This window comes from Schistocerca nitens, chromosome 1 (assembly GCF_023898315.1).
Source record: "Schistocerca nitens isolate TAMUIC-IGC-003100 chromosome 1, iqSchNite1.1, whole genome shotgun sequence".
NCBI lineage: Eukaryota > Metazoa > Arthropoda > Insecta > Orthoptera > Acrididae > Schistocerca > Schistocerca nitens.
This window is the reverse complement of record NC_064614.1, coordinates 1,098,770,752-1,099,059,109: the sequence shown is the minus strand read 5'-3', so window position 1 is coordinate 1,099,059,109 and position 288,358 is coordinate 1,098,770,752. Positions and strand designations below refer to the sequence as shown.

The window sequence follows — 288,358 nt, the reverse complement described above, 5'->3', positions numbered from 1 at the left end:
AGACGAATGTTGAAAATTAGGTGGACTGATAAGGTAAGGAATGAGGAGGTTCTACAAAGAATCGGAGAGGAAAGGAATATGTGGAAAAAGTAGTTGAGAATTGAGAGACCTGGACCATTTTTCATATAATCAAAAAATCACAATAAATCAAACATTTCTCGTAATTCACCCACAAAAATCAGAAATAAATCGATTTTTTTATACTTCCAAAAAATTCCTATTTCTGGTCCAGCCAAGCCTGCACGAAAAATCGCAAAATAAAAGAAAACAAGAAAATTAATTAAAAATAACATCAAAAACCTTAAAAAGTCATCCATTTAATCAAAATGTGAAAAATTACCCTGCACGAGCCTGCATCAGCCTGCACGAGCCTGCACAAGTAAATATATAAGTAAAGGAACACCATTGAGTCACTCATTGGATCGACCCTCCTTATGACAACATGGTATGGAGGAGCAAAACATCCTCACCAAATACCCTGTTTCAGGTCTCTGTCCCTCTGTACGTCAGCTCTGCACGGAGACCATCTCTGAGTTAACAGAGCACTCCATTAATTCAGGCTGAAACACATCACCCCTCTTTAGGACAGGTTTCAAACCCACCCGAGGTGATGATGAGTCATACAAAGGCGAGGGTGAAAAGGTTTTAGCCAAATGGCTAGCTCTCTCTGCACATAACGCTTTAATGACCTCCAGTAATGGCCACTCCCTTCGGTCAGCGCACTATACAGAGTTTGGCTGACAGTAAGAAGCTCGGACATATAGTTGTTATTCGACTGACGAAGTTGTTTCTAAAATGTGGTTAATTTAAGTCAAAAATTAAGAAGTAATAGACTTTTTATGGTATTTATAACACATCAGTTTCCTAGTATGAATTAAAATGAGCACCTTCTGAGTAAGAGAAAGGTTTTAATTTTACTTATTAAAGAAATAATCAAATTAAAAGTATGAGTTGTGCCCCTATATTTTCCCTATATGTATGTATGTGCTACCATCTCTTGTGTAAGTCAGGAAACACTTGATCTTAGAGCCTGAGCATTTCTATCTGTAAAGATATTCTACTCAACATGATCCACAAACACTTCTACCTGTCAAGATATTCCACACAACTCTCGACTTCAGTTGGCATGTCAGGCATGTAAAATTTAATTTGTTATAACTTTTTTATTTTTAGAGGTAAACAAATTCTGATTGCATTTTTGGACAGCACTATTGCCCCAGAAAAACCGCTACCTGCAATACACGGAAGTAAGAAGGGTTGCATAACTCGCAGGGGCAAGGGGTAAAAATTGCATCTTTAATTTCTCTGACAAATATCAACCGATTTTAAAAATTCAAAGTGCTAACATAATCTACATTAAAAGAGCTATCTAATAAAATAAGAAAAAATAAAAGAAACATTATCTTAAACTTGAGATTTCAAAGTTTGTCATTTTTATCACACTTTTCGTTCTTAAAATATTTCACAATGAAATATAAACATGCTGTGAATACATCAACGACTTTCTCTAATTTTTTATTCATTTATTTAATTAAAAATTTTCCATAAGAATTCTGTGTTGTGAGTCATATGTTAAATTTCTTTTCCCATACATAACTATATAAGCTAATGTTTTATCAGGTATCTTATCATTAAAGACAGCACATAACTTCATTGTTGTTTTCTGAGTTGCTAATACATTCTTTCTACGGGTCATATTTATAACATAAATAGGACAGTTGGTAATAAAATTATATGGATTAACATCAATATCACCCTTCAACTGTGTAACACGTTTAAAATCTCTAAATGCATCATAAGTTTTCATAAAGTTATCTGGTGGATTCAAATTCCACATTTCCTGAGGAAAAACTTCATTTCTTCCGTTCTTCAGATAAATGTTCTGCGGTTTAACATGATCAAATAGTGACGAATCTTTAAGCTGATTATTCTTTCTATCTGTTTGAAATACTACAAATATAAAGTAAGGCATATCAAATTCCATTGAATTATAATAATTTGTGATGTCTAATTCAAAATGTTTGCTACCACTTAATCCAGCAACCTCTTGAGTCTGTAAATCATAAAAAGATATTGGAATCTTTGGATTTTTAAGTCTTTCTTGTTCTAATTCAAGTTCATATTCAGGTTCATATTTTACGATTGGAACTCTAATTTCCATACTTTTCACAACTATTTTACCTTCTTTTGGAAGTGTTCCAGCTACTACACTTCCATCTGCATTTGTACTAGACCATCTAAGAAGAGCATCAGCCACAGATGAACTCCATGTAAAAGATATAGTTAAATCACCCTCCCACATCATTTCTTTATAATCCTTAAAGAATCCACCAAGCAGTTCTAATGGATATAGAACTTCATTCTTCTTCCTAATTATTTTCCCATTGTTCATTATAATACCTTCCAAAGATATTTTATCAGAAAGATATGAAGTTAACTGAAGTAAAACTATTGAGGAAATAAAAGGGTTCTCAATTCTAGAAAGGATATTATTCCCCTTCTTTATTGTTATCAAATCAAAAAGCTTTGTAACAAAATTGTGAATTAATTTTGCGTTTGTTTTACCCTCATATGCAGAAAAATATGTTCCATCTTCATGAATAACATCAAAACTCATATACAGCTGAGCTCGATTAGGATGTAACCAACCATCACCGATATTGATATTAATCTCCACATCTTTGTTGGGAACATTCAGATTAAACTTACTCTTCTCGTTTACTGGAAACGACTGAAATTGATAGCTCTCGATTCTGTTCATTTATATAGGATTAAAAATACTCTTATTTCATTTCTAAAATAACTGTCACATCAGCTCCATTAAAATCGATTATTTCTTCATTCTTATCAATTACAGTTATTACTATATCCTGAACTTTATCATGTATTGGTACAAATAATGGATGACTCGGTTCATAAATAATGGGAGCACCAAACTCAACATTCGGCTTAAATGAAGCAATAATATTCGTTTCTCTGTGAAAATGATCACCATTTTAACAAACATACCATCTGCTAAATTAAAGCTTACATTAATCAGTACAAATGGAATAATTTTGGGAACATCAGTAGCAACAGTCTTTTCATTTGCATTAATAGTCTGATTACTAAAGCCTAACAGACTTCCAATACCATCCTTTACATCCATATATAATTTAACATCACTTTCAATAACAACTCTATTTAAAACTTCATCTGGTTTAATACTTATATTAGGTTTGTTCATGTGAAAAAATCTTTCCAAATTTTTCAAACTATACTGCCCTTCTGAAATAACAATAGTCTCTCCATCACAATACAGTTTATTATTTTTAGCTGTAACATTTGGTGTGAGAAATGTTGAATAAAAGCCAACTAATGCAACTTGTTTAAACTCATCTCTTAATGGAACATTTAATCGTTTTCTCAATACTGAGGTCTTACCATTCAATAGAAATAGTCTACTCATTTAAATGATGAAAAATTTATCTAAATAAATGACTGACTGGGAACCGAAAATACGCCTAAAAGAAAAGAAAACGAAAAATAAGCATGGGGAATTATTACCTAACTCAATAAGATGTGCAATTATTGGTCCAAGTGGATGTGGAAAAACAACTCTAATGATCGATAACTATATATTAGCTCCAGGGTGGTTAAATTGGGATAAAATAAATCATTTGTATGTTTATTCTAAAAGTTTGGATCAGCCAAAATACCAAGAGTTTATAAAAAAGTGTAATAAAATTGAAGAAAAAATTGATGACAAAATTGTTACTTTCATTGATAACAATGAAGATTCAATAAGTCTAGATGAATGTGAAGATAATTCAGTTGTTTTGTTTGACGATTTCATTCTTGAAAATCAGGACATTGTTAGAGAACACTTTACTAGAGGTAGACATAAAGGAATAGATTGTATTTATTTAGCTCAGACATATTCCAAGATTCCAAAACAATTAGTGAGAGATAATCTCAACTTCTTGAATATATTTCGACAGGATGACACAAATATGAATCACATTTATCACGAGTTTGTAGGTGGAGATCTGAAATTTGATGAGTTTAAAGAAATGTGTAGTAAATGTTGGAATGATGATTTTGGTTTTATTACAATAGATTTACAAGGAAAGCGAATGATGGAAAGTACAGAGATAGAATAAAAAATTTCTTGCTATGTAAACATAAACATCAAACATGAACATCAATGTGAATATTAAACACGTATGTTTAAGATGATTAATAAACATCAAACATGAACATCAACATCAACGTGAATATTAAACACGTATGTTTAAGATGATTAATAAACATCGACAGAAATGATAATATTTTCTCCTTAATAAATGTTCGCAATATACGATCACTCTAAGGAGGTTAGTAAGCATAGTGGTTATGATCCTGAAATTGTTAAGAAAGCAAAGAGAAATAGAAAGAAAAAAGAAGAGTTGAAAGAAGCTTTTCGAACATGGAAGAAACAACCGAGAACAGAGTATGAGAAATATAAAAAAGAAGATCAGCCTGTTATTGATGCAATTCAACAAGTTAAGGAAGGAATTGAGGGCTTAGGTGATAATGTGTTGAAAGCAATTGAAGAAAACAGAGAAGTTGGAAAACAGATGGTTCCTTACCATCATCATCATCAAGAAAATTATGATGATATATTTCCGATTCCTTCAACACCAACTGAAACATCGTTTGAGAAAAGTTTATTCCCTAAAGATGATGATATTCCAAGTGTTTCTACTCCATCACCTCAAAAACAGAAACAACTTGAACAAATGCTGAAAAGTGTAGAACAAAAAGAAAAACAAAAGATGAGTACAGAGAAATTATTGCCTCCAACTACCTATATTGGTCCAACAGTATCAAAATACCTTGGAGCTCTTAATGACAGAGTATTTGGGCTACGATTTGAAAATGGAAAACATTATATAGGCGATTCACAAGTTAAATTTAATAATGACACCATTTTAATCAAAGGAAAAGTTTACAAAGCAACAGATGATTTAATGAAACTCTTAACTCAAAATAGTGTTGATGGTGATGGATATTATGAAGAAGATTTAGATACATATGAAGATATTTTACTATTAACTAATGCAATATTTCAAAATAATGATCCAGATTCCAAGAAACCCAAATCCAGTGTAAGTGATAAATATAATGAATTAATTAAACCAATATGGCAGAAACTGAGAAACAAATCAAGCCCAAAAAGATCTGGTGAAGGATTGATAAAAAAGTATACAGAGAAACCTGTTGAATATGTTTGGATGAATGATGTGAGAGATTTAATCGATCGATTAACTGTTATTCATGGAGAAGAATTAGCTGGAAATAAAAACTTTCACAATGAAAAGGTGGCAATAACTAAAATGTTGACAAACAAATTTAATGACTTTATAATTAATAATCCTAAAGGTATTCCATATTTAATCAGATTTTTGAATAATTTACCACACACATTCTGGAAATCAGAGAAATATGGTAAAGGATTAGTCAACTGGGTTTTAAACAATGCACCATTTCCTGAGATGCATATTCCAGGATATTCATATTGTGGTCCCTTTACGAACTTAGAAGAAAGATTGGCACGAGGGGATAAAGGAATCAATCCATTAGATGAGGCTTGTAAGAAACATGATATTGCATACAGAGATCATAAAGATTTAGAACATAGACATGAAGCGGATAAAATTTTACAACTTAAAGCAAAAGAGAGAATGCACAGTCCAGATGCTGATTTGAAAGAGAAAATAGCAGCAACTGCTGTAAGAGGAATAATGTATGGAAAAAGAAAATTAGGAATGGGTATTGAAATGGATGATAATGGCTGGGGACTATAACATAAATTTTTTTCCTATATAAATGAAGTCATTTTCAATTGATTATAATATTACTCCTGCAGGTAAAACTAAACCAAAATCTGTAAAGATAAAATTATCCAGAGATGAATTAAATAAATATGATTTCCTTGATAATTATTTAACTGATGTTCAGAAGAGACAAAAGTCTAATCAGATTAAAAAAGGTGGCTCTCTTATTCTGACATTAGGTATTCCAGTTATTGAAAAGATCTTTGAATACTTGAAACAAAAGAAAGAAGGTTCTGGTTTAAATGAACATGAAGGAGGTTTTCTCCCACTATTATTTGCGGCATTAGGTGCATTAGGATCATTAGCAGGAGGTGCTGCAGCAATCACAAGTGCAGTTCAGAAGAAAAAGAAAGAAGATGCTGAATTGGTAGAACAAAAGAGACATAATTTGGAGATGGAGAAGAAGAAAGGTACTGGGATTAAAAAAAAAATTTCAAAAAAATAATTGAGAACTATAAACATGCTTTAAGTAATTTTGATATAGAAAAATTAGTAAAAGAACTGAAAATTAAGAACTTTAGAGGTGTTTTCATGATTGATGAACTTCCATTAAATCCAAATAAAATTGTATGTGGTATCGTAAATTTAGATACATCAGATCATGTTGGCACACACTGGATTTGTTATTATAAAAGCAGTAACAAGAAGTATGTGTTTGATTCATTTGGAGGAAATATTCCAACAGAATTGGTTAAATATTTAGGATCAGATGAGTTGTATTATAATGTAGAAAGGATTCAAAAATTCGATGATTATATTTGTGGACATTTATGTTTATTCGTTTTAAAACTGTTTTCCGATGGTTATAAGTTTGATGAAATTTTAAATATATTAAATGGACATTTTTGGAAATAAGATAGCTGAGACAAGTGATATAATGTTACCTGATTTAGACAAGCTCAGAGATGTGGAAAAGAATTTTCTCAAGTTTCAAAAGTATTTTACAGATCTTCTTAAGAAATGAAAGAGTTATATCAATTTTCTGGGAAGAAGAATAGTTAATATAGCTGATCCAATAAGTGGTTATGATGCAGTTACAAAACAGTATCTTGAAAACAAATTATTGGATGTTGTTAGTAAAGCTGAATACTCAAGTACTCTAACACAGTTCAGTAACTACTACAGTAAAAAAGAGATTGAGAAAGCTTTTTCAGATTCCTTTACAAAAACAGATATACAACCATACATTACTCAGATTGAGAAATTAGATAATAAAATCATTGACAAACAGTTTATTGAATTCACTTTTAGAAAGAAAGGTGATATAATGAATCATGTGTTTGATTATGACATTAAAATTATGAAAATTATTGTAAGAGCTTATAGCAGTATTGGTGAATTAATAAAAATAGATTTGAATTTTAAGTTTTATCATGAAGGACATTTAAGCAAATCAGTTGACTCTAGAAACATAGATAATGTATCTATTACTACTTGTACTGATGATGTTATGTGTGTAAATATCACAGATGCAATAGTTGCTATTCGAGTAAAGTTATACATATTTGGAAAAGTAGAACACTGTATTCAAGAAGATAGCTTGGGAGGTTAGTATTTTTTCTTCTATATAAATGAATGATCACATTTGGTGTTTAAAGTGTAAGAAGTATACAGAGACACATCATCCTCAAACAGTAACAACTAAAAGTGGAAGACACAGGATTGAACGTATTTGCACAGTATGTCAAAGCAAAAAAAGTAAGTTCATTAAAAAAAATTTTGTCTAGATCAAAGTAAAGTTGGTTCTGGAAGTGTGAATATTCGTGAAGAAATTATAAATGAATTGCATAAACCAATGAGGAAAAATTTTCCCAGAAGAGAGGTTATTTCACTCGGTATTGATGATTTATGGCAAGCAGACTTAGTAGAAATGGATTCTGGAAAACTGAAAGGAATTTCAAAAATAAATAGAGGCTATAAATATTTATTAACAGTAATTTATGTTTTCTCAAAGTATGCATGGGCTATTCCAGTTAAAGATAAAACAGGTAAAAATGTAGCTGATGCTTTTCAAAGAATATTCAATGAAAGGTATCCTAAACATCTACAAACAGATAATGGTAAAGAAATCTATAATAAAGATGTTGAAAAATTCATGAAGCAGTATGATATCAATCATTATTCTACTTTTACAGAGATGAAAGCATCAGTTGTAGAACGATTTAATAGAACACTAAAAGAGAAAATGTGGAAGAGATTTGCTCTTCAAGGTAATTATAAGTGGATTGATTTAGTCTCCAAATTGGTTGATGAATACAACAACACGAAGCATAGAACATTAAAAATGAAACCAAAAGATGTTGATAAGAATTACAAACCAGAGAGTGTTGTTATAGTCCCTGAGAAAAATAAGTATAATGTTGGAGATAAAGTGAGAATTAGTAAACTGAAAGGAATATTTGAAAAGGGATATACTGCTAACTGGTCAACAGAGATATTTGAAACAACAGATGTTGTGTTATCCAATCCAGTTACATATAAATTAAAAGACAGTAGTGGTGAGGAGATAAAAGGTTCTTTCTATGAATATGAATTACAGAAGACAAATTACCCAGATGTATATCTTGTTGAAAAAATATTGAAGAAGAAAGGTGATAAGGTATATGTTAAGTGGTTAGGCTTCGATAATTCTCACAATAGCTGGGTTAATAAGAGTAATGTTATCCTGTAATTCTTTTATCTTTCTTCTTTATTTTAAGTGTAGACATTGGCTATTAGTACACTAAAGACAATAAATAATGTGGAAGTAGAGATTTTTTTATTTTCTTATTCATTCAATAATTTTAACCTATATAAATGAAAATATTAATTGTAACCTTGTTGTTAGTGAAGATAGCTACAGGAGAAGATAGTAATGAAAAAGAAAACATTATAAAGTATTTACAGGAATTTGGATATCTCGAAGCAGAGTCAACAAATATTGGTGAAATTTCAGATATCAAAAATGCCTTAATTTTATTCCAAAAGAAGTTTAATTTGAAACCTACTGGTGAAATAGATCAAGAAACTTTAGATCTGATAAACAAACCTCGATGTGGTGTAGAAGATCATGCAGTATCTTTTACCTCACATATTGCTAAATGGAATAAGAAAACTGTTAAATGGTATTATGCAGATTCATCGAAAAGAATGAAAGAACTGAGTGAAATTGCTTTTAATACTTGGAAAGAGCATACAGATCTAATTTTTGAAGAAGATAGTTCAAATTGTGACATCATCATTTCAAATAAGAGACGTTTGCACAGAAAAGAATCAAGTGGACAACACTATTGTCCAAAGCCATTTGATGGTAAATCGGGTGTACTAGCTCATGCAAACTATCCAAATTCTAATAATGATGTTGTAGAAATCCATATGGATCAAGATGAAGATTGGTACTTTGAGATTGATACAAATACTCCAAGAGAAGATAAACTTTTATGCAGTTTTAGTTCATGAAATTGGTCATACATTAGGAATTCCTCATTCAGCAGAAAATACCTCAATCATGTATCCATTATATAACAGTTCCAATATTGAATTAAGTAAAGATGATATTCTTGTAGTACAAAGCTTATATGGGAAACCAGTTGTAGGAGATGATAATGATGAGGAAGATGAGGAGACTGATGATGAAGAAAAAGATTTAGATCCTCCAGAATTATGTAAGCTGAATAATAAAATTAAAAACTTTCTGATTGTCGATCAGGTCCTATATATTTACTATGAGAAATGGGTTTGGATAATGGATTTGGATAATTTAGATGTTCGCACTAAACCACAACTTATAAGTGATTGGTTAACATTTCTTCCAAAAGGATTTAACAATATAACTGCTGCATATCAAAGACCATCTGGAGATGTTATTTTATTCATTGACAACAAACTGTGTATAATGGAAATACTCTCTTTTAGGTTAAAATTTGGTTATCCAACATCTTTAACATCTCTTTCATTACGAAAAAATGTAATTCTACATTCAGCTGTGAACACATATTCTGGTAAAAGCTTTATATTTTTTGATGATGTTTATTATGTAGAAATTGATGAATGTAAGGGAATAAGTAAAAAATATGGACGTATTACAAAAGAATTTTCAGAAATACCTCCAGGTATAGAATCTAGTTTCAGATATACAAATGGATTATTATACTTTATTAAAGATAAAACATTCTATGAGTATAGTGAATTTACAAATTCTGTTGTTAGAGCAGGTAAATTTGATCTTTCATTATTTGGAATAGATTGTTCAAAATCTACTTCCAAGATGTTGGATATCATAAGCAATTTGAAAGAATCACTTAATCAATTAGAGAATTTCAACTAATGTCATTTATGTTGTTGATTTACTATAATGACCATATGGTAATGTATCTATTTTATTTTCTAAAACAATTCTCTTATTATCATGTGGGCTTAGAGCCTTTTTATTCACTTCCACAGTATATATTTCATGTTTCTCACTTCTAATTAAATTCATTGATCTATACTGCTCCTTATTATTGAAGAGGCAATCTTTATAATCGTCTAACGTTACTTTATTTTTTACTATACATTTTTTCACACCTTTTGACTTTTTATTCTCTTTCTCATCCACTTTGTAGGCATACATTTTAGCTCTTAACCCTACAAATTCTGTCATAATTTTTCCACTACATTCATCTTTCATCTTACCCAAAACTTTCTTATTCACTTGTGGTATGCTATACTGGTTATCTTTTGGATAGTCACTTGTATCAAATAGTTCAACCATATCTTTCATATCTTTGTAGAAATCTTCAGTTTTTATGTTATATATGAATGAGTCAGTATCCTGATAACACAGTTCAATATTATCCCCATACTTCGGTTTCATAATATTGTAATGGAAATCATACATCAGTTCTTTTGATAAGTCTAAAATACTCATACCCACATATATTGGCTTATTGAACTGTATTTTTATCTTCTGCATGTGTATTGCAACCAATTTTTCATTGAATATTGTTCTAGACTTGAAATTCGGTTTAGCTATTAATATATCACATACTTCAGCATCAGATACTAACTTTATATCCACTCTGTTCCTTATATTCTCCATCGTTTTCCCAAACACTGAGTTATTCATCAGTTTATAGAAATCTTTTTCAAAATCATTTGTTGCCTTAGTTCTCATTTGAGTATTCAAATCTATGTATTTCTTTAACCAATCTGACTGTTTAAATTTGAGAATTCTATGAATCTTTGTCATTTTTATTCCCAGTTTTAAATACTGTTTTAAATTTCTGTAATGTATCACATATTTCATTTTGTTTTGTAATGTTATTAGTTTTGACTCTTTTGTTCCTGGAATAATTTTATTTTCTGGAGCAAGTGGAAGATCTTTATGTTCATCATGCAATTCTTCTGTATATTCTAAATCCACTTCAAGAATATATCCACATCCAGAATTATCTTCCATTTTCATAATGTTTTTTCTCCAATGGTTTACATAAAAATGAGGATAATTCAACCATTCAAATTCACCATAAGGTAAATATTGTGACATTGCCCATCCATATAGATTATTAGCATCAAGATACATTAAATAATTTGAGTCCTTTTCTTTATCAAAATCTTTTATGTATTTGTTATTTGCTTTTACATATCTCTTACAGCATTGTGATATTCCACCTCTAATTCCTTTCTCAATCATCAATATCATATCATAATCATGTAATAAATCAAGTGGTTGTTTAGTCATTTTCAGCATTGCATCCCAACTTAATCCTGGTGCTGTGTAGTACCATGCTGGATCCAAACTATATGCTTTCATGCATGTTTCTCTAAAGTTTTCAAATACATCAGCTAGTAATAGAACATCAGTTTTTAGATATAAGTCGTGGTATTCTCCAAGATTTTTGATATTAAACTTTTCCCATACTAATTTCGCATGTTCATAATCTTCATCACTTATGTCACAATCACTCAGTTTACTATAGAATTCAGTTTTTGATGGTAGTTGTGTTTCTTCATATCTTTTCCAGCTGTCCATGTAATCGTATGGATAAACACCTTTTCTGATAACCAGATCCACTTTACCTTCTGGAAAGAACTTTTTGGTATTTTCCATTTGATCTTTCTTCAAATTAGATGAGAGTTTATCTAAAGAAGAAGCCATGAATCTGAATGAATCTAAGAACTTCATCTTTATATTTTCAGTACATTTGCCAAAGCTTATGAATTTTTCTTCATTATTTGGAATCAGATCTATAGGTTTCTCATCATATCCAAGTTCTTTTACAAATAAATGTGAATCATATCCTGAGAGATTGTGGAGATAAATGGGGACAAATCTTGGTAACTGATATCGTAGGTTACAGTAACTATGCGCAGCACCTCTGAATAAACCAGTTAAATGATCATGATCATGAACTTTTTTAATATCACCTTCTGCATTATCATTGAAAGTTTCTAATTGCTTATTATTATATTCTAATGAGTTTTTATATCTTTGTACCTTCTCATTACTTTCATCTATATTTCTTTTCCTTAATGACTCCAATTGACCATTAATATGTTTTATTTTATTTTCTATAGAATGTTTTAATCTCATCAATAAAGGAGGTAATTCACATAATTTACCTTCACAGATATGACATATCTTTGCTTTAGAATATGCTTTTCTTTCATCTGTTGTTAGTGGTTTCATTGGTTCTTTTTCAGAATAAATATCAGCTATCACCTCCACTTCTTTCTTAATCATCTCAATGAATTTGCTTTTTGCATCTGGCCCTCTATATGCAACCGGATCTTTATAATGTCCATTAGCATACTTTATATAATAGCAGAATCCACATGGTTCATGTTTCTGATACTTCATTATATATGATTCATCTGGATTTGGTTGACATGTGTCAATTTTATTTAACAAGCTCTCAAAGTCTGCATATATGACAAAAGGAACTTTCATTTTATTCTTGTAATTTTCAAATGTGATTGTGTCTCCTTTAGATGGTAGTTCTACTTTAACCGGTTTATTTACTAAGCAATCTGGAACATGTTTTTTCAATTTTTCTTCAGAATTGAAGTGGAGTAAACACATATCACAAATAAATTTACGACCATTGTGTTTTGTAATCTGCATTGATGCTAATTTTGATAAGTCTTTAATCCAACAATAATGTCCATTGTCTTTTTCTTTAAAATATAGTAAGTTAATATGTTTATCTCTTTTATTTCCTGTCAGTTTTAGTGGATAGATGGAATATCCATCATTAAAAGAATATACATTAAATGAGATATTCAGAACATTTTCTATCTTTTTAATGTCTTCTATTTTAATTGGATACTGGAATTTACTTAGTTTTTCATCAATTTCAAGTCCAACTTTTTTATATTTTGAAAGTCTATCTACATGATCTTTTGCAGGGAATAATGCTGATTTAATAGCCCAAAGAAAACATTTTTGGTCATTATTTTTCACATTAATACACTCTTTTTTATTTTTTATTTCCTCTGGCAATTCAATATAAGATGATCCTCTTAGAGGATTATATCTGTTAATTGCTATTTGTAATCCAATAACTCTTTCTAAGGTCCATCCTGATCCTCTTGCTTGAAACTCTGTTGGCTTTGGTAACAGTTCTCTTTTTGAATTCTTTAAAAATTTGTTAATATCTTTCTCATGAGTAATTGTATGATTGTATGACTGAAATTTAAATGTTTGAGTTTTATTGTTATTGGGTAGTTTAAATTCACAGAATAATTGCATATTCACTTTTAAGCCATTGTGGATCTTTAAATTATCTTTTATTAATTGAAACACATCCTTTTCAACAGAAGTAAGGAAATACCTTGGATCTATCAACTTATTAGTATTTTCAATATTGGTGGTTTGCAATCTGTTTGAAAAAGCTTTCTCAACAGAATAACTCCTGTTGGTATTTCTTGTTCTAGGCTTTTCAAATACATTTGTTGAGAAGGGGAATATTTTCTTCAACTCCTTCTTTGCTGTTGTTTGAAATATATCTGTAGAGAATGGAAATATATTCTTCAGATCTTTCTTTGATGGCTCTTGAAATACATCTGTAGAGAATGGAAATATATTCTTCAGATCTTTCGATTCTGCTTTATATTCTTCTTTTATATCTGCATCAAGAAATGGTAGAGTATCAAAATTTACTTTCTTAACTTGGTTAACATTATAATAATGTCTAGCAATAGTTCTGATTAATTCATCTTTTGTCATTTTATAACATCCTCTCATACCAAGAGACCTAGCTAGAGGTCTAAGATCAACAACTCTCATAGTGTTGAGATTCTGAGCTCTCAGATTTCTCTCCATTTATTAGGGGAAAATTTATTCAATAATTATTCAATAACTTTAGTGTTCTCCATATTCTTGATTTTCTCCATATTCTTGAGCCTCTCCATATGGACACCTGTTTGTTGATGTTTTTTGAGATATGTTTTACATATATATTTACCACACTCACAAGGAACTTTCTCAAGCAATTTTTCCTTATTTTCATGGTATCTTTTTTGCTTTTCATTATTCATGATTGCATACCTTTCTGGATGTCTGTCTACATAGTTATGAAAATATGCTCAAACTTTTTCTCTATTATTTCTGCAGTATTCTTTATGTATCTCATCTGAACAAGTTTTACATGCAGTGGAACGTTTATCTTTTGTATTCTTATTTCTATAGAAATAGTCCAAGCTCTTGGTCTCACCACATTTATTACACACCTTCACTGACAGTGGACCTTTTTCCTCCATTTATTAAGAAAGAAATTTGTTAATAAATATTTAATAAATTTTTTCCTATATAAATACAAACAAAAATGAATAATCAATTGTTCGCTAAGTTAAACAACTCATATGAGTTTATAAAACTGAATGAACTTGAGATTAATAGAAAGTATAAAGCATCTAACTTTGAAATTTCTGATACTAACTTCGGTAAGAAAGTTAAGTGTATCCTAGATGGACAATTTAAAATTACATTACCAGACAGATATGTTAAGATATTTGACAAACATACTCTGAAAGCAGTGAATGATGAAAAAAATATTTTCTTCACATATAAAGGTTTAAAAGAAACGAAAACTGGTAAACCAATGCATGATATACTTTTATCCAATGAATGAATCAATAATGTTCCTTTACTTATATATTTACTTGTGCAGGCTCGTTCAGGCTGATGCAGGCTCGTGCAGGGTGATTTTTCAGATTTTGATGAAGTGGATGACTTTTTAGGGTTTTTGATGTTATTTTTAATTAATTTTCTTGTTTTCTTTTATTTTGCGATTTTTCGTGCAGGCTTGGCTGGACCAGAAATAGGGATTTTTTGGAAGTATAAAAAAATCGATTTATTTCTGATTTTTGTGGGTGAATTACGAGAAATGTTTGATTTATTGTGATTTTTTGATTATATGAAAAATGGTCCAGGTCTCTCAATTCCCAACTACTGGAAAACACTGCTAAGGAGAAGGGACAGGATGATAGGACATCTGCTAAGACATGAGGGAATGACTCACATGGTACTAGAGGGAGCTGTAGAGGGCAAAAACTGTAGAGGAAGACAGAGATTGGAATACGTCAAGCAAATAATTGAGGACGTAGGTTGCAAGTGCTACTCTGGGATGAAGAGGTTAGCACAGGAAAGGAATTCGTGGCGGGCCGCATCAAACCAGTCAGTAGACTGATGACCAAAAAAAAAAGAAAAACCTGCCTTTAGCATATTTGTGACGATTTCAGTCCGATGCCCGTAAGGTCGGCACGTGCTTTGCAGTGGTGCACCGTCAGATGAGACAAACAGGTTATGAATGCAGGGGTATATTTGTTTTTAGAGGGTAACCAGGATCAGTTGTAGGACAATATTTTGATTCTGAGACTCAAACCAAGTTCGAGTTTAATATGTCATTTATTTACTGCAAGATCCGACACATATCACATTAAAATGATAGAGAATAAGTTTCCAACGAAACCAACATCAAGCCTGTAATACTGACAGAGAAACTGCTGCAACACAACGAACACAGACGCACGTAAACTATTGAACACAAAGCTCAATTTAATCATGAATGTTCCGCTGACACCGTGACTGGGTACTTCACCTAGTTGAAAGACAGCTTGGGAAACGCTAGAAGATTTCCTAATCGGTGCAGCTCGAAAATTTGGTTGCCATGAGCCACCGCCTGCGGCAGACATTCATGGTGTATCAGCGTTATTTACTGTTTTATGGATATATAATTTCGTCCTTTATATGTTTCTATCAATTCCTGTTTATCTTCTTCTGAGGTTAACTACCCACTTTTAGAAAAACGTCCGTTTGGAAAGGATAGCACCCGGCCATTCCCACTGTGACCAGCGAGAACTTCATTTTGCTTACATGAAAACTGGAGAACCCTGCAGAAATTTTCCCTCGTTGACGTACAGAACGCATCTTAACATGCAACAGATCTGTAGCGGTTGCTGGCCATGTTCCACACATTGGTCGAGCTCTTGGCGCCTAGCATAGTGGCGGGCAAGACTCGATTGGATAACAAGATCTGGAGAGAATAGCAACGAATTTTCTCATGGTGGCCGAACGGTGCCATGGCGGTCCATTCTTAGATATGCCTACAGGGAGACCAATTTGTCACGCACAGTTATACTATAGGGACTTTCAATTGCTTAGCGGAGCTGCCTTCACAGGAGGAAATCACATTTGCCGACGGCGGTGGAACAGGAGCTTACTGCAACGGTTTCTGCAAACTGGAGTGCCCTGGGGACCCATTTCCTTTCTCTAGAACCTCTGTGACTGACCTTCTGCGTCGAAACAAACCAGGGGATGAACACCTTGGCCCACAAATTTCTTAACAAGATAGTCTGAAGCCTCCTTCCAGCGTCAGAAAGCTTGTACTCTACTCAAAAATATCCAAGAAATGAGCAGAAAAATAATCAAATTTCGTTCAGTGATACGTGAGTGTCATATCACAAGTTTTTCACATAAATATATATTTTATCATTTTAAAGAACGTAGTTCTTATACAGGAAAACAGCGATCTGTAATTATTGTAAATAAACTGGAAGCAGTCTTGATCCCGTAACTTTTCTAATGTGGTGACCGGTTTCGATCTTTTTATAATGTCATCTTCTGACCTACAATAAACAGAAATCGATATAAACATATAAAGGACGAAATTATATATTCATAAAACAGTAAATAACGCTGATATACCACGAATGTCCGCCGGAGGCGGTGGCGCATGGCAACCCTATTGCTTGTGGCTAGTGGTGTACTGCAACTTGAAGAACACCAGCAGCTAATTAAATATATGAAGCCCGACAACCGTCTCCAGCATAACGTCATGGGTAGCCAGTCACGTAAGTTGCATTTCTGCCGCTTAATAAAGTAACGTGGTAATTACTGTAAGTCATTATTACCATATGTAAGACTTATAAAACACGTTAAAATCTCATAGCTTATAAAATATAGCGTAAAAAGGTAATTACTACGACCTAAACAGTGTGGCCCTATATCATGTACTGTTATCGACCAAAGCAAAGACGCCACTGTAGTAACCGTGGCTACCTACTCGTCTTACTAGGGCCAAAGAGCCTACCTGTGGAGACAGCGTCCTGGTCGCTCTAAGGTTGCCAGGGAGACCCAACGAAGGTCGATCAGTATATGGTATAAGTAAGTGATATGCACATGAGTTCCTGTTAGCATTAAAATTTTAATTAAAAGACATCTCGTCAAAATACCTACAATAATGTTACGTCTGATACGCGATATCAATAGTGGAATGTTACAGAAAGTTTATAAAGGGGAGCTATATTACCATTACAGTCGTTGGTCTGCATAGGATGCAACGTAATGGCTATTATGAGCGTAAAATTAATGAAATTGTGCCAATAAAGAATAGATAAATCTACTGTCTGGACGGTCACGTTATCGGCGGACAAAATAATGTCTACGATAACCATAATGTTATATTGCAATATAGTGTTAATAAATGTATCAATAACCGCCGGCTTGGCAGGGTAGGGTGAAAAGCATCCCTTGTCAAACAGTAAAACACATTAAAGTGACATATAGCGTACACATAAAGCATTCCTTGTCAAACAGTAAAACACAGATAAGTGGCATAAGGCAAGAAAATGGATTGGTGCACACACACTCTTAATCCAGCGTAATATGTTGTATAAAAACGATCACATGTAAATATAGTACAAAAAATATAAAGCATGATAATGTGGTACCACAAATATTGAAGAACATAGGCACATTCGTCTATGTAATGTCTGTCCATATGATATAATAAAATACAAGATACAAATAAATGTAGTAAGCATTAGTGTACAAACACAGTCGACAATAATTGTGTAGTAAAAACCCAATTAAAAGGAATCGTTACAGCGAAGATATGGTTATCGTGACATCTCTACTCCTCCAGACTAATGGAACATCGTGAAGAGCGAAGTATTTTAGAATAGTTCCTCAAACAGATCAAAAAAATATTTTTCTCTGAAATCCAGTGGTTCGTTAAGTAGAGTTTCTGGATCTTTTGTTCTTATGCGATCTAGACTGCTTCCATTTTATTTTTAATATACTTTATGGTTACTTTCTAATAATCGTAGCAAATAAATTTCATCCCCATTCATTCCACCGACAGAATCACCAAAAATACTGTTTTGCAATTACGTTTCGTCCAAATATTTTAACACAGGAGACATCATTTCTCGCTTTTTACACTGTAGGTAATACTCTCTAAACTCTCTCTCTCTCTGTCTACACAGGAAAAGGGAAGTGACAACGTACGCTCTCCGCCACAAACCGCAGGGTGGCTTGCGTAGTATAGATGTAGATGTAGGGTGTAGAATCAATCTATGAACGATGAGAAACGCATTTATAAAACGCCACGCTGTTTTCCGTATGCAGACGTCATTCACACTGACTGTTATCAATTCGTATGTGAAAAGAATCACGTCGTGGTCGATGGAAAGAACATCCCACAATGAGAACTGGTGTACCGTCTCGTACTTTAAGTTCAAGCTGCATGAATTTACAAAGGCTCACTCATTCTCCCCTCTGATTTTCGTCGACTTTTGCCTCGACAGTGTCATAAAGAACCATCAATAGCGTACTGTGCCATATCTGCCAGAAGTTCTGTAGCATCGGAGGAAACGATTCAAGATTACATTACACGATGTCGTGTGCATTTCTTCTGACTGACTTCAATCTACAAGCAAAAAAATGGTTCAATTGTAGTGTTGAATTACAACTCAATCTTTTCTGTATTTTTCAACAGGCAGAATTAGGACTTCTTTTTCGTTTAGCAACAATGAAATACACATTCCCTACATTAAAAATTTTACAAGAAGCCACGCTTTTATAACTCTTGGACAATATTTGGTTGGGTACAATTCAAGAACAACAGGTGATTAGCATTATGTATTTTTTTCTTTTTTGTGTAAGAGTGAAATCTTAGCGGTGTAGTATATGTGGAGAGGCGTCACAAACATGTGGTTCGTAAGGAAGGGCAGCAGGCTTTTCAGTAGTTGCAAGGGGAACAGTCCGGATGACTGGCTGAGCAGGGCTTCTAACATAAGCCAACATGGTCTTCCTGGGCTGGTACCGAGAATGGCTGAAAGCTAGGAAAAACTACAGCCATTATCTTTCCCGAGCACATACAACTCTACTGATGGCGTGCTCCTGAGTAAAATATTCCCAAGATAGAATAGTACTCCACGCAAATCTCCGGGAGGGGCTACCCCGGATGATGTCGTCATCAGGAGAAACAAAAGTGTATTCCGCAGATCGTAGGGTGGAATGTTAGAGTCATTAACTGGGGAAGTAGTTAAGAAAATTTAAAAAGAGGAATGGGTAAGTAGAAGTTAAATATACGTAGCTAGAATTTGTGAAGTTCAGTGGCAAGATGGACCGGACTTCTGGTCGGATGTGTGCAGGGTTACAGATACAAAATCAAATAGAGCTAATGCAGGTATATGTCTTATAATTAATAAGAAAACAGGAGTGCAGGTAAGCTCCTATGAAGAGCATAGTGAATGCATTATCGCGTCAATCTTGACATGAAGACCACATAATCTAGCACCGTAAGAGTCATACGAGCTTATATGCCATTTAACTCCGCAGATGATGAGATTGAAAGAAAACGGAATTAGATAAAAGTAACTATTCAGAGAGTTAAGGGAGGCAAAAATTTAACTGTGATGAGGGGCAAGAATTCGTCAGCAAGAACAGGAAGTGAAGGAAAAATAGTAGGGGAATATTGCCTCAGAATTTTGCTTGGGGCATATTTTCATCAGCGCTGTCACTTGGTTTATGAATCATGAAAGAAGTGTGTATACATCGAAAAGACCTGAAGACACTGGAATGCTTCAGCTTGATTGAATAATGGTATGACAGGGATTTCGGAATTATATTTTAAACTGTAACACATTCCAGGGTCAGATGTGGACTCTGACCATAATTTATCGGTTATGAAATGTAGATTTATTAATTATGAGCTATTTGAAGGAACCGGAGGTTGCTGAGAGTTTCAAAGGGAGCATTAGGAAAGATTGACTGAAACTGGGGCAAGGAATAGAGAAGAAACCGAAAGCGTAGCCTAGAGAGATAAAACGATGAAGATAGCAGAGGATCAAACAGGATAAAAGACAAGACCTAACAATAATCCTTGGATATCAGAGGAGATACTGAATTTAGTTGATGAAAGAAGAAAATGCAAAAGTGTAGCAAATGGAGCAGCCGAAAGGAAAAACGTCTGAAAATGAGACTGACAGAAGTGCAAAATCGCTAAGCAGGAATGGCTACAGGAGAAATTGAAATCTGTAGAAGAATTTTTAACTAGGTGAAAATTAGATACCGTCTACAGGAAAATGAGAGAGTCTTTTGAAGAAAAGAGAAGTAGTTGTATAAACATTAGTAACTCAGAAGGAAAACCAGTACTACGGAAAGAAAGGAAAGCTGATAAGTGCAAGGGATATATGGAGGAGCTATACAGGGGAAATTAACGTGAAGGCAATATTATAGAAGAGGAAGTAAATAGTAGATATGATACTGCGAGAAGAATTTGACAGTACTTAAAATCAAAGTCGAAACGAGGCATCTGGACTACTGCTATCCTTGAAAGAGCGGCCATGGCAAAACTATTCCACCTGGAGTGCAAGATATGCGAGACATGGAAAATATCCTCGGATTTGAAGAAGAATTTAATAACACGAATTTCAAAGAAAGAAGTTCTGACAAGTGTCACATTACCAAACTATCAGTTTATTAAAACAAACCTGAAAAACAATGACATGCATTATTTAGAAAATGGAACAACTGGTAGAAGCCAATCTCGGATAAGATCAGTTTGGGTTCTAGAGAAACGTAGGAACATTCTAGGCAGTACTGACACTACGACTTCTTTTAGAAGTTAGTTTAAGGAAAAGGAAAACTACTTTTATAGCATTTTTAGACTTGGAATAATCTTATGACAGTATTTATAACATCCTAACTCTGTGGATAATCATACATTTTCCACGTGCTTTGCGAAGTTTGTTTTATTGATTGTGCTGAATATTATTCTTGTAAATATGTTGTCAAGTTACAAATGCTATTTGTTATTTAAGAAAGAGAATACATATTGAATGTTAACATTTTGTAAGTAGACACTCTGGCCTAGTCAGAGAAAATATTTTGTCAAAGAGTGTAATAAATTGTAAATGTGTTATCGCTGGGCGTGCGAGCGAGCTAAAAAAGTAGCAGTCCGGAGTCGCGAGGAGTCGATTGGTGTCGTTGGTTGTGTGTATTTGCTGTGCAAAAGTGCGGAGGTAAAAAGTCTGTTTCCGAAGGGCGGAGCGTGAAAACTGAAATGGTTGGTTTGGCGGATGTTTAACATGGGCAACCTAAGGCATTTATTGGGCACAGTACAAATGCAAGAAGAGTAATTCACATAACATCAAGGGTACTGTAGGCCCTTGTTAATGGCTATGGTATGGCAAGAAGATCAACCTGTGCCCTATTTTACCGTTAAATGAAGCCACTTGACAGACCAACGTCATTATAAAGTGAAGTAAGAACTAGAAGTGTAATAGGCTGACCAGCGTAGTTAGAATTTTATTGCTTAAATAACATTGTTGTCGTGCATATTGTCAAATAAATAATTTTACCAAGTCATCATCCAAATAGTATCCATCCTATCCCTTTGTATGAACCGAGATAATCACAAAGTGAACTGAAAATGAAGTGAAAATTAATTTAGTAGATTATCCAAACATAATTTTCCAACTTATGGACATTTACGTAATAGTTAAATCTTTGGCTGTAGTATAAATAATGTCAGAAATGGAATGATGCAAAAGCCAGTATTAATCTTTTGCTAAAAATAGAGTAACCTCCATGATAAAAAACTGGTAGTTAAACTTTGCGTAACTTGGACACTGAATTTCTTTGTCAAAGCACAGTTCTTGTTCATAGTTTGTGGCATAATTTATAATTTTTATTACAAATAAATATCTGAGTAACTGTTAGGCAAATGACAGTCCTTAGTAGTGAGTCAATTCAAACAATCTTTCTGCTTGCTACAAATACGACAGTCAGTATTGCGGTGAGTAACGTAACAAAAAGATTCTGTTCACAGTCAGTAAACAATCTTACTTTAATTGATCTTTGAAAATTAATATGATACGTAGCATGTGTTTGCTATTGGATTATTATTTGACTACTGTGACATATTTTGTATGGAGTACTTGAAAGTGTGCGTTAGATACAGTTTCTACGTTATGACGCCAATAGCTACTCTTGTGTAAGATTGCTTACGAGTATAAAGGTCAGTTTCAATTTAATTATTCTTGTTCCGCTGAGTAACATACTTACCATTTTTCCAAATTTTCCACTAACTACTGTTAATTAAAAATTAGTTCCCGCAATAAAAACGTATGAAGTTAACCGAACTTTGTTTCTAATCGTCATTGCTGAAGTACTGAGCAGTAACGATTCGGTTATAACTTCATTTACTTCTCTCGGTTTTGCATTGTTCTACGGAGTAGATGCATTTTCCCCACAGATTAGGGACTTCAGGTACACGGTCATATAGAAAAGCCAAATTAGTCGCAGAGGTAGTAGGGGGGCTATGTTGACTGCAGTACACTCTTTGGGATTATGAAGGTATCACGGCAAAATACGGGAGTGAAGAGTTACATACAGCTTCCACAGAAAGTGGGCGGCAGTTACAAGTGTCGAATGGCGTGAAAGGGAAGCAGTTGTTGAGAAAGGGGTGGAGGATTGTACGCTATCAACGATGTTGTTCAGTCTGTAGGCTGCATTGACAAGGCAGCAAAGGAAAGCAAAAAACATTGATGATGATGAGGTCCCATACTCCGAGGAGCGTAGAGGACGATGCGTGAGACACGCACCGCCGACTAGCCAAGGTCCTAGCGGAGGTGGTTTGCCATTGCCTTCTCCGACCGTAAGGGGTATGAATGATGAAGACGACACAACAACACCCAGTCATCTCGAGGCAGGGAAAATCCCTGACCCCGCCGGGAATCGAACCTGGGACTCCGTGCGCGGGAAGCGAGAACGCTACAGCAAGACCACGAAAAACATTACAACATGAATTAAAGTTCAAGGAGAGGAATTAAAAACTATAAGTTTTGCCGACGACAGTGTAATTCTGACAGATACAGATACAACAGAGGACTGGGAAAAGCAGCTTGACGGAATGGACAGTAGCTTGGACAGAATGGACAGTGTCTTGAAAGGAGGTTGTAAGATGAACTATCAGAAAAAAAGGAAAAAGAGGGTAATGAAATGTAATCGAATTAAATGAGGCAATGCTGAGGGGACTAGATTAGTAAAGGAGATACTAACAGTAGTAGACGAGTTTTACTGTTTGTACAGTAAAATATACGGTGATGACAGAGGTAGAGATGATATAGAATACAGACTGGCAATGGCAAGAAAAGAGTTTCTGAAGGAGAGAAATTTGTTAATATCGAATACAAATTTAGGTGTTAGCAAGTCTTTCTGTCTTTTTTCTCTGGAGTGCAGCCTTGTATCGAAGTGGAACGTGGACGATAAGCAGAAGAGAACAGAAGCTATTTGAAATTTGGTGCTAGGGAAGAGTGCTGGAGATTAGATAGGTAGATCGCACAACTCATGAGGAAGAACTGAACTGGGGAGCAAGTTGTCGGAAAACTTGACTAAAGGAAACGATCGGTTGACTGGGCTCATTCTGAGACATTAAGGAATCATCAATTTCGTATTGGAAGGAAGTGTGTGGAGGGGGGGAAGGGGGGAATGAAGAAAGAGATCAAAAGACCATACAGTAAGCAGGTTCAATGCAGTAGGTTGCAGTAGTTATTGGGCGATGGAGAGGCTTGCACAGAAGAGAGTAGCATGGGGAACTGCACCAAACCAATCTTCGGAGTGAAGACCACAGCAACAACAAGAGTGAAATAAGCTAAGTGAGATGATATCTAAACGATGTTTTACTACTGTAAGGAATGTAAGATGACAAAAATTGTGTCAGGTTATTAAAATAGTGAGGAAAACCTTCGAACAGTATACACGGCGCCAAAGCCAATTATAGAATATTTAATTATTGTTCAAACAATTTCCACTTCATTCGTGTCAACAGGTGAGAATTTTTTTGTTTTATTGGAAAGAAGAATCATGTACAAGTTAAATCTTACGTAATATTATAAATTCATTACGTTATAATAGATATCTCAACATTTTCGATCTTAGCAATTGATTTCAACGATCTTCCTGTTCATATCACCAAATCATCTTTAAAAAATCTCAGCTCTTACATAATATTAGAAACTCATTACGTTATAATGGATATCTTAGTATTTTCGACCTTAGCAATTGATTTCAGCGATCTTCCTGTTCACATCATCAAATGATCTTTAAAAAATCACGCATTCGGCTGTCACATGAGCGCAGGGAGAATGCTGTACACTCCTTTCACTGTCACACCATTCAGTAGGAAAATTACGGTAAGAATCTTATCACTTGAAATTGTGGGATTTTCTACCGATGTTAGTTCAGATAAAGGCTACCTTGTTCAGTTATATTATAAGAGACGTTATCGGGGTGAAATTAAAACGTACACTGTAAGACTGCTAATCTGAAACGCTCCTGTGAAAGCTAAAAGATAAGATATAAACTGTTCGCCATTAGAGTAGTAAGTCTTGGTGAATATTACGAATAAATAGAGTTAAACTAAAAAACTAAAGTTCTCGATGAGGCCCTGAAGACTACGCAACGTCGGTTGGCCGCCGTGTCACCCTTTACTACAAAGCGTCATGAGGATACGGTACGGAGGAACGTGGGGTCGGTAAACCAGTCTCCCGTCCGTTGTTAACGTTTAGACCTTGAAGCTGCTACCTCTCAGTTAGGTATCCCCTCAGTTGTTCTGAGAGCACCATCTTTCAATCTTCCCACCAAGCAACAATCCGGACAGTACTGGGAACTGAGCCCGGGACTTCCGGATGAGAATCAGACTTGCAGATTACTCTGCTACGGAAATAAACGTATCTATAATTACAAACGCGAAAGTCGCGCGAGTTGGAAATTGAATTTTTTTTATTAACTGCGCTACTGTAATATGAATTTGAATTGATGTTAGCCATAAAATTACTGATAAATTAAATTAATCTCAGATGGCCTTATTTATTGGGCTAAATTTACATTTGAAATATTGGTAAAATTCGTATTGCACACCAGCTGAAAAATGCTCCTATAGCAGCACAAAAAAGTCGAATATGCTCCTACTCAGAAGACTCTCACTGATAAGTGGGCTACCAATTGCCCCATTCTACCTTCCTCAGCACCTTTAAAACTTTCCCACTAATTTTGACAAGCGAACATATTTGCTTTATTTTAACATGCAACTCGCCTCTCACTCCCACGAGCTCCCCTCACTCGCATCCACTAGTCCGTCGCTGCAAATCGCTCATACCCATCCACTCCAATTTATCGATTCTCGCTCATTCATTCGTCCCAACTCTTTGTCAACAGCTCTTTGTACCTCTCTAACTGTCGCTGTCTCGCAGTCATAGTAGCCTTCTTTCTGTTCTACTACTACTGTCTCCTCTCATTGCCAGTGTCTCCCTATTGCCGTCTCTTACTGCTACTGTCTCATTCACTCCTTCCCACTGCTACTATCTCTTCTCGTTGCCACTAGCTCCTCGTAAGTGTCGTATACTCTATCTCTCATTATCACTTGCTCCGAACCACTTCCACTTTCTCCTTCTGTTTATTCCCCTCCTACTGCCACTGTCCCCTTCACCCCTTTCCTAGCACTGTTCTGTCACTGTCAACTACTTTCCACTCTCAATGTGTACCTCTCTTCCTCTCACAAAGTCACTTTATTCTTCGCTCTTTCTATACCACAACCACTGTCTACTATACTCCAGAATTTATGACTTTTCCCTCTCCTTCCCACTGTCTCTCTCACCATAATCAAGTGCGAATCTGTTCACATGCCAAAATTTTTTCAAGGTGTTAGAATGCGACAGCTGGTACCACACTTTTCAACCAGTCTTTTGAAAAGGTCCATATTCGCTTTGTTGTTGTTGTTGTTGTTCCGGTAGGAGCATTTTTCTGCTCGTTCCCTTTTCTTCCCTGCTACAGCAAGACATGTCACTCACACGAAACGTAATTTATGGGGCATTAAATTTTGATAGTTTACCTTACGTGGAACTGAAATAACGCAAAACTAATTTTACCTCTCAGACCGAATTTTACGTGCACGAAAATTTTGCGTGTGCTTCATTACTACAACATGAGGTTGCCAGAACCCTTCTGATGATGACGGAGACACTTACTGCGTTCTCCGTGCTGTAACGGGCAGCAGAAATAACAAAGAAAGCAATTCAATGCTTACAAACATAAGTACAAGTTCGGAAAGCTGTCTTAATCGTTACGAAACTGCTACAGTGCTTTATTATCTAAATCGCTAGCTGAGGTACCCGGCATCGCTCAGGAAGCTGATATGAGATTGTGCGGTAGCTGGAATTTAAGCATAAACTTTGAAGTATAAGGTATAAAAAAACTTTAACGAAAACATATTCTAACAACTTACAGTGACTGTTAAAGCATAAGAGGTGAAAACGTATTCCAACTATTTGCAATACTTGTTTATAAACAACATTTTTCATTTTGTTGTATGGGGTATATACGTGTAGAAAATTTTCGAAGTTCAAATGGTTCAAATGGCTCTGAGCACTATGGGACTTAACATCTGTGGTCATCAGTACCCTAGAACTTAGAACTACTTAAACCTAACTAACCTAAGAACTTCACACACATCCATGCCCGAGGCAGGATTCGAACCTGCGACCGTAGCGGTCGCGCGGTTCCGGACTGAGCACCTAGAACCGCTAGACCACCGCGGCCGGCTCGAAGTTCAAGCTACGTTTAGTTGACCGTGAGAGAAAAAGGAGTTATTGAGGTTAATGCCGCAATATTTTAAAGTTTGTCCTTGGACTTAGTTCACGGTAAACCTGTAGGCTAATCTTAGTGGAAATTGCAGTATTTTTAATTGGAACGACAGTTCAGTAGAGATCAGTGATATTCTGTGGATAAACAGAGTGCGTCCTTTGTACTTTCCAGTAATTATTTCGCCTTCGATCACGTTATTCGATAGCTGTTTGACGATCTCTCTTGTTCTACACTCCAGAGCCAAAGAAACTAGAACACCTGCCAAATTTCGTGTAGGGCCCCAGTGAGCACGCAGAAGTGCCGCAACACGGCGTGGCATGGACTCGACTAATGTCTGAAGTAGTGCTGCAGGGACTGACGCCATGAATCCTTCAAGGCTGTCCATAAATCCGTAAGGGTACGAGGGGTTGCATATCCTGAACAGCACGGCATCCCAGATATGCTCAATAATGTTCATGCCCGGGAGTTTAATGGCCAGCGCAAGTATTTAAACTCAGAAGAGTGTTCCTGGAGCCACTCTGTAGCAATTCTGTACGTGTGGGGTGCCACATAGTCCTGCTGGCGTTTCCCAAGTCCGTCGGAATGCACAATGGACATGAATGGATGCAGGTGATAAGTCAGGATGCTTACCTATGTGTCACCTGTCAGAGTCATATCTAGACTTGTCAGGGATCCCATTTCATTCCAACTGCACACGCCCCATACCATTACAGAGATTCAACCAGCTTGAACAATCCCCTGCTGTCATTCAGGGTCCATGGATTCTTGAGGTTGTCTCCTTACCCGTACACGTCCATCCGCTCGATACAATTTCAAACGAGACTGGTCCGATCAGGCAACATGTTTCCAGTCATCAATTGCCAAAGTCTGTCGGAATGTACAATGGATATGAATGGATACAGGTGATCAGACAGGATGCTCACGTACGTGTCACCTGTCAAAGTCGTGTCTAGACGTAGCAAGTGTCCCATATAAATCCAAATGCACAGCCCTACACCATTACAGAGCCTCTACCAGCTTGAACAGTCCCCTGTTGACATTCAGGGTCCATGGGTTCATGAGGTTGTCTCCGTACCGGTACACCTCCATCCGCTCGATACAATTTCAAACGAGACTCGTCCTGCAAGGCAACATGTTTCGATACATCAATAGTCCAATCTCTGTGTTGACGGGCCCAGGTGAGGCGTAAAGCTCTGTGTCGAGCAGTCATCAAGAGTACATGAGTGGACCTTCGGCTTAGAAAGCCCATATCGATGATGTTTCATTGAATGGTTCGCACGCTGACACTTGTTGATGACCCAGCATTGAAATCTGCAGCAATTTGCGGAAGGGTTGCACTTGTGTCACGTTGAATGATTCTCTTCAGTCGTCGTTGGTCTCGTTCTTGGAGGATCTTTTCCCAGCCTCAGAGATGTAGGAGATTTGATGATTTACCGAATTCCTGATGGTCACGGTACACTCGTGAAATTATCGTATGGGAAAATGCCCATTTCAGCATTACCTCGGAGATGCTGTGTTCCATCGCTCGTGCGCCGACTATAGCACAACGTTCAAACTCACTCAGATCTTGATAACCTGCCATTGTAGCAGCAGTAACCAATCTAACAACCTCGCCAGACACTTGTCTTATATAAGCGTTGCCGACCGCAGTTCCATATTCTGCCTGTTTACATATCTCTATATTTGAATAAGCGTGCCTATGCCAGTTTCTTTGGCGCTTCAGTGTAATACGAGGCCTGTCCAGAAAGTAAGCTCCGATTGATTGCCAAATTGAAACCACAGTGAACATCAGAAATGTTTTACTTGTAACAATTAGCTACACCTTTCAGCTACTTCTCTACGTAGTCGCCGTTCTGACTTAGACTTTTGTCATAGCTTTGTACCAACTTTTCAATAGCCTCATCATAGAAGGCAGCCGCCAGTGCTTTCCGCCAATTCTCCACGCTGGCCTACACCTCGTTGTCTGTGTCAAAATGTTGTCTTCAAAGACAGCGGTTCATGTGACCAGAGATGAAACTCAGGGGGAGACAATTGCGGACTGTATTGTGGGTAATCTCACATTTCCATTTGAAAACGATGCAGGAGCATCTTCATTGCCCCTGCAGAATGCGGCTGAGAATTGTCTTGAAGAAGAAACAGCACGACAGTTATGTAATGTTAGCTGCATAGCTTCAGGCGAAATTTCTCACCAGGCCCTCGTACTTGGCGGCAGACACTATTTTCTAGACATCTTTACGCACTCACTGCGAGCTCAGAAATGAGAAGAGCGACGTGATGCTAACTGGGGTTATACTAGAGACACTACCCAACACATCTGTGCAAAGCTTTATCGGATTTTCAGAGTCGTTTCCATTTCGCGACCGATCGGAGCTTACTTTCTGAACGCCCCTCGTATATAGTTTTGATGAGTTGAGATTTCTGAGTAGTATGATCGGAGATCCAATTTTGACTCGAAGGAATGGTAATGGCATTCCTGATATTGGCAAAGAGTTTAGAAATCCTGTACGGACGGTCACACCTTCTTCAATGTTTACCAGAGTGTCGATCAGTTTATACATTCTCTCTTCACCGGGAATTTTCTTTTAAGTATTAAAATTAATTTCGTCTACAATAACCTTTATAGTTGCCAAAATTGCCCTTTCAAATAGCCATTCCGGACTGGTAAAATTGTGAACAATGTATGGATAAATTTCGTCGATGAGTTCGTTTTCAGCAGTGACTATTGCAGAAATCACTCTTGAGTTTAATGAGGCCAGTCATTTGGCCTTCACCTGTTTGGAAATGTTGTTGAGCAAAATGTGCTCTTGTTTCGTCTTTCGACAGTTCAGTTCTCGTATGTTTTGTTAGTCGCAGAGTTTGTATCTGTGGCCAGAGATGTGATTTTTTAAGCATGCTTTGATCTCGTCTACTGGTGTTGACTTGGGGGTAACTGCAAGTGTTGTCGAAAATCTCCTGAGAGTATCAGTAAAGCTCCTCCCATCACTAGAGAGTTTCTTCGCAAATCTTATAATGTTCTGTCCACGGCTTCGAGTGTTTTTTTATGTGCCGTCGTGCATTCGTCCCAGAAGATAATTTTAGCTTTCTTTAGAAGTTCATCCCCTCCAAATGCTATTGAGATTTTACACACCGGCAATTCCTCTTTGGCTATATTCAACGGTGGTTTAGGGCGGAATGAGCAGTTCGTCTTCCTTCCATAAATGTGGCTGTGCTGGAGTGGCGTCCAATAGAAAGACTTGCGCCAGGCAATTGAGCCACACAAAATTATTATGATCTATATACGCTGATAGAAAAGAAATAGCGACACACAAAAATAATTAATGCAGATTATTGAAATTTCGGGATTACATTTGTCTAGGTAACATATTTATGTGATTAATACTGTAAGATTATTTAATGCAGGCACGAGATAAGCCATTGCAAATGTGAAACGCTGGTACATTAATAGCCGGTGTAACCTCCAACATCTTAAATGCAAGCATGCAAAAGCGGACGTATTGTATTGCACATGTTCCGGATGTCAGTTTATGAGGTGGAGTTCCATGCCAGTTGTACATTAATAGCCGGTGTAACCTCCAACATCTTAAATGCAAGCATGCAAAAGCGGACGTATTGTATTGCACATGTTCCGTATGTCAGTTTATGAGGTGGAGTTCCATGCCAGTTGTACTTGATTGGTCAGTAAAGGGACAGTTAACGCTTGTTGTGGATGAAACTGGCGTTGTTGTCCGCCGATGTGTCATATGCGCTGTATTTAAGATAGATCTGGTGATCGAGTAGGGCAAGGCAACATGTCGACACTCTGTAGAGCATGTTGGATTGCAACAGTGGTATGTGGGCGAGCGTTATCGTGTTGGAAAACACTCCCTGGAATACTTTTAATGAATGCCAACAAGACAGGTCAAACCAAGAGATTGCCGTACAGATTTGTAGTCAGGTTGCGTGGGATAACCCCGAGAGTGCTCCAGCTATAGTACGAAATAGCATCCCATAAGTAACAATAGGTGTAGATCCAATGTATCTAGCACGCAGAAAGTTTGGTTACCGGCTCTCACCTGACTTCCTTCTAACCAACACACAGCCATCTTCGAGACAGGTTCAACTTTCATCAGAAAACACAGTAGGCATACACCCTGCCCTCCGATGAGCTCTCGCTATACAACACAGATGTCGCCAATGGTGGTGGGTTGGGGTCAGTGGAATGCACGCTACAGGTATATGGCTCGGAGCTGTCCTTGAAGAATTAATCGATTTGTGACAGTCCTTTGCGTCACTGTGGTGTCAGCTGCTGCTCGAATTGCTGCTCAGGTGCAGTACGAGGTGCCAAAGCCATACGCCGAACACAATGGTCTTCCCCCTAGGTCGTATTACGTGGCCGTCCGGAGACCGGTCTTCTTGCGAAAGAACATTTTAGTGAACACTGCTGCCAGCAGTCACGTACAGTGGCTACATTCCTGCCAAGTTTTTCTGCAATATCGCGGAAGGAAGATCCAGCTTCTTGTCGCCCTATTATACGACCTCGTTCAAACTCAGTGAGGTGTTGATGACGGCGTGTTTGTCACCTAAAAGGCATTGTTGACTAAGATGAATTCACCACGTCCAATCTCATATACACTCCTGGAAATGGAAAAAAGAACACATTGACACCGGTGTGTCAGACCCACCATACTTGCTCCGGACACTGCGAGAGGGCTGTACAAGCAATGATCACACGCACGGCACAGCGGACACACCAGGAACCGCGGTGTTGGCCGTCGAATGGCGCTAGCTGCGCAGCATTTGTGCACCGCCGCCGTCAGTGTCAGCCAGTTTGCCGTGGCATACGGAGCTCCATCGCAGTCTTTAACACTGGTAGCATGCCGCGACAGCGTGGACGTGAACCGTATGTGCAGTTGACGGACTTTGAGCGAGGGCGTATAGTGGGCATGCGGGAGGCCGGGTGGACGTACCGCCGAATTGCTCAACACGTGGGGCGTGAGGTCTCCACAGTACAGTCGCCAGTGGTCGGCGGAAGGTGCACGTGCCCGTCGACCTGGGACCGGACCGCAGCGACGCACGGATGCACGCCAAGACCGTAGGATCCTACGCAGTGCCGTAGGGGACCGCACCGCCACTTCCCAGCAAATTAGGGACACTGTTGCTCCTGGGGTATCGGCGAGGACCATTCGCAACCGTCTCCATGAAGCTGGGCTACGGTCCCGCACACCGTTAGGCCGTCTTCCGCTCACGCCCCAACATCGTGCAGCCCGCCTCCAGTGGTGTCGCGACAGGCGTGAATGGAGGGACGGATGGAGACGTGTCGTCTTCGGCGATGAGAGTCGCTTCTGCCTTGGTGCCAATGATGGTCGTATGCGTGTTTGGCGCCGTGCAGGTGAGCGCCACAATCAGGACTGCATACGACCGAGGCACACAGGGCCAACACCCGGCATCATGGTGTGGGGAGCGATCTCCTACACTGGCCGTACACCACTGGTGATCGTCGAGGGCCACTGAATAGTGCACGGTACATCCAAACCGTCATCGAACCCATCGTTCTACCATTCCTAGACCGGCAAGGGAACTTGCTGTTCCAACAGGACAATGCACGTCCGCATGTATCCCGTGCCACCCAACGTGCTCTAGAAGGTGTAAGTCAACTACCCTGGCCAGCAAGATCTCCGGATCTGTCCCCTATTGAGCATGTTTGGGACTGGATGAAGCGTCGTCTCACGCGGTCTGCACGTCCAGCACGAACGCTGGTCCAACTGAGGCGCCAGGTGGAAATGGCATGGCAAGCCGTTCCACAGGACTACATCCAGCATCTCTACGATCGTCTCCATGGGAGAATAGCAAGCCTGCATTGCTGCGAAAGGTGGATATACACTGTACTAGTGCCGACATTGTGCATGCTCTGTTGCCTGTGTCTATGTGCCTGTGGTTCTGTCAGTGTGATCATGTGATGTATCTGACCCCAGGAATGTGTCAATAAAGTTTCCCCTTCCTGGGACAATGAATTCACGGTGTTCTTATTTCAATTTCCAGGAGTGTATAACTAACCATTACTACCGTCACAGCGTGTATTTAAGGCAAACCTGATTTACAACTGCATAGAGCCGCTACTAACACCACTCTTATGCGACTAGCCTGAAATTTGAGCAGACATCATCTTTCAGATGTAACACGGCTACGAACTGTCGTTTATGTCTGACAACTCCTTCTTGGTGTTGCGATGTTGTTCCGTCAATGTATAAGGGACAGTCAACGGAAAACGAGACAAATGCAAGGAAAGTAAGTAACCTTTTTATTACTTCAAAAGTAATCGCCATAACTGTTAATACTTTTATCCCGTCGTGGAACAAGACGGTCGAAGGTTTCACCAAAGAAGGTTTGCTGTTACCTGTGGAACGATGATTGTACCCAGGCGCGCAACTCTCCATTCGAAACAATCGACAGCTACGAATGTTTGTCTTCTGGGCTCCAAGAGTATGGAAATAGCATGCGGAGAGGTCGGGATTATGTGGAATACGTGTAAGAGTTTTCCAGTGAAACGTCAGCGGCGTGGTCAAAACAACCTTGGCAACATGGTGGCCCGCCCATAGGCAAAGGCAAATCTTTTTGCACCAAATCACTGACCGTCTTATATAGTTGTGGGCTTAATGTATTAACAGCTATGGTGATTAATTTTGGAACAATAAGCGGTTTACTTACTGTTTTCCATCTGCATCGTTTTCATTTTACTGTCCCGTATACACTGAAACGCTAAAGAAATTGGTATAGGCATGCGTATTTAAATACAGATATATGTAAACAGGCAGAATACGGCGCTGCGGTCGGCAACACGTATGTAAGTCGAAAAGTGTCTGGCGCGGTTACTGCTGCTACAATGGCAGTTTATCAAGATTTAAAGGAGTCTGAACCTGCTGTTATAGCCAGCGCACAAGCGATGGGACACAGTGTCTCCGAGGTACCGCTGAATTGGGGATTTTCTCGTATGACCATTTCACGAGTGTACCGTGAATATCAGGAATCCGGTAAAACATCAAATCTCCGACATCGCTGAGGCCGGAAAGAGATCCTGCAAGAATGGCACCAACGACGAATGAAGAAAATCGTTCAACGTGACAGAAGTGCAACGCTTACGCAAATTCTTGCAGATTTCAGTACTGTGCCATCAACAAGTGCCAGTGCGCGAACCATTCAACGAAACATCACCGATATGCGCTTGCGGAGCCGAAGGCCCACTCGTGTACCCTTGATGACTGCGCGACACAAAGCTTTACGCCTCGCCTGGGCCCCTCAACACCGACGTTGGACTATTGATGACTGGAAACACGTTGCCTGGTCATATGAGTCTCGTTTCAAATTGTATCGAGCGGATGGACGTGTACCGGTACGGAGACAACCTCATGAATCCATGGACCTTGAATGTCAACAGGGGACTGTTCAAGCTGGTAGAGGCTCTGTAATTGTGTAGGGCTGTGCATTTGGATTTATATGGGACACTTGCTACGTCTAGACACGACTTTGACGGGTGACACGTACGTGAGCATCCTGTCTGATCACCTGTATCCATTCATATCCATTGTACATTCCGACAGACTTCGGCAATTCCAACAGAACGATGCGACACTCACACGTCCAGAACTGCTACAGAGTGGCTCCAGGAACACTCTTCTGAGTTTAAACACTTCCGCTGGCTACCAAACTGCCCACTCATGAACATTATGAAGCATATCTGGGATGCCATGCAGCAAGCTTTTCAGAAAAGATCTCCACCCCCTCGTACTCTTACGGATTGATGGGCAGCCCTGCAGAATTCATGGTATCAGTTCCCTTCATCACTACTTCAGACGTTAGTCGAGTCCATACCACGTCGTGTTGCGGCACTCCTGCGTGTTCTTGGGGGTCCTACACGATATTAGACAGATGTATTAGTTTCTTTGGCTCTTTAGTGTATTATGTTCTTTTAACATGTATGTAATGGGGTGGTCGGGAGGTTTTACATTTCTTAAATTTAGCATACATTTTTAAATATTAATGTTATGCCATATGTTAGAAATTTATAAAAGATATTACATTTTACCTCTTCTAACATACACTACATTGTTAAATATACACTCCTGGAAATTGAAATAAGAACACCGTGAATTCATTGTCCCAGGAAGGGGAAACTTTATTGACACATTCCTGGGGTCAGATACATCACATGATCACACTGACAGAACCACAGGCACATAGACACAGGCAACAGAGCATGCACAATGTCGGCACTAGTACAGTGTATATCCACCTTTCGCAGCAATGCAGGCTTGCTATTCTCCCATGGAGACGATCGTAGAGATGCTGGATGTAGTCCTGTGGAACGGCTTGCCATGCCATTTCCACCTGGCGCCTCAGTTGGACCAGCGTTCGTGCTGGACGTGCAGACCGCGTGAGACGATGCTTCATCCAGTCCCAAACATGCTCAATAGGGGACAGATCCGGAGATCTTGCTGGCCAGGGTAGTTGACTTACACCTTCTAGAGCACGTTGGGTGGCACGGGATACATGCGGACGTGCATTGTCCTGTTGGAACAGCAAGTTCCCTTGCCGGTCTAGGAATGGTAGAACGATGGGTTCGATGACGGTTTGGATGTACCGTGCACTATTCAGTGGCCCTCGACGATCACCAGTGGTGTACGGCCAGTGTAGGAGATCGCTCCCCACACCATGATGCCGGGTGTTGGCCCTGTGTGCCTCGGTCGTATGCAGTCCTGATTGTGGCGCTCACCTGCACGGCGCCAAACACGCATACGACCATCATTGGCACCAAGGCAGAAGCGACTCTCATCGCCGAAGACGACACGTCTCCATCCGTCCCTCCATTCACGCCTGTCGCGACACCACTGGAGGCGGGCTGCACGATGTTGGGGCGTGAGCGGAAGACGGCCTAACGGTGTGCGGGACCGTAGCCCAGCTTCATGGAGACGGTTGCGAATGGTCCTCGCCGATACCCCAGGAGCAACAGTGTCCCTAATTTGCTGGGAAGTGGCGGTGCGGTCCCCTACGGCACTGCGTAGGATCCTACGGTCTTGGCGTGCATCCGTGCGTCGCTGCGGTCCGGTCCCAGGTCGACGGGCACGTGCACCTTCCGCCGACCACTGGCGACAGCATCGATGTACTGTGGAGACCTCACGCCCCACGTGTTGAGCAATTCGGCGGTACGTCCACCCAGCCTCCCACATGCCCACTATACGCCCTCGCTCAAAGTCCGTCAACTGCACATACGGTTCACGTCCACGCTGTCGCGGCATGCTACCAGTGTTAAAGACTGCGATGGAGCTCCGTATGCCACGGCAAACTGGCTGACACTGACGGCGGCGGTGCACAAATGCTGCGCAGCTAGCGCCATTCGACGGCCAACACCGCGGTTCCTGGTGTGTCCGCTGTGCCGTGCGTGTGATCATTGCTTGTACAGCCCTCTCGCAGTGTCCGGAGCAAGTATGGTGGGTCTGACACACCGGTGTCAATGTGTTTTTTTTTTCCATTTCCAGGAGTGTATATCTCTACAGTTGTCTGTAAATGGTATTTTTCTACAGTCACTTGCACCAGTCATTGCAAACTTCATCTACAAAAATGCACTGTCTGCTCTTTTAAGTACTTACTACTCGCTTGCATGCCTCTGCTGTAATTTTTAGGTGTCTTGATCGTTTAATTCACACATTTATTGTCCATTGTCTTGTTTTGTAAATCTACTGATACGTTTTTCTTTCTATTTTCTCGTTTTTATGTGATGATTGCTGCAAAGCCAGTTTCAATAAAATACCATGTAGCCAAGACAGCGACTTACAAAATCAAATTATTAATTAGGTGATTGGAATACACACACACAGCAACAACAGAGCAAATGCAAATGGAGTTATTGACTTCACATAGTCGTTTTTGCTCGAAATGATTCACAAAAAATATTTATGGTTGTTGTCATATTTTAACTCCTCCATCTGCGACGTAAATTGATCCGCTTGACTTCATGATTTACCATAAGGTTCAAATTTTCTCTTCTTGAAGTATTTGGCAACATATTAAGAGTTTACTTGAACATTTATGTCTGCCTTACCACCACAGTTTAATTTGTCATGACAAGGGGAAGAAGAAGGAGAATGTAGGCGGCATAAAAATTAAATCATGGTATGTGTGTGTAGTCGAAGTGACCTCGGAAGGAAGTCGAACACCATTGTAAGAAACAAAGAAATTGTGTATGGCATTTGTCATCACTTACGACGAAGCAAATAAATGGGTGAGTGAAGTAAATTCTTTGTCTTTGGTTCCATTATTTCATTCCAGTTCTTAATATTTCACTCAAGTATTACTAGCTCCAAATTTATAAGGCTGCAATGCAGGTTCATTACGTCTGCTGATGAAACTGGAGCCATAAGAAAAAGTCCCTTCATTATTAAGGTCAGGAAGAAAGAAATACCGTAGTATGTGGTAGTACATCGTAAACGAAAATAGCTATAAATAAGCGAAACGGTGTGGTAGGTTCCCAGTGATCAGTGGCGGATCCAAAGCCTTATATTTATCAGCGTATTATGTAGTACCAACAATACAATTTCCACACGACACTTTCATAACATTGAACAAAATTATAAAACTAAAATATTCACAGGATTCTTCTTGCTGTATGCAGTTACTTGCAAGATGCACACACTGGACAGTTAGTATTATGTTAAAAGAAATTTTTGTGTCCTCCACTGGTGAGAAAATAAATAATCTTTTCCAGGTGAAATGAAATGCAAAAGCGTATTTTATTTGTGTGTCAAACAAGAGTAGCTAATGTCATGTCACACTGGCATAGCATTACAAAAACTCTCATGAGTGATGTTTGTAACAGGCAGATTCCAGAAAGATGTAGAAAGTGAGTCAGGATCCCATCGACTGGAGGGTGCGCCCGTGGAGTTCACTTACTTCCTCCGGATCTTGGCCGGCGCCGTAATGATGGTCACAGACTCGTGGCCAGAGAGCGTCAGCGAAGAGGCGTCCACCGCCGAGCTGCAGGAACAAGAAAGGGGATTCAGGTAACAGTGCTTCTCCCACACGTCTCAAGTTTCAGCTGCTGAGATATTTTGCAATCGTGAAGTTCAGCTAGATCACGTTTAACATAGCTGTAGCATATGGCACAGACATCCTTCTATAACATAAGCGGTGTCAATCATTCGTCTGTTTTATTATCCACTGTGATATCTTTTTGTATTCTTGTGTAAAATGATCATCTGGAAGAATGTCTTCATTTAGTAAGGTGCGAATTTTGTAAGGCGTTTAAGTCCCGAACCGAATTACAATAATGAATTTATAATTACACTGAAACAACTTGGAAGATCTTTTGAATGCTGCGGATAGTATATATAAAAGATATTATAAGATGTAGACAAACAATGGTAATGTAATCTAGTCGAATTGAATCTGTAAATGCTGAGGGAATTTTATTTGGAAATGACACACTAGAAACAGTAGATGAGTTTAGATTTTGTGCATGAAATATCTGACGATAGCCGGAGTAGAGAGAATACAAAGTTCAGATTGTCTGTGACAAGAAAAGCGTATCTGAAAAAGAGAAATTGGCATCGAAAATAGCTTCAAGTATTATTTCGCTAAAAAACAAATAGACAATTACATCTACTACTTTTAGTGTCTCATTTCTTAATGTAATTCCCACAGAACCGCTTGATTTAACTCAACTACATCCCATTAGTCTTATTTCACTTTTGTTCACGTTCATCTTATAATTTCTCTTCAAGACACCATCCATTCCGTTCAACTGTTATTGCAAATCCTTTGCTGACTCTGACAAATTTTTTTATTTCTTCATCCTGAACTCTATTTTCTTTAGTTATTGCTCGATTTACAGATTGAATAACACTATGTAACCCTGTTTCACTCCCTTCTCAGCCACTGCTTCCCTTTCGATATCCTTTGAATCTCTCCTGTAACTGAACACGTTATAAGTAACGTTTCGCTCCCTACCTTTTACCCTGATACTTTCAAACTTTCTAAGCGTGTAGGCCAGTAAATATTGTCAAATACTTTCTCTCAATCTGCAAATGCTACAAAAGCATGTTTGTCTTTCTTCACCATATCTTCTGAGATTAACCATAGGATCAATATAGCCTCGCGCGTTCCTGCATTTCTCCAGAATTAGATCTGGTCTGCCCCGAAGCCGGCTTCTTCCAGTTTCTCCGTTCTTATGTAAATAATTCGTGTTGTTGTTTTGCAACTATGATTTACTGAACGGTTGATTCAGTAGTATTTACACCGGTCGGTACCTGGATTTCGTGTAATTGGAATTATGACATTCTTCTTGAAGTCTGAGGGTGCTTTGCCTCTCATAATTCCTATAGACTAGGTGAAATATTTTTGTCATTGTATGCTCTCCTATGGATCGCAATAACTCTAATGGAACGTCATCTACACCAGAGGCCGTGTTTCCGCCAAGGTCTTTCAGTGCTCTGACTAACTCTCCTCGCAGTATTTCATCATTATGTCCTTCCTCTTCCTTTTATATAATACTGACTTCAAGTTCATTTCCCTTGTATAGTCTCACCATATATAATTTCTACCTTTCAGTTTCCCATATTTTGCTTAGTACTGGACTACCAGTTGAACTGATGATATGCACACAGGTCCTTCTCTTTTCTATTAAGATCACTTTAGTTTTCCTATAGGCGGCATCTATCTTTTTTCTATTCATGAATACTTATACACCCTTGAATTTGTTATCTAGGCATCTGTGCTTAGCCATTTTGTATTGTGAGACAGTTTAATTTTCTAGCTGTCTGTATTCCCTTTCACCTGTTTTATTTTATGCACTTTTATATTTGCTTCTTCCTTCAGTTAAATCCAATCTCTCTTATCATAGACAAGGATTTCCACTAGGCCTTGTCTTTATAACCATTTGATCCTATGCTGCCCTTCTACAGTTCGTAACCAATAAATTATTATCTAAGCCCACATCAACCCCTGGAACATCATCTAAGCCCACATCAACCCCTGGAACATCATTCAGTTTTTCGGAATCTTTGTCTCACCATTATGTAATCAGTCTGAAACTATGTTGTCTCCATGTCTTTTCCACGTATACAATTTTCTTACATGATACGCAAATAAGTCGTAACGTTTGCTAAAATTTTGTTCTGCTAAAAATCCTACCAAGCGGCTTCATCTTTCATTCCTTTCCCACAGTTGATACTGACCTACTATTTTTCCTTCGCTTTCTTTCCTCATTATCGAAGTTCAGTATCCCATTATTATTAAATGTTCCTCTCCCTTTTTTATATGAATAATTTCTTTTATCCCACCATTCATTCTTTCAATCTCTTCAGCTAGATAATAGTTGGCATACAAACTTGTACTACAGTAATCGTTGTCGCTTTCGTATCTGTCTTGGCTATGAAATGCGTTTTCAATGCTGTTTATAGCAGCTTACCCACAGCCCATTCTCTTATTCATTATTAGACCTACTCCCGCATTACCCTTATTTTATTTTATGTTTATAACCCAGTTCTCACCTGACCAGAAATCCTGTTCCTTCTAACATCGAACTTCACTAATTCCCACTATAACTAACTGCAACGTAGCGATTTTCCCTTTTTAAATACCTTGCCTGTCCACCCCATTCAGAGATCTAACATTTCATGCTCCGACCCACAGAATGCCATTTTGGTTGTTTCTGATGACGATGTCTTCCCGAGTAGTGCCCGCCCGGAGATCCTAACGGGTGACTATCTTATCCGAGAAGATACAGTATAACTGCATGACTTCGGGAAATATAATGGCTGTAATTTTTTCTTGTTTTTAGCTACTGACATTAGCAGAACATCAAGGCCAACCTGACTTGTTACAAGGCCACATCGGTCAATGGTCCACAAAGATGCCCCTGCAATTATTGGAAAGGCTGCTGCCCTTCTTCAGGAACCAAAAGTTAGTGTGGCTTCTCTTCCACGGCAGCTGCACTTACGTACTGTGACTGAGGCAAGCGAGCTACATCAACTGCGGAGATTACTGGGGAGGGAGGGATGTACAATTTATTCGTCCTGGATCTACGGCTCCTGTCCCATTCCAGCGTCCATAATAAGGTATTTTGTATGTCCTCAGTAGCTAAAATTTTATCGGTCATACTTCTTTCTATCCGTTGAATCCATTTAAGCCACGTTCTTGCTCTGCACCTTCTGTCTGTCGGTCTATATTCAAATATAGTTTTGGGTATTCCTTCTTGTCCCATTCTCGTTAAGTGTCCAAAGCAAAAAGTTATCTGCGTTCTACTTCATCCATTATGATATCTTTCTTATGTGTTATTGCACGTATATTCTCATTTGTTCTATGTTCCTAACGTGAGGTCCTTGATGCTCGTCTTAAAAAGTCAATTTCTGCAGCTTAGATTTCTTACGGTTCTTTTCCGTAACCGCCCAATACTTCGAACCATAGATGGTAATTGGCCCAGTACTAGCTTTATATATACTTGCGTATTAAGTTTCGTTTTGTATCCGATTTTTGTGGACGACGAAAAGGAGTTCTGATTTAAGGTTTCTGTTCTTCCTGAGCTCAATCCGTTTCTCTAGTCATTTTCACGTGTTCCTTCTTAATTAATTAAACTCCCTATCTATTTACAGCTATTACTATTATCGATGGTTATATTTTCTCATACACTGCTGGCCACTAAAATTGCTACAACACGAAGATGACGTGCTACAGACGCGAAATTTAACCGACAGGAAGAAGATGCTGTGATATGCAAATGATTAGCTTTTCAGAGCATTCACACAAGGTTGGTGCCGGTGGCGACACCTTCAACGTTTTCTCATACACAAACAGCAGTTGATCGGCGTTACCTGGTGAAACGCTGTTGTGATGCTTCGTGTAAGGTGGAGAAATGCGTACCTTCACGTTTCGACTTTGATAAAGGTCGGATTGTAGCTTATCGCGATTGCGGTTTATCGTATCGCGACACTGCTGCTCGCGTTCGTCGAGATCCAATGACTGTTAGCAGAATATGGAATCGGCGGGTTCCAGAGGATAATACGGAACGCCGTGCTGGATTCCAACGGCCTCGTATCACTAGCAGTCGAGATGACAGGTATCTTACCCACATGGTTGTAACGGATCGTGCAGCCACGTCTCGATCCCTGAGTCAGCACATGGGGACGTTTGTAAGACAATAACCATCTGCACGAACAGTTCGAGGACGTTTGTAGCAGCATGGACTATCAGCTCGGAGACCATTGCTGCCGTTATCCTTGACGCTGCATCACAGACAGGAGTCCTGCGATTGTGTACTCAATGACGAACCTGGTTGCACGAATGGCAAAACGTCATTTTTTCGGATGAATCCAGGTTCAGTTTACAGCATCATGACGGTCGCATCCGTGTTTGGCGACATCGCGGTGAACGCACATTGGAAGCGTGCATTCGTCATCGCCATACTGGCTTATCTCCCAGCGTGGTGGTATGGGGTGCCTCTGGTTGCAAACCTCGGTCACCTCTGGTCCCATTGACGGCGCTTTGAACAGCGGACGTTACATTTCAGATGTGTTACGACCCGTGGCTCTACCCTTCATTCGATCCCTGCGAAGCCCTACATTTCCGCAGGATAATGCACGACCACATGTTGCAGGTCCTGTACGGGCCTTTCTGGATACAGAAAATGTTTGACTGGTGCCCTGGCCAGCACATTCTCCAGATCTCTCACCAATTGGAAACGTCTGGTCAATGGTGGCCGAGCATCTAGCTCATCATAATACGCCAGCCATTACTCTTTATGAACTGTGGTATCGTGTTGAAACTGCATGGGCAGCTGTACCTGTGCACGCCATCCAAGCTCTGTTTGACTCAATGCCCAGGCGTATCAAGGCCGTTATTACGGCCAGAGGTGGTTCTTCTGGGTACTGATTTCTCAGGATCTATGCACCCAAATTGCGTGAAAATGTCATCACATGTCAGTTCTAGTATATTTGTCCAGTGAATACCCGTTTATCATCTGCATTTCTTCTTGGTGTAGCAATTTTAATGGCCAGTAGTGTATTTCGTGATCTGCTTATTGTGTTCTCGTGGTTAACTGTTCCATCTCCTTAGTGCCAAAACTCAGTCCCCTTTTGCTGTACCCTTCGTTACTTTCCTCACCATATAGGAGATATCTTCTACATAGGTCGCTACCACCAACTGGTCATCTGCGAATAGAAAAGGTATGCGCACTGTATGGTCTTTTATCTGAATGGGGATTCAGCTGTCATAATAGTAGTGGACCGAATGTCGAGCCATATGTATCGCCAGTGTTGATTTGTCCACAATCGAAAGCCAACAACAGCCACTGTCTATGTTTGCTGCATGCATTCTTGAATCCTCGGTGTTTTACTTTCTAATTAGTTTCATACTTCACTGTTCGTTTCTGCAATGTTTCAGTGTTTGTGTCTAATGGGTATACAATTGTAGTTCTGTCCACAGCAACTTCCATTTCCATTTTGTGGGACGAAGGAGAATCTTCTGTTCGAGTTCCTGACCTCCGCATCGTCTTTGCACCGCATGATATCTGTTTCTCTGCACCTCTGGAAACTCGGTTAACGACAAAGAGCTTAGCTTACCCCTGCAGCAGTGGGCTGGATATACTGGAGGCGCTGACGAGGAAAGAGCTGCTGGACAGGCCGAGCACGCTGACGAGATCCACAGTGGCTGGTTCGGTGCTCAGGTTCACTGCCACAGCCACCTCGGTGCCGTCAGTCGCAGTCCTGTCAACAACACAGCATCGCTCCAGTACAATGCGAGTGATGCCTTGCAGGTACACTACAGCGTACACAAACACTTCTCCCATCGCTTATGTTGTATCGTTTAAAAAATAATCTGTAGCATGTAGCTGATTTACGTGTTTCTGTTGGAAAAAATCTATCAAGCCATATAGTTTCTGATCAAAGATAACTGGATAACACTATGTAATGCGGAATAGACTAATAGATATCACGAGATGACAAATGCAGTATTGCTGAGAGTGGTAGTGGCGATGATCAAGAGTATAAGAATTTTTATTTTATTTTTTTTTTTATTTTATCGTATGGCTAGGGCCCCCCATTGGGCTGAGCGTTCGCCGGGTGCCGGTCTTTCAATTTGACGCCACTTCGGCGACCTGCAGTCGATGAGGATGGAAGAATGATGATGAGAACAGCACAACACCCAGTCCCTGGGTGGAGAAAATTCCCCGATGCAACCAGGAATCGAACGCGAGGCCAGAGGATTGACAATCCGTCACCCTGATCATTCAGTTATTGGCGGCAGACAGTATAAGAATGATGATGTTGTAGGTGGAAGGATGATGATCTGGATGGTGATTACATTAATGATGTACGAGGGCGGTTCAGAAAGTAACCTCCGATTGGTCACAGTGCGGGTTGTGGGGGGAGTAGCGACGCCGTCTGTGCGTTCACGCACTCAACAGGTCAGTCGGCATCAAGCCGTGGTCGAGTGAACGTCGTACCTGCGCTAGTTTAGTTTTTGTGGCAGTTTGAAATGTGTGCTGCAATAGAAAACCCCGCGCCGGCCGAAGTGGCCGTGCGGTTAAAGGCGCTGCAGTCTGGAACCGCAAGACCGCTACGGTCGCAGGTTCGAATCCTGCCTCGGGCATGGATGTTTGTGATGTCCTTAGGTTAGTTAGGCTTAACTAGTTCTAAGTTCTAGGGGACTAATGACCTCAGCAGTTGAGTCCCATAGTGCTCAGAGCCATTTGAACCATTTTTAGAAAACCCCACCAAATGTGAAGTGCGTGCTGTCATAAGGTTTTTTACAGCCAAAGGATATTCTGCAGCAGCTATTCATCGTGAGCTTTGTGCCGTGTATGGACCAAGAGTTATGAGTGAAGGAGTTGTCTGTGAATGGGTACGTTTATTTAAAAGTGGACGAGAAAACGTTCATGACGAAGAGAGGAGTGGTAGACCATCATTGGTGACTGACGAACTCGTTCAGACAGTTGATGCAAAAGTTCGTGAAAATCGACGTTTCTCAATGTCGGAGTTGTCTACTGGTTTTCCACAGATTTCTAAGACTCTCTTGTACGAGATAGTGACAGCAAGATTGGGTTACCGTAAGTTCTGTGCACGATGGGTGCCCAAAATTCTTACCGACCACCACAAAACTCAAAGAATGGCCTCTGCATTAGACTTTCTGTCACGTTATGAGGACGAAGGAGAACCATTGTTAAACAGAATCGTGACCGGTGACGAAACCTGGATTAAGTACGTGAACCCTGAGACAAAAGAACAATCAAAGATGTGGGCACATTCAAATTCGCCTACCAAACCAAGAAAAGCCTCGCAAGATTTTTCTGCCAGAAAACTGATGGCAACGGTGTTTTGGGATGCCAAAGGGGTGTTGTTGGTTGAATTCATGGAACGTGGTACGACCATTAATCAAGACGTATACTGTCAAACAATAAAAAAGTTACGACGGGCTATACAGAACAAACGCCGTGGTATGCTGACTTCCGGTACCGTTTTTTTGCACGATAACGCCCGTCCTCACTCTGCTCGCAGAACAACGGCCCTTCTTGAGTCCTTCAAGTGGGACGTTATCAACCATCCACCTTACAGCCCAGACCTGGCGCCAAGTGATTATCACCCCTTCATGCATTTGAAGAAATGGCTCGGGTCACAGCGGATTGATGACGATAAAGAGCTCAAAGATGCGGTCACAGGCTGGCTCCAGGCACAAGCGGGTGATTTTTATGCAGAAGGAATTTCAAAGTTTGTGAAGAGATACGATAAGTGCCTCAATCGCTATGGAGACTATGTAGAAAAATAGTGCAAAGATGTAGTTGTAAGATGTATATATTAAAATATTTTTATTTAACTTGGTGTATTTTTTTAAATCAACCGGAGGTTACTTTCTGAACGGCCCTCGTAGATTTGAGATGATAATGATGGTTGCAATACTGTCAGCAATATTAATCATGATTATTGGAATGGCGCCTGTCTGTGTTGATGATGGTATTGACTATTGTTGATGGTAATGGTCATCATGTTGTTTGATGTTGAGATAGTGATGATTGTAGTGGTGATAGTGGTAGTGGTAATCGTGACAATGTTGATTGTGCCAGTGATGGTAAACATGATAATGGTCCAGATGATGGCAGTGGTGATAATGGTGACTTTGACGATGGCTAGGAGGATGACAATGAAGATGGCCAAATGCTAAGAGGCGGACACATGAAGTCCAACATTTTACTTGCTGTGAATTGAGTGCAGACCTGGAGAACGCAAAGACGGTGCCGGAACTCTTGACGGCGCTGGCGCCAGTCTGCACAGCTGATTCCTGCCTCAGCGCCACCAGCTGGCGGTAGGTCTTGAGGTGGCTCCTGTCGGCCTGCTCCTGGGCCGCGGCGTTCAGAGTGACGTAGTTCTCGTTCACTGGCAGCCAGGTCGAGTCGCCGGTGCTGAAGCCGGCGTTCTTGGTGTCGTCCCACTGGAAGGGCGTCCTCTCCGGGTCTCTGGAGTTCCCGAGAGTGACGCCGTCCAAGCAGCCTTGAGGGTCGTGCGCCACGTCGCACGTCATGTTGTAGTTGTCCTCCATGCCGATCTCTTCTCCGTTGTAGGTGACGGCGGTTCCCGGCAGCAGTGTCACCAGCATGTTCATCCCGTCCACCAGCTCTGAGCTGTACCGGCTGGCCACGCGGTGTTGGTCGTGGTTGCCGATCTGCGGAGAAAACAGTACTGCAGTAAGCTGGAAGAGCATACAGTTCCAAAAAAAATCTTCAGTTATTCAGTTGTTGCACTGACACTACCATTCACGCATACTACATGTAAGAATTACCATGGGTTCAAATGTCTCAAATGGCTCTGAGAACTATGGGACTTAAACTTCTGAGGTCATCAGTCCCCTAGAACTTAGAACTAGTTAAACCTAACTAACCTAAGGACACCACACACATCTATGCCCGACGCAGGATTCGAACCTGCGACCGTAGAGGTCGCGCGGTTCCAGACTATAGCGCCTAGAACCGCTCGGCCATCCCGGCCGGCATTACCTTGAGATGATGATGTTTGGTATGTGGGGCGCTAAATTCGTGGTCATCAGCGCCTGTACAAAGACCCCATTTTTACACAGTCCAATTTTTTTACGCAATCCAATGTAGCCACTGTGAGGAATGATGATGATGATGATGATGATGAAGTTATGAGGACAACACAAACACCCAGTCCCCGGGAAAAAATTACCACGGGAAGATATATGGCTTAGATAAAGGAAACAAGTAACATTTCAGCTAACATCCGACTTTTCTCCAGTGCATAGCCTATAAACACAATTTCGACTTCTGATTTGTGTTGCCGATGTTCTTAAGGTCTAGACCATTTAAGAAATTTGCATCATTTGATTCGTTCGCTTTGACTCAATTTGACGATTATTTGTGGTTGTTTATGACTCTAGAATAGACTCCAGTTTACCACGACTGACCGGTTGATGATGATATGAACATTAGGGGAGAGTGTTGCACCTTGGAATACTTCTCTATCCTATCATGTAATAGAAGTTTAATAACAGAGTGTTTATTCCATTTTGAAATGATGGCATTCACTTTACCTGAGCTGCAGTTTTTTTCTGAAAATGCAAAAATTAACTCCGGAAAAGTAAGATTTTTCCAAATGTGAAAATCTGCTCCAAGTTACAACGTGGTCCTGTACCGAGGGCAAACATCCTATTCAAATTTTAAAATGTTGCGGTCGAGAAAATACTATCGGTACTGAATGTAACAGTCTGTTACATTATAACTCTGCTACACCCCAACAATCAATAAGATAAATCAAATTAAGAAGAAGTATCATCAAAAACCAGTTACAAATTAAAAATGTTTTGATATGGAACATAATGATAGCTCATACAAATTTCCATTTCCAAGAGAGGGAAAATAGTTAAACGCTAAAAACTTCAGTTCATTTCCTAATATCACGTGTTCCATAGTATAAGTCGTTCCGTTTCAAGGCGCAAAATGGTGTACGACTCATGAAGTATGGCTTAACCCTCCACACATTATGTAACTAGTTTACTCATTATAAAACGCTGTAACTGAAGAATTAACAAAATACTCCGGATAGCTTTAGTGTGTCACACAGAACTTAAATATGTAGCATCTTTAATATTTACAACCGCCACACAAAACACAACCTCATGTCTCACAACAACAGAAACAGTGGAAAATGCCGGAAACTGGTTATGGCGACCTGTTCTGCGCGTTCCTTCATGTGAACTGAAATACTGGCCAAGAACATTTATGTGTTCTTATGTATCCTAAGCTCAAGCTAAAACACTCTCCCCTACGTTTTACTTTGAGCCAAACCTCTTGTGTGTCTGCCCTTTCAAATTCAAACACGAAGAAAATGGCATTTATGTAGGACAAACTACGTGAAAGTTCGAAAAGTGTATCCAAGAACAGGTTGACTCAAAATGTGCATCAGTAATATTTACAGAAATAAGAAGTATCCTGCAACATATAAGCACGAACCTAAACGCATATCTTTTTACTAAATTAGAATACAGAAAAAACTTAACAGTTATTATCTGCCGCTGTGTGTACTTTTTCTCAACTTAAAAGTTATTATCTGCCGCTTTGTGTACTTTTTCTCACGAGTACTGCAGTGCAATCGGTAGATAGACTAAAAAGAGATAATTTCGTAGTGTCAAACTCGTAAACAGATACGTTTTCAACTTTTGTGTTGCACAAAATTATCCCAGAAACAAAAACACTTCAGACGCCCCAATTTTGACTAAGATTTATGTTATAGCTCCTTTAAGCGTGCCCTACGTTTCAGAACGAGCTGTTGTTAGTTGCATCGTTACTAACAACCATAGCAGCCGTTTGCGGAATAAACTGGATAATAATGACTAAATAACGCACTTTCACCAATGTCAAGATCTTCACCAGCTGATAAACACAAGGAAAGCAATAAGAAAGGAATTGCTGCAGTCGATTAAGTGTGAATTGTTTTTCAATATAATTTAGTTATAATATGAGACCAGATGAGAGTCGTAACAAAATTGTACTAACGAACTTCGAGGAGTTGTTGAAGATGTCTTGAGAGAAAAAAAGAACTGACGATAGCAACCCATGTTCGGAAATTTCATTCGACGACGGTGAGGGACATCAAAGATATAGCAGTGAGCTGTCTACGTCACACCACCCCTTCGGCAGGGACCTTTAAATTTTACACCAAAGAACAGCAAGCAGAATTCGTCGCAGTGGGTCTGAAGGCATTCAGGTTACTAGACGGCGTCGAAAGCATCCACGCAAACGTTGGCCCTATAAATCCGATGCTCTGTAGCCTATCTGAATGACGTTTCTAGACATGTACTTCCAGCCTCAATTTGTTCCTCAAGGCACGCTCTACAACCCCTCGAAGTTTGTCGCTATTATTTTCTTATGCAAAGTGCAGTAGATACAATTATACAGGGTGATTCTAAAGGTTCTTCACAAATTGAAGCAAGTTTCGAAATACATTGATCTTGAAAGTAACCCTGAGCCAGTGAAATGTTTGGAGTGTTAGGAACAGCAGTGGCATTCAATGCAAACGCTCCTTAAACACAGTGGACTAATCACTTAGTATGCATCATCAGATGTCTTCTGACGCCTCTTTACTTTTTTATGGGGTCACATCAAAAGCCTCATGACATCAGTTCTCAACGAAGATAGCCGGCCAGGGTGGCCGAGCGGTTCTAGGTGCTACAGTCTGGAACCGCGCGACCGCAACGGTCGCAGGTTCGAATCCTGCCTCGGGCATGGATGTGTGTGATGTCCTTAGGTTAGTTAGGTTTAAGTACTAAGTTCTAGGGGACTGATGACCTCAGGTGTTAAGTCCCATAGTGCTCAGACCCATTTTTTTAAGTTCCTACTCCAACGTTCGAAAGTTGTTCTTTTTCAGCTCCTCTATTAGTTTCCTTCAGTTTGTGCACAACGTTTTCAATCACCCTTTTGTAGCGAAATGGACAGTTTACCATGTACCATATTACCGTCATGAGAAATGTAGCTACATGTCCTTCGAGGTGAGGAATTCATTTTAATCCTAGATGACTGCAGTAAGACAATGGATGCAACTGTAACCATTTCACCAGTAACTCAATTTCTAACTCTGTGAGTGTGAGCTTCCAGGTTTTCTAACTGTTAAAGTATCTCCTTGGCTAGGGCACGAACAACAGTGAGACTAAAACAAAACTATTCCACTGTTTCAATTATTTATTACAGAATGAATAACGTGTCTCATGCGTCACGTCTGAACAAGATATAAAGAAAAAAATGCTGGGAAATGGTTTCAGTTTGGTGGAGCTCATTCAGTCACTAAAGTAATTATAGTGCATTCAAGCACTTTACAAGTTACAGTTGCTCCATCCGTCTTTTGTAAATAAAAGAACTTCAATATGGGTGTCTCTTTCTCCTAATCCATCCTTCGTGTCAACAGTCAAATTGCGCTGAATACAACTTGAACATTTCAGTGTGGGTAATTAGTTGCCACCCAAAGTTGCATATAGGGAAACGGAGCGGATGTGTTCTACAGCTCGGAGAGGTGTTGTCTTGAGTTTCGCGAAACTCGGGTGAGGGAGACTCAAAAATCTTTTAAATTTTTCCAGACGCAGACATATGCTGTTATTAAGCTAAACTGTAGCAAGGTAACATTCATCTCTGGTGACAGATACGAACCCAGTGAAGTTACTTCCACTACACGGGTTTTCGGTTTGTACTCGCTATTTGGAAACTGTATATACAAAAGTTAACTGTCAAGCGGCCAATGCAACTTACATCACTCTATACCTCTGCTGTGAGGTATGTCGTTCATAGCTAAAGAGGAACACAAAACATATCGTAACACAGGCAGCAATCACAAGAATTAACGTACCACCCAATTGGACCACACTCCACGCTGGTTGACAACATCGATCCAGTTACCGATGATCTCGACAAAGTCCTCAGCACTGGATTCGGCGTTGAGGTCGGTGATGAGCACGAAGTTGAAAGAGAAGTCAGCCCCCGGATTGGTCGCGTTACCGTAGTAGCCCATAATCTGATCCACCGTGCCGTAGGCCTCGGTCATCATCGTCCTGGAAGATCAATCAACATCTTACACTATCATCTGATCTGGGACAGCATCGTTGAACATGACATTCGTTTTCCCTATGACAGCACCTTAGATGCCTCAGAGCTCCTCGGGGGAATGTCTGTATCGTGTGGATGCAGGTAAATACGTTTCGTGAAGTCTGTTAGGATTGGCCGGTTGGTGCTACTAGTTCACTATTCGTGAAAGCCGGAATACCGAGTTCTGATTCCTGCACGTCTCACACTTCTCTATTCTTTCATGTAATCATCGTAGTTAACAGATTCAAATATTTGTATTTTATCGTGGCTAATGATAGGAATTTTAATCGTAAAATGCGCCTTATGTTTGCCAACATTATTTATGAATTAACCGGCTATTTATATCGATTTTAAGTGTGATTGAGGTAGCCAGCAAAGAGTAATATGCATTTACATAACGATTTGAAAAATTTAAACAAACTGAACAGAGGACCATTGAAAGAAACATTTCTATCCTTCAGAGACTACCATTATTACTACACAAGTTTATTAAAAACGACTGAAACGATTTCATAAATTCACTAGTAGCTACATTAACTGAAATATTAGCACAAAACTCAACATTCTTACACAAACACTCAAAATTTGTAGCTGCACTTCAGATTTCTAACACGAGCTGGCAGCTGGGAGCATATAGACAGCGAAAAATGGCATGGTGAGCTAAAGACGCAGTCACATCAGTGGTTAATAACAGTTTGATGTACAACTCGTATCAAAGAATTGAATATGCTGACTCCAGTCTAGCGAGGTTAAAATTTACGGTCCGTTATTCTTGTGCGAGAAGACCATTAGAGGACACGTGTATCTGGACATACAGGAATTAGCCCATGCCGCAACTGGATACCGACAATGTGGGCTTCATCTTCCAACAGAATGGTACTCCATCCTACTTCCAGCATGATGTTCGTGAATTCTTAAACAGGAAACTGAGAAGTCTATAGAGCGGTCGTGATGACTATGATCGTCAGCAAATTCATGTCATGTCCTCCACGCTCTCCCGACAAAACCCCATGCGATGTTTCTGTGTGGGATTATGTGAAAGATTCAGCGTTTACGCTTCTTCTGCCAACAAACCTACCAAACTGCGAGTTCGCATCAACAGTGCTTTTGAACAGATTGATAGGGACGTGGTGTGGGAAGAATTTGGTTATCGACTTGTCAGCAGAATCAGTAAGGGGCACATATGGAGTACTTGTAATATATCAAGAATAAGCTTTTTGAGTTTTTCTACGCGTCTGCAAAGTCCAGTGACAGTATATTAAACACTACACCTATAGAAAATCTGTGAAATCACCTCAGTTATTGGTTGTAACCTTATATTTGTTACAACAGTTTTTATTCCCAGGCATATTCACATTTTATGTTTTTCGATTAGCTGTGCCGACGGTGTCAACAGGTAAAATTCAGATTAATATGCTGTACAGAAGGACCATGCACTGTCAAGAGTGACAGAGTCTTTTGCTGAAACTGGTGATGGTGGTATGTACAGGGCGCTCAACAGCGAGGTCATCAGCAACCTTCCTAAACTAAGTGGAAACGGATTTTTTTAAAATGATGCATCAACAGGTAAAATACAAAATGTAACTCTCAGCCATCCTGTACACTCACTTTCACTGACGCACTCATACGCAAGACATAATGATATATCTATAGCCATTTTATGGTTAAGAAACACAAACGGAAGGGGAACAGTGCCTGGTTGATCAATGGGAAAATAAAAGATGAAGCCATCGCCCTGGAAAAACATTAAAATCTTTTACCTAAGTAGTTATGTATAAGGTGAGACATCCGATAGAATACTGAACCACGAACCACGTTCTATTCATTGTCTCCTGAAATAGAGGGCAGGTCAGCTGGTAAGTTGGTTCCAGCCCTCATAATTTGATATAAAACGCATTCAGTAAAAATGTGGTGTGCACATTCCTGGTACTGATGCACTTTATCAGCTGACGTTGCTAAACTCCCAGTATTATAGTGTGAGCTAAGTTCTTAACCCGAAGGCTAGTATGAACACTTTAGTGCTTATTTGAGTAGGCATGGGCCAGTTGACATAATATGACCTTGCCATCCTCAAACTGACTGACGTAGCCAAATACAGTGTGGCCTACAGTTGGAAAGCGTATAGTCCTTTTGAAAAATTAAGCTAATTTTTCAACTGAAGTTTTGGAATGGGTTTTACCCTTATTTCAAACCATCCAACTGATACACTCATCCGATTTGGAAGGTTTAGTGACAACGATGGTGCTTTCGCAAGCACAACGGGAATTTCACTTAAACGTTTCTGATGGAAACCAATTAATAAGTCGTAACCAGGACTAGTGTTGCATTAATTAATAGATGTGTGATGGGCTTCATCTTGTAAACGAAAGTCTTGTAATACAAATGTGTTTTCCACCTGTACGATCTGAACCTGAGCATCCTGGGCAACATTTAAAACCCACAAGTAATGACAAGATTTGTATTGGAAGATTTATCTAATGATGTCGTTGTTCCGACCTGCATATACAGCAAACCTCATGACGTGACGTATCTAACAGCTGTAAACAGACAGAAGATGAGTGTGTGGCGAAGTAAGGCGTGGATAAGTAAGACACGACCATTTCTTGCGAAGTATAACAGTTTACTGGAAAAATGTCCTATGAGGAAACCCAGTACTGGTGCAATTAAATGAAGCCATGTGGTCGTATTGAGAAACAAAGGATCCCCTTTAATGCAATGAAAAGACAAACAGATTTTGGTAGAAAGATATTCTAATATTACAGGGTAGGCAACCTCATATTGGCAATTACATTTCGTCTCAGGTCCTGCACAAATTCATTAATTGTTTAACCACTTAACAGGACCAAACATACTGCAACGAAAGCGCTTTCCCTACTATTAGTTGACAGAGAGAGGGGAGAGAACGGTGGAGGACGGGGGGTCGCCACTGGCACTAAAGGATGTGCTGAATTGGATGTCTCTGTCTACTTGGCCATTTGGTTTCGAAGAGGTCACCAAGAAATGCTGACTTTCATTACCCTTTAAACATGTACGCAGTGCGAGAATTAAACAACAATCGAACAATAAGATCTAGAAACTGAAGAACACACATGAAATACACAGATTAAGCCAGGAGCATGAAGCGAACTCACCCATACGAAGAAGTATGTGGAAGCCACAGATCTATGTCTTCGTGGCACAATACCGTAACTAGCACCAGATAGGCTTCCAATTGCCGCCACGTCGACTCATATCAAAATTTTTGCGACCAGCGCAATGATTGATTCCCACATGCCAGAATCCTTAAGCTCATGTGACGACCGCGCTAGGCGGCTCAGAGATAGCCTTGGCAGTCAGCCAGACATATAAGCCTTCGATATTTTCGAAAAACAGCCGAGTAGTGAGGGGCACACTTGCTCACTTACGAAACAGGTTCGTGCGGAAAGAGGCAACGTGTTACAAATTTAACGTGTACTGCGAAGCAAGGGCATCTCGGCAACTGCAACATTAACATACATAGCCAGCGCTGAAAGAAGTGGTAAGGTAAAGTCTGTTGCACAAGTCCATGACCAGGCTCTCGGCCTGACTGCAGACAGAGGTCAGCCATTCTTCGCCACGGCACTAGGAGAAGGAGGGTGGAGGGCCAATCGCTCCAGCCTCTTTTTGCCCCCGGGTAAGAACCCCTGTACTCATTTCATAACAAGCTGATTGGGTCTGGGGCCGTCCTGGGGGGAATGGTACGAGGAAAAGATCCCCACTCCATCGATAATTGAACCCATGACCTCCATTCCGCAGTCTAGCGAGCTACTAGACCACCATAGCCACCTGAAAGAAGTGGTAAGTGATAATAACTATTGTAACATGCGTGGCCACTTTCTGGCCTATTGCCTCTCGGCCTCTCTCTCCGATTCTTTTTAATGAATTTCCTGACCTTTTACCAGCACAAGTGCCTGGCTAAATGATAGGAAATTCGTTAAACAATCGTCGGCCTAAGGTCTCTATACAGAAGCTAACTGGTAAGTGACAGATGGAAAAAGTTCTAGGACTAACCAGGGATCGAATCCTAGACGTTTTATTTAAGTGTAGCGTGCAATAAAGGACTTTCCAGACACCCCGGGTACAAGAACATCACAAGCAATAGGGGATGGTGGCTTACCTGTCATCATACTCGTCGACGACGGAGCGGAAATCTTGTATGATGACGTAGGTCTCCGGCTGGTGCTTGTACGGCTGGTCAGGGTCTCCCGGGATCTCGTCTGGGAAGCCGGCCTTCTCCACCATGTGCGGCACCGCGTCCATGCGGTAGCCGTCCACGCCCTTGTCCAGCCAGAACCTCAGCACGTCCTGAAAACGCCCAGTATTCATTCAGCCAGGGTAGGCGTTTGGCTGGTCACCCACGGATCTGTTCCAAGCCCTACACCTCTAGAAACAGTATTTTTCATACTTGACAAAAACGGTACACATAAACTTTGACAATCAAAGAAATCGGTACCTAAAACCTCAGTTTTTTAGATGCTCTTCTCTCGTTTTTAAGCTGTTCCAGACTCCTAGTTTTTCCAGCTACATCTCAAATGCTAGCTGGAAGTTATTTGGGCACTCAGACTTAATTTGTGCCCGTGCACAGTATGATAGCTACAATGAATTTCCTTTAATTTGCGTCTATGGTCACAAACTTTTTGTTCACAGATTACCGGATTCGGTCTATAATGACCATCTTCAGATCTGTGTTTCAAAAAAACAATGTCCTAATGTACTGCAGCCATTCGACGGTGCCACTATGGCTGTTTTTTTGAAACACAGATCTGAAGATGGTCATTATAGACCGAATCCGGTAATCTGTGAACAAAAAGTTTGTGACCATAGACGTAAATTAAAGGAAATTTATTCTACATACGGGTCACTGTTCTATTCGCGACAATGTCGCAGCATGTGATACCTACAATGTGCAAAGCAGTTCAACTGAACAGGAACAACAATAGCAATAAGTGAAAGAATGAAAAGGTGAAAGGGAAAAGAATCCAGCGTTTGATAAAGCTAGCTTTCTTGGCAAATTTCAGCGAGGAAGTCTTTTCTCTTGTATCAACCGAGTAACAGTTTCGTCTAGAAACCACCATTTTACAAGTTATTTACTAGTCATCATCAGGTGAAATGCTCAACACTGTACGCGACATTGATAATGATGACAATGATGATGATAACAGTAGGAAATTTGTCTAAACTTTGCTCCAAGACGAACCTGACACTCGACTGGCAAGCAGAGAATTTTTCATCAGCGATTCTTTTCACACAAAATTTACTTCTTATTATTGTCTGGTTTCTTTCTTCTTTTAATAATCGGCGACAAATGGCAGACACAAAAGTCTTTACATTTTAGACAGAAAAGTGGGAACGCAAGCACTAAAAAGATTGTTGCTCTCGTAGAACTCTCTAGAAACTATTGTACAGGATGTTTGGAAATTCTCGTTATAAATTTTTAGGACTTGTAGAGCGGAGTGAGTGGAGAATATTTTGAATAGGAATCTACGACGATTTAAATTCAGATGTGTAACGTGTCCACATCTGCTGAGGGAAAGAAAAGTCTTAGAGTTGCTTGTCCTGGTATGCAATAGGGCAGAAAGGATGATGTGTATTACGTCAGACGATCGCCTGAAGTCACTTAACGTCTCCTGTAGATGCGGAGGAAGATCTGCTGGCACGAGTTCTGGCCGCTGCATTAGAAACCGACACCAGGCAGCCAGGTAGCTCGGAGAGTGTGTATCAGAAAATACGTCGTAGTCAGATTGTCTGTAAGAACAATGCTAGTCGCCAACCGTTCTGTTAATGCATCAGTACTGCTCTGTGCGAACAGTATGCTGAGTTCTTTTTTGTTTTGGAATAATGTAACCACGTAGTGTTTAAGTATCGATACAAACATGAATGCTTAAGAAATAAACGGATGTCTCGTTACGCTTCCTTTCGAACTGTTACCTAATAACTTCGTGTGTTACGTCTCATTCGATTCCTTAAACAGAAGTGGAGGAGTTAAACATCTGATTGAGACCGTCGCAGAACGAAAACAGTACGTTTCCAAACATCGGTTCTAATTCAAAATATTATGTACTCCCTCCTCTCTACAAGTCCCTGAAGTTTATAACGGGAATATCCGAACCCTGTATATATGTTTTGATTCCTTATTTATCGTTATGTACATGATACTTCATAATACGATTAATACTAGTCACTACCAGTCAACCATCATAACAATAACTTGTTACTGGACTTAAATTAAGTTTTTTGTGCGCACCATAGTATTTTCGATGAGCCCGTGAAAATTTGTAACCCACTGAAATGTACACCTGTATGAATTTACATAGTTCTAAAATACGAGGGCTATTCCGAAAGTAAGGTCCGATCGGTCACGAAATGGAAACGACTATGAAAATCCGATAAAGCTTTGCACAGATGTGTTGGGTAGTGTCTCTAGTATAACCCCAGTTAGCATCACGTCGCTCTTCTCATTTCTGAGCTCGCAGTGAGTGCGTAAAGATGTCTAGAAAATAGTGTCTGCCGCCAAGTACGGGGGCCTGGTGAGAAATTTCCCCTGAAGCTATGCAGCTAACATTACATAACTGTCGTGCTGTTTCGTCTTCAAGACAATTCTCAGCCGCATTCTGCAGGGGCAATGAAGATGCTCCTGCATCGTTTTCAAATGGAAATGTGAGATTACCCACAATACAGCCCGTAATTGTCTCCCTCTGAGTTTCAGCTCAGGTCACATGAACCGCTGGTTATGAAGACAACATTTCGGCACAAGACAACGAGCCGTAGGCCAGCGTAGAGAATTGGCGGAGAGCACTGGCGGCTGCCTTCTATAGCGAGGGTATGGGAAAGTTGTTACAACGCTACGATACACGTCTAAGTCGGGTCGGCGACTATGGAGATAAGTAGCTGCAAGGTGTATCTAACTGTTGCAAATAAAACATTTTTGATTTTTACCGTGGTTTCCATTTCGCGACCTATCGGACCTTACTTTCGGAATAGCCCTCGTACTTTATCAATTTTTAAGGGGTGTAGGACGTCAAACGGGCCGACTTGGAGCAGGAGAGGCACCACAGGACGTTTTAATTTCCAGTGTCTATACTTTTACAAGTAAATTCATAGAGCTTTGTCAGCTTGAACAGGATGGATTCAGGATTCATACTCGTAGCAGCGGAAGTTCAAAAACATAACAAAATATTTTTCTTTACATGTGAAATTTCATCATTTTTTCAGTTACTATTGGCTGCATTTGTTGCTATAGGTACACTTTTCTCCATAAGTAAGAGAGACTGTTCGATGAATTTTGCACAGCATACAAACCATACTTACAGGTGTCTGAAACTCTAGAATCTATTTCATTTATGAAAAGATGAATGAGCTGTTACGTTTTAAACTTTATGTTTAGAAAAAAATCAAATGTTGTAGTTAATTATCTCAATTTTTACCACAGTTTTTAATAGATTTCGAAAATTCTAGAGTTTCATACACCTGTAAGTATGGTTTGTATGCTGTGCAAAATTCATCAAAGAATCTCTCTTACTTGTGAAGAAAAATGTACCTATAGCAACACACTGGACTCGCATTCGGGAGGACGACGGTTCAATCCCGTCTCCGGCCATCTTGATTTAGGTTTTCCGTGATTTCCCTAAATCGTTTCAGGCAAATGCCGGGATGGTTCCTTTGAAAGGGCACGGCCGATTTCCTTCCCAATCCTTCCCTACCCCGAGCTTGCGCTCCGTCTCTAATGACCTCGTTGTCGACGGGACGTTAAACACTAACCACCACCACCACCTATAGCAACAAATGCAACCAGCAGTAAGTGAAAAAATGATGAAATTTCATATCTAAAAAAAAATTATTTTGTTATGTTTTTGCGCTTCCACTGCTATGAGTGTGAATCCTGAATCCTTCCTGGCCATGCTGACAAAGTTTTATGAATTTACTTGTAAAATTATAGGCAGTAGAAAATAAAATGTCCTGTGGTGCCTCTCCTGCTCCAAGTTGGCCCGTTTGACGTCCTACCCCCCTTAACAGTGAGGCGCACAGTTTTTCATTATTGTAGTTCTGGTACCTAATTCGTCTCCACTTTGAAGAACATCCAGTTTTCTCATATTGCAGAAGCATAAATATTTGGGGACAAGGGTCCGCAAAGAAAGAAAGAGACGGTGTGGGTACCTCCATTTCGGCGAGCACCGCGGGGTTCCTGTAGTTGAGGTCGGGCTGCTTGATGTGGAACTGGTGCAGGTAGTACTGCTGGCGGGCGTCGTTCCACTCCCACGCCGTCTGCTGGTCGAACTGGTTGGGCTACAAATCGCAGAGAACAGGTGAGTCAGTTGAGTTCAATACATTACATCGCATGCAGCTTTCAGTACCCCCCTCAACTCTACATATCACAGAGATTTAACATTGGTCGTCGCAGTGTCTACAGTCAGCCATTCCACAAAATTTCCTGAAAATGTCGCTTGCATGAAATGTTCATCCTCGTGTAACACTGTCACATAAATATTGAAGACAAGATCGCAAGCATCGAAATGGAATGTGCGTATCAGGAAAGACACGTTCTGCAATTTCGAATAGCTGTCACACGTCAACTATTACAATGAGTAACTAGAAGTTGACTATTTAATAAACAATTAATAATCACAAGATTCCATGGGACGCGACGCAAGAGGCTACGCAGCTTACTTTACACGATAGCATAATCTAGATGGACAACGATCTCCAACGTAAGAGCCCCCTACAAACTCTTTGGTTTTCACATTTTTGGAGGAGGTTGTATGCACCAAAACAATAAAAAAACTTACTCACTTGCAGGATGCTGGGTGGCAATTGGCAGCGATTGTAAAAAAGATGGCCAGTGAATGTGGGCTGAAAAATGCCTATGTGTTTCACAATCTACATCTACATCCATACTCCGCAAGCCACCCGACGGTGCGTGGCGGAGGGTACTTCGAGTACCTCTATCGGTTCTCCCTTCCATTCCAGTCTCATAATGTTCGTGGAAAGAAGGACTGTAGGTATGCCTCTGTGTGGGCTCTAATCTCTCTGATTTTATCCTCATGGTCTCCTCGCGAGATATACGTAGGATGGAGCAATATACTGCTTGATTCCTCGGTGAGGGTACGTTCTCGAAACTTCAACAAAAGCCCGTACCGAGCTACTGAGTGTCTCTCCTGCAGAGTCTCCCACTGGAGTTTATCTATCATCTCCGTAACGCTTTCGCGATTACTAAATGATCCTGTAACGAAGCGCGCTGCTCTCCGCTGGATCTTCTCTATCTCTTCTATCAACCCTATCTGGTACGGATCCCACACTGCTGAGCAGTATTCAAGCAGTGGGGGAACAAGCTTACTGTAACCTACTTCTTTTGTTTTCGGATTGTATTTCCTTAGGATTCTTCCAATGAATCTCAGTCTGGCATCTGCTTTACCGACGATCAACTTTATATGATTATTCCATTTTAAATCACTCCTAATGCGTACTCGCAGATAATTTTTGGAATTAACTGCTTCCAGTTGCTGACCTGCTGTATTGTAGCTAAATGATAAGGGATCTTTCTTTCTATGTATTCGCAGCACATTACACTTGTCTACATTGAGATTCAGTTGCCATTCCCTGCGCCATGCGTCAATTCGCTGCAGATCCTCCTGCATTTCAGTACATTTTTCCATTGTTACAACCTCTCGATATACCAAAGCATCATCCGCAAAAAGCCTCAATGAACTTCCGATGTTATCCACAAGGTCATTTATGTATATTGTGAATAGCAACGGTTCTACGACACTCCCCTGCAGCACACCTGAAATCACAGTAGCGAAGATGAACTTCACAAAACTTGTAAGGTGTGCATTTTAGAGCCGATGTGTACTAGACGCTTTCCTCTTGCTTTGGTCGACACTTACTGCTAGCCGTCGCACTCTTTAATCATAAATATACGTCTGAGTGAAGCTACTCATGTGCCACCACAATAAAATAAAAACAGTGAATAGTACAGGGAGTATTAATGAGAAGAGTGTCGTATTTATGTTTACTAAATAACTAAAAGTTCTATTCAGCCTTTAGTAACTACAACTAGCTGATAAAGCTTACACAAAAATGACAAACACGGATCAGATGAGGAATGGTGTTTGATAGGCAAAGATTACATTGGGTGGAAGCTATACAAATTCTCCCCTGAATTAATCTCTTTTTACAGTGCAATGTGACTTGGTTTACATGAATCCACTGTGAAGCCTAACTCTATTCAAATGGAATCAACTACGATCAACTATACCACAAACTGTGGTTAACCAGCGAATAGGGGGCTGTGAATGTCATTTACGAGAAACAACCCTACGCAGCTGTACTGTACCGTTTCGCCTTGATTCAGGCTGCAGCAAAAAACGGCGCGCTGTGGGTGAGAAGCGGTCGCTGCGGCAGTTGTAATATTCTGAGGCATCCACGAAAATATGCGAACTACGCGCTCTGGCGTTCACTTTCTCAGAACGCAGGACAAATTCCCTACCACAGCCCTGAAATCTAGGCAGATTTCAGTGTAAGGTGCCCTCTTTCGCTAGTTTGGTCAAACCAGTTTGACTCAAGGAGACGATGGTGCGTGCTGAAATTGTCAGACGCCCGAAACAGGACGAATAAGTTCACCCTCGTGACACACGAGATGTCCGAGATTATATTCTGTTCCACTGTCGGTTAAGTTGGAAACTGACACAGGCTCTCAGTCCACCAAAAGATACAGACCACAAGTGTCACCCACTAGGGAAAGACCTACGGTCTTCACCAGGGGAGGACCAGAAGAAGAAGACCCAAAGAATCGCAACCACTTTCCAGTAAGTCTCGATACGGGAGCCAAATTAGCAAACCGAAACCGCCCCCACATAGAACAAACCAATCGAACTCTCCTCTACTCATTGATTCTCCCCTCTTGACTTTTCTGTTGGTCTGGTAGCCAATCCAGACACAGCATCAAGGTTGTCTGGAAAAAGAGATTTTGAACTAGGGAGGCGTCGTTCTCATGGTAGGCACGTCCATGTCATTGTGCCGACCATTTCCAGTTTTTGAAAGAAAGTTGTTAAGCTTTGCAGAGAGTCAGGCCCATAAAATACACTACTGGCCATCAAAATTGCTACACCAAGAAGAAATGCAGATGATAAACGGGTATTCATTGGACAAATTTATTATACTGGAACTGACATGTGATTACATTTTCACGCAAAAAAATCGTTCAAATGGCTCTGAGCACTATGGGACTTAACATCTATGGTCATCAGTCCCCTAGAACTTAGAACTACTTAAACCTAACTAACCTAAGGACATCACACAACACCCAGTCATCACGAGGCAGAGATAATCTCTGACACCGCCGGGAATCGAACCCGGGAACCCGGGCGCGGGAAGCAACATTTTCACGCAATTTTGGTGCATAGATCCTGAGAAATCAGTACCCAGAACAACCACCTCTGGCCGTAATAACGGCCTTGATACGCCTGGGCATTGAGTCAAACAGAGCTTGGATGGCGTGTACAGGTACAGCTGCCCATGCAGCTTCAACACGATACCACAGTTCATCAAGAGTAGTGAATGGTGTATTGTGACAAGCCAGTTACTCGTCCACCATTGACTTGACGTTTTCAATTGGTGAGAGATCTGGAGAATGTGCTGGCCAGGGCAGTAGTCGAACACTTTCTATATCCAGAAAGGCCCATACAGGACCTGCAACATGTGGTTGTGCATTATCCTGCTGAAATGTAAGGTTTCGCAAGGATCGAATGAAGGGTAAAGCCACGGGTCGTAACACATCTGAAATGTAACGTCCACTGCTCAATGTGCGGTCAATGCGAACAAGAGGTGATCGAGACGTGTAACCAATGGCACCCCATACCATCACGCCGGGTGATACGCCAGTATGGCGATGACGAATACACGCTTCCAATGTGCGTTCACCGCGATGTCGCCAAACACGGATGCGACCATCATGATGCTATAAACAGAACCTGGATTCATCCGAAAAAATGATGTTTTGCCATTCGAGCACCCAGCTTCGTCGTCGAGTACACCATCTCAGGCGCTCCTGTCTGTGATGCAGCGTCAAGGGAACAGCAGCCATGATCTCCGAGCTGACAGTCCATGCTGCTGCAAACGTCGTCGAACTGTTCGTGCAGATTGTTGTCTTGCAAACGTCCCCATCTGTTGACTCAGGGATCGAGACGTAGCTGCACGATCCGTTACAGCTATGCGGATAAGATGCCTGTTATCTCAACTGCTAGTGTAACTAGGCCGTTAGGATCCAGCACGGCGTTCCGTATTACCCTCCTGAGCCCTTCGATTCCATATTCTGCTAACAGTAATTGGATCTCGACTAACGCGAGCAGCAATGTCGCGATACGATAAACCTTTATCAAAGTCGGAAACGTGATGGTACGCATTTCTCCTCCTTACACGAGGCATCACAACAACGTTTCACCAGGCAACGCCGGTCAACTGCTATTTGTGTATGAGAAATCGGTTGGAAACGTTCCTCATGTCAGCACGTGGTGTAGCCGCCGGCGCCAAACTTGTGAAAAGGTAATCATTTACATATCACAGCATCTTCTTCCTGTCGGTTAAATTTCGCGTCTGCAGCACGTTATCTTCGTGGTGTAGCAATTTTAATGGCCAGTTGTGTACATTTTTTTCCGCTCCCTAAAAGAATCTAGCGAGTTCTTGGCGTCGTTGGCGGGGAATTAGAGTTCTAATTCGGCTAGACACGTACCCCTGCTGCCCTGTCTGTATCGTCCCCTAACATGAGAATGCATGGAGTCTTATGACTTTCCCACCAAAGTTCAGTTTACAGCAGTCTCTCTTAAATGGCTTTCTCCACCCACTTTCAGCCATCTGGCTGCCTTCTATGACAGACTGGCGCCTGTCCCAGGTAAAATGTTTTGTGAACCGGAGCCCTTTTGTCCGACCCTAAGCGGAAGGTGGAGAGAGCTTTGGCCAGAAGTCCTGAGGGTAAGAACGTAAGAACCACTGAACACTGTTTCCCAGAATCACTCGCACAGCCAGGCCACTCTGCTCAGCGTTTATGACCCTCAATTCAGTCCCTGTTCTTGATCGCCTCCTCTACGGCCTCTCAGGCACGAACCCTCTACAGGTCACACATACAGTTACAAGAACACTCTGCCGACAATTTTCTTACGTAGAAAAAGTCTTTAATCACAAATAGCAAAAGTAGTACCGGGGAACACCGAGATCATACCCTAAAATATGAATCTGACTGACAACGTCGTTAAAGTGAGAGAGTGTCATGCCACCTCTCACTAACCACATGTGAAAGTTGCTAAAGTGCAGCCTTAGCAACAACAGTACCAGTAGATGTATACCACTACCAGGTATACCGTAAAGATTTACATTTATAAACAGGCTATCTTACCTCAGACGGACACATTTACCCTTCTCCGTCATCCCTGAAAGGTTGTAACACCATCACGGAAACACGCTTTATAACTGGATGAGATCTGACACACAGTTATGGTTACGAGACAATATGTTCTAAATTATCAACTACACTCCTGGAAATTGAAATAAGAACACCGTGAATTCATTGTCCCAGGAAGGGGAAACTTTATTGACACATTCCTGGGGTCAGATACATCACATGATCACACTGACAGAACCACAGGCACAAAGACACAGGCAACAGAGCATGCACAATGTCGGCACTAGTACAGTGTATATCCACCTTTCGCAGCAATGCAGGCTGCTATTCTCCCATGGAGACGATCGTAGAGATGCTGGATGTAGTCCTGTGGAACGGCTTGCCATGCCATTTCCACCTGGCGCCTCAGTTGGACCAGCGTTCGTGCTGGACGTGCAGACCGCGTGAGACGACGCTTCATCCAGTCCCAAACATGCTCAATGGGGGACAGATCCGGAGATCTTGCTGGCCAGGGTAGTTGACTTACACCTTCTAGAGCACGTTGGGTGGCACGGGATACATGCGGACGTGCATTGTCCTGTTGGAACAGCAAGTTCCCTTGCCGGTCTAGGAATGGTAGAACGATGGGTTCGATGACGGTTTGGATGTACCGTGCACTATTCAGTGTCCCCTCGACGATCACCAGTGGTGTACGGCCAGTGTAGGAGATCGCTCCCCACACCATGATGCCGGGTGTTGGCCCTGTGTGCCTCGGTCGTATGCAGTCCTGATTGTGGCGCTCACCTGCACGGCGCCAAACACGCATACGACCATCATTGGCACCAAGGCAGAAGCGACTCTCATCGCTGAAGACGACACGTCTCCATTCGTCCCTCCATTCACGCCTGTCGCGACACCACTGGAGGCGGGCTGCACGATGTTGGGGCGTGAGCGGAAGACGGCCTAAGGGTGTGCGGGACCGTAGCCCAGCTTCATGGAGACGGTTGCGAATGGTCCTCGCCGATACCCCAGGAGCAACAGTGTCCCTAATTTGCTGGGAAGTGGCGGTGCGGTCCCCTACGGCACTGCGTAGGATCCTACGGTCTTGGCGTGCATCCGTGCGTCGCTGCGGTCCGGTCCCAGGTCGACGGGCACGTGCACCTTCCGCCGACCACTGGCGACAACATCGATGTACTGTGGAGACCTCACGCCCCACGTGTTGAGCAATTCGGCGGTACGTCCACCCGGCCTCCCGCATGCCCACTATACGCCCTCGCTCAAAGTCCGTCAACTGCACATACGGTTCACGTCCACGCTGTCGCGGCATGCTACCAGTGTTAAAGACTGCGATGGAGCTCCGTATGCCACGGCAAACTGGCTGACACTGACGGCGGCGGTGCACAAATGCTGCGCAGCTAGCGCCATTCGACGGCCAACACCGCGGTTCCTGGTGTGTCCGCTGTGCCGTGCGTGTGATCATTGCTTGTACAGCCCTCTCGCAGTGTCCGGAGCAAGTATGGTGGGTCTGACACACCGGTGTCAATGTGTTCTTTTTTTCCATTTCCAGGAGTGTATTTCTCCTATGCTCTCTTTCAGCTCGGTGATAACGTTCACTGTAGCTCGCCCTAACTCAGTCGGTACTAGCCCGTTGCTGGTGTATCAAAACATTTCATCACGAATATTATTCAAGCATTGGAAGGTAGTAGAGTGCAATTCCTTGTCATAAGACTGTACGCTAATGCCTCAGTACCGAGAACATGTGACATTCCTGACGACAGTTATTTCATCAGACGAGGGCGTCAAGTTCGCCACCCTTAGATGCTTCCATAAAACTCAATAATCTCCATAGCTAAATAAACTTAGAATTCTGTTGCACAAAGACTCATCACAATTATTCACCCAGGCTAAACAGACGCCATACACCGCACCCACCTACTACATTCGAGCGTCAAACTCGGTAATCCTCAAATGGGACAACCTTTCTCTTCTTTACACTCACTAGGAGACCATGTTACAATCGGAGTTTTGTAATTTTATATATTTATGGCACGTGAAGTTCAGAACTCAAATATCAATCGACCAAAGCATTTTCATTCAACTCTCAAAAATTCTCTAGATAGTCTACTTTGAAGTTTATCTAGTACCTAAAATACCCTAACTTACCGTTAATTTTTCGACAGGCAGCTTGACTTTATGGTAGAATACTCGCCAGCCACGAGAAACGACTTGTTTCGATCCATGGCTGATGCAATATTTTAGCTGTTCACTGGCGGATAAAAATTGTGACACCAAGAAGGAGTTGTGCGACATAGAAGAAAGTTGGTAGACGTGTTTCTACATCTGAAAGATGATGTCTGATGTGTTGGCAGAAGAGCCAACACCGTGTTGCTAGAGGAGGCCGAAATGCACGCGTTTAAGCTCACGCATACTGGCGTGTGGTCTGGAACAATTAAAGGAGTTGAGTCTAATAAATAAAGTACGAAGCTCTTGGAATACTTAACTTTAATCCACAATTGGAGAACATCGCTCTTGTTGATACATTAATTATAATCTCAATATAAACTGATAATGACGCCTTGCTAGGTCGTAGCAAATGACGTAGCTGAAGGCTATGCTAACTATCGTCTCGGCAAATGAGAGCGTATTTTTCATTGATCCATCTCTGGCAAAGTCTACTGTACAACTGGGACGAGTGCTAGGAAGTCTCTCTAGACCTGCCGTGTGGCGGCGCTCGGTCTGCAATCACTGACAGTGGCGACACGCGGGTCCGACGTATACTAACGGACCGCGACCGATTTAAAGGCTACCACCTAGCAAGTGTGGTGTCTGGCGGTGACACCACAACGTCTGTTCTAATTTCGCGCCATTAGCATAAGAGTAGTGCTATTAGTGCCACTACGTTCGCTTTAAATACACGCTGAACGGTCGTGAGCGTTCGTTACCTATGAGATAGGATGTAGTCAGTTGATGTTCCCCAAGAATGCGTTTTAAGCGACAAAGACACCTTTATCAATACCTCACCGAGTTTGAACTAGGTCGTGTAATAGGACTGCAAGCAGCTGGATTTTGCTTCTGCGATATTGCAGAAAGACTTTGCAGGAAAGTGACCACTGTATATGATTGCTGGCAGTGGTGGTCACCAGAATGCATGGTCGCAAGAAGAGTGGGCTCCAGGCAGCCGCGTGGCACTGACGAGAGAGAAGAAGTGTTCGGCGTATGACTGTCAGGATTCATACTGCACATGCGGCAGCAATTTGAGCAACACTTGGCACCAAAGTGACAACCAACTGTTACAAATAGGTTACTTCAAGGTCAACGCCGAGCCTGACGCCCTGTAGCGTGCATTCCATTGACACCAAATCACCGTCATTTGTGATTTTCGTGATGTCAGGCAAGAGCTCATAGGAGGACTGATGAAAGCTGGTTCTGTCTCGATGATGATTGTATTTTGGTTAGAAGGAGGTCAGTTGAGGGCCTGCAACCAACCTGTCTGCGTGCTAGGCACACTAGATTGGATTGGATTGGTTGGGGGAAGAGACCAAACAGCGAGGTCATCGGTCTCATCGGATTAGGGAAGGAAGTCTGCCAGGCCCTTTCAAAGGAACCATCCCGGCATTTGTCTGGAGCGATTTAGGGAAATCACGGAAAACCTAAATCAAGATGGCCGGACGCGGGATTGAACCGTCGTCCTGCCGAATGCGAGTCCAGTGTGCTAACCACTGCGTCCCCTCGCTCGGTAGGCGCACTGGACCTATACCTGTTGTATAATGGGATGCTATTAGGTATGACACCAGGATCACTCTCGTGGTAATCCCACGCACACTGACTGCAAATATGTTCGTCAGTTTGTTGCTTCGACCGGTTGTGCTGCCATTCATGAAGAGCTCTCCAGGGTGTTTTTCCAACAGGATAACGCTCGCCCCCATACCACTGTTGTAACCCAACATCCTCTACAGTGTATCGACATGTTGTCTTGGCGTGCTCGATCACCAGATCTGTCTCCAGTCAAGCATATATGGGACATTGTCGGACGACAAACAGCATTAACCGTCTCTGTATTGACCAACTGGCATGGAACTCCACCCCACAAACTGAAACCTAGCACGTGTACAACATAATGCACGCACATTCAACATTCTGGCAGTTACATCGGTTACTACTATACCAGCATTTCACATTTTCAGTGGCTTATCTCGCGCTTACTTTATAACCTGTGAACTTACAATGTAAGTCAGTTAGATATGTTACCTAGACAAATGTATGCCATAAATTTCCTTGCTGTACATTAACTATTTTTTTTTGTTGCTATTTTTTTTTTCGTCGGTGTATGGGCATGCTCAGCGAGGCATTCTATGAAGTGTAAATACATAAAGGTGAAATGCACTGCATTTCTAATGCTTTTCTCAATTTGACTATCAATCTTTCACAAAAGATCGGTAATTAAAATTTTCTATTTGCAATGTAAATTGGATTTTCGTGTGCGTTACGTAATTACAAATAAGAAGACGTGTATTTACCACGAGAATGGCAACTAGACAGTAGTTAATTAGCATACATTTCATGAATTTCCTATTTAAACGACGTGGGTATTTGAACTCACGAAAAAAATGAAAATAACTACTGAAACGAGACTCGAACCAATGATCAAGCAATTATCAGTCTCTAGAACTATCAATTTTTTCCATCCTTATGTGTTCTACGCTTTACGGTAACGCTCGCAGAACATGCACCTTCGCTAAAAAAATTATATCAGCCAAGAATCTAACCCAGGTCCGAAGGAGTCAGGCTCCCTGTGAAAAAATTGACCTGACGTTAGTGAATTAAAGATTCCAGGAAAACTTCAACGCCGACTTTCTCGAGAATTTTTGAGAGTTGCATCGAACTGTGTTGTTTAGCTGGTATTTGAAATCTTAACTTCACGTACCAGAAATAGACAAAAATACAAAAGTTCTATTTCCATCTCCTTCTCATTTTACAATACGAATTTTAGGGCCGCAACTCGTGGTCTTGCGGTAGTGTTCTCGCTTCCCGCGCACGGGGTCCCGGGTTCGACTCCCGACGGGGTCAGGGATTTTCCCTGCCTCGAGATGACTGAGTGTTGTTGTGTCGTCTTCATCATCATCATTCATCCCCATTACGGTCGGAGGAAGGCAATGGCAAACCACCTCCGCTAGGACATTGCCTACTCGGTGGTGTCGGTCTCCCCCATCGTCCCCTACGCTCCTCGGAGTGTGGGACCTCATCATTATCACGTTCGTAGTTTATGTGAAAGTTAGTTAAGTACCTAAATTACACAATGTTGTAAATACGTAGTAAAATGTTCAGTCGAAACATTACGATTTACTTCTGGGGAAGAAAGACGCGCGACGTAACTTACCCAGTTGTTGGGCACTGATCCGTCTTCCTTGGCATCCACCCAGACGTAGTAGTCCTTGTATTTCTCGTAGTTCTCGTGTGTTGGGTCGCTGGAAGCTATGAACCACTCGTGCTCGTCGCTGGAGTGGTTGGGAACGAAGTCTAGAACCACCTTGATACCTGCACATTGCGAAACAACTAACATTTGAAATTTGCGCTGTGGAAAACACTGATTTGTTTCGACTCACTTTGGTCCTCTCAGTATTTCAGTCAACTTTTGTAATGGAATAATTTTACAGTAATTTAGATAATGAGGACGCCTGAAAAGAGAAGAGTGATATTTACGGCTTATCAAAACTAGTAGAAATCGGTGCTATGAAGCGCCACATCTGTGGCGTTATTGGGTGAAAGTTCTTTTTGTACGAAAAGCGATTTATGGTCATGAGAGAAGGGCAGGTGTTGGAAGACAGTTCACACGTAGCCGGCACGATTGTTCTATTGATTGTTAAATGGTCATAGAAGTAGCTGGTGGACACTGTATGAAGCCTGTTAAAAAATAACCGAAATTTTGTCCAGTGTGGCAATGAAGAGTACTCATGACGTATGGTTGGCAGCACTGTTCGAAGCTTGCCCACAATAGGAAGATCCCTCTCATTCATGTAGCGTGGCCCAAAGGGAAGCGTGTCTCGCCCAGGATACAGAAAGAGGAAGTCGAAGTGTGCAGTATTATGTACCACTGACTGTCTCTTGCAGTGGTTGCATAAGTACCCGTGTTTTTCTTTACAAAGTCAGGAGTGACAAACTACCTTTTCCATTGCAGAGCCAGGCTGAATTAAAAAAACCAGCACAGGACTAAGGACATCCTTTTCAGTTATTTTTAAATCTGTTAAAGAATAAACAGTCTAAATTTGATTTAGTGGTGTGAGAAGTAAATACGCAGTGGCTACTGCAGTTCTAAAGGACCAATAGATATAAAGTGAATGCTCGCCATTTAAACACTCCGTCTTCAGGCAACGAGTGGCCTACCGGGACCATCCGACCGCCGTGTCATCCTCGGTGGAGGATGCGGATAGGAGGGGCGTGTGGTCAGCACACCGCTCTCCCGGTCGTAAGATGGTATTCTTGACCGAAGCCGTTACTATTCGGTCGAGTAGCTCCTCAATTGGCATCACGAGGCTGAGTGCACCCCGAAAAATGGCAACAGCGCACGGCGGCCTGGATGGTCACCCATCCAAGTGCCGACCACGCCCGACAGCGCTTAACTTCGGTGATCTCACGGAAACCGGTGTATCCACTGCGGCAAGGCCGTTGCCCATTATCATCTAACTCGGGTGAATTTTCGCCTCTGCTGACAGTATCAGCGTAGTCTTCTAATCGTGGACGAACTTACATCGTGTCCTTGTTATTCAAATAGCAAGGGGAGTTTCTTATTTTAGAAAGAAGTACAGCGTAGGAAGTATGCAATATTGAAATTAACGTTACTACGAATCCGAAAATGGTTGACGCAGCTTACTACAGAAACGACAAACAAAATAGCCTGTTCAGTAGCTGTAATGACATTTTCACTTGTTTCAAACTAGTCCACTCGAAGGGTGTTAAGTACGAGAAGAAATTAATCGTCTACAATGAAATCCGCTCGTCATTTATTTAAAACGTTAGCAGTCAACGATATGAATACGAATGTAGTTATTGTGCTTACATGCCGAATATAATTGTAAAATATGAATCGCTTCTGCATTGTCATCATGTTTGGATAGCTTCTCCTCCTTTTTTTAAGGATAAAGTGTCTAGCAAATATAACTGAAGCACTTCGGCACCTCATTCTGTCGCTATTGCAGCACACTGCTTCGTCTCCGTTAGTATTTTAGCCAGTTCAGGAGTAATGCATTTTTCGGAAGAATGATCTAGAACAGGAGTCCCTGTGCTCCAGTAACAGTTTCCTACATCGTACCTCTCTGGTGGGCACCTTCCAGGAGGGCTTCGAAGTCCGCCATGGTGCCGAACGTCGGGTCGATGTCTCGGAAGTCTGAAATGTCGTATCCATTGTCCGCCATCGGGGATTTGAAGATGGGTGACAGCCAAATCGCCGCTATACCCAGGCTCTTCAGGTAGTCCAGCTTCTCAATCACACCTGTAAGAATAAAGTGGAGCAAAGTTAGCGAAGCAACAGCAAGTACACATTCCATTCGATTGAGTCTTATGAGGGGATGAGAGTTTCTTCCTGAAACGAAGAGCTGTTACTAGATACATGCTCTACATCGGGTTACGTGTCTCATCCATTCTCCGCCCGTCTTAGTGCGAATGACAACCGATCCAGGATTTTTCGGCAACAGAAATGGTGGCAAAGTATAGAACCTATCGCCAGTGTGATCTATATTACTTCAGTACAAAAACTATACTTTACACTTTCACTGCAGCCACTTACGTGCGAAAGCAAGATTTATCAGGAAAAGAAGAAAAGTTAACGTCGCAATTGGTGAAAATTGTCCAACAAGGTGGCTGAAGCATCTTAAGTTCCTCTCCATTTTCCACAGCGAAGAGTTCAGACTTTTTATGAATCGCCTAAAAATAGACCTACTGGGGTACGATTCAAGACTCTACGCAAGAACTTCCAACTCCGTCATCTAGTCGGCCTGTATAGAGTTTCCACTAGGCATACAGTCCTGTGATTCTGATGGATATCTTCCGCCGCCCTAACGAAAATACAGATCCCACCATTGCGTTCAGTTCCCTACGAGTGACCCAATTCGAAATGCATCTACACAGATGGATTGAAAGTCAATGACATCGAGTTCGTTATGCTCTTGCATAAAGGCCACGAGAAGCACTCTCTGCCAAGTACATGCAGAGTCTGTATCCATATCACGGGATTGCATTACATCAAAACTCTCGCAGCAGAGAATTCCCTGATTTTTAGCGACTTCAGGAACTACTTACAAGTCCGCAGCTCGTGGTCGTGCGGTAGCGTTCTCGCTTCTCGCGCTCGGCTTCCCGGGTTCGATTCCCGGCGGGGTCAGGGATTTTCTCTGCCTCGTGATGACTGGGTGTTGTGTGATGTCCTTACGTTTAAGTAGTTCTAAGTTCTAGGGGACTGAGAACCATAGATGTTAAGTCCCGCCGGCCGAAGTGGCCGTGCGGTTAAAGGCGCTGCAGTCTGGAATCGCAAGACCGCTACGGTCGCAGGTTCGAATCCTGCCTCGGGCATGGATGTTTGTGATGTCCTTAGGTTAGTTAGGTTTAACTAGTTCTAAGTTCTAGGGGACTAATGACCACAGCAGTTGAGTCCCATAGTGCTCAGAGCCATTTGTTAAGTCCCATAGCGCTCAGAGCCAACTACTTACAAGATGTATTTCAGTGTTAATGCAGAAACTTTTCGGTCACTGACATTCAGGACGTATTAGTAGACTTCCACAGCTGCGTAACCACCATAACATCCATCTGGACACTGAGCCACGCGGGCATTCCGGGAAACGTTTCTCTGACCAATTAGCTAAAAAAGCAATCACAAGAGACAAACAGGAACTCGGAGTACCAGGCACGTACGAGTGAATCAGAGACGTCAAATTTTGAAAACTTGGGATATGGAATGGCTGCCTTCCACGACCCTCAACAAACTGAGAACAGTCAAGGATACCACCGAGCCTCTCGGAAAGATCGCATCGTACGGCGCCGACTACGTATCGGCCACACCAGACTTACCCACGAGTTTATTTTATGTCAAGCGTCCCCACTCCCCCCATGCACCTAGGGGTGTCATCTGAAGACAGCCCATATCATCATAGTGTGTACCCTGCTGGCTGATCTGAGAGGACCCATCAACGCGTCTACCTCCCAATTCCACATACTTGCGGACGATGCGATAGCAGTTAACAAAGCTTTCCTGACGAAAAGCGAATTTTATAACAAACTTTAATGCACCTCAAGTTTCGATCTTACAGGTTGACATGGTGGTGAGTACATCTCGCTGCTGTGTATGCCCCAACTAGAAATGCATTTTTAAATTTTTATGTACATATTTAATTCAACTGACTCTTTTATCTAATTGACTTTGAAATCGGTATAGTCTTCATTTTCTCAAATGGTTCAAATGGCTCTGAGCACTATGGGACTTAACATCTGTGGTCATAAGTCCCATAGAACTTACAACTACTTAAACCTAACTAACCTAAGGACATCACACACATCCATGCCCGAGGCAGAATTTCATTTTCTCACTTATAAGTCCTACTGAACACGACGACTCTTCGTGGTGTATCCTTCAGAGGTTGATATGGGATGGGAGTGGAAGGTGTGCTTCCCGCCACAGATAACCGGCGCAGGGACCCTCCATCTGCTGCAATTCTACATCCACACCATCATCAGCTTTCCTTGACCGGTTATAATTTCTAGCTGGCTGAGTTTTATCTCACTGTTAATCGTCTGACTTAACCTAGTGTCGCAAAAAATTTTTCAACCATGACTACAAGGTCCAAGAACCTGGAGCTCCCCCTTCTACTTCTCTCGGTTCACATCATTTTACCTGAATTTCCACTGGAACGAGGGACTGATAACCAATACGATTAGTTCCTTTAAACTCCTAATCTTCATCATCACCATCATCTATACATAAATGACAGACAGTAAACTTACTAGCCACACTTCCTTGAAGCGAGCTCTAACAAAATAATTGGTCCCAGTGTTAAATACGAGATAATTGTTCCCAACTGCTATAATCGGCATTTGTAGAACATATGAATAGGTACGACTGACGTCTAAAGCTTTACGTGAATGGGAAGAACTATATTTCTCTGTACTGTTTCATCAAATACAGTACAGTATACTGGGTGATCAAAAAGTCAGTATAAATTTGAAAACTTAATAAACCACTGAATAATGTAGATAGAGAGGTAAAATTGACACACATGCTTGGAATGATATGGGGTTTTATTAGAACAAAAAAAAAGTTAACAAAATTCGATGAAATGCGTGATTCTGGTTTTGTAACTGCTACCGTGACGGGTAAGAGGTACGCCGATGTATTATAGAATCGCTTCATCCCCAGCCTGGCTGATAAACACCTGCTGAAACGTACGATGTTTATGCAGGATGGCGCTCCACCCCATATTGCTAGACGCGTGAAATATCTCTTGCGCGCGTCGTTTGGTGAAGATCGTGTGCTCAGCCACCACTTTCGTCATGCTTGGCCTCCCACGTCCCAAGACCTCAGTCCGTGCGATTATTGGCTTTGGGGTTACCTGAAGTCGCAAGTGTATCGTGATCGACCGACATCTCTAGGGATGCTGAAAGACAACATCCGACGACAATGCCTCACCATAATTCCGGACATGCTTTACAGTGCTGTTCACAACATCATTCCTCGACTACATCTATTGCTGAGGAATGATGGGGAACATATTGAGCATTTCCTGTAAAGAACATCATCTTTGCTTTGTCTTACTTTGTTATGCTAATTATTGATATTCTGATCAGATGAAGCGCCACCCGTCGGACATTTTTGAAGTTTTGTATTCTGATCAGATGAAGCGCCATCTGTCGGACATTTTTTGAACTTTTGTATGTCTTTGGTTCTAATAAAACCCCATGTCGTTCCAAGTATGTGTGTCAATTTGTACCTCTCTATCTGCATTATTCCGTGATTTATTCAGTTTTCAAATTTATACTGACCCTTCGATCACCCGGTATTTTGGATCCTGGGTTCCGCATCACTAAAAACGTGATATACTTGTTAATTCCGTAAGATGGAATGTTCACGAACGTAGCAATTTGGTGAAGAACTAATAAATTGTTCGACTTTTGCCAGTGAGTGGATTTATTCCTCCTACTACAAATTTATTAAGGTACCTTCAGCTCCGTTTATGTGAAACATTTATTATATTTCCACGAAATCATTGTTGATATCGTCAGTGGTGACTAAATATATCACATATGTACACCTTGAAGATGGGAGACACCTTTCTAAAAATGTAGTGTGAGGAACGCATCACCTAAGCGGGAAAATATCGAACCTTTTATTACTAATAAAAGTATGATATATCTGTGGTTTTGTAGAATTTACCCGAGAAAAAACTTGTGATATTCTTCCCGGATTTGCAACCACGTGTTCAAGTCAAGTTGGCATTATATTTCGACAGTCCAACTGACTGCTACTGCTGAGTGCATCTCACCTGAGGATGACAGAGTCGTCGAAATAATATGTCGAGTTGAAGATCTGGGTGCAATTCCGATAAGAGTATCACAAGTATGAAATATTTGTTCAGATATTATTATTCCTCTCCGAGACACAATCAAGGCTTCTTTGATGTGCGATGTGTCCATTTTTCCTGCCTCGCAGACTTCTTGGTAAATTAGCTTCTCGGTACTTAATGACACCATCAATTTTAATTCGTTTATTTTTTTAACTCTGTTCATTCCGAACTCCTAGAAGTGGAGCGTGCTGTTGGAGATAACTCCCATTAAAGACTCGCAGTTTTGTTCAGTCAGTTATCAGACAAGCGGATCCCAATTGGGAATAAATGGGACGGACTTACCAGATCCGACGTACGCCTTATAACCAAGGGCAACCTTCCGAAAATCTTGGTCGTAACCTGCGGTAGAAGCAATATTTATTTCTGGGACAACATTCTTCGATGAGAACGCTGTCCCACCCAAAAATTAAAATGTTGCGTATGTGTGAGGTATGTATATGTTGTGTAAGTGTGTATGTGTTACTGAACGGAATGCAGCATGTGTGCGAAATATCTTGTCTTTTCCGCGTGGGATTAGCCGAGCGTTTTAAGGCGCTGCAGTCATGGACTGTGCGGTTGGTCCCGGCGGAGGTTCGAGTCCTCCCTCGGGCATGGGTGTGTGTGTTTGTCCTTAGGATACTTTAGGTTAAGTAGTGTGTAAGCTTAGGGACTGATGAGCTTAGCATTTAAGTCCCATACGATTTCACACACATTTGAACATATCTTGTCTTAAGGGGGGTAGGACGTGAAACTGGCCGACTTGGAGCAGGAGAGGCACCACAGGACATTTTAATTTGCACTGTCTATACTTATACAACTTTAACAGCATGACCAGGAAGGACTCAGGATTCATACTCATAGCAGTGGAAGCTCAAAAACGTAACAAAACACTTTTTTTTTACATGTGAAATTTCATCATTTTTTCACTTACAACTGGCTGCATTTGTTGCTATAGGTACACTTTTCTTCCTAAGTAAGAGAGATTCTTCGATGGCTTTTGCACAGCGTACAAACAATAGTTACAGGTGTATGAAACTCTAGAAGTTATTTAATTTATGAAAAAATGAATGAACTGTTATATTTTAAACTTCATGTTTAGAAAAAATTCATGTTTTATAGTTAATTATCTCAATTTTTCCACAGTTTTTTAGTAGATTTGGAAAATTCTAGAGTTTCATACACCTGTAACTACTGTCTGTATGCTATGAAAAATTCATAGAAGAATCTCTCTTACTTAGGAAGAAAGTGTACCTACAGCAACAAATGCAGCCAGTAATAAGTGAAAAAATGATGAAATTTCACATGTAAAAAAAAGGTATTTTGCTACGTTTTTGAACTACCACTGCGATGAGTGTGAGTCCCCAAGTTTTATGAATTTATTTTAAAAGTATAGACAGTAGAAATTAAAATGTCCTGTGGTGACTCTCCTGCTCCAAGTCGGCCCGTTTGACGTCCTACCCCCCTTAAGGGGAAAGAGAAATACATGCCTGCGACGCTCTGTGTTTTCTCGGTGATCCCCACTATTGGTTTATTAATCGAATTACTGCGTCGTCTTTACAAAACGTTTCAATTAGTTTTTTGAACACCTTTTCTCCGCCTGAATATGACACTTAAAAAGTTGTCAAACTGTTGTGTAGGCCGACGTTGTGACTTGGTTGATAGAGTGGGTACATTTCTTTATTGTGTCTACCTGTATAACCTCTTCATCGCTCTCTGTATACCATGGTAAACTAAGTTTTTTTAAACGACTGCAGTTGATTCATATCTCCACCTCCCCATTCCCATTTCTTAAACAAAGATATTCAAATAATTGTTCTAAGGATTTCTAAGCATCTCTCTCCCACTCTCTCTCTCTCTCTCTCTCTCTCTCTCTCTCTCCCTCTCTCTCTCTCTCTCTCTCTCTCTCCCTCTCCCACTCTCTCTTCCGCTCTCTCTCTCGTTCTCACCCCTGGCTTCCCTCCAGTATTTAGCCTTCCTGCCGCCTCTTTACCTTTTCCTCATCTAACTCTCTGCTCTCTGAACCTTCATTCCCTAAAATTCCCAAATTCGTGCCTCTGTTTCTGATTCTGGATCATCCTTTACCAGCTTACTTCATCTCTCATCATCCCCCCTTTCGCATAAATTTCTTTCTCTTTGCCACTCAATTCTGTCTTCGTCCCTCACACATCCTTATTCTCACTCTCACCTTCTATGCTCCGTCTCTCTCATCCTGTCTTCTCTCATATCGTCGTCCCTTCTTTCTCTCTCTCTCTCCTTCTCTCTCCCTCTCTCTCCCTCTCTCTCCCGCTCTCTCTTCCGCTCTCTCTCTCCCTCTCTCTCGTTATCACCCCTGGCTTCCCTTGAGTATTTAGCCTTCCTGCCGCCTCTTTACCTTTTCCTCATCTAACTCTCTGTCCTCTGAACCTTCATTCCCTAAAATTCCCAAATTCGTGCCTCTGTTTCTGATTCTGGATAATCCTTTACCAGCTTACTTCATCTCTCATACCCCCTTTCGCATAAATTTCTTTCTCTTTGCCACTCAATTCGTCCCTCACACATCCTTATCCTCACTCTCACCTTCTACACTCTGACTCTCATCCTGTCTTCTCTCATATCGTCGTCCCTCCTTTCTCTCTCTCTCTCTCTCTCTCTCTCTCTCTCTCTCTCCTGCTCTCTCTCCCGATCTCTCTCCCTCTCTCTCGTTCTCACCCCTGGCTTCCCTCCAGTATTTAGCATTCCTGCCGCCTCTTTACCTTTTCGTCATCTAACTCTCTGCTCTCTGAACCTGCATTCCCTAAAATTCCCAAATTCGTGCCTCTGTTTCTGATTCTGGATAATCCTTTACCAGCTTACTTCATCTCTCATCATCCCCCCTTTCGCATAAATTTCTTTCTCTTTGCCACTCAGTTCTTCGTCCCTCACACATCCTTATCCTCACTCTCACCTTCTACGCTCTGACTCTCATCCTGTCTTCTCTCATATCGTCGTCCCTCCTTTCGCTCTCTCTCTCTCTCTCTCAATCTCTCTTTCTCTCTCTCTGTCCCTCTCTCTCTGTCCCTCTCTCTCTCTGGCTTGGCTATTGCTTCGCAGTGTAAGAGATCGGCGCTTTGCCTCACCGTTGATATCGCCGACTCCGTCGCCGTCGCTGTCCTTGAAGGACTTCGGGTAGATCTGGTAGACGACGCCGGACTGCCACCACGCCAACTGCGCCGTCGCAGCACCCGCCATGGCTGCCACTGCTGCCAAAAGAAGGATAGTCCGCGCCTTGCCCATGTCCCTGCCGGCGACGCTCTGCCTGGGATCTGCACGCCTCTGGCACGATGCCACCGCCCGCGGTATTTATAATCCGCAGTTTGCGGCCGCCACGTCAGGGAGGTGTCTAGTAACCGTGGGCCAGGTCACGGATTACGGACGTGCCACGCGATATCTCGCCATCTCAGACCGCAGGCTTATCGTTATCAAGCGCCTCGTAACATCTTCAAGCGTCAATACAGTTCACGGCTGCGCAACAGTTGCGAAGGGAAAATGCGGACCATTCTCTTGACCGACCTATCAGCACAGACCCCCTTCATGAGAGAGGCAGCTGCCAATAAGCAGTCGGTGAGGATGCGATAAGTACACGGTTCCCCACAATCATTTCGAAATTTTTACCGTCTTTTACCACAGCTGAACCTATAAGAAACACAAATGCGTTTTATCGTGAATAGGATGCACTGAGGTGACAAAAGTCATTGGATACCGATATGTACTGGGTGATCAAAAAGTCAGTATAAGTTTGAAAACTGAATAAATCACGGAATAATGTAGATAGAGAGGTACAAATTGACACACTTGCTTGGAATGACATGGGGCTGTATTAGAACCAAAAAAAGACAAAAGTTCAAAAAATGTCCGACAGGTGGCGCTTCATCTGATCAGAATAGCATTAATTAGCATAACAAAGTAAGACAAAGCAAACATGATGTTCTTTACAGGAAATGCTCAATATGTTCACCACCATTCCTCAAGTATAGCTGTAGTCGAGGAATACTGTGGTGAGGCATTGGCGTCGGATGTTGTCTTTCAGCATCCCTAGAGATGTCGGTCGATCACGATACACTTGCGACTTCAGGTAACCCCAAAGCCAATAATCGCACGGACTGAGGTCTGGGGACCTGGGAGGCCAAGCATGACGAAAGTGGCGGCTGAGCACACGATCATCATCAAACGACTCGCGCAAGAGATCTTTCACGCGTCTAGCAAATATGGGGTGTTTTTTTGGTTCTAATAAAACCCCATGTCATTCCAAGCATATGCGTCAATTTTTACCTCTCTATCTACATTATTCAGTGGTTTATTAAGTTTTCAAATTTATACTGACTTTTTGATGACCCGGTACATAAACAGATGACGTTAGTAAGTGTACAAGAGGTATGAAAGAGCAATGCATTGCGGAGCTGTTGTTTGTACTCAGGTGATACGTGTGAAAAGGTGTTCGACGTGACTGTGACTGCACGACTGAAATTAACAGATTTTGAACACAGAATGGCAATTGGAACTAGACGCAAGGGACATTCGGTTTTGGAAATCGTTAGGGATTCAATATTTTGCGATACACAGTGTCATGAGTGCGTCGATAATACCACATTCCTTTCACCATGGTGTCATCTCCTTGACAAACAAAGAGTTGGACGTCTTGTGACAGCGACCACCGAGTTTCACAAGCAAACGTTTTACAGATTGAATTAGGACGATCGTCGTATCACTTAGAGACAAACTGCAAGCACACTCGGCATCTCACAAGAACGTGTGGGTCACGTTATTGCTGTTCTTGGCTATCGGAAGATCTGTGCACGATGGGTACCCCGGATGCTGACTCCTGAAATGAAAGCGCACAGACTTGAAATTTGCCAGGAACTCGTCTCGCGTTACGAGAATGAAGGTGACACCTTTCTCCATTCAATTGTGAAAGAAGACGGAACGTCAGTCTATGGAATATCGACACAAAGACTCGCCCCAGAAAAATAAATTCAAGACGCAGCCCTCAGCTGGAAAAATCTTGGTCACAGTGTTGTGGGACCCAGATGGTGTTTTCCATGTTGAATTCTCTGATTGGCCGTGCGGTTCTAGGCGCTACAGTCTGGAGCCGAGCGAGCGCTACGGTCGCAGGTTCGAATCCTGCCTCGGGCATGGATGTGTGTGATGTCGTTAGGTTTAATTAGTTCTAAGTTCTAGGCGACTGATGACCACAGAAGTTAAGTCGCATAGTGCTCAGAGCCACCAATTCTTTGATCGTGGAACAACAATAAATTCAGAGCGTTACATCACAACGCTGCGAACTCTGAAACGACAGCTAACAAGGGTCGAAAGAAAAAGTTAAATTTTTTCTTGCAGCATGAAAATGCCAAACCACACACTTCACTTCAGAGACTGAATCTCACCACCGTACGCCATCCTCCATACAGTCCAGATTTAGCACCGTCTGGCTTCCATCTATTCCCCATAATGAAAGACGTCCTGCGGGGACATCATTATGCTTCTGATGAAGACGTTGAGAGAATTGTGAGACTTCGGTTGCGGAAACAGAGTGTCGACCTCTTCCGTGGCGGCGACGGAAAACTTGTTCATTGTTGTCAGAAATGTATCCAACTGGATGGTGATTATGTGGAAAAGTGAATATTGGTAATTACAGATCACATTCTAAAGATTATTTCTGTGTCTGCATTATTAAAATATTCCCATCCAAACTCAATTAAAGAAGGTGAAGGCATTACTTTTAATTCCATCCTCGTAGTAGAAATCTCCTTATGATTCTGGACTCAGAGGGATTAGAACACATTGAAGAACACCCTGCAACGATTCCTCTTGTGGACTTAAGAAATCACGGAAAACCTAAATCAGGATGGAAGGACGCGGGTTTGAACCATCGTCCTCCCGAATGCGAGTCCAGTGTGCTAAACGCTGCGCCATCTCGCTCGGTTATCGTAAGTTTTGCTGATAACTCCCTGATTACAGAAAACCATTGTAAAAGAAATTAAGGTTTCTACTGCTGTGAAGTAAAATATCATTTATACGTGAAAGGACAGCTATAGTTCTATCCTCTGTTCCCACATTCGCCACAAAGCAGGATGTATGGTAGATGCTGGCAGTGAAGTTGTTGTTTGCTATTAGTATTTCACATGGCCATAATTTTAGATAATCCGAAAGAGGGCTGCCTTCAACCAGACATTTAAAAATGGTTCAAATGGCTCTGAGCACTATGGGACTAACACATCCATGCCCGAGGCAGGACCCGAAACTGCGACCGTAGCGGTTGCACGGTTCCACGGACATTAAACCTTGATCTTCCATGTCTCTATGCAGCTTAGAGACAGAAGTGATGACGCTTTCTGCAGAACCTGACCACCATTATGCAGGATAATGCTCAAGCTGTTACTGATTTTTTTGACTGATGGGGCTGCTAAGTGCTATGCCACCTACTGCACTGCCCTGCCTTAAGCCCTCGCAAGTTCAACTCGGTTTCTAAACTGAGGGAAACACTTCACGGCATTCGTTTCAGAACTGCTACAAATCCGTCGGTCAATATACCGCGCCGCTAGAAGTGTCAACACAATTGGCACTGCTAAGAGTATCCTACGACTTCCACAACTCTGGCAATGGGTTATACACAATGCTGGTGACTACTTTGAAGGTCAGTAAAACTTTGAAACACGTATCTATTTTGTACGAGCTGTAAATAAATAGTTGCCCCTATTAAAGTCCCGGGTTCGATTCCCGGCGGGATCAGGGATTTTCTCTGCCTCGTGATGGCCGGGTGTTGTATGTTGTCTTAGGTTAGTTAGGTTTAAGTAGCTCTAAGTTCTAGGGGACTGATGACCATAGATGTTAAGTCCCATAGTGCTCAGAGCCATTTGAACCAGCCCTATTAAAGTTCCAACCCCTGTACTTCTGTTAAATATTTTCTTCTTCTGTCTGGCAATCCTCTCGTGTCACTTCGTTCGTTACCTGTTCTCATCCTAGCCTCTATCTGTAGAGGCGCTCATAATTGTTCAAGTTAATTAGGATAATAATAATTACCAAAAAGCAGATAGACTGCATTGTATCTCTTCATTTTTCTCACACTAGTGCTATACATGTTTTTTGAATAGATTGTCCTTCGGAATTGTTGATGTATTTGTTTCATGAGATCTCACTGAGACAACTACTAATTGTAGTAATTAATACAACCTGCTTATTTATATTAGGAAGACCTTTGATTCGGCATTGCAAAGAAGATTGACCTGCTTGAGACATTTAAAATAAGTGGTCGCAGAATAATTAACCAAGCCAGTTACGTCTAAAGCACAATATTTCGTGTTTTCCTTTTAACACTTGAACTGCGCCTTCAATGTAACATTTCGTTACAGCGCAAGTCTCTTTATGTGACGCCCTTCGGCAACTTAATGTCGATCAAGAGGACATGATGATGAGGAACACAAACACACCCAGTCCCGAGCGGATAAAATCCTCGAACCGGCCGGGAATTGAACACGGGGCCCCTTTATCAAGGGCCAACAAGGCAAACCAAAAGACCAACAGCTGCTGACGGGGCACACACTGAAGTCCTGGCGTAAGACGAAATACTTCGGTGGCTACCAAACGTTTTTTACAACAAACCACGATGTTCTATCTCTAATACAACGGGCAACAGAATAACGCAGGAGGACACGATATAGGAGTAATGATAAAGGATAAGCGCCCTTTACTGCTTCGGATCACCTTCAAATTTCTTCGAATGGTATTGAATGACCCTAGTTGTTACAGCCTGTGAGAGCAAAAAGTGCGGTCGCGCTGCTCTGCAAAAGTAAGACACACCATAATGTGTCAAACCTGTCAAATTCTCGTAAAGAAGGTTTCTTTCCCGCTATGACTCGTGATGCTACTTCCAGGTATCAGTAAAAAGTATCAGCAGATAAAACAATTATCGTGTGAATTTCGTGTTCAACGGATTTTGTACGAACTTACGTACTTTTTTCATAACAATTAGTGTCCCACATGTTTGCACGTTTGTAGATCAATGAGCATTTCTATCAAAACTAGTATGTATATCATATTTGCTGCACGCCTGTATGTAATCACACATAACACATGGAGTGTAATCGGAATAATAAATCGATCTGCCTTGAAAGAGAGAACGTAATCGAGAGCTCGCTTGTTTAAACGCTAAGCGACCGGAGATCCAGGTATCTATAGCTTCATAATCCACTGTGTGAAGTAATAGCGCTTTTCACGTAATCTCTTAAAGTCTGGGTTCTGACAAACAATTTAATCCAATGTCACGTGTCTTTGCCATTCAGGCAGACATAAAACTACATCTACATCTGTATTCTGAAAACCACTATGAAGTGCAGTATCGTTCGAGTATGGGGCGAAGGAATAAGATGGCATAAATGTCTTCAGGCGCGCTGTAATCAGTCTACTATTTTTCTCAATGTTCCTAGTTCCTAGGCGAGATATGCTTATTCCTAAGTTCCTCACTTAAGTCTTGGTCTCTTCTACAACTTTATCATTGCCCCCCCCCCTCACCCCCCCATTCCCTCGCACACTTCATTCTATAACTGAATTAATTATTTCTTCATTCCGCAGGACTATCAACTCTTCTTTTAGCCAAGTTGAGGCATTAACTTTTCCGCCATCATGGTCCAGTATATTTTCATCAGATATCCAGTCTATCCATCTAATTTCAATCATTCTTACCCAGCTCTATTCTCTTTTTGTCTGAACCTTTTATAGTCTATGTTTCTCTTACGTACAAGTTTACAATCCAGACAAATAATTCAGCAAAATAGTGTTCCCGACCGAGACTCGAACTCGGGACCTTTGCCTTTCGCGGGCAAGTGCTCTACCATCTGAGCTACCGAAGCACGACTCACGCCCTGTACTCACAGCTTTACTTCTGCCAGTATCTCGTCTCCTACCTCCCAAACTTTACAGAAGCTCTCCTGCGAGTGCTAGTGCTAGTTCTGCATGATTCGCAGGAGAGCTTCTGTAAAGTTTGGGAGGTAGGAGACGAGATACTGGCAGAAGTAAAGCTGTGAGTACAGGGCGTGAGTCGTGCTTCGGTAGCTCAGATGGTAGAGCACTTGCCCGCGAAAGGCAAAGGTCCCGAGTTCGAGTCTCGGTCGGGCACACAGTTTTAATCTGCCAGGAAGTTTCATATCAGCGCACACTCCGCTGCAGTGTGAAAATCTCATTCTGGAATTCAGCAAAAGATTCCTAACACTTAAATTTATATTCGATGTTATCAAGTTCGCTTTTGCGGAAACGCCTTTCTTGCTATTACCAGTCTGGATTTATGTCTTCTCTTCCTTGCCCACTATCAGTTGCTTCAGTTGTTTTACTGTTCAAATGGTGACATTCTTCTGGTACTTCTGGTACTTTCTGTGTACCATTTCCTAATCGAATTCCTACGGTACCGTCTTTCTTAGCTGGAGTACAAACCATTACCCTTGGTCTCCTTTCAAAACATTCTGCATTCCGTTCAAGCGACCGTTCAAGACCTTTGCCATCTCTAACAGAATTACAATGTCATCGGCAAACCTCAAACATTTTAACCAGTTTTCATAAGGACCTGTTGTCCACATCGACCGAAGACTATTATAAGGAAGGATGGGAACACAGTCATCAGTCACAATCCCATTGGTTTTCTATTATTCTTGTACTTCCAGATTTCAGCTATAAATAGCCATCTTCAGTACATTTGAGTGAGTTACAGTCCAACAAACTCGCAGCAGTACATGCCACCATATTTCTTTACTAGTCTATAGGCAGAAGTGATATACAATACGCTTCTAAATCATCAATTAAATTCAATATGTCCTGTGATATCCAAGGATAGGCCATGTCTTTTTATCTCTGTGACTCTATGCTGCCTACATTATTTCATGTGTACAAGCTTGCCATTCGTCTTCTACTGCATTCCTTTCCCCTGTCCTAGGCAATCGTTGCCTAATGCTTCTCTGAAATTACCAACAACCTCTGATTCTTTCAACTTATCCAGATCCCATCTCTTTAATTTCCAATACTTTTGCAATTTCTTCAGTTTTAATCTACTGTTCAAAAGCAATAAATTGTGGTGATAGTCTACGTCTTCCCGTGGAAATGAGTTACAATTTAAAATCTGATACCGTTTCTCCAAGTCTCTTCCACTTATTAACGTTCTTTCATGATTCTTAAATCAAGTGTTGGCGATGATTAAAATAAGCTCTGTGGAAAATTAGGATGATATCACAAGAGTTGAAGAAAAAGCGCGTGTTCAAATTAGTCGCAATTAAAGAACCATCTTGCTATAAATATAAGAAGTTTCAAACATTTCTGTAAAACCTTCTTCAGCCTTTGGTAGAGAATATAAAGAATCGCTTTGAAGACTTCGATTTATTTTCGGATACAGCCATATTAAATCCAGACGTATGATCTTCAGGCGAATACTGAACGTGTGTTTTTATGGAACATTTCAATTCCTCGCTTATGTGAAACGGTGAATTTTAAAATTAGTGAAAGCACGTATGTGTCATTAGTTAAAGGTTTTCGAATCTATAACGAAAATAAAGAACTTATGAAAATAAAGAACTTGTGAAGCAGTCGAAATTAATACCCGAATGTGAACGCAGATTTAGTGTCATGAATCTAAAGCAGCCGTGCAGTTCAGTCTCACGCAGAGAAAGAGTGTTTAATTGCATAATAATGTTTACAATCATGGATTAATAAAATATACTTACCTGTGATTCCCGTGCCGGCCGCGGTGGCCGTGCGGTTCTGGCGCTGCAGTCCGGAACCGCGGGACTGCTACGGTCGCAGGTTCGAATCCTGCCTCGGGCATGGGTGTGTGTGATGTCCTTAGGTTAGTTAGGTTTAAGTGGTTCTAAGTTCTAGGGGACTTATGACCTAAGATGTTGAGTCCCATAGTGCTCAGAGCCATTTGAACCATTTTTTTGTGATTCCCGTACCGACACTTTCAAATCTGCTTTTTATTTCAATAAATGGCCCTCCATTACATTATTTCGATGCAGAAATATTTTCAGCAAGATAGATCAAGTTCAAATGGCTCTGAGCACTATGGGAGTCCCCTAGAACTTAGAGCTACTTAAACCTAACTAACCTAAGGACATCACACAAATCCATGCCCGAGGCAGGATTCGAACCTGCGACCGTAGCGGCCGCGCGGTTCATAGATCAAGTCCAAACATTGTAACACCTTTAACAAATTAAGAGGTAAACTCTAGAATCCTTAAGAACAGTTACTAGGACAAGTAAATACTTTAGTACGATTTTTAAATTAGGTTTTATTTATAATTTGCTTTAAGATACATCAAGAAGACAGTCACATTTTATACATAGGTAGTTAATAGATAGTACACACAGGAATATGTACACTAATTCACTAGGACCTAGGACTTCCAACCCCCCCCCGGGTAACTCACCTTCCGTGGGGCCAGGAGAAACACCCACTTGAGAAACACGTCTTCTCTTCTGCGACTTCTTATCTGCGGCTCAAATTTGAACGCAACGGTTCCGAATCTTCTGATTTCTGCCATCTTGTGTCTTTCTTAGTTTAACTGCTCGGCTGATATTAAAAATGATCGGCCCCCGTCATCCGATGCTCCCGTACCTACGCAACATGTCGGTTGGTCCAGATGGCTATGGAAAATTTACGTTAGAGTATGAAATCGCCAATTAAGTTTATCGAATTGTGAATTAGCTACGCAACACCCACGTGAGTACTATAACTGGAATCACAGGTAAGTATGTTGAATTAATCCATTATTGTAAACATTATTACGTGATTAAACACTCTTTCTTTGCGTGGGACTAGACTGCACGGCTGTCAAGGCCTCTCCAAGCTTGTGGTAGGCTTACACCTCGGAAAGATCTCTGGTTTACCATATACCGTTACTCATTGCCATAACAGACGCTACCGTATGGAAGTTGGAGCGGCACGAACACCCCAGGTGGCGACAAAGACGGCAGTTTCTTAACGTCATATGGCGCGTAGAACGATTATTTGTTTTTAATTCTTTTTCATTTAATTTACGAAACACTTGTCAAATATTAAGGAACATTAGACTTACGACCCAAGACAGTACGACCACCAGCTTAATAGCTTGGACTGCCGGCCGGGGTGGCCGAGCGTTTCTAGGCGCTACAGTCTGTAACCGCGAGACCGCTACGGTCGCAGGTTCGAATCCTGCCTCGGGCATGGATGTGTGTGATGTCCTTAGGTTAGATAGGTTTAAGTAGTTCTAAGTTCTGGGAGACTGATGACCTCAAAAGTTAAGTCCCATAGTGCTCAGAGCCATTTTTAATAGCTTGTTTGTCCGTCTTTGGAACAAAATAAATCACTGACTCTGCGTATCAGCGATCCGACAGATTGTTGGGGAGTTTGTGGAGGTACGTGGCATTAGATGCCTAAGCACACAGATCACGTAATTCGCGTATATATCGGGCCACTGATCTGCTTAACGGGGATGGAGCCTGATAGTGACACAGATGAGTTCCATAGGATTCACATGAGACGAATTTGTTCTCTAGGACATCAACGTGAGTTCATTATAACGCTCCTCAAACCGCTGTAGCACAGTTCTGGCTTCGAGACACTGACAATTACGCTGCTGAAAGATGACATCAAACATGAGGGGATGCAGTTGGTTCGCAGCTGTCAGCCTGTCTTCGATTACTACCACAGGTACCAAACTAGCGAAGGAGAATGTCTTCCATAGGACAATACTACTCCAAGATTTTAAACATGGCTGCAACAGCAACTGTTGAAATTCTTCACGATAAAGGATGACAGCCAAAAACAGTTGCAGGATAAAAATTTATTAAAATTTCTTGACCAAGGTTTCGGTACATATAAATATACCTTCATCAGAAGTAAAAAATTCTGAACAGGAAGACACTTACATTAGAAAAGCCATACCATCGGAAGTGATAAACAAAAGCTTAAGTAACAGTGAAATTACCAAAGTAATACAGGCACAAAATCTTTAGTTACTTACTGAAATTACATCATGTAATGGAGATTAATAAAACAACTGTGCAAAAGGCGTCGTCAATAATTGAGACATCTTCTCCATTAGTATAACATGACTATGGGCACAGGGTCAAAGCGAACAGCTTAGCACCATTACTTCGCCTTAATGTAATATAGTCTGGCTGACTATAAGTTAATTTTCTTGCTTGTTGATGCCGGTGAAATGCGCTTTTCCTGTCTTGTTGGGATTTTACGTATTTTGATGTTTGTTGGTTGTGATTTTCGATGTGTATGTGTCGTTAATTGACTAGTATGTTTTTATTCACAACGACAGATGGTTTCGTTTTATTATAACATTTTGGTTGTTTTCGCTAGTATGTATTTCACCGCCTACGTTACGCGAGATTCTCGCGCATTACACTCGTGCCCTCTCTCGTTAGATGTTCCATAGCGCAAGCTTTATCTGTTTGACACTAGGACACAGGTAAATTGGTTCTATATTTTCTATTATACATAAATGTTTTTAAATGGCCCGATACGTTTTATTTATTATGACAGAAAGTTTGAATTAAGACAACTTTTAATAAATTTTGATGCGCTTATGTATGTATTCATGGATTTTAATATGCGCGAGTGTCTGCCACATACAAGTGCCCTCTCTCGGCGAAACCATCTGCCCTAGTGCTTTCACACTCTTGTCTCGATAGTTCATAGGCGAAGTAATGGTGCTAAGCTGTTCGCTTTGACCCTGTGCCCATAGTCATGTTGTACTAATGGAGAAGATGTCTCAATTATTGACGACGCCTTTGGCACAGTTGTTTTATTAATCTCCATTACATGATGTAATTTCAGTAAGTGACTAAAGATTTTGTGCCTGTATTACTTTGGTAATTTCACTGTTACTTAAGCTTTTGTTTTTCACTTCCGATGGTATGGCTTTTCTAATGTAAGTGTCCTTCTGTTCAGGATTTTTTACTTCTGATGAAGGTATATTTATACACTCCTGGAAATGGAAAAAAGAACACATTGACACCGGTGTGTCAGACCCACCATACTTGCTCCGGACACTGCGAGAGGGCTGTACAAGCAATGATCACACGCACGGCACAGCGGACACACCAGGAACCGCGGTGTTGGCCGTCGAATGGCGCTAGCTGCGCAGCATTTGTGCACCGCCGCCGTCAGTGTCAGCCAGTTTGCCGTGGCATACGGAGCTCCATCGCAGTCTTTAACACTGGTAGCATGCCGCGACAGCGTGGACGTGAACCGTATGTGCAGTTGACGGACTTTGAGCGAGGGCGTATAGTGGGCATGCGGGAGGCCGGGTGGGCGTACCGCCGAACTGCTCAACACGTGGGGCGTGAGGTCTCCACAGTACATCGATGTTGTCGCCAGTGGTCGGCGGAAGGTGCACGTGCCCGTCGACCTGGGACCGGACCGCAGCGACGCACGGATGCACGCCAAGACCGTAGGATCCTACGCAGTGCCGTAGGGGACCGCACCGCCACTTCCCAGCAAATTAGGGACACTGTTGCTCCTGGGGTATCGGCGAGGACCATTCGCAACCGTCTCCATGAAGCTGGGCTACGGTCCCGCACACCCTTAGGCCGTCTTCCGCTCACGCCCCAACATCGTGCAGCCCGCCTCCAGTGGTGTCGCGACAGGCGTGAATGGAGGGACGAATGGAGACGTGTCGTCTTCAGCGATGAGAGTCGCTTCTGCCTTGGTGCCAATGATGGTCGTATGCGTGTTTGGCGCCGTGCAGGTGAGCGCCACAATCAGGACTGCATACGACCGAGGCACACAGGGCCAACACCCGGCATCATGGTGTGGGGAGCGATCTCCTACACTGGCCGTACACCACTGGTGATCGTCGAGGGGACACTGAATAGTGCACGGTACATCCAAACCGTCATCGAACCCATCGTTCTACCATTCCTAGGCCGGCAAGGGAACTTGCTGTTCCAACAGGACAATGCACGTCCGCATGTAACCTGTGCCACCCAACGTGCTCTAGAAGGTGTAAGTCAACTACCCTGGCCAGCAAGATCTCCGGATCTGTCCCCCATTGAGCATGTTTGGGACTGGATGAAGCGTCGTCTCACGCGGTCTGCACGTCCAGCACGAACGCTGGTCCAACTGAGGCGCCAGGTGGAAATTGCATGGCAAGCCGTTCCACAGGACTACATCCAGCATCTCTACGATCGTCTCCATGGGAGAATAGCAGCCTGCATTGCTGCGAAAGGTGGATATACACTGTACTAGTGCCGACATTGTGCATGCTCTGTTGCCTGTGTCTATGTGCCTGTGGTTCTGTCAGTGTGATCATGTGATGTATCTGACCCCAGGAATGTGTCAATAAAGTTTCCCCTTCCTGGGACAATGAATTCACGGTGTTCTTATTTCAATTTCCAGGAGTGTATGTACCGAAACCTTGGTCAAGAAATTTTAATAAATTTTTATCCTCCAATTGTTTTTGGCTGTCATCCTTTATCGTGAACAATACTACTCCCATCAGCCTGCCTCAGTGGCATGCTGCACGTTTCGAGCCGTGATTAACCTCGAAGTCGGCGTTTGTGGGGACGACCAGCGACCTAATGCAGCAAAGATTTGATTCACCTGAAGAGTCGATACAGTCCATTGATCGACGGTCGAGTCCCAATGGTCCCATCCCCACTGCAATCGTAACTGACAATGTCGTTGGGTCAACTATGAACACGTAGCGGTGGTCTGCGGCAGAGCTCCATGTTCAACAATGTAAGATGAACGGTGTGCTCCGAAACACTTGTGAGTGCATCAGCGTTGTTCTATTTCGGAAGAGATGTCACAGATCATCATCTATCCTGCTTTACAGATCCGAAAGGCCTCCTAACCCCACACTCTGTAAAGAGTAGTGAACGCCCAACCATTTAGCGCCTAGTGGTAGCTTCACTGTCCTCTCTTCCCGTATAAGATCACGCCAGTAGCACGTGAACATTCGGCCAGGGCGGTCGCTGTGGCCAAGCGGCTCTAGGCGTTTCAGTCCAGGACCGCGCTGCTGCTATGGTCGCAGGTTCGAATCTTGCCTCGGTCAGGGATGTGTGTGATGTCCTTAGGTTAGTTAGGTTTGAGTAATTCTAAATCTAGGGGACTGCTGACCTCAGATGTTAAGTCCCATAGTGCCTAGAGCCATTTGAACCATTCGGCCAGTTTCGCCGTTTTCGGGATACACGTTCACAGCCTCTACGTAGTAATAATCTGCCCTTTGTCAAAATCGCTTTTCCCGATGGATTTCCCCATTTGCAGCTCATATCTTCGCTAGGATGATACCCCGTCCGTGTCCGCCCCGCTTACGTACATTAGTTACCGCGTCACGTGCCCTCTATGTCACCAGGCGGCCAGTGGTCATAATGCTTTGGTTTATCGGTGTATGTACCACTAAATAAATGTAAACAGAACCTAAACGCACGAGTGAAATGACGTTCGTAAAGAAATACTTTATTTCTCTTTCTGTCTATTGATAGTCACTACCACTGCGAGGTAAAAAGTTTGCAGGAAGTCTAATAATTTCCACATTCTTAAACTTCACTCGACTTCCCAACACGAATAATTATTTAAAGTAATTACATTTTCTTTAAACGACGACTGTCTTGACTCTGGAGTTCCAGTCTTTGGTGTAGCAACGACTTTGAATTTCGTTTCTTCTGCGTCGGTAAACAGTGTTATTGATGTTAACGTCTTATTCTCATGCATGTGTAACAGTTTTGTCCACAGTTACAACTGCGGTGGCATATCTGGTGCGATATGGTACTGATATAGCGAACAAAACTTCGTGTTGCTAGGTAGATATTCGATGTCTTCCGCAAAACGCCTTGTCTTCCGTTGTTTACTAACAGTTTCTTGTTCTGCATGCATTATGTGTTGTATGCAGAACACGTATCACGTTGAAACTGCGTGGCAGATTAAAACTGTGTGTCCGACCGAGACTCGAACTCGGGACCTTTGCCTTTCGCGGGCAAGTGCTCTACCAACTGAGCTACCGAAGCACGACTCACGCCCGGTACTCACAGCTTTACTTCTGCCAGTACCTCGTCTCCTACCTACCGGGCGTGAGTCGTGCTTCAGTAGCTCAGTTGGTAGAGCACTTGCCCGCGAAAGGCAAAGGTCCCGAGTTCGAGTCTCGGTCGGGCACACAGTTTTAATCTGCCAGGAAGTTTCATATCAGCGCACACTCCGCTGCAGAGTGAAAATCTCATTCTGGACGTATCACGTTATTCTTCATTGAATGTCAATAGGTTACTAGAGAAATATAACAAAATAGGCCCGTAATATAGCTCTGGGATTCCCTTAGGAAACATAAGAATGACACATGCAGTGTCTCTTGTTTACTTACTGCTGCGATTTACATTGCTCCACACGCCCACTTTTGTAAAAACCAGGGTACAAATCGTTGTACACGACACTGTTCTCGTTTATCGGATATCCTATTCAACAGTTTGGCCCCTTGGAACGCAGTTGACGCAATGTATAACAAAAATTTGAAGGGATGTCGTGACAGTATGCGTCAGACCATGATAACACAACCATGTCTAAGTTACAGGTTGGTGTTTGTTTTAAAATATAAGCTTTCCTACCCAACTAAGTTTCCGGCAATGCAAAATTCCTGTTAAGGCTGCACCGCTGACGTCTTTTAATAACTCACTTTGACTTTGGAAATTAAACAGATACCAGCTTTAACTGTGTCAGAAACATACACTGTTACTTAACGGGATATAACGAGCATTAACAGCAGTACTCGAAACAGACTGATACAATAAACGTTATCATTTCTACTAACAACTAACGGCATCGGATTATTATACACTACGCAGATACATATTAATTATGATGTGACTAGTATGCAGCTAATTTATATGCTTCCTTGGGTAAATCAGTCACGTTCTGGGGAGAGCATATAGTTGGACGCAACTTTTATGAAATTTACTATCTAGCGGATAGTCCACCTCTAGATATCCGCTGTGAGTTTGCATCCACACTAGAGGACAGTGAAGACAGTGAATCTGAGGACTTATACCTTATATGGGTATCAACCGGAAACCCAAAGGCTCAAGTCACGAAAGAGCTTTCTTCATCCGATAGGAGGCCTCACTGGACCATCTTCACACTTCAGAATAAATTCATGACATTCCAGATTCACTCACCTTGGGTGGATAATGCCTTCTGAAAGCCTCCCTAAACGTCACGAGGAATGTTGATCTACATCTACATCTACATGACTACTCTGTAATTCACATTTAAGTGCTTGGCAGAGGGTTCGTCGAACCACAATCATACTATCTCTCTACCATTCCACTCCCGAACAGCGCGCGGGAAAAACGAACACCTAAACCTTTCTGTTCGAGCTCTGATTTCTCTTATTTGATTTTGATGATCATTCCTACTTATGTAGGTTGGGCTCAACAAAATGTTTTTGCATTCGGAAGAGAAAGTTGGTGACTGAAACTTCGTAAATAGATCTCGCCGCGACGAAAATCGTCTTTGCTGTAATGACTTCCATCCCAATTCGCGTATCATATCTGCCACACTCTCTCCCCTACTACGTGATAATACAAAACGAGCTGCCCTTTTTTGCACCCTTTCGATGACCTACGTCAATCCCATCTGGTAAGGACCCCACACCGCGCAGCAATATTCTAACAGAGGACGAACGAGTGTAGTGTAAGCTGTCTCTTTAGTGGACTCGTTGCATCTTCTAAGTGTCCTGCCAATGAAACGCAACCTTTGGCTCGCCTTCCCCACAATACTATCTATGTGGTCTTTCCAACTGAAGTTGTTCGTAATTTTAACACCCAGGTACTTAGTTGAATTGAGTGCCTTGAGAATTGTACTATTTATCGAGTAATCGAATTCCAACGGATTTCTTTTGGAACTCATGTGGATCACCTCACACTTTTCGTTATTTAACGTCAACTGCCACCTGCCACACCATACAGCAATCTTTTCTAAATCGCTTTGCAACTGATACTGGTCTTCGGATGACCTTACTAGACGGTAAATTAGAGCATCATCTGCGAAAAACATAAGAGAACTGCTCAGATTGTCACCCAGGTCATTTATATAGATCAGGAACAGCAGAGGTCCCAGGACGCTTCCCTGGGGAACACCTGATATCACTTCAGTTTTACTTGATGATTTGCCGTCTATTACTACGAACTGCGACCTTCCTGACAGGAAATCACGAATCCAGTCGCACAACTGAGACGATACCCCATAGGCCCGCAGCTTGATTAGAAGTCGCTTGTGAGGAACGGTGTCAAAAGCTTTCCGGAAATCTAGAAATACGGAATCAACTTGAGATCCCCTGTCGATAGCGGCCATTACTTCGTGCGAATAAAGAGCTAGCTGCGTTGCACAAGAACGATGTTTTCTGAAACCGTGCTGATTACGTATCAATAGATCGTTCCCTTCGACGTGATTCATAATGTTTGATACGGTATATGCTCCAAAACCCTACTGCAAACCGACGTCAATGATATAGGTCTGTAGTTAGATGGATTACTCCTACTACCCTTCTTAAACACTGGTGTGACCTGCGGAATTTTCCAATCTGTAGGTACAGATCTATCGGTGAGCGAGCGCTTGTATAAGAGTGCTAAGTAGGGAGCTATTGTATCTACACTCCTGGAAATTGAAATAAGAACACCGTGAATTCATTGTCCCAGGAAGGGGAAACTTTATTGACACATTCCTGGGGTCAGATACATCACATGATCACACTGACAGAACCACAGGCACATAGACACAGGCAACAGAGCATGCACAATGTCGGCACTAGTACAGTGTATATCCACCTTTCGCAGCAATGCAGGCTGCTATTCTCCCATGGAGACGATCGTAGAGATGCTGGATGTAGTCCTGTGGAACGGCTTGCCATGCAATTTCCACCTGGCGCCTCAGTTGGACCAGCGTTCGTGCTGGACGTGCAGACCGCGTGAGACGACGCTTCATCCAGTCCCAAACATGCTCAATGGGGGACAGATCCGGAGATCTTGCTGGCCAGGGTAGTTGACTTACACCTTCTAGAGCACGTTGGGTGGCACAGGTTACATGCGGACGTGCATTGTCCTGTTGGAACAGCAAGTTCCCTTGCCGGCCTAGGAATGGTAGAACGATGGGTTCGATGACGGTTTGGATGTACCGTGCACTATTCAGTGTCCCCTCGACGATCACCAGTGGTGTACGGCCAGTGTAGGAGATCGCTCCCCACACCATGATGCCGGGTGTTGGCCCTGTGTGCCTCGGTCGTATGCAGTCCTGATTGTGGCGCTCACCTGCACGGCGCCAAACACGCATACGACCATCATTGGCACCAAGGCAGAAGCGACTCTCATCGCTGAAGACGACACGTCTCCATTCGTCCCTCCATTCACGCCTGTCGCGACACCACTGGAGGCGGGCTGCACGATGTTGGGGCGTGAGCGGAAGACGGCCTAAGGGTGTGCGGGACCGTAGCCCAGCTTCATGGAGACGGTTGCGAATGGTCCTCGCCGATACCCCAGGAGCAACAGTGTCCCTAATTTGCTGGGAAGTGGCGGTGCGGTCCCCTACGGCACTGCGTAGGATCCTACGGTCTTGGCGTGCATCCGTGCGTCGCTGCGGTCCGGTCCCAGGTCGACGGGCACGTGCACCTTCCGCCGACCACTGGCGACAACATCGATGTACTGTGGAGACCTCACGCCCCACGTGTTGAGCAATTCGGCGGTACGTCCACCCAGCCTCCCGCATGCCCACTATACGCCCTCGCTCAAAGTCCGTCAACTGCACATACGGTTCACGTCCACGCTGTCGCGGCATGCTACCAGTGTTAAAGACTGCGATGGAGCTCCGTATGCCACGGCAAACTGGCTGACACTGACGGCGGCGGTGCACAAATGCTGCGCAGCCAGCGCCATTCGACGGCCAACACCGCGGTTCCTGGTGTGTCCGCTGTGCCGTGCGTGTGATCATTGCTTGTACAGCCCTCTCGCAGTGTCCGCAGCAAGTATAGTGGGTCTGACACACCGGTGTCAATGTGTTCTTTTTTCCATTTCCAGGAGTGTATATGGAAGATACTCGACAGCCTCCTCTCCCGAGGTGGCAGGACGAAGATCAACGTGAGAAAGCGCACTGCAATTCAGCATTATGCGAATGGGATGAAGATACCAGCTGTAAGTATACGAGAACTACCAGGGGCTAATCTCTGTAGTAGACAGTGCTGACGGTGTGAGTTTTACGACTTGAGCGCGCACAGGTTTTCAAGCACTCAGTGTAAATCAAATGAGTCAGTGTATCGCGTCACCTATGGAGGTAGGCATAATTTTGATGATCAGAGTTTTGTTGAATAGTAGCGAATATTAAGTGACAGAATAGTAGACAGTTGAGATGGGATGTGGGGAGAATATTAATGAAAGAGGTAAAGAAGGCAATAAGATGCAGCTGAGAAAGTTCTGTTCGGGCTTCAAGCGGCTCAAGTTTTAACACTAAAAATCGTCTGTCAGTAATAAAAGTTACAGATTTTCAGAGGGAAATATTCCAGAATGAAAACAACATAGCGAGAGCGACTGGTATCTAAAGCTTGTTAGGGCTGAAATATTTTACTAAATGGTGGATGGAATTAGATATGTTGACTCTATCAGATACCGTACATAAACCATGTGCATACTGCCATTTATTAAACTGCAATGAACAATGATCAGCTTGTATTAAAAATCTAAACGGTAAACTGGGATTGTTACCATGCAGTCGGTCACATGTCTTAACCTCCTCTTTTACACCCGTGACGTCTTCACACCCAGCTAAATAATTTCCGACCGCCTTTAACGAAATTCACGATCGCTAATGTTCATTTAAATACATGGTATTTCAAAGCCTATGCATCAAACGTCTAGGAGTGATAGAGCACGTCATGGAGACGTGGACAACGATAGGCTTCTTTCATTGAATTCGCTGGCTCTGGGACGATGAGATTTCACCGAACTAGCAGGGCCTACAAGTCAGGTGTACTGCATCTGCAGACTACCTACCCCAGTAAATTAATAGAATCGCTTTAAACTAGACTCTGTCTGAGTGGAGAAAGATAGTTCAGAAGCTAATAGGGCACTCGGCCCACCACCATGCGCGCGGAGCAGATGACTAGATTATAGGCAACAAACATTCCATGCAGAGGTCGCAGAACGCCTACGCCCTGCCGGCTCTCAGTTTCATAGCATAGAATAAAAGACACCTTCCGTAGCCGGGAAGCATCAGTGAACCATTTTCTTCTAGAACCAAAGTTGATTCTCATGAAGTGATTTATCACCGCTATACAGTTGATGAAAAGACTTTAAATGCCCTGTATAGGCGACAGGGTGTGGAAGCCTACGCACTCATTTCAAATTCAATACTTCTTGCGAATATCCCTCGTCATTTCGCACGCTGAAACTGAAAAAATCGCATAGTAGCAGTCACGGTTTTTTCATAATACGCACTTGGATATGAATTGCACTTGCTTGGAAAATATTGCGATTAACGATGGTAAAGTAAGTACTTCGCTGCGAATTTACGATATTACATTTCCCTGATATTAAAAAGTGTCTGGAAAAAATATTTTTATTTTCGTGGGAAATAAAACGATTATTTTAAAAAGGAACTGACTTCAAAAATCAGCTGTTACTTTTCAGCGCTTGCAGTGCAATGCCCTGCTCCTCGGGGCGCTGTCGTTATGTGTTGTGTTTGAATTAAGCAATGCGTTGAAATGTTGGTAGTAGAACAGCTGCTTAAAACTTGGCATTGTGAAGTAAGCATCATGCAATGTCTGTGTTTGATCCTTACTAAGCTCCCTTAAGTACGCAATCCAAAACACAGCTGCGCTGATTTCATTTAAATCTGTTGACTAATTAGTTCCTCCCGTTCTCAGTGTGGATATGCAATTGCGTATTAAAATATTCCTAAGTGTATCTTCCACAGAGCTGCTACTGCGCTTTTTCGTTTTCAGACAGTATCTATAAAAACCAAGATACAAATTTTGATAAAGCTAATTCGCAAAGCGTCGATTAGTCTTTAGTAGCTCTACTTTCAGTTCTCTAGATTGTAAGTTCCACTCTCAACTATTTATTTGTCCATCATCGAAGCAAAGAAATGGCATAGAAGGGCGGCGTTGAAAATGTTTCCTTTCAATCATTTTCTCTTTAAGATTAGTTGCTCTCCTCGGTACACTTTTTGTAGTATCTCTGAAGTCGTCTTTCAGTCTTATTGGTTCTTTATTGCTTTTGTCTTTCAGTTTGATAAGCTGAAAAAAATTACTTTACGGAAGAAATCCATCTCTCATAAAATCAGACACACAGGGTATATAATACGACTGTACTGAAAATGTAGTATTCACATCTGCTAAAAGATGATCCAAATGTAGTTTCACTACCATCGAATTGTGATTTCAGCTACAGTAACGGAAAGGCAAAACATTGACTACGCATCTATCCCAAAGGCAATACAGCAACTTATCATGAATACGCATGGTCCATTTGCATTAATGGACCAACATCTATTGTCAAAATAAACGTGCAATAACCACTCACAGACAGCACATGGCAGCACAAGCAGTGGAGGGCATGGACATATAAAATATGTTGGGAGGGGGTGGGGGTGGGGGGGGGGGGTGACGGGTGACGCGGAAAACAGAGCAGTCGTTGTCGCAATGCAGAAACGGATCGATTTATGCGATGTCCAAAAAGACATGATGATTGGCTTTCGGGCAAAGGTGCAAGCATTTCCGAAGCGGCTAAGTCTGTAAAATGTTCACGTACCGCCGTTTTTATAGTGGAAATGGCAAAATGGCGCTATCAGAAACCGGCGCCGAGGCATAGATGACAGGAGTGAATGAGGAGTGCGGAAATGAGTACGGACGAATAACGGTGCAACTGTTGATCAAAAAAATGGTTCAAATGGCTCTGAGCACTATGGGACTTAACATCTATGGTCATCAGTCCCCTAGAACTTAGAACTACTTAAACCTAACTAACCTAAGGACAGCACACAACACCCAGCCATCACGAGGCAGAGAAAATCCCTGACCCCGCCGGGAATCGAACCCGGGAACCCGGGCGTGGGAAGCGAGAATGCTACCGCACGACCACGAGATGCGGGCAACTGTTGATCAGCTGGCCGCCTAGATGATTGGCTCTGAGCACTATGGGACTTAACATCTTAGGTCATCAGTCCCCTAGAACTTAGAACTACTTAAACCTAACTAACCTAAGGACATCACACACATCCATGCCCGAGGCAGGATTCGAACCTGCGACCGTAGCAGTCCTGCGGTTCCGGACTGCAGCGCCTAGAACCGCACGGCCACCGCGGCCGGCTCCGCCTAGATGAACCGTGGGGCTCCCAAAGTACCTCCTCAACTACTGTTCAGCGAACATTGCTGCATATGGACCTCCGCAGTAGGTGCCTGGTTCATGCATGCAGGCTGACTGCTGTTCATCAGCCACGAAGGCTGGAATTTGCACTCCAGTGCCGCAACTGGACGCCCACTGAGTGCCGACAGGTGACCTTTTCAGATGATCACGTTTTCTGCTCCACTGGCATTAAATATCTGAAAGAAAATACCGTGGAACAATCGCTGGAAGGGTCCAGGCCAGAGGAGGGAGCGTCATAGCCTGGGAGATATTTTCGTTGCATTCCCTGGGTGATCTCGTCATTCCGGAAGCCGCAATGGATCAACACAAGTATCCATTTACCCAAGGGCAATGTCCGTTCCTACATGCAATTTGCTTTAACTCGACACGATGGCATCTACTAGAAGGACAATGAAACGTGTCACATACGTGTGTGGTTGGAAGAGCAGCAGGATGCGTTTACCGTACTGGCCTGGTCTCCACACTCCCCAGATTTAAACCCAATGGAGAACTTGTAAGACCAGCTCGATCCTTCTGTTCGCGTCGTTGATCATCAGACAAGACACCTGGCACACCAGGCCATGGCACTAGTCAGCATGGCTCCACATCACTATCGATACCTTCCAGAACCTGACTCGCATCCTGCATGTCAACACTGCAGAAGGTCGTTATTTAGGATTCTGATAGTTGGTCACATTAATACAATTGGACCGTGTATGTGAGACGCTTCGGAAGAGGGGCTCAAACGTAGAAATCAGCGTCCTTGTAATTTGGAATTCTACGGGATCTAATCATTAATCAGTGGCTTCAAAAAAGGTACAAATGGCTCTGAGCACTATGGGACTTAACTTCTGAGGTCATTAGTCCCCTAGAACTTAGAACTACTTAAACCTAATTAACCTAAGGACATCACACATATCCATGCCCGAGGCAGGATTCGAACCTGCAACCGTAGCGGTCGCGAGGTTCCAGACTGTAGCGCCTAGAACCGCTCGGCCATTCAGTGGCTTCAACTCGATATGGCATCTTCAGTAAATTGCGTTTTCTATAGACGAAGTCATTTGAAAATGGACCTGCAAGACTAACTGGCCTGTTGTTCTTGTACAGAGTAACAGCCGGTCGGAGTGGCCGTGCTGTTCTAGGCGCTACAGTCTGGAGCCGAGCGACAGCTACAGTCTCAGGTTCGAATCCTGCCTCGGGAATGGATGTGTGTGATGTCCTTAGGTTAGTTAGGTTTAATTAGTTCTAAGTTCTAGGCGACTGATGACATCAGAAGTTAAGTCGCATAGTGCTCAGAGCCATTTGTAACAAAGAACTTTGTAGCTACTAAGGTGGTTTCCTCTCTAGGTTTTCCTTTTTCAGTTCGAAAAATCATGAAGCATTATTACGAGGACTATTCGGAAAACAAGATCCGATACGTCGCGAAATGGAAACGACAGTGAGAATCCGATGGAACTTTGCACAGATGAGTTGGGCAGTGTCTGTAGTACGTCTGCTGATCGCCTCACACTGCTCTTTTCAGTTCTGAGCGCACAGTGAGCACGTAAAGAAGCCTAGAACAATAGTTTGTTCCGCCAAGAATGGGTGCCCACTGCGAGGTTTCGCCTGATTTCACGCAACCCTACATAACGTACGTGTCATGCATTTCTATCTTCATGACAATTGTCGACCACCTAGTGCAGGGTCAAAAGGACGCCCCTGCAGCGTTTTCGATGGGAAGTGTTTGATCACCCATCATACAGCCTGGAGTTGGCTCTCACTGATGTCCATCTCTGCCCACATGAAGCGCTGGCTGTGAAGGCAAGATTTTGGCACAGACAACGAACTGCATATCAGCGTAGAGAACTGGCGGATGGCACAGGACGCTGCCTTCTATGACGAGGGCATTGGAAAGCTAGTACAACTCTATGACAAATATCTCTGTTGGTGCGGCAACTATGTAGAAAATAACTGGAAGACGTGGTTTCCATTTTACGACCGATCGGATCTTACTTTCCGAACAGCCCTTGTAATATTATGACGATCGCCAAATTAAGAAAGATTTGTTGTGACATTAGCTATCTGTCCCCCTTAAACGGAATCTCCGTTTCTTGGGCCATATGAGAAAGTCTTGAAATCAGTCTCGCAAATTGTGACAGAATATTGTGGAGTGCAGTACATTCAAATACCAGACGCGTTAGTTGGAAAATTTACAATTAATGCATCACGTGACGTGGGAAGCTTCTCTGTCGATGTTTATTCGGATAAAAAACATCTGTTAGAGTATAAATTACACAGAGCAGTCATCCTTCAAAATGTGTTATCGGTACATTATGGAAATCTACCCAGTGAAACTGATCATGTCAACTGTATGCCGTAAAATTTTAGCGATAAGACAAGGTTTCTCCTTGCTTTATTACATCGATGATGTGAGCTCACAAGTCGACTTGCAGGAAGGAAGCAGAGTGACTTCAGTATTTCGTCATGTCGGTCGAGACGGAGCTATAGCTAAGATCGAGAATGAACGTTGCTGAGAAAGCAGCTACGGATTATGAGAGAACAAACCAACAAGTCGGTTCCTGTGATCTAAATGAACAACTGGAAATCTAAATGAAGACGACTAAACGATAATCTCAGAGCCACTGCTTGCTACGGGCGAAGTGTCGTGCAGCACTTACCACTACAGCTTTATTTAACGTATTAAACAAGTTTCTATGCAACGAAATATTTTCTGCGTCGATCGGAATGCATGATTAAATGTATCTGAGGATAGAAAAGAGTGAAAAATTCAGTATTTTCTTTTTTTAATTTTGTCGCCGTAAAATTTTAACGCATGTCTGTGTTGTGGCCGTGATTCAGGAGGCTAACATGGTATATCTCTCGACGCTAGTCTATACTGTGCAAATCTCTACATCTCTGCGTAACTACTGCAACCTACATCCATTTGAACGTGAATCCTGCAGTTTTAACTCTTCTCCTCTCCACCCACTCCCATACACAGTTCTTTTTCCCTCCATTTCCTGATTATCCCAACCTGCTTCAGTATATGTCCTACCGATCTGTCCTTTCTTCTTGTCAAGTTGTACAACGAAAATATTCTGTCTCTGACTCTATTAAGCGCCTCTTCATTGATGATTTCGCTCCTGTATCGTTTCCTAATTTAATTCCCACAGCATCATCAGATTAAATTCATCAGCCTTATTTCAATGTTGTTGATATTCATTTTACAGCCTCTTTTCAAGACAATTTCCATTCCATTTAAATGCTCTTCTAAGTTTTTGTCTTCTCTGCCACAATTAAAATTACATGAACAGAGTTTATAGTTAATATTTCTTCCCTACTGATTTTAATTTACTTTCTAAATTTTTCTTTAATTTCCGTTACTGCCTGCGCAGTGTACAAGAGGTGACTAAAATTTGCTTTACTATCGATATATTAGTTCCATACACATGGACATACAGTCTTTCATAAGTAGCTGCATCACGTCGGATTACCATTTTCATACGGTAACCAAAACTTCTGTATAATTCAAAAGAAGAACGTCGTCATTAACGCGGACTTTCCGAAATATAACCTACTGTTTCGCAGAGAGGAGCCGCTATTGATCCTGACCTGTTTATAAATTGGCAGTATTTCCTTAATTAATAACACTATCATAACAAATCAAACGTTAGTATTTTAGAACTTGCGTTTACTGACGTAAATTCAACAAGTGACAAATATGTTTTGCAATTTACCGTTTTCACTGAGAAGCCAGCTTTGTTCTGAAAGGCTAAGTTCCTAATCTATTTTCTCTCCAGCCGATAGTAATGTTTCACGCGGGCGGAACGGAGGTGTTTAGAGCTCCAGTGTTCTGATTGGCCCACGAGTAGGCGTATATCACGTGATAACCGTAGGATCAGCACCAGGTAAGGTGCTTAATACCTACGTGACACGTGCCGCATGTTATTATATAAGGATGGGATGAGACATACGAGAATTTCGTGATCCTTGACATCCATTGTTCTTTCTGAGTTGTAAATCGCATTAGCGCCCAACCTTCCGATAAACATCCTATAGCGTGGAAACACTGGAACTGATAAGCCTTATCAGATAATTTGGAGGTCTGTCATGAGGAAACAACCAATGTGTTATGTCTGACAAAGGCCTTGTTTCACTGTTCCAACGAACCAGGTTGCTTAGCCTTTCAAGGAAAGGAATAAAGGAAGGAAAGGTAGGTTTCATCGTCTATCGACAACTAAGTCAATGGAGTCGGAGCACAATACTGGAATGCGAAATGATGAGAAAGCAATAAGGTACTGACTCTTTTTTAAAGGAACAGTCACAGCAATTTGGCTTAAGCGATTTACGGAAACCACGGAAAAACTAAACTTGTGTGTCTGGCATAATTTGAACGTCTATCCTCCCAGATGCGAGTACTGTGTCTTAACGTTCGGTCTTTGCTTCACACCAACTAACTGAATCATTGGTAGAATAGTAACAGGTTCAACTATGTGTCTTGAGAATATGTACTAGCAGCTCGAGAAACTTCAGAATCACATACTACAAAAAAAGAAAAGAATCCTTCCTAAATCTGAAAAGTTATTTCGTTTCTTTGCTCTCTAGAAGTTCAAGCTTCACGGTTCAAAGTGCTCACCATGGCATCATTTTAAGGTCCAGAAGTAGGATCCATGTGCTGTTATTTGCAGGTAAATTCACTACCTGGAGAATGGTAAGTAAATATTAGAAGAGTAACAGTTACACCTTTTTCTCAAACACCGCATTTTCGCTAAAGTTCTTTGTTACTACACACAAACGTCAGATATGGTGGCAGTACAATGTGCAGAATCACAACGTTTATTTCCCGAACTATACACAAATTAAACTGACACCATAATTTAAAATTTTGAATATAGTTGCTGTTCAGCAACGGTGAATATAAACGAATAATTTGACAAAATCATCCAACGAGTTGCACATATTAAGGTTCATTAACAAGCTTTGACCATCGTTTTAACAATTGTAAAACTGTCTTCTTCAGAAGTACATGGAACTATTGAGGAAATTTTTACACAGAAATTAAAGATAATTATCATGGTTTAAAGGGCGTACAAAACCACTGGATAAAAACATAATAAACAAAACTTACTTAACGTAAAATCGTACACTGGCGACGACAAATTTGAAAGCGAGGAAGCTCATGTCGAGTAACATCATATGTGTGACCTTCAGTAAAACCAAATAAAATAGATTAAAACGCATTCCTATTGGAGCCGGGCTAAGTGTAAAAGTCTTCCTACTAACATGTACACAGAATTAGAAAACAGTGTGTAACACGCCCGGGAGTACTATTGGGTGGGGTGGTACGTTACACTGGTTGTCGTTTCGACGGTGCGTCCTGTCCACACCAGCTACCAGATAATCCCGCAACGGTCGTACTGTTCTGCTCCACACTGCTGCTGGCTTGCCTGAAATTATCTATCGAAAAATTCAAGCGGGTTTAGGGGAGCCCTCAACGTTAAAACACAACATTGTTCTGCGTCTGTTATGAACAACTACACTACTGGCCATTAAAATTGCTACACCACGAAGGTGATGTGCTACAGACGCGAAATTTAACCGACAGGAAGGAGATGCTGTGATATGCAAATGATTAGCTTTTCAGAGCATTCACACAACGTTGGCGCCGGTGGCGACACCTGCAACGAGCTGACATGAGGAAAGTTTCCAACCGATTTCTCATACACAAACAGCAGCTGACCGGCGTTGCCTGGTGAAACGTTGTTGTGATGCCTCTTGTGAGGAGGAGAAATGCGTACCATCACGTTTCTGACTTTGGTAAAAGTCGGATTGTAGCCTATCGCGATTGCGATTTATCGTTTCGCGACATTGCTGCTCGCGTTGGTCAAGATCCAATGACTCCTAACAGAATATGGAATCGATGGTTTCAGGAGGGTAATACGGAACACCGTGCTGGATCCCAACGGCCTCGTATCACTAGCAGTCGAGATGACAGGCATCTTATCCGAATGGCTATAACGGATCGTGCAGCCACGTCTCGATCCCTGAGTCAACAGATGGGGACGTTTGCAAGACAACAACCATCTGCACGAACAGTTCGACGACGTTTGCAGGAGCATGGACTATCAGCTCAGAGACCATGGCTGCGGTTACCCTTGACGCTGCATCACAGACAGGAGCGCCTGCGATGGTGTACTCAACGACGAACCTGGGTGCACGAATGGCAAAACGTCATTTTTTCGGATGAATCCAGGTTCTGTTTACAGCATCATGATGGTCGCATCCATGTTTGGCGACATCGCGGTGAACGCATATTGGAAGCGTGTATTCGTCATAGCCATACTGGCGTATCACCCGGCGTGATGGTATGGGGTGCCATTGGTTACACGTCTCTGTCACCTCTTGTTCGCATTGACAGCACTTTGAACAGTGGACGCTACCTTTCAGATGTGTTACGACCCGTGGCTCTACCCTTCATTCGATCCCTGCGAAACCCTACATTTCAACAGGATAATGCACGACCGCATGTTGCAGGTCCTGTACGGGCCTTTCTGGATACAGAAAATGTTCGACTGCTGCCCTGGCCAGCACGTTCTCCAGATATCTCACCAATTGAAAACGTGTGGTCAACGGTGGCCGAGCAACTGCCTCGTCACAATACGCTAGTCACTATTGATGAACGTGGTATGTGTTGAAGCTGCATGGACAGCTGTACCTGTACACGCCATCCAAGTTCTGTTTGCCGGCCTGGGTGGCCGAGCGGTTCTAGGCGCTACAGTCCGGAACCGCGCGACCGCTACGGTCGCAGGTTCGAATCCTGCCTCGGGCATGGATGTGTGTGATGTCTTTAGGTTAGTTAGGTTTAATTAGTTCTAAGTCCTAGGGGACTGATGACCTCAGAAGTTGAGTCCGATAGTGCTCAGAGCCATTTGAACCAAGTTCTGTTTGACTCAATGCCCAGGCGTATCAAGGCCGTTATTACGGCCAGAGGTGGTTGTTCTGGGTACTGATTTCTCAGGATCTATGCACCCAAACTGCGTGAAAATGTAATCGCATGTCAGTTGTAGTATAATATATTTGTTCAATGAATGCTCGTCTATCATCTGCATGTCTTCTTGGTGTAGCAATTTTAATGGTCAGTAGTGTATATTCTGAGACGATAAAAGAAAATCGCAGGTTGCACTGTTTACATACTAATTCATAAGTGTTATCCCCATTAATGGATAATTAACAGTCCACAATACCATTTAGACGAGCGTACGCGTAACCGACACGACGCGGTTGATTGTTGATGATGTGGAAGCCGAATGATCGCACGAAAGTTCTTACGATTGCCATGCATACACAGATATCTTTTGGTACCAGTCCTCCTTGACACTAGCAATGATATAACACTGTTCGTAAAGTTAATTTTTCAGTTCTCAGGTCTCACTTGTACGAGCGTGCGCGTAACCGTCGCGGCGCGGCTGATTGTTGATGACGCGGATCGCGATGACCGCCCGGCGTGATGGTATGAGCACGTTCTCACGCTCGCTACAAGACACTGGCACTTATTTGCACTGTTTTATGGTTACTAATTTTTGCTGATTCACATTAGTTCATTCTGAGAGACCGAATACGGCGCGGATGATTGATACTGTACGGCACGACACGCAACGAGAGGATACACAAATAAGTTATCAGCGGCACTGCTAATTTTTTAATTACTTCTTGACGCACTTTCGTCTGAATCATTTGCGTATTTGATCACTTTACTGTAATTGCACTTGTAGCAACACTTCAACTTCCATACTAACAATGCCTCTCACATGCAGAGCGACCCACAACACAACGTAACAGTTCCGTGTCCCGTGCTCGATTCCTCAAGCGCCCTGCTCCGAAACCAAGCCAGGGATATGACAATACGCTTACAAGTGGAATGGCCCATATATGGCTGGGGCCATGCAGTGAGCAGCAAAGTCACCCTGAATATCCCCAATTCTAAAATCCGGCCGCCGACCTTGTTATGCGACCAGTCTTGCATGGCCTAGTTAACACCCAATTAAGGGCCTGATTATCGGTCTCCAGTAAAAAAGGTCGATGTTCTAACAAGGGAAACTCCCCATCGCACCCGCCTCAGATTTTGTGGTAAGGTTGCTCAGTGGACAGCCCGTCAAAAACTGAAGACAGATCAAACATCAAAACAGGAAGAATGAGTACTGAACTGTGAGAAAAGAAGCAAAATAGAAACAGTGAACGGTCCAAGCTCAAAATGTGCAACATCGAGCGAAGTGGAGCAGCCACGGCGTCTTGGTTGTGTTGCACTGCGAAGGGGCAGACGCGTGTTAAGATGTCCTTCAGGCTTTTTTTCGCAAAATTATGAAATGTCCGTCCCGTCATTGATGTGTCTGTTCGTTTTATTCAGATCTGTGTAGTGATGTAATGTGCATCTGCAACAGCGAGATGTAAGGAAGGAGCCGGCCGCGGTGGACTAGCGGTTCTAGGTGCTCAGTCCGGTGTGCCGGCCGCGGTGACCGCGCGGTTCTGGCGCTGCAGTCCGGACCCGCGGGACTGCTACGGTCGCAGGTTCGAATCCTGCCTCGGGCATGGGTGTGTGTGATGTCCTTAGGTTAGTTAGGTTTAAGTAGTTCTAAGTTCTAGGGGACTGATGACCACAGCTGTTAAGTCCCATAGTGCTCAGAGCCATATTTTTTGTAAGGAAGGAACCTCCAGACGTACGCACCTCCTGTTTGTTCTACACAAGTACCACATGTTATGACACTCGCGTCCCGTTTCCGAAATTTTGTCTCTTGCATCCCTTTGTTGCACCATAGTGCACACCAGTTTATTTGTTGTTCTCATTTCTATGCGACGTCTGTGCAGCATCTCACCTGCTCTCGCTGTTTACAACATTTACTTGTGACAGTAATACAGGGTGTTACAAAAAGGTACGGCCAAACTTTCAGGAAACATTCCTCACACACAAATAAAGAAAAGATGTTATGTGGACATGTGTCCGGAAACGCCTAATTTCCATGTTAGAGCTCCTTTTACTTTCGTCAGTATTTACTGTACTTCCTCGATTCACCGCCCGTTGGCCCAATTGAAGGAAGGTAATGTTGACTTCGGTGCTTGTGTTGGCATGCGACTCATTGCTCTACAGTACTAGCATCAAGCACATCAGTACGTTGCATCAACACGTTAGTGTTCATCACGAACGTGGTTTTGCAGTCAGTGCAATGTTTACAAATGCGGAGTTGGAAGATGCCCATTTGATGTATGGATTAGCACGGGGCAATAGCCGTGGCGCGGTACGTTTGTATCGAGACAGATTTCCAGAACGAAGGTGTCCCGACAGGAAGACGTTCGAAGCAATTGATCGGCGTCTTAGGGAGCACGGAACATTCCAGCTTATGACTCGCAACTGGGGAAGACGTAGAACGACGAGGACACATGCAATGGACGAGGCAATTCTTCGTGCAGTTGACGATAACCCTAATGTCAGCGCCAGAGAAGTTGCTGCTGTACAAGGTAACGTTGACCACGTCAGTGTATGGAGAGTGCTACGGGAGAACCAGTTGTTTCCGTACCATGTACAGCGTGTGTAAGCACTATCAGCAGCTGATTGGCCTCCACGGGTACACTTCTGCGAATGGTTCATCCAACAATGTGTCAATCCTCATTTCAGTGCAAATGTTCTCTTTACGGATGAGGGTTCATTCCAACGTGATCAAATTGTAAATTTTCACAATCAACATGTGTGGGCTGACGAGAATCCGCACGCAATTGTGCAATCACGTCATCAACACAGATTTCCTGTGAACGTTTGGGCAGGCATTGTTGGTGATGTCTTGATTGGGCCCCATGTTCTTCCACCTACGCTCAATGGAGCACGTTATCATGATTTCATACGGGATACTCTACCTGTGCTGCTAGAACATGTGCCTTTACAAGTACGACACAACATGTGGTTCATGCACGATGGAGCTCTGCACATTTCAGTCGAAGTGTTCGTACGCTTCTCAACAACAGATTCGGTGACCGATGGATTGGTAGAGGCGGACCAATTCCATGGCCTCCACGCTCTCCTGACCTCAACACTCTTGACTTTCATTTATGGGGGCATTTGAAAGCTCTTGTCTACGCAATCCCGGTACCAAATGTAGAGACTCTTCGTGCTCGTATTGTGGACGGCTGTGATACAATAAGCCATTCTCCAGGGCTGGATCAGCGCATCAGGGATTCCATGCGACGGAGGGTGGATGCATGTATCCTCGCTAACGGAGGACATTTTGAACATTACCTGTAACAAAGTGTTTGAAGTCACGCTGGTACGTTCTGTTGCTGTGTGTTTCCATTCCATGATTAATGTGATTTGAAGAGAAGTAATAAAACGAGCTCTAACATGGGAAGTAAGCGTTTCCAGACACATGTCCACATAACATATTTTCTTTCTTTGTGTGTGAGGAATGTTTTCTGAAAGTTTGGCTGTACCTTTTTGTAACACCCTGTATATCCTTACCGCATGATTCGTATTCTGTAACCATTGTATAGTACTACAATTGCCAAGACTGCAGAAGGAGAACAGACACGACAAATGACCGGACGGAAAGATCTTAATATTATGGAAAAAAGTGGGGTGTGAGCGAAGTTGAAATACATATCTCCCCGTCCATTGTCCAACACCATGATCACGCGACCACGACGCCGTCGCTATTCAAAACTTCGCCCTGTGTTGCACATCTTGAACTTGGACCGCTCACTGTTTCTATTTTGCTCCTTCTTTCACAGTTCGTTACACGTTCTTTCTGTTCTCATGCTCAATCTTTGCTCAGTTTTTGGTGGGCTATCCTCTGGACCGTCTTACCACAAAATCTGAGGTCGGTGTGACGGGGAGTTTTCCTTGTAAGTAGAATCGAAATTTCTTCAGAGTCTAAAACATTGCCAGATCCACTAAAAAATACAGCTCTCACGCCCGAGTTTTAGGCATCAGTCTTGAGTATAGCATCTGGGATAGTTGACACTGGTGCCGCACCAAGGAACAATTTTAAGGCACCAAAATCTGCTTGCTGATTGTCTGTCCATTGAAAGAGGACGCCTTTACGCCGAAGCACATGCAGTGGAGCTCCTAATTGTGCGAATTCTGGAGTGAAATTGCGGACGAAATGAATAATCATGACAAATTGTATGATCGTTCTGCGATTCGTAGGCTGAGGAAAATCTCTACTGGCTCTAATACGCTCTGTGTCTACCTTGACCCTACTTCCTGAAACTAAAAATGATGCCTCTGGATGCACGAAATTCATCTGGGACTGATCGTGAGGCCAGCTTCCTTAAACCTGCCCAAAACTCGACACAAATGCTCAAGACGCTTCTCAAATGTCTTACTGTAGGCAACCACATCCTCCAAATAGCTATGAACAAAGCGCAACTTTAACTCATTCAACACAGAATGCAAAACTCTGCAGATAGTATCCACACCAGTGGACAAATCCCAAATGGAACTCGGTTAAATTAAAATGCATTACACTCGACACAAAATACCGTCAATGGTTTAGAATCTTTACTAGGGGTATCTGGTGGTATACTTGGTTTAGATCTAACAATGTAAAAAAAAGTGCTCTGGAGAACCAAGTAAAGCATTCATGCAGAGTAAGAACAGGTACTGATTATTGCACTATCTTGTGGTTTAACAGCCTGTAGTTGACAACGGCTCTGCAATCTCCATCTCTAGGCTTAGGAACAACAATCATGGGTGATACATACAGGGACACTAATATTCTGATGACTCTTTCGTGCAAAAGTTTACTGATAAGCATTCTTGTCTCCTACATTTTAGGTGGGGACAATCTATATGGTGGATGGTGAACAGCAATTTTATCAGTTAATTGCAAATGGTGGTTCAAATGGCTCTGAGCACTATGGGACTTAACATTTGAGGTCATCAGTCCCCTAGAACTTAGAACTACTTAAACCTAACTAACCTAAGGACATCACACACATCCATACCCGAGGCAGGATTCGAACCTGCGACCGCAGCAGTCGCGCGGTTCCGGACTGAAGCGCCTAGAACCGCTAGGCCACCGCGGCCGGCAGTTAATTGCATCTGATATTGAAGAGGGTTAGTAACTCCTAAACGCTCGGTAACAGCATATCAGCAAATTCCTCCAATAAGCCGGCCGGAGTGGCCGAGCGGTTCTATGCGCTAAAGTCTGGAACCGCACGACCGCTACGGTCGCAGGTTCGATTCCTGCCTCGGGCATGGGTGTGTGTGATGTCCTTAGGTTTAACTAGTTCTAAGTTCTAGTGGACTAATGACCGCAGAAGTTAAGTCCAATAGTGCTCAGAGCAATTTGAACCATTTTTTCATCCAATAATTGCAACGAGCGTTTAGCTTCCTCCCCTTTTCAGTGAGAAACATCAAAATCCGTTTCACCAGCCTCAAAACTAGAATGATTACAAAACTTATACCTCTGGTTTGGCCTGAACTTAAACCAAAATGACCTATTAGAAAAATCCAATATGTAATTTGCCTTATCAAGGAAAATACAGCCCAAACTAACGTCCATTGACAAAGCTTTTACCACCCAAAACTTAATGTTTTATGAAAAATAATGAATTTTAGTGTGAGCAATATATTAAATAAGAACATAAAGAGACTCGCCATTGACTGAATAGCACTTTTGACAAACTATGTTTAAGGACGGAAACTAACAAACGCCTTCATATCTCAAAAACGACTGCAAATTCATTAAACACACATTAGCGCCTGAACACCACAGTGCGTGAACTGGTCACTGGTCAAATATCGTGCACACACGCGGCAGTGTACTTCGGACTACGGCACTAATGTTACGACATCTTTGCGTTTCACCAAGTGCATCTGGCCGCTCATGGCTTTATCTGGCATTGGTTACCTTCTTGAGTACTGTATAGTGCGAGGAAAATGGCCTGAACCACTGCAACGAAAACAATTACCTTGATTTATAGGAATTACTTACTCAAACAAACCCAGAGATAAAGATGATCTTTAAACTTTTGCGACGCTGTTTGGACCATCCCTCTGCTCATCACTAAGAAAATTCCCTCAATAGTACCAGCAGCGCCGAAGCATACACTCGTTTTCCCTCAGTAAAGGTCATTACTTGATGGTTTGTTTCTTTTTAACGCAAAGGGTAACAAAACAGTGGTGTTAGACATAAACTATACTAGGTGGCGTGAGACATAATACCATCAGTCAGAGCACTTCATCGTTTGCACTAAAATCCGAAAAATTATGAGTTTTACTAAGAGTTCTTGAAAATGGGAATGACTGCTCAATCGATGTGGGGAGCTCACAGCAATACAGCAGTCCAGCGCAGCTGATTTGCAGCAAGTTTTCTTATTCGTATTGCGCTGAAATCAATAAATATTGTACTTAAGTCAACGAATTTCGTGTCAGTGTGCTCTTTAGCGTAACATATTGGTCTGGATTATACAAAATTGTTATGATACTAACAGGTCGCCTCTGATTTTCGATATGTTCTATCATGGTTACTTCATAAGCATTCCAAACAAACTTCTAGAATTGCGTCTTCTACGCCAGTTGCTTCACAGTACATGGCAATTTCTGAGATCTATTCCAACAAATTTAAATCTTCCATCCCCTCCTCCTGTCTTTTACGAAGTCAAAGAACTATTCCACTGTAACTGCAAAAGGCTTTCGTGATGATAGTTATAACAGTTTGATATGTTTAATTCAGTTTCACATATTCAGCGGTACTATGTCTCTCAAATACATTATGTTAACTTATGTAGCTGGTATTACACTTCTCTGTCTTTGGAAGTCTTGAGCCGGCCAGTGTGGCCGAGCGGTTCTAGGAGCTTCAGTCTGGAACCGCGCGACAACTACGGTCGCAGGTTCGAATCCTGCCTCGGGCATGGATGTGTGTGATGACCTTAGGTTCGTTAGGTTCAAGTAGTTCTAAGTTCTAGGGGACTGATGACCTCAGATGTTAAGTCCCATAGCGCTCAGAGCCATTTTGAAGTCTTGAGAATGTTACAGTACATAGTGTTGACATACTTCGAACACGCTTTTAGTTTTAATCAATGCCTACGGTAATCTGTCATCTCGTCATTTGTTACAGTTCTCTATCGTTGTACTTAAAAAGAACCGGATGACTGCGAACAGGACTCATGCCTTGAGGGTTCCGTAGAAAATTAATTATATATATAAAAATATTATTGTGTAGTTCAATGGCCTCGTGCAAGTTCTTCTGGACGCCGCTTGGACGAATTTTGTGCAATTAAGATACCCCAATTATCCAACCTGGGATATACCAGAGTTAGAACTTTAATAGTGGCAACTATTTGTTTACAGCTCGTACAAAATAGATACGTGTTTCAAAGTTCTACTGACCTTCAAAGTAGTCACCAGCGTTTTGTATAACTCGTTGCCAGCGATGTGGAAGCCGTGGGATACTCTCAGCAGTGCCAGTTGTGTTGACAGTTCAAACGGCGCGGTCTGTTGCCCGACGAATTTGTAGCAGTTCTGAAGCGAATGCGGTGAACACAACCTACGACCAGCTTAGAGACAGAAGTGACGACACTTTCTGCAGGACCTGACCGTCATTTTGCAGGACAATGCTCAAGCACGTACAGTGCGAGCTGTTACTGATTTCTTTGACTGATGGGGCTGCTGAGTCGTATACCACCTACTGCTCTCCCCTGACTTCAGCCCTCGTGAGTTCAACTCGATTTCTAAACTGACGGAAACTCTTCACGGCATTTGCTCCACAACTACTACAAATCGTCGGCAATAGACCGCGCCGCTCGAACTGTCAACACGACTGGTACTGCTAAGAGTATCTTAAGGCTTCCACATCGCTGGCAACGGGTTATACACAATGCTGGTGACTACTTTCGAAGGTCAGTAAAACTTTGAAACACGTATCTATTTTGTGCGAGATGTAGGTTTTGATGTGTGATTTAGTGAGCATCAAAATATGTGACATACACAGAATTTTTAACTGCACTGACTTCGAGGCTTAAATTATTTTCACCATCAGGGGACTACAGACCTGAGTATTTGACCAATTTCTGCATGATACATCAACCCGTTCCTGAGAAAAAATGGGCATTAACAGTCGGACAGACATAGACATGGACAAGGAAGTGATCCTATAAATGTTCCCTTTTTACTGACTCAGGTACAGAACCGCAGAAACGATTATTGTCAATACATATCTAGCTGGCCAGTGCTGTGAAAGCTGACTCCTTCACAGTAATGGACGTGCCTAGGGCAGCAGCGTGTGAGTTTTGAACTTAACAGTATGTTACCGATATTTTGCTAACGTTGCGAACAGAACAGAGCGTCTTTCTCTCACTACTACTGTCAAGCACAAGGTTCGAGAGAAGTGTGCATAGTGCTGGTAGAATCTCACAAATTCCTGCCACTGACTCAGAATCTACATCTACAACTACGAGGGCTATTCCGAAAGTAAGGTCCGATCGGTCACGAAATGGAAACGACTATGAAAATCCGATAAAGCTTTTGTGTTGGGTAGTGTCTCTAGTATAACCCCAGTTAGCATCACGTCGCTCTTCTCATTTCTGAGCTCGCAGTGAGTGCGTAAAGATGTCTAGAAAATAGTGTCTGCCGCCAAGTACGGGGGCCTGGTGAGAAATTTCCCCTGAAGCTATGCAGCTAACATTACATAACTGTCGTGCTGTTTCGTCTTCAAGACAATTCTCAGCCGCATTCTGCAGGGGCAATGAAGATGCTCCTGCATCGTTTTCAAATGGAAATGTGAGATTACCCACAATACAGCCCGTAATTGTCTCCCTCTGAGTTTCAGCTCAGGTCACATGAACCGCTGGTTATGAAGACAACATTTCGGCACAAGACAACGAGCCGTAGGCCAGCGTAGAGAATTGGCGGAGAGCACTGGCGGCTGCCTTCTATAGCGAGGGTATGGGAAAGTTGGTACAACGCTACGATACACGTCTAAGTCGGGTCGGCGACTATGGAGATAAGTAGCTGCAAGGTGTATCTAACTGTTGCAAATAAAACATTTTTGATTTTTACCGTGGTTTCCATTTCGCGACCTATCGGACCTTACTTTCGGAATAGCCCTCGTACATCTACATGGATAGTCTGCAAATCACATTCAAGTGCCTGGCAGAGTGTTCATCGAACCACCTGCACAATTCTCTATTATTCCAATCTCGTATAGCGTGCGCAAAGAACGAACACCTACATCTTTCCGTACGAGCTGTGATTTCCCTTATTTTATCGTTGTGATCGTTTCTCCCTATGTAGGTCGGTGGCAACAAAGTATTTTCGCATTCGGAGGACAAAGTTGGTGATTAGAATTTCGTGAGAAGGTTCCGTCGCAATGAAAAACGCCTTTGTTTTAACGACGTCCAGCCAAATCCTGTATTATTTCAGTGAAACTCTCTCCCATATTTCACGATAATACAAAATGTGCTGCCCTTCTTTGAACTTCTTCAATGTCTCTGTCAGTCCTATCTGGTAAGGATCCCACACCGTGCAGCAGTATTCTAAAGGAGGACGGACAAGCGTGGTGTAGGCAATCTCCTTAGTGGATCTATTACATTTTCTTTCTAAGTGTCCTACCAATGAAACGCAGTCTTTGCTTAGCTGTCTTCACAACATTTTCTAAGTGCTCCTTCCAATTTAAGTTGTTCATACTTGTAATTCCTGGGTATTTAGTTGAATTTACGGCCTTTATATTTGACTGATTTATCGTGTAATCGAAGTTTAACAAATTCCTTTTACAAAATTGTTAAGGCTTTCGTGGGTACTTTTAGCACTCATGTGGATGACCTCACACGTTTCTTTATTTAGGGTCAACTTTCAATTTTCGCACCATTCAGATATCTTTTTGAAATCGTTTTGCAATTTGTTTTGATCTTCTGATGACTTTATTAGTCGATAAACAATAGCGTCAGCTGCAAACAATCACGATGGCTGCTCAGATTGTCTCTCAAACCGTTTATATAGATAAGGAACAGCAAAGGGCCTATAACACTACCTTGGGGAACGCCAGGAATCACTTCTGTTTTACTCAATGACTTTCCGTCAATTACTACGAACTGTGACCTCTCTGACAAGAAGTCACAAATCCAGTCACATAACTGAGACGATATTCCATAAGCATGCAATTTCACTATAAGCCACTTGTGTGGAACAGTGTCAAAAGCCTTCTGCTAATCCAGAAAAACGGAATAGATCTGAAATCCCTTGTCAATAGCACTGAACACTTCATGCGAATAAAGAGCTAGTTGTGTTGCACAAGAACGATGTTTTCTAAACCCATGTTGACTGTGTGTCAATAGACCGTTTTCTTCGAGATAATTCATAATGTTCGAACACAATATATATTCAGTACCTGACAATATATATCCTTACAGCTATGAAAGTGAACGGTTCAGTTTATGTCCAAATTGACTAGAAGAAGAGTAAGGTGTCTTAAAAATAGTTCAAATGGCTCTGAGCACTATGGGACTTAACTTCTGAGGTCATCAGTCCCCTAGAACTTAGAACTACTTAAACCTAACTAACCAAAGGACATCTCACACATCCATGCCCGAGGCAGGAATCGAGCCTGCGACCGTAGCGGTCTCGTGGTTCCAGACTGTAGCGCCTAGAACCACTCGGCCACTTTGGCCGGCTAAGGTGTCTTAATATGGGGTACCTTTTGATTTTGTCTCATACCGCTAACACCATTAAAAAATCAAACACTTACATTAAAGTATGTGATTATAATATTAGATTTATTTGTCTTTTAGCTTGTTAAATGTATGGGTTATGTGGTACCACCTTTTCTTACAATTTATAGTTAGAAATGTGACAAAAAAACCAGTATTACTAGAAACAGTTTAACATAGTTTCCATAACTACATAATGTACTGTTTAAATTGTACAGTCACAAAAAGAAAACACTTATATAAAAATTCTTCTCTTCCTTTAAATCAGAAACACCAAAAATGCTACCTAATATGGAGTGGCTTCTATTATAGGGTAGCACTTTTCTTACAGTTTTCTATTAGAAATATAACAACAAAATCAGTATTAATAGAAATAGTTTAACCAGTTTCCATAAACAGACACTCCATTGTTTTATGTTCTTCAGTCACAAAAAGAGAGTACTTAAATGAAAATTATTTTCTTGCTTTGTATCAAATAAAGTAAATGAAAGGAAAACACTAAAATGTACACATAGGGCTTATTGTTAAGTTATTTCCACTTCAAGCACATGAAATTCTTCTTCGGACTACCTGCACAGTTTACGTGAGACCATTTCAGGCATTTTTGACAACTCTTCGCCTGATTGATCATCCGAAACCAACCCTGCACAATACAAACATTCAGCATCAGCTTTATCTTCGCTTTCATTTCCCCATTTATTATCCTCTGACAGAGAAGAAAATTCTTAATCTTCCGAAGAAGATGAAGATCAAAGATTTAGAGATTTTTTTTCCTCTTATCCCCATTTGTTTAGCAGGGCTAATTGACGTTCTCTGTAATTAGGAATCCTTCTTCGTAATCTTCTAGGATCCTGTAGTCTGTGTAGGCCTTGCAGATTTTTGATGATCAATCTGACAATCTTCTTCATTTTACTGCTTGCCAGTTGTTGTTTATGTGGCGATGGTGTTTATTATCTTCGCGAACTTGCTCTAGAACTTCTTTGGGCAACGGCATTAGACATAGATGGCAGATCGCACTAACCAACTCGACTAATGAATTTGTGATCTCGAAGAGGATAAATTTTGTTCAGATCAACCTGCCAAGTCGTCAGCAGTATTGTTGGAGTCGGATGACAGGAAACACACGTCTGCTGCACTCACAGTATCCCTTGTTGAAGCTCCTAGAACCTCTCGGCCACTGCGGCCGGCAGTTTGGGAGATTTAGGAGTGTTTGTTGTATAGAAAACCACATGTGAAACTATGGGTCTTTGTGAAGAATTCTGTGTGGCTTGCTCAGTATGCATTTCCAGAACACTTTTTGGCGAGCATCTTCCTTTGAAGAATTCACTGCAAAGGACCGAGTGTGAAACTCATTTTGTAGCAGAGTATTGATTGTATTAATCTCGTAATATTTCGGTTTGGACATACTACATTTCTGGCTGTCTTGCGTGTGATATAAACTGCATGAACTTGTAGTACTTGTGTGATTGACGTAAATGTGGGCTTGTTGACACCACAACTAAAAGACAATAAAAAACTTTAGTATCGAGAAGCGGACATTTTCAGTGAAGGAAGGAAGCATCCACTTTTGCCCGTTATTACTAGAAATTTACAGCTTAATTTTGCTACTTTAGTTACGCGTAAGTATGTACGTAAGTATGGACGAGGGTTTTCTTCAACGCTGTTTTTAACATCGTCTACATAGTACCTACGAATGCAGAGCAACGGATGGTGAACGAACGTTGTACTGAGGTAGGTGTACATTAATTTGCAGCTTGCTTCACTCAGTGCTAGCGAATCCTTTTTTAACACCGCCACACCGCAATGTGATTGAGAATTTAGTTGTTGAAACATGATATACAGACTTTCCTTACGAATGATCATACGTAAAACACGAAAATATTCCTAATGAAGCGATTGCTGTTCGTGTTGTCCTCAATATGCAAGAGGAAATTCGAAGTAGTTTTCAATGTGTCTCGAATAATTACAAATGGATACCATCACACTAAGGCTTCCGTTTAAAAAATAACGTGGATCTCATCGCAAAGGATGCAACATACAACCGACAGTTACTAATCCCCAGTTTGAATGTGTCTGACCATATCTCTAGCAAGGACATACAAGTAAAATGCTAGGAAAAAAGAGTGAGGAAAAAATACTGCATCACAAACGACGCTGTTCTATAATATGCAACCTAACCCTCCTCACCCATATACAGCCACCACGCCTCCGAAGGTCGTGTTTTACGGACTGGACATGTTACAGGCGATGGTAAACGTCCATGGTAAGGATGCGCTACCGTCATGGAATCTACCCCAGTGACCTACACAGAATTGGCGTTACACACTCCCCAAATAGGTCGTGCATCTCGCCATCAACAGATGATTTAAGTTAATTGTAAAAAAACACTCTCGATCCCGTTTATGTACTCTTGCGAGCGATTTCGGTCAGGATACCATCGTCACACAAATTTGTGGCAGCAGAGAGATTGGAATCGAGCTAATACCGATTGGTGTCAGTGAATGGACGAGCAGAGGTCTGTAGTGGATCTCAACGGACTTCTGATTAGAAACTGATTCATCAGGTTTGAGTGGACCACTAGCACTTGATACAGTAGGTCTGTAAAGGCCCCTGTTGCGCCCTTGACTCATCAGGAGAAAGCACACCTCTGTTCAGCATTTGATTAATTATGTCTGAGAGTTTATCTGCTGAGCCTAACTCTGCTCAGTATTTCGTATTGTAGGTCTCAGTAGACCACTTCTCAGCACGTGATTCATTAGGCCATCTGAGAAGACCTCTGGTCGGCACTTGCTTCACTGAGTAGGCCTCCACATAACACTTGATAGAGGAGGTCTGAACTGACCTCTCTTTAGAACTTGATTCATTAGTTCTAAATAGACCTCTTCTCAGTACTTCACACGGTAGATATCACCGTACCTCTTCTCATCACTTGATTTAAGACGTCTAAGTAGACCACTGATGAGCACAAGTCTTTAGGTCTAAGTAGAGAGACTTGCTCAACACTTGATACACTATGTCTGAGTAGACCTCTTCTCAGCTCGTGATAGACTATGTCTGAGTAGACCTCTGCACAGCACTTGATAGAGCAGGTGTGAACAGACTTCTCCTTAGCACTTGATTCATTACATTTGAGTAGACCTCTGCTCAGTACATGATTCATTAGGTTTGGGTAGATCTCTTCTGAGCACCTGAAACAGTAGGTCTGAGTAGACATCTGCTGAGCACTTGATATAGTTGATCTGAGTGCATATTTTCTCAGCCCTTGGTGCAGTAGGCCGATTTTTTTTTACAATTTATATACAGAAATTGCTCAGTCTCATAGACTATATGTCTAAAATTATTAATTGAAATTAACTGTTCTTTTCCTGTAAATGACATCGTGATCAGTGCACACGCGTAGCAGGTCTTCAATATTACTGAGTTATGCACACGAACAGTCACACCTACAACCACCAAGACCTTTGGTTGGGTCGTATGTTTCCTTAATATTAATTCCAATCTTTCCTGGGAATATTCTCGATAGTGTTTTCCTTTGCTCACTAAGAGATCGCCTGATATTTGTCCGACAACACCTCTAACAGCTTAATCTGTCCTTCGGAGTATGGAATGAAAAGCATATAATAAATATAACTCTTCAGGCTTTCCCGGCGATCTAATGACATCTTGGGTTGTCGGGTGTTCTGCCGGATATCAGCGTCGTACTTGCACGATATTTCGGTCACGTAGCTCGTAACCTTCATCAGGTGCGACCTGAGACTGCTCCTCGAGTGGACCTGGTCCAGTATTTATGCCTATGGCCTTCCCCCTCCACCAACGGCTGCAGGCGCTTCCTCTGTGGTCCACGCCCATTCCCTGCGACCTGCTGGAGCGTTGCTGCTCCGTTTTCCGTCCGCTGCGGTTCTAGGTGTTCCCTCTGCGGTCCGCGCCCACCAACCCCGCTCCTGGGGGTTTCATCTACGGTCTGGGGTACCAAGCGTTCCCCCTGCGGTCCGCGCCCGCTCACCACGACCTGTTGGAGCGTTGCCGCTCCGTTTTTCGTCCACTGCGGCTCTGGATGTTCCCTCTGCGGTCCGCGCCCACCAGTCCCACTTCTGGGTGTTCCATCTTCGGTCTGGTGCTCCTGGCAGTCCGTCAGGGGCTCGTTTTCCATCTCCATGTCTCTGGTTCTTCTGTTTGTGCAGTGTTGCAGCTGGCTCCGTTGCTCCTTTAACAATTCCAGAGCCAGATCCCAGGCTCTGCTTAGCTGGTACCCTGTGTCACGGTTCATAAGATCGTCAGCCATTTTAATTTCTATCGATTCTCTTATAACACTGTCCCAAAATCTGGGTGTTTGTGCTAAAATCCTGGTATCCTCATACTTCATGGCATGATCTAGTTCTAGACAGTGTTCAGCAATGGCTGACTTAGTCACCTGTCTTAATCTAGTGTGCCTCTGATGTTCTTTGCACCTGATCTCCACAGTTCTTGTCGTCTGGCCAACAACACACACTGATTTATATCTGCAGGCCAGCAGCTGTCACCACCCTGCACAGAAGAATGGGGTTCTGAAGATTTTTGTCCACAGAGCACATGCCCTGTCAGACCAAGAGAATCTACCTATAGAGATAGAACGTCTCAAAACAGTTTTCTCCAAGAATGGATACACGGACAGACAAATTGAGAGGGCACTCCAACCAGCCACCATACCACAGGTTCCTGAAGAAGACCAAGATGAAACAAAGAAGGTGGCATATCTGCCCTATGCTGGCTCTATTTCTGCCAGAATCATTAGGATCCTCCGTAAACACAATATCAAGTGTGTTTTCTGTCCATCCAACAAGATTGGGGGACTGCTGGGGAGTGTCAAAGACGACCTGGGGTTACGAAAACCAGGGATTTACAATATACCTTGTCAATGTGGCAGGTCCTACATTGGCCAGACTACAAGAACTGTGGAGATCAGGTGCAAAGAACATCAGAGGCACACTAGATTAAGACAGGTGACTAAGTCAGCCATTGCTGAACACTGTCTAGAACTAGATCATGCCATGAAGTATGAGGATACCAGGATTTTAGCACAAACACCCAGATTTTGGGACAGTGTTATAAGAGAATCGATAGAGATTAAAATGGCTGACGATCTTATGAACCGTGACACAGGGTACCAGCTAAGCAGAGCCTGGGATCCGGCTCTGGAATTGTTAAAGGAGCAACGGGGCCAGCTGCAACACTCTACAAACAGAAGAACCAGAGACATGGAGATGGAAAACGAGCCCCTGACGGACTGCCAGGAGCACCAGACCGAAGATGGAACACCCAGAAGTGGGACTGGTGGGCGCGGACCGCAGAGGGAACATCCAGAGCCGCAGTGGACGAAAAACGGAGCGGCAACGCTCCAACAGGTCGTGGTGAGCGGGCGCGGACCGCAGGGGGAACGCTTGGTACCCCAGACCGTAGATGAAACCCCCAGGAGCGGGGTTGGTGGGCGCGGACCGCAGAGGGAACACCTAGAACCGCAGCGGACGGAAAACGGAGCAGCAACGCTCCAGCAGGTCGCAGGGAATGGGCGCGGACCACAGAGGAAGCGCCTGCAGCCGTTGGTGGAGGGGGAAGGCCATAGGCATAAATACTGGACCAGGTCCACTCGAGGAACCCCTCATCTCCTGACCATCCAGCAGAAAGCCCATTCCCGCCTCCGCCTTCTGAAACTCCTGTCTGGCCGGACATGGGGCTTGCATCCTTCTACCATCCTCCACACCTACAAATCCCTCATCCGTCCCATCCTCTGTTATGCCAGCGTTGCCTGGATCTCCGCCCTCACCCGCTTTTACAAGGCCCTCCAAATCCTTGAACGCCATGCACTCCGCCTTGCCTTCCGTATCCGCCTTCCTTCCCCCACACGGCTCCTGTATGAACTGATCCCCTTCCCCCACCTCCTCCTGTTCCTCCAACATCTCCGCATCCTTTACATTGTTCGCAGGCTTGATCCCCCCCACCCTCTGGTTTCCTCCTTCCTCTCCACCCCCCGCCCGTTGCCGCGCCTCTATCGCTGTATCCCTCCCTCTCTCCACCTCCACACCCTCCATCTCCTTCATCAGGGCAATTTCCAACGCCTCCCCCTCCCGGATGACGAACTTCGCCGTGACATCTACCTGTCCTTCCAACTATAGCCTGGCCTTGTTCCCCCCCCCCCTCCCCAGGGCCCCCTTTTCCTCTTTCCTCCTTCTGCCAGAGCGGATTTTCCTCCGTCCCCCCTCCCCTGAGACCCTGCACCCCATACTTGCCTCTCTCCTTCCCACATCCCTCCCTCCCTGGCCCTCTTCCGCGCGCCCCCCGCTCACCTCCCCCATTTCCCCTCCCTCCCTTCTCCAGGTCTCCCTCATCTCCTAGCGCCTGGCAGATCCTCTGTGTTGCTCTTCATCAGTGTGCCACATCAGTGTTGTTTAGTGCTGTTTCTCGTGTGCGTCAAGAGGTGTGTTTTAATTGTGTCCTGCCTTGAGGTTCGCCGCCAGTGTTACGTTATGTGCTATGCCGTCCGTCGCTACCTTTCTGCTCCAGTCTTACTGTGCCTTGTGTTCTTTTAACCGTCGCAGTGTGTGGCTTTTTATGTGTGCTACTTTTAAACAGTTTTTTCTTTCCATTTTCCAATCACCCCGTTTTTTGTCTATTGCCTTCCATGATGTTCCCCTTTTTTATATCTATGTTCACCTTATTCTCTCCTTTGCTGTTTTTAAATGTCTTCTATTGTTTTGTTCTATGTCTTTCGGCTGAAGAGCAGCGCCTATGCTGCTGCCAGCCCGCCCCGATGGGGAATTGAAATACAATAAAGGAAAAAAAAACACTCGAGGAGCAGTCTCAGGTCGCACCTGATGAAGGTTACGAGCTACGTGACCGAAATATCGTGCAAGTACGACGCTGATATCCGGCAGAACACCCGACAACCCAAGATGTCATATAATAAATAGCTTGTGATTATAGGTTAACTTTGTGTAGAGACACAGCAAATTTAAAAACTAACTGCTCACTAATTACACCACTAAGCAAGTGTACGACAACATAGAAAATCCTCATCGAACGCACCCATGATTTCCCCAAGGAGAACTTCCTTACCACACTATGGACCGTCTGTCAGACGATAGTGTCATACCTATGTACTGCTTAGTTACTATCTCAGGGAGAATCCATCTTATCAATGAAAGATAAAGTCACTGTGTCACATCAGACCAAATTAGTGTATTTATGCTGTTCTTTATTTTTCTACCTCAATAATCTAAAAGGTACTTGTCGCCACTTATCATGATGTGTCATTATGATAACATTATCAGGAATTATTTGGTCTGTAAGTGCTTATGTAATTTTCTTTGAATCATCATACCTATCAGTTACGTAACATAATGCTGGTAGCATGCCATGTACACCAAATGTTAATGAAATAGAAATAACTATTGGAAAATTATACTTGGACGTTTCTTTGTCTTGGCACTCAGTGATATAAGGTGACACTGCGCAGTTGGCGTGGTAGTGTCAAACTTGTAGGTATGGGGATCGTAAGAAAATGTAGTCCGACTTGGATAAAACTTCCACTTGTTGTAATGAATGGCAGCTCTCTTTAAATGTGGATCAATGTAAGATAACGGCTATAACAAAGATTAGAAACTATTTAGTGTCTCTTTACATTATTGGTCGTAAACATCTTCAGCACGTCTCGTTGTATAAGTATTTAAAAGTAATACTAGGAAGCGATATGAAATTGCACAATATCGTAAAATCAGTCACATGGAACGAAAAAATAGATTTACTGGAAGGATTCTGAGGAAATGCAAAGCATCAGTAACGGAAACTGCAGAGAAGGCGCTAGTGTGACTAATTCTAGAGTACTGCTCCAGTGCCCGGAGTCATGACAATAGACGTCGTACCCATCCAGAAACTTGCTGCTACGTTTGTTACAGACGAATATGGGACAGAAACGCAAGAATAACTTAATTGGGAACCATTGAAAGAAGACTACGTAGTTCTCGTAAACCGAACTTTGTGTAACCGTTACGCTTCACAATCGAATACCTCGCATTTGTATCACGAGAATAACATGCGAGAAATTTGGGTGTGAACACAAGCGAATAGACAGTTTTTTTTCTCTTTTCAGGTGATTACAAGCATTTTTGTGACACGGAAATAATTCGTCGTGTGATTTGTTGCTTCTCTCTAAATCACGTAAATAGCAAAGAATATATGACAAGATATTTTTAACGAACGTGAAGTAACACCTATAAAACAGAAAAACCCGAGATAGAAGGAGGGGAAGTGGACAATTTTTTGTCCTGGTTGGCAACATTACACACAAGATGCAGCACAGTACGGGGGTTGCCACAGGATATAGCGTGATCCATCACTCGAAATCACTTGTTTCCAGCTTCAAATCTGCTAGAGACACATTCTTTTTTCACAGTTCAATACACCTTCCTGTTTTCATGCTTGATCTGTGTTCAGTTTTTGACTGGCTACGCACTAGGCTATCTTACCACTAAATCTGAGGGGGATACGATGGGGAGATTCCCTTATCAGTGTGTTGCACAACAAATTGTTTACTCTTAAAATTTAGAAGTCACTCCCAGATTATATATTTAATTAGTTCTGGCTCATGTAAGTGACCACACAAATAACCAGCCTGCGATTGGGTCTTTTTAGTGTAGTATTAATATATTTTAGAAAACAACTGTCGAGAGCCACCGCCGATTCATCCGTCTACTGTGTCCCCCCCCCCCCCCCCCCCCTCAGGCTAATGCTAGCAGCAGCTAGCCGAGTCAAGGACGATCAAAAAACGTCAAATAGGGGAAAAAAAATCACATAGTTGCAAATATGTTACAGTGACAGGAGGGCATATCACGAAGAACACACTAACAATCCCCCCCAGTGGAGTGTAGGTGTGGAATAGGGAGGTGTTTAAAAGATTCTTTTTCATATTTTTCTTGACAAACTCGCAAACTGTGACTTCCAGCAAAAATTTTTCTCAGTGTATCTCCCCAAACCCACCCTCACATTCTACCAGCGGGAATTTTTAGTATGTTGGTCATAAAACTGATTCCTACCTCTGTACAAGAATTTGTGACAACACGATTTTTCTCCTAATTTTCCTTTGGTTGGGGCTCTTTCTGTTGAGGCAAGAAAACCTCTGGTTCAAGCGTTTTAGCCTATCAAAGCAAAGATAATTTCAAGCTACTATACATAATGGAGCCTTGCTTGGTCAATAGCAGGTGAGAACGTTGTTTCCAGTTGTATGAGGTTAGGCCACGTCAACAGAGTGCCATTATGGGACCTCCACCTATCTTCCAAGCACATCGTGTAGGTTTTATTATGTATTTCACCATATTATGAATATTCGATATTCATTTTAACATAAATGATGCAATCATTATCATTTACACACCCAAAGCAGTTCATATTCAAATGTACAGGGCAACTCATTACAAATATTGTGTTGATAAACTAGGAAACTGAGGAGTTGAGACCTGGATAAGTTGAATAAAGTGTAATTTGTTGACAGTTTCAAAGGGATCATTAGGCAATGATTGAATGAAACAAGGGAAATAAATACAGTGGAAGACGAACAGATAGATTCGTGATACGAAACAGTCAAGGCAGAAAAAGTATCAAATAGGTAAAAAGATTAGGCCTGGTAGGAATCCTTGGATATCACAGCAGATACTGAATTTAACTGGTGAAATGATAAAACATAAAATGGCAACAACTAAAAGCGTGCGACAGGGACCGAAAAATCAAAAACCTCTAAAAATAAGACTTATAGAACGTGCAAAATGACTAAGCAGGGATGGCTAGAGGACAAAAGTAAGTGTATAGGTGCATGTATAACCAGGAGAAAGATAGATACCACCTACGAGAAAATTCAAGAGGCTTTTTGGTAAAAGGCATGCAGCTGTATGGATATTAAGAGCTCATATAGAAAACCAATGTTAAGCACAGAAGAGAAACCCGGAAGGTGGAAGGGGCTATACAAGGGGAATGACCTAGTAGGCGACATTATAAGAAGGAAAGAGAGAAATGAATAAAGATGAGCTGGGATATATGATACCGAGAGAAGAATTTGACAGGACACTGGAAGGCGTAGGTCGGACTAAGGCTCCTAGAGCAGACAACTGCTGATGTCCTTGGGATAGCCACCCACGACAGAACTATTGCACTCGGTACGAAACATACATTAGACATGGAAAATAACCTCAGACGTCAAGAAGAATGTAACAATTTCCATTCAAAGAAAGTAGGTGCTAACAAGTGTGAATATTACAGAACTATCAGTTTATGAAGTCACAGATGCAAAATGCTGTCACGAATTATTTACAGAAAATTGAAAAACTGGTAGAACTCGTCCTCTGGGAAGATTAGTTTGGATCCGTAAAAATGTTGGAATATGTGAAACAATAACGACCCTGGAACTTATGTTGGAGGATATGTTAAAGAAATGCGAACCGGCGTTTATAGCTTTTGTAGGCTTATATGCAGAATCGAATTGAGAACGAAAGAAATTTTTCGTGTAACATGACTAAAGAAAGAAACTGTTGATAGGACACATTCTGAAACATCAAGGAATCATCGATTTGATACTGGAGGGAAAAAAAAGGGGGGGGGGGGGTTGAAGCTTTGTGGCGGGAGACAAAAAGACGAGTACAGTTAGCGGATAAAAATAAATGTGGCTTACAGTAGCTGTTCGGGAATGAAGAGGCTTGCACAGAACTGCATCAAACCAGTCTTCGGACTGAAGGCCACAGCAACAACAAACGGTAGTAATTATTTAACGCATAATGATACATCGATAATAATTAAATGAACGTTAGAGAAGTTTCAAAACTTCCTTTGTAGTACGAGCGCAGTGATCGGCAGCTAGCCACGCGTGTCGGCACAGAACGTTGAAACAATTCGTTTATCGTTTGAATGTAGTCCACGTAAATCGATGTAGCAACCAGTAGGCAGCTACAACTGCAACAATGTTTTCTAAACGTTCCTGAAAACGAAGCTATACGGAATTCAAAATTTACGGGAAATGAAACAGAAAGATTACGTCATGTGTATGATTTTTACTATGGCAATGTTGGGGACCACGGATAAAGAAACATTTTCCGAAGATCCATTTTTGACGATGAAGTAATGTTCAACCACACCGATCAGCCACAACATTATGACCACCGACCTATTATCGATAAAAATCCGCCCAGGCGGTAGCGGAGTCACCTGGCGAGGAATGGCTGCTAGTCCGTCACACTCACGGTTCTTGTAGTATCAGTTAGCTTTCTGTCTATGTGTAGAAGGGGGAAGGCAGATTGTGATGACCCGGAGGCTGAGCACGAGCTTTTGGAAACTGCACGACTTGTCGTGCGTTCGAGGAGTGCTTTGACGAGTGTCTTCAACACGTGGCGAAAACAAAGTGAAACTACGTCCAAACGTCGTGGGGTTGAGCGACCGCTCCTGTGAGCTTTCGCAAATAAGAAAATTAAATGAGTGTCCCACAGCCAAGTGCCCTCCGACTCAGAGTTGAAATATTAAAAGTTTTGGCTGGTATCGTTGTCTAGGGGCTGGGATACGTAATTGCCGCATTACAAGCCAAATACTGCTGAGTCGACAGTATACAATATTAATATGCACATGGATCGAATTGTAAAAGGTTCCTTTCACTCAGCAATTGCAAATGTAGCGTAGAAATTTATAAATGAAAGATTACAATTAAATAAATCTGCAGGTACTATCTTAATGACTTTTACTTTTGAGAATGTGGTACATTTCTGCAAAACAATTATGGTGTCGATGATCCAGCAATTAAATAAAATATAGGTTGCATAACAGGGAAACAAAGATTCCTACTTCACGTAATTAGTTATGAACGACAACATAGCTCGCGACATATTCATTTCCAAATGCGTATTACGTCTTCACTGTAGAAGCCACGGAAATCTCACAACTACATAGGTCGGCACTCCAAAGGATTTCTATCTCTCGCGATCACGCACAAACTGCCCCACTCCAAGTCTTTCCCGCGACTGTACCTCGAGCCTTCACGTCCAGCACTTTCTATGTCCTGTCGCGTCCGTGTCCTGTGCCGTCCTGCCCAGAACTGCCAGTGTCCTCTCTCGAAACAATCCTCCTCCCCCACTTCCATACAGTCTCACCATTAACGAGCGCTGTGATTGGCTAGAGCACTCCCTCCATGTCTCCAAGCCAATGTACACTCACAAAGCCGGCCGCGGTGGTCTAGCGGTTCTATGCGCTCAGTCCGGAACCGCGAGACTGCTACTGTCGCAGGTTCGAATCCTGCCTCGGGCATGGATGTGTGTGATGTCCTTAGGTTAGTTAGGTTTAATTAGTTCTAGGTTCTAGGCGACTGATGACCTCAGAAGTTAAGTCGCATAGTGCTCAGAGCCATTTGAACCATTTTTTACACTCACAAACATATTTAAACACATACAAAATACTAGAGTTACATTTAAATAACTTGAATTTAAATAAATATTCCTACGGTTGGACCATAAACACGCTCTAACACACATTATTAAATACATAAACAAATTAAATAGACATATATCAAAGGAATAGCAAGCAAAAGTAGGCCAGTAGCCTAACGCCTCTGTGCTTTCTGAAACACAGTAAACAATTGATCAATCTCTTCATGAATAGCATATATCGGATATAAACAAAGACATAGATGAATAGCCGGCCGGGGTGACCGAGCGGTTCTAGGCGCTACAGTCTGGAACCGCGCGACCGCTACGGTGGCAGGTTCGAATCCTGCCTCGGGCATGGATGTGTGTGACGTCCTTAGGTTAGTTAGGTTTAAGTAGTTCTAAGTTCTAGGGGACTGATGACCTCAGAAGTTAAGTCCCACAGTGCTCAGAGCCATTTGAACCATGGATGAATAAATATATTTATAAGCATGCTGCTACCGTTTTTTCGTGTAATTGTGGCCTGACGCGATCAATAGTAATCGGCCACTTTGACCTCCAATATCTCTGTACTATTCAAGTTAAATGCCTGTAATTTATATCAATTTAGGTTAACACTAATAGCTTTCTAAAGACACGTCGATCGAGAAAATCGGATTAAGCGTTTAGATTTTGGAAATTCGTTGCTGGGTGTAACATGTATAATTTACAGTCAGGTACTAAACTTTAAACTAATGAAGATATTGAAAATCTGATTACACCATCAGAATCGTCGTGCAAATAATGGTAACATACATGTTTCTTTTTGAGGTATCATCATTCATCTAGCTACTATTAATTTCTATACGAACTATGAAATGTCTGCTGTTATGGTTTCACAAAGTCCACCATCTTTGGCACTCCCGGCATAGACATCTCCCTCATCGACACAAAGCACCGTCCTCGCCACGGCGTCAACATGGAATTCCAGCAACATGATCGGGCTGGACCCCTCTTGCTTCGGCCAACGTCCGGCACCACGTGGTCGGCCTGCCGAGCGGCACGCGCCCGCTGAGCGGCCTGTGCGACCATGCCAATTCCGAACTTATAATATTTTCAGGGCGCCACAATTCGCCCGTTACCTCACACCCCTCATTACAGATGTCGAATGTCGTAGACTGGGCAGACTGGTAAAAAACGACAGGTGACAGGTGGTGAACTGTAGCGGAACTGACATCAGAGTTCAATAGAGGACAAGTCTGTCTGAAGACACAGTGCACCGAACACACCTAACGATGGGTCTTTTAGCCGATGACCCATATATGTGCCAATGTTAATATCACGACACGGCAACTACGACTGAAGTGGGCACATGACCATCGGCACTGGACGTTGGCGCAGTGGCAGAGTGTTGCACGGTCTCATGAGTCCTGATACCTTCTTCCCCCATACCGATGGAAGAGCGCGAATCCGTCTTCTTCCAGGGCAATAGTTTCTTGACACCTGTACTGCGGTACGGAGATAACATGGCGGCAGCTCCATTATGTTCTAGGGATCATCCATGAGGGCATCCACGAGTCCAGTGGAGCTTGTCCAAGGCACCATGGCAGCCAAGGAGTATCGTACGCCAGTTGCAGACAACATACACCCAGTCATGACGATCATGTTTCCCGATGACAATGGCACTGTTTAACAAGATAATGCACCATGTCACAAGTCCAGGAGTGTTATGGAGTGGTTCGATGAACACAGTGACGGTTTCCTATTGATATGCTGGCTTCCCAACTCGTCAGACCTGAACCCGATCGAACACATCTGGGATGTGATTGAACATGGCGTCAAAGATCATTGCCCCCTCCTGGAATTTACTGGAATTGGGTGACTTGTGTGTGCAGATTTGGTGCCAACTCCCTCCAGCGACTTCTCAAGACCTCATTGCTCCCATGCCACAACGCATTGCCGCTTTTTTCCGTTGCAAAGGTGGAAATACAGGCTGTTGGGTAGATGGTCACAGTGTTGCTGATCAGTGTTGCTGGGATACAATAATGCCATCGTGTGTAACTGAACATAAGCATTACTCACCAAAAGTTAATATGTTCTGGTGCCATGTTATCATAAAAACCGTACTACCCATTTCCTCCATTGAGTTGTTTCAACAGACATTTGCCTGGACACGCCTGAGCAATAGCTGATGCCACAGCTCGATACAGATTCCACGGATTAAATCTTTCGGCAAGATATGATATTATGTTATGCCATGACCATAAACAAAGCACAAGGCCAGGCGATGTGTGTTGCACGTGTGCACCTTAGTGTCGGTTGCTTTTTGCACGGCCATCTGTACATGGCTCTGTACGATGTCAGTGAAGCAAACGAGCTCTTCGTGCACGTCCCCATTATAGCGTTTCTAACATTGTGTGCAAAGAAGCTTTAAAAGTCAAAAATAAATTCCACGTGTACAAAGTCTCGGGCCCAGGTGTATACAAATACACAGGCAACACTATGTTTCCCAGCTAGTCTTCAATATTTTTAAAGACTGCTAGGGACTTCAATACGACGAGGAACAGTAGCTGTAATTTTATTAAGAAAATATGTTCCGTTTTGTTCTCAGTAGTGTATCGTTTCCTTTGCTAAGCGAAATGGCTTGAAAATGCGATTATTTTATTTTCAATCAGTTTCGACAGCAGTGCAGTTTTTTTTTTAATTTCTGCGTGAAGCTGAGGCAGTTATTTACTGTTTATTCTGTCATTCAGTATTCTTTGGCTTTTTTAACGGCTCCCGGAACGGCGGAACGTTATTGGGAGCAGTCAGACCCGGAATATAGGACCCCATTTAAGATTCGTAAACAGTAAACTCAAGCTTTCCAGGGGATTTTTATTTGAGAGTCCTTATAGATGTAGTTCACCAGAGCTAAATTATTATCTAACCTTGATACTCTGGATTTGAGGACATTCATTAACTTTTAAATTAAATCCTCATTTCAATATCAAGAAAATGAGCCTTCAAATAGGTATGATGTTCTGCTCTTGGACATCTTCATTTTCGGACTTTGCTCCTGTGAATTTCTTTTTATGAAGTTATGTGAAAGACCTTACTTCTCCAAAAACTATTCCAGAACCAAAATGGGCATTTTTAATACGCTCGCGTGACTGCATTTGTGTTGTTCATCTAACCTAGAGGAGATGTATAGGACACCTATAAAGTGAGGAAAAAGAATTCGACCTTCCTTTTACATTCTCTGTAATCCATTTCGATGTACCACCATGCATTAATAGTAATCGCTATATTGGATTTTAATTGCCATTTGTGTGTAAAACATCGGTTTTCATTCTCTCCAATAAAGAGATTGGTGACGCGTAACAGCTGGAAACTGCGTGAAGGTTGAGTAATGGCATTTTCCATGTTGTATCACCCATGAGTAATATCTCGCTGCCGTAGGCTGCAATCTGCTTCGCCTCACGTGAAAGCAGCGTGACGAAGAAGCAACACCTATCTAGAGGGCTTTGGAAGAAACCAAGAATCACGGGATTACATCAGATACACAAGCTTCCTTTTAAAAAAAATGAGTAGGAATAGATAGTTAATTCTTTTGAATTGCATGATCGCACGACTTACGATATAAAAAAACATTAATTTCATTTAATCTGTACTGCTACTATTGGGTCCATATCCTTTTCCAAACTGTAGATAACAACCTCAAGATAAGTGATAGGAATGATTCGCCTTTTGCCTGTCACGACATTCACAGAAAACACAGTGTCACAGCTTTGGTGCCCGGGGATGGCGAACTTGTTATGCCATGTGTAGCCATGTAATGGCAAGCAGTCGCGTAATGCCACGAATTACAAAACTGCGTCAGCCGTTCAAACTATCCCAGGAAAACCATTTCGCCAAAAGGGCAAACCTCTTTAGGGAATCGTCGTTCGTCAACGATCAAGAGTAATAAAACTATCTGAACAGTGCCACAGAAAGTCACGTGGAGCAATGTCACCTTAGCTTCGTACATAAGTGTGGACATAGGGAATGGGGACGCTGTATCTGCCTGTTGTCGAGTCCTGGTTATACCAGCTTCTTTACCTGTTTCCATGGTACTCATACAACAATCCCCATGTTTTCTACGAGGTGCGTCTGAAAAGTTCAGTGAATGGCTTCGAAAAATAAAGAAAAGAGCAGCAAACGATTCTTGTGAAATCGCCCGAAGCACTGTAATCACTCGTTGTTGGTTATCCACATCATTACAGGAATGAGACCTGGTGCAACCAATACTATACGGAGACCAAGTGGCACAAAATGGCCTGGTGTTCATCGTCTTCACTGTCTCCCTCGGCTAGAAATCCACGATGGATCAAGCCCCTTCTGTTGAGAAAATGGCACTGTAGACGATGACAACAATGCCATTGACTGGCGCTTGGTCTCCGGATAGTATTGGTTACACAATGTCTTATCTCCTGTAACGATGTGGATATCCAACAACGAATGACTACGATGCTTCGGGCGTTTCACAAGAAACGTTTGCCGACAATGTCCAACACTTTTACAACAGATGTCAGAAGTCTTTTGTAGCTGCTGGTGATTACTTTGAAGGCCGGTAAAAGTATTTGTGTCTAACTCCTGTTTCCTTTCTTTTCTGGGACCATGCCAGGGACACCACAGCCCAGTGTATTTTTAACAGCAAAGACAAGATCCAATTATTAGCCAACAGTGGGGTACATAAAATCACCTGTTCTGATTGTGACAAATTTTACATTGGTCACTCAGGCAGGGACATATCAACTAGGCTGGCTGAACACGAACGCAGCTGGAGGTTGCAGAATTCAGACTCTGCATTTGCCGAGCATGTACCGAGTGAGGGTCACAACTACCAGGCAGTGACCCATGTACTTCATTACCAAAAAAAGGCCATAAACTCAACCAGCTGGAATCCCCGGAAATTAACAATCACCTTGCTCACAGTCCAGACTTAATTCTAAATGACCATACACAGCTTAACACTTCCCCTCTCCTAAACTTCATATAATCATCTCTGTTGTTCATTACTTCCCACACTCTCTCTTCCTACATATTCCCATTTTTCTGTATTCATTAAGTTCTTTTGTTTTGCTGAAGTTGTCTTTGTATTCCATATAGACTGTAGTTTCAATAGTTAAGGCTTTCTTTTAACTATTACTTGTATTACTGTCCATATTTAACACCCCTTGTAGTCATCTCACCAAATATTGTTCATGTTTTACTTTGTTCTTTTATTTAATGCAGACTATTACACAGCCACTGTTTTGATTATAATGTTAATGTTAAAATGCAATACCACCACACTCTCAAAGATTGCATTTACTGTAGGTTCCCTCAAATGCCTGCATTTTCTTGCATTTATTTATTTCTGTTTATCTTATTGATATTGCTTAAGTTCCTTGTGTATTCTGCAGTTACAGTGATAATTGTTTCTCCTTTTAATTGGTTTCTGTATCATTCTCCACGTTCCATACCTCCTGTCTAGTACTAATTTTATTTTATTTTATTAGTTTTGTTTATTAATATAAACTGTTATGTAGGCATGCTATTCCTATTTTGTGTTAAAGGTTTTCCTGTCTACTCCACTGTTATTTATGTACTGTTCAATTTTTTACTTTTTCATTGCAGTATCACCACACTGTCAAAGATGTTACTTACTGTATGTTTCTACTTCAGTCCAGACGTGTTACTTCTCTTCCAATGTACTGGTGCTTTTCATTTATTATAATGTTGTTCTACCAAGAACCGACGGAAGATTCTGTTAACACGAAATGTTTACATTTTACTAGACGCAACACGTGACATCAGAATTCTGAATGCGCTAGGGAAGCTAGAAAATCGCAAAAGGAAATTTCAAAGGGTGAATCTAGCTTTAGTATGTCAATAAATTAAAATAGAATGAATATAAAGATATCTGACCAGAAGAATAAGATATCAATAGAAACAATAATACACTAATGGACATTAAAATTTCTACACCAAGAAGAAAAGCAGATGATAAACGGGTATTCATTGGACAAATATATTATACTAGAACTGACATGTGATTACATTTTCACGCAATTTGGATGCACAGATCCTGAGAAATCAGTACCCACAACAACCACCTCTGGCCGTCATAAGGGCCTTGATACGCCTGGGCATTGAGTCAAACAGAGCTTCGATGGTGTGTACAGGTGCAGCTGCCCATGCAGCTTCAACACGATACCACAGTTCATCAAGAGTAGTGACTGGCGTATTGTGACGAGCCAGTTCCTCGGCCACCATTGACCAGACGTTTTCAGTTGGTGAGAGAGCAGGAGAATGTGCTGGCCAGGGCAGTAGTCCAACAATATCTGTATCCAGAAAGGGCCGTACAGGACCTGCAACATGCGGTCGTGCATCATCCTGCTGAAATATATGGTTTCGCAGGGATCGAATGAAGGGTAGAGCCACGGATCGTAACACATCTGAAATGTAACGTCCACTGTTCAAAGTGCCGCCAATGCGAACAAGAGGTGACCGAGATGTGTAACCAGTGGCACTCCATACCATCATGCCGGGTGATATGCCAGTATGGCGATGACGAATACACGCTTCCAATGTGCGTTCACCGCGATGACGCCAAACACGGATGCGACCATCATGATGCTGTAAACAGAACCTGGATTCATCCGAAAAAATGACGTTTAGCCATACCTGCACCCAGGTTCGTCGTCGAGTACACCATCCCAGGCGCTCCTGTCTGTGAGGCAGCGTCAGGGGTAACCGCAGCCATGGTCTCCGAGCTGATAGTCCTTGCTGTTGCAAACCTCGTCGGACTGGTCGTGCAGATGGTTGTTGTCTTGCAAAAATCCCCATCTGTTGAGTCAGGGATCGAGTCGTGGCTGCACGATCCGTTACAGCCATGCCGATAAGATGCCTGTCAACTCGACTGCTAGTGATACGAGGCCGTTGGGATCCAGCACGGCGTTCCGTATTACCCTCCTTAACCCACCGATTCCATATTCTGCTAACAGTCTATGGATCTCGACCAACGCGAGCGGCAATGTCTTGATACGATAAACCGCAAACGCGATAAGCTACAATCCGACCTTTATCAAAGTGGGAAACGTGATGGTACGCATTTCTCCTCCTTACACGAGGCACCACAGCAAAGTTTCACCAGGCAACGCCGGTCAACTGCTGTTTGTGTATGAGAAATCGGTTGGAAACGTTCCTCATGTCAGCACGTTGTAGGTGTCGCCACCGGCGCCAAACTTGTGTAATGCTCTGAAATGCTAATCATTTGCATATGATAGCATCCTCTTCCTGTCGGTTAAATTTCTCGTCTGTAGCACGTCAGCTTAGTGGTGGCAATTTTAATGGCCAGTAGTGTATAATGGAAATTCAAAGTTAGGAGTGATTTCATATACATTGTCCAATCACATGAATATGATCACCGGCCAAATGCCCAAATAACCGCCGTTTGTATCGCTGACTGCTGCGAGACGTTAGGAAGAGAGTCAGTGAGGTTCTGAAAGGCTTCGACAGGGATGTGGAGCCATGCCGACTCCAGCGTCGCGGCCAGCTGTACCAGGTTTCTCGGTTGAGAACCCAAAGCATGTACAGCAAAGCTGAGGTGGTCCCACAGATTCTCGATTGCGTTTAATTAGGGGAGTCTGGTGCCCACAACGGTACAGTACACTCATACTGGTACTTTTCGATAAACTCATGTACACTGCGATCTGTATGACACTTTACATTGTCCTGCTGGTATATGCCATAGTGCTGGGGAGAAACAAACTGCATGTTGGGATGGATATGGTCCCCAAGAACAGATCCATACTTTTGCTGATCTTCCAGCCTTCCAGAACGCCACGAAAGGATTCCCACACCACAACGCTCCCTCCCTCCCTCCTGGGCCTTCCAACGATTGTTACAGAGTGTTTGCTTTCAGACGTTTCACGCCATACACGGCAACAGCCATCTATCCGATGGATCATAAAGCTTTATTCATACGAAAAGTTGACCTGTCGCCACGCAGCGGACGTTCAGTTGCGGTATTGGTGTGCAAATTACAGCTTTCATCTCTGATGAACAGCGCTCAGCATTGCTGAATGAACTAGCTACCTACTACAGAGGCCCGTATGCGGCAGCGTTGGTTAAACAGTCGTTGAGGTGACACTGCTGGTAGCTCCCTGGTTCCTCTGGGCGGTCAATTGTTCGAGAGAAACGGGAAATCCGGGTTCGAGTCCCGGTCTGGCAGAAATTTACATTGTCGTCATTCCGTTATACACCTCATGGTAGTCCATATTCAAATGCGAATACATTTCACGTAACACTAACGTACGCTCGTGGCTGTTTTAATTAGAGAGAATTGCAACACTAAGAAATTCCGGTGAAATTTCTCTGGATACCATTTGTAAATCTCCTCTCAAAAGGACAGAACGAACAACTGCTAATACTAATCTTTGACCATAATCTCGAACTTCAATCCCGGGCATCTAAGAAATACAACGCAACGAACATCTGCATGTTACTAATCTCCGATCATAGTCCTGAACTTCGTCGAGGTCACATAACGAACGGAAAGGACGAAGGAAAGAAACGTGATGGCAGGCCTCGAGTAGCCTGCAACCTGCTACCCCTAGAAGGTCTTGTTTACAGATTGGACTTGTGGAGTACAAAATCGAAGGTCTGTAATAACGATGTTTGCGTGACGGGAAGTTTGGCTCAAATGGCTCTGAGCACTATGGGACTCAACTGCTGAGGTCATTAGTCCCCTAGAACTTAGAACTAGTTAAACCTAACTAACCTAAGGACATCACAAACATCCATGCCCGAGGCAGGATTCGAACCTGCGACCGTAGCGGTCTTGCGGTTCCAGACTACAGCGCCTTTAACCGCACGGCCACTTCGGACGGGAAGTTTCCAAGACACTACCACAAGAGAGAAGTTGGAGACTGCTCATTTCGCAGAAAATGATTTCAATCTCATCCCGTTTTCGTACAAATAGAACGGCAAGTAACTTTGTGCAAGAGATTAAGCAAATTGAAATAATAGTTTCCGATTAATATCATCCCCATTCTCTCATATTAAAATACAAGAAGTTAGCACAAGCCCCCTGCATATGACAAAAAGCACGCCTGTTAGTGACAGACTATACAAGAAGTGAAGACGGAGAAGATGTAACGTTTACATGGAGAGATCGACGTGTCTCTAGGAGTATATGCGATGTTTCGTCACCAGCTATCAGGGAATGTCAGGTGATTCCTCTTTAAATGTAACGGACCCACCTCTCCTGATATTACTACTGATAATTGTTAGATAATGCCAAATCGATGATTTATTGTGGTACAATTATGGATGTCTGGATCGCATGGCAGATTAATTCTCAAGAATGCAACACAAAGCCGACATCTTTTTTTCCTATTCTCTCACAATTAACAAATATGTTCGTTGTCATTACGTTTGCCGTCATACGCTTCGCTTCGTTTCTGTTGCTCAGTGTCGTTAACGCAATGCAGAAATTTCAGTTGTTCAACATTTTCTGCTTTCATTTCACTACATCCATTTTTATTTTCGGTTGCGTCTCGTATGTGTTGTAGCTTCCAACTACTTCTCCTATAACATTTTATTCAAGAACAATAATTTCCTGCTTTCCAATGTCCTTCCCTTTTCCTAAGACTTTGATAATTATTTGCAGTCAATTTCTACTGATTCTTTCTTCGGTGGTAATTAAGCATTCTAGAGAGTATTGTCAGAGGTATTGTGAAACACTCACCTGAAGATGAACTGAATGGCTGTCAGCAGAAATATCATGGCAAGATGACGACGTCATCCAGCTGCAAGCTGACAACCGCTCAGCCACTTTCAGTTAATTATTGTGAGAGCATCACAGATAGACACAGAGCAGTGTGAATGTTAGCAAGCTGCAGTTCCAAACTGTAAAGGTTTCTCAGTTACCAGAAGAGTTCCGGCATGCATTTAGGCTTACACGTGACGCTTCAGTATTTCAGGAAAACCACATTGAAATTCAATTCGTGGCTTCGCTGGAAAGTTTGCATTTCAGTATCTTCAGTAGCGACTGACAGGGGTCGTCTTTGATAATACGAGTGATGAACCAAGTAAGCATACGAGGGGCGTTTGAAAAGTCCGTGCAAAAATAGAAACTACCTACGTGTTTGGGGTAAAACATTTTTATTTTTCCACATAGTCTCCTTTTAGACTTATGCACTTCGTCCAACGCTGTTCTCATGTGTTGATCCCTTCCGAATAACAGGAATTGTCGAAGTCTGCAAAATAGCTATTAGTTGCTGCAATCAACTCCTTATTTGAACAAAATCTTTGTCCCGCCAGCCATTTCTTCAAATTGGAGAAGAAATAGTAGTCCGAGGGAGTCAAGTCAGGATAATATGGGTACGTGAAACGAGTTGGAATCCTATTTCCATTGACTTTGCGACCACAACTGCTGAGTTCTGTGCTGGTGCATTGTCTTGATGGAAAAGGACTTTTTTGCGGTCCAGTCGCTTGCGTTTTTCTTGCAGCTCGGTTTTCAGACGGTCCATCAACGATGAATAATATGCACCTGTAATAGCTTTACCCTTTTCCAGATAGTCGATGAGGATTATCCCTTGCGAATCCCAAAAGACAGTCGACATAACCTTTCTGGCCGCAGGACTGGTCTTCGTCTTTTTTGGTGCAGATTATCCCTTGGTAACCCATTGTTTAGATTGTTGTTTGGTCTCAGGAGTATAGTAATGTATCCATGTTTCATCCACAGTGACGAAACGACGCTTAAAGGCCTGCGGATTCTTCCTGAACAGCTGCAAACAATCCCTGCAACGCTTCACACGATTCCGTTTTTGGTCAAGCATGAGCAATCGCGGAACCCATCTTGCGGATAACTTTCTCATGTCCAAATGTTTATGCAAAATATTATGTACCCGCTCATTCGAGATGCCCACAGCACTAGCAGTCTTACACGCCTTAACTCTTCTGTCATCCATCACCATATCGTGGATTTTATCAATGATTTCTGGAGTCGTAACCTCCACAGGGCGTCCAGAACGCTCAGCATCACTTGTGCCCATATGGCCACTCCGAAAATTTTGAAACCACTTATAAACTGTTCTAATCGAAGGTGCACAGTCACTGTAATGTTTATCAAGCTTCTCTTTACTCTCCTGAGGCGTTTTGCCTTTCATAAAGTAATGTTTAATCACCACACGATATTCTTTTTCTTCCATTTTTTTGACAATCACTCGATTTCCTTGATTCACACGAGTGCCAAACACAAAGAAATAGACCAATATGGCTGAAACTTGGTGTTCTTTCCAAAGATGCTAATAACTAAACATGACCTCGATTCGCGCCGGTAGTGCCATCTCTCGGACTTTGCACGGACTTTTCAAAAGCCCCTCGTAACACGGCCACTTGTGAATAAAGAAACATTGGTGTTTCCAGAATGAGATTTTCACTCTGCAGCGGAGTGTGCGCTGATATGAAACTTCCTGGCAGATTAAAACTGTGTGCCCGACCGAGACACGAACTCGGGACCTTTGCCTTTCGCGGGCATGTGCTCTACCATCTGAGCTACCGAAGGTAGGAGACGAGATACTGGCAGAAGTAAAGCTGTGAGGGCTGGGCCTGAATCGTACTTTGGTAGCTCAGATGGTAGAGCACTTGCCCGCGAAAGGCAAAGGTCCCGAGATCGAGTCTCGGTCGGGCACACAGTTTTAATCTGCCAGGAAGTTTCAAAATTGGTGTTGTTGTTCTGGTCTTCAGTTCGAAGTCTTGTTTGATGCAGCTCTCCTCACTACTCTACCTTCTCCAAGCCTCTTCATGTCTTCATACCTACTGCAACCTATATCCATTTGAACTGAACCTACTTGCTCTATGCTGTTGTGTACGACTTCGTTCACAATCGTAGGGAGACGTGGGCTACAGAGTGGTGCGGCAACTGTCGTCATAGGAGAGGTAGGAGAGCTGGAGGAGCAGAAGTGGTTGGCGAACAAGTTAAGGGGGGGGGGGGGGGGGTTTAGGACGCCAAACGGGCCGACTTGGAGTAGGAGATGCACCACAGGACATTTTATTTTCTACTGTCTATACTTTTACAAATAAATTCATAAAACTTTGTCAGCATGATCAGGAAGGATTCAGGATTCACACTCATAGTAGTGTAAGTGCAGAAACATAACAAAATAAATCTTTTTTAGATATGAAATTTCATCATTTTTTGACTTACTGTTGGCTGCATTTGTTGCTATAGGTACATTTTTCTTCACAAGTAAGAGAGATTCTGTGATGAATTTTGCACAGCATACAAACCATACTTACAGGTGTATGAAACTCTACAATTTTCCAAATCTATTAAAAACTGTAGTAAAAATTTAGATAATTAACTACAAAATTTGATTTTTTTCTAAACATAAAGTTTAAAACGTAACAGCTCATTCGATTTTTCATAAATTAAATAGATTCTATAGTTTCAGACACCTGTAAGTATGGTTTGTATGCTGTGCAAAATTCATCGAACAGTCTCTCTTACTTATGAAGTAAAGTGTACCTATAGCAACAAATGCAGCCAATAGTAAGTGAAAAAAATGATGAAATTTCACATGTAAAAAAAATTATTTTGTTATGTTTTTGAACTTCCGCTGCTACGACTGTGAATCCTGAATCCTTCCTGGTCATACTGACAAAGTTTTATGAATTTTCTTGTAAAAGTATAGAAAGTGGAAATTAAAATGTCCTGTGGTGCCTCTCCTACTCCAAGTCGGCCCGTTTGACGTCCTACCCCCCTTAACAGAAGAAACAGAAGATTTACTTAACCCGTATTTCTCCAAGTGTGCGAAGACTCATCACAAATAATGCAGCAAGAGATATGTACAGCTATTACAACAACTATGAGGCTTGAATGATGACATCGCATTGAAGAGACTCCAAGTGCAAGTGGGGTGAAAGGCTGCCTCCGGCCGTTCTGTATCGCGGCAGCGGAGAGCGCTTGTAGTCCAGGGCCACAGAAGGCGTGGCTCAGCAGGAGCGCACCATTGGGTCTTCCAGATCCTGTGTGACCGCCATTGGCGTTAGACAGAAACTTGCAGTTCCGTTGCCAGCTGCGAGATGCCTGTTGATGGTATCGATACGAGATACCATACATGCCAACCGTGATCTCCCTCTATGATTTTGACCCTACACACTTCAATACATTGCCAACTGACCATTCCTTGATGCCTCAGGATGTGTCCTATCTACCGGACCCTTCTTGAAGTCAAATTGTGCCACAAATTAATTTTTCTACCCAATTAGTTTCAGTATATTCTCATTAGTTACTCAGTCTACCTGCATAAAGTTCACCATTCTTTGATAGCACTTTATTGTAAAACCTACTGTTCTCTTGTTGTCTGAATGTTTCATAGTTCACGTACGAGGCTGCTGTCCAGACAAATACCTCCAGAAAAGAATTCCTAACCCTTCAATTTGTATTCAGTGTCACGAAGTTTCTCTTTTTGGAAATGATTTTCTTGCTATTACCAGTCTCCGTTCACATTCTTCCAGCATCTGCCATAAGTCAATTTGCTGCCAAAATAATAAAGCTCACAGACCACTCGTAGTGACATTTCCTAATCTAATTTCATCATCATCGCTTGATTTAATTTGACAGTATTCCACTATCTTTGTTTTACTTTTTATGTTTATCTTGCAACTTATTCTCAAGATACCCATCCATTCCATACAATTGCTCTTCCAAATCCTTTTCCATCCCTGATAGAACTACCAGGAAACCTGAAAGATTCTATTTCTTCTCTGTGAATTTTAATTCCCTTCCGAAACTTTTTCTTGGTTTCCTGCACTGCTCGTTCGATGTACAGATCAATCTGTATCGAGGATACGCCACTAACCTTCTTCACTCCATTCTCAATTAATGCTTTCCTTCGTCTCTTATAAAAAAATTCTGATTTCTGCACGAACTGATGTGAACTTTTCGCTCTTTGTATTTTTCCAGCTATTTTTTGAATTTCCGAGAGTGTATTCCAGTCAACACTGCCAAAAGCGTCCTTCAAATTCACAAATGCAGTTTACCTTTCTTCAACTTATTTTCTTATATACGATGGAAAAGTGGAAATGAGCGTTTGGCGTCAATGGCCGGGAGGTCCCTTACAGGGCAGGTCCGGCCGCCTTGGTGCAGGTCTTATTACATTCGACGCCACAATGGGCGGCCTGTGCGTCGGATGGGGAAGAAATGATAACACAACACCCAGTTCCTGAGCGGAGAAAATCCCCGACCCAGCCGGGAAGCGAACCTGGGCCCCTTAGGACGGCAGTCCGTCACGCTGACCATTCAGCTATGGGGCCGACTCATATGCGAAGTAGGATCATGATTGCCTCACTTGCTCCCAAGATTGGGTTGTATCAGTTTTCTCCGTTCTTTTGTAGACAATTCGTGTTAGAATTTTTCAACCATTATTTATCAGGTTGTCAGCACTTGACTTCTTTGGAACTGGAATTATTTCATTCAGCGTGAAATCTGAGCGTATTTCGTCTATTTCACATATCTTGCATACTAGGTAGGATAGTTCTGTCATGTTTAGGGTGTCCTTCTGAGGGAATTACGTCTGTTCCGTGTCCACGGGACTTATTAGGTGTTTCAGTTCCATGTCAAATTCTTCCCACCCCTAATTTTCATCTGCTTTGCCTCCACTTTCTCTAATATTGCCCTCAAGCTTCTTTTCCTTGTACAGCCCTTCTCCATATAAATCCTTCCCTTCAGCTTTACCTTCATCGCTTAGTACAGGTTTATCAGCCGAGCTCCTAATATTTACGCAACTTTTCTTGTCTCCAAGGTTCCCTTTAATTTTCCTTTCCCACTGTCATGCATGTTTCTACAACCTTGAATTTCTCTTCCAGCGATTCCTATTTTGCTGTTTTGAATTTTGTGTCAAACTTCGTTTTAGACGTCTATATTTCCTTTTGTATGATTCATTGCTGTGTGTTTATAGTTTCACCTTTCGTCATTTAAATCAAGTGTATCCTGTATTACCCAAGCGTGTCTACTGGGCCTTGTCTTTATGTCCAATTGATCATATGCTCCCTTAACTATTTCATGTCTCAAAGGTACCCATTCGTCTTGTGTTATATTCCATTCCCCTCCTTGAGTCCGTTGTTGCCTATTGTTCCTTCAATTCTTTCACTTTGTCCAGATAATATCTCCTTATTTTCCTAATTTTCTGCAATTTAGTAAGTTTTAATTTGTAGTTCGTAACCGGTAACTTACTACCAGAGTCCATATCTGCCCCCATAGATTGTTTTACGATTCTTAAACCATGCCTTAGCAATGATTGGATTCCGCTCTATGCAGTATTCTACCTGACGATTTCCCCTTTCATTTCTTTCTTCAAGACCACATTCCACTATTTTCCTTCTCCCTCGTTTCCTGCTATTGAATTCCAATCCCCGATCACAATTACATTTTGTATTCCTAAACTATCCGAATAATTTTTTGATCTAATCACACATTCTCTTCATCATCTGTGGAGCTACTAAACTTGTATAACTGTGTGAATGTTAGCTTCTTGTATACCCTGGCTACAATAATGTGTCCACTGTGTTGTTCATAGTGGTTTACCCGCCATCGCATTTTCTTATTCATTGTTAGGCGTACTCTTAATTACCCCTACTTGATTTTGTATGAATAACCCTGTATTCACCTGACCAAATGTACTGTCCTTAAAGCAACTGCTGTTTACTGATTCCCACTGTAGCCTCAATCTTTTAATTTTTTTTAGATTCTTTAAATTATCTACTATGTTAAGGGATGCAACAGTCAAAACCCCAACTCGTAGTGCAACATTTTGTTTTCCCTGATGGCAACGCCCTCCTCAACAGTCACTCTTGCCCCTCTCCCCCATCTCTGCATTCTCACAGAGGTCAGATTAAAGGCACATATTACATGCATAATATTTTACACATTTTTACATCATTAAGCTACACAGTAGAGATACATGCCATCGGTAAATGTAATGAATGTAGTTTCTCCTTGCTTCCAGCCTTTCGCAGTACCAGATCGCTAGTCCAAGTTGGCTACTGTTAAACTGGCTCAAATGGCTCTGAGCACTATGGGACTCAACATCTTAGGTCATAAGTCCCCTAGAACTCAGAACTACTTAAACCTAACTAACCTAAGGACATCACACACACCCATGCCCGAGGCAGGATTCGAACCTGCGACGGTAGCAGTCCCGCGGTTCCGGACTGCAGCGCCAGAACCGCACGGCCACCGCGGCCGGCTACTGTTAAACTGTCAAATCAGTAAATCAGCCAGACAATTACCTTTGCAGTTACTGACGCGCTGCTGCCTCTTTTCAGGAACCACTTCTCCGATGGTATATTAAAGTCAATGTCACATTGTTCTATACTCTCTCAAGAATTTTATATCGTAAGAAGAAAGCAGCTATCAGGATATTCGGTGCTACGTCCTCCATACTCCGAGACAATGAATACGCTGCGTAAAGCTTAACATATAGTGCTGATTTCTACATAGCTACTAACGAAATTTGGTGTGTTTTAAATATGACTACTTTATCGATTTTCTAGTTAGTGGTCAAGCTGTGATATTGGTCGCTTTAATACTTCAGCCACAGTTAGTTTTAACAACATTTCAACAAGCAGTTTTGTATTAATATTTCGATTATTACATTAAAATTTTTATAATTGATCGTAAGGGTAGGGAGCCCGTAAAATATTGTGGGAAAGAATTCGAGAGATGTTAATAAAAATTTGACTTCATCTTGATAAGACTGTCAGACTTTAACCCACAGTCACTGGAATACTTTATTAAGGAGCTTCCTAACCCAGTTTACTAGAATTACTAATATCTAATCACAAATTTCATGTTTTACATGTTAATAACGACTCATCGCCAAGTACTTGTTAGACAAGTAAAAATAATATGTAAACGGAAATAACTGTGGCAGAACACCAAGAAAGTGTTTCCTTTTAGGTTTGACAGTCACGTTCTCACAAAGACTGACGGAGACCTCACAGTGTGTTACACCTGAATATTTCTAATCTACTCCCAAAAAGATCTTCTCTTTTGACCTGGAAAAGAAACTTGTACAAACATATATACTTCCAGTTATTCATTACAGCGATATTATCCTGCAACGTCTTTCTCAGGAAAGTCCACGGGCATGGAACTGTTACCTGTGTTCGTTATACCTGTGATGTTCGACTCTTTGATCACATTTCAATATTATACACACAGCTATCTTGGCTGCGTGCAGACAAGAGCTGAGATTTGCAAGTCCTTTGTCTTCTCTACTGTCTTATCAATGAACATTGTCTCTCAATCCCTCCTGGACCTTAACACTCTTGTCTGAACAACATGGCAGCGACACAGGTTCCCATCAGAGCAAAATCCCTTCTGTCCCATTCCATCACGTAACCACTTTCTCGAAGTCCTTTACCGTAGACAAATGTAACTCTGGAATAACCTCCCTCATTACATCAGAGAACTGAATAACATCTTCGGTTTCAGGAGACAGTTATTGAACCAACAATAATGGCTACCATTGTCCCTGTATGCACTCGTTACCTCGATAATCTTTCCAACATCTTTTTCATTTCCCAGTGCTCTTAGAAGTAGTGCCAGTATTGATTTCATTAATTCTTAGACAGTGCTGTTTATTCACATTGTCTCTACATTCACTCAGATCCTTTTGTTACTATCTAACATGTCATATTAAAATTATTGTTATCTCTGAGCTAACTTTGACTAAAAAAACTACTTTGTGTGAGACCCCGGACCGATGTAAGAGAGGACCCGAAGGTCGTAATCTGATCAGGTTAAATACATAAACAACTAAAATAAATGAAATACGCTGTTTATTTCTCAGTGATCGACGTGGAGTATTGCCTTTATTCCAAAATTCACAAAATTAGAACAAGAAATAAGACATATGGAGATAATTGTTTCCTTCACAGGTATCAGTTGTGAACCGTGCCAGTTCTCATACGTTCCGCTGGCAATCTCTTCAACTAAAGAACAGCTTAAGCGGCGCTTGTAGAGTTTGCAACCAGCACCAGACCCACGCCGGCTTCCAGGGTCACAGACTGTGGAGACACCGTTGCCCTGTAACACAAAAAACACACAAATGAGCCACGTGATGTCGTATGAAAGAAAGAGTGACGTGACGAAATAATGGATAGTGGGTATTATGACGCGACGTAGTGTATCAGCTAGATTAGTAAATAATGTCATATCATATTGGTCACAAGAGGGTGGCAACGTTCCCACGATCAGCGTATGAGGTTCGTGATTCGTGGAAATGTAGACTACACACAAGAATAGAGACCAGTAGATTTTGCTAGATGTATAAATGGTTCATTTTAGTATGAAAGAAGTGAGTATTTGTTACGTAAAGAAATCTCTGGAGTGTCAAGTTACACAGAAATATTATACTTTTTATGATTAGTTAGTGGAAAGGAATGATATTACCTGTTTTTAACGTCAAATTATTAAATTAAAGAGTTTTATATGTATGATATGAGCCATTACAGTTACGCCCTTAATCAAAACATGGGTGTAAAAACAATTCACGAAAATTTATTGTAAAAGAAAAGGAAATAATCGACTGAGAATTGATTTTTGTAAAATGATACTAGAGTTTTATAGAAGAAAGATATATTAAGTCACATTCACAGTTAAGGTGCTGAGGTGTATGTGCACATGACGTAGCTCTAGTTTAGAAACCATGGCGAAAAGTTCTCAGGTAAAGTTCATGATAAAAAGATATAATGTAGAACCCATAGTAAAAAGCTGTATGAATTGGATGCTTGTAATTCAACGAGATCAAGATTTTTTTAGAGACATTTGGATGAACTATTTGAAAATGTAGTAATAAAACAGGAAAGAGATTTTGAAATCGACGTATTTTATGTACAAGATAAAAATGAGGCTCTTAAAATTTCAATCTTATGCGTATGCAAGCCAAACCCTGAACTGTGATGCAGTAATTACGATGTTAACTTCAAAAATGATGCAGATAAAACGAGAAATGTATTCTGTGTGTAGTATCATCCAGAGATCACGGTGCTGGGCCAAAATCGGCAACGCACTCGATGTTACAGACATTAGTGTTCTCTTTGCAATCCACAACGACGAATGGGAGGTTCTAAAGAAGATACGACCTCTCTCTCTCAGTACCCTCACACGGAGGTCAATATAGAGCCGATCCTGGAAGCGCTCTGCCCCACTTCGTGACCTCAACTGAAGCAATCACCATCATCGAGCAGGACTAAAGAGTTATTCTTGTCTCAGACGGAATAGTACTTCTGTAAAGGTTGAACACTGTACTTCAATGGAACAGTTCGTTAAATAGTGTATCGAGTGATGCTTTAATGGTCAATTACAGTTATAAATTATCAAGTACTCCTCTTGCATACTATTTTATCTTGTTCAGGAAATCTTTTTACTCATTCATGTAATAACATGAACTAATATATCACATGTTGTAGATCCAGTGATCCATCTCCCAGAGCAATGAAAGAACCAACAGTGCCGTTTCGTCTGGTCATAACACTGTCTTTATTTAATTGAACTTTCCTCTGTCCTGTTTAAGTGAGAAAATTTGCAATCTCATGTTTTCATTCTAACGCATTTGTTGGAGGGGAAAATATGGTACTTGTTTGCATAGAAATGGAGATTGAAATTGATTCGTCACATACAATCATGAATCGTAACAAGCAAATAATTTAATTCTTTATTTACAACATGAAACGTTTCACATAACAAAATGTAGAAGATTTTATTTTCGCTTTTTTTTCCTAAGAAAGGACATTCACTTAATTAAAAGACTATATCACTGAGGATTTTTTATTTTACAAAACATGGTAGATGAGTCAGCATATTCTTTAAATTAGTATCTTTCTTCATTCGATAAATTACATTTAAATGGCAGCAGAAGCCACTACTTGGAGTGTTGAACCAGTCGGTGGTGAACCTGCCACTGCCTGTCCTCATATTATTCCGGGTACTGTGTATGTGTAGTTCGCAGGTGCAATCAGTGTGCTAATTAGTCAAATTTTTCTTCATTGTCGTCAACCACAAATTAATGAAAGGAAAATACTTCGTCGCTTACTATACACATCAAGAAAAGTTGGCATCACCTTGTTTCCGAGAGTCCCGGAACCTGTACAGAAAATTGGAATAGAGATCAATATAAACATCATTTCCGCCCTTTTTATTACTCATGAAAACCACACACTACATGTTGTACCACCGGTACATCTAATACCCAGTAGCACGTCCACTTGCATTGATGCATGCCTTTATTCGTCGTGGCATACTACCGACAAGTTCATCTAGGCACAGTTGGTCCAGACTGTCTCACTCCTCAACGGCGATTCGGCATAGATCCCTCAGAGTGGTTGGTGGGTCAAGTCGTCAACAAACAGCCCTTTTCAATGTATCGCACGCGTGTTCGATAGGGTTCATGTCTGGAGAACATGCTGGACACTCTAGTAGAGCGATATCGTTATCATGAAGGAAGTCATTCACAAGATGTGGGAATTGTCGTCCATGAAGACGAATGCCTCGCGAATATGCTGCCGATATCGTTGCACTATCGCTAGGAGGATGGCATTCATGTATCGTACAGTCGATACGGTGGCTTCCACGACCACCAGCGGCGTACGTCGGCCCCACGTAATGCCACCAGAAAACAGCAGGGAACCTCCATCTTGCTGCACTCGCTGGACGATGTATTTGAGGCGTTCAGTCTGACCGTGTTGCCTCGATACACGTCTCCGACGAGTGTCTGGTTGAACTCATATGCGACACTCATCGGTGAAGAGAACGTGATGCCAATCCTGAGCGGTCTATTCGGTATGTTGTTTGGCCCATCTGTACCGCTCTGCATTGTGTCGTGCTTGCAAAGATCTACCTCGCCATGGATGTCGGGAGTGAATTTGCGCATCATGTAGCCTATTGCGCACAGTTTGAGCTGTAACACGACGTCCTGAAGCTGCACGAAAAGCGTTATTCAACATGGTAGCGTTGCTGTCAGGGTTCCTCCGAGCCATAATCCGTAGGTAGCGTTCATCCACTCCAGTAGTAGCCCTTGGGCGGCCTGAGCGTGGCATGTCATCGACAGTTCCTGTGTCTCTGTATCTCCACCATGTCCGAACAACATCGCTTTGGTTCGCTGCGAGGCACCTGGATACTTCCCCTGCTGGGAACCCTTCCAAGCACAAAGTAACAATGTGGACGCGATCGAAAGCGGTATTGACCATCTAAGCGTCGTTGAACTATAGAGAACACGAGCCGTGTACCTCCTTCCGGGTAGAAGGACGGGAACTGATCGGCTGTCGGACCCGGCCGGGTTTAGTGACACCTCTGAACAGTCAAAGGGACTGTGTCTGTGATACAATATCCACAGTCAACGTCTGTCTTCAGGAGTTCTGGGAACCGGGGTGATGCAAAACTTTTTTTGATGTGTGTACATTTTTCTTGTTCAAGCAGTAAAAGTTTGATTAATTCCTTCTTTACTACTAATTGCATTCGCAACACAGGTGGCAGATAGTATCCATATGTGAATGGATCTGGAAAATTACATAATTGTACTACTTGTAGTTCACGAGATATGACGTCATAAACATTGAGATACGTGAAAAACTACCTTAACAGATTAACTCATGTGCAGTCAACCGTTTGCAGCTGTTTCATACATAGGAGTTCGACTCTTTAAAGAATCAGTGGTGGGGTGTTACTGGTATTTTAGTAACAGAATGCAGTACGCTATACTGCACGGAGTATGTTCTACATAAACTAAAATAACATCGAATGAGCCCGATGGGAGCATAATAGGATCTCTAATAATGAATATACTTAAACAATTTGTTAGAAATTACCAGCTAACAGTGCTGTTGCCTACAGTAAAGTATCGCCACTGAACTATCGCAAGGAAGTGCAGAAAGACATGCACAGTTCCACTTGGTGCAACAAAGGGCAGGTCCCTTTAAAAGTGGGTAAATGTAGAATATCATATCAAAGAGCAGAAAAAGATTCTATTCCGTTACAAGAAGAGCGGCGAACCACTTGAGCACGTCATCATTGTGCATTGACACTGCTTGTGAAAATGTGCATCGCCCTCGATGACTTTGTTCAGGTCCACCTGGCTATAACATGTGCACTCTGAGGGGTGTAGTGTTAGCGATTCTTTTGTCACGGTCTTTGGCGATCAGATAGTGCTCGGGAGGCCTGTCCGTACACTATCTGCTATGACCCTACAGGCAGTAACTGTGCCGAATTTAGAGGTGAACAGTGTTCGCAATATTCATTGTAGGGTACAACCATGCGCCACCTACGAGTGCGAATGGAAGACTTAGGTCCGTCGGAAGCGTTCTCAGAATGTGCGATGCATCCGTGTTTGGAGTCCTTATCAAGTACACACCACAGTAGCTATCGTATGTGTTCAGATGCGCCCAGATTCGTAGCTGGTCGGTGAAGCTGATACCAAAGTGTAATTACCAGAGTGTACCACAAATGTTTGGGGAACTTAAGTGGGAACCCTTTTGAAGAAAGACAACTACTTCTAGCGAAAATACAGAGAACTTGTATTCGAAGAAGACTGTGTAATAATCCCGCTGCTAGCACCGTATGTCTCGTGTAGGGATCACTAGGATAAAATAAGAGAGATTAGGGAGGTGCACAGCCATATAGACAGTAATTCTTCCTTCGCTCAGTAGGCGAGTGGAATAGGATAGAAAATCGATAGTATTGGTACAGACTATCCACCAGGATCCACTGTGCAGTGGCTTACGGCTTAGGTGTAGATGCAGATGCACACAAGTAAGGAGAAGTTCTTTAAGCGGAGTGAAGATAATGCACTTATGAAAGCAATACCTGATTACAAATCTGTCAGGAGCGGGGCCGTTCCTCTGCTTCTGTAGGGTACTTTGGCCTGGTACACCACGTACCTCAAATATTAATTAGCAAACTACTCTGCACCGTGAAGCAGACGAAGTAAGTATGCGTGACACGATACAATAATACAGGTAACCAAATAAAACTGGACTGGAAAGTATTTGCGATAAGACTACGCAGGGTTGAGCCTTATGCCTTATTAATGAACATTACAGCTACAGCTAAAGCCAATGCAGCGCTGCGCTTGATTTCTAAAACTGAGACACGTGTAACATCTCTGTCTGAGGGATAGCACGAACAGCGTTTCAATGTCCTGCGTCAGCTATTCCAGCATCTGAGGACTGTTTGAATATCCTATTTCAGTTTGCCCCTCAGGTAAAAATCATACAGACAGAGATCAGGCCATCAAGACGCAAGGTGTCCGGGGGATTCCACTGACTCTTCTGATTGTCCTCCTGTCACCACACAGGTCGTGCACTCGTCACAAGATTCTCAGACGGCGTGCGCCGTTGCTTCGTCTTGCCGAAAATATCCATACAGCCGTTCGATCCATATACGCTTTACATAGAGGACATACCGGTTAGCGTTAACAGTTTGGTAAAAGACTTGTGTTACGATGCGGACACCAGGTATTGCTCGGCACACACTAATCTAGGCATTATGCAACGGCTGTTCGAAATAATGATGGTGATTTTCTGACGCATAATGGCACACCTTCAGCAAGTACAGATACTCTGACAGGGTGAGTCGGGCCTCATGTGAAGAAAAGAAAAACTGAGGACCCAAGAGTCCTGGTTCCGCTTCACTCAGAAACCACTGGCAGAACTCAACACGCAAATGTTCGTCTGAACGCTTTAATATATACGCACCACTAAATTTTGACCAGGGTTGCCCAGAAAGAAATGCGCCGCGTTTTTTTTTTTTTCCTCAACCGAAAATAATGCTATGAATGCGAAGCGTTACGTATGTATTATTTCAAATCTCCTGAGTGAGCGCACCTAGTTTCCGTCACTTCCGACAGATAGCTTAGCTGCAGGACAGTTTCAAGATGGCGTCTGTAGGTGACGTACGTTACAAGCAACGTGCCGTCATTGAGTTTCTCACTGTAGAGAAAGAAACTGTGGGGAATAATCACAAACGATTATGCAAAGTCTATGGAGCATCTGCTGTCGACGGAAGTACAGTTAGTCGCTGGGCACGGAGGGTGACGTCATCAGAAGGCGGTTCTCAGGAGCTCCACGATTTGCAGCGGTCGGGGAGACCATCCACGGCTGTCATACATGACTCCTCAGACTTCCACTTATTTGGACCATTACAGGATGCCATTCGTGGAACACGTTTTGAGGATGATGAGGAGGTGATTCATACAGTGAAGCACTGGCTCCGCCACCAGGACAAGGATTGGTACCGACAGGTCACACCCGCCCTTGTTTCGCGCTGGAGGAAGGCCGCAGGCAGGATGGAGATTACGTGTAAAAATAGGGTCTGAAGATAAAACACCATTCTTTCACGCGTTTAATTCTAGTTATGTTCAATAAAGAATTGTTCAAGAAAATAAATGCGGTGCATTACTTTCTGGGCAACCCTCGTATATACACAGATGGAGTTCGTTTTTGATGTGTCACGGATTTGATATCTCTTAATTCGCACTTAAACAAATAAACGGCGTTGAGATTTCAAAGTACTTTATGCACGTAAATTGAAGAAGGAAGGGGGAGAAAGGAAAGAGAAGGGAAGGAGCTAATGATATCTATTTCATAGCGACCTTATGCGGAATCAGTGGCGACGAGTGAAAAATGTGTCTCCGACCGGGACTCGAAACCAGGACTATCTCAGCACGCTCCCCGGTTGATCCCCATCCTCATCTAGCGGCATCTTGTCCACCATGATAGCTAATTTTGGATTCCCGCCGGTGATCGAACGTTGTTGTGTATCGACACTGAAAGCTGAGCATTCATTGTCCATCGAGACGAATCAGTTACATGACTACGTGGTGTCAGTTCTTTCCGACATGCCTGAAAGAACAGACACCATGCATTCATATAATTAACGTATTTTGTTCCAAGCTTTCCTTCACTTGAGCAATGTCTGCTTGTGTAAGAACTCTTTTTAGGATAGTTGGGTTTTTTTCCGTTCCGTGCCGTCTTGTCACTAAGTTTTGTGTTGCAGACTTCGCCGGAGGTTTTGGCAAAACTCTTCCAATCTTAACTCTTCCGTAAACAGCTCCGCACAAGTTTCCACAAATTGTGGTCCACATAACAGTTTACTATCAAAACACGCTGTTTTATCGAAAACTCCATTTTGTGTTGCATTCGGTTGGTCAGCAAATACGTCTTCTGCTCTCGCTCATTCAAAGGTAATCACGCAGCGTAATACCCGAGACAGACCATGCGTAAGATGAATAAGTGCAAACATGTGCACCGAAATCACGGTTTCCAGCATTTTCGGTGATGGTCAGTTATCACGTTCACTAAAAAGTGTCAGTTTCGCCTCAATCTTATAATTTTATGGGCCAGCTGTATTTGGTCCACCCTGTACTGCGGTCGTGGATTGAAGAGTACCTAAACAATTCTAACATTAATTTTCGCCCTGAGTAACTCTTAAGAAACCTTGTGATCGGCGTTAACCAATTAAAGTTCCTATTTTGATGTCTCCACAGTTAGATTGACCCTTATCTCTGCCTATTACAAAAGCCAGCATTAGTGTCCCACTGCTTTAAGCTTCATACATTGGCTTATCTACTGTGGGAAACTGATAGATTCTCCAGACCTTCACATTGGCAGCAATTCTACTGCGATACGGCCTAACATGTCCTTAATCTTCTACAAAGAGCACGCGATTCTCAACGGAGATACTACCTCTTATCTGAACGCAAGGAACAGAGATACACGGCCACATCTGTGAAGATATCACATGTTTGTAGCAAACAAGCTGAAGGACACTAGCACGCGCTGTTCCGCTAGCGGTCATTCACGCCAACAGCACAATAATGACCACAACTTTATCGTCCTTACAAATTGCAAATTATATGTGGGATTTCCATAATGACTTCTTAGTCACACTCCGGCCGCTGTGGGCGAGCGTTTCTAGGCGCTTCAGTCCGGAACCGCGCTGCTGCGGTCGCAGGTTCGAATCCTGCCTCGGGCATGGATGTGTGTGATGTCCTTAGGTTAGTTAGTTGTAAGTAGTTCTAAGTCTAGGGGACTGATGACCTCAGATGTTAAGTCCCATAGTGCTTAGAGCCATTTGAACCAGTTTTTGTTAGTCACAAAGTTAAAGAGACTACAATGAACTCTTCAGCAGCGACAAGTGATATCCCTGGACTCATCGAAAACTGCATAAGATTAGTTATCTTCACCTGCTGCCGCAGAGAGGGGTATCTGCGATGTGGACAGAAGTTAAGGATGTATACTCATTTCAGTGCAAGACAATCAAATAACGTCACAAATTTTTTTTATGTTGTTGTTGTTGTTGTGGTCTTCAGTCCTGAGACTGGTTTGATGCAGCTCTCCATGCTACTCTATCCTGTGCAAGCTTCTTCATCTCCCAGTACCTACTGCAACCTACATCCTTCTGAATCTGCTTAGTGTATTCATCTCTTGGTCTCCCTCTACGATTTTTACCCTCCACGCTGCCCTCCAATGCTAAATTTGTGATCCCTTGATGTCTCGAAACATGTCCTACCAACCGATCCCTTCTTCTAGTCAAGTTGTGCCACAAACTTCTCTTCTCCCCAATCCTATTCAATACCTCCTCATTAGTTACGTGATCTACCCACCTTATCTTCAGCATTCTTCTGTAGCACCACATTTCGAAAGCTTCTATTCTCTTCTTGTCCAAACTGGTTATCGTCCATGTTTCACTTCCATACATGGCTACACTCCATACAAATACTTTCAGAAACGACTACCTGACACTTAAATCCATACTCGATGTTAACAAATTTCTCTTCTTCAGAAACGATTTCCTTACCATTGCCAGTAGCCATTTTATATCCTCTCTACTTCGACCATCATCAGTTATTTTACTCCCTAAATAGCAAAACTCCTTTACTACTTTAAGTGTCTCATTTCCTAATCTAATCCCCTCAGCATCACCCGATTTAATTTGACTACATTCCATTATCCTCGTTTTGCTTTTGTTGATGTTCATCTTATATCCTCCCTTCAAGACACTGTCCATTCCGTTCAACTGCTCTTCCAAGTCCTTTGCTGTCTCTGACAGAATTACAATGTCATCGGCGAACCTCAAAGTTTTTACTTCTTCTCCATGAATTTTAATACCTACTCCGAATTTTTCTTTTGTTTCCTTTACTGCTTGCTCAATATACAGATTGAATAACATCGGGGAGAGGCTACAACCCTGTCTCACTCCTTTCCCAACCACTGCTTCCCTTTCATGCCCCTCGACTCTTATAACTGCCATCTGGTTTCTGTACAAATTGTAAATAGCCTTTCGCTCCCTGTATTTTATCCCTGCCACCTTCAGAATTTGAAAGAGAGTATTCCAGTTAACGTTGTCAAAAGCTTTCTCTAAGTCTACAAATGCTAGAAACGTAGGTTTGCCTTTTCTTAATCTTTCTTCTAAGATAAGTCGTAAGGTTAGTATTGCCTCACGTGTTCCAACATTTCTACGGAATCCAAACTGATCTTCCCCGAGGTCCGCTTCTACCAGTTATTCCATTCGTCTGTAAAGAATTCGCGTTAGTATTTTGCAGCTGTGACTTATTAAACTGATAGTTCGGTAATTTTCACATCTGTCAACACCTGCTTTCTTTGGTATTGGAATTATTATATTCTTCTTGAAGTCTGTGGGTATTTCGCCTGTCTCATACATCTTGCTCACCAGATGGTAGAGTTTTGTCATGACTGGCTCTCCCAAGGCCATCAGTAGTTCTAATGGAATGTTGTCTACTCCGGGGGCCTTGTTTCGACTCAGTATCTTCACGCAGTATCTTATCTCCCATTTCATCTTCATCTACATCCTCTTCCATTTCCATAATATTGTCCTCAAGTACATCGCCCTTGTATAAACCCTCTATATACTCCTTCCACCTTTCTGCCTTCCCTTCTTTGCTTAGAACTGGGTTGCCATCTGAGCTCTTGATATTCATACAAGTGGTTTTCTTCTCTCCAAAGGTCTCTTTAATTTTCCTGTAGGCAGTATCTATCTTACCCCTAGTGAGACAGTAGCAATATTAGTTACATTTTAAGAGTTTATGCGAAGATACCCTTCAATGGAGTAGAAGGAGTAGCTCAACGGAAAGCTACCCAGCCTTAATATCCAACACATTACCTACAAGACATTTATCATACTGTGGTAAATTGCTGAATACATGTGTAATCATGTGTCTTACTACCAACTGTACTGATGTTATATCCTCGAATATTTGGCAGAGATTGTTTTGGTCCTATTATTGTATTTACGCTTTGCTCTATCTTTTGGAAAAAGTAAAATGTATAGAGATACGGTGCTCTCATTTCTCAGACAGGAGCTATAATCAACATATCCTGGCAGTACACATTCAGAGTAACTTGCTGACGCCAGACAATACAGCTGACCAAGTACCAGAAAAATGTGTTTCTAAAAGAATAATTAAATATAGTAGAAAACAAAAAAAATTTGTTTAATTAAATTTCATCATTCAGGGCTTTATGTGGGTCATTTCACATGAATGAACAGTTAAACTATGAGTGGTGACTTTATAGACTGGTTTTCTGACACAGTGAATGCGTATAATGTTTTTTTGATACAATGAATGCAGAACCAGAAACAAAAACACTTCCTCTTTAGACAGGCTTCTGTGATGGAGTTGTTGGTGCTGGTCAGATATTATTAGACGTTTAAGATGCTAAATTGGCCAGGAGATGTTACTATCTACACGCAATGTGATCAGAAACATTGTGTAAAGCCTGTGAATGTGTTGCAGTGTACGTTGTGCTGAAAAATAAATAATGATTTAATTAGCGTTGAAGGTAGCCAATCAGGCTGTTGCGGGCGCAAATTCAAGCGGCCTGCCAGATAAAATTATGATCAGTTGTCCACTAGTTTAGATGACAGCGCACGACTCTGCTCAGCCTTCAGGTCGGGTTCGATCCTTACTACCGTCGCACGTCCATTTTTGTGTCGCTCTTCTGTTTGATTTTCGGAAACCAAACGAAGAACACGTTTGGCGACACAGTTTCTGGTGGGCAGCCTGAATTTGCATTCGCGACGGCCTGATTGCCTAATTTCAATGCTAATTAACTCGGAAGCGGCGCAGCGTATCGAATTTTTTTCTTAACAATAATTTCGCAGCAAAACGTACCCTGCAACATCCTTACAAGTTTTTCAGACTATTTCTGACCACCCTACATATTCCATTCTGATAGATCTTACTTTAATAAAAAATTTCTTAGAGAAAGAAGCATAAATTATGTTTCTCTTTCTGTGTACAGTACGCCGCAGACGTATTACATATTGTCGCAATTCATATTTTACCGTATATTTCTTTGTAAATGTATCAGAGAGCACAGAGCAAGGTAATTAAAAGTAAAAGCTAACATTTTCTCAAAGAAATTTTACAAAAAATTAACAGAAGTTTTTCATAGAGTCTATGTAATATGTTGCGATTAACTTACAAAATGGTTCAAATGGCTCTAAGCACTATAGGACTTAGCATCTGAGGTCATCAGTCCCCTAGGCTTAGAACTACTGAAACATAACTAACCTAATAACATCACACACAGCCATACCCGAGGCAGGATTCGAACCTGCAACCGTAGCAGCAGCGCGGTTCCGGACTGAAGTGCCTAGAACCGCTCGGTCACAAGGCCCGGCTGATTAACTTACATGGTATTATTTCTGTGGTTTGCGTAGCGAATGTGAAGTCCTTACGTTTTGTACTACAGTAGACTCCGAAAGATGGAGTAAAAGCCACACACTTTGCACTCGTCTCGTTCATCGAGTAGTGATTCATATTTTCTGCTTTGACAATAAAAATTTTCATTTCTTCAAGTGCGTACAGGGTGACCCAGGACGAATGGAGAACATTTAGGGATATGACAGGACTGGTCATTCGAGGCAAAAGAAGTCTAGTAAATACGGTCACTACAATGCATACACTAAGATCTACGAACACTTCTTCCTCTTCCCTACCATGAAATACATCTCTTCTGCTGAACAAGTGCTCATCATCTTAAGGTATGCATTTTAGAACCGGTTTTTATTAGACTCTTGTGCTTCAAATGATCGTTCATGTCATATCTCTGAATACTGATCATTGCTCTTAAGCGACTCCGGAAAGGCCCAAAATCATGAAAAGTTCAATTTTTACTTTTTTGCGTTTTCTGAATCTGCAGACTATTACCTTTTAATAGATATATAATTTATTCAATTCCGAAGACTACAACTATTTTTAAATTTTTTTTGAAATGTGTTCTACATGGGCGTGACCCACTGTGGCGCTGTTAAACTGCTGTCAAATGGTGTTATTATGCAATATTATGCAATAATGGAGGTGATAAAACCTATTTTCAGAGACTTAGCAGCACCTGAACTGTTGAAAAAGTGTATTCACGGAAAAACTCAAAACCCCAATGAAAGTGTAAATAGTGTTATATGGTCTAGAATCCCCAAGACTGTATTTGTTTAAGTGTGAAGTGTTTAACACTTCACTTTGGTGTGTATGATGCTGTTGCGACTTTCAATGATGGCAACATTGTAAGGTGCAAGGTATTTAGAAATATGGGAATGAAGATAGGTTCTAACATGGTACGAGCGATGCTTGCTTTAGACAAGGAACGCCTTCGGGCTGCAGACAGGGCTGTAAAGAGTCTAGAAATACAAGCAAGAGTAAACAGGAGGAGGAACAAGAGGAAGCTGGAGGAGGAGTTTGCAGAGGATGAAGATTATCCATCCTATGGACCTGGAATGCACTAAAAAGTTAATCCAATCTTTGTCGCTCGATTCCCAAAACTTTTATTTTCTCATACTAATTACATGTTTTCTAAGGATCTTCCAAACGTATTTGTTTCAAACTTTCAGTAAATGTTACACAGTACCTTCTGCATAATTTAAGACAGCCTTTTTTCCAAAAAACTGTATATTTTTTAATATATAAATAAAAAATTGCAAAAAATTGTTGTGAATTTTCATTACAATTGAAAAAAAATCATCTTTAATAACTGAACTTAAATTTTGTAAAATACCTGTGTTAAGTTGTAGCCCATATTCCAATAAATAATCTGTAAAAAGTTCAACTTCCTACCTCAAATACTTTGTGAGGAAAGATGTAATTTATAAGCGTTATTTAACATTGCAAGTATAGGGCGTTCCGGAGCCCCTTAAAAAAAAATGTAAGTGTCGTGTGACTAGGGCGTTCCGTCGGGTACACCGTTCGCAAGTTTTTCGAATTGGCGCCATTTCGGCGACTTGCGCGTCAGTGGGGATGAAATAATGATGAATAGGACAACACAACACCCAGTCCCTGAGCGGAGAAAACCTCCGACCCGCCCGGGAATCTAACCCGGTCCCTTATGATTGACAGTCTGTTGCGCTGACCACTCAGCTACCGGCGGCGGACATCATTGGTCTCAGGCATCATTTAGTACAATGTAATACAGTATACTATAAATTCTTTGGAAAACTTCTGTAATTCTTTGTAGGACCTGTTACAAAGTAGTGACTTTATCATTATTTGTAAATATTTTACCAAACAGATTTTGTAAGCAAATTTCCTCTATAATCTATCATTTGAACACTGTCAGATACTTAATTTTTTTGCGGAACTTGATAGTGAATGCTCGCCATCCGTGACTGTCAGTAAACTGTAACGTGCTAGAGTGGTTGTATACTGCTATCTTCTGACCAACTGCTGTTGTTTGTGTGACCATGGCAAATATGACACATTCAACTTGGCTCCTGCTTTTATTATTTTTCAATTTATGTTCTATGTCTCTGAAAGGTTTACACAATAAGAACACAATAAATCCTCGCCAACGGCCGAAGTGAGCCTTGAACCTCAGACAGAGGCCCTGACGCCACTTACCCGCTCTGCGTGCTGGAGGAGATGCTGGCGGCGTGGACAGTCAGCTGTTCAGGCAGACCAGCGAAGGTGGCCGACAGGTCCACAGTCTCCACGTCGGTGCCCAGGTTACCCACCACCACCACCGTCGGTTCCCCGTCCAGCGTCCTGCGCAGACATCACACAATTGACAGACCTCTCCACAAATTATCTTCATCTCCCAGAAATCTCGAATTTCGGCTCATCAAACATTAGACTTTACCGCGTTATTCGGACCACTTATCTTTGTAGGACAGATGGCTACCTAATTCTACCTCATTTTTATTTATTCATTTTGTACACCAGTTGTGCCGACGGCCTTATCGCAGTGGTAACACCGGTTCCCGTCAGATCACCCAAGTTAGGCGCTGTCGGTCTTGGCTAGTACTTGGATGGGTCACCGTTCAGGTCTGCCGAGTGATGTTGGCAAGAGGGGTGCACTTAGCCCATGTGAGGTCAGTTGAGGAGCTACTCAAGTAGCGGCAGCGGACGCGGAAACTGACATCGGCCCGGAGAGCGGTGTGCTGAGCACATGCCCTCCGTATCCGCATCCAGTGACACCTATTAAGTGAGGATGACACGGCGGCTGGCTGGGACCGTTGGGCCTTCAAGGTCTGTTTGGAGGGTGTTTCTTTTCTCCTTTTTTTACTGCTTAGAATTAACATAATCTTTGTACTTTTACAAAATTAGCTGCTCTTATATACACTCCTGGAAATTGAAATAAGAACACCGTGAATTCATTGTCCCAGGAAGGGGAAACTTTATTGACACATTCCTGGGGTCAGATACATCACATGATCACACTGACAGAACCACAGGCACATAGACACAGGCAACAGAGCATGCACAATGTCGGCACTAGTACAGTGCATATCCACCTTTCGCAGCAATGCAGGCTGCTATTCTCCCATGGAGACGATCGTAGAGATGCTGGATGTAGTCCTGTGGAACGGCTTGCCATGCCATTTCCACCTGGCGCCTCAGTTGGACCAGCGTTCGTGCTGGACGTCCAGACCGCGTGAGACGACGCTTCATCCAGTCCCAAACATGCTCAATGGGGGACAGATCCGGAGATCTTGCTGGCAAGGGTAGTTGACTTACACCTTCTAGAGCACGTAGGGTGGCACGGGATACATGCGGACGTGCATTGTCCTGTTGGAACAGCAAGTTCCCTTGCCGGTCTAGGAATGGTAGAACGATGGGTTCGATGACGGTTTGGATGTACCGTGCACTATTCAGTGTCTCGGTCGTATGCAGTCCTGATTGTGGCGCTCACCTGCACGGCGCCAAACACGCATACGACCATCATTGGCACCAAGGCAGAAGCGACTCTCATCGCTGAAGACGACACGTCTCCATTCGTCCCTCCATTCACGCCTGTCGCGACACCACTGGAGGCGGGCTGCACGATGTTGGGGCGTGAGCGGAAGACGGCCTAACGGTGTGCGGGACCGTAGCCCAGCTTCATGGAGACGGTTGCGAATGGTCCTCGCCGATACCCCAGGAGCAACAGTGTCCCTAATTTGCTGGGAAGTGGCGGTGCGGTCCCCTACGGCACTGCGTAGGATCCTACGGTCTTGGCGTGCATCCGTGCGTCGCTGCGGTCCGGTCCCAGGTCGACGGGCACGTGCACCTTCCGCCGACCACTGGCGACAACATCGATGTACTGTGGAGACCTCACGCCCCATGTGTTGAGCAATTCGGCGGTATGTCCACCCGGCCTCCCGCATGCCCACTATACGCCCTCACTCAAAGTCCGTCAACTGCACATACGGTTCACGTCCACGCTGTCGCGGCATGCTACCAGTGTTAAAGACTGCGATGGAGCTCCGTATGCCACGGCAAACTGGCTGACACTGACGGCGGCGGTGCACAAATGCTGCGCAGCTAGCGCCATTCGACGGCCAACACCGCGGTTCCTGGTGTGTCCGCTGTGCCGTGCGTGTGATCATTGCTTGTACAGCCCTCTCGCAGTGTCCGGAGCATGTATGGTGGGTCTGACACACCGGTGTCAATGTGTTCTTTTTTCCATTTCCAGGAGTGTACTTAATTACTTTCCGTATCCGGAACTAGACTTCAGACTTCCAAAAATCAGCAGCCAATAATGGCCTTGTCATTTGCCTCCCATAAGTCATTCATTGTGCAGGGCTGGTCTAAATATGCACAGATAAGCAGGTGTTGAGGATACTGGACAGAACCACATAGACAGAGAGTGTTCTCATTCTCTTTTAGGAAACCCCATTGCTGCAGGTTTGTCTTGCATTTTGGAACTTCTACCCTCATACGATTTAGGGTTCTCCAGACTGTGTATGGTAGGTCTCCACCAGGCGCCAGTTCTTCTTTTACGTCTTTATTGGGGTTTCTCAGGTCGATTTCCTACCTTTTCAAACGATTCTCTGGAGCCGACCCTTCCAGGGCTCGGGTACGTGACAGGAAACTCTTCCTCGAACAAAGCCGTCGGTCAGCAGGCTGGTGTCCATATAAAGGGTGACGCATGTCCTTTTCCTGCTTGGTTTTTTCGGCTTCGGCAGCGATGTCACGTCGTATGTTGCGCGGTGCGATCCCCATGATTAAGTACATCTTGTGCACTGGGGTTGGCCTCAAGCATCCGGTAACAATCCGTGCCATTTCACTCACCGCGACATCAATTTTTCTCGCGATTAGCTCCAAATAGTACATTTCTAGCTGTTTTTACATAGGTACACGAGAAGTTTCTATCGGCATTTGTGCCATGTTCAAGTATTCCTGTTGACATCAGATCTAGATCCAGGGGCGATTTGTCTGGAAAGTGGGGTGGCCAGGGTGTTGGACCGTTCCTTCCAATCCATCGATCCGGACATTACCCCCCTCTCCAGACATTACGCACCATGACTTTTTTTTCTGGGGCTGTATCAAGGACAGAGACTTCATCACACCAGTTGCTGACGTCGACGAACTGAAGGCTAGGATACAAGCTGCTGTGCGTACTGTGACAGAACACATGTTACGAAACACCTGGTGGTAACTGGAATTCCGCCTCGACATTCTCCAAGCTGCCAAGGGAGCACAAGTTGAGGTTTACTAACGTAAGTGGTCGTAAAAAAAACTAGTAACACTAACCTATGTAACGGCATCAAATGTAAATTATTATGTCAAACGGTTATTCTGTAATAAATTGTTATAATCAGAGCAAGACTTTGTGCTCACCCTGTACTATATTATACTTACTTCTAGATGAGTGACATCCATAAAAGATATTGGAATATAATTCCTTTATTTACTGCGTTGTTAACATAGGTCACGTATTTACTTTCTATAGAAATTTGACAGATCGTGCCATTGCTGCATTATGTTTACAAGTAAATTATATCGTATGTAGTCGGAAATTTTTTGCCAGAGACAATTTTGCATTATGTAGCTGTGCAATCTTAATGTTGTCTATTGTTTTTGTTTACTGTGTTTTGTTCATGCCTTTTCTTTTTCTATTAAATCAATAAATTTTTCCAGATAATTTTTATGTTTCAGGTCCATATTATCGTTTAGTGTGTGATTAGGGTATCTATTATGTAAACTGAAACTTATTACGTGTAGAAAGCGCCCTAATGGAGTCTTCACAGATATTTGATTGTTTCTATGAACTTTTCGAAATAGTTCGTTCACTGGATGGCAAGTATTCAACAAAAATGAAAGCAATGCCGGGTGTGTTCCAAAGAAGCGTAATAGGACTACACACAAACAATTTGCAAGATAGGGTAGCCAGCACTATCAGCTAGTTCCCCGACGAGGCTCTTGTCTTTAGAAATGTGGAATCTTTTTATTTTCATTTAATTTTCATTCTTTCAACAAAGCATTGTTTTAAATTTTCTATTTTAACTGTGTAACATCTTGTATATATCTCAGAGTGATTTATCACGGTACACGGTACCACGCGAACCAAAGCAACATGGGTACGGAACGAGTCAGTTTTGTTCTGCAGAATATTGATTAGAAGTTTTATAGACAAGAGAATTAATAAAACACGAAAAAAGCTTTTGAGGGATTGTTCGAACAAATAACTCATTACATGACGAGTTTCAGCTCCTTTATCGAATACGAGGAATGTGGCAGTGTTCTACAAGTAAAACTTTCAAGTTGAAGTTTAATATTTGGGGTTTTTCAGTCACTTTTTCGAGTTCTCCTGCAACGCTATTGAAATAGCGCACACCTTTCTGTACAGAGCTCTAAGGGAGCCCTGTTGAAGTGCGTATTGTATTTTCCGTCCAGTGTTCACTGAAAATGTTGCGGGGTTTCCTGAATGAATCAACATTGTCAAAAACAAATCCCATGATGGAATATTTGTACAGTGGTGACAGGCAAAGTTTATTTCACTAATAGTTTAAGAAAGTAAAATTTTGCGTCTACGGGAGTTTCCGATGTGATACTGAAGTGCAAACGTGAAGGGACACGTACAGCACAAAAGCGTATAGGTCGACCTCGTCTGTTGACTGGCACAGACCGCCGACAGTTGAAGTGGGTCGTAATGTGTAATAGGCAGACATCTACCTAGACCATCACACAGGAAATCCACACTGCATCAGGATCCACTTCAAGTACTGTGACAGTTAGGCAGGAGGTGAGAAAAATTGGATTCCATGGTCGAGCGGCTGCTCATAAGCCACACATCACGCCAGTAAACGCCAAACGACGACTCGCTTAGTGAAAGGAGTGGAAAGAGTGGACGACGGAACAGTGGAAAAACGTTGTTTGTAGTGACGAATCACGGTACACAATGTGGCGATCCGAAGGCAGGGTGCGGGTGTGGCGAATGCCTGGTGAACGTCATCTGCCATCGTGTGTAGCGCCAACAGTAAAATTTGGAGGCGGTGGTGTTAAGGTATGGTCATGTTTTTCATGGAGGGAGGGGGGACTTCACCCCTTGTTCTTTTGAGTAGCACTATCACAGCACAGGCCTACATTGATGTTTTAAGAACCTTCTTGCTTCCCACTGTTGCAGAGCAATTCGGGGATGGCGATTGCATCTTTCAATGCGATCGAGCACCTGTTCATAATGCACGGCCTGTGGCGGAGTGGTTACACGACAATAACATCCCTGTAATTGACTGGCCTGCACAGTGCTCTGAGCTGAATCCAATAGAACACGTTTGGGATGTTTTGGAACGCCGACCACGTGACAGACCTCACCGACCGACATCGATACCTCTCCTCAGTGCACCACTCCGTGAAGAACGGGCTGCCATTCCCCAAGAAACCTTCCAGTGCCTGATTGAACGTATGCCTGCGAGAGTAGCTGTCATCAAGGCTAAGGGTGATCCAACACCATACTGAATTCCAGCATTTCCGATGGAGGGCGCCACGTACTTGTAAGTCATTTTCAACCAGGTGTCCTGATACTTTTGATCACACAGTGCATCATTGCTACACAGGGTGTAAAGTTTACAAGTGCAAATATTTCTGGTGGTGACTGAGGACGTTATATTTAACATTATTACATCCGTGTTTACGTCATTTGCACACTATTTATTATAGGTACTACAAGTTGTATGTTTTTAGGTTGGTTAATAACTCCAGATACGTGTGGCAAGATCAAGCCCTCAATGCTTATTTTGCCCTGGGCAACATGACAGGTGTTCAAGTGCGAACGTAAAAATGTTACCCTATACTGACAGCCGTAGCCTACTTAGTGGTGCAGGTACGACCATGCAGAAAACGTCAGGTCATAAAGTTCGTGACGTGTTTGTGGGAAGACTGTTTGAGACAGAGAGTAAACAACCAACACAAGGATGTTTGCACATGTTAACGTACCACATACAAAAATATCTCCACTTATACCCGTTACTACTTGTATATCAGGAAAAGCAATGGACCTAGACACTTGAGAATGGCTACGCAACTGAGACTGCGGGGGAGGAGAATCGAAAATAAAAGGATACTTTATTCCAGGAAATGACAACTAGTGCAGCAGACTGTTAAAATTCAGAAAGTTTGTTTTGGCTGTGGACCCCATTGCAGCTAAAATGTGAGAGGAAGACACTATTGACTGACCTGGTGAAGGCGAAGACCCACTCTGAGATGATGGCGGTGTCGAGCGCCCCCCGCTGAGCGACGCGCCAGCCTCGGGCGTCCACCAGCTTCCTGTAGACCTTGAGGTGGCTCAGGTCCGCCTCCAGCTCAGACTCCACGTTGATGCCCTGCCAACATGTACACAGTCTCGTACATTACTGACTACGTGAGTCAGATCATTCCTTTGAAATTTTTAAAATCGTTGCGGGAAGTGGAAACCAAACTTCTATTCAAGTTACTTTGTAGAATCTACGAGTGTGGATATATGCCATTAGACTGCTCCCAAACTACCATTCATTCAATCCCGAAGATATGAAGGGCAGATAAGTGCGAAGACTATTCCTTAATCAGCTTAACAGCTAATACTGAAAAGTTGCTGAGACGAACGATTCATAGAAGAGAGGAAAGAAAACGAGGATTTATTAGATGACGTTAAGTTTGGATTAATCAAAGGGTTTAGAAATCATCTGCAATCGTAAAACCAATAAACAGCTGTTCCTCTGCTTTCCACATAGGGTTTAATGTCTAAGATCTAGTTTGAAATGCACGGTGTACCAAATAAAAATAGCGAAGAAAAGATTTGTAAGGCTGACGCAGAACTGATCCTTGTTAATGAACGGGAGAACTGCCCATCACAGAAAATGCTGGGAAACGTGATTTCCGTGCATCAGTCAGTTGTGTTACATGTCTGCGGATGCACATCACCAGCATTCTCGCCGAGCGGTTCTAGGCGCTACGGTCTGGAACCGCGCTACCGCTACGGTTGCAGGTTCGAATCCTGCCTCGGGCATCGATGTGAGTGATGTCCTTAGGTTAGTTAGGTTTAAGTAGTTCTAAGTTCTAGGGGACTGTTGACCTCAGAAGTCGTCCCATAGTGCTCAGAGACATTTTTTTAACTAGCATTCTCTATCCCGAGAACTTCGCTGTGTCTCGCACGGTATCAGTATGATTCTTCAGGTGATCATATCGCGGGATCTATTGATCACAGAGATAAAGGGTCAAGTGTTTTGGATAGTAATTGGCCTAGCGACTATTTGTATATCTATCGGAAGAACGGGATATTCTGGTCATCCTACAGTACTTGGTCAAAATTTAAACATTACACACTTCATCTAGCGCAGTCACAAATAGCAAATAGGTTGGTTCTTTCTCATTAGGTGTGCTATAGAGTGAATCATAGGCGGCTTACAAAAGCACCGTTTGTTCATAAGTGGTTCCTGAGAAAATCGCGAAAAAACATGATTTTTGGATACCAGAAGTACCAATTGTGGAAATGGACAATTCTATAATTTATCATACGTTCTTAAGACGAGTTCTCGAGGAACGTTAAAGAACATTGAAGCTCTTTTTTATAGCACTGTCCGTTGCCTAGATCCAGAGGTTCAAAGTTATTGTACGTACGCACATAAAATATGCACATAACATGAGACGTAAATGTAGGTTTAAGTGACGTATTGAACACATGGAAAGGGTTCTGGGGTCATCAAATAGGTCCAGAGGTCACCAGACTACATTTTTAATAATCACTTTTTTTCACCAATAAAACTTCATGAAGCCCTCCCTCTGTATAATGGTCGCTGCACTCCTGTGCAGGCTGTCTTGACCTGGAAATTAGCCGTGCGGGGTAGCCGCGTGGTCTTGGGCGCCATGCCACGGTTCGCGCGGCTGCCCCCGTCGGAGGTTCGAGTCCTCCATCGGGTATGCGTGTGTGTGTTGTCCTTAGCGAAGGTTAGTTTAAGTCAGATTCAGTACTGTGTAAGCCTAGGGACCGATAACCTCAGCGATTCGGTCCCATAGGAACCACAAATTTCCAATTTCCTGGAAATTATTCAACGGTGCAACGTGTTGTGGTAAGCACCTTACAAAAAATTATTATGTCATACGAAATTATTTCTACTTGCAAATCAAATAGCGATTTTTTTGCGTTCTGCAGCTTAAAATCTTCGGCATTTTATGGGAGACGATTTTGTGTTAACCTTATGTTAAGCTCGTTTGTTTTTTGATTATATATGTCAAAAGATGTAAAAGCATCGAAGTGTGTACACTGTCAAAATTGTACTGACCTACAGAATTCGTTTTATATAAGCAGCACGCTCTGTTGTAAGAGGGAAAACAAGTGAACCATCTGAAAAATGCTCCACGCAGAGCACAAAAAAGGGTGAATATGTTCCATCTTAAAAGACACTGACAGAAAGGTGGGGAACCAGTTGCCTGAATCCTCATTCCACCTTAATCACCAAAAATTTTGACATGCGAACATATTCGCCCTTTTTGTGTTGAAAGAGAGCATCAGGGTCACATTGGCGGTAGAAGAGAGAGAAGACAGTGCTAATGGGAGAGAAAGCTAGAAGAGACAGTGATGGTGAGATGGAGAAAGTGGTAGTGAAAGAGAAAGAGAGATAGATAAAGACAGTAGCAGTGGGAACCAAAAAGAGAGGAGGCAGTGATGCTCATCTGCAGACAGTGGCAGTAAAAGGGAAACAGAGATGAACAGAGAAAGAAGCAGTAGGAGCAAAAGAAAGAGGAGACAGTGGAAATGAAAGAGAGAGACGATTGGAACCTCTACAGAGGCTTAGGGGTGGATTTTAACACGAAAAAATTTGCCCAGTTTCCCTCATCCACTACACCCAAGTGCTAAAGTTTCCCATTCTAGGGGTCAAAATCATCTCCAAGGACACGTGTGGAAAGGAGACGGCGGTATCCTCAGACTATAACCTCAGACTATAAGAAAGAAAGAATGAAAGAGTGGCAACGAGGAGAGAAAAAGAATAGCACAGAGGCAATCGCATTGGGACAGAGGGATACAGAAAGTGGCAGAGTACGAGACAGTGGTAAGGAACAGCAAGAGAAATAGATGGGGACAGACAGGAGAAATTGCGAGTGGGAGTAAAAGGAGACAGTGGGAGAGAGGCATATAAAGATAGTGGCAGTGAGAGGGAGATACTAAATACGAGGGTTGGAACTTTAATAATGGCAACTTTTTATTTACAGCTCGTACAAAGTAGATACGGGTTTCAAAGTTTTACTAACCTTCACGGTAGTCACCAGCATTGTGTACAACCCGATGCCAGGGATGTGGAAGTCGTAGGGTACTCTTAGCAGTGCCAGTTGTGTTGACAGTTCGAGCGATGCGGTCTATTGCCCGACGAATTTGTAGCAGTTCTGAAGCGAATGCCGTGAAGTGTTTCCTTCGGTTTAGAAATCGCGTTGAACTTACGAGGGCTTAAGTCAGGGGTGTGCAGTAGGTGGTATAGCACTTAACAGCCCCATCAGCTAAACAAATCAGTAACAGCTTGCACTGTATGAGCTTGAGCATTATCCTGCAAAATGATGGTCAGGTCCTGCAGGAAGTGTCATCACTTCTATCTCTACGCTGTTCATTTCTGGAACACAGCCTACGACCAGCTTAGCGACTGAAGTGTGTGTGTTGTTCTTAGCATAAGTTAGCTTAAATTAGTTTAATTAGTGTGTAAGTCTAGGGACCGATGACCTCAGCAGTTTGGTCCCTTAGAAATTCACACACATTTTTCCCCATTGGTTACATGACCTAACCATACAATCATCAGCAGTCTCCTGCAGTACAATATTTCAAAAGCTTCAGTTCTCAAGTTGCCCGAACAGTTTATCGTCCACGTTTGACTTCGATACAAGCCTACATAGATTTTCAGAAAAGACTTCCTAACACTCGAAACTATATTCTAAATTAACGAATTTGTCTTCTCATGAAACTCTTTCCTTGCCATTGCCAATATACATTTTATATCCCGTCTAATTCAGCCATCATCAGTTATTCTGTTTCTTAATTAGCTAAATTTATTACAACTTCACACTCTCGTTCCCTAGTCTAATTCCTTTAGCAACCCCGGGCTTAATTCGACTATATCCCATTACGATTAATTTGCTTTTGTTAATCTTTATCTTACATCCTTCTTTCAAGACATTGTCCATTCCATTGTCCTTTGCTGTCTCTGACAGAATCGTAATGTCATTGGCAAAACTCAAAGTTTTTATTTATTCTCCCTGAACTTTAATTCCTTCTCTAAATTTTTCTCTGGTTTCCTTCACTGCTTGTTTGATTCACAGATTGAACAACATCAAGGACAGGTTAAAACCCTGTCTCGCTCCCCTCTCAACCTCCGCTCCCCTTTAATGTCCCATGACTCTTATAATTGCTGTCTGGTTTCTGTACACGTTCTATATAACATTTCGGTTCGTATATCTTTCTGCTACTACCTTCATGCCGCCTGTATATACAGATGTTAAAAAAAGTATAGTTTTCAATATTTTGCCACATCTGGTATGGATCAAGAAAATGAAAAGGTCCTAAAATGTAAACCTTAAGAACTATGAACTAATGTTCATGTTCACTACTGCGAAACACATATCTTCCACGGCAATGCCTTTGCTATTACGGACGACGTACAGAACGCTGTAAACAAACGAGTAAAACTATCAGAACACATTATTCTGTTACTGTGAAACAGCAGAGCTTCTAATGTAATCTGCTAGCTGGACTTGCGAGTCATCGCTAAAAGAGTTGCCCAATTTGGAGTCCATTCATAGTAAGGAATGCTTCTCTCTGACTTCTTAGGAAACCACACACTGTCAGTCAAACTTCAGGTTGATCAGAGATTCGCTAGTACGCACTGATGACGCATCCCCATATTCTTAGTCCATCACAAGCGAAGCCCACAAACATCAACGATTTCAAGTGACCACACAACCAAATATCAAAATGAGTAATATCGATTTGACGAGCTGACCAACATACTGGTCCTCCCCGACCAATTTACGATCCATTACATGTGTGTGCTTTTCTCGGACATTTCGGAGATTATTCTCTGTCCAACCATCCATATTTAGGTTTCCTGTGTTTCTTAAATCTGTTAACCCAGATGCCAAGATGATTAACCGTAATTTTCAAACAGGGTCATCGAACAGACGCACAAAACTACAGGCCTATATCTCTGACATCTGTCTGTCATATAATTTATGATATTTCTGGACAACGAAAGTTTCCTCTGTAGGAATCAACAGCATTCCAAAAATAACGATCGTGTGAAACCAGATCGCTCTGTTCGTCCATCAGAAAGCAGTAGATATCAGTGCCCGACTGAGGCCGTGTTCCTTGGCTTCCGAAAGGCGTTCGATACAGTTCAACATTGCCGCCTAATGAACAAAATATAAGTGTACGAAATATCAGATCATTCGTGCGATTGGATCGAAGAGTTTCTAACTACAAAAATGGCTCTAAGCGCTATGGGGCTTAACATCTGAGTCCTCTAGTGTTAGAACTACTTAAACCTAACTAACCTAAGGACTTCACACACATCCATGCCCGAGGCAGGATTCGAACCTGCAACCGTAGCAGCAGCGCGATTCCATACTGAAGCGCCTAGAACCGGTCGGTCACAGTGAGTTTCCAGCTAGCAAAACACAGGGTGTCATTGTCAGCAGACAGAAATCTTGAGGCGTAAAACTAACTTCGTGCGGATCTCGTGAGAGTGTTATAGGAGCACTAATTTTTAGAGTATATATAAATGACCTAGTGGATAACCCCATAATTTCCGTGAGGCTTTTCGTGGTCGATGCTGTTGCATACCCAGAAGTTGCAACGCAAGGAAATTGTAGCTAAATACAGGAAGACCTGCAGTAAATCGGCACTTGGTGCGTGTAGTGGTATTTGATCCTCAGAACCAGCAGATTTGACGTATTGTTTATGAACAGGCACCGTCTCAGATACGAACTTACTGACATACCTGTTGTGGCATCTCGCTCAGTGACTGAAGGTTTGAGAAGTGAATTCTGTATCCTGCTGGGTGCTTGCCATAGTACGAATTTTAGTAACGTCAGGGAGTTTTGAAAAGTTTCCTTGTGATGCTATTGTCGTCATTTGGGCAGATACAGATATCCTAACTTGGATATTTGTTACTGAGCAAGGGGAAAAATGGCTGTGAAAGCGAGGTGGGAAAGCAGAGCACTGACCTGCAGGTAGTTCTCGTTAACGGGCAGCCAGGGCTTCACGCCCTCGTCGGTGAAGCCTGCGTTGGCGCTGGTGTTCCACTGGAAGGGCGTGCGCTCCGGGTCCCTGGTGACGGACTCGTAGAGGTCGGGCCCCGCGTTGAGCGCCCAGGGGTCGACCGTGTCCTCCCAGGAGACGTGCGTGTTCTCCATGCCGATCTCCTCCCCCATGAAGGTGATGGCCGTGCCCGGCAGCAGCAGCGAGATCATGTTGAACAGGTCCTTGCGCGCCACGCCCAGGCGGGTTCCCACGCGGGGCTGGTCGTGGTTGCCCAGCTGTGGACCACACGGTTCAGCTCACACAACGTCGTTCCTTTCCCTCACTGAACTTACTCTTTAGAGCGGTACAGGCTGTTAGAAACAAATGAATGACCTTATACGAGGTGTGGCTAGAAAAAAATTGGACTAGTACTGGTGAAACAATAAAACGAATGCAATAAGGCTGAAAGTCGCGTGGCCTGTCACGTGACTCTCGCTCCGCCTACTGCTCGAGTTTCATCTGCCTCCTGCACTCAGTCTGCCCGTGGCGTCTGTTTTAAGTAGTTGACGTTTTGTCTGTGCGTCGGAAAATGTTGAGTGTACAGAAAGACCAGCGTGTTAACATCAAATTTTGTTTCAAACTAGGAAAATCTGCAAGTGAAACGTTTGTAATGTTACAACAAGTGTACGGCGATGATTGTTTATCGCGAACACAAGTGTTTGAGTGGTTTAAACGATTTAAAGATGGCCGCGAAGACACCAGTGATGACACTCGCACTGGCAGACCATTGTCAGCAAAAACTGATGCAAACATTGAAAAAATCGGTAAACTTGTTCGACAAGATCGCCGTTTAACAATCAGAGCAGTGTCTGAGTTAACAGGAGTTGACAAGGAAAGTGTCGAACAAGTTTACCGATTTTTTCAATGTTTGCATCAGTTTTTGCTGACAATGGTCTGCTAGTACGAGTGTCATCACTGGTGTCTTCGCGGTCATCTTTAAATCGTTTAAACCACTCAAACACTTGTGTTCGCGATAAACAATCATCGCCGTACACTTCTTGTAACATTACAAACGTTTCACTTGCAGATTTTCCTAGTTTGAAACAAAATTTGATGTTAACACGCTGTTCTTTCTGTATACTCAACATTTTCCGACGCACAGACAAAACGTCAACTACTTAAAACAGACGCCACGGGCAGACTGAGTGCAGGAGGCAGATGAAACTCGAGCAGTAGGCGGAGCGAGAGTCACGTGACAGGCCACGCGACTTTCAGCCTTATTGCATTCGTTTTATTGTTTCACCAGTACTAGTCCGGTTTTTTTCTAGCCACACCTCGTACAGTCTGATTCAGCTGCCTCTACCACTGGGTTTTATGCAATCTGCTATGCCTATGTACTTTCGCTTCTCTCGGCCGCTCGTGCAAACTATTAGTCCTACAAAGAAAATGAATACATCCTGTTTGTAGGAAATTTAATGTAATTAAATCTTTTAGTGCAATAATTTTTTGCTTAAGGCCATAATTTTCGAATTATTCAAGAAAAATGTACAAAAGTTGTAAGTAGACTGTTTAGGTTTTTATGTTGGTAACGCCACGTGCGCTCTGTATGAGAATCACTGACCGTGCTGCGTGGAGTCTGTGGCTGGTTGGACTCATTGCTGGAATATTCGCTATTAGAGTGTTGGGCAGTTGGATGTGAACAGCGCGTAGCGTTGGGCAGTTGGAGGTGAGCCGCCAGCAGTGGTGGATGTGGAGAGAGAGACGTCAGAGTTTTGAGAGGTTGCTAGAAGCGGACGATCTGGACATGTGTTCGCCAGAAAAAGGAAATTTGTAAAGATGGATGTTATATATATGATGACTTTTGAACACTGTTAAGGTGAATACCGGGTGATCTAAAAGTCAGTATAAATTTGAAAACTTAATAAACCACGGAATACTGAAGATAGAGAGGTAAAAATTGACACATATGCTTGGAATGACATGGGGTTTTATTAGAACCAATATGCAGGATGCCGCTCCACCCCATATTGCTAGACGCGTGAAGGATCTCTTGCGCGCATAGTTTGGTGATGATCGTGTGCTCAGCCTCCACTTTCGTCATGCTTGGCCTCCCAGGTCCCCAGACCTCAGTCCGTGTGATTATTGGCTTTGGGGTTACCTGAAGTCGCAAGTGTATCGTGATCCACCGACATCTCTAGGGATGGTGAAAGACAACATCCGACGCTAATGCCTCACCATAACTCTGGACATGCTTTACAGTGCTGTTCACAACATTATTCCTTGACTACAGCTATTGTTGAGGAATGGTGGACATATTGAGCATTTCCTGTAAAGAACATCATCTTTGCTTTGTCTTACTTTGTTACGGTAATTATTGCTATTCTGATCAGATGAAGCGCCATCTGTCGGACATTTTTTGAACTTTTGTATTTTTTTGGTTCTAATAAAACCCCATGTCATTCCAAGCATGTGTGTCAATTTGTACGTCTCTACCTACATTATTCCGTGATTTATTCAGTTTTCAAATTTATGCTGACTTTTTGATCACCCAGTACATTGTTTGTTCTCTATCAAAATCTTTCATTTGCTAACTATGCTTATCCATAGTTAGTGCCTTCAGTAGTCAGAATCTTTTATTTAGCTGGCAGTATTGGCGCTCGCTGTATTGCAGTAGTTCAAGGACGAAGATTTTTGTGAGGTAAGTGATTCATGAACGGTATAGGTTATTGTTAGTCAGGGTTATTCTTTTGTAGTGATTATTTAAAGTCAGACTGCGTTGCGCTAAAAATATTGTGTGTCAGTTTAGTGATGATCAGAATAAGTAAAGAGAGAAATATCTGAGTACGTTCAGTTTTGCTCAGCTGTTTGAAAATCAAATAACGTAGACTTTTACCAGCACAGTCATTCATAATTTTTCTAAGGGGACTTTTCAAAGTGACCTTCAAGAACTAAAACCGTTGGCTCCAGCGAGAACGTATCCCAGTACAGATTTTAACTACATTAAACTTCCTACAAAAATGTCCCACTAATTTTTTCCGCAGGACTAACAGTTTTTGCGTAGCGAGCGAGAGAGAGTATGAAAATCTTGTGTGTGGCTTTTGAAGGCGTTGCGGGTTGCACAAAACCCAGAGTTACCTTGTACGTATATACTGCTTCCTCTTGGTGATTTTGCTAAATGAGGACAAACTGCAGTAAATGATCCATGGGACAATAAGAAGCGAAGAAACTAATTTGAACATCTTTCTAGAATTACATTTCAAGGCAGATACACCTACTTGAAGGTGGAGATAAAAATCTTTGAGAGCGTATGTTTCAATGATGGAGAGCACACATGAGAAAACACCAGACAAGAGGGAATGTTCGATCTGTACTAGAATTTTAGCTTTATGCTCAAGAGGGTACTGCGCTGGAGCACCATAATACTGTAGCCACATTACCCTTTGTCCCGTCAGAGACACATCTTCCAGCAGGGTAGGCAGGGTTACCTGCAGGAAGTACCGACATGTCTCACCTGCGTGGCGTTGTTGAAGGATGACTGGTCCCACGCGGTGGTCGGCCAATAATTCGAGACCACACTACGAGAATGAACCAGTACTGACGGCTAACTGCCAACATACCACGGGGACTGAACCATTACTGATGGCTAGCTGCCAACATATTCTCATGAGGGCTCACTGTTGTGAATGCTGTAGACATCGCCCCTGGTACTGGTAGTGTCATGTATGAATAGGACTGATGACAGAAACGCCAAAACCGTATTGGCTCGAGCGACGAACCGGTGACCAAACCGTCGCCATAAAGGTAACAAAACCCGTATGCATCGTAAGTGATACAGATAGAGATAGTTGTCGTAGAAAATCTTCCGCGGGTTTGTCTGGTTTACTTTATACTGGCGGAACATTTCCCTGCTGCTGATACTGGAGTTATATTCGACAGTGTTCAACATCTTTTATCGCCACCTCCCGTTGAAAGTTAAAGTAATGGAGCTCCCGAACTTTCACGAGGCTCTTTTTTTAACTACACTAAAACAAGTGCATTTTGATATGTAAGTTAATCTAAAGTTTAACAAAAGTACCACCCAATTTAAGGGATTTATCATAACGAAAAACCGACTTTCAAATTCTGTTCCCATAAAATTCTGTCTCCTGATTTTCCATTCACAGCTAGCAACTGTCTTCGCATCGTCCTCTTTCTCCTGTGCTGTCCATCTAAATATTTTTTCTCTTTTCCGTTTTCTTTTCGAAATGCAGGAATCAAGTGGTAAACACTGTGCACTAGATCAGAGCTATACTGAGAGTGTCCACCTATTTCCAGCTATGTGTAGCAATGAGGTCTTATCCCTTTATTGAGATTGTCACACATTATGCATTGACTTACTCGACGCAGATCTGCCATTGTCTCAGAAGTGTGTTAGCCTGCAGCAAAGAATCCAAAAACAGTACCATCTGGCTACCCCAAGACACATGATGTTTCAAGATGAAACTGTTTGCCTGAACTTCTTTTCCTTTGTGGTATATAATACCTCCAATTCATGTATTGTTATTTCCGTTCTGGCATGACATGAGTCGTCCATTTTTGGTCTCCAGCGACAATGCTGCTTAAAAGTTCTTCACCTTCAGTACTGTATCAAGGCTGGCTACATTAATGGTTTTGTGCACCTCAGTCAGCATTTTTTGTACCTAGCGTGAGCACAGCTTCATGCCGTTCATGTCTTCCCTAAAAATCTCACAAAGAATGTTTCTTGAAAATGAAACACTTTAACGTTTTTACGAACTTACTGTACCAGCCTTCAGTGATGGCAGATGCTTGCCCATTACGCAGCTTAACATTAGTACGGCTGTCTATAAAGGTGCTAACTCTCTTTGTTACCATTAAATCTCTCATTGTATTTTCTTCTCAAATTTCACTAATCTGCCGGTGGATTTCGACTCCTTTCACGTCTTTCGCACACAGAAAACGAATCATTGTGTATATTTCACACTCGGCAGAATTTCCGGTCTTCTGGGATATTTTAAACTCGAACGAATGCTTCCGTTATGGCGACTGTGGCTAGCGAATAGCTGCACGGACTCAATGCGCATATCATGATCATCGACTGCAGTGCTACAGTGGCCACAGTTAAAAAAGATAATCACTTAAAAAAATACTGCCTCGTATTTTTCACCCATGAAAACTGTTGAAAATAGATATAAGTCCGAACGATATTCGGTAAAAAAGCAAAAGTGTATAGTAAAGCTGAAGTTGTTAAAGACAAAATTAATGTTGTCTGCTGGGCTTGACCTATAGAAAATAATTATTTACAAATAACTGAGAATCATTGATAGCCTCTATACTGCTGAAGGCTCTGTTCACTTAAATTGCCTTTAGTTTAAATTAAATTGATAAGAAAATGTTCGTGTGGTCTTCAATCCGAAGACTGCTGTGATGCAGCTCTCTATGGTACACTATTCAGTGCAAGCCTTTTCATCTCCCACATTTATTTGAACCTGCTTGCTGTATACAATCAATCTTTGATCTCCCTCTACAATTTTACCATCCTCTCTTTCTTCCATCGCCAAATTGCCAGTGCCTCTTCCTTTGTTATTAGGCCTACCCATCTAACTTTCAGCATTCTCCTATATCACCAAATTTCAAAAGCTTCTATTCTCTTTTTTTCTTAACTGCTTATCGTCCACGTTTCACTTGTATACAAGGCTACATTCTACATAAATACCTCCACAAAAGACTTCCTAACACTTAAATCCTTTTCATCCTAATACCAGTCTGCATTTTATGTCCTCACTACCTCGGCTTTCATCAGTTGTTCTGCTACCCAAATAGCAAAACTAATTTATTTATTTTGGTATCTCATTTCATAATTTAGTTCCCTCAGCATCACCTGGTTTAATCCGAGTGCATTGCATTGCCCCTGTTTCACTTGACACTCTCCATTCCATTAAACTGCTCTTCCAAATCCTCTACTGTCTCTGACAGAATTGCAATGTAATCGGAAAATCGAAGTTTCTATTTTGTCTCTCGATGAACTTTAATTCCCTTTCGAAATTCATCCTTGGTTTCCTTCGCAGCTTCTTATTTGTGCAGGTTGAATGACATCTGGGGTACGCTAAAACCGTGTCTCATTCCGTTCTCACTTGCGGCTACCATTTCATGTCGTTCGACTTTTGCTGGAGGCTTTGTGCAATGTAAATAATTGCAACAAACTGCTTTAATTTCAATTATATTGGTAACAGACTAGAGTACATAAAACAAAAATTGTACGACTTACTTTGCTCTGACACGCTGTAATGTTCATTTATAGGAAAAGAGAGATGACTTACCACCCAGTTGGGCCAGTTGCCCTCGGGCATGTTGTCCATCCACAGGTGGACGGCCCTGTTGACGTCGGAGGCGTTGCTCTGGGCGTTGAGCTGGCTGATGAAGTAGAAGTTGAAGGGGAACTGCGCGCCCGGCTCTTCTGGCGTGCCGTAGTACGGCATCACGATCTCCGGGTCGTCGTACACCTCCAGCATCATCGCCCTGCCACACACCACCACCAGCTACATAATGCTACATCCTACCCCTCTGAGACTGTAGCACTGCACGACCACCAGTTACATAATGCTACATCCTACCCCTCTGAGACTGTAGCACTGCACGACCACCAGCTACATAATGCTACATCCTACCCCTCTGAGACTGTAGCACTGCACGACCACCGGTTACATAATGCTACATCCTACCCCTCTGAGACTGTAGCACTGCACGACCACCAGTTACATAATGCTACATCCTACCCCTCTGAGACTGTAGCACTGCACGACCACCAGTTACATAATGCTACATCCTACCCCTCTGAGACTGTAGCACTGCACGACCACCAGCTACATAATGCTACATCCTACCCCTCTGAGACTGTAGCACTGCACGACCACCAGTTACATAATGCTACATCCTACCCCTCTGAGACTGTAGCACTGCACGACCACCAGCTACATAATGCTACATCCTACCCCTCTGAGACTGTAGCACTGCACGACCACCAGTTACATAATGCTACATCCTACCCCTCTGAGACTGTAGCACTGCACTACCACCAGTTACATAATGCTACATCCTACCCCTCTGAGACTGTAGCACTGCACGACCACCAGTTACATAATGCTACATCCTACCCCTCTGAGACTGTAGCACTGCACGACCACCAGCTACATAATGCTACATCCTACCCCTCTGAGACTGTAGCACTGCACGACCACCAGTTACATAATGCTACATCCTACCCCTCTGAGACTGTAGCACTGCACGACCACCAGTTACATAATGCTACATCCTACACCTCTGAGACTGTAGCACTGCACGACCACCAGTTACATAATGCTACATCCTACCCCTCTGAGACTGTAGCACTGCACGACCACCAGTTACATAATGCTACATCCTACACCTCTGAGACTGTAGCACTGCACGACCACCAGTTACATAATGCTACATCCTACCCCTCTGAGACTGTAGCACTGCACGACCACCAGCTACATAATGCTACATCCTACCCCTCTGAGACTATAGCACTGCACGACCACCAGTTACATAATGCTACATCCTACCCCTCTGAGACTGTAGCACTGCACGACCACCAGTTACATAATGCTACATCCTACCCCTCTGAGACTGTAGCACTGCACGACCACCAGTTACATAATGCTACATCCTACCCCTCTGAGACTGTAGCACTGCACGACCACCAGTTACATAATGCTACATCCTACCCCTCTGAGACTGTAGCACTGCACGACCACCAGTTACATAATGCTACATCCTACACCTCTGAGACTGTAGCACTGCACGACCACCAGTTACATAATGCTACATCCTACCCCTCTGAGACTGTAGCACTGCACGACCACCAGCTACATAATGCTACATCCTACCCCTCTGAGACTGTAGCACTGCACGACCACCAGTTACATAATGCTACATCCAACCCCTCTGAGAGTGTAGCACTGCACGACCACCAGTTACATAATGCTACATCCTACCCCTCTGAGACTGTAGCACTGCACGACCACCAGTTACATAATGCTACATCCTACCCCTCTGAGACTGTAGCACTGCACGACCACCAGTTACATAATGCTACATCCTACCCCTCTGAGACTGTAGCACTGCACGACCACCAGCTACATAATGCTACATCCTACCCCTCTGAGACTGTAGCACTGCACGACCACCAGTTACATAATGCTACATCCTACCCCTCTGAGACTGTAGCACTGCACGACCACCAGTTACATAATGCTACATCCTACACCTCTGAGACTGTAGCACTGCACGACCACCAGTTACATAATGCTACATCCTACCCCTCTGAGACTGTAGCACTGCACGACCACCAGTTACATAATGCTACATCCTACACCTCTGAGACTGTAGCACTGCACGACCACCAGTTACATAATGCTACATCCTACACCTCTGAGACTGTAGCACTGCACGACCACCAGTTACATAATGCTACATCCTACACCTCTGAGACTGTAGCACTGCACGACCACCAGTTACATAATGCTACATCCTACACCTCTGAGACTGTAGCACTGCACGACCACCAGTTACATAATGCTACATCCTACCCCTCTGAGACTGTAGCACTGCACGACCACCAGTTACATAATGCTACATCCTACCCCTCTGCGACTGTAGCACTGCACGACCACCAGTTACATAATGCTACATCCTACCCCTCTGAGACTGTAGCACTGCACTACCACCAGTTACATAATGCTACATCCTACCCCTCTAAGACTGTAGCAATGCACTACCACCAGTTACATAATGCTACATCCTACACCTCTGAGACTGTAGCAATGCACGACCACCAGTTACATAATGCTACATACTACCCCTCTGAGACTGTAGCACTGCACGACCACCAGTTACATAATGCTACATCCTACCCCTCTGAGACTGTAGCACTGCACGACCACCAGTTACATAATGCTACATCCTACCCCTCTGAGACTGTAGCACTGCATGACCACCAGTTACATAATGCTACATCCTACCCCTCTGAGACTGTAGCACTGCACGACCACCAGTTACATAATGCTACATCCTACACCTCTGAGACTGTAGCACTGCACGACCACCAGTTACATAATGCTACATCCTACACCTCTGAGACTGTAGCACTGCACGACCACCAGCTACATAATGCTACATCCTACCCCTCTGAGACTGTAGCACTGCACGACCACCAGTTACATAATGCTACATCCTACCCCTCTGCGACTGTAGCACTGCACGACCACCAGTTACATAATGCTACATCCTACCCCTCTGAGACTGTAGCACTGCACTACCACCAGTTACATAATGCTACATCCTACCCCTCTGCGACTGTAGCACTGCACGACCACCAGTTACATAATGCTACATCCTACCCCTCTGAGACTGTAGCACTGCACTACCACCAGTTACATAATGCTACATCCTACCCCTCTGAGACTGTAGCACTGCACTACCACCAGTTACATAATGCTACATCCTACCCCTCTGAGACTGTAGCAATGCACTACCACCAGTTACATAATGCTACATCCTACCCTTCTGAGACTGTAGCACTGCACGACCACCAGTTACATAATGCTACATCCTACCCTTCTGAGACTGTAGCACTGCACTACCACCAGTTACATAATGCTACATCCTACCCCTCTGAGACTGTAGCAATGCACTACCACCAGTTACATAATGCTACATCCTACCCCTCTGAGACTGTAGCAATGCACTACCACCAGTTACATAATGCTACATCCTACCCCTCTGAGACTGTAGCAATGCACTACCACCAGTTACATAATGCTACATCCTACCCCTCTGAGACTGTAGCACTGCACTACCACCAGTTAAATAATGCTACATCCTACCCCTCTGAGACTGTAGCAATCCACTACCACCAGTTAAATAATGCTACATCCTACTCCTCTGAGACTGTAGCACTGCACGACCACCAGTTACATAATGCTACATCCTACCCCTCTGAGACTGTAGCACTGCACGACCACCAGTTACATAATGCTACATCCTACCCCTCTGAGACTGTAGCACTGCACCACCACCAGTTACATAATGCTACATCCTACCCCTCTGAGACTGTAGCACTGCACCACCACCAGTTACATAATGCTACATCCTACCCCTCTGAGACTGTAGCACTGCACTACCTCCAGTTACATAATGCTACATCCTACCCCTCTGAGACTGTAGCACTGCACTACCACCAGTTACATAATGCTACATCCTACCCCTCTGAGACTGTAGCACTGCACTACCACCAGTTACATAATGCTACATCCTACCCCTCTGAGACTGTAGCACTGCACTACCACCAGTTACATAATGCTACATACTACCCCTCTGAGACTGTAGCACTGCGCGACCACCAGTTACATAATGCTACATACTACCCCTCTGAGACTGTAGCACTGCACGACCACCAGTTACATAATGCTACATACTACCCCTCTGAGACTGTAGCACTGCACGACCACCAGTTACATAATGCTACATACTACCCCTCTGAGACTGTAGCACTGCACGACCACCAGTTACATAATGCTACATCCTACCCCTCTGAGACTGTAGCAATGCACTACCACCAGTTACATAATGCTACATCCTACCCCTCTGAGACTGTAGCACTGCACTACCACCAGTTACATAATGCTACATCCTACCCCTCTGAGACTGTAGCACTGCACTACCACCAGTTACATAATGCTACATACTACCCCTCTGAGACTGTAGCACTGCACGACCACCAGTTACATAATGCTACATCCTACCCCTCTGAGACTGTAGCACTGCACGACCACCAGTTACATAATGCTACATCCTACCCCTCTGAGACAGCAGCACAGACACTGGGCTCTATTTTTTAGCACACTAGGAAACATTATCTTGAAAGCATGGACCTGTGAAGAAACTACTACTTTGTTTTTGGAAGTATGGAATTGTAAAGAACCTACTTCTTCTTTTTAACTGACTTGACTGAATTTCTGGTAAAACAATGTGATTATTACCCAGGAAACCAACCGTTTTTCCTTTGTTCCGCACACTTTTTATTTTATACTGTCCTGGTTTTCGGCTGCAGTCTCAGTTTTTGTGCTACTGTCTCAACGAAGTTATTCACGCCTTCTTGTACACTGTGAATATTGATCTATCTAGAAATCACGGCTTGTGGTGTACTACGTATAAAGAATCTACGAGCGCTGTGAAAGTGAAAATGGTAATTCTAAATACATCCATAGCTTGGAATATGCAATAAAAATACTAACCCTTAGCCCTAGACCAACGAGCAGCCCCGACCGCGTAAAAGACCCGCATGTCGGGCGTCTCCCGATACAAACTTCAGTTCTCTAAAACTCATATGTCGGGGCTCTCAGTGCCGTATTTCTTGTATTGAAGTGTTCTGACATCTTTCTGCCAGCGATTAATACGAAGAAACGCATAGCGTTAATGTTTTGTTTTCACGTTTCTATATAGTTCACTCCGAAGGCGGTGTTTGTAACGATATCAACCAAAATTGGCGAATTTAGTTAATAATCCTAAAGCAATATTGAATTTATTGGATGGAAGGGTGAGTGATATGAGCGATTTTAGCGATGACAACAGTAATTATAATTCCCGAAACAGTAACAGTGACGGTGAGAATACAGAAATTGATAAAGATGGACACGTAGAATCTAATAGTGGTAGTGACACTGACGACCAGCCTGCTTCTGACAGATGCCGAAAATACAGAAATTAATCGGACTTTGTAAAAACCAATTTCGTTGTTGCAAATGGATTCAAACCCTTTCTTCAGCGTCCTAATGAGGTACTGGATTCTGCATGTTATTTTTTACGCATGAACTGATAAATGAGACACCAAAAAATACAAACAAGTATGCTAAGGTTCAAGTAAAAAAATCAGACATTGAACCACAGATCGGTGTGGAAAGATTGGTAAGAAGCTATTTTCGATGCAATGAAAGTGTTCTTAGGCGTAATTCTGAATATGGGCATAAATCCTAAGCCCGACGTTCAGGATCACTACGCTGAAGAATGGACACAAAATTGTTCATTTTATAAAGATGTATTCAGTCGAGAAAGATTTGTTCAGATTTTTTGGATTTTCCATGCTAGACCAATTGCAAGACGACCTGCAGCTGGAACTGTTGCAAGGAGGTCTACAATGAAGAGTATAGTGCAGAACCTTGACAACAAATTCAGAGGATTTTATACTCTAGGAAGGCACAGAAGCATTGATGAGAGGGCTGTTAGGTTGAAGAGGCGTGTCATTTTCAAGTGCTGCAGTACGAACAAGCCAACGAAATTGAGCTTGAAGGTGTATGTTTTAGCTGACTGCCGAACAGCACATGATGCAGGAGTTAAAACATACTTTGGTGCGACTGATACACAGACATTGCCAAGGCCGGTGACAACATTTACAGGTAGGATAATTACTCGTATGCTACTGGTAGTTACAGTGGTTACCATCTTCATGTGAACAGATTCTATGTTGGTTGTGATCTTACTAGGCAGCTGCTGGACATAACTGTTGCATAACTGGTACGATTCAGCGTAACAGGAGACGATTACCAGTTGACCTGACGAAGGAGAAATTGAAACTGAAACAGCATGAAGCTGCTGTCGAAAGGAAACATGACAAAGTAAAGGCATTGGCGTGGTAAGCCAACGCAGTGTTGTCATACTAAGTCCTTCGGAGAATAGTGAAACTATACCGATGACAATAAGGGCCAAAAACAACAGAGTGGAGCAATTCCTAAAGCCTAAAGTCATTTTTGCCTGTAATTAAAAACATGGGTGGAGAGGATATATCCGACCAGTATTGTGCATTCTACAGCTTCATCTGGAAATCAAAATAGTGGTGACGTAGGACGTTTTTGTGACTGTTGGGGATAGCTTTAGTCACTAGCTTCATCCTGAACAATCTGGATGCTACTTCCAACCACAGACCCGAGATGAGCCACCAGAGGTACAATATGGCACTTCTGAAAGCTCTGGTTGGAAATGTACGAAACACAAAGGGAAGAAAGAGGAGAATACCGCCTAATTTCGATGGCGAGGAGAGACTATCAGAGCAGTCACACTTCATTTACTGTAATAAAAAGAGTAACAGTAACGGTTGTGCTGTTTGTAGTAACAGAAAGGTAAAAGACTGTAGAATGAAACCGTTTACTACAGCGACATATGTTCCGCAAAACCAGGATTACATCACAGTAAAATTTTCGAAAAGTACCGCACCTTGCAGAAATATAGGGCCTAAGTGACTGGAATACTCTCTTTCAAATTCTAAAGTTGGCAGGGGTAAAATACAGGGAGCCAAAGGCTATTGACAATTTGCACAGAAACCAGATGGCAGTTATAAGAGCCGAGGGACATGAAAGGGAAACAGTGGTTGGGAAGGGAGTGATACAGGGTTGTAGCCTCTCCCCGATGCTATTCAATCTGTATATTGAGCAAGCAGTAGAGGAAACAAAAGAAAAATTCGGAGTAGGAATTAAAATCCATGGAGAAGAAATAAAAACTTTAAGGTTCGCCGACGACATTGTAATTCTGTCAGAGACAGCAAAGGACCTGGAAGAGCAGTTGAACGGAATGGACAGTGTCTTAAAAGGAGGATATAAGATGAACATCAACAAAAAAGCAAAACGGGGATAATGGAATGTAGTCGAGTTAATACGGGTGATGCTGAGGGAATTAGATTAGGAAATGAGACACTTAAAGTAGTAAAGGAGTTTTGCTATTTGGGGAGCAAAGTAACTGATGATGTTCGAAGTAGAGAGGATATAAGATGTAGACTGGCAATGGCAAGGAAAGCGTTTCTGAAGAAGAGAAATTTGTTGACACCGAGTATAGATTTAAGTGTCAGGAAGTCGTTTCTGAAAGTATTTGAATGCAGTGTAGTCATGTATGGAAGTGAAACATGGACGATAAATTGTTTCGACAAGAAGAGAATAGACGCTTTCGAAATGTGCTGCTACAGAAGGACGCTGAAGATTAGATGGGTAGATCACATAACTAATGAGGAGGTATTGAATAGAATTGGGGAGAAGAAGAGTTTGTGGCACAACTTGACTAGGAGAAGGGACCGTTTGGTAGAAGATGTTCTGAGGCATCAAGGGATCACCAATTTAGTATTGGAGGGCACCGTGGAGGGTAAAAGTCGTAGAGGGAGACCAAGGGATGAATACTCTAAGCGGATTCAGGAGGATGTAGGCTGCAGTACGTACTGGGAGATGAAGCAGCTTGCACAGGATAGAGTAGCATGGAGAGCTGCATCAAACCAGGACAGAAGACCACAACAACAACAATAAGTGACTAAATACATGAAATGAAAGACAAAACATGCAAATATTGGGAGTGCGATGGACAGCCTAAGGAGTCCTGTTATGGAAAGAAATGGCATCCCAGACCATCACTCTTGGTTCTCGGGCCGCACTCTGGGCGACATCCATCGCTGTCCGGGGCGTCTCCAGAGACGTCTTAGGGGGTCATCGGGGCTCATTTCGAAGTTGGGCCCACTACTGAAGACAATTCTACTTCATTCAATGATATTATAGGCTGAAGACCTGTCTGGGCACGCCCTGGGCAGTGATGGGCTACCAATCTGAATACCCGAAAGCACACGGTTAATCAGTCACGCCACGAAAACCGGAGAGATCACAACTGGGCTGCATATCCGAAAGCTCATCGTTAGGGTAAGGTGTCGATAAACCTTATACGTAATAACATGACCCAACACTTGTTGACAGTAACAGATGGATGTCAGTGCAGATGTGATGTGTACCGGTACGTACTTGGCTTTTCCGTCGGCGGCCTGGTACTCGTCCAAGATGGCCCTCCACTGCTTGATCATCTCGTAGGTCTCGGGGCGGTTCTGCGTCTGCACGTGCTGGAGGTAGTTGTTCGCCTCCGTGTCGTTGGTGAGACCGGACGGCAGCTCGTCTGGGAAGCCCTCCGCCTCGTACATCTGGGACACGGCGTCCACGCGGAACCCGTCCACCTTCTTGTCCAGCCAGAAGCGCAGCACGTCCTGCCAGAAAACGGTTCATCAGATTACCATTTATTTATTTTGAAATTTCATTCCTGTTCAACTACAATACAGAAGAATCTTACAAGCAGGATGGTCGTAAAGAGTCTGGAAACCTTGTAAGGATGTTGCGGGGTAGTTGTGCAACAAAATAATTTTTGAGAAAAAAATTCGAATTCGTTCCGTCATTTCCTAATTAATTGGCATTAAAGATAGCTAATCAGGCCGTGGTGCACGCAGTTTCAAGTGGCCCACCACATACAGTTAAGGCCACTTGTTCTCTAACGTAGATTAAAACGTACGGGTCTCCTCAGCCTTTGGCTCGGTTTCGATTCTTAATACCGTCCCATGTACAGTTATGTCTCTCCCAGCGGCTTGGACGAACTCATCTCGACCCTCTCCCCGCGAGGAGATCATTTTAAGTAAGTTGCGTATTGGACACTGTCTTTTTAACCATCGCCATTTGTTAATTGGTGCTCCCCCACCACTTTGTGTGCCTTGAGCTCAACTTTTGACGGTCCACCATTTCCTGGCGGAATGCACTTTTTTTAACCGCTTACGTTCTCGTTTGTGTTTGCCAAAAAAGGTTCAAATGTGTGTGAATTCCTGTGGGAGAAAACTGCATATCCCTAGACTTACACACTACTTAAACTAAGTTAAACTAACTTATACTAAGAACAACACACACGCCAAAGCACGAGGGAGGACTCGAACCTCCGCCGGGAGTGGCCTTGTGTTTGCCATCTGAGTTATCGCCGTTTTAGCGAAGGACACGCGGACACGGGGGCTGTCGACCGCGTTTTATTTATTATCCGTTGAGCAATATGGTGAAAGCCATTTAATTTTTAGTTCTGGTCCTCCGTTTCTCTATGGCGTATTCTATAGACCTTTCTCTACGTCCCATTTTTTATCTGTCTTCTCTTCCGTCGATTGGGATTGACGTGTAGTCGTTTTTAACTCCTCTCATTGTCTTCGTGTTCTATAATTTTGACATGGGCTCGTATGAGCCTAGTTGTTTTTCCGCCCTAAAACAAAACAAATCGTTTGGCGACACCAACTCTGGCGGGCCACTTCAATTTGTGCTCGACGACCTGATTGGCTAACTTAAATGCTAATTAACTCGAAAACGGCGCAACATATCGAATTACTTCTTAGCACAACCTACCCTGAGACATCCTTACAAGCCTTAGAAATGGTTTCTGACCGCCCTGTATAGTTATCATATTAACAGAAACTTCTGTATAGCGATTTGAGGCGTTTCTTGTCGTAATCGGGTCATTTTACTTTTAATTTAACTAAAGACGCGCAATTGTCTTAGAACGGCCACCATGTCATCGTGTAACATGTGCCGCCATTCCGATGCGGTATGGAGGACATGGGGTGAGCACACCGCTCTCCCCGCCGTGTGAGCACACCGTTCTCCCCGCCGTTGTCGACTTTGTAGAGCTTTCACGTAGTTCCTCAATTGGCATCACGAGGCTGAGTGCTCCCATTACCGTCCTGCCACCAAGGAAACAAACCTGGCAGTACTGGGAACTGAACCCGGATCCTCCAAAAGGCAGTCATTCACGCTGACCTCGCAGCTACGCTGTAGAGTTGTATTCAGATTGATTTTTAATTATTGTGTGTCCACGTGTGTGTGTGTGTGTGTGTGTGTGTGTGTGTGTGTCCATCAGTGCATGACGGTGTGTATAAAAGTAATTAATATGGAATATGAGAACAATACGCTATTAATATGAAATTTAATACACTATGCTTATAAAATGTTAAAGAAAATGTATCTGGCTGCAAAAAAGTTTTGCTCATAGTACATCAAATAAAAAAGAAGAGCTGGATTATCGTTTACAAGGCTAGTCTCTGAAATAATACCGTAACAACGTATTCCTGAATTCTAATAAGGTCGGTTGTACGTTCTAAGTTGAAATGAATGTGTGTGTGTGTGTGTGTGTGTGTGTGTGTGTGTGTGAATTACTAAACACCATAGTGCCTTAAATGTAGTAAAAAGAACATGTAAGCTTTGACATTATTCATGTTACCCGTGAAACAACAGTAAATGTTTTTGTCTTCTGTTCTATAAGTGCTACTAGTTTTAAGTAAGAATTCTCTTATAAAATAAAAGTTCTAGGAGTAACGATTTTGGCTTAGATTTAAAATATGTGTTGTTGCCTGTTAGAAACTTTATGTAAATGGGCGAATGATCAGAGGTCGAACACTGTTACCACTACTACTACTACCACTACCGCTACTATTATTATCGTTATTATGCATATCCTTACTCTGCAATTGTGACTCCAGTACATGTTGGATGAATATAGTTGGTTGCCATATGTTGGTGGAACAAGAAATGTATCCATTGTTACGAACTGTAGACCTCGTTTCTATCACCATTCCGTATCACTTTTATCTCTCATTATCAACATAGTGAGATATATTCTTCCTTACGTACATTAAGTTGTGGTCTTATGAGAACGAAGTTTGTTGCGACAGTACGCTTGTATGAGATATTGTCCATATTTTTGCCAAGTCTACTGATAACAGAAATTTTTACTCACTTTTAAGGGCTTCTCCACTCTTCAGAAGTTGTCCTATATTCCCATTCGCCGGCTTTCATAATCATGGCAGTCTTACTCTTTTAGATCTCTCTTCCGAATCATTCCAATTACTCCCTTTCTCCATGTTTGTATCGGCCGTCCACGCTCCCTTCTTCCTGGTGGCGACGATTCCAGCCATGATTGCTTTTGGCCGTCGTCCTTGCTTCATTCGCCGTACGTGGCCATACCACTGAAGAACTCCGTTCTCGGTTCTTTGTACCACTGGTTGTTCCATATCCTTTATCTTCCTTAATTTCCTCATTTCTTCTCCACTCTGTCCTGGATGTCCTGGCTGCCTTCCTTGTTCCATCCATCACTACTGCCTGAAATTCTCTGCCGCTCCCCCATGGTCCATCCTCCTGCACAGGATGTTAGTATACTTTCCACTACTGTTTTCAGAATCCTATTTTCTGTTTCTTTTGATACTTCCCGGCTACACAGAACTCCATATAGCATTTTCATTGCTCCTCTTGCCTGCTGGATCTTGTGATCCACACCTGCTTCACAACTTCCCGAGGAATGAATAATCGATCCGAAGTATTTAAACTACTTTACAGCTTTAAGGGTTCCTTGCGGCAGTGCTATATACCCTCCGTCTCCATCCACAACTAGATATTTTGATTTGCTTATATTTATTCTAAGCCCGAATCGTTCAAATGCTTCCATCAACTTCATGCTCATAAATTTGACATCCTTGACCTTAGTGCTATAAGTACCTGATCATCAGCAAATAATAATGAGTAGATAGTAAAATGCTGGAAAGGAAACCCCATACCTCCGCATGACTGATTCCACAGTTCCAATACATACTGCATATATACACTCCTGGAAATGGAAAAAAGAACACATTGACACCGGTGTGTCAGACCCACCATACTTGCTCCGGACACTGCGAGAGGGCTGTACAAGCAATGATCACACGCACGGCACAGCGGACACACCAGGAACCGCGGTGTTGGCCGTTGAATGGCGCTAGCTGCGCGGCATTTGTGCACCGCCGCCGTCAGTGTCAGCCAGTTTGCCGTGGCATACGGAGCTCCATCGCAGTCTTTAACACTGGTAGCATGCCGCGACAGCGTGCACGTGAACCGTATGTGCAGTTGACGGACTTTGAGCGAGGGCGTATAGTGGGCATGCGGGAGGCCGGGTGGACGTACCGCCGAATTGCTCAACACGTGGGGCGTGAGGTCTCCACAGTACATCGATGTTGTCGCCAGTGGTCGGCGGAAGGTGCACGTGCCCGACGACCTGGGACCGGACCGCAGCGACGCACGGATGCACGCCAAGACCGTATGATCCTACGCAGTGCCGTAGGGGACCGCACCGCCACTTCCCAGCAAATTAGGGACACTGTTGCTCCTGGGGTATCGGCGAGGACCATTCGCAACCGTCTCCATGAAGCTGGGCTACGGTCCCGCACACCGTTAGGCCGTCTTCCGCTCACGCCCCAACATCGTGCAGCCCGCCTCCAGTGGTGTCGCGACAGGCGTGAATGGAGGGACGAATGGAGACGTGTCGTCTTCAGCGATGAGAGTCGCTTCTGCCTTGGTGCTAATGATGGTCGTATGCGTGTTTGGCGCCGTGCAGGTGAGCGCCACAATCAGGACTGCATACGACCGAGGCACACAGGGCCAACACCCGGCATCATGGTGTGGGGAGCGATCTCCTACACTGGCCGTACACCACTGGTGATCGTCGAGGGGACACTGAATAGTGCACGGTACATCCAAACCGTCATCGAACCCATCGTTCTACCATTCCTAGACCGGCAAGGGAACTTGCAGTTCCAACAGGACAATGCACGTTCGCATGTATCCCGTGCCACCCAACGTGCTCTAGAAGGTGTAAGTCAACTACCCTGGCCAGCAAGATCTCCGGATCTGTCCCCCATTGAGCATGTTTGGGACTGGATGAAGCGTCGTCTCACGCGGTCTGCACGTCCAGCACGAACGCTGGTCCAACTGAGGCGCCAGGTGGAAATGGCATGGCAAGCCGTTCCACAGGACTACATCCAGCATCTCTACGATCGTCTCCATGGGAGAATAGCAGCCTGCATTGCTGCGAAAGGTGGATATACACTGTACTAGTGCCGACATTGTGCATGCTCTGTTGCCTGTGTCTATGTGCCTGTGGTTCTGTCAGTGTGATCATGTGATGTACCTGACCCCAGGAATGTGTCAATAAAGTTTCCCCTTCCTGGGACAATGAATTCACGGTGTTCTTATTTCAATTTCCAGGAGTGTACTTAAAATAGGGTCGGTGACATACTGCTGCCCTGTATAAGTCCTTTCGACGTTTGGAATGTCTCGCTCATCTTTCTCCCTACTTTAACTGCTGCGTAAGATTGGTGGTATATACTTTGAATTAGGGATATCTGTTGTGTTTCTACATGTATATACTCCATCGCTTCGCATAGTCCGTTGATGGATACAGAATCACACGCTCTTTCTGGAGCCACAAATGTTAGGGGTATTTCCTAGCCCCTAGAATACACCTTCTCACTTATTTGTTTGAGGCTAAAAGTATGATCCATAGCTAGAAGTACGATCCACACAAGACCGTCCACTATAAAACCTGCCTGTTCTCTCGCACCTTTCCACCTCATTCTCCAACCTGTTTTTCAGTAAAGCACTAAAAAATCGGCTGATAGAAGCCATAACACTAAATACTCTCTAGTTATTTGGGTGCTACTTGCTTGCTTTTTTGTGGATAGGAGATATGTATGACACACACAACTTTCTTGTTACGTATTTCCTCTCCCTCCACCATCTATCTGACTGAACAGTTTATACATAAGTCTCACCATCTGAGGGGTCCGATATTTCCACAATTCCATCACATCTCCTCCCAGTCCACTTGCCTTTCCATTTATTGCCTTTTCCAGCATCTCTTTACCTCTTCCTCTAGTATAGGTTCTATTTTACCTAATGTACTGCTTTTGTTGCAGGCTTTTATCACGTGGTCTCTTCTTTTTTCTAGCACAAGTTCCTCAAAGCGCTTTTTCCAATGTCCAATAGATATAGGCTGTATTGTAGATGCGAGATTGCTATCCGTTTTCATCTTCCTTATCATCCTCCATCCCATTTCTCCTCTTTACACATCGTTGTTAGTTTCTTAGCGATCTTTTTATATACCTTGTACCTACCCCAGTCCACTTCAATGCCAAAGCTTAACTATACATGATATAGTCTATTCATTTCCTCATCCACGTCCAACAACTCCGTGGTCACCCATTCAGTTCTTACTCTTTTTTCCCTTTCCCTTCCTAAAGCCTCCTTCACTGCTTTCTTGACTGTTTCAGGAAACTGTATAGTTCATTAGCACTCTAGTCCTTCTCCACTACATCCAGTCTTAGATTTGATCTTTCCTGCTACAAACTTTTCACACTTTCTTCATATAGCAGACGTATCGTATGTGTAGAATCCTGTATAGTTCTACTTCCAGGATCTTCCCCTTTCTCCTTCTGCTTCATCTTGGTCTAATCAGTTTCTGGAATAACTATAAAATGATCGGAGACACACTCTCTTTTTACCCTTACATATTGGACCTTAATTATCCGTTGCCTCCGCGCTATTACGTACTCTATAATTGATTTTAGCTTCCTTGACAGATGGCCCAAGTGTACTTATGTATTTCTTTATACTGGAATTGGCCATTCATAACAACACACTTCTGAACCATACAGAAGTTCATCAGCCTCCTTCCGTTATCATTTTCTACAACCTCTCCTCACGGTCCTGCAACGTCCTCATTTAATCTTATCCATTTCGTCCATTTAAGTCCCTCATTATTAACAATTCACGTCCATGTGGACATTCGTCAACCGCTTCTTGTAAGTCATCGAGAAAATGCTCCTTCTCGTCAGGTGCATCTTCTTTGGGTTGTACACTCCAGCTAATTTCAGTTTTATTTCACGAATTTCATTGTTACATTGATTATCCTTCCATCCACTTCTTTCCAGTTAATTTGTCTTTTAATAAGAACTGCTACTCCAGATCTTGGTCTTTCAGCTTTTACCACTCTAATCCAAAACAGAACGTAGTATCCAATTACTTCTTGTCCAGATCGTTTTCCTTTCGTTTCTGTCATTAACAGGATATCTATGTTCAGTACTTCCATTTCTTTAATTACCTTCTCAATTTTTCCTGATAGCCACTCGACATTCCATGTTCCACATATCAGAGTCCTTATTGTGAACCAGTGTCGATGCCTTTTGATCCATCCGACTGTTTTATTATGTCTTGGAAACGTAGCAAAACCCGTTTTTACCGGGGTGGGATGCCGACCCCCTGCCGAACCCCCAACGTGGAGGACTGGGATTTTTCCTCAGGGTTTATCGCCCTAGGGCGGCTGCTTTCACTGTGGGTAAGAATCCCGCCCTACCCTATGTTACCAGTTCAAGAAAGCAAAACTCAGTATTGGATAAAGAAAAAGATGGGACGTTGTGAGACGCCGCCTTAAAGTAGCACTGTCCGCGCGGCGAGAGGGATATAGCAGACGGTATACCGGCAGTAGTGCAGCTACCGATAGGGTCTCCAACACCGGAGGGGCCTCATGCAGAGGATGCAGGCTAAGAATGTCCCATCAATAAAACGTTTTTGACAGAAATGAATGACTGTCGTCATGCTGCCGGAGATTAAGTCCGTATCTACGACGCTCATGGTGCTCGTTGATACGTAAATTGCTGAGAGGGTGTAGAGAAATATGCTGAGTTATTTATGCATCAAGTGCGCCACTAGCATTGCAGACATCAACATAATCTTTGTCAGTATGACGAATGACGACACCCAATTTTACCTGACGAAAAGGCAGGAGATTTTCACCGTAATCTTTTATGTTTATTGTAATTTGAAGGAGGAGGAAAGCCTAGAACACTATATACATGTTTATGTTGGCAGTCACCCTTCAACTTTGTTTTATGTTTAGTTGTAACATTCTATATAATAAATGTAGTTATTTCATCAGTATCTGTCACGTTGAGATTATTGTGGCTATACGGTAAGATAAACTGTGAAACAACTGCCAACCACTGAACTGATGGCATTTTATGCTTACTTGCCGTCATGAGATGGTTACAGTACATTAATGACATGAATTACTGATATTGTGCTGCAAGTTTTATAGCTCTATGGCGCAAACAGTTTTAAATGACAAAGATTTAAGATGGAATTGAAGATAATAGCTGAATTTAAGGTAAAAGGAACAGTGTAAATATTTGCCCCACGAACTTAATGGAAAATCTTCCAGATTTCTCCAATACTTTGCGTTATTGCGTAGCAAAAAATGTGATTTTCGGTCGGTTTGCAATGTATCAGTTACCTGTAGCGGCACAGTCGCACAATGTTTTAACCCCAAGGGCCACGGTTCGAAAATAGAAACTGATGAGAATGGTCTCACTTTGTCACGAGTTATTTCTCAATACATCCCATAAAGTCTCTTATTTCATCTTATGCGTCGGGTAACTTACATCCTACATTATCCATAAGACGGCAGAAACTGAACTGAAATGGTGTAATAAATAAATAATAATAACAAAAAGACTTCGTTTAACCACTTGTACCTACTGTTTCAATTCTGTTTGGCAATGAGACTACACGGAAGACTGATATTCAAGAATGGATGGGCGAAAGTTTTATAGGCAGCTGCCCTCGTACATAAGTTACATTTGCTAATATCTCTCGCAACAAATCTTACCCCAGAAACGTTTATTACGACAATTGGATCGATTTCTGTGTCGACACTTAGTACCGGTGCAAGTGCCAGTTCGCTCTGTCTTTCAGACACGCCGGTCGTTCACAGGACACTGTAGTGCTTACCTTCATCTGGAGGACGACACCGTCATCGCGGTAGTTGAGGTCCGGCTGGTTGACGGTGAAGGAGTGCAGGTAGAACTGCTGGCGCTCCTCGCTCCACTCCCACGCAGACCCACGGAACAGGCTCAGCTGTGAACAGCACAGAAGATTCTCACTCAGATGCCACTGGCGAAAGACTTACGAGGGCCGTTCAGAAAGTAACCTCCGGTTGATTTAAGAAAAATACACCAAGTTAAGTAAAAATATTTTAATATATACATCTTACAACTAGATCTTTGCACTATTTTTCTACATAGTCTCCATAGCGATTGAGGCACTTATCGTATCTCTTCACAAGCTTTGAAATTCCTTCTGCATAAAAATCACCCGCTTGTGCCTGGAGCCAGCCTGTGACCGCATCTTTGAGCTCTTCGTCGTCATCAAACCGCTGTGACCCGAGCCATTTCTTCAAATGCATGAAGAGGTGATAATCACTTGGCGCCAGGTCTGGGCTGTAAGGTGGATGGTTGATAACGTCCCACTTGAAGGACTCAAGAAGGGCCGTTGTTCTGCGAGCAGAGTGAGGACGGGCGTTATCGTGCAAAAAAACGATACCGGAAGTCAGCATACCACGGCGTTTGTTCTGTATAGCCCGTCGTAACTTTTTTATTGTTTCACAGTACACGTCTTGATTAATGGTCGTACCACGTTCCATGAATTCAACCAACAACACCCCTTTGGCATCCCAAAACACCGTTGCCATCAGTTTTCTGGCAGAAAAATCTTGCGAGGCTTTTCTTGGTTTGGTAGGCGAATTTGAATGTGCCCACATCTTTGATTGTTCTTTTGTCTCAGGGTTCACGTACTTAATCCAGGTTTCGTCACCGGTCACGATTCTGTTTAACAATGGTTCTCCTTCGTCCTCATAACGTGACAGAATAATGCAGAGGCCAATCTTTGAGTTTTGTGGTGGTCGGTAAGAATTTTGGGCACCCATCGTGCACAGAACTTACGGTAACCCAATCTTGCTGTCACTATCTCGTACAAGAGAGTCTTAGAAATCTGTGGAAAACCAGTAGATAACTCCGACATTGAGAAACGTCGATTTTCACGAATTTTTGCATCAACTGTCTGAACGAGTTCGTCAGTCACCAATGATGGTCTACCACTCCTCTCTTCATCATGAACGTTTTCTCGTTCACTTTTAAATAAACGTACCCATTCACGGACAACTCCTTCACTCATAACTCTTGGTCCGTACACGGCACAAAGCTCACGATGAACAGCTGCTGCAGAATATCCTTTGGCTGTAAAAAACCTTATGACAGCACGCACTTCACATTTGGCGGGGTTTTCTATTGCAGCACACATTTCAAACTGCCACAAAAACTAAACTAGCGCAGGTACGACGTTCACTCGACCACGGCTTGATGCCGACTGACCTGTTGAGTGCGTGAACGCACAGATGGCGTCGCTACTCCCCCCACAACCCGCACTGTGACCAATCGGAGGTTACTTTCTGAACCGCCCTCGTATATTCTACTTAACGCTTCTTGTTACACATTATGTTACAGATCTGCAGGAATGTTACTGACGGAAAACAGATAAAACAAGGAGCGAAAATGTCTTAAATCCACTATCTGATCAAAAGTATCCGGACACCCTTTTGTTACGCGGAATTGAGCGGAAGATGTTACGAGAGGTGGACCCGCCCGTGTAAAAATTAGGCAAGGATTAATGTGTTGTCAGTGTACAGCGAAGATCCAAAGAAACTGGTACACCTGCCTAATATCACGTAGGGCCTCCGCGAGCACGCAGTAGTGCCGCAACACGACGTGGAATGGACTCGACCAATGTCTTAAGTAGCCCGCCCGGCTAGCCGCGCGGTCTGACGCGCCGCTTCCCGAGCGGGAAGGCGTGCCGGTCCCCAGCACGAATCCACCCGGCGGATTAGTGTCGAGGTCCAGTGTGCCGGCCAGCCTGTGGATGGTTTTTAGGCGGTTTTCCATCTGCCTCAGCGAATGCGGGCTGGTTCCCCTTATTCCGACTCAGTTACACTATGTCGGCGACACCATAATTACGCTACCACGCAAACATTTGGGGCTACACTCGTCTGGTATGAGACGTTCCCGGGAGAGTCCACTGAGGACCAAACCACACAATAACCCTGGCTTTTACATCTACATATACATCGTTAGTGTACAATTCACACTTAAGTGCCTGGCAGAGGGTTCATCGAACCATTTTCATACTACTTCTCTACCATTCCACTCTCGAATGGCGTATGGGAAAAAGGAATATCTAAATCTTTCCGTTAGAGCTCTGATTTCTTTTATTTTATTATGATGATCATATGAGGGTGGGTATCAACAAAATATTTTCGCGTTCGGAAGAGAAAGTTGGTGATTGAAATTTCGGTGTGGGGTGGCGGTGTGGCCGGTGGACTGCTGTGGCCTGTTGTGGGGTTGTGAACCACTGAGGGCTACGGCGGGACGAAGCCTCTCCGTCGTTTCTTGGTCCCCGGTTTAAATACACTATACTGATTTTTTTTTATTTAAACTGTTTTTGAAACAATACACAATGTCTTAATTAGTACTGGAGGGAACTGATACCATGAATCTTGCAGGCGGTCCATAAATCCGTGAGACTATGAGCGGGTGGAGATCTCTTCTGAACAGCACGTTGCAAGGCATCCCAGATATGCTCAATAATGTTCATGTCTGTGCATCCTGGTGCCAGCGGAAGTGTTTAAACTCAGAAGAGTATTCCTGAAGCCACTCTGTAGCAAACTTCAAATGTGGAGTGTCGCATTGTCCTATTAAAATTGCTGTCATGAATTGCTGGACATGAATGGATGCAGATGATCGGACAGGATTCTTACGTACGTGCCACCTGTCAGAGTCGTATCTAAACGTATCAGGGGTCCCATCCCACTGCAACTGCCCACGCCCCACACCATCACATAGCATTTACCAGCTTGAAAAGTCCTCTGCTAACATGCAGGGTCCATGGATTCATGAAGTTGTCTCCATACCCGTACACGCCTATCCGCTCGATACTATTTAAAACGAGAATCGTCCGACTAGGCAACATGTTTCCAGTCATCAACAGTACAATGCAGTGTTGACGGGCCCAGGTGAGACGTAAAGCTCTGTGTCGCCCAGTCATCAAGGGTACACGAGTGGACCTTCGGCTCCGCAAGGAACATTGCATCGCAAATCGAAATAACTCAGGCACTGCAACAGAGTATTTATCCGGCGATACTGGGCTAGCGACATTCAAGTGGAATGTCTCACCTGTACGGGAATATGCATAACGGTTGTACGAATACAGGCTGTAGACACATGGTTGACGATATAATGGTTCAAATGGCTCTGAGCACTATGGGATTCAACTGCTGAGGTCATTAGTCCCCTAGAACTTAGAACTAGTTAAACCTAACTAACCTAAGGACATCACAAACATCCATGCCCGAGGCAGGATTCGAACCTGCGACCGTAGCGGTCTTGCGGTTCCAGACTGCAGCGCCTTTAACCGCACGGCCACTTCGGCCGGCGTTGACGATATACTGAAGTTTGGATCTTGGTGTGAGTCGTACACGGATAGTCAAATGGTAAGGCGACAGACCGCGATAAGCAGGAAATCCGGGTTCGAGTCTCGTCCGATACCAATTTTCAATATCGTCATTCCATTCTACAGCTGATGGTTACCCATATTCACGGTTGCGAATATACACTCCTGGAAATTGAAATAAGAACACCGTGAATTCATTGTCCCAGGAAGGGGAAACTTTATTGACACATTCCTGGGGTCAGATACATCACATGATCACACTGACAGAACCACAGGCACATAGACACAGGCAACAGAGCATGCACAATGTCGGCACTAGTACAGTGTATATCCACCTTTCGCAGCAATGCAGGCTGCTATTCTCCCATGGAGACGATCGTAGAGATGCTGGATGTAGTCCTGTGGAACGGCTTGCCATGCCATTTCCACCTGGCGCCTCAGTTGGACCAGCGTTCGTGCTGGACGTGCAGACCGCGTGAGACGACGCTTCATCCAGTCCCAAACATGCTCAATGGGGGACAGATCCGGAGATCTTGCTGGCCAGGGTAGTTGACTTACACCTTCTAGAGCACATTGGGTGGCACGGGATACATGCGGACGTGCATTGTCCTGTTGGAACAGCAAGTTCCCTTGCCGGTCTAGGAATGGTAGAACGATGGGTTCGATGACGGTTTGGATGTACCGTGCACTATTCAGTGTCCCCTCGACCATCACCAGTGGTGTACGGCCAGTGTAGGAGATCGCTCCCCACACCATGATGCCGGGTGTTGGCCCTGTGTGCCTCGGTCGTATGCAGTCCTGATTGTGGCGCTCACCTGCACGGCGCCAAACACGCATACGACCATCATTGGCACCAAGGCAGAAGCGACTCTCATCGCTGAAGACGACACGTCTCCATTCGTCCCTCCATTCACGCCTGTCGCGACACCACTGGAGGCGGGCTGCACGATGTTGGGGCGTGAGCGGAAGACGGCCTAACGGTGTGCGGGACCGTAGCCCAGCTTCATGGAGACGGTTGCGAATGATCCTCGCCGATACCCCAGGAGCAACAGTGTCCCTAATTTGCTGGGAAGTGGCGGTGCGGTCCCCTACGGCACTGCGTAGGATCCTACGGTCTTGGCGTGCATCCGTGCGTCGCTGCGGTCCGGTCCCAGGTCGACGGGCACGTGCACCTTCCGCCGACCACTGGCGACAACATCGATGTACTGTGGAGACCTCACGCCCCACGTGTTGAGCAATTCGGCGGTACGTCCACCCGGCCTCCCGCATGCCCACTATACGCCCTCGCTCAAAGTCCGTCAACTGCACATACGGTTCACGTCCACGCTGTCGCGGCATGCTACCAGTGTTAAAGACTGCGATGGAGCTCCGTATGCCACGGCAAACTGGCTGACACTGACGGCGGCGGTGCACAAATGCTGCGCAGCTAGCGCCATTCGACGGCCAACACCGCGGTTCCTGGTGTGTCCGCTGTGCCGTGCGTGTGATCATTGCTTGTACAGCCCTCTCGCAGTGTCCGGAGCAAATATGGTGGGTCTGACACACCGGTGTCAATGTGTTCTTTTTTCCATTTCCAGGAGTGTATTTAACGTATTTAATAACGACTGCAGTCGCTGCAGTGCTTGTTCCGTTTGACGTGCATGCATGTACACAGGCACTTTGCATAGTAATTCCGAATAACACAGACCCTGCAATGTTGTATCGTATAGAGCATTGGGTGCTCATAAAAAAACACTTGAAATCCGCGAAAGGAGTGATTTTTGAGTTGAATCTGCTACTAACAGTCCAGCTAGCACAATGACTATGCGTAGAGAGTTAAAAACAATGGGGTACAATGGCGGGGCAGCTCCTCATAAGCCAAACAGATTTGTAGTCAGTGCCAAGTGGTGCACGAGGTGGTGGAAAGAGCGACGCAGCTGAACGGTGGATGACTGAAAAAGGATTTGCAGTGATGAATTACACTATGCCCTGTAGCGACCCGATGGAATGGTTAGGGTTTGTAGAATACCTGCACAACATTGTTAAAAAACCACTCAAAAGCCAAGAACGCAAAAAAATTTATTTAAGGCGATAGGTTTCAGCAGTTATTACGGTGATCTTCAGGTCTTAACATCTTGTAAAACATATTCATTTTGTGCTGAACCTCATGCGCAAGATGTCAAGTGGCCAAAACTCAGCATATTATAAACGTTCGTCATGGCTAAATATTTAAAAGCGTAAAACATTGTCCAAAAGGCCATGTCCTCATACATATTGCTCACAGATGCTTGCTACATCATAAAAATATGGAACACTACAGCACACCTGAAACTTCCTGACCGATTAAAACTGCGTGCCGGACCGAGACTCGAACTCGGGTCCTTTGCCTTTCGCGGGCAAATGCTCTACCATCTGAGCTACCCAAGCCCGACTCACGACCCGTCCCCACAGCTTCGATTCAGCCAGTACCTCATCTCCTGCCTTCCAAACTTCACAGAAGCTCTTCTGCGAACCTAGCAGAACCAGCACTCCTGGAAGAAAGGATATTGCGGAGACATGGCTTAGCCACACCCTAGGGAATGTTCCCAGAATAAGATTTTCACTCTGCAGCTGAGTGTGCGCTGATATGAAACTTCCTGGCAGATTAAAACTGTGTGCCGGACAGAGACTCGAACTCAGGACCTTTGGCTTTCACGGGCAAGTGCTCTACCATCTGAGCTACCCAAGCACAGAAGAGCTTCTGTGAAGTTTGGAAGGTAGGAGAGGAGGTACTGGTAGAACTGAAGCTGTGAGGACCGGTCGTGAGTCGTGCTTGGGTAGCTCAGATGGTAGAGCACTTTCCCGCGAAAGGCAAACGTCCCGAGTTCTTGTCTCAGTCCGGCACACAGTTTTAATCTGTCAGGAAGTTTCATAACAGCGTACACTCCGCTGCAGAGTGAAAATCTCATTCTGGGAACAGCACAGCTGATTACATATGCTGTATGATGTAAAAAGTATCTGTGACCAATATGTGTATGGAAATGGTCATTTGGACAAGGTGCTTAATGTTTTTAAATATTATAGCGGTGACAAACGATTATTTATCCACTTGACGTCTTGTGTGTAAGGTTCCGCGTAAAATGAAAATGTTTTACAACAAAAATGTGATAAAGACTGCAGATGAAATCAGTGAATGTTGAAACCGGTCGTCGTCAATTTAAAAAATTTGTGCGATCCTAGCTTTTGAACGGTTTTTAACAATTAAAACAGATCGCCCTGCAATACCCTGAAAATTGTGCTTAAGAAAACGGCAAATGTGGACGGGTATGAACACACTTTCTCTGGTTTCGGCTCTTGAGAAAGAATGAGCTGCCATTCCTCCATAGACATTTAGATAACCCATTGGAACTGTCCCCAATAAGCGTTCAAGGCGAACGCTGGTCACACCCATTATATTAGTAGGTATCCAGATAATTTTGATCAGCTAGTGAATTTCATCACCTGACAGGCTTTGAAGTTTAAAATGGTGTCTACCACATATACAATATTGTAAAACATAATAGATATTATACATTAGATTCATGGCACTACACATCTATAACTGTTGCTTTACACAGTTAGTTACAAACTTGACATGGCATCGTCAAGCCAACACCGGAACTACTGAGCTGTGTGTCATGCAAGTTGCTCATGCATAGGCAATTCTGATACGTTGTAGTTCTTGTCGTTTATTACTTGATTTATACGATACACTGTCAAAGTCATCTGCTGTTAGGCACCTTTAATGCTAAGTACTTACGTGCATCGATAAGCTCTTGTCTGTCTCAAAGAGCCTTTGTCACTATCCTTCTAATCCTTGGATGGGAACTGCAAGGCGTGACTTAAGCAACTCGCCTAAACTCTGACGTGAGCCAGCCGACAGAAACACATGGCTGGCGGAATCGGTTAGTGACTGCTGCATGGTAAACGGGCAAACCATATACACTTCTTCCGTTTGGTTTTGTGAGGACGTGTCGAGCTGTTTAGTTCAATTGTTAAAAACCATCCAACAACCAAGATCGCGTAAAACATTTCTTTTTTAAGACGACGTGTTTCAACAGACTTAGCTGTCACCTTCAGGACTTAAAACACTCTTTTTTTTGGTGAAACATGTTCATTTAAGCTGAACCTCACGCACAAGACGTCAAGTTGATAAAACTCAGCACGTAATAAAAGACTTGTCATCGCTAAAAAATTTAAAAATATACAGCTCCTTGTGCAAAAGGCCATGTCCATATACATATTGCTCACAGATGCTTATTACATCATACAAACACGGTACACACCAGCACGTCTGGCTACATATGCTGGACATATTCTGTTTAGTAAAGACGCCTTGCCTTGGGACAAAGAAATGGGCACGTTCAAACGACATCGTTCATGATTATGGTGAGATAATGGCCTGCTTGCATTGCATTCCTACAGTGATGCTTTGTGGAAGATCAAATTTATTTGCGCAATATATTTAGCAGTTGCATTCAAAGCAGGCAACATTAGTTGTTCGTTCGAGTTCACAGTTTCGTTAGAAAGAATAGGAATCAGTCTCCAAGTTTTGTTCAGTCATCTGGGTTTCTGAATTGATTAACTCATTGCTTTTCCATTCATTAAATGATGTAATGAGCGTTAGTTTGAATACGGGGCGATATTCCTTGTCTTTTGATATGTAAGGTCATGTAAAGTCACGTGGTCCGCAGGAATGCGCTTGTGTCAGAAACATGAGAATTTTTATTCATTTTCCGAACAATATATATTTATTTTACTATAATCAGGCTTTCTTAGAACTTGTTTTTCGCCCGTCGGATCTTTATTCAAACCTTTACATGAGTTCATTTAAGAAAAATTTTATTCAACGAACTACTTTTCACTGTATTTTAAACACGGAGGGAATTCATTGCCTTCAGCAGTGATGGCACTTTCTTTTTTAAAAAATGAAATTTAAAAGCGAAGTAAGTTCATGGAACTTCATGGCACATCGTTGAAGCAACGGAGACTTCGATATTTTTCCTATCACACTAGAGAAAAATCTTTCCAGTTTATTAGATGCTGTAGAATATAGGGTGCAAACAGATTTGTGTTGTACGAATTACACCTGCAAGATGTAATTCATAGTAGCTACAAGAGATCTATTCTAAGGGTTTCGGTTTCTCTTGTCTTGGTTTGCCATACATTAAATCCCCCTTTAATTATTCCACTGTCCTGTGAGAAATTTCTTTGTTACTATGAAATCTACAACAAAGTTAACAGATGCGTTTCTTTGCTTATGGGTTAGATATCTTATAAACGCAAATTTTTCAGGGCATTAAAACCGTGGGTCATAGTCTCTTATGAACTCACAGGTAAAATTATAAAGTGACAAGCCTTCTTAAGCCAGCACAAATTACGAGGGGCGACATTGTGAAATACTCCAGTTTCAGCCCCTTTAGTTTCATTAAGTTCCGATAGGTGCTGGCGTTATACATAGCCTTCAAAGTGGCATCTGTAACAGAAGTGCTGTCCAAGCAGAGAGCTGTCATTAAGTTTCTTTTGGCGGGAAACCAGAGCATCGCAGAAATTCAGAGGCGCTTGGAGAAAGACTACGGAGAATTGTCAGTGATCAAAAGCACGGTGAGTCATTGGACGAGGCGTCTGTCATCATGACAACAAAATCGCGCGGAACTGTCCGATCTCCCGCTAGGCGGTCGACCGCAAATAGCTGTCACTCATCTACATCTACATGGATACTCTGCAAATCACATTTAAGTGCCTGGCAGAGGGTTCATCTAACCAGCTTCACAATTCTCTGTTATTCCAATCTCGTATAGCGCGCGAAAAGAATGAACTCCTATACCTTTCCGTACGAGCTCTGATTTCCCTTATTTTATCGTTGTGATCGTTCTTCCCTATGTAGGTCGGTGTCAAGAAAATATTTTCGCATTCGGAGGATAAAGCTGGTGATTGGAATTTCGTGGGAAGATTCCATCGCAACGAAAAACGCCTTTCTTTTAATGATGTCCAGCCCAAATCCTGTATCATTTCTGTGACACTCTCTCCCATATTTCGCGATAATACAAAACGTGCTGCCTTCCTTTGAAATTTTTCGATGTATCTTGTAAGGATCCCACACCGCGCAGCAGTATTATAAAAGAGGTCGCACAAGCGTAGTGTAGGCAGTCTCCTTAGCAGGTCTCTTACATTTTCTAAGTGTCCAGCAAATAAAACGGAGTGTTTGGTTAGCCTTCTACAACATAATCTATGTGTTCCTTCCAATTTAAGTTGTTCGTAATTGTAGTACCTAGGTATTTAGTTGAATTTACGGCTTTTAGCTTAGACTGATTTATCGTGTAACCGAAGTTTAACGAGTTCCTTTTAGCACTCATGTGGATGACCTCACACTTTTAGTTATTCAGGGTCAACTGCCACTTTTCGCACCAGTCAGATATCTTTTCTAAATCGTTTTGCAGTTTTTTTCATCTTCTGATGACTTTATTTGTCGATAAACGACAGCGTCTTCTGCAAACAACCGAAGACGGCTCCCAAATCGTTTATATAGATAAGGAACAGCAAAGGGCCTCTAACACTACCTTGGGGAGCGCCAGAAATCACTTCTGTTTTACTCGCTGACAGGAAATCACAAATACAGTCACATAACTGAGACGATATTTCATAAACACGCAATTTCACTTCGAGCCGCTTGTGCGGTACACTGTCAAAAGCCTTCCGGAAATGCAGAAATACGGAATCGATCTGAAATCCCTTGTCAATAGCACTCAACACTTCATGTGAATAAAGAGCTAGTTGCGTTTCACAGGAACGATGTTTTCTAAACCCATGTTTTCTCTGTGTCAATAGACCTGCAATGTTGGACAGTCTCATTCGAGGTGATCGACGGATCACAATCATACACCTCGCAGCATAAATGGACGTGGCTGTTGGTTGTTCTTTCACGTTCGTCTATCAGTTGGGGTTTTCAAATATATGTGGCTGCTGGGTTCCTAGCCGCCTAACAGAAGACCATAAAGAGCAACGATGGACCATATATGCGGATCTGCTATCACGCTCCGAGTCTAATCGTGACAATTTTTTGTCGAACAAAGGCGATGATACATGGGTTCATCACTTCTAACTGGAAACAAAACGGCAATCCATGGAGTGGTGCCACACCACTCCTCCTCCGAAGAAAAAGTTCAAAGCCACACCCTAAGCCGACAAAGTCATGGGGACGGTCTCTGGGACTTTGAAGGGGTTGCTCTGTTTGTTGTCCTCCCTCAGCGTGCAAGCAATAACACTCAAGAATGAGATTTTCACTCTGCTGCGGAGTGTGCGCTGATATGAAACTTCCTGGGAGATTAAATCTATGTGCCGGACCGAGACTCGAACTCGGGACCTTTGCCTTTCTTGGGCAAGTGCTGTACCATCTTTTTTTTTTTCGTTGTTTATCGTTGTGTTTGGTCGTTGCGGACGTCACATGATATTCCGTCAAGTTCGTTTTGTTGACCTTTCCACTCAGTCTTTTTATTACAGAGGCCAATCAGCTCTCTGACCGAACACGCTGAGCTACCGTGCCGGCGTCCATCTGAGCTACCCAAGCACGACTCACACCCCGTCCTCACAGCCTTACTTCTGCCAGTACCTCCTAATTTCCAAACATTACAGAAGCTCTCCTGCTCAGATGGTAGAGCACTTGACCGCGAAAGGCAAGGGTCCCGAGTTCGAGTCTCGGTCCGGCACACAGTTTTAATTTGCCAGGAAGTTTAATAACACTCAAGTGTATTGTGCTACCCACAGGAAATCGAAGAATCGACTTCAGCGTGTTCGTGGCCACAAAAATGCAAACGAACGTCTCCTCCTCCACTACGACGCAAGGCCTCACAAACGTCCGCGCACTCGAGAGGAGTTCACAAAACTTCGATAAACTGTTCTTCCTCGTTCACCCTACAGCTCGGATCTCACAAGTTCCAGCTTCCAAATATTTGTCCCTATGAAAAGGATGCACACTCCGGGGAAAGCAGTACGTGGAAGAGGGGGGGAGGGGTGGGGTGTTATTGATACAGAAAGGCGATCAGTAGAGTGGTACCATGCGGGCATATTTTTTTTTTTATTATGAATTTGGCCAGCTATGGACCGCATACAACTTAAGATTTATGGTGTTTCTTTTTCTTCCGTTCTTCCCAGGACTTCTTCATTTTCTCGCCAACTGCTCGTCTCTGCTCATCTGTCCACACTCTCTTGGGTCGAGGTTTTGGCGCATCTTCTTCATAGTTTGCGTTTTCTATAAGTAGCCTAAAGTTATTCCTGTCACGTATTATTTCTTCTGTAACACCTATTTTGTTGGCGTCTTTCTTTACTGCTTCTATCCATCCTACGGTGTTTTTCAGCTTACTAACGTAATTAAAAATTTTCTTTGTAATCCGTGTTTCTTCCATTCTTTTTAAATGTCCCTTAAATATTAGCCGTCTCTTCCTCATTGTATCTGTGATCTTTTCTGTATTTTTGTATAGGTCTTCATTTCTCCTTTTAATCCACCTGTTTTCCTTGTTTTTCTCAGGACCTAGAATTTTTCTTAATATTTTTCTCTCTCTTTTTTCTAGTTCTCTTAATTCGCCTTTCTTATTCAATGTTAGGCACTCTGATCCGCATGTTGCTTGTGTCCTAATAACTGAATTATAATGTTTAATCTTTGCTTGTATGGATATTGATTTCTTATTGTAGTAGTTTTGTGTTAATTTATATGCAAATTCCAACTTTTTTATTCTTTCTTTATTTGTTGTGTTATCCAGTCCATTGGCTTGGATCAACTCCCCCAGGTATTTGAATCTATCAACTCTTAATTTTTTCCATACTTTGTTTTCATAAACTTTTCTGTATTATGTTTGTGTTCTATATACTCGGTTTTTTCGTAGGATATTTTTAGCCCAGTCTTTTCAGCAATCTCGTGTAACATATCAAGCATAACTGTTGCGTCTGTTCGGTTTTCAGTTATCAATGCCATATCATCCGCAAAGGCTAAACATTTTACTTCAAATTTGTTCTTTCCTTGGCCCATGCTTATACCCTTTGTGCCTCTGTTTTTTAATGTGTTTTCCCATGTTTTTACTACTTTATCTAAAACCAAGTTAAAGAGAATTGGGGACAGTCCGTCACCTTGTCGAACTCCTGTTTTGATTTTGAATGGTTCAGAAATTTCGCCTTGAAACTTAATTCTTGATGTTGTATGGCTCTGAGCACTATGGGACTCAACTGCTGAGGTCAATAGTCCCCTAGAACTTAGAACTAGTTAAACCTAACTAACCTAAGGACATCACAAACATCCATGCCCGAGGTAGGATTCGAACCTGCGACCGTAGCGGTCTTGCGGTTCCAGGCTGCAGCGCCTTTAACCGCACGGCCACTTCGGCCGGCACTTGATGTTGTATCTGTGAGCGTTTGTTCAACAAGTCTTCTGTTGTTTTCATCTATCCCTGATTCATAAAGTAGCTGGAATAGTGTTTGTCTGTCAACTGAGTCGTAGGCCTTCTTGAAGTCTACGAAAGTAACTACTGTATTTTTATTTTGTATAGCTCTCACTCTCAAAATTGTTTTTAAATTAAGAATCTGTTCTGCACATGATCTACCTTTTCTAAATCCTGCTTGATAATCTCCTATATTAGGTCCTGATTATTCCTCTATTCTATTTAAAAGTGCTTTAGAGAGTATTTTGTATGTCACTGGTAACAAGGATATGCCCCTGTAGTTGTTGGTGTCTGTTTTATCTCCTTTTTTATGGAGAGGGCGGATCAATGCTTGTTTCCAGTCACTGGGTATGATTTCTTTTGTCCAAATGTCTTTAATTACTTTGTGAATTTTCTGACATGCGGATAAGCCCCCTAGTTTCCACATTTCTGCCACCATCCCATCCTCACCTGGTGCTTTGTTATTCTTCAATGCTTTGATAATCTTTTCTATTTCTTCTACTGTAGGTGGTTCCGACGGTGGATTTTCATGTTGTGATTTTTGAAATTGTAACCTGTCATTAGGCTCCTCAAAATTTAATAGATTTTCAAAGTATTCAGCTAAGATTTGGCAGTTCTCTTTATTGCTTAAAACCATTTTTCCATTTTTATCTTTAAAATGTAATCTGTGTGACTGGAATCCTCTTAAAACTTCTCTGAAAGTCTTATAGAAGTCTCTAGTGTTGTTCCTTTTGAAATCAGAATCCATTTCTTCTAATCTGTCTTTGTCATATTTTCTTTTCACTGATCTGATGATTTTTGCTGTCTTTTTCCTTTCTTCTTTAAACTCTTCCCAGTATTCGTGTTTCTTATTACTGTTCCATTTTTTCCATGCCTTTAGCCGATTGTCAATTGCTTCATCACACAGCTCATTCCACCATCTGTGTTTTGGTATTCTTCGTGGCTGTCCCATTTCTTTAACTGACTCTATCATTGTTTCTTTAATTTCTTCCCAATTATCCATTTTTCTTGTGTTTAGTATATGACAGAATTTGTCCTGCTTTTGCAGGAGAAATTTAGTGTTTACTCTTGGAAATCTTCTTGGTTTTGGTTTAGGTTTGTTTGGTTGGAACATGGTCTTTATTTCTGTCAGATAATGATCTGTGTCTATGTTTAGGCCCTTCCTCACTCTGACATCCAAGATTTCCTTGCAGTTGCGAGTCGTTATTGCCACATGGTCCAACTGATATTCACCTTGATTTGGGCATATATATATACTACTGGCCATTCAAATTGCTACACCAAGAAGAAATGCACATGATAAACGGATATTCATTGGAGAAATATATTATACTAGAACTGGCATGTGATAACATTTTGACGCAATTTGGGTGCATAGATCCTGAGAAATCAGTACCTAGAACAACCATCTCTGGCCTTAAGAACGGCCTTGATACGCCTGCACATTGAGTCAAACAGAGCTTGGATGGCGTGTGCAATATAGCTGCCCATGCAGCTTCAACACGACACCACAGTTCATCAAGAGTAGTGACTGGCGTGTTGTGACGATCCAGTTGCTCGGCCACCATTGACCAGACGTTTTCAGTTGGTGAGAGATCCGGAGAATGTGCTGACCAGGGCAGCAGTCAAACATATTCTGTATCCAGAAAGGCCCGTACAGGACCTGCAACATACGGTCGTGCATTATCCTAATGAAATGTAGGGTTTCGCAGGGATCGAATGAAGGGTAGAGCCACGGGTCGTAACACATCTGAAATGTAACGTCCACTGTTCAAAGTGCCGTCAATGCGAACAAGAGGTGACCGAGACGTGTAACCACTGGCACCCTATACCATCACGCCGGGTGATACGGCAGTATGGCGATAACGAATACACACTTCCAATGTGCGTTCACCGCGATGTCTCCAGACACAGATACGACCATCATGATGCTGTAAACAAAACCTGGATTCATCTGAAAAAATGACGTTTTGCCATTCGTGCACCCAGGTTCGTCGTTGAGTACACCATTGCAGGCGCTCCTGTCTGTGATGCAGCGTCAAGGGTAACCGCAGCCATGTTCTCCGAGCTGATAGTCAATGCTGCTGCAAACGTCGTCGAACTGTTCGTGCAGATGGTTGTTGTCTTGCGAACGTCCCCATCTGCTGACTCAGGTATCGAGACGTGGCTGCACGATCCATTACAGCCATGCAGATAAGATGCCTGTCGTCTCAACTGCTAGTGATACGAGGCCGTTGGGATGCAGCACGGCATTCCGTATTACCCTCCTGAACCCACCGATTCCATATTCTGCTAACAGTCATTGGATCTCGACCAACGCGAGCAGCAATGTCGCGATATGATAAACCGCAATCGCGATAGGCTACAATCCGACCTTTATCAAAGTCGGAAACGTGATGGTACGCATTTCTCCTCCTTACACGAGGCATCACAACAACATTTCACCAGGCAACGCCGGTCAACTGGTGTTTGTGTATAAGAAATCGGTTGGAAACTTTCCTCATGTCAGCACGTTGTAGGTGTCGCCACCGGCGCCAACCTTGTGTGAATTCTCTGATTAGCATCATTTGCATATCACAGCATCTTCTTCCTGTAGGCTAAATTTCGCGTCTGTAGAACGTCATCTTCGTGGTGTAGCAATTTTAATGGTCAGTAGTGTACATTGGAAAATAGTGTTTTGCAGCCAAAAGTTTGAGGAATAAAATAATGTCTTGGATTCCTGAATAAAACCAACTTACTTTTAGAAAAAAATGTGTTTGCTTTACTTCTTGAACCACCCCTGTATTTGTGCCTGAGAATGAAATAGCGACGAAACTGCAATAGCACATATTAAAATACTAACGGCGTAAAGTGGGAATGACATATGTCAGCAACAGTGATGTCATCTGACGAAACTCCATGCCATTTCCTAAATGTTTATTGGGCTTAACAAATGAACGTTATACACGAGTGTCTAGAGAGCACTGACAGACTGAGACGCTAGTGAATCAGTAACGTGAGACCGTATTTGGTGACGTACCCAGTTGGAAGGTACGTTGTAGCCGTGCGGGGCCGAGTCGTTGCGCTCTCCAACGGCCCACACGAACCACTCGTCGTAGCCGTCCTCCCTCCTCAGCGACTTCTGGAACCACTCGATCTGGTCGCTCGTGTAGCTCACCACGTAGTCCATCATCACCTGCAGGCCTGCACACACACCTCCCTGTAGCCACCGCCGAACAATCTAAGAGCATGTCAGTTGATTCTGCCGTGATCTTCCTTAGAACTACTATTAAGTTCGGAAACACAAAACTGTGGCTCGTCTGTCGCAGGCTTACGTGCCAACTTCCCATACAACATCCCTGGACAAAATATTAGTCACCCCCTTAAAAGAGTGTTGTGGTCGCTTTGGAGCGTTGTACATGGTACATCACTGGACGAAGTATTAGTCACCCTCTTAAAAGAGTGTTGTGGTCGCTTTGGAGCGCTGTACATGGTGCAAAACTGGTTCCAGAACTTAAGGGGGGTAGGACGTCAAACAGGCTGACCTGGAGCAGGAGAGGCACCACTGAACATTTTAATTTCCACTGTCTATACTTTTACAAATAAATTCATAAAACTTTGTCAGCATCACCGCGAAGGGTTCAGAATTCACACACTTAGCAGTGGAACTTAGAAAACATAAGAAATAATAATTTTTTTTACGTACGAAATTTCTTCATTTTATTCATTTACTAATGGCAGTATTTGTTGCTGTAGGTACACTTTTCTTCATAAGTAAGAGAGATTCTTCGATGATTTTTGCACAACATACAAACCATACATAAAGCTGTATGAAACTCTAGAATTTTCCAAATCTATTAACAACTGTGGTAAAAATTGAGGTAATTAAGTATAAAATTTGTGTTTTTTCTAAACATAAAGTTTAAAATATAACAGTTCATTCGTTTTTTCATAAATTAAGTAAATTCTAGAGTTTCATACACCTGTGAGTATGGTATGTATGCTGTGCAAAATTCATCGAAGAATCTCTCTAACTTATGAACAAAAGTGTACCTATAGCAACAAATGCAGCCATTAGTAACTGAAAAAATTATGAAATTTCGCACGTAAAAAAATTTATTTTGTTATGTTTTCTAACTTCCACTGCAATGGGTGTGAATCTTGAATCCTTCCTGGTGATGCTGACAAAGTTTGATGAATTTCGTTGTAAAAGTATAGACACTGGAAATTAAAATGTCGTGTGATGTCTCTCCTGCTCCAAGTTGGCCCGTTTGACGTCCTACCCCCCTTAATGTCACACTACACTGCTGATCAGTCATGCCACTGAAGAGGTGTGTATCTAGCAGTCGACTATACAGAGTCGCTGCTGTAAGATGGGTTGTCTCGGAGACGTAAAAAACTAGTGCACGGGAGTTCTCGTGTATGGACGTGCTCTGTATCACATCGTAAATTAAATTGGACGATTTGTTGGTGTGTCAAAGCAGACTACAAAGAACAGTGTACTATTCGCAGCCCGTTAATACCACGTAAGAACAAAGAACAGTGTATCTAACCAACAGGGACTTGATACGAATGTTCCGGCTTGTCAATAAAATTAGTTTCAAATCCATCATAAACTTTTGCAGTCAATGAAAGCAGATCCAGCTCAACCAGTTTTTGAGCGAGCATTGGCATAGGAACTAGGTGCAATGGACATTTCGAGTTGAGCATGTGACACAAGGCCCCTTCTCGTATTGACACATAAAGCTGGACGTAAAACTACACAGAAAATGGACAACAACTGATCAGAGGCTTGTAGTGTGATGTGAAAAGTCACGATTTTGCCTCGTTCCAAATGATGCAAGGCGTCAAGTGCACTGGCGAACCAATGAGTCTTTTAACCCACTGTGTAGTTCAGACCGGAGATCACTATGCAATTTTTTCTGACACGCTTTTCGTGCCATACTTGGGCTTACTCATTCAGAGTACAGTGAACATCAACCAGACTATTTCAACTTTCTAGGTTACCCAGAGTTGTTCTTTCTTTTCCATCTTCATAATGAGTATGCTGTGGTCACTCCAGTCTTACAAGAACAGTGAGAACAGTGATGATGTTCACAGGGTAACACGCACTCGTTTCTGTTTACCGAGCACTCTGGTACCATACCGCAGTTCGACTGGACCGCTAGATGGTTCAAATGGCTCTGAGCACTATGGGACTTAACATCTATGGTCATCAGTCCCCTAGAACTTAGAACTACTTAAACCTAACTAACCTAAGGACAACACACAACACCCAGCCATCACGAGGCAGAGAAAATCCCTGACCCCGCCGGGAATCGAACCCGGGAACCCGAGGGACCGCTAAATCCCGGATCTTAATCTCACAGATATTGTCTGAGACTACACTCTGAGAAAAAAAAGCACAACACACCACGAAGGAATTATCAATATGGGACGGAAATCAGTAGATGCGATGCTCATGTACAGACAAAGAAATGATTAGAATTTCGGAAAGTTGGATGAGTTATTCAAGAGAAAGAGCGTAATAAATTCAGCAAGTCAATAACACGTTGCTCCAGTTCTGACGCTTATGCAGGCAATTATTCCGCTTGGCACTGATTTACAAGGATGTTGTGTGCTTCCTCGGGGATATCGTGTCGAGTTCTGTCCAATTGGCGAGTTAGATGGTCAAAATCTCGAGCTGGTTGGAGGGCCCTACCCATAATGCTCCAAGCGTTTTCAACTTGGGAGAGATTCGGCAACCCTGCTAGCCAAGGCAGGATTTGGCAAGCACCGGGAGAAGCAGTAGAAACTCTTGCCTTGCGCGGGCGAACATTATCTTGCTAAAATGTAAGCCTAGGATAGCTTGCCATGAAGGAAACAAAACTGGGAGTAGAGTACCGTCGACCACTCTGCTGTAAGGGTGCCGAGAACGACAACCAAAGCGGTTCTGCTATGAAATCAAATGGCGAACCCAGACCATCACTCCTGGCTGTAGGGTCACATGGCAGGCGACAATCAGATGGCATCTCACCGCTATCTTGGTGTCTCCAGACACATCTTTGCTGGTCATCGGTGCTCATTTCGAAGCCTGACTCATCGCCGAAGACAACTCTACTCCATTCAAAGAGATTCAAGGCCGGACAGCGGTTGGACACCAGTCTGAATGTCGCCCGCCATACGGCATGACAACCAGAAGTGAAGGTCTTGAGTGATAGTTCTTTTCATAGAGGACCCCTTTTATTGTCATTCGTGGCACCCATACAATACAGTGGTACGTCATTCTACTCCCGTTTTGTCGCCCTTCATGGCAAGCCATCCTTGGCTTGCATTTCATCATAATAACGGCCACCCGCATACGGCAAGGGTTTCTAATGGTTGTCTTTGTGCTTGCCAAACCAAATCTTAGCCTGCAAGGTCAATGCATCTCCACCCAACTGAGAACGTTTGGTACTTTGACGATCTAAAGCATCAATTGGACAGATTTTGGCACGATATCCCTCAGGAAGACATCCAATAACTCTGTCAATAAATACCAAGCCGAATCACTGCTTGCATAAGGGCCAGAGGTGGACGAACGTGTTACTGACTTGCTCGATTTATGACGCTCATTCTCTTGACTAAATCATCCAGTTTTCCTGAAACTGTAATAATTTCTTTGTTTGTACATGTACATGACATCTATCAATTTCTGTCCCATTTAGATAATTCCTACGTGGTGCCTCGTGGCTCTTTTATCCATTAGAGTGGCTTGAGCTGGATATGGTGTACCTGAAGATACTTATGGACATTCTTCCTCGCCGAACTGAGACCATTACAGAGGGTTAGTGGCGGTGTAACACGAAACTAACGTGATGTTTCCTGAGGGTGACTAATACTTCGTCCACTGTGCTTAAATTCATAAATAAATACTTTAATTAGTAGATATAGCCACTGTTTAAGAACATAACATCAGATAACGATTGTGGTGATTACAGAGTAAGCAAAACGTAAATGTACAGGACTTCCCAGAAAAGAGTCGACTGCTTACCCAGACTATGGGCTTTGTCCCTGAACTCATTGAAGTCATCCATCGTGCCGAAGACTGGGTCAATTTCGAAGTAGTTGGAGATGTCGTAGCCGAGGTCCACCATGGGCGACTGGTAGATGGGCGACAGCCACACGGCACCAACGCCCAGCTGCTGCAGGTACTCCAGCTGGTTGATGATTCCTGAAGCAGAGGCAGCAGTTGTAAGCATTTTGGCACTTCTCAATATGCGGCTTCTGTCAGTGTTTATTAGTGTCGTGTTTCGTTGCGGACTAGTCATTATGACGGACGGCCATCAATAGTACAGACTGCGTTCTGTACCGTTACCCAAATCCAGATCCCTGACTTTCGCAGACTTGGTTTTTTTCCTGTTGAGCTACCCTGAATGGCTTTAAGTGCCTACTCATATTCCACCACCAACCCTTCCTCGATTTTTTCGCTAACCTTAAATATAGTTTCACATTACCGCAGCACAGGACTGTTACTGGATTAAAAACTATTACTCGTCAAAAATAATGTTAGGTTTAAGTGGGTCAGTAGGGTATTGACCTAAGTAAGCAAGTGTCCAGGTTTCATCCCCTTTCGCCCAAATAATAACCTAACAGTAGTGGATTAGTTTCTCTTTTGATTCCATATCTTCATCTGTCGTTTACTCGATACAGCTAGTGCCCTACTTTTCACCCGAGGTACAAGAATCAACATCTTGTAGAAACTTTTTGGCACGACTTGGTGTTCATCAACTACAGTACTACGAAATTCTGCTAAAAAAAATGGTTCAAATGGCTCCAAGCACTATGGGACTTAACATCTGAGGTCATCAGTCCCCTAGACTTAGAACTACTTAAACCTAACTAACCTAAGGACATCACACACAGCCATGCCTGAGGCAGGATTCGAACCTGCGACCGTAGCAGCAGCGCGGTTCCAGACTGAAGTGCCTACAACCGCTCGGTCACAGTGGCCGGCAGCTGAGGGAAGTTCTACTCTTGGCGTTGTATAGGGGAGAATCATGCAGTATCGGTCGGCTTACAGTACCGGCCATTACTGTGATTTCCCTTTCCGCATGCTTGTCGAATATCTTCTTCCCCCCTTTAGCACTTTTTCTGCTCTGAGTGCTTGATGATGTTGTTGTAGCTATTAGCGCACGGACTGTATTTTAAGGCCTGTGGTAACCGTTTTTAAGGCAAGTAATTAATTTCGTTGCTGTACTTCGGTTTTTAATGATACGTCAGATATGACATCTACCAAAAGTTTCATGATAATTTCTAAAAAATAGGGCTGTCTCTGAGCACTATGGGACTTAGCATCTGTGGTCATCAGTCCCCTAGAACTTAGAACTACTTAAACCTAACTAACCTAAGGACATCACACACATCCATGCCCGAGGCAGGATTCGAACCTGCGACCGTAGCGGTCACGCGGTTCCAGACTGAAGCGCCTAGAAGCGCACGGCCACATCGGCCGGCTAGAAAATAAGGTTCAATATGACTAGATCCTGCTGGATGTTTGTCCTGCAGTACCGATCACCAGATTGTCTCTCTATACCGGGCAGAAGTAATTTCAATTTTTAAATTATATTTTCTTCTTGTCACTCCTTTTCAGACTGCAGTGAAGGAAAATGAGAAAAAATTAAGAGGAAAATGGAATGGAGAGTGCGTGAAAATGGCTGTGAGCAAGGTTGTGTCTAACAAAATGATGCATGAGGGAGGCAGCTAAAGCGTTCTTAACAACTAGAAGAGAAATAGATCGCCGCCAAAGAGAAGAGATTAAAAGCAGAAAAAATAGTTTGAAAGAGACTCGAGAAAGCTGCACTTACGTCAAGTGTTCGAAAATAAAATAAAGACGCAAATGGTGACCATGGAAAGCTAATTACAAAGCGTCGAAGAAAACCGGAATTTTTGGAAATAATGGGTCAATAGAAGAGACTGAACGGTGCACTGTGTGCCTCAAGTCATCTGAAGAACACTGTGTGCTGTGTACCTAGTCTAGAGGCTGGACATACGTTGGATGTGTAGATCAGGAGAATATTTTGTATATTATTTGCGATTTCTGTAAAACAATGATCTAAATATTGCGGATCTGAGATGAAATAGCAATAATAATTTCCCACGGTTATGTGCTCTATTATTATACAACAGTATCCGTGAATTGTATCATTAACAACTGCTATTACCACAGAAAAGACAATGGCCCATATTGCAAGACACATTCTACAAGCCTTGTAATTGTAGGTCTTTTACTTTCGATGTAATTAAATACTACAAATAAAAAACAAAAATCATTACGCCGTGCTATTCACGGAACATGTGTGGATGTAAGAGAATAGTATATTAATATTCCGATTGATCACTACAGTTACTTAGTAAAATCAAAAAACTTAACCCAGCTTCCACAGTAACCGCTATGGTAATCTTGTATCGGGGCTACTATACAACTCTCCCTTACTCTGTGCGGTTGCATTCAATAAAGCACAAATGGCGCAGTGGACTAGAATCCAACATTCTTACGGCGTTGTATTTCTTGAAGCACAGTTTGTCCTGTACAAGATTACCATTGGGTTTACTGTGTAATCTGAGCGGAAATTGCACAGATTTATTGGAATACACAAATACACCACTGTTCGGAAATTCACAATTCAGAAGCTGCGGACATATAATGGCAGCCAATCAGCAACGATTGCGCGGAAATCAGCACCGGTAAAGAGTTCTTCACAACACTTATTTAAGCTGAACACTCATTCACAAAACAATATGAAATTTTTGGTGGGCAACTTAATCATTCTTTCGACCATGTGGACTATCTGCTAATATTGGAAGCAGAAATTTCGATCATATTCTGTAAAACACGAGTTTCTAGAAAAAAAGGGTGTTTAAATTTAGTTTTCATTTTTTCCTTTTCATCTAAGGTAAAGTATACAATCACTGACTCAACACTTGTTAGAATGAAGTTCATTCTTGCTTCTTGTGTCTGCAGATCGGATACTAAGATCACACAGCTCTTCAGGCGCCTTCCTTATAGATAAACATAATCTGATTTTATAAATGGTCATTGTGGCTTTAATTTCCAAGATAACAAATACTTACAGAATTAATTTATGCTAAAGAGATCCAATTAATTCGCAGATATGGCTGTCAGGCTAATTACTACAAGCTAATGAAAATATGCTACAGTGCACATACAATTTTGAAAGAGATTTTTTGGAAAGTGGTACGGGAACTTATTGTTTCCAAGTATGTGCATTGCACGACTGGAACTAAGGGTAAACAACGTGGCAAAACCTTTTAATGAGTTTTCTCTCGGTAGATCTAGTAATACATGTTCTGTGGAAAAAGAAGATCTTTTCGACTATGGAACTAGGCTTAATAAAAACATAATTGCCGAATTGCCGTCGGGAACCGGTCGGCAGCGAGTTGGTAGACATCGCCTACACTTCCATTTCAAAGCAACTGTGGCTGGTGGTGCATCTTGACTCCACCAAGACTCCAGCGCAGTACAACTCTATGTCAAAGAGTTCTCCTGTCCTTACTCTTCTTTTCCGATATTTCTTTTAATGATAAGTCCGAGAAGATGTTGTGATTCAGTGTGCCGGTTGCCCTTCACGCTGTAATCTCACAATCGGTGTCGGATAGAGCGATCATGCGCCAGTGGGAATACGAGTGACTGGTAGTGCTAAACAACAAAGGTGCGATCAGTAAAGTCAACCTCACGCCTGCCACGCCGATGGGAGAAAGTGTTGCTCACCGAGTGCAGAGAAGGACATTGTCCATTGACATACACTATCCTCTTCCAGAGCGACGATCCATCAATATGTGAATCCTGTGGAATACCACATTCGTTGCAACGCATTTTTACTAACTTCCTGGAAAATTAAACCGTGCGCTGGACCGAGATTCCAATTAGGGACCTTTGCTTTTCGTGGGCAAGAGCTCTACCAATTGAGCTACCCAAGTACGAATCACGTCTCGTCCTCACAGCTTTAATTCCCAGAGCACCTCTTCTCCTACCTTCCAAACGTCACAGAAGTTTCGCAGGAGAACTTCTGAGAAGTTTGGAAGGTAGGTGATGAACTACTTGTGGAAGTAAAGCTGTGAGGTGGGGTCAAGTGTCACGCTTGGGTAGCTCAGTTTGCCAAGTATCTTTGGCACTGTCCTGTAGACACACACAACTGAGTTCCATACACATTATTTGTAAACAACGTCATAATGGTTTTATGAAGATTTATATGTTTGAAGGAAATGGATTTTAGTTGGTGGCAGCCGTTTATTGATGAACAAAACCTGTTGATGAACACTGTTTAAGTTCATAATGAATGTAGTAGGCCCTTCTGTGATGTATCAGACCTTACTTCCTTAAAAGTGATGAACACTGTGAAAGTCCATGTGAAAGTCCATAATAAATATAGTAGGCCCTTCTGTGTACCTTACACCCTTGAAAACTGAGCTCACAATGACAGTGTTATGGGATTACTTGGGAGATGCTATGCTTCCACTGCAGGTTTCCTCAGCTTCAGGGCAAAGGTGGCAGCTGTGTAGTAATAGAACCATATTATATGAGGAGACAGAACTCTTGGGAGGACGGCAATCACAGATGATCAACTGAAATTCAATTTTATGGTGAAACTGATGGTATCTCGACTGAGACGTTTTGTGTAAGTGCTACACAGAGATGAAGAGGCAATCATGGTGAGACCCCTCCCCCCCCCCCAAAAAAAAAGGCTGGTAGAGCTATTGTCCGCATAAGGCAAAGGTCCCGAGTTCGAATCCCGATCCAGCGCACAATTTTAATCTACCAGGATAGTGCATACTCCGCTGTTGAGTGAAAAATTCATTTAGGATATTTTTGCTGACGTAAGGGCAACCCTTTAATTCAGGCTGTACCAACCGAGCTCCATGGAGCCGGAGCGCTCCGGAGCGCTCACTGCGGCAGCTCGGAGCCCGCGTGGAGAGGGAAAGCGAACTCACTGCCCCCTGGCCACATGCAGCCGCAACTGACGCAATAATTCGTGTTCAGTGACAACTATGACTAGCCGCGGGAGCCCTGTACCTCTATTGGAGGATACCTTTCTATTCATTGAGAGGGATGGTCGTCTGCAGTGTCCTGTATGTCATAAAGTATTTAATTCTGCGAAGAGGTACAATATACAACGACATTATACACGTCTTCACGCAGCGCACTACGATGAGGTAGAAGGCGTTTCACGCAGAGAACTGGTAGCCAGGCTTAAGAACGACATACCAGGAGACGTAAGTTTAAAAACGGTTTCGTAATACGGAGGGTATCAAAACATGCAACTCACTCACATCATTGCAACGAGTGGCAAGCCGTTTTCGGTGGGACCACTAGTAAAATAGTGCATGGTAGCAGTTGCATAATGTTTGTTTCCAAGGGAGGTGCAGGAAATTGAAGGGGTTTGCCTGTCGAAGCGAACAATGTCTCGTCGAATCCTGGACATGGCAGCGGATTTAGAGACACAGCTCAGGAAAAAGACGGAGAGCTTTGTTGCATTTCCGCTAGCGCTTGACGAAAGCATCGACATATCGGACTGTGCTCAGCTTGCAGTCTTGGTGCGTGGTGTCGACATGGAGCTGAAGAACTCTTGGATGTGGTACCACTCGATTACACCGCAGCAGGACGTGACATTTTTGAAGCTGTTTGTGAATAAGTGGACAATATGAATTTGCCGTGGGATAAGCTCCATTTTGTAGCGACGGACGGCGCACCACAAATGATCGGGCGTCACCAAGGTTTTGCTTCTCGTTTGAAAAATAAACTCATGGACGAATTCGGGAAATACATTTTGACTCTTCATTGTTTTATTCACCAAGTGGCACTGTGTGCTGAAACAGTAGAGCTGGGTGGCGTAATGAAAGATGTCATGAAGTGTGTGAATTTTGTGCGGCGTCACGGTAGGAATCATCGCCAATTGGCTCTGAGCACTATGGGACTCAACTGCTGAGGTCATTAGTCCCCTAGAACTTAGAACTAGTTAAACCTAACTAACCTAAGGACATCACAAACATCCATGCCCGAGGCAGGATTCGAACCTGCGACCGTAGCGGTCTTGCGGTCATCGCCAATTCAAAGGATTCCTGAAAGGTATGGAAGCGGAGTATGGGGATATACCTTACCACAGTACAGTTCGTTGGCTGAGCCGGGGAAAAGTGCTTGATGTTTTCTTTGCCATTCGTGAGGAAATATCCCTTTTTCTCGAAATGAAAGGGGAGGAAATGTGTTGTCTTAAAGATATAAATGGATATCAGACCTGGCGTTCCTAGCTGACATAACTATGCATCTGAGTAATTTAAATCTGTCATTACAGGGCAAAGGGCAGCTAATCGTTGACATGCACGACTAGATCAAAGCGTTCATGGAAGAGTTATGTTTATTTGAGAAGCAGATGAGTAATGGACATTTAACGTTCTTCAATCGTCTTGTTTCTTTAAAACTACATGAAGGTACTACTTTCGGCGATTACCAAGCAAAGTTAAAGCAGCTCATCACGTCGTTTGAAACACGATTCCGAGACCTCACTAATTTGGAAATGGAACTTAAGGTGTTCAGCACTCCCTTTTCAGTTTTCCCCGATGACTTGTCATCGTCACTTCAAATGGAGATTATTGATTTGCAAAATTGAACTTTGTTGAAAGGGAGGTACTACAACACGTTGGATTTGTCACGATGGTATCTTTCATTACAGCAAAAAACATTTCCCAAGCTTCACAACAATGCCACTCCTATCATGTGCATGTTTGGATCTACGTATTGTTGAGAGCAGCTTTTCTCAGCAATGAAAAGAGTAAAAAGTAAGGAACGATCGTTTCTTCAGGATGCAACAATAAAGGCCATCCTCCGCATTAACGCTGCGAACACTTTGACGCCTGATATTTCCGAGAAGAAAATGTCAAGCTACAGAGGCCCAATAAAGTTAGTATGCAATTTCTTGTAAAACAGTTGTTTCTTATTTATTTAATGGACATCGTATTCCCTGGTGTAGCATGCCACCACGTCTTAGCAGCTAAGAGTACGAGGCTGTCGATCTTGCAAGACGCAGCTGGCACATGAAAACGCTCGCCCTGCCGCCTGCCTCAGCCAGCCGTGCCACGTGCCGGCGTGCCGGCCCACTTGAATGGGAGCAGGGAGCGCTCCGCGGCTCAAAACGGAGCCGACGAGCTGGAACAGCCTGCTTTAATTAGTTGGAGACCTGTCTACCATCCTAGGTGACAATGGCAACAGTGTAACACATATTTTAAAAATTTTGTGAAGTGTCATGTCGGCTGCTTAAAGAGTTGAGAAGGAGAAGTCAATGAACTCTTGAATGGATAGCTTCTTGCTTGACAGCCATCCATTAACACGTTTTTTCACAAATATATAATACATATTAGTCGCACATTTGTGTTAACATAGCCAGACATTTAGAAAAATCTCATACTATGTGTTCAAGGAGAATAGTTGCAGCAATTTCGCATTGTTCAAACCATGATATATGTATGCTGATATCCAGCAATTGTGCTCATGACGATACTGTTGAGCGTCATAAATCCACCGTCATCTAACTTACGTGATTTGGCGATACAAACTCGATTTTTCACGGAGTCTTCTTGGTGCCACGATCTTCATCCGCCAAACAAATTTGCCAGAAACACGTTGCGATCCAAATTAGCTTCGGCAAGTTCCATCTATGACGGTCAGGTTCTCATCGACTAGCTACACTACTGGCCATTAAAATTGCTACACCACGAAGATGACGTGCTACAGACGAGAAATTTAATCGTCAGGAAGAAGATGCTGTGATATGCAAATAAGTAGCTTTTCAGAGCAGTCACACAAAGTTGGCGCCGGTGGCGACGCCTACAACGTGCTGACACGAGGAAAGTTTCCAACCGATTTCTCATACACAAACAGCAGTTAACCGGCGTTTCCTGGTGAAACGTTGTTGTGATGCCTCGTGTAAGGAGAAGAAATGCGTACCATCACATTTCCGACTTTGATAAAGGTCGGACTGTAGCCTATCGCGATTTCGGTTTATCGTATCGCGACACTGCTGCTCGCGTTGGTTGAGATCCAATGACTGTTAGCAGAATATTGAATCGGTGGGTTCAGGAGGGTAATACGGAACGCCGTGCTGGATCCCGACGACCTCGTATCACTAGCAGACGAGATGACAGGCATCTTATCAGCATGGCTGTAACGGATCGCGCAGCCACGTCTCGATCCCTGAGTCAACAGATGGGGACGTTTGCAAGACAACCATCTGCGCTAACAATTCGACGATGTTTGTAGCAGCATGGACTATCAGCTCGGAGACCGTGGCTGCGGTTACCCTTGACGCTGCATCACAGACAGGAGCGCCTGCGATGGTGTACTCAACGACGAACCTGGGCGCACGAATGGCAAAACGTCATTTTTTCGGATGAATCCAGGTTCTGTTTACAGCGTCATGATGGTCGCATCCGTGTTTGGCTACATCGCGGTGAACGCACATAGGAAGCTTGTATTCGTCATCGCCATACTGGAGTATGACCCGGCGTGATGGTATGGGGTGCCATTGGTTACACGTCTCGGTCACCTCTTGTTCACATTGACGGCGCTTTGAACAGTAGACGTTACATTTCAGATGTGTTACGACCCGTGGCTCTACCCTTCATTCGATCCCTGCGAAACCCTACATTTCAGCAGGATAATGCACGACCTCATGTTGCAGGTCCTGTACGGGCCTTTCTGGATACATAAAAAGTTCCACTGCTGCCCTGGCCAGCACATTCTCCAGATCTCTCACCAATTTAAAACGTCTGGTCAATGGTGGCCGAGCAACTAGCTCGTCACAATACGCCAGTCACTACTCTTGATGAACTGTGGTATCGTGTTGAAGCTGCATGGGCAGCTGTACCTGTACACGCCATCCAAGCTCTGTTTGACTCAATGCCCAGGCGTATCAAGGCCGTTATTACCGCCAGAGGTGGTTGTTCTGGGTACTGATTTTTCAGGATCTATGCACCCAAATCGCGCGAAATTGTAATCACATGTTAGTTCTAGTATAATATATTTGTCCAATGAATACCAGTTTATCATCTGCATTTCTTCTTGGAGTAGCAATTTTAATGGCCAGTAGTGTATTTTCTTTGGCGCACTTGTTCTGGCCTAGAGCAGACGTTCTCCACAAGTCAAGGTTTCCTGTGGCCAGGTGCACAGCTGGTTCAAATGGTTCAAATGGCTCTGAGCACTATGGGACTCAACTGCTGAGGTCATTAGTCCCCTAGAACTTAGAACTAGTTAAACCTAACTAACCTAAGGACATCACAAACATCCATGCCCGAGGCAGGATTCGAACCTGCGACCGTAGCGGTCTTGCGGTTCCAGACTGCAGCGCCTTTAACCGCACGGCCACTTCGGCCGGCAGGTGCACAGCCTGGAGTTTCGAGAGGTGTGCCAAGCTACCTGCTGACAAACAAGTAACGGATAGTTCCCAGGAGCTCTTCTTGCCTTCCTTTCCCAAGAACTGCCGTAGAGAAATAAATCGTACGCAGCGCCTAACCAGTATATGTAATCACATTATACACAAATAGTATTATATTGAGCCCTATAGTATCAAATTACTTCTGCTGAACGTTTACCACACATACAAAAATTTATGTCGCAGGAGCGCAGAATTACTATACGCTTCCTGTACAGTTTCAAAAGTTAAAAAACATGACCTTCAGGTTTCGTCATTAAAAACAATGACCCTCACAGCACTGCATGTCAGTTATATTACCTCAGTGATTTTTCTGTAGTGCATATTTCTGTGGTATCTTAACAAATTAATGGAATTACAGAATTTCTAGTAAAGCCTAGCTTTGGCCAGTCGAATTAAAGAAGAATCGCGTCTAATAAACCAACCCCGGATAGGAATTTAAATTTGCCTGGTTTGGGTTGTGCAGTTTAAAAAATTATCTTAAGCTAATACAACCACTAGCAGAGCTCTTTAGCCCAACAGATACTAAATGAAACAAGTTAGTTTGAATGCACATTTCACCGTGCCGTCATTGACTGGCTGCCGTTTTTACAAGCACAGCGGCTCTTTTTCGTGCAAGAGTTACATGGATCCTTTGCTCGATTTGACCTTCCCTTCCTCGCTTTGAACTTATCAGGTTCTGCACCTCATCCTTCAGTCTTCTAAAGACATTACGATTAGATCCCTGGCGGCATGTGATTAGGTCTAATGCCATTTACAAGGCACTAATCCCTTTTTTACTGAAATCATTACAACTAACCTGTTCAGATGTTATTTTCTTGTAATTAACAGATGTAATCAACATTAATTAGCCCAACAGCTTACACCTCCTGAAATCCGTCACTGCAGCATTATTACAGACAAAGTGATGGCTCAGATGTAGGATATGGGATGGAAACATGTCAGCTGCCACATGAAGGAGTTTAGGGTAATTACGGAAAGCATGACTTGAGATGAAAACGATAAACAGAATTCTGTACCTGCTGTAAAGGGACCATTGTATTAACAACTGTACGACTTCACTCAGTCCAGAATCATAAGTACTAAATAATTTCTTCCAGTAACTTAGTTAATGCATGGGCGTCATTTAAGCTATAATAATGTTGACAATGTCCATAGTTTTCCATCTACATTCATACTCCTTGGGCCACCATACAGCGCAAGTAGGAGGATACTCTGTACCCCCCCCCCCCCCCCAGACATCCCCTCTCCCGTTCCACTCCAAATGGAGCGAGGGAAAAAGTGATTTTCTTTATCCCTCTGCATTAGTCACAACTGTCTAATCTTGTCGTTTCCGCCGGCAAGGGTGGCCGAGCGGTTCTAGGCGCTTCAGTCCGGAACAGCACGACTGCTACGGTCGCAAGTTCGAATCCTGCCTCGGGCATGGATGTGTGTGATGTCCTTAGGTTAGTTAGGATTAAGTAATTCTAAGTTTTAGGGGACTGATGACCTCAGATGTTAACTCCCATATTGCTCAGAGCGATTCGAACCATTTTGTCGTCGCGAAACGTCTGCTGGAGACAGTAAACTCTTTTCGGCGCAGATGCTGCTTCTCTGAATGTCCTCAATTGCATCTGGCGCAAACATGTCGTCTTCCCTCCAAGTATACCCATTTCTTGAAAGAGCATTTCTTCAATAATGGTGCTGAACGAATGGACCACTAACAAATTTAACAACGTACCTCTGAATTGCTTCGATGCCTTCATTTAATCCGGCCAGACAGTAATTTTAACACATCTGGTAATGTCTTCCTTCTAGACTACTGGCAGAGATACTGGAGACACTAGAGATACTGGCAGAAGTAAAGCTGTGAGTACCGGTCGTGAGTCGTGCTTCGGTAGCTCAGATGGTAGAGCACTTGCCCGCGAAAGGCAAAGGTCCCGAGTTCGAGTCTCGGTCGGGCACTCAGTTTTAATCTGCCAGGAAGTTTCATATCAGCGCCCACTCCGCTGCAGAGTGAAAATCTCATTCTGGAAACATCCCCCAGGCTGTGGCTAAGCCATGTCTCCGCAATATCCTTTCTTTCAGGAGTGCTAATTCTGCAAGGTTCGCAGGAGAGCTTCTGTAAAGTTTGGAGGTAGGAGACGAGGTACTGGCAGAACTAAAGCTGTGAGTACCGGTCGTGAGTCGTGCTTCGGTAGCTCAGTTGGTAGAGCACTTGCCCGCGAAAGGCAAAGGTCCCGAGTTAGAGTCTCGGTCGGGCACACAGTTTTAATCTGCCAGCAAGCTTCATATCAGCGCACACTCCGATGCAGAGTGAAAATCTCATTCTGGAAACTTCCCCCAGGATGTGGCTAAGCCGTGTCTCCACAGTATCCTTTCTTTCAGCAGTGCTAGTTCTGCAAGGTTCGCAGGAGAGCTTCTGTAAAGTTTGGAAGGTAGGAGACGAGATACTGGCAGAAGTAAAGCTGTGAGTACCGGTCGTGAGTCGTGCTTCGGTAGCTCAGATGGTAGAGCACTTGCCCGCGAAAGGCAAAGGTCCCGAGTTCGAGACTCGGTCGGGCATACAGTTTTAATCTGCCAGGAAGTTTCATATCAGCGCCCACTCCGCTGCAGAGTGAATATCTCATTCTGGAAACATCCCCCAGGCTGTGGCTAAGCCGTGTCTCCGCAATATCCTTTCCTTCAGGAGTGCTAGTTCTGCAAGGTTCGCAGGAGAGCTTCTGTAAAGTTTGGAAGGTAGGAGACGAGATACTGGCAGAAGTAAAGCTGTGTGTACCGGGCGTGAGTCGTGCTTCTGTAGCTCAGATGGTAGAGCACTTTCCTGCGAAAGGCAAAGGTCCCGAGTTCGAGTCTCGGTCGGGCACACAGTTTTAATCTGCCAGGAAGTTTCACATCAGCGCACACTCCGCTGCAGAGTGAAAATCTCATTCTGGAAACATCCCCCAGGATGTGGCTAAGCCGTGTCTCCGCAATATCCTTTCCTTCAGGAGTGCTAGTTCTGCAAGGTTCGCAGGAGAGCGTCTGTGAAGTTTGGAAGGTAGGAGACGAGATACTGGCAGAAGTAAAGCTGTGTGTACCGGTCGTGAGTCGTGCTTCGGTAGCTCAGATGGTAGAGCACTTGCCCGCGAAAGGCAAAGGTCCCGAGTTCGAGTCTCGGTCGGGCACACAGTTTTAATCTGCCAGGAAGTTTCATATCAGCGCCCACTCCGCTGCAGAGTAAAAATCTCATTCTGGAAACTTCCCCCAGGATGTGGCTAAGCCGTGTCTCCTCAGTATCCTTTCTTTCAGGAGTGCTAGTTCTGCAAGGTTCGCAGGAGAGCTTCTGTAAAGTTTGGAAGGTAGGAGACGAGATACTGGCAGAAGTAAAGCTGTGAGTATCGGTCGTGAGTCGTGCTTCGGTAGCTCAGATGGTAGAGCACTTGCCCGCGAAAGGCAAAGGTCCCGAGTTCGAGTCTCGGTCGGGCACTCAGTTTTAATCTGCCAGGAAGTTTCACATCAGCGCACACTCCGCTGCAGAGTGAAAATCTCGTTCTGGAAACATCCCCCAGGCTGTGGCTAAGCCGTGTCTCCGCAATATCCTTTCTTTCAGGAGTGCTAGTTCTGCAAGGTTCGCAGGAGAGCGTCTGTGAAGTTTGGAAGGTAGGAGACGAGATACTGGCAGAAGTAAAGCTGTGTGTACCGGGCGTGAGTCGTGCTTCGGTAGCTCAGATGGTAGAGCACTTGCCCGCGAAAGGCAAAGGTCCCGAGTTCGAGTCTCGGTCGGGCACACAGTTTTAATCTGCCAGGAAGTTTCATATCAGCGCACACTCCGCTGCAGAGTGAAAATCTCATTCTGGAATAGAGTTAAGGCTACATGCCACGTCGACGACCTCACGTGGACTAAACTCTTTTGTGTAGTGAGGACTCGGATCAGAAAGTGGAGATTTTCTTAGGTGAAGAGCTCACATCGGAAGAAATAAATACACCTAGCAGTTACAAAAGACTTGAAGAATGGTTAAATGAATGATTTTGTATGCTGAAATCAGTTCGAAAATTTAAATTTATCAGTGCTTTGTAGCCAAACGTTCGTTGAAGTCTCTGTAAAATAACACGTCACAAATGCTCTGCTTGCTGCTGACTACTTCGACTGCTGAAGATCTAATTCAGACTGAGCTCTAAACGTAACAGGTTCTTCAAATGGTTTTACACGAGTGCCTGTTTTAGTGGGGAATTCTTTTGAGAGCAGACATTCTCTGAAGTGTACTCGGAGTTAGCGCGAGGGAGCTTCATTTCCACTTTTTGTCTGCGACACGCAAATTTTCGGGAGATTATGCTGTAACAGTACTTCGAGGACACCTGGCGTGTGAAAATGCTGCTTGTGTGACGCAGCGCGACTTTGGCCCGACTGTGTCGCGTCATTTATGAAACTTGTTACGATTGCAGTCTTCCTGTATGAATGCGGAAGGAGCTGTCAGCTTATGTAAAGGACAGGCGTCACGGCTGGAGTGTAGCTCCGTATATCGAGTATAAGAGAAATCACACGATGCCAACAAAAAGTATTCTCGGATCATCTTCTGTGTCTGTTATTTACTAGCTCCTCCCTCCCTCGCGTTGCTGTAGATCAGAAAGAAAAGAGAAAGCACACGATTCTAATATGTATGGGGATTGGATATAAGTTCTAGTCTCCCTCTCCCCTGTCTCTGTCTGTCTCTCTCCTCCTTCCACTTTCTTTGTGCATCTCCTCCTGCTTTCCCTTCTCTCTGTCCATCACCTCCTCCCCCTTATCCCTGTCCATCTTCTCCTCTCCCTCTCTCTCCATCTCCTCCTGCCACCTCTCCCTCTCCGTCTACCTCTCCCTCTCTCTATCCATCACCTACTCCACATTTTCTCTATCCAACTCCTCCTCCCCCCCTTTCTATCCGTCGCCTCTTGCTCCCTCTCTCTCCCTGTCTCTCTGTCCATCACCTCTTCCTCCCCTTGTATGTCCATCTTCTACCACTCCCCTCTCGCTATCTGCTTCTGCCCCCTTTCCCTGCTCACACTCTCCTTCCATTTTCTATGTCGATTTCTTCCCACCCTTCTGTCCATCTGCTCTTCCCTCCTCTCTCTGAACTGAGCATGGTTTATTGTTATTGTAAATTCAGATTCTATAGTAGTATTCCGATCATAGCCAGTAACCCCTAAATACTACCCTGTTTGCTAACAACGTTTCGCGATATATATATATATATATATATATATATATATATATATATATATATATATATATATATATATCCACTTTAGATATTGCCCACACACATACATATGTAGTAATTATGTTAAAAACGTATTGCCTATGTCCGTCTGGATGTTCATTAGTGTATCGTGTAAAAATCTGATCGGTGAAGAACTTTCCGAGATTTTTGGTAATAAAGTTTTTCCGTTTTATATTACCTAGCTCTTTGTATATTACAAATACAGGGTGTTTATAAATGAATATCTGGGTTTAAACGCTTTATAATATTTATTACATTAAACATACAATTATAAATGATATGTCTAATGAAAGAGCAACTCCAACAGTTTTACCAAGAACCTTATAAATGTTCTCCGAATTAAGAAACCGGATTGAAGCAGCTGTTGCTACAATCACTGAAGACACACTTATCAACGTTTGGGAAGAACTCGTCCATAGACTTGATGTGTGCCGTGTGACAAATGGTGCTCACATTGAAGATTTATAAGGTTCATGGTAAAACTGAGTTGCTCTTTCATTTTGCATATCAAATGGTAGACCATCCTTCCACGACAGCCAAACCAGAGGAGGTAGTGATGTTGGACACTCGGGTCTGGAGCGAAGTCGACGTCCGAACTCATCCCAAAATCGACCCATATGGATCAGGTCGGGACTATGAGCAAGCAGTCCATTTCAAGAATGTTACTCCACAGATGAAGCGTCATGAACGAGTGCATCGTCACGCTGAAACAGTCGTCCTCTGCAAACTGTTCCTCTATTGTACACATTACACAGTGATATAAAATGTGTTCATCTTCTTTCGCATTTAGTGTTCTCTTGAGCACCGTGAGAGGACCACACCCTTATCACGAAAATCGCGCCAATAGTGTAAAGCTATATGCTTCGTACTTCTTCGTACTTCACAATTGGTGCTATCCACTGAAGCGCCAAAGAAACTGGTCTAGGCATGCGTATTCAAATACAGAGAAATGTAAACGGGCAGAATGTGGCGTTGCAGTCGGCATCGCCTATATAAGACAAGAAGTGTCTGGCGCACTTGTTAGCTCGGTACTGCTGCTACAATGGCAAGTTATCAAGATTTAAGTGAGATTGAACGTGGTGTTGTAGTCGGCGCACAAGCAATGGGATTCAGTATTACCGAGGTAGCGATGAAGTGGGGTTTTCTCTTACTACCATATCACGAGTGTACCGTGAATATCAGGAATCCGAAACATCACATCCTGCAAGAAAGGGACCAATGACGACTGAAGAGAATCGTTCAACGTAACAGAAGTGCAATCATTCCGCAAATTGCTATAGATTTCAATGCTGGGGCATCAAGAAGTGTCAGCGTGCGAACCATTCAATGAAACATCTTCGCTATGGCCTTTCGGAGCCGAAGGCCCACTCTTGTACCCCTTGATTACTGCACGACACAACGCTTTACGCCTCGGCTGGGCCCGTCAACACCGACATTGGACTGTTGATGACTCTAAACGTGTTGCGTGGTCGTACGAGTCTCTGTTCATATTGTATTGAGCGGATGGACATGTGTGGGTATGGGGACAACCTCATGAATCCGAGGAACCTGCATGTCAGCAAGAAACTATTCAAGCTGGTGGAGGATCTGTAATGGTGTGGGGCGTGTGCTGTTGGAGTGATATTGGACCCCTGATACATCTAGAAAAGATTCTGATAGGTGACACGTACGGAAGCATCCTCTCTGATCGCGTACATCCACTCATGGCCACTGTGAATTCCAAAGGACCTGGGCAATCCCAGCAGGACAATGCGACACCCCACAATTTCAGAATTGCTACATAGTGGCCTCAGGAACACTCATCTGAGTTTAAACACTTCCACTGGCCACCACTCTCTCCACACATGAACATTATTGAGCGTATGTGGGATGCACTGCAACGTGCTGTTTATAAAAGATCTCCATCCCCTCGTACACTTACGGATTTATGGACAGACCTGTAGGATTCATGGTGTCACTTCCCTCGAGCCCTATTTCAGACATGAGTCGAGTCCATGCTACGTCGTGGTGCGGCGGTTATTACACGATATTAGGTAGCTGTACCAGTTTCTTTGGCTCTTTAGTGTATATGATGGCGGGTAACTTTCTTCAGGAATTCGCCAAACCCAAACCCTTCCTTCGGACTGTCGCTGGGTATAGCGTGATTCATCACTCCACATCATCCATTTCCAGTCATTCGCTGTCCAGTAGCTTCGCTCTTTACTCCAACTCAAGCTTCGCTTAGCGGTAGTACAGAAATTTGTGGTTTATGAGGAGCTGCTCAATCATTGTACCCCAGCGTTTTTAACTCCCTATTCACATTCATTGCCCTGGCTGAACTGTTGGTACCACTTTGGAACTCATGAGAGATGTCTTCCGATTATTTCACGTAATTTTTTTTTTCAACCATCCTCCGCAGTGCTCGAACATCCCTGTCCAACGAGAGGTCTGACTGTTCTTTGTTTAGCTGTGGTTGTTTCTTCGCGTTTCCACTTCACAGTCACATCATCAATAGTCGAAATTCAGATTCAGAAACAATGAGGTGTCACTGAAGGATTTCTCACTCAGATTACATCCAATGATTAATCCATGTTCGAAGTATACTACTGGCCATTAAAATTGCTACACCACGAAGATGACGTTCTACGGAGGCGAAAATTAAACGAGAGGAAGAAGATGCTGTGATATGCAAATGATTAGCTTTTCAGAGCATTCACACAAGGTTGGCGCCGCCGATGGCGACACCTACAACGTGATGACATGAGGAAAGTTTCCAACCGATTTCTCATACACAAACAGCAGTTGACCGGCGTTGTCTGGTGAAACGTTCTTGCGATGCCTCGAGTAAGCAGGAGAAATGCGTCCCATCACGTTTCTGACTTTGATAAAGGACGGATTGTAGCCTATCATGATTGCGGTTTATCGTATCGCGACACTACTGCTCGCGTTGGTCGAGATCCAATCACTGTTAGCAGAATATGGAATCGGTGGGTTCAGGAGGGTAATACGGAACGCCGTGCTGGATCCCAACCGCCTCGTATCACTAGCAGTCGAGATGACAGGGATCATATCCGCATGGCTGTAGCGGATCGTGCAGCCACATTTTGATCCCTGAGTCAACAGATGGGGACGTTTGCAAGACAACAACCATCTGCACCAACAGTTCGACGACGTCTGCAGCAGCATGGACTATCAGCTCGGAGACCACGGCTGCGATTACCCTTGACGCTGCATCACAGACAGGAGCGCCTGCGATGGTGTGCTCAACGACGAACCTGGATGCACGAATGGCAAAACGTCATTTTTTCGGATGAATCCAGGTTCTGTTTACAGCATCATGATGGTCGCATCCGTGTTTGGCTACATCGCGGTGAACGCACATTGGAATCGTGTATTCTTCATCGCCATACTGGCGTATCACCCGGCGTGATGGTATGGAGTGCCATTGGTTACACGTCTCGGTCACCTCTTGTTCGCATTGACGTCACTTTGAACAGTGGACGTTACATTTCAGATGTGTTACGACCCGTCGCTAAGCCCTTCATTCGATCCCTGCGAAACCCTACATTTCAGTAGGATAATGCACGACCGCATGTTGCAGGTGCTGTACGGGCCTTTCTGGATACAGAAAATGTTCGACTGCTGCCCTGGCCAGCACATTCTCCAGATCTCTCACCAATTGAAAATGTCTGGTCAACGGTGGCCGAGCAACTGGCTCATCACAATACGCCAGTCACTAATCTTGATGAACTGTGGTATCGTGTTGAAGCTGCATGGGCAACTGTACCTGTTCACGCCATCCAAGCTCTATTTGACTCAATGCCCAGGCGTATCAAGGCCGTTACTACAGGCAGAGGTGGTTGTTCTGGGTACTGATTTCTCAGGATCGATGCACCCAAACTGCGTGAAAATGTAATCACATGTCAGTTCTAGTATAATATATTTGTCCAACGAATACCCGTTTATCATCTGCATTTCTTCTTGGTGTAGTAATTTTAATGGCCAGTAGAGTAACTTACCTCCCCTGATTGATCCCGCCTATACTGACCGGTTAGCCTCTCGTAGCTTTACATAGGGGTGTCGGAATTTTTTGGTCCGATAGTTACTTCCTAGTTTCCGACTGTATTCTTCTAAGTGTTCATTCTACGGGTAACTCGATGGGTGATTATTTATGATTCTTCTCCCACACAATCCAGCACCATTTCCACAAATTCTGCTGTTTCTCTAACTCTTTATCGCGAACATTCGTCAGCTATGGCTAGAACGATCCAGTTTCTGTACCCCTCTTTTGGGAGCATTTTCTTCCACTTCGGATGACGCCTATATTATAATGTAGCTTTCTTTGTACATTAGTTCGGCTGTCGAGGCACTGTATACTGCTGCACTAGACATGCATTAGATGCATGTCTGCATTTTCCTGTAATGAGTAATGCTCCATCTTCAACAACCAGTCATGTACTGCCAACAGCGCTAAACTGCAACTATTGTTTTTCAACGAGTCGTCTTCAGCATCAGTCAGGCAAGGAGGCTTTTGCTGTGAAACGTACACAATTTACAAATGAATGGTTCGCGCACATTGCTCAGTCAGGGCCTCACACACCCATAAAATTGACTTCGGCCATTGATTTGCTATCCCAAAATTCTCAGAGTCCTCTACAGTCGGTGTTATATTGATCCTGCGAGGTTTGGACACACTGTAAACTGTAAGGTATTTATGTAGATACTGACTCTGTATTCCGTAGTAGGATTAGACAGGCGAAATGGGGGGCTTAGTGTATATGAAGATGCTATTATCTGGTGCGGTATACATAGTAACGCGATAACAACACTGAGCGCTGAGAAATAAGAAAGATGTCAGTGTGATATATTGACTTATATTCGCATCTTTATCACGGCGATAAGCAACTCAAGGCACTCGTAATTCCTCCGATTAATGTCTCATAAACTATTAAACGATGAGCAAATAACTCATATAAATTTCCGATATCTTTTGAGAGAACGCTTGATCACATAAAATAAGAACCATACGAATCGAAATGAACCGTTTCCGCGGACGGAAATACAGACTATATGATTTCTTTGGGGACTTGTCGAAAAGCGGACATCTATCTCCAAAATAAATCTGGTTGATTTCATTAGTACCATTTTATATTATTAGCAAAGATTGTCTCGTGATTTCCAAAGCTTCAGAAACAAAGAAAATGCGTCAAGTCGAGCAGGCATTATGACGTAAATATGTTTAGTATATCTAAAGTTCCTCCACTGTACATATAGTACAGATATGTGATTTTTCGATACATTTAACCAACATGGATATTGCCAGCAACAGGATCTTATATATTCTGCCATTGCAGCCGAAAGTTCTTCATTAAGACGATTAAAATGTCAGCAAGATTCCGGAGATACATTTGCATGCAACAACCAAACTCAAAAGTAATAGAAGTGCAACGGAGAGGGTGAATTTCATGATGGCCTCATCCAGATGATAGCTAACACACAAAATTCTTACTGAATTCTGCGAAGCTCTTATTTAAAAAAAGGCCGTCTAGTTGTTCTTAATGAATATAAAATGATGAAATACGAGAGCGTGCTGAAAACTAATGGCTCCGAGTTTTTTTTTATGTGGAAACTCTTAAAGTTTTTTAAATAAAACAAACGTTAGTAACACTCTACACCCTTCTTCTTCATGTCTAGAAATTTATTTCTCAATATAGTCACCCTGGCGACGAACATATTTCTCCCAACGAGAGACCAGTTTGCTGATACGGTCACTGTAGAATGTTTGACAGTTGACTGAGCCACAACCTCTCCTCTGTCTCGCCGTCCCATCGCTTTCAATGTGAAGTGCACGGAGGTGTTCTTTAAGTTTTGTAAATCGATGAAAACCGGACGGAGCCAAGTGGGGACCGCATGGAGGATGAACGATGATAGTAAACACCAGGCAAATGGTTCAAATGGCTCTAAGCAGTATGGGACTTAACGTCTGAGGTTATCAGTCCCCTAGAACTTAGAACTACTTAAACCTGACTAACCTAAGGACATCACACACATCCATGCCCGAGGCAGGATTCGAACCTGTGACCGTAGCAGCAGCGCGGTTCCGGACTGAAGCGCCTAGAACCGCTTGGCCACAGCGGACGGCTAAACACAAGGCAACGGATTGTTGTAGATGTCGCAACGCTCTTGCGTGGTCTCGTATTGTCATGTTGAAGGACAGGGCGCTCCACGTCTGGACGAACTCTTCCAATTCCAAACTGGATTACAGCACGCTGTTTCTCACGCGCGCTGTTATTAACGTTACACACCGCCGTGCTACACGCTGCAGTTCCGAGCCCTCTACCGGGAGAGGGGTGCAAATATGCAGACATGACGTAAAAAGACTGAAATTATACATAAGAGCCGAAATTATATAGTGTGGTAAAAAGCTTCTAACTTCCTTGCTGTTGAAATACACTCCTGGAAATTGAAATAAGAACACCGTGAATTCATTGTCCCAGGAAGGGGAAACTTTATTGACACATTCCTGGGGTCAGATACACCACATGATCACACTGACAGAACCACAGGCACATAGACACAGGCAACAGAGCATGCACAATGTCGGCACCTTTTGACAGTAATCCTCGGGGCTTGTTCTATATTGCGCGGCGCAATTTCTTAATGGTCTCGCAGCAACTATGCGCATTGATTGTTTGGTCTCGTGGTAAGAAATCAATCAGAAAAATGCCTTTTCTGTACCAAAAAATGGTGCACATGACTTTTCCAGGTGTCAAGATGTGCTTAGGCTTAACCTTCGTTGGGGATTAAGTGTGCCTCCATTCCACTGATTGCCGTTTTGTTTCAGGGGTGTCGTACGATACCCAAGTTTCATCCCCCGTGATTCTCCGAGAAAGAAAACCATCGCCTTCTTCATTGTAACGTGTCAAAAACTGAATTACACCGCCCATCCGTTGTTTTTTGTGTTGCCCAGTAAAAATTTTGGGTAACCAACGTGATTAAAATTTTCGAAATTTCAGTTTTTCAGTAATAATTTCATGAATTAGGTGATTGTAAGATTTGAGGAACTTCCATAGTAAGGGCACTACGTGTAAACTTGCGGTTGTGCTTAATCTTCTCTTCAATTGTGTGAACCAGTTCATCAGTAACCACAGACGGGCGTCCACTTCGTTCTTCATCGTGCACTTGATCACGTCCTTCATTGAACAGTCTGACCCATCTTCTAACCATTGAACCATTCTCCGTAAACCTCTCAGATATGCCGATGAATTTCCTTTGGTTTAACTTTCTCTGCATTTAGAAAACGAATCACAGATCTGATTTCACAAGCGGCGGCATTTTCAATTACGGCCGACATTATAAAGAAGCACTACAAAGCACACGTCGGCAGGAGCGATCTGAAAATGGCGTACATGTCTTCTCCTTGAGTCAGAGTAACTGCCGTGCTCGGAACTCCGATCGTAGTGCTGCCGCGGATGGAAATAGAAACGGAACTTACTTTGTGGACGACCCTCGTATTTATGTCTGTGTTGTGGCGTAACAAGCTAGTCACGCCACACTGAGGAGGAAGCCGAAAGGCACGCGTACACACACGCCGACTGGCGTCAAGTCTGGAACAGGATAAGTTATGACTGCTATAAAGAAAATACGTAGCTTTGGAATATACTTAACTTTTAATGCTTCCTTGACTATACAAATGAGACTCGTAAGATACATGCACTGTGACAATTGGCGCCTTGCTAAGTCGTAGCCATTAACTTAGCTGAAGGCTATTCTAACTGTCTCTCGGCAAATGAGAGCAGAGGCTTCGTCCTTACAGTCGCTAGCAACGTCATCGTACAACTGGGGCGAGTTCTCGTACGTCTCTCGAGACCTGCCGTGTGGTGGCGCTCGGTCTGCGATCACACAGTGGCGACACGCGGGTCCGACATGTACTAATGGAACGCGGCCGATTTAAGCTACCACCTAGCAAGTGTGGTGTCTGGCTGTGACACCACAGTCTGTCCACGTAGTAATTCACGTGCTGTTGCTGTTATTTACTAAATAGTTACATCACAGGGAGAGAGAAAAAAAACTTTGCATTAAGCAATTCATACGAACAAGAATTGCAGTAACTACAAACAGAAACTTCCGTACACGACTTTATAACCACTCTTGGTGTAACAGACGTGTGTCTCGTTGGATTCCAAATGTCAGGTATGATGGAAGTTAGGGCCCCACAAAAAGACTCCTAATCGACCGCAGACATTGAAGTAGGTAATAAGAAATATCAGAATTATGTAAGTAAGAAGAAATAATTGGACAAAGCGGGCTACTGGCAAATTAAATTTGGAAGAGTCAACCGTGTGGCATATCCTAGAAAGTATTGTTGTTACGGTTTTTAGCCCAAAGACTGGTTTGATACAGGGTGACAATTATTGAACTATTTGAAAAAAAGCGTAAATTAGTTACAAACTATGGTGTGCACACATTTTATTGAGCATGTAAACGTCACTACAGATATTCATATTTAGGTTATGTCATGTTCGATATGCCTGCCATCATTGACGATGATTCGCAGACGAATAGCGAAATTCTGCATGACCCGCTGAAGTGTCGGAGCATCGATGCTGTCGATGACCTCCTGAATCGCTCTTTTCAACTCAGCAATGGTTTTCGTGCTATTGCTGTCCACCTTGTGTTTAATACAGTCTCACAAAAGGTGTCGTATGCTTTTACATCCGGAGAATATGGTGGCCAATCGAGGCTCATGCCAGTGGCCTCTGGGTACCCCAGAGCCAGAAAGAGGATCCCAAAGTGCTCCTCCAGAACATCAAACACTCTGATGCTTCGATGAGGTCGAGCTCCGTTTTGCGTGAACCACATCTTGTCGAAATCAGGGTCGCTTTGAATAATGGGGAAGAAATCAACTTCCAAAACCTTCACTTACCGTTCGGAAGTCACCGTGCCATCAAGGAATATCGCATAGATTATTCCTTGACTGAATACTGCACACCACACAGTCACCCATCGACGGTGAAGAGACTTCTCGATGGCGAAATGCGGATTCTCATCCCCCAAATGCGCCAGTTTTGCTTACTGTCGAACCCACCAAATGAAAGCAAACCATGCTAACTCCCGTCATGTCCCGCGGCCAACCGTGCAGTTTGAACGTCCTAACACAAACCGTTCAGAAGTCATGACGATTTTATCTCGTATAGTTCAATAATTGTTACCCTGCATGTGTCCACGCTACTCTATCCTGTGCAAGCATCATCATCTCCTGATAATTACTGCAATCTACATCCATCTGAACCAGCTTGCTGTATTCATCCTTCGGTCTCCCTCTAAAACTATAACTCCCACTCTTCCCTCCATTATCAAACTCTTTCCTTGATACTTACGGATGTCTCCTATCAACTGTAAATTATTTTTTCCTCAGTTCGATTCCGTACTTCCTCGTTATTTACTCGATCTGTCCATCTATCTTCAGCATTCTCCTGTAACACCACATTTCAAAAGCTTCTATTCTCTTCTTGTCTGAACTGCTTATCGCCCATATTTCACTTCTATACAAGCCTACACTGCAGGTAAATGCCTTCAAAATAGACTTCCTAACAATCAAATTTATATCAGACTTTAACAAATTTCGCCTTCTATGAAATATTTTCCTTGCTGTAGGCAGTCTGCATTTTTTATACTCTTCACTTCGATCATCGCAATTTACTTCGCTGTCGAAACAGCAAGACTCATACACTACTTTTAGTGACTCATTTACTAATCTTATTCTTTCAGCATCGCCTGATTTAATTCGACTACATTCCATTACCCTTGTTTCACTTTTGTTGATGTTCATCTTACAAGCTCTTTTCAAGATACTATCTATTCCATTCAACTGTTCCTCCAATCTTTTATTGTCTCTGACAGAATTACAATGTCATCGGCAAACCTCAAAGTTTTTATTTCTTCTCTCCAAATTCCAATTCCCTCTGCAAATTTTTCCTTGGTTTCATTTACTGTTTAGTCAGTGTACAGATTGAACAGCATCAGGTGTAGGATACAACCCTGACTCAGTCCCTTCTCAACCACTGCTTCCCTTCATGCCCTTCGCTCTGGTTTCTGTACAAGTTGTAAATAATCTTTTGTTTTTTTCATTTCCAAAAGTGGTTCAAATGGCTCTGAGCACTATGGGACTTAACATCCGTGGTCATCAGTTTCCTAGAACTTAGAACTACTTAAACCTAACTAACCTGAGGACATCACACAACACCCAGTCATCACGAGGCAGAGAAAATCCCTGACCCCGCCGGGAATCGAACCCGGGAACCCGGGCGTGGGAAGCAAGAACGTTACCGCACTTTTTCATTTCATTTCACATCCACTACCTCCAGGTTTTCAAAGAGTATGGTCCAGTAAAAATAGTCAAAAGCTTTCTTTAGATCTACAAATGTTATAAATGTAAATTTCCCTTTGTTTAAAATGTCTTCAAAGGTTAACTCTTAGAATCAGTATTGCCTTGCACGGGTTCCCAAACTGATCGTCCCCGAGGTCGGCTTCTACCAGAAGTTCCATTCTTCTGTAAATAATTCATGAAATTATTTTGCCACTAGACTTATTAAACTCACAGTTCGTTAATATTGACACCTGCTAACTAGTGCCTTTTTAGAATATGAATTATTATTACATTCTTCTAAAAGTCTAAAAGTGTTTCGCATGTCTGGTATATCTTGCACAACTGTTGGAATGATTTTGTCATGGCTGGCTCTCCCAAGTATCCCATTAATCCCGAGGGAATGCTGTTTACTCCAGAGGCTTTGATCTCACAGTATATTATTTCCCATCTTATCTTCACCTACCTCCTCTTCTGTCTATAATAGTTTCCTCGACTTCTTTTTCCCCTTATGCAAACCCTCTATGTACTCCTTCCACCTTTCAGTTTTCCTTCCTTTGCTTGGTATTGGATTGTCATGTGAGTTCTTGACACCAAACTGCTTCTTCTCTTTTTCCGAAGGTCTCTTTAATTCTGCTAAAGGTGGCATCTGTCTTTCCCGTAGTTATGCTCGCTTCTACATTGTTGTATTACTCGTCCAGCCATTCTCTTTCTTTATCATTTTATACCTCCCTTTCGCCTGCTTCATTTGTTGCTTTTTTATATTTTCTCTTTTTGTCACTCCGCTTCATTTAGACGTCTGTAGTCTCTTTCACCAACTTCATTTTTTGCATTTTTATATTTTCTCCTTTCGTGAATCAAATTCAATCTCTCGTGCGTTATCCATACTTCCTTGTAAGCCACATTAACTGCAACTCGCCCTATAGAGGCTATGTACAGAGCTGTTCAGACCAGTGCACAAGCCAAAGTGTACTATCTCCTGCGATGAACGTGAAGATTGGTTTGCTGACAGAGTAAAGTTCAGTGGTTTCCCTTCCTTCAAAGGAATAGATCTTTCAAGTGCAGTGGTGAGATATCATTATAATTTAATGAAAAGTTCAGTAGCCAAAGTCAGACTCTGTGGCACAAAAAATATTTGCGCTTTTTTAAATGTGTTCCGTTTGTTTAAATGCTAAGCAGGTGAGCCTTTATTTTACTACAAATGTTACTGTCATTTTATTCGCCCCTATAATACATAGGCTTATTAACGAAATATGTCGATCAGGTAATGAGGGAATGAGAACTGGTGTTGCCAGCGTTCAGTTCATTTGTTGTGCCAAATATATATCTGTTAATTATAATGTTCAGTATATGCTACGATCGACATCAGAATCGTAGGATTACAACTTCAGGCATCTGTAAATGGCACTCTGAGCGATCGAGAATCCAGCTATACTATTCTGTCAAGAAACCAAGAAGATACCAAAACTACAATACTTTATTTTAATGTGTTTGACAGTTTCAGTAGTTATATACGTTACTGTGTTATTCCACTTCATGTAATCTCTTCTTCTACTTCATGTACATCTATTATGTTGAATGTAACTATTTCTACATACATATACAAAACTGCCATTTAAATAGTGCTGCCGGCCGTGGTGGCCAAGCGGTTAAAGGCGCTACAGTCTGGAACCGCGCGGGCGCTACGGTCGCAGGTTCGAATCCTGCCTCGGGCATGGATGTGTGTGATGTCCTTAGGTTAGTTAGGTTTAAGTAGTTCTAAGTTCTAGGGGACTGATGACCTTAGAAGTTAAGTCCCATAGTGCTCAGAGCCATTTGAACCATTAAATAGTGCTTACTACTATTAAAAACTTAGATTCGGGTGTGGCAAGAGTTTTGTTCATTTTGTCCTTCGCCTCTTCTTCCTCATTCTGTCTCTCCCCACACTCCCCCCCCCCCCTTCTAGTATCTCCCTTCATATTTATTTACTGTTTAGCATAAATATTGTAATTATGTTGTACTTGCCCTGTCAAAGATGGCATTTGCTCTGATTTTGCATGTTGCTCTCCAAGTTGTTCACCAAAAACCTACACCCTTTGATGACGACAGTCAGCTGTAGTCTGATGATGGTCTAGTGAGCCGAAAGCCGTTCAACTAAATAAATTAGTACTCTCGCTCTTTCCATTCGCCGATATGAATTTGTTCTATCAAGCAGCGAAGGAATAATCAATTAACGCGACAAACTGGTGACGTTACTGAAACACCACTAAATTTTTTATACACACTGTACTCCAATGTTTGGTACATTTTTCTTAGGTCAGAGCTCTTGTACAATCGCTCACGCCACATTTAGCTTCCATATACATAACCTTTCATATAGTAAGTCCACTATATCTACACATAGACCCACGCCAGGAACTCTGCATCTGCAACTGCACTGTACATTCGAGACGCTTAATTATTTAAATATTATATTCCTGTTCATTTTGTAGCTCCGCAGTGCGCACAAGGTGATTCATTTGCCCCTACCTATGGGTTTATACAACCCGCAACACCTTCAAAAACACGTGCATGATTTTCATATGTCCTCGTTCTCTGCTTGCACACTATTAATCCGGCAGAGAAAATGATCAGAACCTTTTTGAAGGAAGTTTGCTGTAATTGAATTTTGTACCGGGATACGTCTTCACTGAAGGCCATGGTGTTTGAGTTATTCAAGAAAAACTTATTTGAAGGTCACTTCTGTACGTGTTTCTTGAATAATTCGAAAACTATGGCAGCTAGCGGAAACGTACCCTGTATCCCAGTACAAAATTTAACTACATTAAGTTTCTCACAAAAAGGTCCTGTACATTTTTTCTGTAGCTCTAATAGTTTGCATACAGCGAGGGACAGACTATGAATATCGTGCGCGTGGTATTTGAAGATATTGTAGGTGCAAAAAAACCCATAGGTAAGCTCAGCCAATTCAGCCTGTATAACAGCCATTCACTAACTACAGGGGTTTCCTCTGACTCTCTCTCTCTCTCTCTCTCTCTCACTCTCTCAGCAGTCTTTTTCCCGCATGTGTCCTATAGGTTCATATTGATATCAACGATTGTACAAGACAAATGTTGAAGTTTATTTAAAATACTTGAACATTAACTTGCACCAATAACTCAGAAAGAATGATTTTCGGCAAATGTTGTTGCGGATAGTTTTTCTTGGGTATGGGGCTTCGCCCGCAAAGTTCGTGAGCGTATTTCTGATGCATTCTGTACATATGTGTACCGTATGTCAGAACACTGACAATCTCTGAAAGAGGTTTTTCATTTAGGTCTAAAAAGAAATATTCTTGATTTCTTCCACGCCAAGAGAAATCATGATCAAAATCTAGTTATCTGACTTTTAAAGCGTACTGTAGAATTTGAACTGCTTAGAAACTGTCATCAAATTACACGACTGTGATCTTTAGACAGATAATATCACGGTCGGCAAGAGTCACTCGCTATCTCCATGTACCGCCAGACAGCTGTTTCAACCTGCTTATCTTGGACAAACAGATCTGATACTGTGGGTCACCTTGACCGGAGATCTTGTCAATACTTGTATATGACTTAACTACAAGAATTCCCCAAGCTATCCGTTTCTTGCTGTGTTCGATTGATTTTCTGCTATCATGTATTTAAGTCTCCCCTCACTTAACAGTGGCAATAGAGTCCCATCTAACAAATGTTAGTGAATGGAAGGAATATGACTGAATGTATTTTTTTAGTAGTTTAATGTGATAGGCGGAATGGGCGCGTCCTAGCTGTGTGGCAGGCGGAACGGGGCCTTTTTTTCGGCTCTCCGTATTGTCCTAGAGCCAATCTTTCCTCAGTCCGGAAGTTGGTTTCAGTACCGCAGTACTTTACTAGCTACGGTCTTATGGGAAGAGGTATGCCATCGATTTCCTTCGACGTTCGAATAGACATACCCATCCACTTATAGGGGTACCTACACCTCAATGTGGCTTTTGGACCACGGGACAACTGGACAATTTTCGAATATACAGATCATAGTCAGAGGTGAGAGAAGTTTGGGAGTGAGTCAGAAACATAACGAGACCCTAGGAATGAACCCTGGACTTCCGAATTTGCAGTCCTACTCTTTCTATAATTTTGGTAAACATTTTTGGAATACAGTGATCAATAGATTATTATATTTTAACTAAAGTTCAGTCTTGATACAACACTTATGTCTCAATAACATGGGTGACCGGTTTCGGTTATATTTATATAACCATCTTCAGACCCATGGCTTCCTTGAAGGATGGTAGGCGGAGCTCTCCTCAGCTGCTACGAAGTTGATCAGTTAAAATATACTACTCTTTCTATGATTTTATAAGTAGCTTAGCGCACTTACGATACACGTCCGGCCTACATGTTACGTTATTTTATTCCAGTGTTGAAACTCAGGTTTCCTGGCTTGAAACATGTTGATCTAAGAAGCTAAAGAAGAACTTCATAAGCCCGCAATGCAGCAAAATCATTTCGTCAGTGGTTATTCTGATTTTCTTCCGCGTAAAGCCGTCTATATTGCTTAACACGTGATGTCCAGCCACATTAGTGTGACCATCTGTCAGAAGCCGCTACGGGATGCGAAGCAAGAGTGTCAGTGAGGTTCTGCAAGGTACCGAAAGGGACGTGGAGACATGTCGACTCCAGTTTCGTGGGCAGCTGCGCTGGGCATCTCTGCTGAGGATCCTTGGTGGTAACAACACGATCGAGGTGGCCCCATAGACTCTCGTTTGGGTTTAAATCCGGGGAGTTTGGTGGCCACGAGAGTAGGGCAAACTCATCCTGCTGCTCTTAGGACCACGTACGTACACTGCGAGCTGTGTAACAAATTACATTGGCCTGCTGGTAGATACCATCGTGCCAAGGAAAAAGCCGGCCGGTGTGGCCGAGCGGTTCTAGGCGCTACAATCTGGAACCGCGCGACCGCTACGGTCGCAGGTTCGAATCCTGCCTCGGGCATGGATGTGTGTGATGTCCTTAGTTTAGTTAGGTTTAAGTAGGTCTAAGTTCTAGGGGACTGATGACCTCAGAAGTTAAGTGCCATAGTGCTCACAGCCATTTTGAACCAAGGAAAAGGAAACTGCGTGTAGGGTGGACGTGGTCCCCAAGGATAGATGCATGCTTCTGTCGACCCATTGTTCCTCCCAGAATGACGAGACCACCCTGGTAATGCCACGACATCATTCCCCAGACCACAATGCTCCATGCTCCGACATGGACCCTTCCGAAGATTGTTGCAGGGTGTTCGATTTCAAACGTTTCAAGCGCGTACAAAGAGCATAAAATGGATTTATCTGGAAAGGCCACCTGTCGCCACTCAGTGGATGTCCTGTTCCGTTATCGGTGTGGAAATTCCAGCCTTCGTCGCTAATCAACAGCAGTCATCATGGAAACATGAACCAGGCACCTGTTGCGGAGGCCCGTACATAGCAACAGTCGTCGATCGGTCGTTGAGGAGACACTGTTAGTAGCCACACCCAACCAAGCGGTCAGCCGCTCAACAGCTGCACGTCTATTCGCCCGTACACATCTGCACAGCTGTCGTTTACCCCTATCATCTACGGCCCGCGATGTACCACACTCCCCTCGGCGCCGGTTTTGGATAGCGCCATTTTGCCATGCACTGTGCACTTTAACGACGGCGGCAAGTGAACAGTTTACACTCTTAGCTGTTTGCTTCCATCCTTAGCCCAAATGCCAGTGAACGATCGCGCCCTTTTGGATTCAAATAAATCGCTCCGTTTCCGCATTACAACTACTGCACTGACTTCCGTATCTCCCACCCCCGCCCCCATTCCCCACCGATATGCTTTATTATATCCTCCCCTTCTAGTGCTGCCACCTGCCGTCTAGTTAATGATTATTGCACATTGACGTCGAACACAGGCTGTGGTCACATCAACGTGACTAGATGTGAAGTTGGCCATCAATGAGCAGTATGTGTTCTTTAAATTTTCCGTTAAGCTTGTTGTCCGGAAGCAGTACATCTTCTTTGACTACTTTGTGGGTGGTATCCTCATTATAACTCCATATTTTTCTTTGTTCAGTTCAATATTGCCAGACCTTTCGCTTCTTAACAGTCAATTACCCTCTTTAGCATCAGTTGCGGCCTCAAGATGGTGCACTGAACCACCGAAACTAGTAGCCACACAATAAATGAGATCATAAGGACGGCTGTAGGTGTTTCATTTTCTTACATAAATGAAAGGCCGAAGTCCCCCAGGCCTCCGATCACAAGGTTCAAAATGGCTCTGAGCACTATGGGACTTAACATCTGAGGTCATCAGTCCCCTAGAACTTAGAACTACTTAAACCTAACCAACCTAAGGACATCACACACATCCATGCCCGAGGCAGGATTCGAACCTGCGACCGTAGCAGCAGCGTGGTTCCGGACTGAAGCGCCACAACTTATGTCAGTGTTCTACAGTGTCTTGCAGACTGCATGACAGTTTAAGTTGCCCAATCATTTGGACGACTTTATGGACTGCTGCTTTTGTCTGGCCCGTTGTTTGCTGCCGTACTGGTTCTGCGTCGGAACTATTTCTGAACAGCGTTGCCGGCCAGGTAAACGTGTCACTATGACTTCCATAACAGTGTGCCTACGTGGCACAATTCCTCTCAGTCTGGTACTTCCACCCTTCAATAAAAGTAATTCGTTAAACATGACATCTTGAAAAAAGATATCTTGAAATTTGACAGTTTATGGCTAACTCTAAAGTTATTATGTCTTAAGATTCATGAAAATGTCCTTACATCGATCTAAAGTCCACTCACATTATTCGCATTTTTACTTGAGTTAGCCATTGCACTTTAACATTCCGTTCAGTTATCGTACAGAAAAATGTAGTCTTTGATCTTGCACGTTATCAAATCACAGAATAGTTACTTCTCGCCCACGGAGGCCACGCCCCGATTCGTACGCAGGCCGCTGTGGTCGAGCGGTTCGAGGAGCTTCAGTCCGGAACCACGCGGCTGCTACTGTATCAGGTTCGAATCCTGACTCGGGCATTGATGTGTGTGATGTCCTTAGGTTAGTTAGGTTTAAGTAGTTCTAAGTATACGTGACCGATGACCTCAGATGTTAAGTCCCATTATGCTTAGAGCCATTTTGAACCGATTCATACTTGTTTACTCTGTTAGCCGATTTCGCAGAGTGACTGTCTTCGCGCTTATTCTGCAGGTCCTAAAAAACGCTCTCAACTCCCTTGTTGATGGGGTAACCTCGCGCCTCCTGCGAACTTGGGTCCAGCGGAGGTGGGTAATTGCAAAATTCGGTCCACTGTAGCGGTATAGACGTCTGAAGATAACGTACTCACCGGAAAAGACTATAGTGTGTTTCAATTTAGGACTGACAGCCACGAAGGAAGTAATAGTATAAGTCTCACAAGGAAAGCAAGGAGCACATTCAGCCAATCCGATGAGACATTAAGCCCTAACCTGCGGTTGCAACACCACTACCGCACAGCTCGCTTCCAATACGGTTCAGAAAACTTGCTGTTCTGTGGCATCGTTCATTGCGAGCTAAGGTGCGGTTTGCTTTCATTTCTAACACTATTCCTATTGTATGTTGCGTGTTGTGATGCTTAACCGTCTGATAAGAAAGTACGTCAAATGTTATTTGGTGTAAATTTTCGATGTCGCTTTCGTGGCCAGGGAATTACCATACGAGGTCAATCGAGAGAAGTAGTTTCCACGTTACGTGCTTACACCATCAACATTTGATCCTGATAATACTCTCAGGCATTCTGTTATTGTTGGTAAGATGCCCACCAAGGCAAATGAAAGGAGAAGGCGATTGGCTTCAACGTAGAAACTGCAAAATAAGTGACAAGTTTTACTTGTAACATTTAGTTACACCTTCCAACCACCCCGCCTTAGACATTTTAGCACTGTACCAACCTTTCAGTACCCTCATCACAAAAGACAACCTCCCTTAATGTCCGACAATGTTCTATGCCTGAATGCAACTCTTTGTCTGTGCCAATATTTTGTCGTCACAGCCAGCGGTTCATGTGAGCAAAGAGATGAAAATCAGAGGGAGCTATTTCCGGGCTGTATGGTGGGAGACCAAACACTTCCCATCGGAAAAGCTGCTGGAACGTCTTTGTTACAGCAGCAGACAGCTCCAGCTACATTACCACAACTTGCTGTCATGCTCGACAGTTGCGTTATGTGGACTGCATGAAATCAGGCGGAAGCCCTCAGCGAATAACACCTTGCACTTCACATTTCACGGTATGCTCTGTTGTTCTAGGCATCTCTTTTTGCTGACAGTGAGCTCAGAATTGACGAATTCGACGTGAGCAGTCGAGGGGCATACTAGAAACATTGCACAACACGTCTGCGCAAAGCTTCATTGGATTTTCACTGCAGTTTCAATTTCGAGACCGATCGTAGCTTGAAAAAAAAAGTAGCTTTCGCACTTCTCCATAAATCAAGGCTTACGACACAAAACTGACGAGCTAGCAAATACACACAGACTGCCACTGTATCATCGCCAGTTCAACCCGACAAAGTTGTTATGCGCCCAAATTAAAGGTTGCAATACTGAAGTACCGGGTGATCAAAAAGTCAGTATAAATTTGAAAACTTAATAAACCACGGAATAATGTAGATAGAGAGCTAAAAATTGACACACATGCTTGGAATGACATGGGGTTTTATTAGAACAAAAAAAACGAAGTTCATAAAATGTCCGACAGATCTCTTGCGCGCGTCGTTTGGTGATGACCGTGTGCTCAGCCGCCACTTTCGTCATGCTTGGCCTGCCAGGTCCCCAGACCTCAGTCCGTGCGATTATTTGCTTTGGGGTTACCTGAAGTCGCAAGGGTATCGTGATCGACCGACATCTCTAGGGATGCTAAAAGACAACCTCCGACGCCAATGCCTCACCATAATTCCGGACATGCTTAACAGTGCTGTTCACAACATTATTCCTCGACTACATCTATTGTTGAGGAGTGATGGTGGACATATTGAGCATTTCCTGTAGAGAACATCATCTTTGCTTTGTCTTACTTTGTTATGCTAATTATTGCTATTCTGATCAGGTGAAGCGCCATCTGTCGGACATTTTTTGAACTTTTGTATTCTGATAAGCTGAGGCGCCATCTGTCGGGCATTTTTTGTATTTTTCTGGTTCTAATAAAACCCCATGTCATTCCAAGCATCTGTGTCAATTTGTACCTCTCTATCTACATTATTCCGTGATTTATACAGTTTTCAAATTTATACTTACTTTTTGATCACCCAGTAGTTTACTTTGTATCACTATTCTTCTTTATTCCACACAGAAAAGTTTCTTCACCTCAGTTAACAGGATTAATTTTTTTTACGTTACTAATGTGTAGCAGGTTTGATCAGAAAATGTAACGTTATGATTCCTACAACTGAACCAAACCTGGGACGCTGAGGTTTCGACTGGTGAGTGCAATATCATGTGTCACATTCAATTCAAATTATCTCGTGCTAGAGATATCCGGAAGAATTACGGTTTGCAGCAGATGAAAATATAACGCATTTTTAAGATTTCGTTACCATAATATGTTCACTTAAATTCAGTAACAAAAAAGTCTGCCACATAACGAAAATTCTGTAACGTCTTCAGGAAAAGTTTTGCAAACTTTCCGTTTGTGATATTAAACAATTTGTTTGAATGATTCGTGGTATTACACATATGTCAAATCAGCTCTGCCCTTCGTGTGAGCCGGCCGGTATGGCCGAGCGGTTCTAGGCGCTTCAGTCTGAAACCGCGCGATCGCTACGGTCGCAGGTTCGAATCCTGCCTCGGGCATGGATGTGGTGATGTCCTTAGGTTAGTTAGGTATAAGTAGTTCAAAGTTCTAGGGGACTGATGACCTCAGATGTTAAGCCTCATAGTGCTCAAAGCCATTTGAACCATTTGAGCCTTCGTGTGATCCTGCAAAAGTACCATTCCTGCCTGAATTTTCGACAGAATATTATCGGTAACCCTCCATCCGCTGGCCGACTCTGCTCTTGTCAAACGACCGCCTTCTTGGTTTGAGGTGCACACGTAGGGTACGGTTCGAGGTAGGGTATTCGGTCGGGAGTGCACGTAACAGTTTTTCAGTGTGTAAACCCACCCCCACCCCCAACCAACCGCCAAATTATAGTTTCCCTTAATTTTTTACTGTCAACCCTCCACCCCGCGCCAACCGCCAAAGTATAACTTTTCGTAAATGTCCCAGAATGTTCTAGACTGTGTGAGAATAGAGAATAGTCTAGAATCTTACAGAAGGTACGAGAACGCTCCAGAATGTTCTAGAACTTTCGAGAATTTTCTAGAATGTTCCAGGATATTCACAGATATTCAATTATTCTGTTGTGGTTATGTTTGTTCCAGGTCAGAAGGATATGTACAAACCAGCGGAAATACGCTCCTGTTATAGCACAAAAAAGACGAATATGTTCCTTTTCAAAAGAATCTGACAGGAATGTTGGGCAGCAGCTACCTCAGTCCTCATTCTACCTTCCTCACCAGAAATTCTACCCTGCGAGCATATTCGCACTCTTTAAATTCAGAGCATTCTGAATCCTTTTACCCACTCTCTCTTTGTACGAGGGTTACCCAGACAGTAATGCGCCCATTTTTTTCCAAGCCGACAACAATGCTACGAATGCGAAACGTTACGTATGTATTATTTGAAGTCTCATGACTGGGCGCGCCAAATTTCCGTCACTTCTGACAGATTGCGTAGTTACATGACAGCTTCAAAATAGTAGGTGATGTAAGTTACCGTGCGGTTCTAGGCGCTTCAGTCTGGAACCGCGTGACCGCTACGGTCGCAGGTTCGAATCCTTCCTCGGGCATGGGTGTGTGTGATGTCCTTAGGTTAGTTAGGTTTAAGTAGTTCTAAGTTCTAGGGGACCGATGACCACAGATGTTAAGTCCCATAGTGCTCAGAGCCATTTGAACAATTTTTTTTTTTATGTACGTTACAATAGGCGTGCCGTCATTGAACTTCTCACTGCAGAGAAAGAAAATGTGGGGAATATTCACAAATGCTTTTTCAAAGTCTATGAAGCATCTGCTGTCGACAGAAGTACAGTTAGTCGCTGGGCACGGAGAGTGACCCCTCAATAGTCCGTTCGGCGGAGCTCTTCTATTGGCATCCGTCGGTGAGACCATCACCGGCTGTCACACCTGACGTGTTTCAGTGAGATTATGTTGTCATTCGGTTGTTTGGGCAATTAAAGGATTCCATTCGTGGAAGACATTTTGAGGACAATGAAGAGGTGATTCATACAGTGAAGCGCTGCTTCTGCCACCAGGACAAGGGTTGGTACCGACAGGGCATACACGCGCTTGTTTCGCGCTGGAGGAAGGCCATAGAATGGAATGGAGATGACGTGGAAAAATGGGGTGCGTAGATAAAACACCATTCTTTCGTGTGTGTAATTCTCATTATGTTCAATAAATAATTGTTGTAGAAAAAAATGCGGTATTCACACTCAGCATCTAATTCTCACTGCCACTATGTCTCTTTCCCACTATCTTCTTTCCCTCCTATAGATTTACAGTATATCCCAGTGCCTCTATCTCCTCACTCACTTACACTGTCTCCTTTCGTTTTTCTTTACCACTGCGACTGTATCCTCCGTACTTCGGCAGCTCAAACAGTCTGGGAGGTCCAACTTATTTTTACTCCTACACTTACGGGTTGAAAATGTATGTCTAAAAGGAGCCCTCCCCTATACCTACGTGTTAAAAGTTCGTCGGTCCAGGAGGTTCCAGACCCTAAGACTATGTATGGTGTTCAATCATCTGTCTCTTCTCTCTTTCGATTTTTTTTTCTAGGTCCACCTCTCTTTCCTTTTTACTGTCACTGTCTCTCATTGACCATCAGTATCTCCTCTCTTTCTGGCTCTCACTACTATTGCAGTGCCACTTTTTCTCTCTCATCATCACTGTCTCCCACTTCCTTTTCTTTCACTGACACTCCCTCTGCCACCGTCACTATCGCCCTGCTACTCTCTTTTAGTACAGAAAAGGGCAAATATATTGGCGTGCCATAATTTTTTGTGAGTAATGATGAATGAAGACTGAGTAAACTGGTAAAGAGGAACATATTCGTCGTTTTTGTACTCCGACATTTTCTGTTGGCTCCCTTCTTTTCCGTGCTGCATCAAGTACGCTGCTTACACAGGATCAATCACCTAGCACTTGCCCCGCAAATACACTAATTAAAAAGTTTTGCATCACCTCGGTCCTGAGAGTTCCGAAACCTGTACAGAAAATTGGAATAGAGATCAACATAAACATCATTTCCGCTCTTTTTATTGTTCATGGAAACCACACATTGCATGTTGTACTATCACACAGCGACACCTTCAGAGGTGGTGGTCCAGATTGCTGTACACACCGGTACCTCTGATACCCAGTAGCACGTTCTCTTGCACTGATGCATGCCTGTATTCGTCGTGGCATACTATCCACAAGTTCATCAAGGCACTGTTGGTCCAGATTGTCCCACTCCTCAACAGCGACTCGGCGTAGATCACTCAGAATGGTTGGTGGGTCACGTCGTCCATAAACAGCCCTTTTCAATCTATCCCAGGTATGTTCGAAAGGGTTTAGTCTGGAGAACATGCTGGCCACTCTAGTCGAGGGATGTCATTTTTCCTGAAGGAAGTCATTCACAAGATGTGCACTTTGGGGGCGCGAATTGTCGTCCATGAAGACGAATGGCTCGCCAATATGCCGCCGATGACGTTGCACTCTTGGTCGGGAGATGGCATTCACGTACCGTACAGCCGTTGCGGCGCCTTCCATTTTCACCAGCAGCGTACGTCAGTTCCACATAATGCTACCCCAAAACAGCAGGGAACCTCCACCTTGCTGCACTCGTTAGACAGTGTGTCTAAGGCGTTCAGCCTGACCGGGTTGCTCCCAAGGCATATGTTACACTCATCGGTAAAGACAACGTGATGCCGATCTTGAGCGGTCCAATCAGCATGTTGGTACGCCCGACTGTACCGCGCTGCATGGTGTCGTAGTTGCAAAGATGGACCTCGCCATGGACGTCGGGCGTGCAGCCTATTGCGCTCAGTTTGAGTCGAAACACGACGTCCTGTGGCTGCACGAATAGCATTATTCAACATAGTGGCTTTGCTGTCAGAGTTCTTCCGAGCAATAATCCGTAGGTAGCGGTCACCCACTGCAGTAGTAGCCCTTGGACGGTCTGAGTGAGGCATGTCATCGACAGTTCCTGTCTCTGTGTACCTCCTCCATGTCCGAACAACATCGCTTTGGTTCTCTCCGAGACGCCTGGTCACGTCTCTTGTTGAGAACCCTTCCTGGCACAAAGTAACAATGCGAAAGCAATCGAACCGCGTTATTGACCGTCTAGGCATGGTTGAACTACAGACAACACGAGCCTTCCTGGTGGAATAACTGTAACTGATCGGCTGTCGCGCCCCCTCCGTCTAATAGGTGTTGAGCATACATGGTTGTTTACATCTTTGGGCGGGTTTAGTGACATCTCTGAACAGTCAAATGGACTGTGTCTGTGATACAATATCCACAGTCAACGTCTGTCTGCATGAGTTCTGGGAACCGTGGTGATGTAAAACTTTTTTTGATGTGTGCATTTCGCATATGGAAGGCACTATCGATGCGCGGTTTCCACAGAACTGAATTGTAGGCAAGGGGGCGTATGTGCAGCGAACACTCAGGTTCTGAGACGTGGACGTAAGTGCAGTTTTTTACAACTGTTACCAATTTTTAAACGAGACAATGTCTACTGACAGTAAAATCCCAAAAGTTTCATAAATCAGCATGTCAGTGGTGTTTATTGCAGGAAACTAGCGCAAGTAGTTTACGCCGGCCGCGGTGGTCTCGCGGTTCTAGGCGCTCAGTCCGGAACTGCGAGACTGCTACGGTCGCAGGTTCGAATCCTGCCTCGGGCATGCATGTGTGTGATGTCCTTAGGTTAGTTAGGTTTAAGTAGTTCTAAGTTCTAGGGGACTGATGACCACAGATGTTAAGTCCCATAGTGCTCAGAGCCATTTGAACCATTTTTGAAGTAGTTTACGATTTATCGTATTGTAAACACAGTAAACACCGACAGCGAACGCGGTCGGACCGCGATATTGACCGTCAAGGCATGGTTAAAGTACAGACGATCTCTGTACCTCCTTCCTGCTTAGATGCTAGGCGACAATGTTACGTGTCTTTACAGTGTCTTGTTTGTACACTCCGATTGTATACCGACGATCCTGTCACTTATAATGTGATAGTGGACATGGATGCGAAAAAAGCAGACACGCTCACGCTTCATGCTGAGTGTTGGAAGTATGTCGTTCGTTAGTGCACCGTACACGGCGAAAGATATATCAATAGACGTCAACCACTTCAAACAACCACAGGTTATATGAAACGGCGCAGTTCTGGTGCCTGCACTGCAGTTTCCGCTGAAATGCTAGAACGTGTGCAGCAATCGTTGCATGGTAGACTGCAAGCTTGTTTTGGCACAGGTGGTTATCGTTGTGAGCACAGGCTTTGAGGGTATACTGATTCTTTACGTGTCAGGCCCCACAGAGGTACTGCGCTCACCTTTGTCCGTCTTTCTTTTGTCCTAGGCCATGCCCCGTTTAGCAAAACGTCACCTCCGGAGACGTGATACTGTCATTAGGCATTATTTCATTGAAATATTTGTGCCTTTTTAAAATAAATACACATTTGGAACTCATAACACTCTGTACGGGCTGCAAAGGCGCACCCGTGTCTACCATTCCAATCTGCGAAATCCGTATATCGATGACGCCTTCCATTAACGAAATATTTGCGATGCAGATTTCAGTTGATTCACACAGTATAAAGGGGATTCTAGAAGCCAGTGAAGTTTTGACAGTTTTTTTATGTACTTCGTCGCATTTATATACTTTGACACATGTGTTGTTGTGGTCTTCAATCCCGAGACTCGTTTGATGCAGCTCTCCATGCTACTCTATCCTGCGCAAGCTTCTTCATCTCCCAGTACCTACTGCAACCTACATCCTTCTGAATCTGCTTGGTATATTCATCTCTTGGTCTCCCTCTACGATTTTTACCCTCCACGCTGCCCTCCAATACTAAATTGGTGATTCCTTGATGCCTCAGAACATGTCCTAACAACCGATCCCTTCTTCTAGTCAAGTTGTGCCACAAACTTCTCTTCTCCCCAATCCTATTCAACACCTCCTCATTAGTTATGTGATCTACCGATCTAATCTTCAGCATTCATCTGTAGCACCACATTTCGAAAGCTTCTATTCTTTTCTTGTCTAAACTATTTATCGTCCATGTTTCACTTCCATACATGGCTACACTCCATACAAATAATTTCAGAAACGACTTCCTGACACTTAGATCTATACTCGATGTTAACAAATTTCTCTTCTTCAGAAACGCTTTCCTTCCCATTGCCAGTCTACATTTTATATCCTCTCTACTTCGACCATCGTCAGTTATTTTGCTCCCCAAATAGCAAAACTCCTTTACTACTTTAAGTGTCTCATATCCTAATACCCTTAAAATCACCCGACTTAATTCGACTACATTCCATTATCCTCGTTTTGCTTTTGTTGATGTTCATCTTATATCCTCCCTTCAAGACACTATCCATTCCGTTCAAGTGCTCTTCCAAGTCCTTTGCTGTCTCTGACAGAATTGCAATGTCATCGGCGAACCTCAAAGTTTTTATTTCTTCTCCATGGATTTTAATACTTACTCCTACTGTTGCTCGATATACAGATTGAATAACATCTGGGAGAGGCTACAACCCTGTCTTACTCCCTTCCCAACAACTGCTTCCCTTTCATGCCCCCCAACTCTTATAACTGCCATTTGGTTTCTATACAAATTGTAAATAACCTTTTGCTCCCCGTATTTTACCCCTGCCACCTTCATAATTTGAAAGAGAGTATTCCAGTCAACATTGTCAAAAGCTTTCTCTAAGTCTACAAATGCTAGAAACGTAGGTTTGCCTTTCCTTAATCTAGCTTCTAAGACAAGCCGTAGGGTCAGTATTGCCTCACGTGTTCCAATATTTATACGGAATCCAAACTGATCTTCCCCAAGATCGGCTTCTACTAGTTTTTCCATTGGTCTGTAAAGAATTCGCGTTAGTATTTTCCAGCCGTGGCTTATTAAACTGATAGTTCGCTAATTTTCACATCTGTCAACACCTGCTTTCGTTGGGATTGGAATTATTATATTCTTCTTGAAGTCTGAGGGTATTTCGCCTGTCTCATACATCTTGCTCACCAGATAGTAGAGTTTTGTCAGGACTGGCTCTCCCAAGGCCGTCAGTAGTTCTAATGGAATGTTGACTACTCCCGGGGCCTTGTTTCGACTCAGGTCTTTCAGTGCTCTGTCAAACTCTTCACGTAGTATCGTATCTCCCATTTCATCTTCATCTACATCCTCTTCCATTTCCATAATATTGTCCTCAAGTACATCGCCCTTATATAGACTCTCTATATACTCCTTCCACCTTTCTGCTTTCCCTTCTTTGCTTAGAACTGGGTTTCCATCTGAGCTCTTGATATTCATACAAGTGGTTCTCTTTTCTCCAAAGGTCTCTTTAATTTTCCTGTAGGCAGTATCTACCTTATCCCTAGTGAGATAAGCCTCTACATCCTTACATTTATCCTCTAGCCATCCCTGCTTAGCCATTTTGCACTTCCTGTCGATCTCATTTTTGAGACGTTTCTATTCCTTTTTGCCTGCTTCATTTACAGCATTTTCATATTTTCTCCTTTCATCAATTAAATTCAATATTTCTTCTGTTACCCAAGGATTTCTACTAGCCCTCGTCTTTTTACCTACTTGATCCTCTGCTGCCTTCACTACTTCATCCCTCAAAGCTACCCATTCTTCTTCTACTGTATTTCTTTGCCCCATTCCTGCCATTTGTTCTCTTACGCTCTCCCTGAAACTCTGTACAACCTCTGGTTTAGTCAGTTTATCCAGGTCCCATCTCCTTAAATTCCCACCTTTTTGCAGTTTCTTCAGTTTTAATCTACAGTTCATAACCAATAGATTGTGGTCAGAGTCCACATCTGCCCCTGGAAATGTCTTACAATTTAAAACCTGGTTCCTAAATCTCTGTCTTACCATTATATAATCTATCTGATACCATTTAGTATCTCCAGGCTTCTTCCATGTATACAACCTTCTTTTATGATTCTTGAACACATATAAACAACAAATAAGTATGCGTAATTTAAGGTTAACACACAATCGTCTGCTTTAAATTTTTTCTGGATATTTTACTCATCGATCGCAATTCATTGAAGGTTCCCGGCTTATGATTTGCATATTAAGAAAAACACCATCAGAAATATTTGACTGAACTTGCAGTCTTCTCATTATGTAAAAACATAATTTTGGCTGTCATTTTAAGTCATTTTCAGTCATGTTAAGAACTTTTTTAGCCCATTTTTGTCAGTGCAGTACCACTTTGAGCATATCTGTATAGGCGTGAAGCGCCTATTATACACAGACAACGCGTCATATAATCTTATTGGTGAAGGAAATTCTCACTAAAAACATTGTTTGGTGACCTCAGAAACCTTGCGATGATCCAGAACTCTTGCCATGTCTTCACTACGTCGTTTAAAACTATATTTACGCCTCAGACGGGATATTACGTGCATATTTTACGTGCATAAGTACGGTAACTTTGAACATCTAGATCTCGGTAATGATATCAATAAAAGTTGCAAGGTACCCTAGAACTTCATCTTAAGAACATATGGGAAAAAGTTCGACGATTTGTCATTAATAGAAATTACTGAAGTGGCCATATCCACAACTGGTACTTTTGACACCCAAAACCATGGTTTTTCGGATGTATCTTTATAATGGATACAGATTTTTGAACATGGCGTTTCTAGATGAATGTCTAAAGAATATACAGTTAAAATTTGGGCCATGTGCTTTGGTTAGTCATTTAGATAATAGCGGCCCACGGTGCAAAGACAGCTAAAACCCGACTCTTGCTGTTTCCTGCCTAAGTTCGGCAACTTTCATTATCTGGATCTCGTAACAGATAATGAAATAGAAAAACTTTTCGAAGTTCTCTGAGAATATCATCTTTAGAGTATATAGCAGAAATTTCGACGATCTGTCATGAATAGAAATTGTAGAAGTAGCCATCCCAACAACTGGTACTTTCTGTACTCAAAAGTCCTAGATTTTCGGGGTTTTTTCAGGTATCACCCATAAAGAAATGGTGCTTTTACACTATGTGAGCCGGCCGTTGTGGCCGAGCGGTTCTAGGCGCTTCAGTCCGGAACCGCGCGACTGCTATGGTCGCAGGTGCGAATCCTGCCTCGGGCATGGATGTGTGTGATGTCCTTTGGTTAGTTAGGTTTAAGTAGTTCTCAGTTCTAGGGGACTGATGACCTCAGATGTTAAGTCCCATAATGCTCAGAGCCATTTGAACCATTTGAACACTATGTGATCAAAAGTATCCGGACACCCCCAAAAACATACGTTTTTCATATGAGGCGCATTGAGCTGCCACTTACTGCCAGGTGCTCCATATGAGCGACCTCTGTAGTCATTAAACATCGTGACAGAGCAGAATGGGGCACTCTGCTGAACTCACAGACTTCGAACGTGGTCTGATGCATAGGTGTCACTTGTGTCATACGTCTGTACGTGAGATTTCCACATTCCTAAATATACCTAGGTACACTGTTTCCGATATGATAGTGAAGTGGAAACGTGAAGGGACACGTACAGCACAAAAGGGTACAGGCCGACCTCGTCTGTTGACTGACAGAGACCGCCGACAGTTCAAATGGTTCAAATGGCTCTGAGCACTATGGGACTTAACATCTGTGGTCATCAGTCCCTTAGAACTTAGAACTACTTAAACCTAACTAACCGAAGGACATCACACACATCCATGCCCGAGGCAGGATTCGAACCTGCGACCGTAGCAGTCGCGCGGCTCCGGACTGAGCGCCTAGACCGCCGACAGTTGAAGAGGGTCGTAATGTGTAATAGGCAGACATCTATCTACACCATCACACAGGAATTTCAAACTGCATCAGGATCGACTGCAGGTATTATGACAGTTAGGCAGGAGGTGAGAAAACTTTGATTTCATGGCCGAGAGGCTGCTCATAAGCCACACATCACGCAGGTAAATGCCAAACGACGCCTCGCTTGGTGTAAGCAGCATAAACATTGAACGATTGAACAGTGGAAAAACGTTATGTGAAGTGACGAATCACCGTACACAATGTGGCGATCCGATGGCAGGGTGTGGGTATGGCGAATGCCCGGTGAACATCATCTGCCATCATGTGTAGTGTCAACAGTAAAATTCGGAGGCGGTGGTGTTACGGTGTTACAGTGTGGTTCTATTTTTCATGTAGGACGCTTGCACCCCTTGTTGTTTTGCGAGGCACTGTCACAGCACAGGCCTATATTGATGTTTTAAGCACCTTCTTGCATCCCGCTGTTGAAGAGCAATTCGGGTATGGCGACTGCATCTTTCAACATGATCTAGCACCTGTTCATAAAGCACGGCCTGTGGTGGAGTGGTTACACGACGATAACATCCCTGTAATGGACTGGCCTGCACACAGTCCTGACCTGAATCCTATAGAACACCTTCGGGATGTTTTGGAACGCCTACTTAGTGCCAGGCCTCACCGACCGACATCGACACCTCTCCTCAGTGCAGCACACCGTGAAGAATAGGCTGCCATTCCGCAAGAAACCTTCCAGCACCTGATTGAACGTATGCCTGCGACAGTGGAAGCTGTCATCAAGGCTAAGGGTGGGCCAACACCATACTGAATTCCAGCATTACCGACGGAGGGCGCCACTAACTTGTAAGTCATTTTCAGCCAGGTGTCCGGAAACTTTTGATCACATAGTGTCTATGCCGCCTAAGTTTCACCGCAGACCTAGAGTAATAGAACCAACCGATTCGCCCAATTTGTCTGAGCAGGAATAAGTGTGTAATGTATAAATTTTGACTTTGTACTGTAGGATAGATGAAGAATGCCCATTCTTCCGGTAAGTATGCAAATTGTCACTAGGACAAGTGCTATGGCGATTATGTTGCCTCAGCCACAGTACTCGCCGGACATGACCCCCTGTGGCTTCTTTCTGTTCCCGAGGCTGAAGAGAACCATGAAAGGACGTTGTTTTGGCACGATTTATGATGTAAAAACAGAATTTCTGAAGGAGCTCAACACCTTAACGAAAGATGAGTTCCAGAAGTGCTTCCAAGATTGGAAAAAAGCGCTGACACAAGTGGATTATATCTGAGGAGGATGACTTTGAAGGGAAAAAAGCTGATGTTGAATACACTAGAGAGCCAAAACTTTATCACCATCTGCTTAATAGCAAGTTTGTCCGTCTTTGGAACGAAATACATCACTGATTCTGCGTATCAGGGTTCAAAAAAAATGGTTCAAATGGTTCTGAGCACTATGGGACTTAACAGCTGAGGTCATCAGTCCCCTAGAACTTAGAACTACTTAAACCTAACTAACCTAAGGACATCACACACATACAGTCTGGAACCGCACGACCACTAAGGTCGCAGGTTCGAATCCTGCCTCGGGCATGGATGTGTGTGATGTCCTTAGGTTAGTTAGGTTTAAGTAGTTCTAAGTTCTAGGGGACTTATGACCACAGCAGTTGAGTCCCATAGTGCTCAGAGCCATTTGAACCATTTGACATCACACACATCCATGCCCGAGGCAGGATTCGAACCTGCGACCGTAGCGGTCGCGCGGTTCCAGACTGAAGCGCCTAGAACCGCTCGGCCACTCCGGCCGGCCGTATCAGGGTTCCGACAGTTTGTCGATTGGTTTGTGGAGATATGTGGCATTAGATGTCTACGCACATGTCATGTAATTCGCATAAATAACGCGCCGCTGATTTGAGTACACGGTTATGGCGCCCGATGGCGACCCAGATGGGTTCCATAGTATTTACATCAGAAGAGTTTGGTCGCCGAGACATCAACGTGAATCCGCTATAATGCTCCTGACACCACTGTAGCACGCTTCTGGCTCCGAGACGTGGATAAGTATACTGCCGAAAGATGATATCGCCGTCGGGGAAGACATAAAGCATGAAGGAATGCAAGTGGTTCGCACTGTCAGCGTGTCCTCCATTCCTTCCACAGGTCCAATGCAAGCGCAGGAGAATGTCTCCTGACGCATAATACTGCTCCCATCAGCGCGCGACCGTGGCGCGCTACACATTTCGAGCAGTCGTTCGCCTCGATGACGGTATTTGTGGAGACGACGATCGACCTAATGTAGCAAAAATGTGATTGATCCGAACATCCGACACGTTTCGATTGATCATCGGTTAAATTCCGAAGGTCCCGTGCCCACTGCAATCGTAACTAACGATACCGTTGGGTGCCGGCCGCGATGGCCTATCGGTTCTAGGGGCTTCAGTCCGGAACCGAGCGACTGCTACGGTCGCAAGTTCGAATCCTGCCTCGGGCATGGATGTTTGTGATATCCTTAGGTTAGTTAGGTTTAAGTAGTTCTAAGTTCTAGGGACTGATGACCTCCGATGTTAAGTCCCATAGTGCTCAGAGCCATTTGAACCATATCGTTCGGTAAACATTTGAACACGTAGGGGTGGTCTGCTGCAGAGCTCCATGTTCAACAATGTACGATGAGCGATGTACTCCGAAATTCTTGTGCGTCCACCAGTACTGTGCTCTTTCAGCAGAGATGGCACAGATCACTAGCTATCAGACAAAACTCTAAACTCCACGTTCTGTGAAGAGTCGTGGACCTCCACTCACTTAGCGACTAGTGGTAAGTTTCTTCTCCCTCTTTCCACAGATGCTCACGACAGTAGCACGTGAACACTCGAGTAGCTCGGCCGCTTTAGAGATACTCGTTCACAGGTTCTCCGTAATAATAATCTGCCCTTTGCCAAAGTCACTTATCTCAATGGATTTTCCCATTTGCAGCCCATACCTTCGCTAGGGTGATTCCCCGTCCGTGTCTTATCAGTATAACTACAGATACTTTCAGAAAAACGAAAATCTCCATTAGTTTTTTATCACACCTCGTATGTAGTATTAGTTTCTCGCTGTCTATGATCTATTCGCAACGAATATACGTGTACCTACTGTGGCGGAACGCCACATATGTTTATTAAATAAAACAAATGGAGTTTTCGTATTCTGATGAATAATTCGTCATGTGACGCTATAAGTGCTAAAGTGCGATGTGTTTTGTGCAAGGAGCATTAACATTACGAAGAAAAACCTGGAGAAGATAATGATATCGAATCGTCTTTCTTTTATCTGTGTTGGTTAATTAAAAAAAGACCGGAGACACTGTATCATGTGACTCACACTCTCTTGTCTTCAATTCTGGTATGGATGATAGACGCCACTGCTCGCTGAAATAATTGTGTGTAACTTCTGTAAAACAATTCATAATATGAATACAATTTCCATGTAATAACATTTACTTTTTGTACAGCTCGCCGCTCTCATATTAGTGCATCAATATTTTGTGCAAATTTGTTGTTTTAGCGTGTGCTCCGGAGGGAACCCCCATTTCTCTTGCAGCATAAGTCGGCCATTACGCCGGCAAAACAATTATTCTTATTAAATCATTTATTAAATGTAAATGTAAATGCAGGAGAGTGCTCTGTTTTTCTCATTCGATATTCTAAAGCCAGTAAAATTAAATCGAAGCTTCAATCATTAATATTTTCGTTGCATTGATTTAAGTAAATTTTCCATTGGCCGCTTAACGGCAAATGACGAAAATCTCCTTAGTTTTACCTCGGTAATGAAAAATAATCAAAGCAGTTTATTACTTTTCATTAAAAAGGAAATATCTCAGATAATAATCGTCGTTTTAAAATTGGTGCATAATTAAACCAGTTGCTAGCAGGCCCCTTGAGAACTATTTTTTTATTACAACATTCCGCGTAATATACGAAGATTTTTATTAATAATAGAAGCCACTCACGCAAACTTAACCGTAGAAGGCGGTGAATCGCGCGTTGTATTTCAAAAACTGTTACGTACGCACCGTGGAAAAACCAAGGTCTACGTAAATGCTTATGGTGGTATTGAGTTTGCTTAACAGTCTCATGCTAGCCATAATCAGAACCCAATGCTACTGATGATCATTTATCTTTAAATCAAGTACCCCAAAAGAAATAGGACATTAAAATTTTACGTAATATTATCACTCAAACCAAAATATTTTTTTTTTTTTTTTTTTTTTTTTTTTTTTTTTTTTATACTACCACTTCCACTCACCTCTGAGGTCACCGACGCCATCGCCGTTGGAATCCTTGAAGGAGCGCGGGTATATCTGGTAGATGACTGACGTCTGCCACCAGGCCAACTCCTCGTCGTCCGCCTTGGGCTGCCTAACCCTCACGGGGTCGGCAGACACAGCCGCCGCCAGAAGGCAGAGCACCGCCGTAATTCCGAGTACCCTCATCTCGCTACTTCTACACACTGACCACTCACTCCTAAGCCCAGGTGCCTCCTTTTATGAGCCAACGAAACTGCTCCATCGCTCTCACGAACTTTCCACCAATTACTCGCGATAGATAGTGCGTTGTTGTCAACAGCCTCAAGTGGGTTCGCCAAGGAGGCCTCGGCTATCTACTACCGAATCGTCGCTGTGCGGTGATTATTCCGCTGCTGAAGAAGAGACAGTTGTCAATGTATTTACATTGACAACTGTCTCTTCTTTTTTAATTGGTTGTGTATCACTCTACATGTTTCATACCTCTTGATGCAGCCTTGTCTAGTACTAATTTTATCTTATTTTATTGGTTTTGTTTATTAATAGAAACTGTTACGTAGGCATGCTATTCCTATTTTGTGCTAAATGTTTTCCTGTCAACTCCATTGATATTTAGGTACTGTTCAGTTTTTACTATTTCATTGCCATGATGTTACTTACTGTATGTTTCTACTTCACTCTAGATGTGTTACTTCTCTTCCAATGTTGTCTGCTAACATTTAACTTCTTTGGTGATAATACTCAGTAAATGTCTGAAGATGGCCTTGTAAGCCGAAAACCGGTTACCAATAAAAGTAATATTGTAGAACAAAAGCAAACTGGTGCTTTTCATTCATTATTATAATGTTGTTCTACCAAGAACCGACGGAAGATTCTGTTAATATTTCAGACAGTATTTCCAATTGAAAACTGAACTTGTACCGTATTGTATTGTGATGTTACAAGTCAACGTAAGTGTTGTTCTAATAATCCGACCTGTTTTACTTTCCGACCATCCTCTCGATCCCACAGGGGACGGATTAGTAAGATTCTATTACGAGGGTCGTTCAATAAGTAATGCCCCACATTCTTTTTCCCTGAACATATTTATTGTTAAGAGTCAGAATTTGGTGACAATATAGATCAACATGTCCTATTTTTCTACGTACTCTCCATCATGTTCCATGGCCGTGCGCCAATGTTGTGGAAGAGCATGTATTCCCTGCTGGCAAAAGCACTTGTCCTGTAAGCGTAGACATGTTTCCACTGTATGACTTGACACTCTCGTCATCTTCACAGTGTGCTCCCCGTAGAGCAGGGCTTAACAACTGGCCGGTTTTGAGCACGAGTACTCGCGTCTGCTCAGGCACGTGCTCGCGAGCAGCTGCAAGGTCGCGGAGTACGGTGGGAGGGGAGGGAGGGGAAATGCGCGCGCACGTTTGAATAGGGCCGCAGCGTGCCTATTGAATTCGCGCCGACTGTGTAACGTTTAAAGTACTACGATCAGCTCTTAACAGTCACTTCGCTGGTTAAGAGTCATGTGAAGTCGCCGTTGTGTAACCCCAACCATGCTTTCGCAGTTCAACCCCCATTGGGAGGAATTGTATCTGTTTACTGAAAAAGATGGTGTTGTAAAATGTTTAGTATGTCACAAAACGCTGAATTCTTTTACGAAATTTAATTTGCAGCGACATTATATGTAGTACCACACAAAAGACTACGGACGTGGAAAATGTGATTGACCAGATTGTGCACAGGAAGTAATTAAACATAAAAGGAAGATATCCGAAGAAGATCTGGACGACGAAGAAAAATCAACTGAGGCAGCTCTCAGAGTGGGTTACAAAATTGCTTTGCTTTTAGCAAAATCCCTGCGCCCCTTAACTGATGGCGATTTAATAAAAGAATGTTTGGTAGTTGCAGCGGAACATTTGTGTCCATCTCAAGTTGAACAGTTTCGGATTGTGCCATTATCTAACATGACCATTATGCGTCGCATACAGGACATGGCAGACGACGTCCAGAGCCAGCTTGCAAATATCTGTTAAGATTTTATGGCGTATTCTCTAGCTCTGGACGAAAGTGTTGATATTACTGGAACAGCGCAGCTTGCCATATTTATTAGAGGTGTTAACAGAGATCTTCAGGTGAGGGAGGAGCTCCTCGATGTAGTAGCCATGAAGAACACTACAACCGGAGGTGATATTTTAAGTAGTGTTGAAGAAAGTGTTGAAAATATAGGATTGTCGTGGAATTCTTTGGTTTCAGTGTCTACAGATGGTAGAGGCATACATTAAGCTAGTAAAATTATGTGGCACGTGTACATTCTCCTTTATTTGTTTCATTTGTCGCAGTAATAATTCGTGAGTGATATCCCTGCAGGTGGCCGCAGATTTACATCGACTGGCGGCAGCTGTTGTGTATCCCACGTGACTCTCCCCACTCTCCGCTCTGATCCGGTAGTGGGGGTAGCGTGCTCGCGCTGCTCCGTGCTCGCGCCTTGCTGCTCACAGCTTGCTCCGCGAGCACGTATGTTGTGAAGCCCTGCCATAGAGAATCTTTAAGCTCCAACAATGCATAAAACATGGCCTTTCTTTGAATCTTGTGGTTCGCTGTGAACATTTGTAGAACCCATTATGAGCACCTCTTTGAATATCCGAGAGTCCAGATCATTGCAGACGTACTTCCAACGCCGACCGACAACTGTAGAGCCAATTGTTGAGCTGTGATGCGCCGATCGGCATGAACAATGGCATCTGCACGATTCAGCATGTCTGGACCAGTGGCTGTGAGAGGACGTCCCGATTGTGCCTGATCATCGAGGTCTGTTTCTGCATTTCCTGAGGCTGTAACTTTCTTTACCCATCGCCCAACTGTACTCCTATCAACTGCAGCATCGCCACACACTGCACACAAAGTTTATGGATGTTCACCACGGTTTCTTTTTCTGCACACAAGAATTCAAGAACAGCACGCTGCTTGTGACGTGAGTCGTATGTAGACGCCATTTTGACGCTGTACTACGGCTCTGTCATCTACCTGAACGGTTCGAAACTTTTCCAGCGCACAGAACAAACATCAAATGTGAAGCACCAACAAGGACGTTTGTGTATGTATATTAATGTCTTTTTTAAAAAATGTGGGGCGTTACTTGTTGAAAGACCCTCGTAGATGTCGGAGCTAAGTGAATTCGAACGTGGGCTGTTGCCTTTCGTATGGTGGGTGCTTCCGTAATCAAGGTAGACGAAGTGCTTGATGTTTCAAGAGGGGCCTTATCGAAGGTTTACATCGCATACAGGGAAAGTAGATAAATATCATCTGCTAAGTCACGACGCCAACGAAGGTGTTTGTTCAGTGACAGTAACAAACGGTTATTGAAGAGGATTGTGAGCAAAGGAAGGAGGACAACTTCGCTGCAGAACCGAATGTCGGATTCACCCACCTTGTCACCAGTAGAACAACACGAAGGAAGCTCCAGAATCAGGGAAATGCAATGCCACTCATCAGTGATGCAAATGCTAGAACAGGAAAATTTGGTGACAGAGCCATAAAACTTGGGCTGTCGACCAATGGAAGAGAATCATTTGGTCGAATGACTTCTATCCGAGTTTACATCCCAAAAGTGAAACATGGCAGTGGTCCAGTGATCATTTGGGCAGCCATATAGTGTTATTCTATGGGCCACTCTGCAAGGTCATGTTACACCCAAGGGTTATGTGACCATTTTGGCCCATGAGTTCCATCCCATGCTACAACTTTTGTTCCCCAATGAAGATGCTGTATACCAAGGCGACAGAACAACTGTTCACACAGCTCGCATCGTCCAGGATTGGTTTTCTGAGCACGAGGATGAATTATCGAATCTTCCCTGGACACCACAGTCGCCAGATGTCAATATTATTGAGCTTTTGTGGTACACTTTCGAGAGAAGGTTGTGTGATCACTATCCACTTCCATCATCGTTATCTGGACTCGCAATTATTATGCAGTAAGAATGGTATAAGATCATCTTCATAAGACTCCCTTGGAAACCGTACGGAACCTCTATTTGCTGGCCAGTGTGGCCGAGCGGTTCTAGGCACTTCAGTTTGGAACCGCGCGAAGGCTACGGTCGCAGGTTCGAATCCTGCCTCGAGCATGGATGTGTGTGATGTCTTTAGGCTAGATTCAAGTAGTTCTAAATCTAGGGGACTGATGACCTCAGGTGTTAAGTCCCATAGTGCTTACAGCCATTTGAACCATTTTGAAAAGGTTTCTGACGTGATTATGGGCGCACGATGGGAATTAACAGACTTTGAACATGGAATAATAGTTGGAGCTCGACGCTTGGGCTAGGGATACTCCACCTCGGAAATCGTTAGAGAATTCAGTATTCCGAGACCCACTGTATCAAGAGTGTGCCGAGAATACCAAATTTCAGGCATTACGTCTCATCGTGGCGAACGCACTGTCCGACGGCCTTCGTTTAACGACCGAGAGCAGCGACGTTTGCGTAGGGCTGTCACTGCTGACAGACAAGCAGCACCGCGTGAAATAACATACGACGAACGTTCCCGTTAGGACAGTGTGGCGGGCGTTAATGGGCTACGGCAGCAGACGACCAACGCGAGTGCCTCTGCTAACAGCACGACACTGCCTGCAGTGCCTTTCCTAGGATTCTTCGTGCAAGATATTGTTTATTTAGTTTTTTTGTGCCCAAACATGTTTCACCCCTTTTTGTGCAAGGTTCAGTTGGACTTCTTTTTCGGTCTTATATGATGCTAAAAAGTTATTTTGTGCTGGTAGTTCTGTAACTACCGGTACCTCAGAATTTACAGTTTTTCATCTGCAAACAACGAAACGGTTCATATTCTTCTGTTTTTTCGTCCATTTCAGATCGAAAATCGCGTTATTTTGCACGATACTTACGATTTTCGCTTCCATAGCCTTGTTTCCCTTCACTTTCGATATGTTAAGACACCTATTTTCTTTGTTGATGGAAGGTCTATGGTCACACACGCGTTTTTATTTATTTTGTCACAAAAAAACAAGTTTTCAGTCGTCATCTGGTGTGTAATTGCAGTTGTATGATTACAGTTGTCTTGCATATGGCGGACTATGTCTCCAATTTTGTCAGAAAGCACGGAAAGAAAGAAGAGTGTCAGTATCCGGGGAGAAAAGATCACATACCTACAAGAGTGAATAGAGCCGAAGGTCTCTGAGGAAGGAGTGTTTAAGTCAAGCGTCAGGCACACAGAAATGCTACATCACTTTATCAAAAATGTTTATATCAGACGAACAGTGTTGATGAGTGCCAAGTTAAAAAGCACAGTATTCGACCCGAAGATCCATATGCAACAGAACGGCTCACAATGAACAGGAAAGGTCTGGCTGAAACCTAGAAGAGAAGTAAAGGAAGATTCTGAATGAGACTTTGATCCCATCAAAAAAGAACTGAATGTACCTAAGAAGACAAAATCGTGAGATATGATCTCATGTTGAGAAAATTAAAAGCACAGTTTCTTCCTCGGTCATGTGCCATGCAATTTGCACATTTGGATTTCCTGCGACGAAGACTGAGGTTGCTGGTGGATTGTGCCTTTGTGGTGGAGCTCTCTGCGGATGTTCGTGCTGTGCACAGGCTTCGACACTAGCGCCTCTGGGGCCGTCTGGCGAAACTAGCAGGGTTCGTTGGCAGCCAGCAACCGAGACGGAAACAGAAACTATGTGGAACGTGGAGCGACCTGGGACAGTCAACGCGGGCTAAGGCTAAGCTGTACGTGTACATCGCCTGCTCGGAGAGTGGGCAGTGTCTCATCATGGTGTCCAGAAGTCGGCGGCAATCACAGCCACAGAAGAGAAATGGTGGACTTTAGTTACTGCTGTGCTGTACAGCGCCATAAGGTTGTGCTCTTATCATCCACAGTAACTGATGTGGAGCTGACAGATTGTCCGGTTGTTGTTCAGGGTCGACTACGGTGTGCCAAACTTCACGCAGACCAGTTGGGGAGGCCCAGTGCGGGCATAGGCTCAGCCTGCCTTGGCTTTGCTCGCTCCTTCACACAAATATTCGTTACACTGCGACATTTCATTTAGTATTGTCGAGTAGCATTTTTAGGTCAGCACCACTGTAGTTTGGCAGAAGTGTAGTGTTTACCTTTTGCTATTTGTTCGTGGTATAAAGGACATTCACAGCTCCAATGGCTTCTTGCATCAAAAGAGGTCGTCTATCGATCTATCTTCACAAGCCTTTAAAAATTAATGGAATTAACAGAAGAGAGGGATGAGAATTCTCATTATATACACTGGAGCGCCAAAGAAACTGGTATAGGCCTGCGTATTCAAATACAGAGATATGTAAACAGCCAGAATAAGCCACTGCGGTCGGCAATGCCTATAAAAGACAAGTGTCTGGCGCAACTGTTAGATCGGTTACTGCTGCTACAATGGCAGGTTGTCAAGATTTAAATGAGTTTGAACGTGGTGTTAGCGCACGAGCGATGGGACACATCGTCTCCGAGGTAGCGATGAACTCCCATACGACCATTTCACGAATTTACTGTGAATATCAGGAAGCTGGTAAAACATCAAATCTCCAACATCGCTGCGTCCGGAAAAGGATCCTGCATGAACAGGACCAACGACGACTGAAGGGAATCTTTCAACATGACAGAAGTGCAACTCTTCCGCAAATTGATGCAGATTTCAGTGCTGGGCCATCGACAAGTGTCTGCGTGTGAACAATTCAACGAAGCATCATCGATATGGGATTTTGGAGCCGAAGGCCCACACGTGTACCCTTGATGACAGCACGACACGATGCTTTACGCCTCGCCTGGATCTGTCAACACTGACATTGAACTGTTGATGACTGGAGACATGTTGCCTGGTCAGACTACTCTCGTTTCAAATTGTATCAAGCGGATGGACGCGTACGGGTATGGAGACAACCTCATCAAAAAAATGTGTGTGAAATCTTATGGGACTTAACTGCTAAGGTCATCAGTCCCTAAGCTTACACACTGCGTAACCTAAATTATCCTAAGGAGAAACACACACACACCCATGCCCGAGGGAGGACTCGAACCTCCGCGGGGACCAGCCGCACAGTCCACGACTGCAGCACCTCAGACCGCTCGGCTAATCCCGCGTGGCTCAACCTCATCAATCCATGAGCCCTGCATGTCAGCAGGGGACTGTTAAAGCTGGTAGAGGCTCTGTAATTGTGTAGGGCGACTGCAGTTGGAGTCATATGGAAACCCTGATACGTCTAGATACGCCTCTGACAGACTGCACTTGCGTAAGCATCCTGTCTGATCACGTTCATCCGTTCATGTCCACTGTGCATTCCGAAGGACTTGGGCAATTCTAGCAGGACAATGCGACTTCCCACATGTCCGGAAATGCTACAGAGTGGCCCTAGGGACACTCTTCTGAGTTTAAACACTTCCTCTGGCCATCAAACTCCCCAGACATGATCATTATTGAGCGTATCTGGGATGCCTTGCAACATGCTGTTCATAAGAGATCTCCACCCCTTCGTACTCTTACGCATTTATGTACAGCCCTGCAGGATCGTGGTGTCCGTTCCCTCCAGCACTACTTCAGACATTAGTCGAGTGCATTCCATGTCGAGTTGCGGCACTTCTGTGTGCTCGCTGGCGCCCTACACAATATTAGGCATGTGTACCAATTTCTTTGGCTCTTGAGTGTATAATGCAGTTGTGTAAGCGATTGGTACCTCAAATTTGCTATGAATCAATATAAGCGATGGATACTGCAAATTTGCTACGAATCGATATTACAATACCATACAGAAAGAATTTAAAGATTTACTTGACAGAGAAAGAGCAATAAATTACAACGATCGACAGACAGGATTCATTGTTGTGCTGAATTTGCAAGCTTACAGCACGTGAAGAAATTGGTGTTGTGAATGGTAATTTCAAGTTGCCGCCACTCATACCTCACCTGTCATTCAACAACATCTTTGCCTCTGCACTTCCGCCTCGACTGACATCTCTGCCCAAACTCTTTGTCTTTGAATATGTCTGCTTGTGTCTGTATATGTGTGGATGGATACGTGTGTGTGTGCGAGTGTATACCCTTTTTTCCCCCTAAGGTAAGTCTTTCCACTCCCGGGATTGGAATGACTCCTTACCCTCTCCCTTAAAACCCACATCCTTTCGTCTTTCCCTCTCCTTCCCTCTTTCCTGACGAAGCAACCGTTGGTTGCGAAAGCTAGAATTTTGTGTGTATGTTTGTGTTTGTTTGTGTGTCTATCGACCTGCCAGCGCTTTCGTTTGGTAAGTCACATCATCTTTGTTTTTAGATATATTTTTCCCACGTGGAATGTTTCCCTCTATTATATTCACAATACTCTTGAATGCACACCAAGGTGCCATACGTCTTTTCAAATTATTTACACAATGTTTTCATAACCCCACCCCCCTCTAGTTGGGGAGTGCCAGACCCAGCATCACCTCCCACACGACGTCACATTGAGGACAGTATGACCTGAACTGTAAGTAATGAGGAAGGAAACACATTAAGTCAAATATTTGTCTATTTTTTAAATAAAAATATTAAATGAGACTGGTTCACAGAAATGGGAAAATACAACAAATTGTCCAAGGGCTTTAGACAGATTATCAAAACAAAAAGTACCTTTTAAGCAATACATTCTGTACAATAAAGGATTACTTAGACAACACAGAGAAAGTATTTGGTAAAAAAAATGCAAATAAACAATAACAATAATAAAACTCACATAACTAATGAGGAAGTATTGAATAGGATTTGGGAGAAGAGAAGTTTGTGGCACAACTTGACTAGAAGAAGGGATCGGTTGGTAGGACATGTTCTGAGGCATCAAGAGATCACCAGTTTAGTATTGGAGGGCAGCGTGGAGGGTAAAAATCGTAGAGGGAAACCAAGAGATGAATACACTAAGCAGATTCAGAAGGATGTAGGTTGCAGTAGGTACTGGGAGATGAAGAAGCTTGCACAGGACAGAGTAGCATGGACAGCTGCATCAAACCAGTCTCAGCACTCGAGACCACAATAACAACAACAATAAATCTTATATCATTCCACATGACATTGTCGCACTGCTTTTTCCTTCTTTTCTTCTCTTTTTTCTGGTAAACTCCCGCCCAAAGTTATTCAGTGTGTCTTACTAACACCTTATCCTCTTTCTGAGCTCAACATCTCACTCATTACAGAGGGATGCTAACTGAATTTTTCAAGCTAGCAAATACGAACTTACTGTACACAAAATGGAAACCAAATAACATAGTTACGATGCTGCAGTCAGCTGATAGTTAGTCAAATGTTACATTATGGAATAATGTGCACATACTGTGTGCAATGTATGCAGGGACTGGAAGTGAGAAATCAGTGAATGGTGTAGCAATCATCAACACTATTAAATAACTTCTTTGCAAAACAGTATTGGCACCTGGACATAAACTAAATGAGGTAAGCACAGTTTTAAATAAGGCTTGCCTTGTACCATATTTGGGTGAGTAGAGGCTCCAATCTTGATATAGCCTTCCTGATTTACATTTTTCATGGTTTCCCTAAATCACTTCAGGCAAATGCTGGAATGGTTCCCACTTTAATGCCACAGCTGACTGTTTGACTCATTCTTGTACACTAGACCTGTAAGAACATAAATGGTGACATACATAGCTTAGTTTTTCTTTCCTTTAATTGTGACATCACTACATATCTATTATCCTTGTACAATTGATCTATAGGTGAACAACACCATTGCTGCTTGTGAGTTCTAAGTATCCCGCCTGATGACAACATGACACCTGCCCCTCTAATGAAGAAACTTGATGGACAGTTTCTGGTTAGAACACAAGAAGGAATCAGGCAACATGTGAGCTGTAAAAAGGATTCTCTGTGAAAAAGAATGAGAATGTACTGGGCTAATGTTAAAACTCAATGAAAAGACAGTTGAAATAATTTGATCCATAGCACCACAAAAGAAAGAAACTCCAAGATAATCATCTGTAGTGGGAGAGTCAGATATTATGGATTATATATTTATGTCGTAAAATAATTTTTACAGAGAAACACTATTTAGGAACATATATTTTATTATATTTAATGTTTTCATGGGAATTTACAAAGGCATGTTACACAGAACATGTAGCACACATATCTAAAGATACATATAACAGGCAGAGAGATCTGTACACATTAACACATTGTCAACACACACAACAAATATTTTTTGTTCACAAATCACAACACTTCCCCTTGAACAAATATTTTTATTAGTTCACTATAATCTTGAACACTGCACCATCTCAAAGTACAATGCATGAAACTTTATGCTGTTAAACCATATGATTTTACCAGTTTCTGGAATTGGTCATTATCAATAAATCAGAAAGATTTTCTCTGTAAACAAATAGTTTGCAATAATATCCTTCTCATTTAGGTGGTACCTAATCAAATGGTATCTAATGTCAATATGATTGGATTAGATACCTGTTCTTAGCCAACATGACAGTTTCCATGTTGTTGCAGACCACATTGTTCATCTCTGTAATCATACGTGGTTCAGTTTCACCTTTTAGGATCCTTAACCATTGTTGTTGTTGTGGTCTTCAGTCCTGAGACTGGTTTGATGCAGCTCTCCACGCTACTCTATCCTGTGCAAGCTTCTTCATCTCCCAGTACCTACTGCAACCTACATCCTTCTGAATCTGCTTAGTGTATTGATCTCTTGGTCTCCCTCTACGATTTTTACCCTCCACGCTGCCCTCCAATGCTAAATTTGTGATCCCTTGATGCCTCAAAACATGTCCTACCAACCGATCCCTTCTTCTAGTCAAGTTGTGCCACAAACTTCTCTTCTCCCCAATCCTATTCAATACCTCCTCATTAGTTACGTGATCTACCCACCTTATCTTCAGCATTCTTCTGTAGCACCACATTTCGAAAGCTTCTATTCTCTTCTTGTCCAAACTGGTTATCGTCCATGTTTCACTTCCATACATGGCTACACTCCATACAAATACTTTCAGAAACGACTTCCTGACACTTAAATGTATACTCGATGTTAACAAATTTCTCTTCTTCAGAAACGATTTCCTTGCCATTGCCAGTCTACATTTTATATCCTCTCTACTTCGACTATCATCAGTTATTTTACTCCCTAAATAGCAAAACTCCTTTACTACTTTAAGTGTCTCATTTCCTAATCTAATCCCCTCAGCATCACCCGATTTAATTTGACTACATTCCATTATCCTCGTTTTGCTTTTGTTGATGTTCATCTTATATCCTCCTTTCAAGACACTGTCCATTCCGTTCAACTGCTCTTCCAAGTCCTTTGCTGTCTCTGACAGAATTACAATGTCATCGGCGAACCTCAAAGTTTTTACTTCTTCTCCATGAATTTTAATACCTACTCCGAATTTTTCTCTTGTTTCCTTTACTGCTTGCTCAATATACAGATTGAATAACATCGGGGAGAGGCTACAACCCTGTCTCACTCCTTTCCCAACCACTGCTTCCCTTTCATGCCCCTCGACTCTTATAACTGCCATCTGGTTTCTGTACAAATTATAAATAGCCTTTCGCTCCCTGTATTTTACCCCTGCCACCTTCAGAATTTGAAAGAGAGTATTCCAGTTAACGTTGTCAAAAGCTTTCTCTAACTCTACAAATGCTAGAAACGTAGGTTTGCCTTTTCTTAATCTTTCTTCTAAGATAAGTCGTAAGGTTAGTATTGCCTCACGTGTTCCAACATTTCTACGGAATCCAAACTGATCTTCCCCGAGGTCCGCTTCTACCAGTTTTTCCATTCGTCTGTAAAGGAGGAGGAGGAGATTAGTGTTTAACGTCCCGTCGACAACGAGGTCATTAGAGACGGAGCGCAAGCTCGGGTGAGGGAAGGATGGGGAAGGAAATCGGCCGTGCCCTTTCAAAGGAACCATCCCGGCATTTGCCTGAAGCGATTTAGGGAAATCACGGAAAACCTAAATCAGGATGGCCGGAGACGGGATTGAACCGTCGTCCTCCCGAATGCGAGTCCAGTGTGCTAACCACTGCGCCACCTCGCTCGGTCATTCGTCTGTAAAGAATTCGCATTACTATTTTGCAGCTGTGACTTATTAAACTGATAGTTCAGTAATTTTCACATCTGTCAACACCTGCTTTCTTTGGTATTGGAATTATTTTATTCTTCTTGAAGTCTGTGGGTATTTCGCCTGTCTCATACATCTTGCTCACCAGATAGTAGAGTTTTGTCATGACTGGCTCTCCCAAGGCCATCAGTAGTTCTAATGGAATGTTGTCTACTCCCGGGGCCTTGTTTCGACTCAGGTCTTTCAGTGCTCTGTCAAACTCTTCACGCAGTATTTTATATCCCATTTCATCTTCATCTACATCCTCTTCCATTTCCATAATATTGTCCTCAAGTACATCGCCCTTGTATAAACCCTCTATATACTCCTTCCACCTTTCTGCCTTCCCTTCTTTGCTTAGAACTGGGTTGCCATCTGAGCTCTTGATATTCATACAAGTGGTTTTCTTCTCTCCAAAGGTCTCTTTAATTTTCCTGTAGGCAGTATCTATCTTACACCTAGTGAGACAAGCCTCTACATCCTTACATTTGTCCTCTAGCCATCCCTGCTTAGCCATTTTGCACTTCCTGTCGATCTCATTTTTGAGACGTTTGTATTCCCTTTTGCCTGCTTCATTTACTGCATTTTTATATTTTCTCCTTTCATCAATTAAATTCAATATTTCTTCTGTTACCCAAGGATTTCTATTAGCCCTCGTCTTCTTACCTACTTGATCCTCTGCTGCCTTCACTACTGCATCCCTCAGAGCTACCCATTCTTCTTCTACTGTATTTCTTTCCCCCATTCCTGTCAATTGTTCCCTTATGCTCTCCCTGAAACTCTCTACAACCTCTGGTTCTTTCAGTTTATCCAGGTCCCATCTCCTTAAATTCCCACCTTTTTGGAGTTTCTTCAGTTTCAATCTGCAGTTCATAACCAGTAGATTGTGGTCAGAATCCACATCTGCCCCTGGAAATGTCTTACAATTTAAAACCTGGTTCCTAAATCTCTGTCTTACCATTATAAAATCTATCTGATACCTATTAGTATCTCCAGGATTCTTCCAGGTATACAACCTTCTTTTATGATTCTTGAACCAAGTGTTAGCTATGATTAAGTTATGCTCTGTGCAAAATTCTACAAGGCGGCTTCCTCTCTCATTTCTTCCCCCCAATCCATATTCACCTACTATGTTTCCTTCTCTCCCTTTTCCTACTGACGAATTCCAGTCACCCATGACTATTAAATTTTCGTCTCCCTTCACTACCTGAATAATTTCTTTTATCTCGTCATACATTTCATCAATTTCTTCATCATCTGCAGAGCTAGTTGGCATATAAACTTGTACTACTGTAGTAGGCATGGGCTTTGTGTCTATCTTGGCCACAATAATGCGTTCACTATACTATTTGTAGTAGCTAACCTGCACTCCTATTTTTTTATTCATTATTAAACCTACTCCTGCATTACCCCTATTTGATTTTGTATTTATAACCCTGTAATCACCTGACCAAAAGTCTTGTTCCTCCTGCCACCGAACTTCACTAATTCCCACTATATCTAACTTTAACCTATCCATTTCCCTTTTTAAATTTTCTAACCTACCTGCCCGATTAAGGGATCTGACATTCCACGCTCCGATCCGTAGAATGCCAGTTTTCTTTCTCCTGATAACGACGTCCTCTTGAGTAGTCCCCGCCCGGAGATCCGAATGGGGGACTATTTTACCTCCGGAATATTTTACCCAAGAGGACGCCATCATCATTTAATCATACAGTAAAGCTGCATGTCCTCGGGAAAAATTACGGCTGTAGTTTCCCCTTGCTTTCAGCCGTTCGCAGTACCAGAACAGCAAGGCCGTTTTGGTTAATGTTACAAGGCCAGATCAGTCAATCATCCAGACTGTTGCCCCTGCAACTACTGAAAAGGCTGCTGCCCCTCTTCGGGAACCACATGTTTGTCTGGCCTCTCAACAGATACCCCTCTGTTGTGGTTGCACCTACGGTACGGCCATCTGTATCGCTGAGGCACGCAAGCCTCCCCACCAACGGCAAGGTCCATGGTTCATGGGGGAAGCCTTAACCATAACACTTCTTATATGGTGAAAGCCAGTAACATATACGCAGCCTCATCAGTACTCAAAGCAACTGTTCTTTGTTTCTTGCAAGACCAGGGCATTAATCCTCCCATCAACTTGAAACACTTACCTCAAATAGAATGTCTGTCATATAAACACATCAAAAAAAGTTTTGCATCGCCCTGTCTCCCAGAACTCCTGAAGATAGACTTTGACAGTAGAAATTGTATCACAGACACAGTCCATATGACTGTTCAGAGATGTCACTAAACCTGCCCAAAGATGTAAACAACCGTGCAATAGCAGCACCTACTAGATGGAGGGGATCCGACAGCTGAATGAGTTCCAGTCATTCCACCAGGAAGGAGGTAAACGGCTCATGTTGTCTGTAGTTCAACCACGCCTAGACTGTCAATACCACAATTTGATCATGTCAGTATTGTTACTTTGTCCCAGGAAGGGCTCTCAACAAGGGAAGTCTCCAGGCATCTGGGAGTAACCCAAAGCGATGTTTTTTGGACATGGAGGAGATACAGAGAGACAGGAACTGTTGATGACATGCCTCGCTCAGGCCACGCAAGGGCTACTACTGCAGTGGATGACCACTATCTATGGATTATGGTTCGGAGGAACTCTGACAGTAATGCCACCACGTTGAATAATGCCTTTTGAGCAGCCACAGGACATTGTGTTATGACTCAAACTGTGCGAAATAGGCTGCATGATGCTCAGCTTCACTTGCAATATCCATGATGATGTCCATCTTTGTAACCATGACATCGTGCAGCATGGTACAGATTGGCCCCACAACATGCCGAATGGACCACTCAGGATTGGCATCATATTCTCTTCACCAATGAGTGTCACATGTGCCTTCAACCAGACAATTACCAGGGACATGTATGGAGGCAACCCAGTCAGGCTGAACACCTTAGACACTGTTCAGTGAGTGCAGCAACGTGGAGGTTGGCATACACCGCTGATTGTCATGGAAGGTGCCGTAACAGCTGTACGATACATGAATGCCATCCTCCGACCAATAGTGGAAGCATATTGGCAGCATATTGGCAAGGCATTCACCTTCAGGGAAGACAGTTCATGTCCCCATCATGCACATCTTATGAATGACTTCCTTCAGGATAACGACATCGCTTGGCTAGAGTGGCCAGCATGTTCTCCTGACATAAACCCTATCGAACATGCCTGGGATGGATTGAAAATGGCAGTTTATGGATGATGTGACCCACCAACCACTCCGATGGATCTACGCCGAATCGCCATTTAGGAGTGGGACAATCTGGACCAACAGTGCCTTGATGAACTTGCGGATTGTGTGCCATGATGAATACAGGCACACACCAATGCAAGAGGATGTGCTACTGGGTATTAGAGGTACTGATGAGTGCAGCAATCTGGACCATCACCTCTGAAGGTCTCGCTGTATGGTGGTACAACATGTGATGTGTGGTTTTCATGAGCAATAAAAAGGGTGGAAATGTTTATGTCGATCTCTATTCCAGTTTTCTGCACAGGTTCTGGAACACTCAGAACCGAGGTGATGCGAAACTTTTTTTGATGTGTGTAGTTCATTTTCCCACTCTGCATCACTATAACATTCCAGTGTCCTGTCTTATGGTACCTGAATTGGTGATCAACAGTTCCTTTTAAATATCTAAATATTCTTTTAATTGCAATCAAACTTTTTAATTCTAGGGTCTTTGCAAAATTTGCTCTGTCCTGGAAGCTTGAGCTACATCTACATTATACTTTGCAAGCCACCTAATGGTGTGTGGTGGAGGGTACTTTTTGTACCTCTAACTGAGCCCTCCAACCCAGTTCCACTCATGAATAGCATTCTTTTCCAGCAGTTTGTTATCAGTGGTGTAGCTATACAGTAGTCAATTTCTTTTCCTATGTATGTGCAATATGTTACATTCATTTATGTCCAGGATTAACTGCCAGAGCCTGCACCACTCATCAATTCTCTAGAGGTCATTCTGCAAATTGTTACTTCTGGCATTGCTACTTTGTTATAGACAACTGCATCATCTGTGAACAGCCTTAGTGAGCATCTGATGCTTTCTTCTAGATCTTTTATTTATATTTTAAACAGTAATGGCCCTATCACACTTCCTTAGGGTGCTTTGAAAATTACCTTCACATCTGTCAATTTTGTTCCATTGAGAGCAATGAGTTGAGTTATGTCTGTGAGAAAGTCTTGAATCCAGTTACAAATCTGCTCTGACACTCAATAAGCTCATATTTATTTCACTAAACAGCAGTGCAGGATGGTGTCAAATGTTCCTGGAGTCAAGAAACACAGAATCAACCTCAGTGCCACTGTCCACAGTGCTGTGGATCTCATGGAGGAGCAGAGCAAGCTAAGTTTTGCCGGATATCTGTTTGCAGAATCCATTTTGATTTTTATAGAGGAGATTTTCTTTCTCCAAGAATGTCACAGTTCTTGAGCATAAAACATGTTTCATAATTCCATAACAGTGTGATGTCAATAATATAGGTCTATAATTGTGGATTCTTCTTAAAAATGATAATGACCTGCACTTTCTTCAATTCATCATGTACCCATCATTGCTCAAGCGATCTATGATAAATTACTGTTAGAAGGAGAGCAAATTCTTATGGGATATCTCATCTGGTCCTGATGCCTTTCCACTACTAAGCAATTGTAGTTGTTTTCTATGCTACAATCAACTTTCTCAGAATCTGCCGTTTCAATGTTCGTATGACAATTGAAAGGAGGGACCGTGTTACAATCTTCCAGGGTGAAATAATTTTGGAATACCAAATTCAGTATTACAGCCTTCTCTCTGTTATCTTCTGTTTCAGTGCCAGTATGGTCACTGGGTGAATGAATAGATGATTTTTGCCCACTTACTGATTTTACATATCACCAAAATCTCTTAGGGTTTTTACTCAGATTGGTTGACAAAGTTTTACTTTCCAAGTTATTGAACACTTCTCTCATTGTTCTCCTTATGCTCATTTTCACTTTGTTTATCTTTTGTTTGTCAGCTAGGTTTTTACTTCTCTTGAACTGAGATTAAGTTCTCTTTGTTTATGCAGCTTTTTTTTTTTTTTTTTTTTTCATGGCTATTAAACGATGGTGGGTCTTTCCAATCCCTTAAGACCTTGCTTGGAACATACTTGTCTAGAGCATATTGCAAGATTCCTTTGAATTTTTTCCATTCATTTTCCACATCTTCATCCTCATCACCAAAAACTTGATACTGACTCCTCAGATACTCTGAAATTTGTATCCTGTCACTCAGATACTCTGAAATTTCTATCCTGTCACTCTTACTAAGTAAAAGTATCTTCCTATCTTTCTTAACATTCTTTCTCAGACCCATTGCCATACAGTCTGTCACAGCCTTGAGATTACTGATACCATCCTCTGTGTTAACTGATTTGATACGTTCAAGTGTGTTTGTTGCCAGGAGGTCTACGATGTTACCCTCGCAAGTTGGTTCTCCAACTATCTGCTCAAAGTAATTTTTGGACAAGACATCTAGATCAGTGTCACTTGAATCCCTGTCTCTGCCACCAGTTTTGACAGCATGACACTCCCAGTCTGTATCTGGCAAGTTGAAGTCACCCCCTCTTACAACAGCATAATCATCAAAATTATTAACAATATTCTGCAAGTTTTGTCTGAAGTGACTAGGGCTCCTGACCAAGGCAGTCTATAAAAGCATCCACTTACCATTTTTGGCCATCTTTGATACTTAATTTCACCCAGATTAATCCGCAATCAGAATCCATGATAACCTCACTAGATTGTGCAATAAACATGCTACCACCATTGGCAGCTAACCTAGCTTTACAATAAATATTCCAATCTGAACTTAGGATTTCATTGCCATGCCTGGTTTTAAACTTCCTGGCAGATTAAAACTGTGTGCTGAACCGAAACTCGAACTTGGGTCCTCTGCCATTCGCGGGCAAGTGCTCTACCAACTGAGCTACCCATGCCCCATCCTCACAGCTTTAATTCCGCCAGTACCTCGTCTCCTAATCTGCCAGGAAGTTTCATATCAGCGCACACTCCACTGTAGAGTGAAAATTTCATTCTATTAATGTCTGGTTTTAACCAACTTTCTGTTCTTAACACTATCTTGGCATTATAACCTTCAGTAAGTGATACAAATTCTGGGACCTTTCCTTGGATACTCCTGCAGTTTACTAAAATCTTATTAATCTCTTCTGTCTCTGATCTGTGACAATGAATGTTCTCTGAGGACATTGTGGCTACTTTATCAAGCAAACCATCTTTGATCCCAAGGGAGGGTTTCTCTAACCTAAAAAAGCCCCATAAAGCCCCATGTGCACACCACATGTACTCCACTACCCCAGTAACAGCTTCCTGTGCATAGTGCACACCTGACCTAATAAGGGAGACCCTACAATTCTGCACCCAATAGCAGAGGTCGAAAAATTCACATCATATCCCAGCTAGCACTCAAGCTTATTTCAAGGTGGATATTGAGTTTAGGTTCAGTTGAAAATTCAAGATTGAAAAATCAACCTGTTACACAGCTTATTTCAAGGTGGATATTGAGTTTAGGTTCACTTGAAAATTCAAGATTGAAAAATCAACCTGTTACACAGTTTACATCAAGCTGCAAAAATTTAGCTTGAATTAAAATAATTTTCCCAAGCTTGAAATAAACTGTAATTTCCCTGGAAGGCTGTACAGCAGATGCGCACACAGCATAGCTTCCATAGACGTCCACAGGAAGCGCCACAAGCGTTTATAAGCCTTGCACTGACTCTGCTAGGTTTACGGCCATTTTACCTTTGTGACACGCGTTAATGATTGTTGACTGTTGTGAAGTTTGTTTTATACTCGAAAATAGTTCGGTAAATGTGTGGCGTCTCCTGCCTTACTGCTACACCGGGTCTGAAGAGGATATATAGTGTGTTACAGGTATGTTGGTGCATTTTTCTCTAATGGTATGTTAATATTACAAATGTTAAATATTATTACGTAACATAAAGAAATATCATATTCTTTTACGTAGAAAAATTGAGCCTGGATGAAAGTGAAATGGATTACCAGCTAAGAATACATATTACAAGTTGTTCAGCAAAAAGAGGTCATTTTAAACTAGCTCTCTAGTACATGGCACTAATAAATTAAAATTTAATGTTATTTTACCTTTTTAAAATCTCGCCTTTTTTTGTTCTTTTACATTTCACTTCCACTGAACTGGTAATTTCTTAAATTCATTTCGATTTCATCTTTTATTTCATTTTGTTTCAGTTTTACTCACCAAGAAATAATTGTGGATAGAATAAAAGTCTACATTTTTCTAAACAGTAGTTTCCTTATAAGCTTACAGTATGAGGTGTGTATGATTTCAAGTAATTGTTTCTTTATAATTCAGATTAAATGGCCCTGAAACTGTTAGAAATAGTGATGTGTGGCTTCTTCATGAAGTCATCGCAAAATTACGCAAATGTCATCTTTACTTTAAAAATTTCAAGCAAAAAGTTATTTCAAATTACTTTAAAACTCTTTGGAATGAAGTCACCAGAAGCAGCTGCTTACTCAGTGACGTTTATACTAGTTAATGATTTTTACTACATCAGTGAGTTTGAAGTTATTTTGCTAATCTGGGGCATAAATTATATTTAGGTTGATCAGTTTCAACTTTTTACATTTTTTATGTTTAGGTATGGCTAACATTTTCTTTTATCTGTTACAGGATCATTATACCGGCAGAAGTCAGCGATATTTGATCCTGCTCTGGTCTGTGTGCTGGGGCCGGAGGGGCTTCAGAATAATTAAATTTTAAAATAAAACAATTTTAAACACTTTGAAAATTAAAAATTTTAAACATACATGTCTTGATAACTTTTTTCACACCATTTCCATTCTGATATTTATTTAATTAATTAGGTTCAATAAATTCAGATTAATAATTATATAGCTTAAAACAAGCAGTAAATACCAGGGTGCGTTCCACGTGTGTAGATACAGCTGGAGCCAAACTTGATAAGTCAAGCTTGAAATATAGCTTGAACTCTGCCAACTTTGATGTTTGTTTCAAGCTTGAATCCAACTAACAGGCTTGAATATTCCAGCTTTGATCAAGCTTATATACTTGAACTTTACATCTGGAAACAAGTTTGAAACCGGCTTACTGTGCTATCTGGGATACCATCACAGTCATCTGAGCATCTGGTGTAGATCTTCCACTCTGCTCCAAACCATAGGAACACAATCAACCTTGGATAAAATGCTACAAATAGACAGCTTAGCCTGCACCCCATGTGTGATGCTAGTTGCCTTCACCAAATCAGCCATCTGCCAAAAGGAGCTGAGGACACTCTCAGAACCCAAATGGCAGGCATCATTCATGCCAAAATGTGCCATTATATGCATCCAGTTTCACCCAGTAGACTCAATAACTGGAGGAAGGGCCTCTTCCTCATCACAGAAAAGACCCCCTGGCAAACATACTGGGTCCACACTGGCATTCTTTCCTGCCTTGCCTGCTATTTTCCTGAGGAGCTTCATCACCCGCTTAACATTGGAGCTCCCAATGAACTTGTCCAAACATGGCAGGCGAATCAGCCACTGGCCCAACAGGAGAGGCTTCCTGTGCTGGTTCAGAGTTATCATCAACACTGGGTAGCACCTTGTACCTGTTACTAAAGTGTAGGGAGCCAGCCATGTGACCTTCTCCATCTTTTGCATTCCACCCGGTGACATACGAACCCACCCGTCTGCCATCCACTCTCAAGGGAGGATGGAACAGCCAGATGTTGCAAGTGGCACCCAAGGTGTCGCAGATCCCATTCCCAGTACCCCAATGTTGCTGCAACTTTGAGCATTACCAGAAGCATATTGATGGTAGCCAGCACTGCTTCGAGCCATTTACAGACAACAGCCAATTCTGCTTGTGTCCACTCACAACAAGCACAGTCCCTAGCCATATAACAGTGTGTAAAAATAGATATGTAAACAAAATATAAGGAGGAGAATAAAGAGACATTTAAAACCACTCTGCAGATTTCTCAATATGCACTGAGACACAAACTCTTAAACATAAATAAATTTCTCTACTGAAGTGGGTGTATCTACAGTTACCTGTTAACAGAAACTCTGCTTACCTAAAAGCTAGTGCACAAGATAAGAATGCAGACTAGACTGCATTGATCTAAACTATATGCTGTGTGCCAGCATGAGATTTAAACTTAGTGGCACGATGTGGCTGTCTGATGGTGGGAAAATTATACTAGGAAACTGCTTTACACAAAGATATGCACCAAGATTTTTGCAAATATAAAAACTTACAGTAAATTGCCAACCAGTGGTCTACACAGTAAAATGCACAGGTACAGTTCACTCTTTTGCAGAAGCCTGTGGGGGGAAAAAAGAACAGTAATTAAATTAAATTACTATGTGTCAGACAACTGATGCTCTGCTACCACTGCTGGTTCATCTTCTCAACTTGGCATCTGCTGGTAAAATTTGAAAGACAACCCACTGCCTCCAAATAAGGTATTTACTTTTCACAGATTTCATTTCATATGCTACTGGTAACTTCACACTCTGTTCCATACGTGTCGAAACTGGCTTGCAATTATTCATGCCAAATTTTTTTAGTATTCTCTTTCTGTACATTGGTCAGTTGACAGCTCTTCTCCATTGTCACTTCTTATGATCTTCATACCAAGATGTTTTTCACTCTACCTAAATTATGCAT

General features: G+C 42.9%; 3 protein-coding genes and 1 pseudogene across 3 annotated transcripts; 1 reads left to right on the top strand and 3 right to left on the bottom strand.

Moving 5' to 3' along the window:
* The first annotated feature begins 9,222 nt into the window (after nt 1-9,222).
* Nucleotides 9,223-10,164, top strand: LOC126230596 (collagenase 3-like). Its single transcript, XM_049942406.1, has one exon. The coding sequence runs from the start codon at nt 9,223-9,225 to the stop codon at nt 10,162-10,164; it is 942 nt and encodes a 313-aa protein (XP_049798363.1).
* A 27,829-nt stretch (nt 10,165-37,993) lies between these two features.
* LOC126198746 (maltase 2-like) lies at nt 37,994-79,641 on the bottom strand. The gene is made up of 9 exons (XM_049935299.1): nt 79,414-79,641; nt 72,046-72,225; nt 70,117-70,274; nt 59,525-59,653; nt 55,488-55,675; nt 51,117-51,318; nt 46,484-46,929; nt 43,836-43,979; nt 37,994-38,256 (listed from the first exon to the last, which is right to left on the bottom strand). The coding sequence occupies exons 1-9, from the start codon at nt 79,568-79,570 to the stop codon at nt 38,169-38,171; spliced, it is 1,692 nt and encodes a 563-aa protein (XP_049791256.1). The 5' UTR covers nt 79,571-79,641; the 3' UTR covers nt 37,994-38,168.
* LOC126212878 (5S ribosomal RNA) lies at nt 71,290-71,407 on the bottom strand (annotated as a pseudogene).
* Nucleotides 79,642-148,588: 68,947 nt separating the features above from the next.
* On the bottom strand, nt 148,589-266,766 carry LOC126198740 (maltase 2-like). Its single transcript, XM_049935288.1, has 10 exons — nt 266,501-266,766; nt 218,178-218,357; nt 214,206-214,369; nt 198,213-198,338; nt 189,573-189,808; nt 181,047-181,245; nt 174,714-175,025; nt 168,711-168,856; nt 162,675-162,818; nt 148,589-148,852 (listed from the first exon to the last, which is right to left on the bottom strand). The coding sequence occupies exons 1-10, from the start codon at nt 266,685-266,687 to the stop codon at nt 148,771-148,773; spliced, it is 1,776 nt and encodes a 591-aa protein (XP_049791245.1). The 5' UTR covers nt 266,688-266,766; the 3' UTR covers nt 148,589-148,770.
* Nucleotides 266,767-288,358: the final 21,592 nt, after the last annotated feature.

Excerpts from the sequence above, each read along its gene's own strand:
- LOC126230596 (XM_049942406.1), top strand. The coding sequence starts at position 9,223 with ATGAAGATTGGTACTTTGAGATTGATACAAATACTCCAAGAGAAGATA.
- LOC126198746 (XM_049935299.1), bottom strand. The coding sequence starts at position 79,570 with ATGGGCAAGGCGCGGACTATCCTTCTTTTGGCAGCAGTGGCAGCCATG. Across the intron at positions 55,676-59,524 it reads CGGTGCTCGCCGAAATGGAG|GACGTGCTGAGGTTCTGGCT; the intron begins GTACCCACACCG and ends GGGCGTTTTCAG. Across the intron at positions 51,319-55,487 it reads GTCGACGAGTATGATGACAG|GACGATGATGACCGAGGCCT; the intron begins GTAAGCCACCAT and ends TTGATCTTCCAG.
- LOC126198740 (XM_049935288.1), bottom strand. The coding sequence starts at position 266,687 with ATGAGGGTACTCGGAATTACGGCGGTGCTCTGCCTTCTGGCGGCGGCT. Across the intron at positions 168,857-174,713 it reads TTAACGAGAACTACCTGCAG|GGCATCAACGTGGAGTCTGA; the intron begins GTCAGTGCTCTG and ends ACATGTTGGCAG. Across the intron at positions 162,819-168,710 it reads TGGGTCTTCGCCTTCACCAG|GACGCTGGACGGGGAACCGA; the intron begins GTCAGTCAATAG and ends ATGTCTGCGCAG.